The 204,718-nt window shown below is 37.1% G+C and overlaps 1 protein-coding gene, 1 non-coding gene and 1 pseudogene across 7 annotated transcripts; 2 read left to right on the plus strand and 1 right to left on the minus strand.

Annotated features, from left to right (window-relative positions):
* Positions 1-27,770: 27,770 nt before the first annotated feature.
* On the minus strand, positions 27,771-155,429 carry EMSY (EMSY transcriptional repressor, BRCA2 interacting). Of its 6 annotated transcripts, XM_077113528.1 has the most exons (22): positions 155,036-155,427; positions 153,232-153,340; positions 148,183-148,282; positions 146,627-146,701; positions 145,236-145,277; positions 141,564-141,739; positions 126,946-127,098; positions 124,744-125,003; positions 116,246-116,522; positions 72,976-73,230; positions 63,908-64,057; positions 61,374-61,544; positions 55,229-55,365; positions 52,560-52,733; positions 50,108-50,306; positions 42,818-42,982; positions 40,922-41,077; positions 39,835-39,876; positions 37,452-37,603; positions 35,079-35,642; positions 33,610-34,110; positions 27,771-29,754 (listed from the first exon to the last, which is right to left on the minus strand). In XM_077113528.1, the coding sequence occupies exons 2-22, from the start codon at positions 153,299-153,301 to the stop codon at positions 29,563-29,565; spliced, it is 4,011 nt and encodes a 1,336-aa protein (XP_076969643.1). In that variant the 5' UTR covers positions 153,302-153,340; positions 155,036-155,427; the 3' UTR covers positions 27,771-29,562. The 6 variants fall into 6 exon arrangements, with proteins under 6 accessions (XP_076969643.1, XP_076969647.1, XP_076969645.1 ...); XM_077113532.1 differs by lacking the exon at positions 42,818-42,982 and having other exon boundaries at positions 155,036-155,429; XM_077113530.1 differs by lacking the exon at positions 39,835-39,876 and having other exon boundaries at positions 155,036-155,428.
* LOC143645381 (U6 spliceosomal RNA) lies at positions 30,360-30,461 on the plus strand. The gene has a single exon (XR_013157099.1). It is a non-coding gene; the product is annotated as a U6 spliceosomal RNA (small nuclear RNA).
* Positions 139,178-139,450, plus strand: LOC143644477 (non-histone chromosomal protein HMG-17 pseudogene; annotated as a pseudogene).
* Positions 155,430-204,718: the final 49,289 nt, after the last annotated feature.

Genomic DNA, 204,718 nt, shown 5'->3' on the forward strand with positions numbered 1-204,718 from the left:
GAGAAGAAATCAAATTATGATGTAAACACGCTGTAGAATATTTAGGTGTAGACAAACTGCAGGACTGCCGCATAGCCTGTCCAGCTCAAGATCGCGGAGCTGGAAGGGGCCTCAACGGGAGCCCTCTAACCACCCCCACCCCCACCAAATTCCACACATCTAGCCTTGCCTCCTCCACCATCCATCTCCACTCAACACCTCAGTGTCCTTTGAGGTCCAATCAGATTTAGCTCTAAACTTACTTAACCTTTCAAAGCCTCCCATGCTCTTAGAACAAGGTCATATTCCACCCTACGGCTTTTGGCCCCCTCTGGGCTGAACCCCCTCAGCCTCCTCTTTCTCTGGGCACTGAAGCCAGGCCAGCCTTCTGCCCCTTCCTCAAATTGCTGATGAATTATGGAAGAATTTCATTTGCTTCATCTTATTCCACTCTCACAATGTCCCTAAAAGGCAAGTGTAACCTCCAGGGCCAAGGGTTTGGCGGAAGTGATGTTTGCAAATATGCCTGCCACACAATAGGTCTTTAATAAACATTGGTTTTCTTCCTTCCTTATGAACACACACCCTCTTTTCTTTACAAAACCCCAGTGGCATCCACATAAATCTTGCTCCAGCAACTGCTGATATTGGGCAGGTATAGAAGGAAGGGCAGGAAAGCTTGGGCAGGTCCTGCACACCAGCAGTCAGCAAGGCCTCCTTGCCAGGGGACTTCATAGGAGGCCTGCTCTTGGCTCCTTCCCTGGCCTGCACAGTGGAACCAGGAATTGGTGTAATGAGCCACCAACATCCTCAGGAGAGTTGAGGCTCTGTCCGGGTCCCCACAATCGTAGATCCATGGGAAAGGAGGGAGCAGCTTGAGATTTCTTGAGCCTGAAGGTGAGGTAGGGACAGATTGAGGTGAGAGTCCCAAAGAAAGGAGGAAGCACAACCAAAGAGAAGTTTCAGGAGCCACAGGACAGGCTGGTGTGGGGTGTGATCAGGGGAAAGAGGCATCTCAGAGCCCCAGTGCCTCACCTGGAAGCCCACAGGGCTCCCCCAGCCCTTTGATCTCAAAGTGTGATCCCAGAGCCAGCAGCATCAGCAGATCCTGGGAGCTTGTTAGAAATCCAAGTTCTCAGGTCTTCCCCCAGACTGGTCCGTAAGAATCTACATGTTTACGAAGTCCCCGCGACTTCACAGCATGTTTATGTTTGAGAAGCACTGTTCTTGACAATTCCCCATTTTACCAGTAAAGAACTCAAGGCCTTAAGGACAGAAATCTCCTGCCTGTGTTCCCACAGCAAGTCAGTGGCAGCCTGGAGTCCTTGGACTAGTTATGCCACATCCCAGGCCCCCTGGCAGGAAACTGGCCTCCCTCATTGTATGGGACTGAAACTGGGGAAGAAGATCCCTGGCTGGGGAGGCAAGGAGCCTGGAGTTCAGTCCTGGCTCTGTCATCTACTCAAAGTCTGACATATGCTGTTGGAGCCTCAGTTTCCCCTGTTTTTCCTAGACAAGCTGAAGTAGGGAATATAATCAAGCACTACAATCAGTCACAATCATTATCCTCAGAGCTGCCTGATGAGGCAGGCCAAGAGATATCATCCCTATTCAACAGATGGGGAAAGTGAGGCCTGCCAGGCAGTAGCTTACCTGGAGCTGCCAGCCCCAGAGTCCAGAAGACTCTGAACTGTGCCCCTTCCACCCAGCTCTCCTCTCTAATGGTTCATTCGGCTCTTGTCAGTTATCAGGGGCCCTGACTCGGCTGACAGCCAGAGTGTCTGCTACTGATGCTTGGATGCCCACATTCCAGGACTGTGACGGGGAACATACTCAGAGCCCAGGCTGGGGGCACCCAGAGGGGTTCTGCTTGGCTGCAAACCCTGGGGCCTGGCTGTCTGGGGAGTGTCAAGAGGCAAAGAAATTTCCTTCTCACAGAGAGGGGTGGGAGACACATCTCTAGAGGCCCAGCATGGTGGGGGCTGGGTAGGGTGTAGGTTCAGCTAGGCCCGGAGGCCAGGCCTACCCCTTTGGACTGTGGGAGAGGGAGTGCGAGAGGGCCAGAAATTAACCAGGGGACAGTAACTGACCAGGGGAGAGTTGTCTGAACAGCAAGACTGAAAGACCTCAGAGTAGAAAGTCAGACCTGGCTGAAATTTTGTCCAAGCTCTGTCACCTGTTAGTGGCAAATCTCTCACCATTTTTGACCATCAGTTTCAGAACTTATCTGTTAAGTTCTTAACACAGTTTTGGCACATACATAGTAGGCTTATAGCGTAACCCATATTAAACCAGGGGCACTCATGGTTCAGGCTCAAAGTGGCATAACATTTGAAAAGCAATTATACAGACAAGCCATTAAAATGACCCTTCTTTACTTGATTCTCTTGAAGAGAAAAGAGAAACATAGTTCATGCAGCACTCTCAGAATCAACTGTCTTCTCCTTTCTACTCTTGTCCCAAGCCTGATTTGGTTCCTCTCTCCTCGAGCTCCTTGAAAGACTTCTCTACCCGCAAACTATTCAGCTCCTTCTCCTCTTCCCTCCTTATATAACTTGCCCCAATGTTATATTATGTGGATCCACTTGCCTCTCATCCAGCAATAGGGAAAATAAGGGGGAAAGCTGCAGAGACTCCTTATAGAATTCCTTTTGTCAGGCTTGGGGAGGACAAGCCTATGATATTGACCTGTGTCCCATCCAATTCTTTCAATGATTTTAAAGGCATGATAGAACAAATATTATTAATATACAGGTATTCAAGGACTTTTTCCTAACCCTTGTCTATTAAGAAGATGCTACTTTTGCATTCAGTGTCTTCCCCATCCTTGACCTCTAACAGGGGCCTTGTAGTACCACGTAAGATCTTTTGCTTTGAGAACAGGGAAGAATGGAGCTGGCGAGTAGGCAGAGAGGAACAAGAGCAGAGGGCAGGAGGGAAGGGCAAGGACTTGGCAAAAGAGGTTAAGTGCATTTATTTTATTAAGAATGGAAGAAGGAAGGTTTAACTATTGCCCAAGACATAGAAAGGTAGAAGGAGCATTGCTCCCATCCTAACAAGAAAAAACCAGATAAATTACACATCATAACTTTTCTTGAAGCCATTGGAGAGCTAATGTCACAGGACAATCATACAGCCTGAATCCCAAGGGGTCAGGCAGCTCCAAGGAGAGATGAAACACAAAGATAGGTTCGCCTACAACAAAGCACAGGAAAAAGAGGCACTGGCCATGATAAAAGCAGATAAGAAGAAAACAGCTAAATTTTTAATGAACTGGTAAAGGTCAAATGTTGGCTAGCATGAAAGTATAGAGCCCCAGACTCAAATGACTCAAGTGGATTACCTTCGGATTCTCCTCCATGGACTTCTACCAGGTACTTATAAGGAAAACTGGAGAAAGGATGAGAGATTATAGAGAGCTACCTCTAGGAGTGCAGATGTGTGGGAGATTTGTAACTACCCTAAGAAAGGTACACAGCCCTGTTCGCTTGCAAAGACCCTTCTCTTATATAGAATAAAACCTTAAGTTACTGGGAGGAGTCAGAAAACCCAAGGGCAAAGGCAAAATCCCATTGCTGATGTAGAAAGATAAAAGTAAAACCCCTGGAAGAGGGACAAGAAACTCTCCTGGATCCAGAACCCTAAATTAATTCCACTAGAGATCTCCTACAGCAGGAAATCCTCTCCAGTACTATGTTCACCAGAGATATAAGGCACAGGTTCACTTCCATGAGGAGGAGAGCCAGGAGTGCCAAGAAAGCCCCTGCCCTGAGGCTCAAGCCCACAGGATCTGCCTAAGGCTGAAGCTGGAACATAACAACAGAGAACACTTCTTTGGCCCAGCAATGGCCTAGCAAGCTCCAACTATAGGCAACATTACTCTGTTACTGGGGGAAGGAGCAAGAATGTGGCTAGGGAACCGTTCTGTGATACAGGAGTGCAGGAATGTCTGACACCTGAATAGAGAGCAATAAGAAAAATCCTCCAGCACTCTGATTCCAACTCTAAGCACAAGGGGTTCTAGAGGAATTTGAAGCCTATGGTGCACTGAAGATAAATAGTAACAACAAAACTTAAACCCAGCTCAACTTCTGACTAGATTCACTCAACTCCATGTGCTAATGATCCAACAGAGCAGGAGATATGTCTATTTACAGATGTAAATACTATTTATCTCAGTCTCCACTGTTCTACAGTCAATGCCTGGCATTCAATCAAAAATACAAAACTCATCAAAGAAGTAAGAAGCAAACAACCCATTTTCAAGAGGGAAAGTAATCAATAGAACATAGAACCAGATGCAGAGATGGTCCAGATGTTGGAACTATCAGAATGAGCTTAAAAATAAATAACATTAATATGTTATAGAAAAAGGTGAACAATATGCAAGAAAAGAAGGAAAAGTTTCAGCAAAAAGATGAAAACTATAAGATTGAGTCCATTGAAAATTCTAGAAATAAAATCACAGTAACAGAGATGAAGAATTCCTTTAATAGCTCATCAGTACACTCAATATAGTGATTAATTTTTCAGTGAACTTAAAGATAGGTCAATAGAAACTACTGAAACTAAAACACAAAGCAAACAAAAATTAAAGAAAAAAAAATCAAAACAGAGCATCCAAGAGTGTGGGACAGTATCAAACAGTCAAACATAAGCATAATAGGAGTCCCAGAAAGTGAAGAGAGGGATTGGGGCACAAGGAATATTAAAGCAATAACAGCTAAGAATTTTGCAAAAATAATGGGAAAAAAAGACCAAAAAAAAAAAAAAAAAAAAAAAAAAAACACAGCAAGCCGCAGGTCCAAGAAGCTAAGAGAACTCCAAGAAGACTAAATTCCAAAGTACAAAGAAACAAACAAACCTAGAGATAACAAATTCAAAAACCAAAGATAAAAAGAAATCTGAAAGACCACCAGATGTTAAAAAGAAAGAAAGGAAGGAAGGAAGAAAAGGTGGATTTATTAGAGAAGAACAAAGAACTACAACAGTCTTCTCACTAAATGACATCTTTAAATTGCTAAAATAAAAGTAAAAAATTATTCAGAATTCTATTCTCAGTAAAAATATCTTTCAAAAATGAAGACAAAATTAAGACTTTTTCAGATGAACAAAAGCAGAAGAGACATTGTTGCCAGCAGACCTGAACTATAGGAAAATTGAAAGAAGCCCAAGTAGAAGGAATATATCAGACAAAAATTTAGATTTATATAAAGAAATGAGTAGCTCTGGAAACAGAAAATTAAAATGACCGTAAATAGACCTTTTTCTTATTTATAATTGCTTTAAGAGATAATTAACTGTCTAAAGCAAAAAAGTAGTAACAATATTTTGTGTGGTTTAAAAGATAAAGAAAAGCAAATGTATGACAACAATAGCACAAAGGATAGGTAAGAGGAATTGAAAGTGTAAAGTTGTAAAGTTTTCTACCTCACATGAAGCCATATAATATTATTTGAAGATAGATTGTGACAAATTAAAGATGTGTATTTTAAGCCCTAGAGAAACTAAGGGAAATTTAAAAGTAGGTATAAGTTATAAGCCAATAATGGCATTGAAGTGAAATTTTAAAAATTACTCAATCCAAATGAAAAATAAGGGCAGAAAAAAGAAGAAAAGTGGAACAAAGAAAAGATGAAATAAACAGAAAACAACCAGCAAGATGACAGATTTAAATCATCTATATAAATAATTACATTAAATGTAGATGGTCTAAATGTACCAATGAAAAGACAGAGATTGTCAGATTAGATTTTTTAAAAAGTAAGACTTGACCATTTGCCATACACAGGAAATCCACTTTAAATGTAAAGATATAAGTAGGTTAAAAGTAAAAAGAGTAATATATCTTCATATAGCATAAAGATATTAACTAAAGAAAGTTGGAGTGGCCATATTAATATAAAACAAAGTAGATTTCAGAACCAAGAAATAACTGTGAAGCTCACAAACAAAATGTTGAGTGAAAGAAGCTAAGAACAAACAACTATATATTATATGCTTCCATTTTTATAAGGTACAAAAGCAGGAAAAACATTGTAGTCATGATAATGTTTATCCTTTGCTAGGGGATGGTGACAGCTAGAAAGAAACACAAGGGAGCTTTTAGAGTCCTGATAATATTCTCGTTCTTGATCTGAGTGTGGGCCACATTGATGTGTTCAGTTTGTGAAAACTCATTGAATCAAAATTTTTGATATGCAGCATTTTCTGCATTTATATTAAACTTTGAGAATAATGATTAATGATGGCATTAAAATACACAATAACAATGGCGTGTCAGTCAGGGGTGAGGGATAAATGTGTTCTAAGGTCCTTTCAATAAAGATGCTAACTAATATTGGATTTTTAAAAGTTCAGGATGATTTTTTTTAATTCCAAAAGAAACCACTAAAAAGATAAAAATAGAGTGTTTATCTTCCAAACTAGTAAAGGATAAAATGGAATGATACCACATGCTCAATCCAAATGAGGATAAGAAAGTAGAGAAGAATATAAAACAAATGGGATAAATAGAAAGCACAAAATAAATTATGGCTATAAATCCAACATATATCTAATCTAATTAAATGTAAATGGAGTAAATTTCTATTAAAAGAAAAAGGCTTTCAGATCATCAAAAGGCATTTTTGAGAGTGAAAAACAAGGTATAAAGTAGAGAAAAGCGGTTGCAAAGCATACCACCAGAAAAGGACTTATACCTAGAATACAAAAAAAATTTCTAAGAAACAATAAGAAGAAAAGAATCAAATGGGCAAAAACTTGAACGGGCACTTCATAAATAGAAAAATCAAATGATCAATAATTATATGAAAATACACTCAATCTTAATAATAATCAAGAAAACAAAAATTAAAAATACGATTACACTCAAAATCAATTTTCACTGGGAAAATGCAAATTAAAACAATGATATTCCACTACACACTTATTAGAATATCTAAAATCTGGAAAACTGACAATAGCAAATGCTGACACAGCTATGGAATCACAGGAACCCTCACTAATTGCTGCTGGGGTTGCAAAATGGTGCAGCCATTTTGAATGACACATTGGCAGTTTCTTATGAAGTTAAACATAGACCTACTATACAACCCAGAAATCACACTACTAGGTATTTACCCAAGTTAAATGAAAACTTATGTTCATGCAAAATCTTATGCGTGAATGTTTGTAGCACCTTTATTTATAATTGTCCCAAACTGGAAACAACCAGCACATCCCTGAATAGGTAAAGGAAAATTAAAACTGTGTACAATGAAATACAAGTGATAAAAAGAAATGAGCTATCAATTCTCATAAAATGAATAAATCTTAAATACATTTTGTTAAGTTAAAGCATGGATTGAAAAGGCTACATATATTGTATGATTTATTTATATACATCTTGGGGAAAAAAAAAAACTGTAGGGATGGAAAAGAGATCGGTAGTTACCAGGGGTTTAGGGAAGGGAGAGTTAACTGCAAATGGGACGCATAGGGGAAAGTTTTGGGAGACTGAACTAGTCTGTATGGTACTGGAGTGGTGTATACATGACTCTATGCAATTGTCAAATCCATACAACTTTATAGAATAAAAAGTGAGCTTTAGTTTATGCAAATTTTTTTAAAAAAATCTACCAGGAGATCAGGTGATCCCAGGATGAAATGTAGACTGTGACAAAAAAAAAAAAATCCTAACTACTACAAGTGTACAATAGAACATTTTAAAGAGGTAGAGAAAAAAAAAAAGCTTATTCAAGTAGCTTTGAAAAATAGTGTTTTGACTGGAAACTATAAGCTGAAAGCAAAAGGAATTGTATATAAATACTGTGCTCTAGGTGGTAAAATTATTTCTCATAGAAATATAGGTTACAGTTCTGGAGCTGCTATGCATATACTGAGGTTGAACAAATAAATAAATGGACAGTGGGTTTTGGGAGTCAGCTTTTCACTGTTGGAGAGGGAAGTTTCAGATTAACAAGGGGAGGCAAGAATAGTGTATTACTGGATTAGCGTCACAGACATCAGTGTAAACTCATGGTCAGGTTAATATAGACAGAGTAATTACATGGGATTCTTGGTATTGGTGGTGTTTTTACTCCTTTTCATTTTTATTTATTTTTTAGACTTCATTTTTTTCTTCTTCTTCTTTCTTTGCGGAAGAAATGGAAATGTGCTCATACAGATTGTGGTGGTGAGGGAATAACTGATTATACCGGTAACCAATGATTGTTTACTTAGGATGGATTGTACAGTGTGTGAATAAAGCTGTTTTAAAAATAAACGGAAATATACAAGTGCTGGAGAAAATGTGGAGAGAGAGATGTACCTATTTGCTGTTGGTAGAGAAGTAGAGAGGTGCAAATCCCCTCTGCAGGACGGTGTGGTATTTCACAGGAGGCTAAGTATAGGGTTGCCATATGGTCATACAACCCCATTATTAGTTATATACTTGGAAGAACTGAAAGCAGGGACAGGAATGGACATTTGCATGCTGGTGTTTGTGGCGGCAGTATTCACAGTTTGTAACGGCTAGAAGTGGGCTAAGGGTATACCGACTGATGAACGGAAAGGGCAAGCTATGGTGTATACATACAATGGAATATTGAGCGACCGCAAGAAGGAATGAAGTTGTGAGGCGTACAACTAGGTGAATGGACCTTGAGGACAGTAGGTTGAGTGAAATAAGCCAGAAAGGAAAAGACAAAAATCATAGTATCTATATGTACTGCCGTAATGTACAAACTCTGAGAATTGAGTCCAGAGCTCAGGTTATCAGGGAAAGGCCTATTGTAAAGGTTTCTAGGTTGTAAGCTCTTATAGCAGTCACATCTATTCCTGAGTTGTAACAGTTATTTCTAAATTCTGAGATGCTGAGCTATTTGTGTATTACCTGGTTGTTCCCTGGAACTTTTGGTATCCATGTGGCACCTGAGACTCAGAGCTGGATTTTGCAGCTATGGGGGTTGGTATTGCCCCATAAAGCAACTGTTGAAGGGGCTTGAAGGAGAGATCGGAATTCAACTGTGGATGTGAATAAAGTGGATCCAGTTGGAACTCAGGTGGACCAGACTAAAGCGTAAAGGATGATACGAACTGTGTTTTAGAGCTTTGGCATCTGTGTGAGACCAAAGGAAGAGATGTTTATTTGGGGCAAAATTTATATTTTCTGTAGCATGGTATCTAACTTAACTTATATGATCAGTTTATTCAAATACCATAACTATGTGGAAACTTGAAAAGGAAATTATTTTGTTGGTTTGTACAGGTTAGTGTGATGCTCTGAAACATCACAGAGTAATTTAGGCAGAGAATAAAGATGTATTTGCAAAGCCCCCTTAAGGGACTGGGGGAATACATGGAGATGTTAAACTTCCCTGCCTGCAGAATTCCTGATATTCTCACAAGCACTGGAGACTGCCAATTTAATAGGCCAAGCCCTTGACCTTGGGGCTTGACTTTATGAAACTTATTCCTGCAAAGTGGTAGCTAAGCCTACTTATAATGATGCCTGAGAGTCACCCCAGAGAACTTCTTTTATTGCTCAGATGTGGCCTGTCTCTCGAAGCCAACTCAACAGGTAAACTCACTGCCCTCCCCCCTGCCCAGAACATGATGCCCAGGGGTTTAAATCTCCTGGGCAATGTGGGACATGACTCCTGGGGGTTAAGTGTGGACTCGGCATTATGGAATTGAGAAAGCCTTCTTGACCAAAATGGAGAAGAGAAATGAAACAAAATAAAGTTTCAGTGGCTGACAGATTTCAAATAGAGTCAAGAGGTCATTCTAGAGATTATTCTTATGCATTGTATAGATATCTCTTTTTAGTTTTTAGTGTATTAGAATAGCTAGAAGGAAATACCTGAAACTGTTGAACTGTATTCCACTAGCCTTGAATCTTGAAGATGATTGTATAAATATGTAGCTTTTACAGTGTGACTGTTGATTGTGAAAACCTTGTGGCTGACATCCACTTTATCTAGTGTATGGACAGATGAATAAGAAAATAAGGACAAAAATAAATAATAGGGGTGTTCTTTTTCATTTTCATTTTTATTCTTATATGTATCTTTTTGAGTAATGAAAGTTCAAAAATTGTCTTGATGAATGCCCAATTATATGATGATATTGTGAACCACTGATTGTACACTTTGGATGATTTTATGCTATGTGAATATTTCTCAATAAAATTTCATTTAAAAAAGAAATAATTATAGATGTGTGTACTAACAAGTTAGTATACATACATACATTTCCTAGCTCTGTCTGTTGAGAGATCCTAGATGCAGTGGCACCTCAGCAGCAGTGAGCACATCCAGTGCTCAGATCTTGGTTTCTAATACTATTCTCCAATAAAAGGACTGGGTATCCTTGGAGAAAAGACTGGGGCATGGAAAATACAAGATAAGCCCAGGGAATTTTACAGTTATAGAAAGTAAGGAAGCACTCAAAAACCAAAAGAATGGGGGCCTGCCAAAGGGACATAAGAACTAACCTGAAAGCCCCCAATGGCCAAAGATGGAACAATTTAAACAAAATAGATTATATTGTTTATTACTATAAGCCCAGGTTCAAAATAAATAGTCATGATTTCTTATTATTATAAATAGGTTATTGGATAAATAAGTAAATGGGGGAGAAGAGAGAAATCTCCTGCATAGAAGAATCAAATAATTTATATAGATGCTCTTCCTTCCAGCAGGTGGGGCTTATTCCTTTCCCCACCTTGAGTAATGGTGGGGTGTGCTTAGTGATTTTCTTCTGAGATTAGAACAAGGAAGGTGAGGGAGTAACTTTGCAGTGGGGAAACCTGGCAAGCACTACCTTGGCCAGGTGATCAAGATTAACCATCATTGCTGTTTTAGTTCTGTAGGATGCTCCAGCAAATATAGTGAGATGTTTTGGGCTTAAAGAGTGGGAATTTATTTGCTTATGGTTGGAGTCCAGGCAAATGTCCAAATCAAGGCATCATCAAAGTGATGCTTTCTTTCTAAAGGCTGGCTGCCAGCAATCCTTGGCTCTTCTGCCACATGGCAAGGCACATGCTGATGTCTACAGGTCTCTACCTTCTCTTCTGGGTTTCAATGCTTTTAACTTCTTACTTCTGTGACTCTCTTGCCTAACAGTTACTGCAAGGACATCTCATGGACTTAAATCATTAGTCAGTTGATTGCCTCTACAGCTAATTACATCTATGATCAACTAAGGGGAGTATCTTCGCAATGAGAGAATTCAAATCAGCTGGATTTAATCTAATCAGTTGAAGACTTTTAAGGGAGAGGTGATGACTTAGAAGAGAGTACTTTCCTCTCTCTTTCAGCGAGTCAGCCTCTCCTAAGGAATTCATCTAAGACCTTCATCATTGTTACCAGCTTGCCACCTGCCTAGGGGATTTGAACTTATGTATCCCCACAGTTGTGTGAGATGCTTTTATAAAATCTTATATTTACAGATCTATCCTAGCAAACTCTGACTAATGCAGGTGGTATCACGTCTAAGTTTCAGGAAATAGATAAAATAAGCAAATGTGTGGTGGAAAGATATCTTTGGCCAGCATGGTCTGGAAAGGACTCTCTGAAGAGGTGACATTTCACTTGAGACATGACTAAGTGAAGGAGGCAGTTAGAAGAGTTGGAAGAAGAATTTTCCAGGTAAAATGAACAGCAAGTGCAAAGGCCCTGAGATAGGAATGAGCTTTCCATAGGAACAGAGAGAAGGCTACTGTACCTGGAGCATGGTGAATGAGAACAGGAGAAAAGGAGGTTGGAGAGGTATGCAAGGGCCTGTTGCACTGGAGTTAGGGACTGGGATATCATTCTAAGTGCAGTAAGAAGCCATTTGGTGCTTGGATATTTAACCCAAGATTTATTTACAAAATTTAGCACTGCTTTTTAAAAAATAACAGCTTGTTTAGGTATAATTCACATACCATGCAATTAACCTATCCTAAATATGCAATTCAATGGTATTTAGTATACTCAGAGTTGGACAACCAGCCACTAATATCAACTTTTAGAGCATTTGCAAGACATCCAAAAAAAAAAAAATCCCATATCCATCAACTGTCATTCATCTCCCACTCCCTTCCCACAACCCTGGGCAACCCCTAATCTATTTTCTTTCTCTATGGATTTGCCTATTTGGGACATTTTATATAAATTGAATCGTACAATATATGGATGGTCTTTGGTGACTTGCTTCTTTCATTTAGCACAGTGTTTTCAAGGGTCATCCATAATGTAACACATATCAGTTCTTCATTTCTATTTATTGCCAAATAATATTCCGTCATGGAAATACCACATTTTGTTTATTGATTCGCCAGTTGATGGATATTTGGGTCTATTTCATTTTTTGGCTATTATGAATAATGCAGCTCTGAATATTTGTTTACAAGCTTTTGGGTAGATATGTTTTAATTTCTCTAGAGTATTTCCCTAGGATGAAATTGCTCAGTCATGTAGTAACTCTATGTTTAACCTTTTGAGTTGTTGCCAAACTGTTTTCCAAGGTGGCTATACCATTATACATTCCCACCAACAGTATATGAGAGTCTCAATTACTCTACACCCTCACCAACATTTGTTATTCTTTTTCTTTTTTAATTATAGCCATCCTGGTGGGTGTGAGATGGTATCTCATCACAGTTTTGATTTGGTTTGCATTTCCTAATGGCTAATGATATTGAGCATCTTTATGTGCTTAGTGGCCGATTGAATATTTTCTTTGGATAAATGTCTGTTCAGATCCTTTGTCTATTTTAATTAGGCTATTTGTCTTTTTTTTTTTTTTTTCTGAATGGGCAGCCACCAGGAATCGAACCCAGATCTCTGGCATGGCAGGCAAGAATTCTGCCACTGAGCCATCATCGCACTGCTCAAGGCTATTTGTCTTTTTATTTGACTTATAAGAGTTCTTTATATAGTCTAGATACAAGTTCCTTTTCAGAGAGACGATTTACAAAATCCTCCATTCCTTGGATTGTCTTTACACTTTCTTGTTGGTATTATTTGCATTTATAATTGGATAATTTAAGCAAGGAGCTGAGGTAATCTGATAAATACTTTAGAATCTAATTCTTGAATGAGAAAGATGGATTTTAGAGGACCAAGAGTAGATACGGGAAAAACATAGGAGAATTTTGTAGCAGAAGAGAGATGCTGAGGGCTTGAGCTAGATTTCAAGCAGTGAAGGTAGCAAGAAGTGGTCAGATTTTGGATACATTTTAGAGGCAGAGCTAAATAGGACTTTAGATGAATGAGATGTGGGTGTGAAGGAAAGAGAGGAATCAAAGATGACCTCTAGGTTTTTAGTGTAAACCACAGGGTAGATAGTGGTGCCATTTACTGATAAAGAGAAGATCAAAGTGGAACAAGTGTGCCAATTTATGGAAGAGAAATCAGTTCATTTGCTTTTCTCATGTGAAGTCAGAGGTGCCTGTTGTCCATCCAAAGAAGAGTCTGAATAGGCACCTGGAAATGAATAAGATGCTGAGGTTCATAGAAGAGGGCTGGAGTTATAACTCTATATGAGAACAGCAGCTGAACCATGGGGCAGGATAAACAACTCAGGGAAACCATGGAATGCTTCAAAATTCAGAGTTTGGGTATAGAAGGAAAAAGAGCAGCACATGCATTAAATAGAAAACCAGAAATATCATCAAAACTTAGGGAAGAAGATGTTTCAATAAGGACAAAGTGATCAAGCAGGTCAAATGCTACTAAGAGATAAAGTAAGATGAGACAGCCAAAGCACCATTGGCTTTACATGATATATGGGTTTAGTGACCTTGATAAAGAGAAGTGGCAAGAGAGGCAAATGAAATTCTAATTAGAGAGAGCTGAGGAGAGAATGTAAGGAGAGGAAGCAGGGACAAATGGTATTGACAACTTTTTCAAAGAGTTTTGCTTTGAAGGGTAAGAGAGAAATGGGGTTAGGTGGGTAGCTGAGGTAGCATGGACTCAAGGGTTACAATGAACTGCAAATATTTAAAGTGTATTTGATAAGGCTTGGCATATGTCTAGAGCCATGAAACCATAACCACAATCATGATGGTGAATGTCCACCATCCCCAAAAGTTGCCCATGTCTTGTAATACATCTTTCCACTTCTCTCTGCTCTTCCCACTCCAAGCAAAAACTAATCTGCTTTCTGTCACTATAGATTAGTTGAAATTTTCAAGCGTTTTGTATAATGAAATCCTACAGTATGTACTTTTTTGGGGGGGGTGGTGGTGGATGTCTGGTTCCTTTCATCCAGCATAATTATTTTGCAATTAATTTATGTTCTTACATGTATTTACAAACTGTTCCTCTTTATTGCAGAGTACTATTCCATTGTATTGATATATGACAATTTATCCATTCACTTTGTTTATGGACATTGGGTTTGTTTTCGGTTTGGGACTATTGCAAATAAAGCTGTTGAAAACATTTGCATACAAATCCTTGTGTGAACAAAAGCTAGAAATTGTGAATTTTACTTGTTGAGTGTGGAATATTTTTGTATTTCTAGAAATATTCTTGAACTTAGTGGTGTATAGTCTAGGGCTCATTTTCCCCACAACTGAGGCAAAACCCTTCCAAGGACTCTACCCGATGTCTCATGAGCTGTAAGGTTTTCCAGACTGATGGGAACAAGCACCATTTCTGGTCTGCTACTCGAGTGCCAGCTACTGTTCCCTCTCCCTCCTGGCAAGTTATCTTCCTGGCCTTGGGTAGTTCCCTCATACATGTGCACTGATCATTCCTCTGCTGGAACTCTTGGGGTCCCTCTGCAGATCTCAGGAATCCTCTCTCTGGGAAGGTCTCTTCTCTCCGATACTTTGTGCTGCACCCTCTAGCTGCCTTTGTCTCTCACTCTTCTCAACACAGGGAGTCTGCCAGGCTCCACCTGGTTTCTTCCTCTCTGGGCTGTGGCCTGGAAGCTCAGTCCAACTCTTCTTCTTGTTTCGCATCTCTCAAGAATCACTGTCCTTCATTGCTTGACATTCAGTGTCTTGAAAATTGTTGGTTCATAAATTTTGTGTGGTCTTTTGGTTGTTTCCAGTAGAAGAGAAAGTTCAGTCCCTGTTACTTCATACTGGCTGGAATCAAAAGGCCATGATTGAGGAGTCATATTGAGGTTGAAATGTTCTGGGATGAGAAAGAAAAAGAGAGGGATGGTGCTGCAAAGAAAGGAGATAATTGTAGTATATTAGTTAGAGTTCTCTAGAGAAACAGAATCAACAGGGAACACTTGCAAATATAAAATTTATAAAAGTGTCTCACGTGACTGCAGGAACACAGAGTCCAAAATCCACAGGGCAGGCTGTGAAGCCGACGACTCCCATGGATGGTCTGGATGAACTCCACAGGAGAGGCTCGCCAGCCGAAGCAGGAATGGAATCTGTCTCCTCTGAATCCTCCTTAAAAGGCTTCCAGTGATTAGATTTAGCATCACTAATTGTAGAAGACACTCCCCTTTGGCTGATTACAAATGGAATCAGCTGTGGATGCAGCTGATGTGCTAATGACCTAATCCTATGAAATGTCCTCATTGCAACAGACAGGCCAGCACTTGCCCACTCAGATAAGCAGGTACCACAACTTGGCCAAGTTGATACATGTCCCTAACCATGAGAGTAGGATGGAATTCTTTGAGGAAGCATGAGGTACAGAATCCAGGCCCCTTAGTAAAGAATCGGAATATTTTCCCATTGTGCCTAGAGGAAAGCCAGGAATGTGGATTCAGATAAAAGTAGGTCAGTAGAAATGGTGGTTGAGAAAAGTGTCTTAATTTGGGTTCCCTCAGCAGACCTTGACACAAGTAGTTGGATGCATATTATTCTTTTAAGAGAGGATTCCATGAAACATTATTATGTAAACCAGGAAGTAAAACAGAGAGGGAAAGGGAGCAAATAAAAAGAAACATTATCAAGCAAATTACCACTGTGGGTAAGTGGAGCTTAAGTCTGTGGGGAATGCTCAGGGAGCTAGTATAGAAAAAATGTTTCTGAGCCATCCCACTCAAAAGATGAGGGAGCTGGGTTATTCTTACAACTCCCATTAGTCAACTGAGGGACATTAGCTCTCCAGCACTTCAGTACCTTACACAAGGGCAAAGCAAGCATCAGCGGCCAGAGAAAGCCCTCAGGCAGAGAAGCAGATGCTGGCAGGTCACTTAAGGGCATCCTGAACTGAAATGGAAAGACCTGGGAGAGTGGGGCACCAACAGCATCTCAGCACATGCTATTGGTGATCACTGCTGATTGTGATGACAGTAGTTAGTCTATAAAGCTTAAGGCAAGGTCATCATCTAAAGGTGGAGATTTGAGGAGAGAGGCGATGTCATCCTCAGTCAGGGTGTCCCAAGTAAGAATGTATGGGCCCTGTGTGCTACAGCTGTTTATAACAGTCTCATTTTAACACAGGCATGCACATGTGAATGCACATGCAACCATTTCCCCACAACATTCCCACAGTGCCGGGAGCCCACAGGATTGTATTATGGCGTACAACAGAGATTCAATGGGAGGCAGCAAGAAGCAGTGAAAAGAGCACTCAACATGGAGCCACAAGCTCTGGTTCTGCTTTTTAATGAGCTGTACATCAGGAATTAGTTTCTGAGTCGATAAAATGGTGCTGATTTACCCTGGGATTATTGTGAAAGTAAAGAGAAAACAGTATGTGTGATCATTTTATAAATCCTAGAGCACTGTGCATATGGAGGAATTATTATTACCAGAGGCTGCCTGGTACTTGCAAAAATGCCCTCCCCCCCAAAGTCACTAAGGATAAGTTTCCCCCCAAAAATCTATGCTAGATCTCAAGAAAACCACAGGGAGGGCAATAAAGACTTGATATTCAAAGAGTGGTCCTTGTACTAGCAACATTGACATCACCTAGGAGCTTGTTAGAAATTTCAGCTCAGATCTACTGAATCAGAATCTGCATTTTAAAAAGCTCCCTGGGGTCAGTGCAATGGTGGCTCAGTGGCAGAATTCTCTCCTGCCATGCTGGAGATCCGGGTACGATTCCTGGAGCCTGCCCATACCAAAAAATAAAATAAAATAAAGATTCAAATGCACCTGGGAGCCTGAGACTCCTTGATCCTATATTTGAGGCTAGTTCAACCTCTTTTCCCTCATCAACATCTCCGATTTCTGATGCAATTCAGCTGCCTCCACCTTAAATTGTAGGCTCTCGTCTGGAACTGCTCCAGGGAGAGACTGAACCTGCCTCCCAGGTGACACCACTGGACTACACCCTCCACTTACTCCTTACAAGGCTGTGTAGTCTCACAGCTGAACGAGAAAATTATAACTATTTCATAATAACAATTCTGAGAAAATATATAGTAGAATCATGTTCAGTTAAGTATGACAATGCATTTCTGAAATTTCCTACCTAAAATGGTTAAAATTAATAACAACAACAATGATGTGTTGTTGCTTAATTTATTTGACCTGTGGCAATCCGGAAAAGTCGTCAGTGCAAAATGACTCATTCCCTGAGGGTTCTGAATAAGATTCTAAAATCACCACCCATGGTTTTCCTGCACTTTGAAGTAAGAGAACAAATGACAGCAGAGATGGGCACTGTCCCCTGAATCCAGAGTGGCTGATACACAAACATCTCACAATAATAACATCCTCATCTAAAAACAACCTGAAAAAAAAAGGATGCTATTTTGGGGAGTTGTTTATGCATTTTAGTTAATAAGCATTTGTGCACCCATGGAGAGCCCTCAACCAGAATGGTCTGGGGGTTTTTGAAAAGTTGGTCAACAAACTTGCTGATGCCTCCTCCTCTTCTGAGGACATGGAGATGAATTCATCTCTTGAGCAAAACTCTCATGGAGCAAAAATTGGAATACCAGGTAAGAAGAACTATAAAAGAGATATGAATGAGAAGGCTAAGGGAGAGTAATCCAGGAGATGACCATGGAGATGAAGGGAAAGACTGGCTTTGGCCAACAATCAAAAGAGGTAAGCACACTGTATGAAGAGGGAAGTGTCTGTGCAAGGGCCTGAGGGAAAAGGGTTTGCCAGAGTTCTTCTTCAAGCTGTACAACAATCAAATGCTATAGAAGAAAAATTCAAGACAAAAAGTCCTTTGGATCATGCAACAAACTATAGGTAACTAGATGTGTCTTGACAGAATGCTTTGTTAGCATCTGGGTATATGACAGACAACTGCTTTAAGTCACTGTTCCCTCTTCATCCCACACCTGGGCCCAGTTTTTCATGCCACATTTGGGTGCTCCGCCTGCTTCGTTCTCCCATCTGTTGTCCATATAGCAATGTTTACATTCATCTTCCAGCCTCAGCTCTGAGTTTGGCTTATTCTTGAGGCCTCCAACCGACCAAAAAAAGTGACTCTTCTCCTGAGCATGGATGGGGATGCTACAGACAAATAACACAGGAAGAAGAGTGAGGTAGAGGGAGAGGAGTTGATCTTGGTTTGGGACAACTCAAGTCTGAACTTTTGTGAAATTCAGATGGGTTTGTCCCAAGGCAGTGGGATATACTATTTTGGCTCTGATGATATACTATCATGACTATAGATACGGATTTGGGGGTCATCAGAAAATTGAAGCAAATGCATTTACCCACCAACCTACCTCTCTTCCCACAAATCTTCTTTCTTTCTTGTTACAATGAATGAACCCAATGCCCCTACCAGATCCCACAACTCTCCCATTAGTCAACAACAGTGTACCAGCAATTCTTCTCCCTTTTGCATCATAAACTCTCTCCTCTCCATTGGAGCAAATGCATCAGGAATCCCAATTTCTTAAAAACAAACAAACAAAGACTTCTAGTTGACTGAGATAGTGGTGTAAGATGCTCCAGGATGCTGTTTTCCCACAGAAATCTTTGAAAAATTAGCAAAACTTGTTTGAACCATGTTCCTCAAAACTCCATTAAAAAATTTAAAGGTTACAGTGACTGGGTAAATGCCAAATCAAGACACACAGGTTTAAAAATGGTAGGAGATTCCATTCTTGCCTGTGATAGCATTCTTGCCTGCAATTCCCGCCCATGCACCCCCTCAAAAAAAAAAAAAAAAAGGAAAAATGGTTGAAGAAACTTGTGGCATACTTATTGCCTCCTTCTCAAACCCTTCCCAAGCACAGTATGGAGCCAGGCTACACCATTCACCTTGTAGATCCCTGACACTATTCAGGAGGAGCAGAGTAAACCTGTGTCCATCCTCAGGTGCATAAACATTAGTGCCAGTCTGTTGGGATGCAGCCTAAGGTACTAAACCAGGAAACTAGTCTCTGGCTGCCTTCTCCCAGAACCTGCCCTGCAGGCAGAAGCAATGTGTGAACAGCTAAAGCAACTTAAGAAACAATTAAATCAAAGTGGCCTGGGCAAAAGATGACCAGTTTAAAACATACAATAAAGCACCCAAGGTGAGGGGGTGGGAGTCTTTTTCATAGGGAGTAGAGGAGAAATGCAGATTCCTAGGGAAATTCTTAAGGCCATGATAGAGCACAAGCCCAGGATAAGATGCAGGCTCAGAAAAGTTGGAGAGGACCCTGCACTTCACTTTCATCATGGGTTGATCTTCTTGATGGGAGGGCTAAACTCTGAAGAATAGCACCAGTCAAAGCAGTCAATTTGCAAAAATTGTGATAGGTGTTTGTTTGCATTGATTTGTTTTAGTTAGCTCCTGGCACTAAAGGAAATCTCTGTCAGAGGTTGCAAATTTAAGGAACAGTAGTCCAGGAACTAAATTACAGAGTTAAGACATGAAAATATTAAAATATGCAGTGTACAACAAAAGTTTAAAACAAAGAAACAGGAAATGACCCATCCAAAGGAATAAGATAAAAATTCAGAAACCACCAATGACACTTTGGACATACTGGACAAAGACTTTTAAATTTGATCTTCAGAATGTACCTGGAAGTAAAAGAAAACACAGAGAAAGAACTATCATGAATATGATAAAGGACATATACGAAAAACCCACTTCTAATATCATACATAATGGTGAAAGACTGAAAGCTTTCACTCTAATATCAGAAAGAAGACAAGGATGTCTACTGTCACCACTGCTACTTAACATTTTACTGAAAGTCTTAGAGCAATTTGGCAATAAAAAGAAATGAATTTTTCCAGATGGAAAAGGAAGAAGGGAAACTTTCCCTATTTGAAGATGGCATGATTCTATACATAGACAATCCTGAATAATCCACAAAAAGAGCTACTAAAGCTAGTAAATGAATTCAGCAAAGTAGCAGGGTATAAGATCAACATGCAAAAATCAGTGTTCTATACACCATTAATGAACAATCTGAAGAGGAACTCAAGAAAAAATTTCATTTACAAAGGCAACTAAAACAATCAAATATCTCAGAATAAATTTAACCAAGGATATAAAGGAGTTGTGCATTGAAAACTACTAAATATTGCTGGAAGAATCAAAGAAGACACAATAAATGGAAGGACATCTCGTGTCCATGGCTTAGAAGATTAAATATTGTTAAGATGGCACTTCTGCTCAAAGTGATTTACAGATTCAACACAGTCCCACTAAAAATTTCAGCAGCCTTCTTTGCAGAAATGGAAAAGCTTATCATTAAATTCATAGAGAAGGGTACAGGGCATTGAATAGCCCAAATCAGTTTGAAACAGAAAACTGAAGTTGGAGGACTCACACTTTTTGATTTAAGAACTTATTACAAAGCTACAGTAATCAAAACAGCATGGTACTGGCACAAGGACAAACATATACACCAAGGGAATCAAATTGAAATTTCAGAAATAGACTCACACATCTATGATTTTTGACAGGGTTCCAAGTCCACTCAATTAGAAAATAATGTCTCTTTGACAAATCATGCTAGGAGAACTGGATATCCATAAGCCAAAGAATGAAGGAGGACTGCTACCTCATATCATATACAAATATTAACTCAAAATGGATCAAAGACCTATGCATGAGACCCAAAACCATAAAACTCCTAGAAGAAAACATAGGGACGCATCTTCAGGGGCCTGTGTTAGGCAATGGTTTTGTGGACTTTACACCAAAAGCATGAGCAACTGAAGAAAAAAATAGATAATAGGACTTCATCAAAATTAAATCCATACATCTGATAAGGGCTTAATATCCAGAGTATTTAAAGAAATTCTACAACTCAATCACAAAAAGACAAACAACTCAATTAAAAAATGGGCAAATGATTTAAATAGACCTTTCTCCAAAGAAGATATACAAATGGCTAATAAGCATATGAAAAGATGATCAACATCATAAGTCATTAGGTAAATGCAAATCAAAACTACAATGAGATATGACTTCACACCCACTAGAATGGCTACTGTTAAAGAAATGGAAAATAAGTGCTGAGAGGATGTAGAGAAATAGGAACACATTCATTGTTGGTGGGCATGTAAAATGGTGCAACTGCTGTGGAAAAAAGCAGGTGGTTCCTCAAAAAGTTAAACATAGAATTATCATGTGAGCTGGCAATCCCATTTTTAGGTATGTGTCCAAAATAATTGGAAACAAGTACTTGAACAGATATTTTCCCACTGATGTTCATAGCAATATAACAGCATTATTCACAATTGCCAAAAGATGGAAGCAACCCAAATGTCCATTCACAGATAAATGGATAAACAAAATGTGGTGTATGCATATAATGAAATATTATTCAGCCATTAAAAAGAATGAAGTTTTGATTTGTGCAACAACGTGGATGAACTTTGAAGACATTGTGAATGAAATAGCTAGACACAAAAGTAAACATATATAATATCATGTATATGAAATAATTTGAAAAAGCAAGTTCATAAAAGTCAGAAAACAGAATACAGGTTACTAGGGGTTTGGGTGGGTGTAGGGAACGGGACTTATTGCTTAATGGGTACAGTTTCTGTTTGGGTGATGGAAAGATTTTGATAATGCTTGGTGATGATGGTAACACATGTGAAAATAGTTGTCAGCACTAAATTACATATTTGAATGTGCTTAAAGGGAGAAATTTCAGTTTGTTTATATGTTACTAGAATAAAAATGCTTAAGACCCATAGGACTCAACAACACAGAGTTAACCCTAATGTAAACTATATACTATAGTTAATAGTATAATATAATATTCTTTTATCAATTGTAACAAAGTTATCATACTAATGCAAAATGTTAATAGGGAAAACTGACTGTGAGGGGGTATATATGGCAACTCTGTACCTTCTATATTAATTTCTCTGTAAACATACTTCTCTAACTGAAAAAAAGAGCCAAAACTCTCCAAACACTTGCCCCTGCAGCAACTGCCCCATATCTCTGCTTCTCTTTACAGCAACTCATTGAATTATCTGTACTCTGGGTCTTTCTCTCCTCTCATTCTCTTTTCAATTTCACCGAAACTGTTCTTTTCAAGGTCACCAATGACTTCCACATAGCTAACCCCATGAGTCCTCATCTTGCCTGGCTTAGCAGCGGAAACTTTTTTTTACCTGTTTTCAAGCAACCATAATCTCCAACTTTATCCCCTGTCCTTCTTCTGGTCACTCCTTTTCATTCTCTTCTCTGGTTCTGCCCCATTTTTGTGACCCCCCCCCCCCCCATGGGACCTCTTCTCAATGGGAGTGACTTGTCTTCTCCACTTGATGTCTAATAGGCCTCCTGTATTAATATATCTAAAACTGAGTCATTGACATCTCACATCATCCCTCTGCAAATGACTTCCCGTAGTCATTTCCATCTTAGTTAATAGCCATTCTACTCTTCCAAGTTGCTCAGGACAAAAACCTCAGTGTTATCTTTGCCTCCTCTCTTTCTCATATTCCACATCTGATCATTACCAAGTCTTTTGGCCCATCAGAATATATTCAGAATTCCATCACTTCTTACCACCCTACTATCATCACTCTTGTCCAGGTCACCGTCTTTTACCACTTCTGTTACTGTCACTGCCTCACAGCTGGTCTCCCTGCTCCTGCCTTTGCCCTCCGGCAGCCTTATCTCAACATAGTACTCATGGTGATCCTATTAGGATGTCTGTTCATGTCACTCCTCTGCTCAAAACTTTCCAATGGCTCTCATCTCATTTAGGAAGAGCCAAAATCCTTAGCATGACCTACAAAGCCCTAAATGTTTTGCCTTCTAGTTCCCTCCCTTCTCATACACTCTGATCCTATTATTCTCCTTATTTTTCTTTGCCGGGCCAGGCACATATCTCAGGGTCTTTGACCTTTTTATTATCTGGAGCACTCTTCTCACAGATACCAGCATGTCTGGCTCCCCAACTTCCTTCAGATTTTTTTTTTCCAAGTCCCTTCTCCATCTTAAATTTCTCTCTCTCTCTCTCTCTCTCACACACACACACACAGAGGAGCATAATATCCCTCTTCCCTACTTTTTTCCCTTATTGCTCATTGTTAAGATACTATATATTTTATTTGTCTCACTGTGTAGACTATACATTTCATAGGCAGGTGTTTTTTATTATTCTGCTTACTGCTATATCCTCAATGGCTAGAACAGTGCCTGGGACATTATATGTGCTCAATAAATATATGTTGAATTAATTAATCAGTAGATATATGGAGAATGAAGTCATAGAATAGATGAAAGCCCCAGGAAGACTGTGGAGAGTGAGAAGGAATGTGGGTTAAGGACAGACCCTAGGGAACACCATGCAAGAAAACAGTAGATCCTATGGAGGACCAAATAGGAATGCTACTGAGATGAATGTGAGATGAATCTTGTCAAGATGATGAATGATCTCATTAAACTCTTTTCTGAATACTAAACCTTGAGATTCAACTCAAAGGCATAAGGGAAAAAGGATTGAGAAAGCTCAGCACCTCTTCTTTTAGGCTGAAAGAATTTTTTAGCATACTGCTTTTCAAGGATTCACTGATGGTCATGTTGTAGGGGATTTCAAAGGAACCCTCACATTGTGTGATGGTGCCTTACATGGAATTCCCATCAGATATTGTATAAGGAATTTGTAACTTTATAAAATTACCCATACAAAGGATCCTTATGCATTGTAAATAATTTTCAGTAAGAAACAAATAGTAAATGCTAAGTAAACATGTGTTTCCCCCAAAATGTTAGGAGAACCTGAGTAGGATAGGATGAGTCTTCATTGGAGATGTCTGGGCAGTCTCATTGAAGGAGGCAAAATTCAAGCTGGACTTTGAGGAATGTATGAGACTTTCAAAAGCAGAGTATACAGCAGGTCAGCGGTAGTGACATGAGATTTTGAAGTAGAAAAGTATATTAAGGCTTTGGCAAAGAGCCTTGAATGCCATATTTATACTACTCCATTGGGGAACAATTGAAGATGTTTGAGTAAAGAACATGAGAGTGACATCAAAAAAGAAATGTCAAATATATCTTTCTGTTCTAATGAACCAACATGGCTCCAAATATTTAATGCTATAAATACATCTTGCAACTTCAAATCTTAAAACTTTTTAATTACTTGCCATTGATCATATAATAAAGGCCCAAGTTTTTATCATGACCTAGAAGGTCCCAAAAGTTTGATCTCTACTTTCCTCTCGCACCACTCTGCCCTTGTTTTCCACACTGCTGCCATGCTTACCTACCGTGAGTTCCCTGAAGGCACCATGCCCCTCCTACTACAGAGCTTTTACAGCTGCTGTCCCATTTGCCTAGACAGCTTTCCCCCTTCTTGCCTGGCTAAATTCTGGTTCTTCCTCTTGCTTCAGATCACAACTCAAGCATTACTTCCTGAGGAAAACTATTCTTGATATGCACCTCCCCCCCCATTTATATGCTATCATGGCACTGTGTATTTCTCCATCACTTACTACATTTATTGTAATCTCGTTTACTAGGTCGGATGCTCTGTGAGGGTGGAGGTTTTTTCCCCCGAGTGACAACTGCATCCTCAATGTCTGCATCTAGTAAGTACACAATCGCTATTTGTTGGGAGGGAAATAAAAGTTAGTACACCAGATTTATGAGGATGATTGTTTCTTAGTCTTTTTTAAAGTAGGAATCAGATAATGTAGTACTAGAACTCATTCCATTCTTTGCTATTTTAAGTCTCTAGAGCTTGTCCAAGGTCACATGGATTGTCAGGATTCAAATCTAGTCGTCTGATTAAAAAAAAACAAAACAAAACAGTACAAATGTTTTCATTTTCTTTGCTTACAGTGCTAGTGTAAGCATGAAAGGGAGAAGGCAGAGTAAGCCTTCTCATAAGTACCAATCTGCCCCAGCTGTTTCAGTTCTTGTTTCAATACATAGGTCATCAAATCTTGCTTAAAGGCTTATACACCTGCAAGCAGAGGCAACAGACTTGTTTCACTGTACTTTCTGGGAAAGGCCTCATTTATATGGTACTTTGCTTCACTCTACTTCTTCCTAAATGAGATTTGTGACACATAATTGAACTAAGGAAACAAGAATAACAACAACTAAGCCTGCATTGAGCACCTCTATGTGCAAGATACCTAAGACTAGTGAAGAGTTCATGTTATAGACCAACATTATATGCCCCCCCTACTACACAGCTTTTACAGCTGCTATCCCAAGAAGGGGGACAGCTTTCCCCCTTCTTGCCTACCTAAATCCTGGTTCTTCCTCTTCCTTCAGATCAGAGCTCAAGCATTACTTCCTGACTTAAACTTTTCCTCTGTCACTTCAGTGAACAGTCCTGCATTTGAAGACAAACACATCCTTCTACAGAAAGTAGCAACTCATGGCTTAGACTAATCATGCAAGTGTGTGTACCTCATTTAGCTTCTCTGAGCCCTCAGTTTTCTATTTATACAGTGGGAGAGATAGAACTACTAGATTCAAAAAAATCAAGCATATAATTCTCTGTGCCTGGCACCTTTACATGCACTATTTAGTCATCACAACAATCCCAGGGAATCAAAGGTAATCACTTTGTAATATGCGGAAACTAACTTGGAGAAGTAATGTGACTTGCTCAAGGACATATGATAAAGAGAGGAGGCTGGGACTCAAATCCAGATCACCTGACCACTATTTCCTTTGTATTGTCTCCTATTCCAACAGATTACTTTTCTCCTAAGAGTAGTATTTCCTTTATTCTTAATTTATTTCTGTTTGGGGTGATAGAAAAGTTTTGGTAACAGATGGTGGGGATGGTAGCACAATGTTATAAATATAATTAATGCCACTGAATATACAACTTGAAAATGATTAAAATGGGATATTTTATGTTATATATATGTTACCACAGCAAAATTTAAAAAGGAAAAGAAGTTCTCAATTTAAATAATAAAACATAATTTTTAACTGGGCAAAGAACCTGAAAAGATATTTTTCCAAGGAAGATAAGCAAATGGCCAATAAGGACAAAAAAAGACGCTAAACATTATTAGCCATTAGGGAAATGTAAATCAAAACCACAATGAAATATCACTTCGCATTCACTAGGATGGCTATAATAAAAAAGACAGATAATAACAAGTGTTGACCAGAATGTGGAGAAATTAGAACCCTCATTTGTTGGTGGGAATATAAAATAGTACAGTCCCTATGGAAAACAATGGCAATTCCCCAAATAATTAAACATAGTTACCATATGACTCAGCAATTCCACTCATAGTCATACACCCAAGAGAAATGAAAACATACAAAAAACTTGTATACAATGTTCATAGCAACATTATTCATAATAGCCAAAAAACAGAAACTACACAACTGTCCATCAGTTGATGAGTGGATAAATAAAATGTGGTATATCCATGCAGTGGGATATTATTCAGCCATTAAAAAGGAATGAAGTACCAGTACATGTTACAATATGGATAAACCTTGAAAACATGATGTTAAGTAAAAGAACCCAGTCACAGAAGACCACATATTGTATGATTCCATTTATATGAAATGTTCAGAATAGGGAAATCTATAGAGACAAAAAGCAGATTAGTAGATAGTTGCCTAGGGTTGGAAAGGAGGGGATGGTGGGACTGGAGAGTGATGGCTAAGAGGTTCAGGGTTTCTTTATAGGGTGATGAAAATATTCTAAAATTGTGGTGATGGTTGCACAACTCTGTGAATATACTAAAAATCACTGAACTGTACACTTCAAATGGGTAAATCGCATAGTATATGAAATCTCAGAAAAATTTTACATAAAAAAGTTTTCAAAGTTTACTATAAAATGCATCTGCAATACTAGGCACTTTATAAAGTTTACATAAAACTGAATGGATTTTTCTTATCACTGCCTATAATGTTATTAGGATCCTAGTAATTTTGCATCATTTGCATTGTAACCTCTGGTATCCCTCACAGGTATGATTTATGTACATTTAAATTACATTAAACTTGTGGACTACATTAGTATTTCATATTTACATTGCTAAAGCTTTCAGTAAAAGGATGGCTGGATTGATATATGGCATCACCACCCATGCAATTACTCAAACAAAAAACCTAAGTCATTCTTGTTTTCTCCTTCCTTCATCCCTCACGTTGCAGAAAGCAAGGCCTATTTGTAAACTCCAGAAGTGTAGGATTTTGTTTGTTCACTGTGGTATGCTGGGGCTTAGAATATAGTACCTGGCTTATAGAAGACACTTAATAAATATTTGTTGAATAAATAATTCATGCTTTCCTTGGAATTAACAACTTAAAAGCAAAAAAATATTTAAATCCCTTAACTTGATAATTTATTAATATCTATAATAATTATAATAAACATAGACTATGGTAGTTTCATTTGCCATTCCAGTTGCTGAAACATAATTAAGACTAAATTCTCAAAGGGATACAGGTATGCTATGCTGCCAGAATACGTAGAACATAATAACTTTATTCAAGTTTGCTCTTGTTACCTGATCCATGAATATTTAAAAGATATTTTATTTTATAAAAACTTACATCTGTAAGTAATGTATTGACCAAAACAGAGGGCTTAACCTGGACTATACATAGATAGGCTTTAGGGCCCAAGAACCCCTAAAATTGTATGCAAAATCTAACATGTATATCTTTTTGGTGAGAGAGTTCATAGTTTAATCAGATTTTCAAAGAAGTTTATGACCCAAAAGAGGTTAAAAAATTACTTAACTAGAAACAGAGTCACAAAGTCCTTTACACAAGAATTTGTACAGTAAAATAATATCCAACAGCTCCATCTACAGGTAAGTCATTATCACCTAGTAAAATTTTGACAACCACCAGAGAGATCAGTGCATCTTATGAATGCTTGTATTTAATCTTCAGTGTCACTCTAGTTGGAATTTATTAACTATAGTATCACAGCTTTTTTTCAGATGTAGATGCAAAAATTAGGAGACTGTTGATGAATTCTACTTACAGTACTTCAGCACCAAAAAATTGGGCAGTTATGCTGATAAATGTATGTACAGTTCAACATTTGTCAGTCTTAAAATGCTTATTTATAGTGAAATCCATATAAAACCGTTAAAAACTTTTCTATTTACATTTTTTAAAAATGAGAAGTATAGTTTCCTTTGCCAAAACTTGTCAAAATTGACTTTTACCCTCCCACCCTCTTACCCCTCACTCTACTTGTGACAGACAACAATCACAAGACCCAAACATATTGCTTGAACACTGTGTTCTAAAAAGGTGGGATGCTTGAAAAAATTACATTTAGAACTGTAAATGAACTTATACATTTCAAAGGGGTTTTAAAAAAAGAGTTTAAAAGTTATTTTCAAAGTCTCAGTCCAACATGAATGTGCAATTTCAATGTAAGAAAGCATCATATGGATGAATAATTTGTTTTCCTTAACGTAACTGAACATTTCCTTTGGATCAGAAAATGTTTCTTTTCCTCTGCTTCACATGAAACATTTTCTCAGTTGTTTTCAAAGGGGAGGTGTGGAGAAAGGGGAAGGGAAGGAGGGGGAGGTTGGAGGTGGAGATGGTAGGCAATCCTGGTTTACAGGAAATATGTCTGAAGGACTATGGCCTGTTTTGAAATTTTTACACTTAAATAAATATAAGGCAAAATGTGCTGCCTCGAGCACAAAGAAACAATAACACAATAAATTAGCACATGACTGGTGAGAATGTACAAGCCACCAAAAAAGCACTTTCCACTGGTCAGTAATCTGATTTCCGCCATCCAACAAGGATTTTTTTAATGCCAGTATTTTCCTAGAAATTTTATAAACTAATTATGAACTGAGCAAATGCAAAATGTTACATTTTGCCAATGTAACACTTTCAGAGATTTGCAAAAACATGTAAGATTAAAAAAAAAACAAAAAACTATTCCTGACACACCATTTCAACAATACAAACTATTCACATTCTTCTTTTTTGATGGTGTTTTGCTCAGTAGAAACCAGCTGAGGAACATTCACAGGAAAAGTTTCTTTCCATTGCAAGAAGAACTTTTCCATCGGCATGGTCCAACACAGAAAGAATATCAAGTCACTGTAGATGTGCATTTTTTTGTTTTTTGTTTTTTTCTTAAAAAAGTACATTCTCTTGTGAGTTTTAAAATGCTACTCCTGCAGCAATATCTTGTTGAAAACTCTGCTGTTTCAAGGTCCACCGCCTAATTATAGGCAAAGTGCTCTCTCTGACATTAAAATACAAGGGCTTCCCTGGACACTTGGTAAACAAGCAGATTTTAAAGTGCACTCCTGTGTCCAAAACACTAGGACCTTTCAGCAGAACTCTGAGAGGGGCTTGGTTCGGTTCCATCCTCTGTGCTACTGTCTATGTCCTGCTCCATTGCTGTCTCATCATCCAACTGCTGACTAGTAAAGTTGTTTAGCTCAAGGAGCCCACTGGGCTCCACCACCACGTTGGAGCTGGAGTGACAAGGAATAGCATACTGGGGAATGGCCTGAAAAAGAAGACACAAGAGAGAAACTTTACAGTAAGAAAAAGTAACAGAAGGATTCCTCCAACAATGCTAAGGAAGAAAAAAAGGAAATCAACATTTATTGGAAAATGCCAGGCACCGTGCTAGGTACTTTCCCATATATTCTACTAAATCTCCGTAACATTACTATAAGGAAAGTATTATTCCCATTTTACAAATGAGGAAACTGAGAGGTTCAGTGACTTAATCAAAGCTGCACAGTCAGTCAGGGGTAATGCCAGGATTCCAATCAAAGTCTTGTACAACTCAAAATGATTTCCACTTCTTATGGAGCCTCTTCTAACAAAAGAGGCTAAGTCTGTTGCCTAATACGAGAGACAAAAACTTTGAAGGCCATTTTCACTTGATCATTAAGCAAATTTAAATATAGATGTAGTCAAACTTTGCTCCTTCCTGCAAACTGAATGATTAATTTGCTGATACACATGTATTTTAAGTCTTCTAAAAACCTTTTTGTGATCCAAAGAATCTGGGTCACAAAGTAACAATTTTATTGAAAATTGAGAGTAGTGAAAGGATTCAAGAATAAGAGAAGACAAAACTACAGTTTAAAAACAAAAATACCAGTGCTCACTTCGGCAGCACATATACTAAAATTGGAAGGATTTAGATAAGCATGGCCCCTGCGCAAGGGTGACACGCAAATTCGTGAAGCATTCTATATTAAAAAAAAAAGAAAACAGTAGATGTATATACATATTGTGGGCTAATATTTCCTTGTCAGATTCTTTTCCTCATCTTTATTAGACAGATCTTTTTTAAAGGTACATTAGTTAATTTCATTCTCCTGCTTAAAACTCAACATTGTTTTCCACTGTACTTGCTATAAAAATCAACCTCCTTGACCATATGCCAAACTCACTTGCACCTTAGGGCGTCTGCACTAGTTCTTCCCCTCTTCCTGGAATACTCTTCCCCGAAATCTGTGCATGCCTGGCTCCCTCTTGTTATGTATTTTAGCTCAAATAATTAGAAAAAAGGCTTAGAGAAATCTTCTTTCCATGACCCTGAAACAAAAAGTAGTGGGCCACTCATTTCTCACCTCTATTTCATCCTATAACATTTCCTTCATTGCATGAAAAATGCAATGATAATCTGTTAAATTGTTTCTCGTCCTTAGAATTTAAACTCCATGAGAACATGGACCAGAGAACGGATCTTGACTATGTTGTCCAGTGTTAGACTCCATAGCTTTTTGAACAAGGCCTGGCACACATTAAATGCTCAATAAACACTGGGAGAATGAATAATATATTTTTAACGTTAAAATCCCCATAGTAAAATTGAATACCAGCACTTCACAAATATAACTGACCAAAATAACCTTTACTGGATGGAGGGAGAAGTACATTTAGTTTTAGCACTACCAAGAAAATAATGGAAGATGCCTAGGCATTCATTCTAGAGTGGTACAGTTGTTTGTTTCCTCTGTTCCATACACCTGATCATTGGGAAAATAGCATTGTAAAAAAAAAGTATTAGATGGGGTCAGAAGACCTGGATTAGTTTAGGTCTGGCTCTGACTTGCTGTGTGCCTCTGAGTAAGTCACTTCCCTTCTTTGAGCCTTAGTTTAATCGTGTGTAAAATAAGATGGGGAAGACATGCTCTAAAGCTCCACATAGTTCTAAAATTTCATGCATTCAATATATGGAGACTTCTTCAGGTCAGAAGATAAATCCATCTTGTTTACCACTCCATCCTCAGTACCTACCACAGTTCCTGGAACACAGTAGATTAATAATACATGTGGAATGAATGAATGAACAAATGAATGAAATACAGATCGTCTGTTTACAAAAAACAATGCTATTCATTCAAAGCATTTAATATTAAACTCACTAAATTTTTACAGAGTGTTCTTCAAGGAATCAATATTCTTTAAGCACTTCTGCAGACTTTCTTTACTAATCCCTATAGGTATTTCTGAATCAGTAAAATCAATAATTAAGATTAAAGCTAAGTATAACTAAGATCTGAAAATGTTCTAGCAATATATTATTGATGATATAACAACAAGAGGCATCTTTATTAGAATCTACTCTGTTTCAGACACTTTACCAGGTGTTTTATATATATTTTTTTCATTTAATCCATAAAACAACCTGATGAGATGTTACTGTTTACATTTCACTGGTGAGAAAACTGAAGTATAAATGTTAACTCAGTTGCCTAAAGCCATAATGCTAGCAGTAGAGGTGAAATTCAAATCTAGGTATTTCTGACTCAAAGCTTGGTTTTTAATCACTATGCTGCCCTTTTCTCTCCAACAGCACACCTAACACATGGAACTGCTAAAAGTTCGCAGAGTACTCTGTAGAGAATCTACTCATCAGCTACCATCCTTGATACATGAAGTAAATCACATTTTTTATCCCTGTAAATAAAGTACACAAAAATAATTTCCAAATAAACTATCCAAAATGATTTTTAATTTAATAATTATACCAATGCAAATCCGCTGTAGCCTGAGGAAATTTTAGTAAAAATAATCATGGCTACCACCCATTGGGAGACCACTATGAGCCAGGCACTGAACTAGGTGCTTAATCTCAATGTTGTGTAGTCCTCTCAACAATCCTGTATAGTAGGCATGGCATTTTACTGATGAGGAAACTAAGGCAGAGTTAGGTTAAGTGGCCTTGCCCAAAGTCACACAATGCATGGCAAAGACAGGAAACCATTCCTTTCCACTTTAAATTCTACAGCTTTAGGGGGGGAAATAGTCACAACAAATTCTTTAGTCAGGAATTGTTTCATTCTCTAACATTTGTTTTTATAGAGGGGAGCAGGTTATTGGAATAATTCAATAGCCATTTCTACTTGCCTTCAAGCATTTCCTCCATGCTTAATTACATTTTGTTTGATTTAACATTGGTAAATTTGCATTCTCTCATGCAGCGCCTAGATTTACACAATAAGATAAAAACTTCCACATCACACAACAGTGATTCTATGGTTAAGCCTAGACTATCAATATTTCAATAAACCCAAATTCTCAGTAAACTAAAATGTGCTCATAAAGCATAATTTCCAGAGGCTAGTCTGGAATCTGTAATTTCTTAACCTTAATCAATTATGCACAAGGACACATGACTCAGAATGAAGGGAATGTGAGGCACAGAAGATACACTGTCAATGTATTATTCCATCACGATCTCTAACTTGTACTTACCAAGGCAGGAAAATAACCATACAAGATTTTTAATAACATTGATTGAAATAAAAAGCAGTTTTAAGGTTAATCTCTGGTTAGATATAAAACTAAATTAGTTAGAAACATTTGCATACAACATGTTTCTCCTGATATTCCAGGTAATTGAAGTTTCATTGTTCTGACAATCATAAATTTGTTTCAAAAACAAGAACTGTGTTTTTCCAAGGAGGGTCTTTGAAATTAACTTGAAATAGAAGTGCAATTCAGCTATGTTTCAGGTGTTTTTGAGCCCAGATTGGGAGCCAAAGTTTGGACTGCTGATCTTCTAGTTGATTTGCTGAGTTGATACAGGGAAATGCGATTTGCATCTATAAAAGCAAGCTGCCCCATATGGCATCAGGGCGATTGGTCTAAGATATGCTGTGTGACAATACTCACGAATTTTCCATGATTTTCTTTCAGAAAATACACCAATGTAGATTTGTATATCTGTAATAAGTATTAAGCCAAATTTGTCAAACACCATTTCAAAAATAATTTCTATGTCTCGTTATCATCTTGGCTGGGAGGAATACCTGATCCTTCTTCTGACATTCCAAGACACAACCAAACCCACAATCCCCAAGACACCCAAAGTTTTTATTTCTCTTCTAATTCTTACCTGGATGATAATTTCTGCTGGGCTCTCTTCAGCTTTCTTTTGGCCTATATTCTGAATACGCATGAACTGGCCTGTTGTAGGCACTCCTGGTGTATCGATTTTCCTTGTTGTTAGGGAAGGGCCAACAGCAGATGGACTTGAACAGGATTCTCTACATTTCTGTTGCTGGGGAGTGGAATTCACCATCCCTGCCACCACCACACGGGTGGAGGGCAACGATCCTCCTTCACCAGTGAGCATACTAGTGGCAAGAGCCTTCTTTGGGGGATCCACTACCATATGTTCTACATTTGTATCAATCTGAGCTTCCATCAAAGACATTTTCAAAATGTCTGACACTGCTGTCTTCTCAGTGGCCTGCATGGGAGATATGCTTGTAACTGGTGATGTCAGCTTAGGCACAGAACTGCCACCAGTTATCTTTGTAACTGTGGGAGGCTGGCGCCCCTCAAAAGTTATCTTTGTAACAGAGGATCCTTGGGTTATAATTGGCTGCTCCACCTGAAAATAAATTGGGGTTGTGTGTGTTACAGCTACATCTCTTTGAGAAAACCTAATCAAATATCCCAGACAATATGGCAAAAGAAACATTTGTGCAGTATACTAGGAAGACATTTTGACGCTCGGTGTTTTAATAAGAGGGCTTGATAGGAAGTATCTGGTTACTTTTAAGGAACCTAGGAAAGAGGAAAGGTTGAAAGAACCTTTGTTCAGCCAGTCAAGGTTCAAAGCAATAAAGGAAAAAAAAAAGTCACAGCAGCCTTGTTTTCCTTTGGGATTTACATCCCCACACAGTACACCTTCAATCCATTTCAAATTATTTCATATAATCTTCGGCTTCATAAAATAAAAAGAAGTTTTTTTTTTAACCTTTTGCTTCAAAATACATTTATACAAACATTTTATATATATATAAATGTATTTAAAATATACACATATACACATATATATCACTCCAAAGCCACTGATTTTCCCTACTATAATTTTTCTTTTGATTACCCACAGATAATTCCTCTACAATCTAGAAAATAAATTTATTAACTAGAGAGTAATGATGTAAACTTCAAAGGAAGATGTTCAAAGAAGCTCCTTAAAAGACTGCAGTTTACTTAGCATTGCTGACACAGAAATAAGCATTTACAATCAGGGAAATAAATATTTTATGCCTAAAAATAAATATAATTTAGGGACATCAATTCTATACACTGTTGGTCAATGCTGAAGTGATTTCAGTAAAAACTGCCTGCAAAATCAAGTTCTGAGTGCTATCATTTTTTTCTTCCTATATTAATGCGTGCATTTCTTTCCTAATGTCAACTTTCTGATGGGGTAAAGTAATACCAGCGTAATGAGGCTTTTGGATTTCCTCTTGCCAGAAGAAAGCACTGCTATCATGATAGGGTCGTGATGGTCTCAATTTTTCCGTGAACAGAGAAGTTTAATTTTGCATGCTATCAATATTCCGTTACCTGGCTTGTTGGCTGTTTCTCTGATGAGGCTGGGAGCGGCATTTGGCTCTGGGGAGTTTGGGGTTGCACGTAGATTTTTGGTTGGTTCGGAGCCTGCTGCAGTTTAGGGAGCTGCTGCGTGGTTTTCACTGCAAGCACCTGTACTACAGTTTGCGGGGGCTGTGCCATTAAAGTAGGAAGCTGCCTGTCTTTGGCCACCATGGGATGCTGTGTGTGCTGTACATCTGGCTTGGGCTGTGCTTGTTCTTGCTGGAGAGGGGTGAGTTTTTGTTGCCTGATGGAAAGCTGGGGCATTTGCGGGAGTTTGTGCTGGAGCTGGTCTGCCTGTAGGTGGATGGTCTGCTTCTGTTTAGTCTGGAAGCACTGCAGAGTTTTCACTTGCAGCTGAGTCTGTTCCAGCTGAGGCTGGCTAAGTTTCTGCTGCTTAGCTGTCTGTGACTGAGTTAGAGCAGACCGGTAAAACAGACCTGTTTGAGGGTCTAACGTGTCCATTTCTTCAACCTCGCCCTCCTCAGTTCCAAGTTCCTCACTGTGTTTGGTAAAAGCAGTATGACTGCTTAATGCCTAAGTGAAAAAAGGCAAAAAGTAAGAATGAAATAGGAACTCCTAAACTGCTACATTTTCCTCAAAACAGAAAAGATTTGGTTATGAAATTCATTCAAAAATTTTTAGAAGAGTCTAAAAAGATCAAGAAACATCAAGGGGGCTTTTACATTGAGACTCTTGTAACTCCAACTCTCAAATATTAAGTACTGCAAAAACAAGTCTATTCACTTTTATACAGTAAATACTGGATGGCCCAGAACTTGTAGATAAGCAGAGTAAGGTTGCCCTGAAAGCACAGCCCAACACAGAAAAGGAAGAGAAAGGCTCCCTGGCTCAGGAAACAGTTGTGTCTTGCCTGGTCATCAGAGGTGTTAACCCATCTTAAGAAAGAATGCAGTAATTGAGTAAGGCATCCAGAGAAAAGCCAATGTTCAAGAAGCCCACTCTGGCCGTATGAATGCCCAGCACTGTCTGGAAGGTAAGAGATATTGTCTGAGGAATGTGCACATCCCAGTCCCTACAAAAGCCTTTCCTGGGAATAAAGATGGTTCATCAGGATTCACCAAGGTCTGCCTGCATGATTAACCCTTAGGACTGGCTCTCTTGGCTCCTCTGCTCAGATTTCAGGTCTACAGGCATTTGTTTCTGAGAGATTTGGATCCCAGGAGGGCAGGAAACTGGGGAGGGAGTTAGAGCATTCCTAACAGCAGAAAGGGAGATGGCCTTATGTAAGTTATAATAATGTTAGGAGAAGGCATCAATCTTGAGTGACAGTTAGGGCTATCCTATCCAACTTCTCTAGGTGTCTTGAGAAAAGCCAGTGTCAGAACCTGTGCCAGATAAGGGACAAACACCAGGTCAAGCAAGACCTGCTACCCAGCAAAACCTCTGGCCAGCTAGCTTCCCTCAGTGACGTGGGAAGATCCACAACATCTCCATCCTCCCTACTGTACTGTCATATGCCACACGTGGCACTCAAAACTTTAGAACTTTTGAGATTCAACTGAAACCGTCTCCTATATGTCTTTACATGTACAAGTTTTTAATTCAATATTTCTTCATTGCCTTTCAAATAGTTTGCCTACAATTAGGGTCAATTGCTATCAGTTGAGTGATGGTGATTGCTTGACTACTACTGAGAAGTCATGCTTAAATCTGATATCCATGGCCTAATTAAGATTTATATAACACAACAGATGTAGTATGTTTTGGAATAAGACAGATCTGGGTTTAAATCTTGGCTCTGACACCCAAGGCAAGTTACTTTGACCACTGTGAACATGTTATTTCCTCATTTTTTTTAAAGGATAATATACCAAACTTGCAGGATCATAGTAAGAATTTTAAAAGTTAATGTTAATAAAGCTCAAAGCATGGTATATGGCATAAAATAAAGTTATATCAATCTCTTATTCACCTCAGTGATAACTTCTTCCATAACAATAAAAATAGCAAAACAATTAAAAAGTGACTGTTTCTGATGTCAACAGATTCATCTTTTAAAATGCTAATAGTTGGGTGGGCCATGGTGGCTCAGCAGGCAGAGTTCTCGCCTGCCATGCTGGAGACCTGGGTTCGATTCCTGGTGCCTGCCCATGCAAAAAAAAAAATGCTAAGAGTTCACAGAAGAACCAAGAATACTGTTTCTTAATTATATTTTTAGGTGTTAAGACTCTCTGTTTATTTTTTCTACTTACTCCTCAAAGATAAGGACTACATAAAAATTCTATGTTTCAGATATTTCTCCTCCTAAAATAAGAGATGAAACTGAATCATTTCAGGAATGGGGCAGTTACAGAAGGTAGGAAGGAAAAGAAGAGATACAACCTGCTGCATAATGTGGGTGATTGCACCGGTAGAAGATGCTGGAATGGATTTCACCACCACTGAAGTCTGTGTTGCAGTCTGTGACTGAGCCACATGCTGTAGCAGAGTCCGCTGGGGCTGGGAAGGCTGTTGGGGTTGGGAGCGATGGCTGACTGAAAATAGAAGAGGTGATGTTATTTCTCCAGAAATTACCAAAGCAACTGTAAAGAACAGTCATTTTAAACAAATATCTGTGAACTAGGGTCACCAAGAAAAGGTGTGGTCCTGTGCAACAGGAGGCAGAAAACCTGAGTCAGCCTATTCGTTAGCTGTGTGACTCTAAGAAAGTCACTTATCTTCTCTGAGACCCTGTTTCCTAATTTATAAAATGGGAATTTCAGAGCTATTGCAAGGATGAGATGAGAAATGCATGTAGAAGCACTGTGAAAACTAATCTCAAAGGGGGAAAAGTCCCTTCAAATTACATTCTCCTGGTAGTATACTCTTTCTCCAATGACTTTTATCCCCGTAAGGTAACAAACTGATAATCAGTTTCTGTAGTCAAATCCCAGGCTACTACCTTTAAGGTTAGGATAGGATAGTTAGGCAATACAGGTTCTTTAAATTATCAGTCCTAGTTCCAAAAGCAACATCAAAAATAAGAAAAACTCAGTCCTTTGCATGAAGTGATATTGTCTCAGAGCTTTGCAGTTCTTAAAGATGTAAAAGGTCAAAGTGATACTACAGAAAAAGTCCACGAGTCAGACCTGGATTTTGCCTCACTGCCACAACCAGTCACGAGAAGAGGTCACTTAACTCTATTTCTAAAATTAGAGGTTTTGCTTTGTTTGATTTTTGTTTTTTACTGGCATAAAAAAGTTCACTGTTTCTACCTAGAAGAAAACCAAGTGATATAATGGATTAAAATATGCTTCTTAATCTGTAAAATACTAAACAAATGTTTAGATTAACAAAAGAATCAAAAACTCACTGTTCTTTCATATTCCCCAAATTAGTTCATCTGAACAAATGAGTGAGTGTGCTGTGTAGGAAACAACTCCACTTTTTACTGCTGCAAAGGTCCCATGGAGTAATTAAAACTATATATCCACCTGATGTCAATCGAACATCTTTTATGAGCCTCAATTTCAACTTTTTTTTTTCTACATGGTCCTTAATACTCATATACCCTGATCTACAATTTCAAATAGAACTGGCTGCATCTTTGAAAGGTCAGAGTAGAGCATCCAAGAATAAGATGATCATTACAGAAATCACTGTAAAAATGCTGTTTATTAAAAGGACAAAACCACAAAACTATCCAGTGAAAGATAAACTATTTTCATGACATATTCTATCCATATTCACAAATGCAGTTTTTCTACTGTTGCTGTATGTATGCCTACATGTCATATAGAAGATTAGAGGCAGCTCTACCAGTTTGTATCAATGTACTGTAATACCTTACTGTATTTCATGGTATGCTTTATATGTACATTTTAAATTATGAGTTAATAAAATCTTTAGGGCCACATACACCCAAATGAACTGAAAAAGGGGAATCACGGTCTATATTAAAAGAAGAACTACTAAAATTATTTACAATATAATTTTGTAGGAGAAAAAAAGAAATCATACCAATATTAAAAACAAGCAAATAAGAGAAGTTTATTTTTGATGGACACATCAACAGAAATGTGCCTATGAAAAATATACAATACATTTCTGATGAAATTATCTGATTAAATGAAATTATTTCTGCTGCCCATACAAATCTTCCTAATTACATTAAATTTTTTCATTAAGAAATGAAATGGGTTAAATAGAAGATAACTAAAATCATTTAAAAATAAGCCTCGGGTGGGCCACGGTGGCTCAGCAGGCAGGAATGCTTGCCTGTGATGCCAGAGGTCCCGGGTTCGATTCCCAGTGCCTGCCCGTGTTAAAAATAAATAAATAAATAAGCCTCATTCAAGATACTAAAAATCTCTTCAAAGTACTTCCCCAGAGTTCCAGGAAATTTAGAGAGAACAGTACCCAATGCAGGATAATACACAGCCAGCTCTGAAGTCAAAGAAAGCTCATGCAACCAGGGTATGATGGGAAAAGATTGTGGAAGGAGGTAACATAGCAAATATTTGGAAAACAGCTGAAATGATCTTAACTGAGCCCCATGCACACCACAAAAACAGTCACTGAGTTCTTTAAATAACACTTATTCCAGATTGTCATTTCTGAGAAAGAATCCCACTATTTTGCAAAATGATAATTTCTCCCTTTCACTAAATGGAGCTTACCTTTCCTCTACCAGATCAGAGTAGAGCGCATCCATTTAAGTGGTTCCCCCTAAAACAATGATCGTTTTTACCTTCAATTATGCTACAAATGGATGCACACCACTTACCTAGAAGGGGAAAAGCAACCTCTGTCCCCTCATCAGTGCGTTCTGAAAAGGATAAGTAAGGGAAGAAATCATAGGTCTTTTCATCTATTTACCATATGATAATCTAGTCTACCCCCAGAGGTTAATATTAATTTCCCCAACATACTGGGCTCTACTTTAATTAGTTTTCTGTGAAATATTTCTAAAGAAAGATCCTAAATGGCTTTCACAACTGGATTTTTCCTTTGGGTAATTTTAACCCATTAGTCTTAATAACATCTCCTGAAATAATGTAAAAAATTCATCTTTCTCTTTGGTATTTATGTCCCTCAAACATTTGCAACCTTATGTTCTTCTTTAATCTCTGTTTAAGAAAATTTAAGACAGGAGGCATTTCTCCTCAGACATCTCTCCTAACTCTTTATTCACATTACTATTATTTTCTGAACTATATCAAAGCTAAAGGTAATGAAGTATCTAAAACAGAAAGAAGAATTCTCCATATTCTGGAGTATCTCACCAGAATATGACAAAATGAATCTATTATCCTTTCTGTTCTACTTCATGTATGCCATCCAAAAATATCAGTGTTTTTACTGCCAGAACACATTTTAAACAAATGTCTAATTTGCATTATAACAGAACTCCTATAGGAATTTTAAATTTTCCAAATTTTTTCCTTAAGAATAAAAAAGGTTTGTATTTTATACTTTCTTTCTCCCTTAACCCACTTCTTCTCAATCTAAATATTCTAGATACATAAAAATACTTATTCTTAGATAAAAGATATCTTATCCCCTCTTTACAACTGCTGCCATATATTCAAAGATGTTATTTATGACCAACTTGCAATTTTATACTAATTGCAAACTTTGCAGGATCCTACTGTTTGTTTGTTTTTCCTAGTCTTTAAACATAGGGTAAACCCCAAGGACAATGTGAATTTACCCTAAGAGCAAACTAGAAAAGTGCTGTAAATATAAAAAAATACATTCCTTTATTTTATATACATATGTACTTTTCCTTATACTCCCCCAAATAAACCATCCCGTGAAATCCAGAAAGGTAGATTTCCTACCATAATACTACTTTTCAATAGGACACCTACCAGTAGTGATGTATTCAGCAACTAGTTCTGACTCTACCACAGCAATGGATGGACTCTCAGGAGAATGTCTCTTTTCCTGGGTCATCTGAATAGGTACTGCCATTTGACTTAAGTCAATAGTGGGTTGTCTTGGTTTAGATTCCAATTTTTCCTTTACTGCATAAAAAAGTCAAGGGAAAAATGAACTTTTATTACAAACAAGTACCAAAACCAGAGTTGTCCAGGGGAATAATGAACCAGTCCTCTGCGGTGTACACTGGCAATGACTATGGAGGTAGTGAATTGAAAAGGAAGCAGAACTGCTATGTATGGCTGTACAGCGCTTTAAATGAAACAAAACAAAAAATCTGAGACTCATAAACAATCAGACTAAAACTTCCCTGTCCCTCCCAACAATTACAGTGCTGTACAGTGATTTAAACAATACCGAGTCTATTGTTTGCCTTGAACACATTCCCCTTAGGACATTTCCTTTAACTTTCTTTAAGGTAGTCCCTGATATTCTTGAATTCACCAACCTAAAAACAAAGAATGAATAAGGAGTACACAGTATGATTTCTTCTAGGGCACAATCTACCCTGAATAGCACAGCCCAGTGACTAGCTTAACTTGATCTATTAAAAACTCAAGAAAATCTCCAAAGAATGTCTTCAAGTGCTCTCAAAGAATAAACATGTTCAGTGTCAGAAAAAAACATACCCTCTGTTCCTACAAAAATGTTTGAAGGAGCACTCGGAATCAAGAATAGTTTCAGTGGATAAACTTATTATCCATATCACTTTTTCTACAAAATCTACTACCCTCTAATTTTTAAAGTAGTACAAAGAGGACACTGACTTTCGATTAAAGACATTAATCAAAATGGCTGAGTGTGTCAAAGAAAAGGAGCAGAGGAAACGCCTAAGGCCAAAAATAACACCAGTAGAAAGATTAACCAAGACTTAAATGTGTAATGTAAAGTGGATGTTACAACAAAAAGTAACCAGTAACTAAGTCCACTGAATGATCATTCAGATTATTCCCACCCATATGTAATACGACCAAGTCAAAACAATCATTTAAACAAAGCAAACAAAACAAAACCAAAGAATACAAAGCGACTCCACAAGTAGAGAGGACATGGAGGTAGGAGTCAAAAGACATGGAGTCTCACTCTGCCTGTAACCATTTAGGTACTTTTTTTGGATCTCAGTTTACTTATCCATAAAATAAAAGGGTTGGATAAGGTAATTGCTAAGTTCCCTTAAATGAGGACAATTTTTGACCTATTATAACAGAAAAGTCAGGATAACTAACACAGGTTTTTCGTGGAGTCTATCGAAGATATTGAATAACTAGAATTACTGATATCTTGTTATCTAAGGACAGCTTGCATGGATGCTCAAGCTGCTAACCCATATGAAGGAATAAATCTGAAAGTAAAATGAAACCAATTTGGAATGTAAGCAAGAGACCATCAATAATATTTTATGACCACAAAACTCCTCCATCAACATCAAGGAGGATGGCAGGGGCCGTTCCCTCTGCCTGTTGCTATTTTTGATTAGCACTGGAAGTGGCACTGCATCTATCCTTATGCTTAGACGTAACAGCCCTACTCCTTTCTGGTGACAAGAAGCAACAAAATTGTCCATTTTAAACAGAAGACAAAGAGTAAGAAGCCCTGCCATTTTTTATTCTCCTTTCTACTATTTTCTACCTTTAGTAGAGTCCTTTAGTACTCCTGTACACATCTTAATGAACTGACAAGTAAACAGATTGTACCAATGATTGTAGACAAGTCCAGAAGGGGAAATGTGCTTAAGAAATAACAGAAAATATAACAGTGGTAGTATTTTAGCACAATCCATCTCTAGAGAAAACATGCTTCACTCAATTGAGCATGTGAATCCATACCTGTTGTCTGTTGCAGTTCTAACAGAGCTTTGATTGTTGAAGTAGCTGATTGTGATTCACTGGATACATCCTGATAAATTATGGTGGGGCTAGTCTCCATTGCAATCTCATGTTCTGACCAATCCTGACGCCGGGAAGCAATTACATGAACTACAGGCTGGGAATCTGTTTTATATTAGTTAAAAAAAAACAAACCCTATAAACAAAGTTTCTCTTAAAAAAAAAAAACAATTTGTTTTTTGTTTTATCTTTGTATTTATTGTAAACTTCATGCTTTATCTCCCCAACAAGACTGTAAGCCCCCAGAGGGCATAACGTCTTTCACTTCTGTATTCACTTACTCATTCATTCATTGATTCAACAAGCTGGGCATCTATGCACCAGAATCTGTATTTGACACTGAGGACAAAGGAGCTCACAGAATAACAAGAGGATGCTCAAGAAGCACACAATCTGGTTGGGGAGACAGACATGTAAAAAGACAAATTACAGTTCAATGTGATAATTGCTATAATAAATGGGTATGCATTTGGGTAGGTAGGTGCATGTTTGTGTATAATAAGAACAAAATACTCCAAGAGTCTTATTTACCCCAATGCACTTGAAAATGTGTTCTGTATTACAGCATGAACACTCAGTTAACACTTACTGGATGGCTGAATTACTGAAAGGAAATCCTGCCCACCAATAACAGGGAAGGATAGATGACTTAGTAGTATTATGATACAATAGGATAAGGATAACATTTGGAGTTAAAAGTCTTGGGCTAAAGTTCAGCTCTACAATTACTAGCAGGTTGAGTCTTTGGGTCTTAGTTTCATCATATCTAAAAGAGAAATAATAAAATTATTGTTCTACCTCATAGAAATTCTGAAGATAAAATGAAATGATGTATTTAAAAAAGCTTTATAAACTATGAAGGAAAATAGAAATGTTGTGGTTGTGTAGCCTGAAAGTTTTCTTCAATTCTAAGACTCCTAAATAGTCTCAAATAAACTACTGCCTTCATTCATGGTTTATCATATTCATACTATATGTATGCATATAAATACTAAATGTGCATCAAATCAAGTAACAAATTATTTTATTGAGTTTTCCATCTATAAAATAAGCAGGCTAGACTAGACTATTGCTATGTTTCTAAATTCTTTTGTCTAAGATACCATATAGGAAATTTAGAGGATATAAAAGCATGATCCCTATTCCCAAGTTTAGATTACAATGAGAGAGACATAAAATAAAGATATACATATCACTTTATGTTTTGGAGTAAATATCAAATGATTGGGGCAAATAAGACAAATAGATAGGAAGTAAGACACACTGCTTTGAATTGGAATGGTCAGTGAAAATATCAAAGAAGAATGAAAAGATTTCAGGTAGACCGAAAAACAATAAAAAAAATAACAAAAATTCAACCTCCATGAACTATATATTTTTGAGTCACAAAGTTGTCCAAAAAGATATGGTGAGGTGGGGGTAGGGGAAGGCTTTTCGAACAAAATAGCCTTACCAAAGAAAACAAAATTAATATACAATAATCTGGAATTTTTAATAACCATTAATAAACTGTATTCCCCCCCAAAAAACTAGGATGTACAATTTCTCTTAAATTAAAAATATATAGAGAGAAGTCTGAAGGAAACTATACTCCAATATCAAATGTCATTGAAGCATACAAAAGTTTTTCTATATTCATTCTAAGAAGCAATATAGAATTTAAACTTAAGAGAACTGATTAAGGAATGATTCCTTTTATACAACCTAAATTCTAAAGCTTAAGAAATTCTCATGATGATAAAAGTATCTTTTTGTTAGGTGAGAGAAACTATAAGCCAAGAAAGACTTTGCAACCCAATTCTGAGACACACAGAACATTCAGAAGATGGACTGTGTTTGTAGTGAGCTAAGGTAGAAAGAGATTGCAAAAGGAAGACAAATTTCCACATGGGAGCAACTATTAGACACAATCACTCTGAATAACATCATCTGGTAGGGATGGAGAGATTGATCACTCTCTGTCCATACTCAGTAAAGTATCACTGCAGCAGTGCCAACAACTATGAACCCGGATGTGAAAACTGTACTTTGAATGATTCTCTCTCCTATTTTCCTTATGTTTTGACCCTGATAAATCTACTGCCTTTGAAGTCACCAGAAACCTGATCTCACCAGTACCATAGAATTATACAGTGTTCACACATCTAAACTAGTTTCCCCACAGGTCTTTTAACAAATATTTATTAGACACCTGTTACAAGTAGAGATACACACTTTAGATTCACAGTCAAAGGCAGACTCAGGCATCAGTGTATGGAAGACTATTTTCCATGTCTTTACTACATAGAACCTAAATAACACCATTATAAAATCTTAAGACCTCCCAGCCAGAAGGGATCTTATACTGCATTTAGTACTATCATTAATCCTATATTAAAATCTTCACAATATCCTCAACCAGTGTGAGAATTCCAGCACAAGAGAATTCACTAATTTCTAGGACTGTTCCTTTCCATCTCTGCACAGCTCTAACAATAAGACATTTTTCTTCTATTGAGTGGAAATAGGTGTTCCTGTAACTTCTACACAATATCCCATCTATATATTCACAAAGATCAGTATGCTTCCCTCCTCCATACAACAGTCCTTAAGGTAACTGATGATAGCTTCTATAACCCCTCAATTCAGACTACCCTCTATTTCCTCCTCTCCAGGGTAAAATATCCTGTCTCCACCAACCATTCCTTATACAAAACGATTTCCATTTGCCTCACTCATCTAAATCATCTTTCTAACTCATCCCAAGATGTTTATATCCTTCTATGATGTAAAATGTACCTTCCCTCTGAAGCACTGTCACTAAGCTCAAGGCCTTCAGAGTATTTAATTTGCCTAGACAGTATCATCTAAAATGTTCCAGAGAACATTAGTTCCTCAAGATGGTCTGCAAAAGAAGGGTTCCATGGTCAAAAACGTTTGGGGAACATTTTATTTATGTATTCCACTATTCATCTTTCACAATACATATTACCACATAATGGGTCTGGAAAGTCCTGCTGTAAGTATGTTTTGTTTAACACTAGCTTATTCCCTACCCTCACCCTGACCTACCAAGATGATGGAGCTTCAGGAACATATCTTAGAAAGCTAGCTGTGGCCTACTCAAAGTAATAGCTTTACAGGGTGCATTTTTGTGTTTGCCCCATACCTTGATCTATTTTAAATCCCTATCCTTCGTTCTATTCTTTGTCCTCTTCTATTTTACTTAACACAATATTGTATTTTATTTATTCTACCTTAAAAACTTTGGAAATAAGACAGGCTATAAATAAAGAAACCTTTAATACATGTGTGTGTCTGTGTGTAGGGGTGTATTGCTTTCACCTAAACTAAGTTAGAGCACTGAGATACAGGGAGCAAAGTGCTCTCATACCGAAGGCATGTGGAACCCAACGAGGTGAGGCCTTACCTAAGTAAGAAAGTGAAAAAAGATGATCCATTTAGGAGAAAGACAAAGAACTATGGGAAGCGTATGTCCCAATCTTTAGTCAGTGGACTATACAAGTATGGTCTTAATTCATCAGGCTCAATCTCCTAGCTATCTATCAATGTCTAAGCAATAGTCCAGGTATATAGCACTTAAAAGGCCTATCACAAGATTAGGGCCATCTTAGAGAGGAAACAACATTTTGGCCTCAGGTAACAAAATAAGTTTCTATGGCTGAAGCTTAATCCTATGTCAAGTTATTATAGTTGCTGTTCTGCAGTTTCAGTGAAACTTTTAGAGTGCCTACTCAATGTTCACTATAGGCTCTTTACTAAATATTGGATATAGAGACGAATGTGACCCTTGGCCTTGAGAAGCGGTAGCCTAGTGCAGAAGAAAACAATTATAACAAGCAAACAAAAAGTACAAAATAAAATAGTCAGTGTTAAAGTAGCTGGTAGTACAAAGCAATGGTGAGAGCATAATGTGGAAGGAGTGATAATCTCTCCCATGGGAATAGAGGAAAATCTCACAAAAGGGAAATGATGAAGCCCTCTATTCTAACTGTGAGGAGACAATTCAGGACTAAGGTATAGGGCCGAAATTAATTCTCCTTAAGGATAAGGCACAGTGGGGGGAAATTAAGGAACTACAAGTGGAATCGAGGAATTCTCTTAGCATAAACAATTCGGGGCAAGTCTCCAGAAATAGGATCTGAAATCAAGAAAAGGTTGATTCTTCCTTGTAGTTGAATGCTAATTAATAAATGGAAAAAGAATGATGGACTTTAAAAAACCAATCAACGGATGCTAAAACTAATGGACAAATGTTTGATAAGAAACATGATATTTACATATCCCAAAGTATCCCCCAGAAATTAACCTCAAAGGGAGAAATAGGAATTTCATAGTGGAGGAAACTGGAGAACAACACCTTAGCCAAGAGATCCAAGTTAACATTATCGTAATTGGGACAAAGTGACACCATGTGCCTCCTGATATGATAGAGAAGGACACAACAACACATCTGTGAAAATTTTGCTTAATCTAATCATGAAATATCAGACAAAACAAAATTGAAGGGATGGATACTTTACAAAGTAACTGTAAACTCCTCAAAAATATCAAGGTCAAGAAACACAAAGAAGGCTGAGAGACTATTTCAGGTTAAAGGAGAAAAAAGAGTTGTGACAGTTAAATGCAGATAAATGAAATGCATGATCCTGAATTGGGCTGTGGACAAGGGGGAAAAAAGCTATAAAGAATACTACTGGATAAGTGATGATACCTGAATATGGATTGTAGATTAGATAACAGTATTGTAACAATGCTAACTTTCCTGATTTTGATAATTGTACCTTGGTTATAAAGCATATAACCATGAGAAAATACAGAATTACAGATTTAAGTATTTAGAGGGATAAAGGAACATGATGCTTGCAACTTGCCCTCAAATGGTTAAGAAATTAAAACAGTATACACAAACACAGACAGTGTGGGGGGGTGTCAGAGAGAGAATCAATGATAAAGCAAATAGGGTAAAACATAAATAAGTGGTGAATCCAGGTAAACAGTATAGACAGGTGTAACTTTTACTATTCTTAGAATTTTTCTGTTAAGTTTGAAATAGCATCAAAAGAAAAAGACACTAAAAAGGAAAAACAGGGTTAGAAACTCAGAAAAACAGGGTTAAAAACTCCAAATCAATTTAAAGAAAAAATGAATTGCTATGTTAGTGTCTACATTCCCAGTAAGTTCCTATAAAACCTTAATCCCTTTCTCTTTAAATCACAGCATATATATTCCCTACCCTCTGTCTTTGTAGTAAGAAACCATACAAGGATATGGGGGAAGGGGTGGGGAGGGAGGTGGAATGACAAATTCAGATTATAAAATCTTGGTTTTATAGTCAACTATGTTAGATATGTCTGTTCTGAACTGTGAAAATCTTCTGTATTACTGAATATTTGTAAAACAAACAAAATATACAATGAAAGATTCAGAACAAATAAATAAAATGGATGTAAGCAATAGACTTAAAAACATAACACTCATATCCATATATAGCCAAATTTTTGTCCCATTCTTAGTATGAAAACTAAAGACTCACTAATGATAATGGTATGTTTGGGAAGTAGTGATTGGGAAGGTTTACAACCTACCTTAGGAAAAGACAAGCAATTTCAAAGATTAACTTGAGATACTGTATACATGTAGATATTTATGTTCATGCCCCCATAATACCAACTCATAAGCTAAACATTTTACCTATCTCTATGAAAAAATTTCACAAGGACAAAAAAGGGCTAGTATTATTCAAGAAATTATTGACTTAAAAATAAAAGAGGGAAAAGCAGCTGATCTGTTGAACTAAGAATTAAATTTATAGATATCATCAAATCAGTAAATTCAAAAGAAATTATTGGAGAATAAGCATCACTCCACTGTAACTAGAAAATGAGCTGATATTAAAATCAATATAGAATGAAAAAGTGAAACTTAGCAAACTGTATTCAGAAAATAGTGTTACTATTTTTATGCTGAAAAAACCATCCACTTTCTAAAATGAATGACACATTGTTAAAACAAGTATTTTAACTTATTTTTAATTGATCAATTTTTCAAGAATGATTTCAAATGCTACCTTCTTCATGAAGACCTTTGTCATCATCTCTTTATTGGAGTGTGAATTTCCAGTCTTTGGCATTTTGTTTACTTAAAAAATCCTACCATATGCTGGAGTTGTACATGTATTTTTTTTGCCCTATTTAGATTTTAAACTCCTAGAGGGTAAGAACTACATTTTATTCAATCTTTGTAGGGTATTGAACAATGCTTAGCATATAGTACAAGGTAATAAATCATTGTCAAATTGGATTAATGGAATAATCAGCAATTTGAACCACATAAGACTAATCTGGGGAGACTCCAGTGGAAAGTTAAATAATAAAATACTTGTGCAACACAAAAAAATCTGTATTAGAAAAGTGAAAGTGCTTAAAAAGCTGTCCAGAGAGGATAATGGGAAGGTAGGAGAGGAAATGGAGTGAGTGAAGATAAACAAGGGAAGATAAACAGCTTTGCTGAGTGGCATGAGAAACTCATAAGTATAGGCATAAATATACCACCTGACAATAATGACAGTTAAGATAACGGGTAGACATGAGTACTAGATTTGCAGAAGGTCTCAAGCCTATGATCATGAGTTTATATCAAGAGACTTCCCAGAAGAATAAACACGAATAAAAAAAACCTGAAAGCAAAGAGCTTCCCTGCTGTGGAGTCTAACTTTCTAGCTCTTCCAAATGTAGAGATACATTTGAAAATGAAAGGGAGAACTATTAATAGTTATGCTAAACTGGAATGTACAGTCACCCTACATAGAGTCCGCTCACCTCTGGCCACCTTGATTCTTTCTCAAGTTTCAGCACCCATCATTTCAAAGAGACTGTATTCAATTTCTTACATACTTCTTCCTCTACTTACCCAAACTGATTGGGAGGACTATGAGAATTACTTCTAGGAATCATGGCTCTGATCTGTTTAACAGTACCTACCTGATTAAATCACCATCTAAAGTTTACCGATTATTTGATGAACATATGCCATTCATTGATAAACATCACCAAAAATAAAACTTCAGCCTATTGATTAAATATCAAACAAACAAAAAAACTAAACCAAAAGTATTGACAAATCAAAACATAAAAGTCTGTTTTGAAATCTTTAGATGCAGCCTCTATTTTGGAACTACAGTACTATGCCAGTAGTAACTGTATAAATGAGAAGTAAAATAAATCTTACCTTGGGAACTTTGGGAGGACTCTGTAGAAGAGGAACTATTATCTGTATAACTCTGTGGTTCTTCTTTTCCCTCTTGAATAGATGAATTACCAGCCTCTGCTACCCTGGATGCTTGCTGTAATGTTTCTGTTACCAGTTGCCTTGTCTGTTCACTAACAACGGTGGCTTGAAACGTCACTGGTTTGGGTTTAATAAGAACCTAGAAGAAAATCAGAAATATATCCAGATGAAATTTTAAAATTTTATTTTTTTAAATACCAAAAAACACAAAGCAAATGCAAACATTCCTATTTTTATCATTCTGTTCTACATATATAATCAGTAATTAACAATATCATCACATAGTTGCATACTCATCATCATAATAATTTTTTGGAACATTTGCATCTATTCAGAAAAAGAAATCAACAGAAAACAGAAAAAAAATTTAATACATACCATACCCCTTACCCCTCCCTTTGATCACTAGCATTTCAAACTAAATTTATTTTAACATTTGTTCCCCCTATTATTTATTTTCATTCCATATGTTCTACTCGTCTGTTGACAAGGTAGATAAAAGGAGCATCAGACACAAGGTTTTCACAATCACACAGTCACATTGTGAAAGCTATATCATTATATAATCATTTTCAAGAAACATGGCTACTGGAACACAGCTCTACATTTTCAGGCAGTTCCATCTAGCCTCTCAATTACATCTTGAATAACAAGGTGATATCTACTTAATGTGTAGGAATAACCTCCAGGATAACCTCTTGACTCTGTTTGGAATCTCTCAGCCATTGACACTTTGTCTCATTTCACTCTTCCCCCTTTTGGTCGAGAAGGGCTTCTCAATCCCTTGATGCTGAGTCTCAGCTCATTCTAGGTTTTTTCTCAATCCCGTGATGCTGAGTCTCAGCTCATTCTAGGATTTCTGTCCATCGTTGCCAGGAAGGTCCGCATCCCTGGGAGTCATGTCCCACGTAGACAGGGGGAGGGTGGTGATTTTGCTTGTTGTGTTGGCTAGAGAGAGAGGCCACTCCAGATGAAATTTTAAAGCACTATTTTAAATGATAAATTGCTAGATCATGAATTGATATTTTCCTGGCATGGAAAATAGCATTTTGTGTATTTATTATGCTCTGGGCACAGCACTGTTCATGAAAGACTAATTCAATATATGGGCACATGACATTTAAGTCACATATAATTTTTAAGTGGTACATGCCAGATTGCAACACCCATGATTGTGACAAGAGCCTTTGCCCTTGTTTTTTCTTACCTGTAATGACTTCAGGAGTCATTTTACAACCTGTAGAATGTACAGCAGAATGATACCCACAAGTTAAGTATGGTAGAATAGAAAGACTCAAGGAACTTAAATTCCCAATGGAATTTTTGAGCCACAATATCAGCCCAGAACTGTCTTCCTCTGAACTTTTATTAACATAATATAAATAAAGCCCTAATCTGTTAAAGTGCTATTCTTCAGATATTTTTTATTAGCAATTAAACAAATTCCTAGCTGACAAACCTGTACAAATTAAACTTGAGACCTAAGTTATCCTTGAAGAAAAATCCCCAGAGGAACAATGGTTTAGACAACGATTAGAAACAACATGGAATATTAGTGTCTACATTCCCAGCAGGTTCATATAAAACCTTAATCCCTTTCTCTTTAAATCATAGCATATACATTCCCTACCCTGTGCCTTTGTACTAAGGAACTATACAAGGAAATGGGGGAGAGGGTGTGTGGGAGTGGGTGGGGAGTGGGAATGACAAATTCAGATTATAAAATCTGGCTTTATAGTCAACTATATTAGATATGTCTGTTCTGAATTTTCTGTATTAAAGAATAATTTTAAAAGAAACAATACACAATGAAAAGTACAAATAAATAAAATAGACGTAAATAATAGTCAGAAAAGCATAAAAATAACACTCACTTCTAAATATAGCCAAACTTTTGTCCCATTGTTAGTATGAAAACTAAAAACTCACTAATGATAATAGTATGTTTCATAAATACTGATCGGGAAGGCTTACTGCAATCTTAGTAAAAAAACTAACAATTTCAAAGGATAACCAGTTATTGTATATATGTAGATTTCTACTGTTCATGCCCCCCACAGTGACAACTCATAAACTAAAGATTTCCAGTAAAAGTTAAGACCACAGACACTTAAGAGTGCTGCAGATTATAAAAGTATACATTTAATCTGTGGCAAGTATTGAGAGACCAGAAAAGTCTTAAAGAGAGAAACATACGTTTTAAAAACAGGCAAATAATTATACACATTAGGTTATAACTTTTAAAAATCTGCTTTTTTACTTAAGATTACTGATCTTGAAAAATTATTAAAAAAAAAAGATTACTGATCTTTTCCATCATATTTCTACCTGGGAATTTAGGAATTTTTAAATATTCAAGAGCCAAGAAAAATCACCAGAACTTATGGCATACCTGTGTTTTCCCTTGCTGCCCATAAACAATTTTTGTTGGGATGATTTTAGCTGCTGGTTGGACTGTGGAACCTATTCCTTTTGGCTGAGTTACAATCATTTTGGTGATGGGTCTTGTAGCAGTAATGATAGCTGGCTTTGCTCCTGTTGGCACAGTCTGAATAGTCTTTTCTCCCTAAATTGAAGCCAAGGGTTACATAAGCATTTAAATGATAAGAATTGTCCTTTCAATAAAAAAAAATCACAGAATGGTTTTACTGGGATGATGGGAAAAGAACCATAGATTATGTGACAAAGTACAATGTTTCTCGGTGATCAAAAAAATCCTAGAATTAATTGAAATGATCTTAGATGTCATCTCAACCAACTCTGTCCAAAGAAGGAATTATTTCCTGATAAATGAGTTTTTAAAAAATTACTTCATATAAGAATATCCTTATACTGTCCAATTTATATTATATATATGTACATATGGAGACAAACTGGAAGAATATATTCTAAAATGTTAACAGTTATCTCTAAGAATTGAGATTATAGATCTTTCTTTGCCCATGTTCATCTTTCTTTTCTAATTTATCTGAAATGAATAATATGTAATTAAAAAAAACATTCCTATGCAGTATACCAGTAGATTAAATATACATGCACAAAATAAACTTCCTAAGCTCCCCAAATATTAAATTATTAAGATATATGGTGGAATAAAAAAGTATGTGCAAGAAATGAAATCAGCAGAGTTATTAATATTCTCAGATTATATGGGAAAATAATGAACAAAAAAATCTTTCTATCCCGGAGTTTTACTACTAAAATACTACTACTATCACTTTAGTTTACTATTTATATTATTAGAAATAAACTATTATTAAGCCCATTTAATATTAGAAATAAACTATTATTAAGCCCATTTAATATTAGAAATAAACTATTATTAAGCCCATTAACTTCTCATTATTTTCCACATTTTTACTTGCTTCATTCTTAAGTACTATTTTATCGTCATTCATGTATGAACTCTACATTTTTTTACTTGAACTTAATTAAGCTAAGTTCGAATAGTGATTTTACTTAAATTAAAATTAAAATCCATAAAATTAAAAAGGATATGAAGGGACATGAAATTTCTCACCTTATCAGTTTTTCTTAATTTTAATCATCATAATCCAATGTGCAGCCATCTAAATTTAGCAGCCAGTAAAAACAAAGCACCCAGATGAGCTGGCAATTAACAATTGCTCCATGAACTTGGAGGTAAATATGATTACAGATGTTATAAGTTTAACTACCTGCTATAATTATTTAAGAGAAACATGAAGTGTCTGCCAGTTATGTGATTACTTATTTCAACACACACACATTCTTTACAGCAATATCTCTGGAAAGAGCTTGAGTTCAGATGCTAAAAGCTGCTAGTCTGCAAACAGGAATGTCTATCAAAGAGCTCAACAGCCCCCGTCCAAGTATGACAAACTAATCAAAACAATTAGCAGGGTATTTTTTCAAAAAGCTGTTCTGATGTGTGAGTATAGGCATGCACAGGTGAGCAAGTGTTGAGTATAGGTGTAGGTACATGTCTTGTAAAGAGGCTGGCTTTATACTCTGATCTGCTTCTTTTATTATCACCTCTTGTGTCAAATCACTGCTATCAAATATATCTAGCAACTGTGAGTCACATGCAACTCTTAGACCTTTGTTATCATAGGACCTAGGGTAATGGCATCCTCTCTTATGTATCAATTTCTATGGAAATGCAAACCATACTACAAAGGTTTCTGAAATCTGAATTTTAATCCTGATTTGTGAACTCAGGTAAGAGCAATCTAAGTTTCCCCACATGTTGAAAAAAATCTAATGATGGACTCCTACCAACATTGTAAAGACTGTGATGCCTAAGAAGTTTTCATTAAATGAAGTATATTCTACTTTCTAGTGAAGTTAGACAAGGTAGAGACACCATCAAGCCATTATACTTAAGAACCAAGAGCAATAATAAGAAAACCATTTATTGAAGACTTCTTATTTGCCAGGCACTGTTCTAAGCACTTTCAAAGCAGCTACAATGAACAACCTCAATAATAGAGATCATCTCCAATGTACAGATGAGGAAATTAAAGATTAAAGAAGTTGAATAAGTAACCCAAGGTCAAATGACTACAATACTGAGACAAAACCCAGGTACCTCTCTCCCCAAAACCCTTAACTACTATGTTCAATTGCCTTTAGAACAACTGAATCTGTTCTTCACTTCTTTTTTTTACTAGCTCAAAAATACAAAAATAAAAGTAACAAATCCCCAGCAATTTAATTGGCCCTAATCCCAAATATTTCTCTTTCCCCAGCCTAGGTCAATTACTAGACCAACATCTACTGTCAGGAATAAAATTGTCCAACAACAGGACTCCCCCTGCAGTTAAATCTGTGGAGTTCTCCATCTGGAACCAGGCTAAGATTCTAAATCATGGTGAGAAGCAATCTAGTTATGACCAATATGTTTTAGAAATGACTGTGAAAAATGGCATCAATAGGTGGTGTTTTAACAGTTATTACATCTGTTGGTAAATCAAGCCATTCTGGTCATTGTGGGGTTTGAAATTTTTAAACAAATATTCGTATAGCTGGCTTTTAAAATCTTCAGTGGATTGTGGGTCTGCAGTTCAAGCTCTTACTTACTCCAGCATTTAGCAATGTTGTGACAACGTTTTTGCCTGGGAGGCCTTGAATGGTCGTTCCTTTTCCTGTAGTCTTTTGCACAACAATCACATTGGGCTTGGAAGTCATTGGGATCGTAGTGATTTTGGTAGTTGTTCCTTAGAGAAGGGGGAAGAAAAGGAGGCCCGAGTTAAGAACTAGTGATATTCGGTTATTTTTGTTTATGTTGTACACAATTAATACATGTAGTTGATGTCATCCCTAGATGATATGAAGACTGTCATGATGATGAAAAAGGAAAGGCTTGGAATTGTAAGTTACAAGTTTTCCCAGCATGAGAGAACATTAAGAATTGACTCATAAAGCAATCACTTTGGAATCTTACGACCTACACAGCAAACCTAGAATCTAAAAACATCATATAAATTTCTCTATCAATATTTCTTTACTAGCTAGTTAACTGAAACAAATCAGAACCTCTGCTTCATGACAAGTATTTCCTCCAAACCCAATATGACATCTATGTGACTGACATGATGGGAAAACTCTCCAATAAAAGTGATTACTAAACTCGAGAGAAGTTTAGTGTGTGAAAAGAAATAAACCATGTATTTTTATGAAACTTTATGAAAAGTAACAAACCACGTATTTTTGTATGATTAAAAAAGACAAAGCAAACATTAGCCCAAAGAACAAGTCACAGATTAAATGTGTGCTTTTGTAATTTGCAGCACTCTAGAGTCTGAGAAAGAAATTCTAAACTACCCCAGTTCTGTATTTTCAACAATAATATGTTGCCCTCTTATCCACATCCCTCCAGAATCTGCTTTTGTCCACCTATCAAATTTATGCCCCATATACTTCTAATTGATCAAATAGGAAATCTTGGTACAAATTACTTTGTCCCTTGCCCTCACTCCTTGTATCCCTGAAAAAAAATGTAAGTCCTCAACTTGCAGTCTTTTTACGTCACTGACTCCTCAGTGCTTGGAAAGTGTCTGACAAATACTCAGCAACAGGTGTTCAATGAGTATATAATTAAACCCAATGAGTTATCAATATATATCATCTTTCAAAATGATAAACAGGTAGGCCCTAATCTCCTCTTTAAAATTTCTTTACCATGCAAATAGCTAAGGTTCTTCCTGCCATATAAAACATCCTAAAAAAAAAAACTAATTTCATCACACCAGGAATCTAGAACATGTCAAATTGGTCAAAAACCTCCCTATCTCTATTGTATCTAGTTCTAACTTCCCCTCTTGGATTTCAAAACCTTACATGATCTAACTTTTCATATACAATCTGATCTCACTTGTTCCTTCTCCAAAAAACACACCATAAACTCTATTCTTACAAGTAACTTCTTCACTATGACTCCCCATTACCTACCACATAAAGCCCAAACTCCTCTGCCTACCTTTCCAGGTTCTATCAGACTTTAATTCTCATGATTATCCAACATACACCTCTCCTTCAATGGGTTGGTTTCTACCTTAGCCCTTGAGCACACCAGTCCCAATGTTACTTTTATTTCTGTGAGTATCAGAGGAGGCATGTCATATTTTTTCTACAGGCCTACAAATCATCTATCAAATGGCGAAGCACAAAGTAGATACTCAATAAAAACATCACTGGTTAATACATCCTCAAGAAGAAAAAGAAGGCATAATTATTCTTTTTCACTGGAAAAGCATTCTGTAGTAAAACTTTAAAAATAAGATTGCTCAAATAACCATATTCTAGTTAAGTGTTTATTTTTGGCAGTATTGTTATTTTTTTTTTCTTTCTTCTTTGGTAGTATTGTTTTTAAAAAATATCTTTATAATATACTTGCCTTCATCCAATGTCTCATTAGCCCAAAGTAACAGACTTAGAGTTTACATATAAAATAGCACTTTTATCCATGGAGCAGCTTCACAACTGTTTTTTCCTTTATCTCTGAATAGTCTCTGAATAGTGGGACTAACCATAGAAACCAAGCTGCCATTATTCTCTTACACCAATTTTAACTCTAACTAATTAATTAACACCAATCTCTCTAATGTGATTAGCTATATATACCTCTTTTGACAGTGTAGCCTCACAAAATATTTGGTTGTTTTTAGAAAGTAAACATCAAAAATTACTTTAAGGAAATGTAAACTATATTTTAACTCTATACCAAAAAAACAAGGACCATAACTTTTTGACAAACCTTGTTTAACAAGTGAATTATAATTTCATCTACAAAAATGTCTACTCCCTTCCATTACAGAGGACTGTCAATTTATGAGGCAGCTGTATACCAAGTTCACCAGCTTAGCAAAATGGGGGAAAATGTTAGAAAATAGAAGAAAAAGGCACAGTATAAGGAAAAGCAAGCATAGCATTATATCAAAATAAACTACAACTCATGACTTGAATTATTAATTATAAAAGCCTAAATTTCCAGTAAGTATGTTTCTAAATCTCAGGGAATAGCTATATTGTATTGAAAAAGAAGTACTGCTCATAATAGAAGGTTCTCCTGTATGCTTTCATAGTACTTGGTCTGTAGTTCATGTTACACCAGACTATACAGAAGTTCATTTGGCAAGCACTCTTTAGGGCAGAAAATGTTCCTGTGTACAATAGCACCTAGGATAGCAGCTGGCTCATAGCATATCAGAGAACTCACATAGACAGTTTTTACTTATAAAGAGTTAAGACATAATGGACACAGATAACTGTGAATCACATCTGGATCATAATGGACCATGTTACTGATGCATTCCAGGGATTTCTTTTTTAAAAAGAAGATGCCTGTAAAAATTTTAGCACTATGATAGTAGGCTTAAAGAGAATACAAGTTTACTGACTTGGATTTCAGTATTCACAGATTTTTAAATCTCCTTGATAATCCTTGGTCTCTTGAGGAGTAAATGAAGCAATGGATAATGTTTTAAGTTACTTTGCTCAAATAATGAGCAAATGAATGAATGAATAAGTATATAAACATCAGATATCTGCCTGAACACTGTATTTAAATAAGAAAATAAAAATCAAGTCTTGTCATTATCATAGTTTCTCATAATGCCCTTTAGAGTTAGAATGAGTTCATCTTCAAAGGATTCAATCTTCTGCACAAAATGAGTGATTCCTCAAATAACTTTTAACAAAGCTCACCAAGAAAATTACAAATACGATAGTTCTCTCTCTCTCTCTCTCTATATATATATATAAATAAATATTTGACTCTATAAGTTAAGTAATTGCAAAAATGAGTTATGCCTTTCATTTAACAGCTTATTTTATTAAAAAGAAAAGCGTGACCTTTCTAGAAAGTATTTTGAAAGCATTAACTTCCCCTCTAGGACAAAGGAAGTAAAAACTTCAGATAATAATTTGTGTATAATGATATCCAACACAGGATTATTTACAATGACAAAAAAACTATAAACAACCTAAAACATTCAACAATAAGAAAATGGCTAAAGTACATCATATGAAGCAATATACATTAAAGGAGGGGGAGTTAAAATACATTTCATGGCATGGAAAATAATATTGTTATATGAGATAAAGGATAGAAAATGATATTTACATTAGATATCAATTCAATTTTTAAATTCTACACACATATATAAAACACATTTACACAAACAAATAACCAAAAGAAAAGGAGTGAAAAGAAATATATCTAAATTTTAACACATTTCTCTGGATGGTGAAAATTAAAGTTTCTCATTTTCTTTGTATCTTTTCTATATTTTCCAAACTCTCTACAATAAGGGAAAAACTATCACTTTTTTTTTTTTAAAAGAAAAGCCTTTTACTCTTACAGTTAGATGTTTAAATATTTGTGCTGATTTGAAACTGTTAGGTACCCCAGAAAAGCCATGTTCTTTATTGCTGATTCAGTATTCTTGGTGGGATCTTTTGTTTCCATGGAGATGAGACTCATCCTATCGTGGGTGGATTTTTTGATTAGTTGGTTTCCATGGCAATACATCTCCACCCATTCCAGGTGGGGTCACTTACTGGAGCGCTTTAAGAGGAGATCATTTTGGAAAAAGCTTTAGAGCCCCCAGAACCAACAGCGCCAACAGAATGGACAGAGCCCCAGTGAAGCCACTGAAGAAGCCAGAGACTTTTGGAGATGCAGGAAAGAAAACACCCCCAGGGAGGCTGTATGAAGAAGTCAGTAGTGAAAGCTAGCAGCCCTTTCTCTGGAGTTAAGGTATCTTTCTCTGGATGCCTTAGTTTGGACAGTTCTATGGCCTTAGAGCTCTAAACTTGCATCTTAATAAATTCCTTTTTTAAAAAGTCATTCCATTTCTGGTATATTGCATTTCAGCAACTTTAGCAAACCAAAACAATCTTTGAGGAGAGTACTTTTTTGTTGTGTGGTAGGGAGGGAAATGGAGGGTAGGAAAGATTCTAGAATTTAGCAAATGCTTGTGGATGAAGGCAGAAAACTGTCTAAATTCATCCAAACAATTTTGTCAGTTTACTAAGAATAGACAATGAGGGATTACAAACTAACCTGTAATCCCAGGATCATGGATCAAAATGAATGTTATAACAGTCTTTAAAATAAATACTCATGTAACATTAGGATCAGTTTAGAACAATCAGAAATGAGAGAAATGAGGAATAAAAGAGTCAAGCAGTAAGAGACCTAATAAGTTCCTCACACGGAATTGCTTCAGTTGTATGCTAAGTATATCCTGTAGTGCTACAAAAGTTAAATAACTCTTCTTCAACACATCTGTGTACACTTGATATAGCAACCAAGCATGAGTTGCTTTACATTTAAACCAAAGGCAGAAAATATACATACATATATAGGGTATCTATCTCATACCAATTCTCTGCTTCTAGGAAAATGTGCTTACTGGTACCGTTTTACCAGGTACAGAGCAGCTAAAACATTAATAAAGTCTAGAAACAGAGGCCTCATGACATCCAGACATTTCTTCAAACAGTGTAGTACTACGAATTCAAATATAAGTGAAAAACCTTTAAGGTCATAAAAATCTTCCTACCAATGAAAAACATGTTCACTTTTTAGAAAAAATTTAATTTAGTAAGTGTATATACTATTTAAATATATTGCCAAGCAATAAATTATACTTTTAGGTTAACTATGTTCTTTAAAATATCCTCTTAAAAAGCTGGAATATGATGATTCTTTCCCTATTGGCTTCCCCTTTCTTAGTTTGGCAAACACTGGATTTTCTCACTTACACTTAAAAATAGGGCCAAAATTTACAGCTTTAAATATAGTGCTTTATGCCAATACCATGCCCTACTGTGCTTTTTTTTTCACTCCCAGAGTTATCAGCAACATCAAATTACTGCCAGGAATTTCAATTCCTTGATGTTAAAACGTTAGAAAACCTCACCTGGGACATACAAAATATGGCAAGCCTACAAAAATAGTAGATACTTAACGTCCACAGGGGTTGCTTGAACAGAGATTACTTACATTATTTTAATTAAAAAATAACAATAAATGAAAATGGATGCCAAATACTGCAGGAATGAATGAGTCAATAAAAATCAGGTAAAGTTTCAAATTACTAACATATAGGCCCTTTACTATCTGAGTAAAATTTTTTTAAAAAGTAAACAGTCAACACAAATGGTGAAAAGAAATAAAGATGTTCAAATATTTATTTTTAATTAGCTAAAGTGACATTAGTAATTGAAATTATGAGATCAGTTCCTTCAAACATATTTTGCTAAACAAATATTAGTTCTTCCACTATCTAGTGTGGCCCTCAACAGGTCAATTTCACCTCTCTAAACCAAAATCTGTCTTTATCTGTAAACTAGGGACAATACCAACTACCTCAGAGTTGTTATGAGGTCTAAATGTGTTTACATACGGGAGAATACTTTGTAAACGAAAAATCTATATGCAAATGTAAACCACCATCTTTCCATGTTGATGAAAAGCAACTAAATGCTCTTTCTATTTTAGAACTATCCAAAGCTTAATATGTAAAGACTTAATACTAGAACTAAAAAACGTAAATTCAGACCCTATACTTAATCAATGTAAACATAAGGACTGAAAACAAAACTTTACATTTCTAACCAGAAAATTGAGATCAAACAGAATCCTTCAACAATGAAACATATATTTTATTTTTAATGAAGGTCATCCATACCTCTAATATATTTCAGATACACTTACCAGAAACTATATTACTGCTAATTATCTTGCCCCCCAAGGTAGCTAATGATTTGGGTACTACTGTAATGATGCTACCACTGGTAGTCTTCACATAGGTTGCAGCTCCAGGGGTTGCAGCCATTCGACCTATGGACGGGCTCACTGTTGGCCTGGTATAGGTTGCCTGTGTGCCTATAAACGGGAGACACCCAAAGAAAGCCTTGTCATTGTTCATAAATAATGATAATTTGTACAGTTTATAAATCGTAATTCCATACAATCTATATTGCATTAACTTTAAAATGGAATTTCAAGGTGTTAAGACATTCATTTACAATTTTACACCCAGTTTTTAATGCACACAGTAAGAACTATAGCCAAATTAATTCAAATTAACTTTGCATATACAATTTTGTAATGTGTTGCATCAAATTACTACCCAAGAAAAAGTATAGCTAACTTTGCTCCCTTCTTCCACTGTCCTTCTTCCACCAGTTTTATGCCAAAAAACACTTAAATTTAATCATCTATCCTGCCATAGCATTTTAGCTATTTCTTTTATAAATTTTAAGGTCTCTGCATCTGTTTTATGCTGTCTCAGTGCCAAACCCACATGTCAGCACTCAGCAAACAAGGCATTATTGTTTGCCTAAAATCTGAAGAACTTTTAATGTTTTATACTCTGCCACTTTCTAAATATATGTCAATCTTTAAAAGGGTTAGTCTATAACTTTTACTATAGATTCATGCTGAAGTTTTCAAGAATTGCCAGGAAATTTTTCTTTAACCTAAAAAGTTCTCTATTAACATATTCCCTCATCTTTAACCTGTTAGAATGTTTTTCTTCATATCTCTCAAAAGATTTTTACACCCCTTCCCATTTTTTCTAGGCCTTTTTCTGTTCCCAGACAAGAATGAAAAACTGACCTATTATACTTTTCACAAATCCAGTAACTCAGAAATATTGTTCGTAAGCTAAGATTTGTTAGTCTTGGGAGAATGGAAAAAAAAAATGACAAAGATAACATTTCCTTCAAGGGAAGAAAATTTTTTCATATTTACTCAGGGGCCATGATAATCATTTTCAACAAACCCAGGTTATAAACACTGTTCTTAGCCAAGTTACCCACTTTGTTGTTTTTTTTTAAGAATACAACCAATATTCAAGAGGGGTGTAGGGGAAAAACCTTAAGTAGGATTAAATTGGTTACAACCACACATCTGAATCAGAAAAAAATCTTGAGCAAAATAACTCTGCTACAGAGATGCATGGTTTCAGTCACTTGAAGTACAAGTGAAAAAATTTTCAATTTAAGCTCTTGTTTTAAAAAGGGAACTACTTCTTCTATATGGACATACAGATATAGACACTGCTATTTTTCACTAATGTTCTCTAAGATGAGGAATCATATATACATAGCAGTATTATCTTTGCCAAATGCAGAAATGTTTGGGAGTGAAGCATGACAGATTCAATACATGAATAGCAATATTTAAAAGCACAAGCTTTAGACTCAGATATAGGTTGAAATCCCAGTTCTACCTCTTATTGGTATGACCCTGGGCAAGTTGCTAACACAAATCTGCTTGATGCCACCTGAAAATGAAGGCAATAAAACCTAATGGAGAGGGCGGGCCATGGCAGAGTTCTCACCTGCCATGTTGGAGATCCGGGTTTGATTCCCGGTACCTGTCCATGCAAAAAAAAAAAAAAAAACCTAACAGAAATTAAATATAATGTTTGTCCAGTAAATTAAGTACTGGCCAATAAATGATAGCTTATAAACTTGAGACAGGTCTCATTTTACACATCTTATATTGTACCATCTAAATAATGGCCCTCCTCAAAAAGAGGTACGAGTTAACACACATTCAAAATAACAGTAATGGCTAATTCTAATATTAATTACTAGTAATAGCTATTGAACATTGTACTGGAATTTTACATATCTGATTTCACTTAATATTCACAATAACCTATAGCATACATATTATTACCACATTTAAACAGATAAGGAAAAGACTTAGATTAAGTAAACTGCTTACGATTACATAGTCATTCACATCCTTGAATGACTTCTAGGAACAATGGAATCAGAAGCTTCCCTCAGTCTAAGTACCATTTATTACACTATAACGTAATACATATTCTTAACCTCATCAGAGCAAGCTCCTTTTGGGCTGGAACCATGTTTTCATTCACTAACAAATCCTGACTTAATACCTACTTACGGGCCAGCTCTACATATACGTGGTGAATAAAATAGACATGGTCCCTTGTCCTCATTCAGCCTAATAAGGAGAAAAACATTAAACAAGCTCACAAACAATTAACTAACAATTAGAAATTGTAGTAAGTGCTGTAAACAAAAAGAGCAGAGGACCATGAGGAAAAAGAAACACAAAGAGAGTATTAATTTCAATTGGGGGTTGAAAGACCTCTTAATCATCTCATTAATCTCTACATCCCCAGTATCAAGAATATTGCTAGAACAGTGAAATTGCTCAATGAATGAAAGATAAATGAATTTTAAGTGATGCTCAAGCAAACTTACCAGTAGGAGTGGTTACCAGTTTAGTTGTCATAATTGCACCATTACTGCTAACCACCATAATAGGGGAATTGCTACTGGAGGGCAGAGTTGCTGTTACTGGTTTGGGTAAGATTTTACTTGGTTGAACCTGTTGTGTGATGATTTTAACACCTTTAAAACAAGAAAGATAAATCTCAGTATAAATTATCTTTTAAAACATGTCCCTTATACCAACCGAAGAGAGTAGTACTTTCATACATTTCTCCATTCTTGACTAAAGAAAGGCTTTTTCATATCCACAAAACTCTTCAGCCTTTTATTCCTCAAATTCCTCCTATCTTTCTTAATTTCTCTCCATTCAGGAATGCAACTAAAAACAATACAGAACCTTCTGTAAGAACTTTTTTTCCTATTGTCTATGATTGTGTCATGTATGTACTTTCAAAGAAAATAAAAGCTCAAGTTAACTACTGTACCTGAATTATTACAGACAAATAGTCTGCTTAACGCAAATACTTGAAAAGAAGGAACTAAAATAAGATGTTCAAAACAAAGGCTAATGTAGTTTTCATATAGTTCCACCTCCTATAAAAGATTACCTATAATCCCTTAAATTACAAGAGCTGCTGAAAATTATAAAAAGCAAGAACTCTTTTTTGAACCTTTATTTTTAAACCGCTTCTTGAAAAAGTATTTTTAGTACCTCATTTTGTCAAATACAGAATACAAAATAAAGGATATGTTATTATTATACCTATATAAAATATTCATGAGTACAAAAATTTGAAGGCAATATACAGAAGAACCACCCCAGGGGGCACACAGAATAGCTGCCTGGCCAGGCCCCAAAAATTAGCTGCCTCACCCATATTATCTTGATCAACTGGCCCCCACAGTCGAGGAGAGGCAGGGCTGAGGGGAAGAGATGGCTCAAGAGCGCCATCTGTTGGTAAGCCTCAAGTAGAATTGCTTCCCCATGAGATCTGGGCCTCGGTTTGGTTAGTACTTACTGACAAACCAAAGGCAAAATAAGACCTTCAAGACAAACACAACCAAATACAAAACCTTAGATGAGTCAAGCAAATCAACTTGCAAAATAACCTTATCAAGACAAACAAATGCCCCAAACACAACAGAAAATCACAAAGCATGTGAAGATTCAGGCAGATCTGACCCAGCCAAATGACCAAATTAAAACACTGGAGGAGACATGATTTGGAACAACTAATCAAGGACATTCATAAGACATAAAAGATATCAAGGAGACACTAAAGGAGCATAAAGAATTTGAAATAATAAATAGAAAAACAGCAGATCTCAAAGAGATAAAAGATACTGTAGACCAAATCAAAATATACTAGAGATAGACAAAAACAGATTTGAAGAGGCAAAAGAAAGAATAAGCAAGCTAGAAGATAGGACAACTGAACTTAAATGCATAAAATAACAAATGGCAAGAAAGAATGAAAAAAGTGCAATAGGATTTCAGGGAAATGATGCACAACACAAAGAGAACAAATAAAAGAATCATTGGTGTCCCAGAAGGAGAAGAGAAGAATAAAGCTCTAGGAAGGTTACTTGAAGAGATAATAGGCGGGTACGTATGAATTTTTTCTGTTTTCTTTTTATTACTTTTTTTGAATTGATGCAAATGTTCTAAGAAATGATCATGATGATGAATATACAACTATGTGATGATATTGTGAGTTACTGATTATATATCAAGAATGGAATGATCACATGGTAAGAATGTTTGTGTTTGCATGTTGGTATGTTTAATATATAAAATTAAAAAAAGATATAACAGGGGAAAACTTCCCAAATCTTATAAAAGACATAACTATGCAAATCAAAGAAGCCCAATGAACCCCAAATAAATGAAATAAAAATAGACATATTCCAAAACAAAAACTAATCAGACTGGGGCAGTGCGACAGTGGCTCAGTGGCAGAATTCTCGCCTGCTAGAGACCTGGGTTTGATTCCCGGTGTCTCCCCATGCAAAAAAAAAAAAAGGAAAAACTAATGAGACTGTTTAATGTTGAAGAGAAACAGAAAACCTGAAGGTATCAATAGAAAAGCAATCCCCTACATACACAGGAAACCACATATGACTGAGTTTGGACTACTCAGCAGGCAACAGAGAGGTAAGAAGATAGTGGTATGATGTATTTAAGATGCTAAACGAGAAATATTTCGAGCCAAGAATTCTTTATCTGGCCAACTTGTCCTTCAAAAATAGGCTTTAAACGTAAAGACGTCATAAGAGACAAGGAAGGACACTACATATTAATAAAAGGGACATGTGAACAAGAAGATATAACAATCACAAATGTCTATGCTCCCAGTCAAGGAGCTCCAAAGTCCAGGAGGCAAACACTGGCAAAACTGAAGGGAGCTATAGATGTTTCAACAATAGTAGTAGGAGACTTCAATACGCCACTTTCTCTATAGATAGAACAACCAGGCAGAGGATCAACAAGGAAACAGAGAACCTAAACAATGTGATAAATGAATTAGACCTAACAGACATATACACATCATTATACCCCCAAACACCAACATATACATTCTTCTCTAGTGCTCATGGAATGTTCTCCAGGATGGATCATATGCTGGGACACAAAATAGGTCTTAATAAATTTAAAAAGATTGAAATTATTCAAAGTAATTTCTCTGACCACAACAAAATGAAGCTAGAAATCAATAAACTCCAAAGAACTCAAACCTTCATAAATAAATGGAATTTAATAACATAGTCTTAAACAATCAGTGGGTCAAAGAAGAAATTGCAAGAGAGATAAGTAACTAAAGATCAATGAAAATGAAAATACAATATAGCAAAACTTATGGGAAGTGGCAAAGGCAGTGGTAAGAGGGAAATTTATTGCCCTAAATGCCAATATTAAAAAAGAAGAAAGAACAAATATCGAGGACTTAACTGTTTACCTGGAGTAACTTGAGAAAGAATAGCAAACTAACCCCAAAGCAAACAGAAGAAGAAAAATAAAGATTAAAGCAGAAATAAGTTAGAGAACAAAAAAACAATAGAAAGAATTGATAAAAGCAAAAGTTTTTTCTCTGAGAAAAATCAATAAAATTGATGAACCCATAGTTAGGCTGACAAAGAAGAAAGAGAGAGAATGCAAATAAAATAAGAAATGAGACAGGTTAGTTACCGTGGACCCTGAAGAAAAAAAATTATAAGAGGATTCTATGAACAACTATATGCCAAAAACTAGACAACTTCAATGAAATGGACAAATGCCTAGAAACACATGAACAACCTACACTGACACGAGAAGAGATAGAATAACTCAACAAACCAATCACATGCAAAGAGATTCAATAAGACATAAAAAATTTTACTACAAAGAAAAGCCCAGGCCAGATGGCTTCACAGGGAAAGCGTACCAAACATTCCAAAAAGAACTAACCCCAATCCTGCTCAAACCCTTCCAAACAATTGAGGAAAAAGGAACACTACTTAATTCATTTTATGAAGCTAACACTACTTAATTCATTTTATGAAACTAACATCCCTTTAATACCAAAACCAGATAAAGATGCTACAAAAGAAGAAAACTACAGACGAATCTCCCTAATGAATATTATGGCAAAAATTCTCAACAAAACACTAGCAATTCAACTCCAATGACACATTAAAAGAATTATACACCACGACCAAATGTGATATAAACCATGCATGCAAGGGGGGTTCAATACAAGAAAATCAATGAATGTAATACAACACATTAACAAATATAAAGGTAAAAATCACATGATCATCTTGACTGATACTGAAAAACATTCAACAAAAAATTCAGCATCCTTTTCTGATAAAAACATTTTAAAAAGTAGGAATCAAAGGAAACTTCCTCAATATGATAAAGGGCATATATTAAAAACCTGCTGCCAGCATCATACTAAATGGTGAGAGACTCAAAGCAACCCCTCTAAAATCAGGGATGAGATAGAGATGCCCACAATCACCACTATTATTCAACATGGTGCTAGAAGTTCTAGCTAGAAAAATCAAGCAAGAAAAAGAAAAGGCATCCAAATTGGAAAGGAAGTAGTAAAACCTTCATTATACGCAGATGACTATGCTTGGAGAATCCTGAGAAATATAACAAAGCTACTTGAGCTAATAAACAAATTCAGCAAAGTGGCAGGATACAAGATTAATGTGCACAAATCAGTAATGTTTCTAATCCTGAGAAATAAAACAAAGCTACTTGAGCTAATAAACAAATTCAGCAAAGTGGCAGATACAAGATTAATGTGCACAAATCAGTAATGTTTCTATACACAAGCAATGACCTAATTGAGGAGAAAATTAAGGAAAAAATTCCATTCAAAATAGCAACTAAAAGAATCACGTATCTAGGAATAAACTTAACCAGGGATGTAAAGGACCTGTACACAGAAAACTACAAAACATTTCTAAAAGAAATCAATGAAGATCTAAATAGGTGGAAAAACATTCCTTGCTCATAGATAAGAAGTGTCGTTAAGATGAAATTTTACCCAAATTGATCTACAGATTCAATGCAATACCAATTAAAATTCCAACAACCTACTTTGAAGACTTGCAAAAGTTAGTTATTAAATTCATTTGGAAGGGAAAGAGACCCCAAATAGCTAAAAATATTCTTAAAAAGAAGAGCAAAGTGAGAGGACTAACACAGATTTTGAAGGTTATTATAAAGGCTATTCTGGAGACTACTCTTGTGCAAGCTTCAGCTAGACGTTTCTAGTTACCATGGTTTTCCAAACCCCAAACAACATCATTCCTGTTAATCATAAAGAGCACCCATGGCTCTATCTGAGATCCTACAAAAGTTATACACACTAAGTTTACTTTAAAGAAATCTAAAACCTTCAGGGAGTTCCTAGGCCAGATAAGCCTTGAAACCCAGAGGTTCTAGGCTCTTTAGGAATATCAACCAGTTCCACTCCCCATCCTATATTGTTGACACCACTTTTCAACATGAAATAAGTTAGAATCGATAAAACCCAAATATCCTTAAAAATTTGGTTCTCCCAAATTTGGTTCGGAGCAAAGGAGAAGGGGGAGTTATAACAAATAGGACTTAACAAATGAGTATGACTACTGTATCATTATAATAATATTTCTTTTTATTTTCCAGTATCTTTGAGCAGCTAGAAGGGAAAACCTGAAATTACGGAATTGTAACCAATATCAAACTTGGATATCTGTTCTATAGCTACTTGTTAAAATGTACTTTGAAATTTATTGTTTGTATATATGTTATATTAAACAATAAAAAATGTCTAATTTTTTTTAAATTAAAAGCTTTGTTCTTCAAAGGACTTTATCATGAAAGAAAAAGGACAACGTATACAATGGGAGAAAATATTTGGATACCACATATCTGATCAAAGATTAATATCCAGAATATATAAAGAGATCCTTCAACTTAACAAAAAGACAAACAAGCTAATTAAAAAATGGACAAAAGACATGAGCAGACATCTCTCCAAAGAAGACCTACAAATGGCCAGAAAGCACAAAATGCTCAACATCATTGGCCATTAGGGAAATGCAAATCAAAACTTCAATGAATTACCATTTCACACTCATTAGAATGGATGCTATTTAAAAACTGAAAACACTGTTAAAGAGGATGTGGACAAATAGGAACACTCATTCATTGTTGGTGGCAATGTAAAATGGTATAGCCCCTGTGGAAGAAGGTTTAGTAATTCTTCAGAAAGCTAAGAATAGAACTACCATATGACCCTGCAATCCCACTACTAGGTATATACCGAAAAAAACTGAAAGCAGGGACTCAAACAGATAATTTGCACATCCTTGTTCAGAAAGGCATTATTCACAATTGCCAAAAGGTGGAAGCAATCAAGTGTCCATCAATCAATGAAGAAACAACATAATGTGGTATAAACATGCAATGGAATATTACTCAGCCATACAAAGAAATGAAGTCCTCATATATGTGACAACATGAATGAACACTGAAGACATCATACTGAGTAAAATAAGCCAAAGACAAAAGAACAAATATTATATGATCTCACTGTTTTGAAACAATTAGAATAAGCAAACTCACAGAGTCAGAATCTAGATAATAGGTTTCCAGGGACTGGGTGGGTCAGGGAAGAGGAACTCAAGGCTTAAAATGTACAGGGTACCTATATGGAATGATGGAAACGATCTGGTAATGGATGGTGGTAATGGTAGCACAGCACTGTAAATACAATTAACAGCACTGAAAAGTCTTAACATGATTAAAGGGAGACCATTAGATTGTCTATATAAGAGAATAAAATTTTTTTAAAAACCCATGGAACTATATACACTACACAAATAATGAACCCTTAGTTAAACCATAGACTTTAATTAATCATAAAATTATAAAAATGTGCTATCAGTTGTAACAAATATTCCACAACAATGCAAGGTGTTAGTGGTGGAGCAACATATGGGAGTCCTATTTCTTATGTGTGATTGTTCTGTAAACCTACAACTTCTCTAATAAAAAATTATTTAAAAAAATATGTGGAAAGCAGCTAAGGCAGTACTGAACAGGAAATTTGTAGAAAATTTATACAAATGCAGATATAGATATAGATAGGTAGATGATAGATGATTGCTAGATCTAGATAAAATTCTCAACAAAATATTAACAAATCGAGTCCAACCAGGCATATAAAAAAATGACTAAATGGGATGCATTCTAGGTATGCAAGGCTGATTCAACAGAAAACCCATCAATGTAATTCACCAGAACAAAATTATGATCATACCAACCGACAAACAAAATGCATTTGAAAAAATCCAATGGCCTTTCTTGATAAAAACTCAGAAAACCAGGAATGCAGAGGAACTTTCTCAACTTGATAAAGAGCATCTAAAAAAAGCCTTCAACTGCCATCACACTTAATGGTGAAAGAGCTAACATGTTCTCCCTAAAATCAGGAACAAGGTACAGATGCCCACTTTCTCCACTTTTATTCAAGATATTAGAAATTTCAACTAGTGAAATACGGGGCAAAAAGAAGCATAAGCTATATACAGATTGGAAAGGAAGAAATAAAGCTGTCCTTATTTACAGATGACAAGATTATCTACATAAAAAATCCTAAGGAATATATAAAATACTCCCAGACTAATAATTGAGTTCAGCAAAGTTGCAGAATACAAGATCAACACCATTTCTATATATTAACAACGAACATAAGGAAATTGAAATTAAAGTTATAATTTATCACTCCAAGAAAATGAGATATTTAGGTATATGCCTAAACAAGTACAGGATGTATATGCTGAAAACTATAAAACACTTCTAATCAAAGGGTCAAAGAAGACCTAAATAAATGAAGGGACATATCATGTTCAAGGACTAGAAGATTCAAAACAGTTAACATGTCAATTCTCCCCAGATTGATCTACAAGCTTAAAGCAATTCCTAGGAAAATCCCGGCAAGATCTAAGACAGACAAACTTACTCTTAAATGTATAGGGAAAGGCAATAGAACTAGAATAGCTAAAATAATTTTGAAAGAGTAAAATAAAGTAGAAGGACTCGCCAATGTTAAGGCTTACCTTCTAGTTACAGTTTTCAGGATGGTGGGATATTGACAGAGAGACAGACACATAGATCAATGGAACAGAAAAGAGAACCTAGAAATAGACCAACACAAATATACCCAACTAATTTTTGACAAAGATGTAAAAGCAATTCAACAGAGGAAGGATATTCTTTTCAATAAATGGTGCAGAAGCAATCAGAAATTTATAGGCAATAAAGAACCTTGACTAAACCTCATCTCTTACACAAAAATTAATTCAAAATGGATCATGAACTTAAACAGAATCTTCAGGACTTAGGGCTAGGTAAAGATTTCAGAGATTTGAGATCAAAAGCAAGATCCACACAAGGAAAGACTGAGAAATTGCACGGCATCAAAATACACATTAGTGAACAAAGCCCAGCCGTATTATTGGAATTTTTAAAATAACATATTCCTTCCCTAATTATGATGGTTAGAGTTCTGAAAACACTCATGATATAAGACTCTGTGATTAAGGGGAACTTAAGATTTACTGGAAAAATAAGATTAGAGGACTGAGGTTTTGACTAAATATACAAAAGCTTTCAAAAGTGTTTTTACACAGATCAAAACAGAAACTAAACACAATGAATAGATAATACTGTATAGCTTATATTAGCAAGAATAAATGTTATACAATTAATATAATTTACCATTTCTGCTTAGTGGAAAATTTTCAGGACCTCCCAGTCCTGCTGCTCAAAGGAGGTGACTAAAAATTCATTTTGTTTCCTTAAAGATGTTAAACATGTAAAGAGGATTTGTAACATCCCTGTGTCTGAGCCTCCATTCTACATACTTTTCTATTCAATACCTTAATGACTTTATGCCTTACAGTAAAATGATTTTCACGTCGGAGTACCCGTTATGCTGGAGAAGCTTTCAATAAATTGCTAAACTGTCATTCCACAAACTTCAACCTTGCACACGAAGTCCTATGATCTTAGCACCTCTGCTTATGACAACTTTATGTCAAATTCATATTATCCCTCTACAAGTCTCTTCAAACTAATTTTTCCACTGTCTATTCCCCATAACCCCAATTGGATTTGTACTAGAATCTGAAAATCCACGTTTGTTTAATCAGCTTCCTTTATTTCTCCTGAGACTTCACTAAAAAAAGTCTTTCTGCTCTGCAAGCTGCTTTTCTCCCTTCTCTATTTCTAAGCCCAATAGTTCTATTTCCAAGCTTTATATAGTTCTCCTCTATATAAATATTTCCAACAGGAAGGTTTCAAAATATAGTTTAGAATTAAAATGCTGGTGCTTGAGGAAGATGTATATGGAAATATATATATATATACATAAACACACACAATTAATATATTTGTATGTATTATTTGTATTATATATATTTATCAATATTTATATTTGTATGTGTCTGTATAGATGTGTGTGTATGTGTATGTGTGTGTGTGGTAGAAACACATGCTGTCTTCAGAGAACTGATGATTGGGGAAGAATCACATTTTGGGAAAATTTTCCAGTTACCTGACTCCTGTTTGATTTGGATGGTAGGCTTGATACCAGGTGGCAAAGGAGACTGCTGAGGTTGCTGCTGATGAGATACTGCAGAAGACTGGGTCACCTGTTGCTGTGTCTGCTGCTGCACCTGATGTAATGGCTGCTTAGGAGACTGTTGATGCTGTTTAGGAAACTGTGCAAGAATCTGAGTTGGGGCACCCACTAAGCTTTTGGGGGAAGGAAGTCTAGTTGATGCCATTTTGATTGCTGATGTAGACACACCTGTAGAAGAGTAAACACAGAGAATTTAAGAGTAAAGCACAATTAAATTTATTTCTGGTTATTTTAAAGGAGGTAATAGGAGACTAGGTAAATCAATAAAAATGGATTTACTGAGGAGCTAGTAAGTATGACGTGTTGTGCTTTACATATTTCATATCTAGCCTCAAACTCTGTAAGGGAGACATTATTGCTTCCAGACTTAAAAAAAAGTTAATTCTTAGAATGTTTAGTGTGGTGTTTGACTACATCTCAATAAAATTCCTAAATATAAAAAAAAATGAACTGATTGTTAATTTGTTCTAGTTAACCATTAACCTCATGGTGAAGAACTAGAACAAAAGTAACAAAGTATCAGGCAGGATATACACAGAACCACTTCTCAAAAGATTTTCTGATAGAAAATGCAGGTTTCTCAATGCAAACAATGTAGGAACAAAGCAGACTAACTGAGTTTTGAATCTTATTTATAATACACTTTAAAATATATAGTTAAATATTTGGAAGATTATTCATTTCCAAATCAGTTCATTATTCATTTTCTTGTTATAAGGTTAACACAAGCTTTGGAAAAAATTCAGGATAGTACAGAAAGGTATAACAAGTGAAAACCTTCAGAAATCACATGCCTAACTAAAATCACAGCCTATTTTCTTTGACTCAGCAATTCTATTTCTATGAATTTATCCTATAGGCACACCTACATATATGTGGTTCATTATGATTTCATTCTTTTTTTTAATTTTAATATTTGTATTGAGAAATTTTCACACATTCATTCCATACATGATATGCAATCAATGACTCACAATATCATCACATAGTTGTGTATTCATCACCATGATCATTTTTAGATCAGAAAAATAAAAAGAAAAAAGCTCATAAATACCATACCACTTACCCCTTCCTCTCACTGACCACTAGTATTTCCATCTACCCAATTTATTTTACCCTGTCACCCCTTTTATTTATTTATTAATTTATCCATAGTTTTTACTCCTCTGTGCATATCCTGGAGCATTAGAGATGATGAATATACAACTATGTGATGATATTGTGAGTTATTGATTATATATCAAGAATATGGTACAAATGTTTGTGTTTGTATAAAATAAAATTAAAAAGTACAATTAAATGAAGGATGTTTTAAATAAATAAATAAATAAATAAAAAGACCTGAATTCGTTGGTCCCTCAGCTTCCCCTCTAGTACTAACCCGTTACTTTTATGGTAGGTTAGGATTTTAACTAGTACTTTTTTGTTAACTTTGGGAAATGAAGCCACTGAAAATCAACTTCTTAGCTTTAGGAATAAAGCTTTTTCTAGTTACCTTCCCAGTACTGCAGTCTTGTTTTGGGATGTAGTTAGATTCTTAGCTCAAACATCCTCTTTCAAGGAGTGAACTGTAATTATCTAGTCTTGAGAAGAAACCCTGATGCTCACTGGGGCTGTTTCTTCCTGGCTATCTCACTAGGTCTCTGCAGTGGGCAGAATGCTTTGGGTGGATTCTGTACATTGAAAGAACTCAAGTTTCCAAGGTCAGATTCATATCCTTAGTCTGGCAGAGACCAGAATGTCACAACTGACTTTGGAACCTATTCCAATTCAAACTGTTAATTCAGAAGACCAATGGAGGTGTATAGGGGGAAGAAGGTATTTTGGGGGTAGAAAAAAAAAATCTGACAGCTTCTTAGGATTACTGTGGAGACTTCTAAGGTAAGACTCAGGAAAGAAAATTCTTTGTGCATTTAAGTACCTAAATCTTATTTACCTATCACTTTTTAAAAACTAGTTTATGTGTAAGCTAAAGAAAATACTTGGACTTTTGCCTGGGTTAGTAAGAATTGATATAAATTCTCATGTGTGGGGGTAGGAAGGTAAAAAGATCATCCACTGAAGAGGAAGTAGTTAATTTGGGTCCATGGGCTTTTGTTTTCAACTCAATCCATCTTTTTTTTTTTTTTTTTCTGATGGACAAAAACTCTTGGCTTAATTTTCCTAAAGCACCTTATTGGTTTCCAAATTACTATAGATGAAAAATAAAATACTCATTAGACTAAATTGTAAGGCTTTTGTTATTTTGTATTTGAAGTACTTTGAAGTATTAATTTCTTAGTAGTGCCCAGGATGTGTCGGGTTCCTCTTTGGTGATAGAACTAACCTTCCTACTTGATGCAGATGAAATCACTTGTCAGTGCAAATGTGTTAGAACCTGATGAAACAAAGTTTTGAGTTTGAGAAATAAAGATATACTTTTTTTAAAAAGGAGCATTAGACACAAGGTTTTCATAATCGTATAGTCACATTGTAAAAGTTATATCTTTATACAATTGTCTTCAAGAATCAAAGCTACTGGAACACATCTCCAGTTCTTTCCTCCAGCCACTCTAATATATCATAAACTCAAAAGGAATATCCATATAATACATAAGAAAAACCTCCAAGATAACTTCTCAACTCTGTTTGAAATCTCTCAGCCACTGAGACTTTATTTTGTCTCATTTCTTTCTTCCCCCTTTCTCAATTCCTTGATGCCAGATCCATGCTCATCCCGGAAGCTCTGAACCCTGTTGCCAGGGAGATTTTTTTTTATTTTAAATTTATTTATTAATTAAAAAATCAAGAAAGAAAATAAAACATCAACATGCATAATCAGTAATTCACAATATCATCACTTAGTTGCATATTCATCACTTCTTAGAACATTTGCATTAATTCAGAAAAAGAAATAAGACAATAGAGAGAGGGGAGAGGCCAAGATGGCGGCTTAGCAATGTGCACGTTTTAGTTCGTCCTCCAGAACAACTACTAAATAACCAGAAACAGTACAGAACAGCTCCCGGAGCCACGTCAGTGACCAGACACACAGCGTACCCCAGTCTGGAGCAGCTGGACCGGCTGCGAGCCTCCCAAAACCGAGAATTCCCCAAGCCACGCCAGCCGGCACCCGGTGCCCCTCCCCAACAGGCAGCTTCCCAAAGGGAAAGGAAAGAGACTCTAAACCTGGTCAAGGCAGAGGTCGCTCACTGGGCTCACGGAAAAAGAGGAAAGGGGAGGAAATGGAGGTTTTAGTGGCTGTGTTTCTACGGAGACTTGGCAGTCTCTGGATTCATCGGCGGGACTTCTCAGGCTGCAACTGCCCCAGGCATAGGCAGAAATGGGCTGCTTTTGGGGCTGTCTCCCACCTGTGCCTTCCCCAGGGGAGGGGTGAAGCCCAACTCAGGTGGAATCCCTCCCTCAAGGAACTCAGACCCCAGGGCTTGGCAATTTGAAGCCATTAAAACAAGCCTACAACCTCTCCTCCATCTCCACCATGCCCCCAGCAGGGAGAGTCTTCCAAAGTTAAAAGTGCCACAACATCTTTTGCTGGTGCGACCCGCAGGCTGACGCACCACATACTGGGCAGGATAAGAAAAACAGAGCCCAGAGACTTGACGGGAATGTCTTTTAACTTGCTGGGTCTCACCCTCAGGGAAAACCAATGCAGATAACTCCTTTCCCCTGATAGGAGGCCAGTTTAGTCCGGGAAAACCCGGCTGGAGTCTATAATACCTACGTAGACCCTCCTAAGGGTGGGGAGGGAAAAGGCACCATACAATCAGGGCAAGAAACAAGAAAACAAGAACTGAAAAATTATCCTCTGTTAAACAAAACCTAAGCTAGAGGTCCGAAAAAAGCTGAACTGAAGGTCAGAGAACAGATAGACAGCAAATTCATCCAGCAAGAAAACCCTAGGTAAGAGAACTGAAAGAAATCTCCAGAATAAACTAATTAGGGTAAATAAATGTCTAGATACCAGCAAAAAATAACAAATCACACCAGGAAAATGGAAGATATGGCCCAGTCAAAGGAACAAACAAATAGTTCAAATAAGATACAAGAGCTGAAACAATTAATTCACAATATACAAACAGACACGGAAAACCTCATAAAAACCAAATCAATGAATTGAGGGAGGATATGAAGAAGGCAAGGAATGAAAAAATAATACAAACTAAGCGTGAGGAGCTTCTGGGTGGAGTGGTAGCCTAGCATGGAGATTCAGAGCCTATGTAGGGTGAGAAGGGATTCCAAAAGGTTGACAGTCTGGCACAGGTTTCAGAGTTCATCAGGGTGAGGTGATATCCATGCAGAGGGGTGGTTGAGAGAGGGTATCAGAACTCAGGTGGTGAGGTGGGAGTTGTGCAGGATACCAGAGCCTAAGTGGAATAAGAAGGGGATCTGCAGGAGTGAGGGGGCGACAGCATCAATGATGAAAGATTGATTACATACAGGTGGATTGATAAAGTAGGTAAATATATTAAGGATAATAGAAGCTAGGTTTTTCACTGTCAAAGAAGGAAAAAAACTGAATTAATGGGTAGCCGTGGACTGAAATTGTATGTACTAGTGTGAACTCATGGGTTTCAATATATAAATATTGATGCAAATATGACACACTCCCTAGCAATAAGCATACCTAATACCTAGATCCTGGCTTCTAATGATTACTTTCCACTAGAAGGAACCAAGGCTTTTTAGAGAAATGGCTGATTTGAGGGCTGGAGTAGGAAAAATACAAGATGAGCTTGGTCAATATAAAAGACATTTTTTTCTTCTTTTGCATTTTCTTTAAGAGAAAATTAACTGTTTAAAGCAAAAAAAGTAATGCAATGTAGGGTTTATAACATATAGAACTAAAACATGACAACTATGGCACAAGAATGGCACAGGGGAAATGGAAGTACGTTGTTATAAGGAAATGGAAGTACGTCTAACATAATATGTGAAGTGATATAATATTATATCAATGTAGATTGTTTTAAATTAAAGATGCATATCATAAGTTCTAAATTTCTAAAGAAGTGGTTCTTAAGCAGCAGTAACTTCATTCCCCATCCCTATAGGATATTTGGTAAAGAATGAAGACATTTTTGATTATCACAAAGGGGTTGTATTACTGGCATCTACTTGGTAGAGGTAAATACGCTATAGTGCACAGGCAAGCCATTCTTAACAAATATTTATCTGGCCCAAAATTAGCCAACAGAGATGATAAAATGGAATTCTTAAAATTCAATAAATCCAAGAGAACACTGGAAAAGAAGGAAAAGGGAACAAAGAATTTACAAAACAAATAGAAATCAATTATCTAGATGGTAGACTTACTCTTAAGCATATCAATAATTATATTAAATGCAAATGAATTAAATAAGGCCGAGATGGTCAGATAGGATTAAAAATATGCTGTTCATTAGAGATACATTTTAAATATAAAGGCACAAACGGATTAAACATAGAAGGATGAAAAAAGATATATCATGCAAACACTGATCATAAGAAATTTGGAGTGGCTATGTTAATATTAGAAAAAGCAGCCTTTGAATCAAGGAGTTACCAGAAATAAGAGAGGTTCAATTAATTAAAAACAAATAATAACCCAAAATGTGGATGTACCTAATAACAGAGCTCAAAATACATGCATAAAAACTGATACAATTAAAGGGGAAAATGGACAAAGCCACAATATGGTTGAGAGGTTTTATACTTTTCCTTCAGTAATTAACAGAACAGTAAACCAAAAAAAAATGAAAAGTCAACTGTTCTAAAATCATTTATTTAAAAAATCTAAAACACACAGAGTCTTGATTGTCTGCCTAATTTCCATTTCCCTCTGCCCTTCTTCCTTTCTAACAGAAACTGTTTTTCTCCCCTCAAGGATCCATCTTTCTGAGTACAGGTACATGCTTTAGGGGAGATGGTCCCAAGCCTGTTCTACAGGCAATTCCTAATTAATCTGTGCCAGTCACGGTGGCCCCATATCCTCTGCTGGGAGCTACTAGTTAAGACAAAAGAATATAACAGTTCTGGCCAATAAGACAGGAGGGGAATCTCCTAAGGGCTTCCAAGACAGGTTTTCTTTGCCCTAAGAGTGGCCCAAGAGATCCTTCCTTCATCTGGACATTGTTTGGATGTGATATCTAGAACTGCTTTATTCATTTTGCAATGTAGCTTTTGTACTTCCGGTTTTGTAGGATAATGAATTTTCTTGTAAAAAATTCAATCAATGCGGATTTATATAGTTATTCATTCAGGTACTTATCACATTTTGCAAATAGATTTAGATATTTTATTAACAATCTGGGGCTCTGTAATGACAAATTTATTAACCATGTGAATGCTCAAAAGAATACAGGCTGCTGAAAAAACCAGTGACGCAAACATATTAGTTTATGTTTAGAAGAATTAGTTTATACTACATTAAGTTTTTAAAAATATGAAATACTTAAGACATTCAATATGAGCTCAAGAGAAAGAATGAAGCCTGAGAAACCTTAAAAAAATGTAAGAGAATATTACATTTGGTAATCCTACTCCTGAAAGCTGGTTCTAAGACTACTAGAAGACTGAATTAAATTTACAAACATGTTCACTATAGTTTAATCTATAATATCAAAAATTGGATTTTATGCTAGTGATCAATGAAAGGGAGGGGTAGGGGATATGGTATATAAAATGTTTTTTTTCTGTTTTCGTTTTATTTTTCTGTTGTCTTTTTATTTCTTTTCCTGAATAGATGTAAATGTTTCAAGAAATGATCATGATGATGAATATGCAACTATGTGATGATATTGTGAATTGCTGAGTGTATGTGTAGAGCAGAATGAGCATGTGTTGGGAATGTTTGTGTTTCATTCTTGTAATTGTTTTTAATTTAAAAAAAATTGGACTTTAGAACCACACATACTCTTTGAGACCACTGGAAGAAAGGTTTATTTGGTCTGGAACTAAACTCTTCTGTAGTGCATAATCTAATTCAACCTATTTGTATAGCTCAATTGGACAACTGAAACAAAAAGAGCACAGATTAAGAAAGAGGTACTCTAATCCTGTATAGATTATTGTAAGGCCTGGAAACATCCTAGAGTATATTAAGCAGATAATCAAAAAGTAATGGCAAAGTCTCCTGAGAGATGGGAGAAAAAATATCGAACTATTAAACCTTAACATCAGGGAATCCCCTGATACTGTATCACACTTTAGGGATACCCAAATAAATAGGCCATGCCCTCGATCATGAGGCTTACTCTTGTGAAGCTTATGTAGGTAGCAGAGAAGCTTAGACTACCTATATGTTTGCCTAAGAGTTACTTCTGGAGGACCTCTTTTGTTACTCAGATGTGGCCTTAGTCTTTCTAAGCCCAACTCTGCAAGTGAAATCATTGCCCTCCCCCATACATGGGACATGACATTCAGGGGTGAAAGTCTCCCTGGCAACGTGGGAGATGACTCCCAGGGATATATCCAGACCTGGCACCATGGGATCAACAGTTCTATCTTGACCAAAAGGGGGAAAAGAAGTATAATTTAAAAATATCAGTGGCAGAGAGAGTTCAAATAGAGTCAAGAGGCTACTCTAGAGGTTGCTGTTGCAAGCTTCTGTTAGACCTTGCTACCTATCATAACCTGCCAACCCCCAACCAGGACCATTCCAGCCAATCCTAAAGAACACCTATAAGATTTCACAAGAGTTCCAGGTACTAGAGTAACTTTCCAGAAACCTACAATCTCCAGATGGGTCCCTGGTCCAGATAAGTCCTGAAACCTAGCCCAGCCTCTCCAGAACATCAGACAGTTCCATCTCTCTACCCCATATTAGTGACAGATCCTTCTAATATGAAAAATTTAGAATTGCCATAGCCCAGACACCCCTAAAGATAGGGATGGAAAGATTGAAGGTGATGGCGGAGTTATACAGAGAAGATAGGATTTAACAAATGAATATGAATATTCAATCATTAAATTGATATCTCTTTTAGTTTTCAGTATTTTAGAGCAACTAAAAGTAAAAACTTAAAATTGTGAAATTGTGACCCAAGTCAAATTCTGAAATATGTTCTATAACTAATTATGGTGCTGTGCTTTGAAATTTATTGTTTTTGTATATATGTTATTTTTCACAAAAAACAAAAAACAAAAAAGGAAAAAAAAGTCGATTGCAATTATAAAAAACATATCTAAGCCTTCTAGCCTCCTATATTCTGGAGGAACTAGAAGGAAAAATATGAGAGGATCATACGGTAGCCCATAACAAACTCTGGGATCTGTTCTGTAGCTACTTGTTGAACAGTATTTGAAAACTCTTGCTTTTTTATCTCTTTGCTTTGTATATATGTTATACTATAAAATAAAAAAATGTTAAAAAAATTGGATACTCTAAATGTCCAACAATAAGAGAATAATTTAATAAATTATGGCAAAGAAATAGATATATTAATATAGCACCGAAGATAATTAGGACAAACATAGAAAAAAAAAGAATGTTAAAGAAGCAGTGAAGAAAGCATGAAACCAACTGGAATACAGATTTTTTAATGCAAATATGTAAAAAATATTAGGCAAATGAGTTAAAAGGCAATAATACCTAAAAATGAAAAGTGCTGTTGTTGAAGAGTGGTGAGAGTACTGCTGGGCACTGCTCTTTAAGATTTATTAATCCACTAATATTTTCAGGTTTAAAGAAACTTAAAAGGATGCTAAACGAGGACTGCATTAGAATTGACAGGGTTGGGGGACTTAACAAGGTTAGGACTTCCAGAAAAAAAAAGAATGGAAAACAGGAGTTGCGTTCAACATCAGTCTAAAGAAAAGTTTTTAAATGAAGAGCGAAGCACTAGCAGATACAACGAAATTTAAAGAAACATGCTACCTAGGATGATTTAGGAAGAAAAAAGGAATATAAAGGGTCAATGGAAGATGCCAACATTGGATAAATAATTCAAGAACTCAACAAAAGAATATGAGGCAAAGAATGAGACAAAAGAAAATTTCTATTACCAAAGTGACAGAAAAGATAATGGCAACACAATTTATCTGAGAAACAGGCAGAATAAAAAGCAGAAGGTCACAGTAATCAACCTGAATATATAATAAATGACAGCCTATATTTCGGTTAATAGAGAACAAGAGGAGTCAGACAGCTGGATTAAAAAAAAAAGACATTTGGGGCTTCTAGGCTGATAAGTACACAATCTGGACAGAAAAAAAAGAAAGAATCAAATATGAAGCAACCATGTAAAATAAACTATTTCCCTCTATATACAATCACATTTCAACTATCACCTTCTTCAGTATCAGCAGCATCAGATTTATAAACACTCAATTAAAAATTATCCTGTCCAAACACTGTAGCATGCATAATAGTGTATATAATAAGTTTTTTAATCTAAGAAAAAGGGGAAACATAATATATGCATATTTATATGTTAAAAAATAGAAAGATAGGACTTCCGGAGAAGATGGTGGCTTAGTAAGACACACGGGTCTTAGTTCCTCCTCCAGAACACCTACTAGGGAAGTAGAAACGATACAGAACAGCTCCCGGAGCCAGGACAGAGATCAAAAAGACAGCGTACCCCATCCTGGAACGGCTGACTGGCTGAGAGAACCTGCTCTGGTGGGATCGCCGGGGGCGCGGGGTTCCCCGGGCAGGACGGCAAGCGGCCGGAATCCCTCCCTTCCTCCTTCCCGGGCCAGCTGGGACAATTGGATAGGCGGTCCCCTCAAGTCATGGCGGCTGGCGCACCCACCACGCGCGGCTCCCCGGACCAACTGAGAGAATAGGATCGGAAATCCCCAGGCCGCGGAGAACGGTGACGGGGGGGTCCCCTCCAAACACGTGACCCCCCGGTCCGGCTGGGAACGGTGCACTTTCCCGGGCCGCGGCGGCTGCTGCCCTCCCGCCACGCTTGGCGCCCGGGTCGACTAGGAAATTCGGACAGGTGCTCTCACGGGCTGCGGCGGCTGGCGACCCTCCCCGCGTTTGGACCCCCGGGCTGACTGGCACTCTTTCAAGCCGCTTCGGTTGCCGAACCTCCCCTGCAGCGAGAGTTTTCCAAAGTTAAAGGACCCACAGCAACTTTTACTGGTGGAACCCGTAGACAAACGTGTGCCACGAGCGCCACCTACTGGGCAGGATAAGAAAAACAGAACCCAGAGATTTCACAGAAAAATCTTTCAACCTGTTGGGTCGAACACCCAGGGAAATCTGACTAAATGTCTAGATGCCAGCAGAAGATAATGGATCACGCTCAGAAAATTGAAAATATGGCCCAGTCAAAGGAACAAACCAATAGTTCAAATGAGATACAGGAGCTGAAACAACTAATGCTGAATATACAAACAGAAATGGAAAACCTCTTCAAAAACGAAATCGATAAATTGAGGGAGGACATGAAGAAGACATGGGCTGAACAAAAAGAAGAAATAGAAAAACTGAAAAAACAAATCACAGAGCTTATGGAAGTGAAGGATAAAGTAGAAAAGATGGAAAAAACAATGGATACCTACAGTGATAGATTTAAAGAGACAGAAGATAGAATTAGTGATTTCGAGGATGGAACATCTGAATTCCAAAAAGAAACAGAAACTATCGGGAAAAGAATGGAAAAATTTGAACAGGGGATCAGGGAACTCAAGGACAATATGAACCGCACAAATATACGTGTTGTGGGTGTCCCAGAAGGAGAAGAGAAGGGAAAAGGAGGAGAAAAACTAATGGAAGAAATTATCACTGAAAATTTCCCAACTCTTATGAAAAACCTAAAATTACAGATCCAAGAAGTACAGCGCACCCCAAAGAGAATAGACCCAAACAGGCGTTCTCCAAGACACTTGCTAGTTAGAATGTCAGAGGTCAAAGAGAAAGAGAGGATCTTGAAAGCAGCAAGAGAAAAACAATCCATCACATACAAGGGAAACCCAATAAGACTATGTGTAGATTTCTCAGCAGAAACCATGGAACCTAGAAGACAGTGGGATGATATATTTAAATTACTAAAAGAGAAAAACTGCCAACAAAGACTTCTATATCCAGCAAAATTGTCCTTCAGAAATGAGGGAGAAATTAAAACATTCTCAGACAAAAAGTCACTGAAAGAATTTGTGACCAAGAGACCAGCTCTGCAAGAAATACTAAAGGGAGCACTAGAGTCAGATACGAAAAGACAGAAGAGAGAGGTATGGAGAAGAGTGTAGAAAGAAGGAAAATCAGATATGATGTACATAATACAAAAGGCAAAATGGTAGAAGAAAATATTATCCAAACAGTAATAACACTAAATGTTAATGGACTGAATTCCCCAATCAAAAGACATAGACTGGCAGAATGGACTAAAACACAGGATCCTTCCATATGCTGTCTACAGGAAACACATCTTAGACCCAAAGATAAACATAGGTTGAAAGTGAAAGGTTGGGAAAAGATATTTCATGCAAATAACAACCAGAAAAGAGCAGGAGTGGCTATAATAATATCCAACAAATTAGACTTCAAATGTAAAACAGTTAAAAGAGACAAAGAAGGACACTATCTACTAATAAAAGGAACAATTAAACAAGAAGACATAACAATCATAAATATTTACGCACTGAACCAAAATGCCCCAAAATACGTGAGGAATACACTGCAAACATTGAAAAGGGAAATAGACACATATACCATAATAGTTGGAGACTTCAATTCACCACTCTCATCAATGGACAGAACATCTAGACAGAGGATCAATAAAGAAATAGAGAATTAGAATATTACTATAAATGAGCTAGACTTAATAGACATTTATAGGACATTACATCCCACAACAGCAGGATACACCATTTTCTCAAGTGCTCATGGATCATTCTCAAAGATAGACCATATGCTGGGTCACAAAGCAAGTCTTAACAAATTTAGAAAGATTGAAATCATACACAACACTTTCTCGGATCATAAAGGAATGAAGTTGGAAATAATAGGCGGAGTGCCAGAAAATTCACAAATACATGGAGGCTCAACAACACACTCTTAAACAATGACAGGGTCAATGAAGAAATTGCAAGAGAAATTAGTAAATACCTCGAGGTGAATGAAAATGAAAACACAACATATCAAAACTTATGGGACGCAGCAAAGGCAGTGCTAAGAGGGAAATTTATTGCCCTAAATGCCTATATCAGAAAAGAAGAAAAGGCAAAAATGCAGGAATTAACTGTCCACTTGGAAGAACTGGAGAAAGAACAGCAAACTAATCCCAAAGCAAGCAAAAGGAAAGAAATAACAAAGATTAGAGCAGAAATAAATGAAATTGAAAACATGAAAACAATAGAGAAAATCAATAAGACCAGAAGTTGGTTCTATGAGAAAATCAATAAGATTGATGGGCCCTTATCAAGATTGACAAAAAGAAGAAGAGAGAGGATGCAAATAAATAAGATCAGAAATGAAAGAGGAGACATAACTACTGACCTCACAGAAATAAAGGAAGTAATAAGGATACTATGAACAACTTTACGCTAATAAATACAACAATTTAGATGAAATGGACGGGTTCCTGGAAAGACATGAACAACCAACTTTGACTCAAGAAGAAATAGATGACATCAACAAACCAATCACAAGTAAAGAAATTGAATTAGTCATTCAAAAGCTTCCTAAAAAGAAAAGTCCAGGACCAGACAGCTTCACATGTGAATTCTATCAAACATTCCAGAAAGAATTAGTACCAACTCTCCTCAAACTCTTCAAAAAAATCGAAGTGGAGGGAAAACTACCTAATTCATTCTATGAAGCCAACATCACCCTCCTACAAAACCAGGCAAAGATATTACAAAAAAAGAAAACTACAGACCAATCTCTCTAATGAATATAGATGCAAAAATCCTCAATAAAATTCTAGCAAATCGTATCCAACAGCACATTAAAAGAATTATACATCATGACCAAGTAGGATTCATCCCAGGTATGCAAGGATGGTTCAACATAAGAAAATCAATTAATGTAATACACCGTATCAACAAATCAAAGCAGAAAAATCACATGATCATCTCAATTGATGCAGAGAAGGCATTTGACAAGATTCAACATCCTTTCCTGTTGAAAACACTTCAAAAGACAGGAATACAAGGGAACTTCCTTAAAATGATAGAGGGAATATATGAAAACCCCACAGCTAATATCATCCTCAATGGGGAAAAATTGAAAACTTTCCCCCTAAGGTCAGGAACAAGACAAGGATGTCCACTATCACCACTATTATTCAACATTGTGTTGGAGGTTCTAGCCAGAGCAATTAGACAAGAAAAAGAAATACAAGGCATCAAAATTGGAAAGGAAGAAGTAAAACTATCACTGTTTGCGGACAATATGATACTATACGCCGAAAACCTGGAAAAATCCACAACAAAACTACTAGAGCTAATAAATGAGTACAGCAAAGTAGCAGGTTACAAGATCAACATTCAAAAATCTGTAGCATTTCTATACACTAGCAATGAACAAGCGGAGGGGGAAATCAAGAAACGAATCCCATTTACAATTGTAACTAAAAGAATAAAATACCTAGGAATAAATTTAACTAAAGAGACAAAAAACCTATATAAAGAAAACTACAAAAAACTGTTCAAAGAAATCACAGAAGACCTAAATAGATGGAAGGGCATACCTTGTTCATGGATTGGAAGACTAAATATAGTTAAGATGTCAATCCTACCTAAATTGATTTACAGATTCAATGCAATACCAATCAAAATCCCAACAACTTATTTTTCAGAAATAGAAAAACCAGTAAGCAAATTTATCTGGAAGGGCAGGGTGCCCCGAATTGCTAAAAATATCTTGAGGAAAAAAAACGAAGCTGGAGGTCTCGCGCTGCCGGACTTTAAGGCATATTATGAAGCCACAGTGGTCAAAACAGCATGGTATTGGCATAAAGATAGATATATCAACCAATGGAATCGAATAGAGTGCTCAGATATAGACCCTCTCATCTATGGACATTTGATCTTTGATAAGGCAGTCAAGCCAACTCACCTGGGACAGAACAGTCTCTTCAATAAATGGTGCCTAGAGAACTGGATATCCATATGCAAAAGAATGAAAGAAGACCCGTATCTCACACCCTATACAAAAGTTAACTCAAAATGGATCAAAGATCTAAACATTAGGTCTAAGACCATAAAACAGTTAGAGGAAAATGTTGGGAGATATCTTATGAAACTTACAATTGGAGGCGGTTTTATGGACCTTAAACCTAAAGCAAGAGCACTGAAGAAGGAAATAAATAAATGAGAGCTCCTCAAAATTAAACACTTTTGTGCATCAAAGAACTTCATCAAGAAAGTAGAAAGACAGCCTACACAATGGGAGACAATATTTGGAAATGACATATCAGATAAAGGTCTAGTATCCAGAATTTATAAAGAGATTGTTCAACTCAACAACAACAAAAAAGCAACCAACCCAGTTACAAAATGGGAAAAAGACTTAAACAGACACCTCTCAGAAGAGGAAATACAAATGGCCAAAAGGCACATGAAGAGATGCTCAATGTCCCTGGCCATTAGAGAAATGCAAATCAAAACCACAATGAGATATCATCTCACACCCACCAGAATGGCCATTATCAACAAAACAGAAAATGACAAGTGCTGGAGAGGATGCGGAGAAAGAGGCACACTTATCCACTGTTGGTGGGAATGTCAAATGGTGCAACCACTGTGGAAGGCAGTTTGGCAGTTCCTCAAAAAGCTAAATATAGAATTGCCATACGACCCAGCAATACCATTGCTGGGTATCTACTCAAAGGACTTAAGGGCAAAGACACAAACGGACATTTGTACACCAATGTTTATAGCAGCGTTATTTACAATTGCAAAGAGATGGAAACAGCCAAAATGTCCATCAACAGACGAGTGGCTAAACAAACTGTGGTATATACATACGATGGAATATTATGTAGCTTTAAGACAGGATAAACTTATGAAGCATACAATAACATGGATGGACCTAGAGAACATTATGCTGAGTAAGTCTAGCCAAAAACTAAAGGACAAATACTATATGGTCCCACTGATGTGAACCGACATTCGAGAATAAACTTGGAATATGTCATTGGTAACAGAGTCCAGCAGGAGTGAGAAACAGGGTAAGATAATGGGTAATTGGAGCTGAAGGGATACAGACTGTGCAACGGGACTAGATACAAAAACTCAAAAATGGACAGCACAATAATACCTAATTGTAAAGTAATCATGTTAAAACACTGAATGAAGCTGCATCTGAGCTATAGGTGTTTTTTTTTTTGTTTTTTTTAATTTTACTATTATTATCACTTTTATTTTTTTCTCTATATTAACATTCTATATCTTTTTCTATTGTGTTGCTAGTTCTTCTAAACTGATGCAAATGTACTAAGAAACGATGATCATGCATCTATGTGATGATGTTAAGAATTACTGATTGCATATGTAGAATGGTATGATTTCTGAATGTTGGGTTAATTTCTTTTTTTCCGTTAATTAATAAAAAAAAAGAAAGAAAGATAAATTAAAAACTAATTAGAGAAAACAATTACCTACCAGGATGGACAGAACAGAGTTTTGGTATGTTGACATGCTCCGATTTTTTAAGCAGCTTCGCTGAGATACATTCACACACCATACAATTCATTGAAAGCATATAATCAATGGTTCACAATATAATCACAGAGTTGTACATTCATCACCACAATCAATCTTAGAACATTCTCATTACTACAGGGAAAAAAAAACCATAACCCTTATCACCATTATTGATCCTTAGCACTGTCATGGTATATTTGTTCCAGTTGATGAAAGAATATTAAAATATTACTGTTAACTACAGTCCATAGTTTGTATAAGGTGCCTTTTCCCCCCATATAGCACACTACTATTAACTCACTGTAGTGGTAAAGTACATTTGTTCTAGCAAATTTTGTAAGAAAGAGCATTCTTACATTTGCACTATTGACCATAGTCATCATCCACAACAAGGTTCACTGTGTATTCTGGTTTGGAATGCAATATACCAGAAACAGAACAGCTTTTAAAAGGGGGAATTTATTAAGTTGCAAATCCACAGTTCCTAGGCCATGAAAATGTCCCAACTAAAGCAAAACTATAAAAATGTCCAATATAAGGCATCCAGGGAAAGATACCTTGGTTCAAGAAGGCTGATGACATTCAGGGTTCTGCACTGGAAAAGTACATGGCAGCATCTGCTAGCTTTTCTCTCCAGGCTTTTTGTTTCATGAAGCTCCCCCGGGCGTGTTCTCCTTCTTCATCTCAAAGGCCTCTGTCTGGTGGACTTGCTCTCATCATTCTCACAGATCTGCCTTCTCCAAAATGCTTCTTCTTTTAAAGGGTTCCAGTAAACTAATCAAGACCCACCTGGAATGGGTGAAGTCACATCGCCATGGGAACAATCAAAAAGCTCCCAGCTAGCAATACTGAATGAGGATTAAGGACATGGCTTTTCTGGGGTACACCACAGATTCAAACTGGCACAATGCATTCTAAAGTCCCGTGTTTTATCCTCTAGCTTTCCTTCTAGTGACATACATGACCCTAAACTTCCCTTTTCAACCACAATCACACATATAATTCAATGCTGTTAATTACACTCACCAAAAGGTATTACCATAACCTCTGTTCATTTCAAAACATTTATATTCAAACTAATTCAATATTCTGTATCTGCTCCCCAGTCTATCTCCTGGAAATCTATATTCTAGATTTTAACTCTATGAGTTTACTTACTAAAATTTCATATTAGCAGAGACCATACAATATTGTCCTTTTGTATGTCTGACTTATTTCACTCAACTTAATGTCTTCAAGGTTCATCCATGTTGTCTCATTCATGATGACTTCACTCCTCTTACAGCTGAATAACAGTTTATTGTATATATATATATACACATACATATATACCACATTTTGTTTATCTATTCATTCACTGATGGACACTTGGGTTGTCTCCATCTTTTGGCAATTGTGAATAATACCACTATGAACATCGGTGTGCAAATGTCTGTTCATATCCCTGCTTTCAATTCTTCTGAGTATATACTTAGAACCAGGATTGCTGAATATACACAGTGCCAAACTGTCTTCCACAGCAGCTGTACCATTTTACATTCCCACTAGCAGTGATAAGTTTTTGTTTAATAGTGACCATTCTAGTAGATGTGAAATGGTATCTAATTACGGTTTTGATTTGTATTTTCCTAATGTCTAGAGATGGTGAACATCTTTTCATGTGCTTTTTAGCCATTTGTATTCCCTCTTTGGAAAAATGCCTAGTCAAGTCTTTATTCATTTTTAAATTGGGTCATCTTTTTATTGTTGAGTTGCAGAATTGCTTTATATACAGGGATATTAAACCTTTTTAGGATATCTGGTTTCCAAATATTTTCTCACATTGAGTAGGCTGCCTTTTCAGCTTATTGACAAAGTCTTTTCATGTATAAAAGTATTCGGTTTTGAGAAGGTCCCATTTATCTATTTTTTCTTTCATTGCTTGGACTTTGGGTATAAAGTCTAAGAAACCACCACTTATAACAAGATCTTGAAGATGTTTCCCTACATTTTCTTTTATAAACTCTATAGTCCTGTCTCTTATATTTAGGACTTTGATACACTTTGAGTTAACTTTTGTATAAGGTGTAAGATAGGGATCATCTCTTTTTTTTTGGCTATGGATATCCAGTTCTCACAGCACCAACAGTTGAAGAGACTTTGCTGTTGCAGCTGAGTGGACTCGTGGAAAACCAACTGACCGTAAATGTGCATATCTATTCCTGAACCATCAATTCAGAACCATTGATCAATATGTCCATCTTTATGCCAGTACCATGTTCTTTTGATCTCTGTAGCTTTGCAATATGCTTTAAATTTAAGGCAGTGTGAGTCCTCCAACTTCATCCTTCTTTCTCAAGATGTTTTTGTCTACTTGGGGACCCTTACCCTTCCAAATGAATTTGATAATTGGCTTTTCCATTTCTTCAAAGTAGACCACTGGAATTTTGATTGAGACTGTGTTGAATCTGTAAATCAATTCAGGTTGAACTGACATCTTAATGATATTTAGTCTTCCAATCTATGAACATAGAACATCCTTCCATTTAGTCAGGTCTTCCTTGATTTCTTTTAGCAATGTTTTATAGTTTTCTGAACACAAGGCCTTTACATCCTTGGTTAAATTTATTCCTAGATATTTGATTCTTTTAGCGGCTATTGTAAATGGAATTGTTATTTTTATTTCTTCCTTAGATTGCTTATTACTAGAGTATAGAAACACTACTGATTTTTGAGTGTTGATCTGATTGTTCTGTAGAAACGACTGGAATTCACCAGTGACAGTCCTGGGCTTTTCTTTGTTGGGAGGTTTTCGATAACTAATTCAATCTCTTTATTTGTGATTGGTTTGTTCAGGTCTTCTATTTCTTCTACAGACAGTGTAGGTTGTTTTTGCATTTTTAGGAAATAATCCATTTCATTCCAAGTTGTCTAATTTGTTGGCATAGTATCCTCTTATGAACTTGTATTTTTTCTGTAGGGTCATTATTGGTACAGGTAATGCCCCCTGTACTAGTCTGAAACTGTTACATACCCCAGAAAAGCCATGTTCTTTTAATACCAATCCAATCTTGTGGGGACAGACTTTTTGATTAGGTTGTTTCCATGGAGATGTGACCCACCCAATTGTGGATGGAACCTCTTAAGTAGATGGAGATGTGACCTTGCCAATTCAAGGTGGGTCTTAATCCTTTTGCTAGAGCCCTGTATGAGGAGAATAAAACGCAAAAAACATACAGAGAGTTCAGACCTGATGCAGAGAGATGAAACCAGACACAGACATTTGGAGATGTTGGGAGACAGAAGCTCAGAGAGGAGGCCACTGTAACTGAGAGCTGAAAGCAATGAAACCTGGCAGAAGGGCCAGCAGATGTCGCCACTGCCTTCCCATGTGACAGAAAATCCCCTGACCGGATGAGCCCCTCTTGAGTAAAGGTATCCCCTTATTGATATCCTAATTTGGAAATTTTCATGGCCTTAGAATTGTAACTTAATAAATCCCCTTTATAAAACCCAATCCAGTTTCTGGTATATTGTATTCCGGTAACATTAGCAAACTGAAACACCCCCTCTCTAATTTCTGATTTTATATATTTACATCTTCTTTTTTTCATTTTGTCAATCTAGCTAAGAGTTTGTCAATTGAATTGATCTTCTCAAAGAACCGACTTTTGATTTTGTGGATTTTCTCTCTCTCTTTTTTTTCCCTCAATTTCATTTATTTCTGCTCTGTTCTTTATCTCTTTCGTTCTGCTTGCTTTGGGATTAGTTAGCTCTTCTTTCTCTAGTTCCTCCAGGTGTACTTTCAGGTCTTTGCTTTTAGCTTTTTCTTCCTTCTTAATGAATCATTAAAGGACATAAATTTACCTCAGCATTGCCTTTGCTGCATCCCATAGGTTTTAATATGTTGTGCTCTCATTTTCAATTGTCTTGAGATATTTACTGATTTCTCTTGCAACTTCTTCATTGACCCACTGATTATTTAAGAGTGTGTTGTTTGACCTCCATATATTTGTGAATTTCCCAGTCCTCTGTTAATTGATATTCATCTTCATTCCATTATGATCAGAGAAAGTGCTACAAATCTGTTCTAGTTTGCTAGCTGCCAGAATGCAATACACCAGAAACAGAATGGCTTTTAAAAAGGGGAATTTAAGAAGTTGCTAGTTTACAGTTCCAAGTCCAAGAAAATGTTCCAATTAAAACAAGTCTATAGAAATGTCCAATCTAAGCCATCCAGGGAAAGATACCTTGATTCAAGAAGGCTGATGAAGTTTAGGGTTTCTCTCTCAAGTGAGAAGGCACATGGCAAAAACAGAGTTTCTCTCTCATCTGGAAAGGCACATGGTGAACACAGTCAGGGTTCCTCTCTCATCTGGAAGGGCACATGGCAAAGACATCATCATCTGCTAGCTTCTTCTCCTGGCTTCCTGTTTAATGAAACTCCCCGGGAGACATTTTCCTTCTTCATCTTCAAAGGTCACTGGCTGGTGGACTCTGCTACTCATGGTTATGTTGTTCTGTTCTGTTATCTTTGAATCTTCCATTCTCCAGAATGTTTCCTCTTTTATAGGACTTCAGAAACCAATCAAGACCCACTCAAATGGGTGGAGACATGGCTCTACCTAATCCAGTTTAACAACCACCAAGGCTGCAGGACCTAGTGGTCCAAATTCACTAGAGAACAGCTGGATCAGAACTGTGCCACATCCCCCCTCTATTCCTGGGGAGGATGGCTTCCCCTGCCCTCCCAACAGCCCACCAGGCAGGGACCCAACTAACCAGAAGCTGCTTGCCTTGAAGGTGGGGGATGGGTGCCAGGCTACATGGCCAGGTGGGTCACTCATATCAGTTCCTCAGTCTCTTCATTCCACTGTTCCCTGGATGCTGCCTGGTACTTCCTGGCAGAGCCCCAGAACCACTGCTTCAGACAGTTTCTGCCTGTCTTCTAAGTGTTTTTGGTAGGGAAGTGAGCCCTGGTGCTCCTTATTACACCATCTTCCTGGAAGTCCCCTTGACACATATTTTTAATATTACTCTGAATCCTTATGGGTGTGAACCCATTGTAAACAGGACTTTTTGAAGATGTTATTTTTAATTAAAGTGTGGTAAACTGAACAAGGGTGGGCTTTAATCCAGTTTAGTCGAGGCCTTCTAAAGAGAACCCAGAAGTCAAGAATTGAACAAGGAGAGGGCATAACCACGTGACATGAGATACAAGTCAAGGAACCCCAAAGACTGCCAGCATCCAGGACTACTGACTCTGGGAAATAGGTTACCCACCTAACATCTTGATTTGGATTTCTTTTAGCCTCAAAACCATGAGTCAATAAAGTCCTCTTGTTAGACCAAAATTAATGTGCAATATTTCTGATAGTAGCTCCATCAAACTAAAACAAAGTTATAGAATCTTAAAAGAAAGGAAGACATCTCAGAATATACCATGTTTTGCAGATTTGACAATGGAACTATATATATAAATATTCAACATAATTATAAAAAAATTAAGTCAAAAAAGTTTAAATGACAATATTTAGAAAACAAAACTAACAAATTAACCTAATTGTATATCAAATTAAAGAAAAAAATTATTTCACACAATTTTAATTGAAAATATAGTAATTTGAATATATTCCCTTAGTTAGAATATAAGAAAAACCAAAAGAATCTCAACAAAATCTTAAACTGTGTTCAGAAATCATATTGTTAGTTACTATATTCATTTCATTTCTACAAAACTAATATATAGTGTAGGATAAATCAAATACATAATTTTATTAGTCACCAGGAACCATGATTTTTAGTATAACATGGAAAAAATAATTAGAAAGTTAAATAAGTAAAAGAAACTTTAGTCTTACACATATGATTCAGCAATCCCACTACTAGGTATATACCCAAATAAGTTGAAAGCAGGGACTTGAATAGATATTTGCACACCCACATTCATAGTGGCATTATTCATAACAGCCAAAAGATAGAAGCAACCCAAGTGTCATCTACAAATGAATGACTAAACATTATCCACATGCAATGGAATATAATTTAGTCATAAAAAGGAATGTAGTTCTGATACATGTGACAATATGGATAAGCTTTAAAGACATCATGTTGAGTGAAATAAGTCAAGTACAAAAGGACAAATATTATATGAGCTCACTAATATGAAATAATTAGAGTAAGTAAACTCACAGAGTCAGAATCCAGAATATAGGTTATCAGGGGATGGGACTAATAGGGATTGGGAAGTTAAGGCTTAAATGTATAGAATTCCTATTTGTATTTTCTTAATGGATGGTGGTGATAGTGGCACAACATTGTAAATGTAATTAACAGCACTGAGATGTATATCTGAATATGGTTAAAACAGGAAATATTAGATTGTACATAGAGAAATAGAATAAAATTGTTTAACAAAATCTATAGAATTACACTACACAGTGAATCCTAAGTTAAATCATGGACAATAACATATAATTATGCAGTTATAAAAATATATTTTCATCAACTGTAACAAATATTCCATACCAATGCAAGGTGATGGTGGTGGAGTGGTATATAGTAATCCTGTTATTTTATGTATGATTGCTTTGTAAGTTTACAACTTCTCTAATTAAAAAAAAAAGTTATATGGACATTTTTTAAAGAGGAGAAGGGCTGACTCTAGCCCTATCTACTGAAAAGATCAAGAAACAAAGATCAACTCAGTAGAACAGTAGCAATCACCACCACCAAATGCTCAGACCGTGGTATCTAAATACCATTTAACACTAAAAACAAGAGCTTCTTGAAAAAACATCTAATTCTAGTCACGGGACAGAAAATGGAGAAGATAAATGCTGAACATCTATCTTGCCATACCACAAAACAAGAAAACTATTAAAGTCCAATGTGGTTGTATCCAAAGAATTTTGAAACCAACTTGAAGAGGGTTCCACTGGAAAAAATGAGACAATTTGAGTACCAAAAGAATACCTGCACAACACATTCTTCAAGTGTGCATGAATCATTCTTTAGGAAAAACCATATGTCAGGTCACAAAAGAAGTCTCAAATTTAAAAAGACTGAAATCATACATAGTATTTTCTCTGATCACAAAGGAATGAAGCTAGAAATCAAAAACTGAAGGAAAACTGGAAAATTCACAAATATGTGGATTAAACAGCATATTATTTAACAACCAATGGGTCTGTGCCAATTCGAAAACTTTGTATACCCTCCCCAGAAAAGCCATGTTTTAATCCTGATCCAATCTTGTTGGACCAGACCTATTGTTCAGGGTGGAAACCTTTCCAGTGGATTGTTTCCATGGAGATGTTACACCCAACTGTGGGAGGGACTTTTGATTAGATGGAGACATGACTCCACCCATTTAAGGTGGGTCTGGATTAGTTTACTGGTGCCTTTAAAAGGGGAAACATTTTGGAGAAACTTCAGAAGCAACAGAGCCAACATGAGACCCAAATATTTGGAGATGTAGAAAGTAAATGCCCCTGGGGTGGTGCAACGGTGGCTCAGTGGCAGAATTCTTGCCTGCCATGCTGGAGACCCAGGTTCGATTCCCAGAGGTTGCCCATGTGAATAAAAGAAAAAAAAGTAAATGCCCCCGGGAAAACTGTTTGAAACCAGAAGTCAAAGACCCCAGCAGACACCTGCCATGTGCCTTGCCAGCTGACAAAGGTGTTCTGGACACACTTGCCTTTCTTGAGTCAAGGTATCTTTCTCTGGAGGCTTTAGTTTGGACAATTTTAAGGCCTTGGAACTGTAAACTTGCCATTCCATTTCTGGTATATTGCATTCCAGCAGCTTTAGCAAACTATACAGGGTCAAAGAAGAAATCACATAAGAAACTAAAAAATTCTCACAGATGAATGAAAAAGAAAACATAACCCACCAAAACACAGAATGCAGTGAAAATCGTGCTGAAAGGGAAATATTTTATAGCTGTAAGCACCAATATTAAAGAAAATCTCAAATCAATAACCTAACTTCACATCTTGAAGAACTAGCAAAAACTGATTCAAACCTAGCCGATAGTTAGCAAAAGGAAGGAAGTAAAATTAGAGAAGAGGTAAATTAAATAGAGAATAGGAAAAACAATTGAAAAACTAAAGAAAACTAAACTGATTCTTTAAAATGATCAATAAAATTAACAAATCTTTACTAAAGTGACAAAATATAAGGGTGATGCAACGGTGGTACAGTGGCAGAATTCTCACCTGCCATGCCAGAGACCCAGGTTCGATTCCCAGAGCCTGCCCATGCCAAAAAAAAAGAGAAAACACAAACAAATAAAATTAGACATAAGAGTGGAACCATTGCCACTGATTTAACAGAAATAAAAAGGATTATAAAAGAATACTATGAACTGTCCAGCAACAAATTACATAACCAAGATGAATTGGACAAACTCCAAGAAACATAAAAATTACCTAAACTGATTCAAGAAGAAATAGAAAATCTAAACAGATTTCCGAGGAGTAGAAAAACTGAATCAGTCCTTAATTAATCAGTACTTTTCTTCAGAAAAGTTCAGGACCAGATTGTACCATTGGTGAACTCTACCAAAGCTGGAAGGAAGAAATAATACCAACTCTTCTCAAACTCATCCCAAAACTGAAGAAGAAAGCATATTTCCTAACTCATTCTATAAGACCAGCATCACTCTGATATCAAAGCCAGAGAAAGACATCACAAGAAAATTACAGACTAATTTCTTGTATAAATATAGATGTAAAAATTCTCAACAAAATACTAGCAATCTGATTCCAACAGGAAAATACATCATTACCAACTGAAATTTATCAGAGGAATGCAGGGGTGGTTCAACTTAAAAACAGCAATTGATCTTTTGTTTGATACAACTAGTGTATACCATATCATCCCAATTGCTGCAGAAAAGGCAACTGACAAAATCCAACACCTTTTCATGAAAAAAAAAAAAAAGAAAAAACACTCAGAAAAATAGAAGGGAACTTCTCTGACAAGAAACGACATTTATGAAAACCCACATCTAACATCATACCATTGAAATCTTTCTCTCTAAGATCACAAGTAAGACAAAAATACCCACGTTCACCACTGCCATTCAACCCTGTACTGGAAGTTCTAGCCAAAGCAAGTGAGACAAGAAAAATAAATAAAAGGCATTCTTCTCCTGAAAAGGAAAAAGTAAAACTGTCTATTCACAGATGGCATGATTCTATATAGAAAAATCCTAAAGATTGTAAAATAAATGACTAGATCTAATAAACAAATTTAGTAAAGTTGCAGGGTATAAGATTAAAATGCAAAGACGAGGTTGTGTTTCTATACATCCATACATCAACAATGAACAATCCAAAAAAGAAATTAAGGAAACAATTCCATTTACAATAGCATCCAAAGTATAAAATATCTAGGAATAAATTTAACCAAGGATCTTATACACTGAAAGCCACAAAATACACTGAAAAAAATTAAAGATTTAAGTTAATAGCAAAACATTCTACATTTATGGAAGACTTAATATTGTTATGATGACATATCACCAAAGCAATCTACATATTCAACACAATACCTATCAAAATTCCAGTAGCTTATATTGCAGAAATGGAAAACCAATCCTCATATTCTTATGGAACTGCAAAGAGCCCTAGAGAGTTAAAATAATGTTGAAAAAGGAGAAGCAAGTTGGAGGTCTCACACTTTCTGATTCTGAAACTTACTACAAAGCAAAAGTAATCAAAACTGTGTGATGCTGGCATAAGGATAAATATAGGGACCAATGAACAGAATCAAAGTCCAAAAATAAATCCAGACATTTGTGGCCAATTGTTTTTTGACAAGGATGCTAAGCACATTCAATGGAGAAAGAATAGTCTAACAAATGGTGCTGGGAAAATTGGATGTTCCACATACAAAAACATGAAGACGGACCTCTACCATAAACCATAAACTAAAATTAACTCAGAACGGATCAAGGATCAAGGACTGAAATATGAGCTAAAACTATAAAACTTTTAGAAGAAACAAGGTGAAATCTTAATGACCTTGTATTAGGCAATGGATGTCTTAGCATGAGCAACAAAAGGAACAAGAGATAATTTTAATTTCATCAAAATTAAAACTTTTGTGCATCAAAGGAAATTATCAAGAAAGTAAAAAGACAACACAGGAGAAAACAGCTGCAAATCATGTACATGATAAGAGTTTGAGATCCAGAATATACAATAAACTCCTACAAACTCAGAAACAAAAAGACAAACGCCAAATTTAAAATGCACAAAGGACTTGAATACCTATTTCTCCAGAAAATAGCCAAATGAGCAGCAAGCACATAAAAAGATGCTCAGTTTCATTTCATTAGTCATTAGGAAGATACAAATTAAAACCACAATGAGATACCACTTCATACTCACTAGGTTGGCTATTATTAGAAAAAATGTAAAACAAAGTGTTGGCAATGATGGTTGGAATATAAACTGCTGCAGCCACTGTGAAAAACAGTTTGACAGTGTGTCAGTTTTAAACTGTTGTGTGCCCCAGAAAAGCCATGTTCTTTAATCCTGATTCAATATTGTTGGGTGGTGTGCTGGTTTGAAATGATTTATGTACCCTAGAAAAGCCATGTTTTAATCCTAATCCCATTCTGTAAAGGTAGCCATTTCTTCTAATCCCTATTCTGTACTATAGGTTGGAAACTTGATTAGGTTATCTCCATAGAGATGTGGCTCACCCAATTGTGGGCATTAAACTTGATTAGATGGAGATGTGACTCGATCCATTCCAGGTGGGTCTTGATTATGTTACTGGAGCCCTTTAAAACAGGAAGCATTTTGGAAAAGGCTTGAGATCTGAGAGAGCCGCTGGAATGACAAGAAGGACAAGATAGCCACAAGAACTACAGAGTCCACCAGCCAGTGACTTTGGAGATGAAGAAGGAAAATGCCTCCCGGGGAGCGTCGTTAAACAGCAAGCCTGGAGAGATAGCCAGCTGATGTCGCCATGTTCACCATGTGCCTTACCAGTTGAGAGAGAAACCCTGAACTTCATTGGTCTTTCCTGAGTAAAGGTAACCTCTTGTTGGTGCTTTAATTTGGACATTTGTATAGACTTGCTTTAATTGGGACATTTTCATGACCTTAGAACTGTAAACTAGCATCTTAATAAATTCCCCTTTTTAAAAGCCCTTATGTTTCTGGTTATATCGCATTCCAGCAGCTAGCAAACTAGAATGGGTGGGCCCTTTTTGATTAGGTGGTTTCCATGTACTATAGAAAAGCCATATTTTAATCCTAATCCCATTTGTAAAGGTAGCCATTTCTTCTAATCCCATTAGAATCCCACCCATTCAAGGTGGGGCACTTATTGGAATCTTTTAAGAGGGAACCATTTTGGAAAAAGCTTCAGAGCTGACACAGAGAGAGACACCTCTGGAGATAACAGAAAGAAAATGCCCCTGGTGAAGCTGTTTGAAACCAGGAGCCAAAGGACCAGCAGACACCAGCTACATGCCTTCCAGATCAGCCTTTCTTGAGTCAAGGTATGTCTATCTGGATGCCTTAGTTTGGACATTTTTATGGCCTTAGAACTGTAAACTTGTATCTTAATAAATTTCCTTTATAAAAGTCAACCCATTTCTAGTAGATTGCATTTCCTACAGCATTAACAATTCAAAACAGGCGTTTCTCAGAAAATTAAGTATAGGGCTACCATATGACCCAGGGATTTCACTCCAACACATATACCCAAAGAATTTAAAACAGGGACTCAAACAGATAGCAGCATTATTCACAATAGCCAAATAGTGGAAACAACCCAAGAGTCTATCAACAAATGAATGGGTAAACAAAGCATGATACATACTTACAATGGAATATTAGTCATAAAAAGAAATGAAGTTCTAATATGTTACAATATGGATGAATCTTAAAAATATGCTGAGTGAAATAAGCCAGAAACAAAAAAGATAAACATTATATGATTCCATTTATATGAAATATCTAAAATAAGCAAATTCATAGAAATAGAAAGTAGATTAGAGGTTACCAGGGCCCAAGGGGGAAGGGAAATGGTGAATTATTGCTTAACAGGTACAAAATTCCTGTTTGGGATGATGAAAAGTTTTGGTCATGGACAGAAGCAAAGATTGTGAATATAATAGGAACCACTGAATTGTGCATTTGAGTGGTTTAAATGGAAAATTTTATGTTATATATGTTACAATAAAATTATTTAAAAAAAAAATTTCTGGGGTGGTGCACCAGTGGCTCAGGGGCAGAATTCTCACCTGCTGTGTTGGAGACCCGGGTTCAATTCCCGGAGCCTGCCCATGCCAAAAAAACAAAGAAAAAGGATTTCTGCAATGGACTGAAATGTATCAAATATCTAATGATGTGGGGAATAAAAATCTCATTAGTCACTGACCAAGTCATTATCTGAAAACAAATTAACAAAGGGAAATATCAGGCATTTGAAATATCAAGCATATGAATTATACCTTAGGTGACCAATGGTAATAAGGTGTTATAGTTTGCAAGATGCTGGAATGAGATATACCAGAAATAGAATGACTTTTAAAAAGGGGAATTTATTAAGTTGCAAGTTTACAGTACTAAGACTGTGAAAATGTTCAAATTAATGCACCAACAAGAGATTACATTCACTCAAGAATGGCAGATGAAGTTCAGGGCTTCTCCCTCAGCTGGAAAGGCACATGGCAAAGTTTGCTAGTTCTCCCTCCTGGCTTCTTGTTTCATGAAGCTTCCCCGGAGGCATTTCCCTTCTTCATCTCTAAAGGTCTCTGGCTACAATGGTCTCTAAAGCTTTTTCCAAAATGGTTCCCTCTTAAAGGGCTCCGGTAAGCAACCCTACCTTGAATGGGGGTAGATACATCTCCATGGGAATCATCTAATCAAAAGTTAGCACCCACAGACTTCCAGGAAGGTGGCTGACCAGAGTAGCTCAACATTAGCCCTGCTCCATGGAAAAGTTAGAGAAGGGACAGGAGGGCAACTAAGGTGACAATTCGGGAGTGCAGCTGACCTGGGAGAGTCTTCTGCACCATATGTGGCAGCCCTGGTTACAGAGGCCGAGGAACTGAGAGGCAAAAAGCTGGAGCCTGGCGTGGAGCCGCAGAGCACATGGGAGTGTACGGGTGGGAACACAGGACTAGAAGTAAGCCAGGCCACATTCCTTGGGTGCGCTACCCTCAAAAGCACAGCCCCATGACCTGCGACTCAACCCACACCCCATGTACCTGAACCCCTTCACCCGCTCCCATTCCCCATGCTTCAGGCACCCCCAAACCACCAGACCCCAGTGCATGTACCTGTCTCACACCCCCACCTCTCCTGCGCCTTGCAAGCATTACCTCCCCCTCCCTGTTCCCTGCAGGCTGTGCCAGTGCATAAAGGTTGCGGGCACTAACCTCCATATCTACGCTACCTGCGCCCTCCTGCCCATAGTGTTGCACAGTCTCAGCCTGCCCTCCTTGAGTTCAGCACATCCCTTTACGGCACAACCAGGCCCACGGATGCACAAAGGCCCCCAATCACGTCATTCAGCTCTGGGAACTGCACTTTAAAACGGTCTTAGAAACGCGCATGTGCACAGCCTTCAGCCTCATTTCTCAACTCTGAGAAGTGCTGACCTGCACAGCCAGGTCACATCTGCCCCCAATCCACGAAAGTGTAACGCCGACCTGCTGCCACAGCTCTAAGCATGTACACAAAAGGTTCCGTGCCTTAGACCAGGTCACACCAGGGTCATGCCCCACCCCCAGATACGTGCACCCACACAGCTACATCCTCCCTGGCCTCTGGACACATTCACAAGCATCCACGTAACATCCCCAATCTGTGCCCATACCTGCCCTGAAACAAATCACTGTACTGACTGCTCCACCCTGTGCCCTGATCCCTGCTGTACAACCATCCCACAAACACAAAGCCTTAGATTACTGAAAGAAATTCCCAAGGTAAATCAAGATATTTAAATGCGATGAAGACAGCAGAAGATTACTAAGCAAATCACAATGCAGACAGACACAGACCTGCCTAATGACCAAATTAAAACACCAGAGGAAACACAGACGTTGGAACAACTAATCAAAGATGTTCATACAATTCTACTTAATAAAATAAGTGGGACAGCAAATGACATAAAGGAGATCAAGAAGAGAGTAGAAGAGCAAAGAGGAAATTGAAAGAATAAATAGAAACATAGCAGAAATCAGACAGATTAAAGACTCTGTTGGCCAAAAAAAAAACATACTACAGACGCCCCGCCAGCCTGCCGGCCCTCTTTTCCCTCTTTCTCCGCCGGCCCGGCGCGGCGTCACACCCCACCAGCCGGCCCGCCCTCCTCTCACACTTTCTCCGCCGGCCGGCCCGCCCTCCTCTCCCTCTTTCTCCGCAGGCCCGGCGCGGCGCTCACGCCCAGCCAGCCAGCCCGCCCTCCTCTCCCTCTTCCCCTTCTGCTCCAGCGGCGCTCCATCCACCATCTTATCCTTCCCTTTCTCCTCCTGCTCCGGCGGCTCTCCAACCACCACCGTGCCCTCTTCCGCCTTCACCAGCTCCTCCGCCACCGGCCTGGACAGCCTTGCCACCCTCACCTTTCCTCCTCCAGAACAGCTACTGGGGGAATGGAGACGATACAGAGCAGCTCCCGGAGGCACGACGGAGATCAAAGGGATGGCGTACCCCATCCTGGAACGGCTGACTGTCTGGGAGAACCAGCTCCGGTGAGATCGCCAAGGGGCGTGGAATTTCCCGGGCGGGACGGCAAGCGGCCAGAGTCCCTCCCTTCCTCCTTCCCAGGCCAGCTGGCAGAATTGGGCAGGCGGTCCCCTCGGGCCGCGGTGGCTGGCGCCCCCACCACGCGAGGCCCCCCGGACGAACTGAGAGAGTTGGGTCGGAAATCCCCAGACCGAGGAGAATGGTGACCGGGAGGTCCCTTCCAAACACGTGACTCGCCGGTCCAGCTGGGAACAGTGCACTCTCCCGGGCTGCGGGAGCTGGCGCCCTCCTGCCACGCTTGGCGCCCCGGGCCGACTAGGAAATTCGGTCGGGCGCTCTCCCGGGCTGCGGTGGCCGGCGACCCTCCCTGCTTTCGGACCCCCGGGCCGGCTGGCACTCTTCCAGCCGCTTTGGCTGCTGAACCTCCCCCACAGCGAGAGTTTTCCAAAGTTAAAGGACCCACAGCAACTTTTACTGGTGGAACCCGTAGACAAACGTGTGCCACGAGCGCCTCCTACTGGGCAGGATAAGAAAAACAGAACCCAGAGATTTCACAGAAAAATCTTTCAACCTGTGGGGTCCAACACCCAGGGAAATCTGACTAAATGCCCAGACGCCAGCAGAAGATAACGGATCACGCTCAGAAAATTGAAAATATGGCCCAGTCAAAGGAACAAACCAGTAGTTCAAATGAGTTACAGGAGATGAAACAACTAATGCTGAATATACGAACAGAAATGGAAAACCTCTTCAAAAACGAAATCGATAAATTGAGGGAGGACATGAAGAAGACATGGGCTGAACAAAAAGAAGAAATAGAAAAAATGAAAAAACAAATCACAGAGCTTATGGAAGTGAAGGATAAAGTAGAAAAGATGGAAAAAACAATGGATACCTACAATGATAGATTTAAAGAGACAGAAGATAGAATTAGTGATTTGGAGGATGGAACATCTGAATTCCAAAAAGAAACAGAAACTATTGGGAAAAGAATGGAAAAATTTGAACAGGGTATCAGGGAACTCAAGGACAATATGAACCGCACAAATATACGTGTTGTGAGTGTCCCAGAAGGAGAAGAGAAGGGAAAAGGAGGAGAAAAACTAATGGAAGAAATTATCACTGAAAATTTCCCAACTCTTATGAAAAACCTAAAATTACAGATCCAAGAAGTGCAGCGCACCCCAAAGAGATTAGACCCAAATAGGCGTTCTCCAAGAAACTTACTAGTTAGAATGTCAGAGGTCAAAGAGAAAGAGAAGATCTTGAAAGCAGCGAGAGAGAAGCAATCCATCACATACAAGGGAAACCCAATAAGACTATGTGTAGATTTCTCAGCAGAAACCATGGAAGCTAGAAGTCAGTGGGATGATATATTTAAATTACTAAAAGAGAAAAACTGCCAACCAAGACTTCTATATCCAGCAAAATTGTCCTTCAGAAATGAGGGAGAAATTAAAACATTCTCAGACAAAAAGTCACTGAGAGACTTTGTGACCAAGAGACCAGCTCTACAAGAAATACTAAAGGGAGCACTAGAGTCAGATACGAAAAGACAGAAGAGAGAGGTATGGAGAAGAGTGTAGAAAGAAGGAAAATCAGATATGATGTACATAATACAAAAGGCAAAATGGTAGAGGAAAATATTATCCAAAGATAAACATAGGTTGAAAGTGAAAGGTTGGGAAAAGATATTTCATGCAAATAACAATCAGAAAAGAGCAGGAGTGGCTATAATAATATCCAACAAATTAGACTTCAAATGTAAAACAGTTAAAAGAGACAAAAAAGGACACTATCTACTAAAAAAGGAACAATTAAACAAGAAGACATAACAATCATAAATATTTACGCACCGAACCAGAATGCCCCAAAATACGTGAGGAATACACTGCAAACACTGAAAAGGGAAATAGACACATATACCATAATAGTTGGAGACTTCAATTCACCACTCTCATCGATGGACAGAACATCTAGACAGAGGATCAATAAAGAAATAGAGAATCTGAATATTACTATGAATGAGCTAGACTTAACAGACATTTATAGGACATTACATCCCACAACAGCAGGATACACCTTTTTCTCAAGTGCTCATGGATCATTCTCAAAGATACACCATATGCTGGGTAACAAAGCAAGTCTTAACAAATTTGAAAGACTGAAATCATACACAACACTTTCTCGGATCATAAAGGAATGAAGTTGGAAATCAGTAATAGGTGGAGTGCCAGAAAATTCACAAATACATGGAGGCTCACCAACACACTCTTAAACAACGACTGGGTCAAAGAAGAAATTGCAAGAGAAATTAGTAAATACCTAGAGGCGAATGAAAATGAAAACACAACATATCAAAACTTATGGGACACAGCAAAGGCAGTGCTAAGAGGGAAATTTATTGCCCTAAATGCCTTTATCAGAAAAGAAGAAAAGGCAAAAATGCAGGAATTAACTGTCCACTTGGCAGAACTGGATAAAGAACAGCAAACTAATCCCAAAGCAAGCAAAAGGAAAGAAATAACAAAGATTAGAGCAGAAATAAATGAAATTGAAAACATGAAAACAATAGAGAAAATCAATAAGGCCAGAAGTTGGTTCTATGAGAAAATCAATAAGATTGATGGGTCCTTATCAAGATTGACAAAAAGAAGAAGAGAGAGGATGCAAATAAATAAGATCAGAAATGGAAGAGGAGACATAACTACTGACCTCACAGAAATAAAGGAGGTAATAACAGGATACTATGAACAACTTTACACTAATAAATACAACAATTTAGATGAAATGGACTGGTTGCTGGAAAGACATGAACAACCAACTTTGACTCAAGAAGAAATAGATGACCTCAACAAACCAATCACAAGTAAAGAAATTGAATTAGTCATTCAAAAGCTTCCTAAAAAGAAAAGTCCAGGACCAGACGGCTTCACATGTGAATTCTATCAAACATTCAAGAAAGAATTAGTACCAAATCTCCTCAAACTCTTCAAAAAAATCGAAGTGGAGGGAAAACTACCTAATTCATTTTACGAAGCTAACATCACCCTCATACCAAAACCAGGTAAAGATACTACAAAAAAAGAAAACTACAGAGCAATCTCTCTAATGAATATAGATGCAAAAATCCTCAATAAAATTCTAGCAAATCGTATCCAACAGCACATTAAAAGAATTATACATCATGACCAAGTAGGATTCATCCCAGGTATGCAAGGATGGTTCAACATAAGAAAATCAATTAATGTAATACACCGTATCAACAAATCAAAGCAGAAAAATCACATGATCATCTCAATTGATGCAGAGAAGGCATTTGACAAGATTCAACATCCTTTCCTGTTGAAAACACTTCAAAAGACAGGAATACAAGGGAACTTCCTTAAAATGATAGAGGGAATATATGAAAACCCCACAGCTAATATCATCCTCAATGGGGAAAAATTGAAAACTTTCCCCCTAAGGTCAGGAACAAGACAAGGATGTCCACTATCACCACTATTATTCAACATTGTGTTGGAGGTTCTAGCCAGAGCAATTAGACAAGAAAAAGAAATACAAGGCATCAAAATTGGAAAAGAAGAAGTAAAACTATCACTGTTTGCAGACGATATGATACTATACGTCGAAAACCTGGAAAAATCCACAACAAAACTACTAGAGCTAATAAATGCGTACAGCAAAGTAGCAGGTTACAAGATCAACATTCAAAAATCTGTAGCATTTCTATACACTAGGAATGAACAAGCCGAGGGGGAAATCAAGAAATGAATCCCATTTACAATTGCAACTAAAAGAATAAAATACCTAGGAATAAATTTAACTAAAGAGACAAAAAACCTATATAAAGAAAACTACAAAAATCGGCTAAAAGAAATCACAGAAGACCTAAATAGATGGAAGGGCATATCATATTCATGGATTGGAAGACTAAATATAGTTAAGATGTCAATCCTACCTAAATTGATCTACAGATTCAATGCAATACCAATCAAAATCCCAACAACTTATTTTTCAGAAATAGAAAAACGAATAAGCAAATTTATCTGGAAGGGCAGGGTGCCCCGAATTGCTAAAAACATCTTGAGGAAAAAAAACGAAGCTGGAGGTCTCGCGCTGCCTGACTTTAAGGCATATTATGAAGCCACAGTGGTCAAAACAGCATGGTATTGGCATAAAGATAGATATATCGACCAATGGAATCGAATAGAGTGCTCAGATATAAACACTCTCATCTATGGACATTTGATCTTTGATAAGGCAGTCAAGCCAACTCACCTGGGACAGAACAGTCTCTTCAATAAATGGTGCCTAGAGACCTGGATATCCATATGCAAAAGAATGAAAGAAGACCCATATCTCACACCCTAAACAAAAGTTAATTCAAAATGGATCAAAGATCTAAACATTAGGTCTAAGACCATAAAACAGTTAGAGGAAAATTTGGGAGATGTCTTATGAAACTTACAATTGGAGGCGGTTTTATGGACCTTAAACCTAAAGCAAGAGCACTGAAGAAGGAAATAAATAAATGGGAGCTCCTCAAAATTAAACACTTTTGTGCATCAAAGAACTTCATCAAGAAAGTAGAAAGACAGCCTACACAATGGGAGACAATATTTGGAAATGACATATCAGATAAAGGTCTAGTATCCAGAATTTATAAAGAGATTGTTCAACTCAACAACAAAAAGACAGCCAACCCAATTACAAAATGGGAAAAAGACTTGAACAGACACCTCTCAGAAGAGGAAATACAAATGGCCAAAAGGCACATGAAGAGATGCTCAACGTCCCTGGCCATTAGAGAAATGCAAATCAAAACCACAATGAGATATCATCTCACACCCACCAGAATGGCCATTATCAACAAAACAGAAAATGACAAGTGCTGGAGAGGATGCGGAGAAAGAGGCACACTTATCCACTGTTGGTGGGAATGTCAAATGGTGCAACCACTGTGGAAGGCAGTTTGGTGGTTCCTCAAAAAGCTGAATATAGAATTGCCATACGACCCAGCAATACCATTGCTGCAATACCATTGCTGGGTATCTACTCAAAGGACTTACGGGCAAAGACACAAACGGATATTTGCACACCAATGTTTATAGCAGCGTCATTTACAACTGCAAAGAGATGGAAACAGCCAAAATGTCCATCAACAGAAGAATGGCTAAACAAACTGTTGTATATACATACGATGGAATATTATGCAGCTTTAAGACAGGATAAACTTATGAAGCATGTAATAACATGGATGGACCTAGAGAACATTATGCTGAGTGAGTCCAGCCAAAAACTAAAGGACAAATACTGTATGGTCCCACTGATGTGAACGGACATTCGAGAATAAACTTGGAATATGTCATTGGTAACAGAGTCCAGCAGGAGGTAGAAACAGGGTAAGATAATGGGTAATTGGAGCTGAAGAGATACAGACTGTGCAACAGGACTAGATACAAAAACTCAAAAATGGACAGCACAATAATACCTAATTGTAAAGTAATCATGTTAAAACACTGAATGAATCTGCATCTGAGCTATAGGTTTAGTTTGTTTGTTTTTGTTTGTTCGTTTTTTTCTTTGTTTTTGTTTGTTTGTTTGTTCTTTTTACTATTATTAGTATTTCTTTTCTCTATATTAACATTCTATATCTTTGTCTGGTGTTTCGCTAGTTCTTCTAAACCGATGCAAATGTACTAAGAAATGATGATCATGCATCTATGTGATGATGTTAAGAATTACTGATTGCATATGTAGAATGGCATGATTTCTAAATGTTGGGTTAATTTCTTTTTTTTTTTTCCATTAATAAAAAAAAAAAGAAAAAACATACTACAGGCACACAACAGCAGATTTGAAGAGACAGAAGAAAGAATAAATGATATAGAGGATAGGATAATTGACTTCAAAGACTCCAAACAGCAAATAGCAAAAAAAGATGGAAAAAACTGAATGGGAATTCAGGGAAATGATAAACAAAACAAAGCGTACAAATCTAAGAATCATTGGTGGCCCAGAAGAAGAGAGGAGTAAAGGGCTAGGAAGAGTAGCTGGGGATATAATGGGGGAAAACTTCCCAACCCTTATAAAGGGCATAAATATACAAGTCAAAGAAGCCCAAAGAACTGCAAACAGAATAAATCCAAAGAGGCCTTCCCCAAGGCACATATTAATCAGTCTATCAAATGTTGAAGAGAAGCAGAAAATCCTGAAAGCAGCAAGAGAAAAACAATCTATTACATACAAGGGAAATCAAATAAAACTGAGTTCAGACTACTAAATAGCACCCTGGACACAAGAAGGCAGTGGTATGATATATTCAAGATCCTGAAAGAGAAAGACTTCCAGCCAAGAATTCTGTACCCAGCCAAACTGTCCTTCAAAATTGGGGGAGAGATGAAAGTTTTCACAAAGAAGTCCTGAAAGAAGTTGTCAACAAGAGACGGGCCCTACAAGAAATACGAAAGGAGTTCTGCTGGCTGAAAAAAAAAGACAGAAGAGGGAAGTCTGGAGCAGGGCACAGAATTGAAGAGTACCACTAAGAGTAATTTAAAAAATACAAAGAAAGAGGGAAAAAATATATAGACCTGACAAATAAAATTAAAAAGATACAATAGTGGAATCAAGAAACACCTTTTCAGTAATAACTGCGAATGTTAATGGACAAAACTTACCAATTAAAAGACACAGATTGGCAGAATGGATTAAGAAACATAATCTAGCTATATGCTGCCTACAAGAGACTCATCTTAGGTAAGAGATTCATCTTAGATTGAAAGTGAAAGTATGGAAAAAGATTTTCCACGTTATAACCAAAAGAAGCTGGAGTAGCTATACTAACATTGAACAAAACAGACTTTAAATGGAAAGACATCATAAGAGACAAAGAAGGCTGGTACCAAAAGGAACAATGTCATGAGGCACGCAACTATGTGAATGAACATGTGGGACGTTTGGTGAAACAATATAAGCCAGAAACAAAAAAACAACAATGGTATGGTCACCTCTAGAAAATGTTTATGAAAAAAACAGGGGTCTAGATTATAAGCTTTTAGAGCAAACACATCAAATCCAGAGTGGTGATTATTATTTCTGGATTTTGAGAGGCTGTTTTATATATATATAACCTGATATTTAGAGATAAGAATGAAGCCAAATAGGTTGGGGTTAAAGTAATTCAGAACATAGGGGTAAGGAAGATAGTGTCTATATTTTAGAACCATACATACTCTTTGAGACTTATTTGATTTGGAACAGAAATTTTCTGTAGTGCATAATCTAATTCAACCTATCTGTATAGCTCATTTGAACAACTGAAACACCGGGAGCCCAGAATAAGAAAGAGGTCCTTTAATCCTGTATAGATTATTGTAAAGCCTGGGAACATTCTAGACTATATTAAGCAGATAATCAAAAAGTATTGGCAAAGTCCCCTGAGGAAGGGGAGTAAGACTATGGAACCATTAAACCTTACCATCAGGGAATCCCTGATACTATGTCAAATTTTAGGGATACCCAAATCAATAGGCCATGCCCTCGATCATGAGGCTTACTCTTGTGAAGCTTATGTAGGTAGTGGGAAAGCTTAGACTACCTATAGGACATACCTAAGAGTTACTTCTGGAGGACCTCTGTTGATACTCAGATGTGGCCTCAGTATCTGTAAGCCCAACTCTGCAAGTGAAATCATTGCCCGCCCTACTACACGGGACATGACATCTGGGGTAAAGTCTCCCTGGAGACATGGGAGGTGACTCCAGGATGAATCCAGACCTGGCACCATGGGATCAACAATTTCATCCTGATCAAAAGGGGGAAAAGAAGTGTAATTAATAAAGTGTCACTGGCAGAGAGTTCAAATAAAGTCAAGAGGCTACTCTGGAAGTTGTTCTTACGCAACTTCAGGTAGACCTTGCTACCTATCATAACCTGCCAACCCCCAACCAGGACCATTCCAGCCAATCCTAAAGAACACCTATGGCAATATATAAGATTCCACAAGGGTTCCGGGGACTAGAGTAACTTTCAGAAACCTCCAGATGGGTCCCTGGTCCAGATAAGTCCTGAAACCTAGCCCAGCCTCTCCAGAACATCAGACAGTTCCATCTCCCTACCCCAAATTAGTGACAGAGCCTTCCAATATCAAAAATTTAGAATTGCCATAGCCCAAACAACCCCAATGAGAGGTATGGAAAGATCAAAGATGATGGTGGAGTTATACAGAGAAGAGAGGACTTAACAAATGAATATGAATGTTGAATCATTAAATTGATATCTCTTTTAGTCTCCAGTATTTTAGCACAGCTAGAAGTAAAAACCCAAAATTGTGAAATTGTAATCCTTGCCAAAGTCTGAAATATGTCCTACAACTAATTGTGGTGCTGTGCTTTGAAATTTATAGCTTTTTATATATATGTTATTGTTCATAAAAAATGAATCTAAAAAAGAGTTGACTGTGATGATAAAAAAATATTTCAGCCCTCTAGCCCCCTATATTCTGGAGCAGCTAGAGGGAAGAATATGAAGGGATCATATGGCAGACCGTGACAAACTCTGGGATCTACCCTGTGACCACTTTTTGAGGAGTGCTTTGAAAACTATTGCTCTTTTGTTTCTTTGCTTTGTATATATGTTATACTGTATAACAAAAAAAGTTAAAAAAAAAAAAAAAGAAAAGTTTGAATGGGCATAGCCCAAATACCTCTACAGAGTGTGAGAAAGATCAGAGGTGATGGTGGAGTTATACAGAGAAAGCTGGGTTTAACAAATGAGTGCTGAATCATTTAACTGATATTTCTTTTAGCCTCCAGTACCTTTGAGCAGCTAGAAATAAAAATTTAATATTGTAGAATTGTAATTCATACCAAACTGTGAAATCTGTTGTACAACTATTTGTGGCAATGTACTTTGAAAAGTATTTTTTTTTAGGTATATATGTTATTTAAAGAGAAGGACTAAAATAGAGAAGATAGGATTTAACAAATGAGTATGCTACTGAATCAATATATTGACATTTCTGTCGGTCTCCAGTGTCTTGGAGGTGCTAGAAGGAAAAACCTGAAATTGTGGAATCTGTTCCATAACTACTTGTTAAAATGTACATTGACATTTATTGTTTTTTTTGAATATATTTCACAATAAAAAAGTTAAAAAAAAAAAGCTACCACCCACAATTGGTATATGTATCTGGGTAGTCTACAGACACACAAAAAAGTAATGAGGATTAAAGAACTTGGCTTTTCTGTGGTACAGAAAAGATTCAAACTAGCACATAAGGGAAAGTTCTTTTTTAAGAATTCCAACTAATAAATGAAAAAAATAAAGATAAAATCCATTTTACAACTACTGAAAAAATAATAGATGTAGGCAACAAATATCAATAGCTATTAAAACCACTGGGCAACACTTGTATCAATGATAAACATTAATATCATAAAAGACCGATAACGAGACATTATGTGCCTCCCAATGTGATACAAGGTTGGAGACTTGATTAGATTGTCTCCATGGAGATGAGACTCACCCACTAGTGGTACTAATTAGAGATGTGACTCCACCCATTCTCGATTAGTTTACTGGAATCCTTTAAAGGAGGAAGCATTTTGGAGAACGCTTCAGAATTATGACACCACGAGGAGAGCAACAAAAACCACGAGAGCCCACCTTTGGAGATAAGGAAAATGCCCATCCCCCTACCCTTTGCGTGTGAGCTTCATGAAACAAGGAGCCTGGAGAGAAGCTAGCACATGCCACCATGCTTGCCGTGTGCCTTTCCAGTAGAGAAAAATCCTGAATGTCATCAGCCTTCCTGAACCATGGTATCTTTCCCTGGATGCCTTAGATTGGAAATTTTAAACCTTGCTTTAATTTGGACATTTTCACAGTCTTAGAACTGTAAACTAGCAACTTATTAAATTCCCTTTTAAAGCCATTCCATTTCTGGTATATTGTATTCCAGCAGCTAGCAAACTAGAACACTATATAATACTATTTATAAAATATTCATTTCCCTATGTCCAACATCAACCAAACTTGAATCTGATCAAACCTCTAGACTTAATTAATTGTTCTATAACAATACATGAAATAAGAAAACTTGTAAAACACCACCACAGGGATGAAATTAGCAAAATCCATACTATGTGAACTACTTAAGATTAATGACAGGTGTCGTCAACAAATACAATGCAAGGAAAAAAGGGGAGAGAAAACTATATGTTAAGAGATAAAACTGTATCAATCAGTGTAGTATGTGGACCTTGCCGGGATCCTAATTCCAAAACATCAATTGTAAAAAAAAAAAAAATTATGAGATGATCAAGGAAATTTGGTCATTAACTGGGTATTTTATTATATCAATAAATTATTAAAAGTTTTAGGTGGTGATCATGGTACTGTGAGTCGTGATTTCTATTAAAGATACATACTGACATATTTATTGGTGAAATTATTTGGTATCTGGGATTTGCTTCAAAACATTCCAGGTCAAGGAAATGTGGAGGAAAACAGTGAGTATAAAATGAACCAGGACATAATGAAGCTGTAAAACAGGCATAAAGGTGTTCATATTTTACTATTCTCCCTACTTTTGTATATTTCAAATTTTTTAGAATAATTTTTTTTTTAAATAGCCTTTTCTCTAGGTGGCCAGGTAAGTCAGAATAATCATTTTAATTGATATGATTTTAAGCATTCCCATATTCCAAATGTTAAAGAATTCCTTTCCCCTCCACAATCCACAATCTCCCTACTTCCCACATTTGGAATCATCTCTATACTTATAAAAATGGAATCAGCATTCAAGTTGCTGCTACTAAGACTCTCACACCTTTATCACCAGCTGTGTCTACTCTAGTTCCCAGTAGAGGCAGACACTGAAGCTCCTTGTCCCTCAGGTGCCCACACAAAAACTGCAACAGGCACACTGGCCCCATTATTCCTAGAGCTCTGCAGACTGCATTACAACTTCTACCAATGTTTACCTTCCCTTTTTAATCAAATGTCTTAATCCCTTAGCTTTAGTAAGATCTAAATTAAATATCTCTAGAACAGAAAATAAAAATAATTATTATATACTTTCCTTGAATTTACATTTAGTTTACTCTTATGTTTTACTCTCTTCCACTGACTTTATAAGCAATCTTGGGGATGTGGTGTCTAGTTCTTCCATAACTTAATGCTAGAAGAGATACAAGATACTAAAAGGCAAAGGAGAAAATGGGGAAAGTCTTGAGTTCCCAAGAGATTCAGATGTCTGGAGAATATTAAGAATGAAAAACAGAAGCAGGGAATATTCATTTTGCCAGAAGATAATTCATTAGTGACCAACAGAAATACCTCACTTATCCTAAATAATAACATCTTCCTTGGAAGAACAGTAGCATTTCTAATATAGCAAAACTTCAGCAATCTATGCGATGAGTACTGGAAGAGAAAAACAACTTTCAATGAATGCTCATTTACGTTAGTTTTAATACAGAAAACAGTCAGGTGAGGAGTCAGTTTTTGTTCTCTTAATTTTGAAATGATGAATTTGAAATGTGCCTGCATTATAAACAGAGTTTTCTATATAAAAATTATTCCTATATTTAATAGTAATAATTTTGGTTCACTGCTGCAGAAATAGAAAAGTGAATTTTGAAATGGTGAATTTGAAATGTCTGCATCTAAACAGATTTTTCTGTATAAAAATTATTTCTATATTTAATAGTCATAATTTTAGTTCACTGCTGTAGAAATAGAAAAGTTGGAGTACTTTTTAAAAAAGTACTTAAAGAACAAATAAAAGAAAATTTGAGTCCTACTATTCACTGAGACATTAAATAGGTATTAAAACCAGAAAATGACAGCAGCTCTCATATCCTACAATAAGGGATATAGAGTAAAGTAATAGTGACCAAACCATCCATATCAATATAACCTTTTCTTTGCTAACACAGTTACAGAGCACACACTGAACATTACTAAAACAATTATTAAAAACTGTATGTTCCTATTTTCGTATATGCATTCACTACTGGTTCAGAACCTAGGATATTTTCAAGCCTCAGTCTATCTTAAGAGATATTTTATTCGAGTAAAATCCAATGACAACTATTACCAAATACAGTTTTATATTGTTTCTATGCCCCCTTTAATAGACTACAAAGCTATGAATTCTGTATAATAAATGTTTTTCGCTGATCCCTGTCTTAAATTTTTATCAACATTCTAAAATGAAAATTTCAGGTAGTGGCATATGAGTATATGCCACTCATATGGGAGGAATACAAAGATATAAAGGAGAGATATACTGATTTATGCTAAGATGGAATAAAAGTTTCCATATTTCTTTTATTCTATTACCAAGCAGCAATTATCCCTCAGCTTAGCTCTCAGTTTCTCTTTCATTTAACACCTCCATCATCCATTCGTACAGAAAAATTCAGAAAACTGTGTTAAAGGCAAATGGCATGTGCCTAAAATTATCCTCTACCCCCTAATTATTACTGGGTAACTTGCTTTAAAGTAGATGTGTACTTGCTGGTTCCTCTGAAGACCTATACCAGTATAAATTGAAGTTGCTCACAAAAAATTTCAGTATATCAAAGATGTTCATTCAGTCCTTTGAAATTTCTTGTGATAAAACTTAATCTACATTTTATGACTGTTAATTTCCTAGCTCATATAAACGATGCATTTTGAAAAAAATCTTGGGGTAAGCATATTAATACAAGAAAACTGAGTAACTCACTATTGTGACATTCTCAAACTGGAGGAATGGTGAGGAGGGTATGGTAATCACTGATATAACAGAAGGGCTCCTTATACCCAAAGCAAAAAAACACACCTACAGAGTTTTCTTCAAAATTCCCATCTACCAACAGGTTAAAATTAAATAGTAAATCACCACTTACCTTGTGCTACTGTTGACATAACCACAGATGGTGTGGAGGATACCACAGCTGTTACTGCAACTGTATTAGGAATAGGTGATGGTGTAGAACTGCTGCTGCCACTGCTGCTACTATTGACCAGAGAAGACTGTGAAGCAGTTATAACCACCGGTGGCTTCTGAGTTGTGGAAGCAATAACTGATGTTGGTACAAGCTTAGTGACTGCTGCATAGTTATGGGATTTGGAGAGAATGTTGGGCACGAAGGTTGAACTTGGTGATGTGGTCACTATAATAACCTAAGGAAGGGAAAATAAGTTATATACAATTCAAAAATAACTTACAAATCATGAAGAAACATTCAATAGAGAAGAAATAAATATATGAAAGTTCTCCTTTTCTAGTAATCAAAATATATTTAAAAGCACAACTTTTGCCTATCAAATATTTTTTAAAACAGTAAAGATGTGTAAGATGAAGTGGAGTAAGCATTTTCATATACTGCTTAGGAAATGTAATTTGGTACATTCTTTCTAGAAAGTAATTTGGACATTCATTTATAAATATTTATTGAGCATCTACTATGTGCCAGGCATGGTTTTAGATGCTGGGGATACAGCAATGAATAAAACATAGTTCATACTTTCATGGTGCTCACATTCTAAGAGAGAGAAACAAGTAAAAAAAAGTAAATATAATGTCTTATATAGTGATAAATGGGAGAGAAAATAAAACAGGATAAGATAATAGAGGATGATGGCAGTGATATATGATATTTTATAAAGTGGCCAATGAATACCTTTCTAATAAGATGACATTTAAGCAGAAACCAGAGGAAGAAGGGACATGAACCACGCCGCTACCCAGGGAAAGAGCATTCTATGGCACAAGGGACAACAGATTAAAAAGTTTCTGAGGCAGAAGCAAGGTTGTTATGTTCAAGAAACTTTAACAAGCTAATGAAAGGAATTGGAATTCATAAAGTAGAGAATGGTAGGAGACAAATTCAGAAAAGTAATGGAGAACTAGATCACATAAGATAATGTAGATAGTATATACTCTTGATATGTGATGAAAATGATGCCTTAACTCCGTGTTCTACCTCCCAAAAAACTATAAACCCAATTGAACCTGAGAAAAACATCAGACTAATGCTAATAGAGAGCCATCCTACAAAATACTTGGAACAGTACTCCTCAAAACTGTGAAGGTCGTCAAAAACAAGAAAAACTAAGATACTTTCACAACCAAGAGGAGCCTAAGGAGACATGAAAAGTAAATGTAATCTGATATTGTACATGGAACCCTGGAACAGAAAAAGATAATAGATTAAAAACTAATGAAATCTGCATAAACCATGGACTTTAGTTAATAACAATGAATCATATTGGTTCATTAATTATAACAAATGTATCATACTAATATAAGATGTTAAGAATAGGGGACACTGAGTGCAGGGTATATGGAACTTTCCATACAACCTTCTCAATTCTTCTGTAAACCTAAAATGATTGTGAAAATAAAGTCCATTTTCTAAAACAGTATTACTCTATCTGCTAGGTATAAAGTGCAGTAGTGAAGTAAAGAGAGAGACAAATTTGAGGCTCCTACAATAAACCAGGCAGAGATGACGGTGACCGGTGTGCCTGTGGTGGAAATGATGGAAAGTGTACAGATTCTGAATACACTTTCATGGTAAAACCGAGAAGATGTGCTCATCGCTTGATACAGAAAGCAGCAAAAAGAGAGGCAAGAAGGAGACTTCAAGGTTTGGCAGTATGGCTAGAAAACAAGGTGATGTAGAAACAGCATTCCCTGACAATGTGAAGAGCACAGGGTGAGAAACCTAAAGTAAGAACTGATTTGATATATTTAAAAACAGAAAGAAAGCCAGTGTAGCAAAAGCAAACAAGACAAGGAGGGGTTAGATTAAATTTGTAGGTCAGGGTAAAGAATTTAGAGTTTATGCCAGGTGGAATTGGAAGCCATGGGAGGATTTTAAGCAAGGAAACACAAAATCTGACTTACACTTTAAAAGATCATTCTAGGTACAATATAGTGAAAAGTAGGAGGGAATGTAATGAGAACAGTTAAGGAGTTATTGCAGTTGATGAAGCAAGAAATGACAGTCTGCTTAGACTGCAGGTGTTAGTAGTGGAAATAAAAAAGAAGTGATCAGATTCAGACTGTTTTGAGAGAATTGACAGGACTTGTAGATGGATGAAAATGGAAAGATTAGGGTAATATTAACAATAGCTCTTAGAGTTATTACTCACATGCTTAGTTAAATATCACAATGATCCCGTGATGCAGAGACTATTATTATCCCCATTTTACAGCTGAGAACAAATAAATCATTTACAAATCCGCAACATCATAGTTTTATCTTGTGGTAAGTATAATGGTGGTATAGTGATACCCAAAAACAGAGCAAAGTGTCTTTCTTCTTTCAACAAAGTTATTGATATCTTTCTAGGTAAGAAAAATTGTTTTGAAAAATCAAAAGAATTTAGGAGAGAAATGTTTTAATATATCAGTCCTAGAAAATATCTGAAGTCAAATCAGTCAGTCAACATCAACTGAATATGTCTATACTCAGTACCTGTATCTCAAAGAAGCTTTAGTTATATCATTAAATATTTCCAACGTTACAGAGAATTACAAGACATAAGTACAAGCCCATTACTGTAAGGAGTTTATTTCAGGAATCTAGAGAGAGGCTTAACCAGTAACCACCTATATAGAATTGACCAATATACTTCTAAATAGACTTGATCAGCAAATACCTGAGTAGCCTTATTATAAAACAACCAAACAAACTGAGAAGTAGAACCATATCGTTAAAAAAAAACCGAACCTAAGAGTTAACAGAACCTGAGCTTAAATCCTCTAACACTTACACATGGCATACCCCTGGACATATTAAAATCTCTGGACTTAATTTTCCACCTATAAAATGGGGATAATATCTACCTTGCAAACTCATTACAAGGATTAAATGAAATAATGATGTGAAGCATCGAACATAGTGCTAGGCACATAGCAGGTGGTCAATATTTGGCAGTCAACAATCGGACCTTAATAGTAGCTTATAACTACTTAATTGTTAAAGGGGTAATAGGTAAAATCCATCTGGGAATGTATTTCAAGGTCCTCATTTTTGTTTCATTAAAAATATTTTATATACCTTTTTACCAAATTCTGAAACTCCTGAAAATCCAAAGAACTCATAGCTACTACCACAGCCAAATTAGAGCAGAAATGGCAAGTAGATTTCACGTTTGCCAATTTAGAACAAATAATAGTAGCTTCCTGAAACATAGTATTTACAAGAACTCTGAGCCACTAATGAAGATTTACTAGAATTGGCAGGAAAATATGTCACAGTTAGTTAGCAATGTCTGTCATGGTAAAGGGAAGGAAAAGCATTTATGCTTGTATCAAATATTTGGAGTTTCAGATACAGAGTATTGCATGTAGGTTTAAAGAGTCATTAAAAGCATGTTTACAGATACAAATGATAAACCAAATTTTGAAATTTCAGTATGCAAAATAATTTGTAATCTGAAAAGGGGTTATCTAAAGTTAGAGATCCACCTTGGAGAAAATTACTTGTACTTTCAGGTTACTTATTACCATAGGGAAAATAAAGGGATTTTTAAACCAAGTGAACCAAACAGTGTTTATTCAGGCCATAATTCAGATTACTGACCTTCTAGCACTCACAAAAACTCCTTAAGAGTGCTGGGACTTGCACCCTAAGGACAAAATGAAAAATATCAATCAAGCACATGAAAGCATAAAGCTATATTCTGTTGCTTTGTTACAGAAAAATTTTATAAGTGCTCTACCAATGTTATTATTTTAAAAATGAAGGCACCATATTAACATAGGTGGAAATTTAGTACTCTGAAAATATATGACCTATTTGAATTTTAATAATGTCCACAATTTCATAAATAATTATACTTAATGTAGAAGTCACTTTACCTAAAATAATTCCTAAATTGACTTAATGGAATCTGTGAAAAAGCCAAGGTGAATGTAGTAATGGCAACAGCCTTGGGTAGATTACAAAAAATGTAATTACCTCGAAAAAAGAGAACAACAACAAAAAAAACAAAACAAAACAAAAAAATCCAAGGAGTATTTATTAGTCCTATGCACACTCAGTTTGTTTAAGTAATAAAACTGATGACATTTGAGTACACATGGAGTGAAAGAATACAGTTTAGCATCTAGAACATAGTAGATGGTCAATAAATATTTGTGGAATGAACAAGTCTTATTTTTAATTTAATTTGTTTTAAATGTTTATTTTTTAAACACAATTGGAAAATCTAAAATTCTTGACCCAAACTCTCACAGAATCATAGCTCATACATAACTTTAGAGTTCAATACGCCATCATTTAAACATCACAAGTCTGACAACCTCAAATATCCATTCTCAATTGAGAATTTGGAAGAAAAACAACAAAAATAAATATATAGTAAAGTTAGTGAATTAAAATAAAAAAGACCACTGAATTGACTTATAGATTGAACCCCATCTATTACAAGTATTTTTATATAAGTCTACCAAATAAGATTGGAAAGTTACTATTAGATGACGTTTACTGAGCACTCATTATATATACTATATTAAGTACTTTCTAGAATCATCTTATTTAACCTCCCAAAACCACTAGGAATTATATACTATTATTATCTTTGTTATATAGGAAACTGAAGCTCAACTTTGCCTCAAGAGAGGCAAAGCCAGGACTGGAATCAGATTTGTTAACTCATTAATTTATTAATTCACTCATCCATTCGTTCAACAAATATTTATTAAACACCTACTGCATGCCAGGCACTGTCCTAAATGCTAGGGAATACAGCAATGAATAAAACAAAGATCCTACTCTTAGAAGTCTATGGGAGAAATAGAAAATAAAAAATAAGTAAAATAATGTCAACTTGCTATAAGTACTATAAATAAAAAGAACACAGGTTAAGGGAATAGAAGGATATGGTTGGGAAGCAGGTGCTTTTTGAGCTATAGCTTGCTACACTATCTCTCAGATACCAAATTAAAAGATCAGACAAGAAGGGAGTAAAGACAGAAAAATTGCTAATAAAATAAAACCAGTAGAGAAGGCAAAAAAAATTACAATACGTAGACATAAAAATTCAGTGTATAGTAGGCCGATGCCTTCTAATATAAGATTAGACCAGAAAGCAATTAACTCTATTATAATATTATACAAAAGTGATATTCAGATAGGTTACCTGGGAGTCATTAAATAAAACTGTAAAAATTATATTCAGTATAATATTTAAGAAGTCATCAAAATAGTGGATTTCCTTATAATAAGGGGGAAGCATCAGTTAACTGATGAATTCACTTACTTATAACTCATTTTCAACAATGTAAATAAGTAAAACACTGCTCTTTTTTTTTCTGGCATGGGAATCAAACCCAGGTCTCCAGCACAGCTGGTGAGAATTCTGCCACTGAGCCACCAGTGCATCGCCCAAGACACTGCTTTTTATAAAATACCTGTAAGGGAAGGGAGCTAAAATTTTTTGAGTATCTATCTTATGCTGAATTTAAATACCCAATCTTCTCATTTAATCTTCAGAACAACCTTATAAGATGGGCATTTTTCACCTTTCACAGATGAATAAACATTGAGAAAAACTAACTAAATCTACCTCAGCTCATAATAGAGGAGATGGAGTTACATACAACCCAGGTTTCTTTGACCACAAAAATTCTTGCTTGATTTTAACACTACACCATGTTGCCTTACCCTAGGACTCAAAATAGAATGACATTCTATACGGTAGCTCATTATCACTTCTAGTCATTAAGAAAACAATGGTAACATTTTATATATTTCCAGGAAACTCAAGGAGTTTTTTTTTTAACGATAATTATCATTGGACTGAAGACTCAAAGATAGGAAACCAAAGAAATAAGTCAAGATTGCTCCCCAGAATTGAAGGACATGCATTGAATGCAAGAATTTACCTCCATTCTTCCCCTAAATCCCTCTAAAACAATATGAATGGATTTTTTTAAAGGCAGAGAGGCACATAAACCTGTAAGGTCAAAACAAAAAGAAGACAAGGGCTATAAAGTTTTGTAAACTGGAAAATAGACAAGTACTAACCAATCTAGCATACCCAAGAAACTGGAAACCTAAGGCAGCAAATGAAAGAACGAAAAAACAAGAAAACTTGCATCAGAGAACCCCAGGAAGACCAAAAATGGGGCACCAGGTACTTCTGAAGTGGAGTTACGGGGTTAAAGGTGGGGTAAAGAAAGGAAAATTAATTGAAAATGTGCTTAAGAAGCATTTAGAACCCCAGTTATCCTCCTCCACCCTAAATAAAGACTAGGAGTTTACTCTCTTGAGCAAGAAGTTGAGGGAATCTGATGATTCAGATTCGGGCACAGGTGAGGGGGCTATGGGTTGGTAGGGGCAGGTGCTATACTGAAAAAAGAGAAATTAAGTAAGTCAATTTACCAATGGTGAGACCAATCACTCCTCTTCCTCCAGTTACTACAAAAGCACTGATAGCCAGGATGGTACTCTAGATAGGAGACTAGAAGATTCCTCTCTGGGGAATCTGACCAAGCCCAAGGAAAAGCTGTCAAGACAATGACGGCTGGAAGGGGAAAAAGAGTAGGAAAAAGTGTTCCTTAACAAAACAGCCCAGCTAGATTACCCTACAATGAAATCTGCCAGTCAAATTATCCCACTCATATACACAGAGATTTCCCTCTGCTTTTCACTGCCCACTAATATATTTATAAGCAGAGAGCCATACATGTATGGAAACTCTGAAATGAAATACAAGAGAGCAAAACAAATAGACAAAAGGAATCTGTAAGATAAAGAATACGGAAGAAAAAATCATGGAAAAGATTATCATGAATTTTGTCAAATATTAAGAGAATGTAATGATTCCTTGCTACAAAAAAAGAACTTTCAAAGAACAAGAAGAAATTACTAGAAATTTAAAGTATGATAGCAAAAAAGAAAACCTCCATAGAAACAGTGAAGGATAAAGTTGAGACAATATTAATAATACTTATATAGCATTTACTACGTGCTAAGCTATAGTCTAACAGTTTTATACATACTAGCTTAATTTTATACCAGTTTAAAAAAACCTATAAAATATACTGTTTTCACTATTTTACAGACGATAAAACTTAGGTATAGAGTTTAGTTTTTCCCCAGTCACACAGCTAGAAAGTGGCAAAAGTAAGGATTCAAATCTAGAATGTCTAGTTCTAAAATCTAGGCTTATAGACACTGTGTTAGAGTAAAAAGAAAAAACAAACATGGAAAATGGTAGAGAGAAAAGATAAGAAAATCAGAGGATTAATTCAGGTGCTTCAATACCCTGAATAATAAGAGATTCAGAAAGAGAGAAAATAGAAAACAGAGAAAAATCAAAGTCAAGATTACTTCCTAGAATGAAAGGACATCAGTGCCCAGACTGAAAGGGCCCACTGCATGCAGGCCCAATGGATAAAACAAAGACCCACACCAAAGAACGTTACTTTGAAATTTCAGAACTCTGAAGTCAAAGTTCCTCAGAGTTTTCAAAGAGAAAAACAATATGAAGTTGGATGGGCAGTGGGCGTTTTCAAAAGTAATACTGGAAGCCAGAAGTCAATGGAATAATATCTTTAAAATTCTGAGGAAAAATTACTTCCACCCTAGACTACTTACCTAGCAAAACCATCAAAAAAGCAAGAGAGTAGAACAAAGAAATTTTCAGTTTCCCATGTGGTCTTAAAAACTTACTTTCCATACTCCTGTACACCAGTCAACTACTGGACGATGTGCTGTAGCAAAATGAGTAAATAAACCAAGACAGAAGATGGTAAAGGGAGATCTCAGAAATACAGATGTGCAGCAAGCCTAGAAAGCAATCAGGGTCCAGACTGGTATGACAAAACAGATAATCCTACTAACATAAAATTGACAGAATACTGATGATTTGAACATACTGAGAGGAGATTTTTAGGAATGAATTAATGATAGCATACAAAGAATAAAAGAAAATGACAACAATTATTCATCACTTAATTATATTCTTCCTTTCTTCTATTAAACACCTAACTCTGACAACTTTGTTACTTTGGAAAAACAAAAATTGAGTTCCTAAAGGTAAGGTCACCCTAAGACAGATTAAAAAAAAACTTCCATATTTTAATTTTTTCAAATGAAATTACAATTATAAAATAAAGCTAAAGTCTCAGAAGTAGAAAATCCTCCAGATATGTCATCTTAGACAAATCATTCAGCCTCTCTGAGCCCCATCTGCAAAAAGTGAAATAATACCTATTCCAAAGATTTATGTGCATAATTAAACCAAGTAAATGATGTAAACATTCCCAGCATAATGCCAGGCACATAGTAAGCACTCAGGGCATGTTTGTTAAATTTGAATCATACTGTGTAAAAGCACTGGAATCAGCAATTGGCAGGAAGAGACTCCCTCTACCACATACCTTCTGTGTTGTTGTATTTGTCGTCAGTGTTGAGGGTTTGGTGAAGGTTATTTTCACGGGAGACATGTGGGGTGGTAAGGAGTTGGCAATGCTCTGCATGATGTTACTCATCTTGGGACTGCCACTCACAGGCACAGTGATCGTCTTTGAGACTGGAACAACAGCCTTTGGAACTTCCTTTAGGACCACGGGGGAGGAGCTAGAAGAGTTTGTTCGCCTTCGTTTTCTGGGTTTCTCATCTTCATCTGAACAGCTAACACCTGAAAGACAATGATAATATTGCTCTATCTATACCAAACTAACTTTGCATTTTATACTTTATTTTAAAAGCTCTGTGTGTATTAAGTCATCCTTGACCTCTCTCCCTTTGCCTTATGTCCAATCAGCTAATAAGTCTTATCAATTCCCCCCTCTGAGAAGTTGTCTCTAAATGCCTCCCTTCCTCTCTTTAACCTTATAGAACTGCTTCATGTCAGGCCTCCTCATCTCCTGTCTGCATTTTAGCAACAACTTCCTAAAAGATGTCCATACTTCCAATTCTTCCATCCTATTATCAGCTACAAAATCTCACATGTAATTATACCTTACTGTATCAAAACTTTAGTTCCTTTTATCTCCCTACAAGATGAAGCACACAAGCAACTAAATTGCTAAATTTGAATGATACCATATCATTCAAAGCCCTATATCTTTCCAAAAATACCATACCCTGTTCCACCCAATCCAATGTGCTTTTATAATCTTGGCATGCTGAAATGCTCACCATTCCCCAAAGCCACCTCAACACATTCTATCCATCTCTGGGTCTCTAATTACTATTGTTCTTTGGGGAAGGCCACCTATTAACGATGACCTCTTAATCATCCTGTAAGATCCAGCCATCTCCTCAGTGAAGTTTTTCCTTACTCCTCTAAGCAAAGCTAATTTACATCTCTGCTGAGCTTATAAAGTACTTTATACATTCTTCTGTGAATCTCTTACCACATGGCAATGTGACTGTCTACATGTCTCCCATTATTAATGGGCTCCCAGATAACATCTTATTGCTTATTTCTCCAGTATAAGTACACTGTACATACAAAGTTAAGTAAATAAATGATATTCCAAACTAATTTGCCTGTGTGACTTCTTAGTATAAAAGCAACATAAACTTCCTGCTACTTAAAACTGCATTTTATATGAAACGGTTTCTTCATGTTTGGGATTCACTTTCGTTACTTAAAAAATGACCAAAAATAGGTCTCTAGAGTTATTTCAAAAGATTACCTTGGCTAAATCTACAGAAGTCAGGTAAAAATTTATTTACAGTCCCAGATTCTAAGTTTTTTATGTACTAAAGTCTTGGTGATTTTTGTAAAGACTTGTGAAAAATTAAGTGAGACACATAATACCTAGCAACCTACATAGGAAATCTCTGAAGAGCAGACACCAAAAAATTATACAGTAGGGCTCATGGAACTGGTAATAAAAATGTAACTTCTTACATATTTTATTTATAGACTCTAATTTAAACAGACTGACAAAGACCTAGAATCACTCCTGCCTAAAACAGCAAACTCAGCCTCTAAGTTACAAAGAAATCGAGTTTACAACTATATTGAGAAAAATGAAAATGAAATGCTAATTAGCTCCAGATGATATCAAAAGCAAAGCAATATTGGCATATCAGAAATAAAAAGTTAAAAAATGAATTTGAAATCAAACTGTTTCTTAGGATAGAATCAACGGGCTAAAAATGGCAAATAAAAAACTTCAAATTCTAATTAAGAATTTAAAAAGATGGACTCTCTAGAATGCTTCACTGAATCTAATCTTGGATGATATGTTGTATAATTTTAGAAATTACAATTACAGGAATAAACATTGAACATGTCACATAAGCATATTCCTTCAGTTTTCTATTCACAACATTTCTATTCCACAACCATCAAAACAAGTGAATACACATACGAGAGCAGTGTTCAAAAAGCAGATCCCCAACAGAGAACAAAAAAGAAATCATTTCTCAATCCCAAAACTGATTTTAAAAAAGCAATGTATACCTGATACATAGAGAAAGGAATTCTTTAGAAGTGTCAAAAACTAACCATTGCTAATGGCCAGACAGTGAACTGATGATTTAATCCAGGAAGACAGATCTAATCTGAGCCTAAACTGCAGCTTTTAGCCAAGATGGCTCTGATAACACAAAGTATCACTTACTTTTGACATAAACAGTACTTCCACTTGGCAAGACAACTACATTGGAGGCAGGACTGGCAGGTCTTGGAGACTTAACCGTTGCTACGCTGCCACTTGGAACAGGGGTAGAGGTTGGGGTTGACGTGGTACTTGTGTAGGAATAGCAAACAATTACTGAAGGAACGATAAAAAAGTCTGCTGTTAACTTTCACCAAAACTGTCCAGCATTCAGCAAAATTACTTATACACTGTAGGCCAATTTTTACATTTTCATGTGATCAGAAGTTAGAGGCCTGTACTAGGTATTAGGATCTCTGGTTAAAGGGTATTAAAAACCTTAAAAATCATCACTTAAATAGGTTTTCTCCAAGTATTTAATAATTGTCTACAGGTCACTCTGTCAATGGAGAAGAGAGGAGTTGAAAGAAATCAAGTTTTTAAAACTATATTGAGAAAAATGAAAACCATGTTTAACTCATGGCAGGGGTTAGACAATAGGCACAAATTTGTATTCCTTTTTAATGTTAATGGCAGTACCAATGATGGGGTGATGGATCATTTTTCCCTAACCATAGCAATTTACAACTTGGCTAGTAGGAGGGAACCAAGGCAAAGTTTTTTATTATGAGTTCACTAATCATTTGCCATCCAAGCAGTACAACAGTGACTCAACTAATACATGACAACACCATAATTCAACCTCTTCATCATTCAATGAAGAAACACACAACAGCAAGAATAGCTCATAGCTGCCATAAGCACTTTGAGAATTCCTTCCATACATCATCACTAAGTATCATAACACCACAAGGCACGTATCCTTCATTTTAAGGATAAGGAAGCTGAAGCTCACAGAAGCTAAGTGATTTCTATGACTTGCTAGAGGTCACATGGCTTGGAAATGGCAAACTAGGATTCAAATACAGCACTGTCTATTAGAAATTCTATATTCTTTCCAGTCTACCAGCGAGTTGGTAGATTGAAAGGGGAAAAGTGGGAAGAGAAGAGAGGTACCACTCTGACAACAAAAAAACAGGGATGCAATAAAATTCAAGTTTGCATACTGATAACTAACTCTCTTTAAAAAAGAGCTTCCTGCAGCGTAAAACACAACCTGGCATGCATGAAAAAGTGTCTCATTCTGTTCCACATCTCCTTCCTAGGCAAGAAAAGACAATTCCCCTAAGTAACCTGATAATTACATTGTTTTCAGGGTCATTTTTATGCAACACTAAACTAAGCTATGAGAATCAACCCAAATATGCCCTCTCAAATTTAGTATTACTCCCGGTGGCATTAGATTCAAGGGTTTTTAAAACATATGTCAATTACCAAATTAAATAACAATAAGAAACCCTTTTCATCTACAAGATAATCCCCAACAGATTCAACACATCAACCAAAACAGCGAAGCAGCATATAACATGATTACAGAACACAAAAATACAGCATTTTTTTCTAAAGCTATCGGTTCAGCATCTTTCTCCAGTAATAAATAGTCCTCTTCTTTATTTTCTATGCCATCTATTAAAGACATCTGTTCAGTGCTAACAAAACAGACTAAAGTCAAAAATTCTTTCCAGAGACTTCTGGGAATATAGTGGAATAGGACACTATCCTTGGAGTTTACCCTTGCTCCAAGGAACAACTAGAGAACTGACAGAAAAACAATTGGGACAGCAGTTCCAGGGCGTGAGGGACCTGAGAGGGTCTTCTACACTACACAGGGAGGTCCTAAATGAAAAAGCTGAGGAATGGGGACAAAGAGAATGGGGTGAGTGGGCTCAGTTGGGACCCCATTGGGGATAAGAGGCCACTCCTAGGAAAGTGTCTGCCCCAACAGTTAGCTTGGGTTATCAGCCCCCTCAGCTCTGCAGCCCAGAACTCCTTGGGGAATCCGGAAATCAGTAAACTTGCTTTCCCTGCATACAGAGACCACCCTGCTAATGCACAGAGCTTTCCATACAGAAGCCCGGAGCCTTCAAGAGTACATGGACAGCGAGGCAGGTACAAGGAAGTGAGCCACACATCCTTGCCCTGCACTCCACTTCCCCCTGCCCTGCCCCACACTCCCACCCATGTGCCCTGTGCCCAACACCACACCTGAGCCCTGGTGCCCCACCCCCACCCCCACCATGCTCCAGGCATTTCCAGGTTGGTTGTGGACAGGACAGCAGACATGCCCAGACTCAAAGCCCAAGGTCATTCCAAGCTGGAGCCTAGGGGCCACCAAACCTATTGGGCCCACAAGCAGAATTTCTGCTGAGGTACATACTACCCACGGCCAAGCTCTGGGGTTGGCAGCTTTCAGCACACACTGGGACCAGTGGACCTAGTTGGAATTGCTCATGGTATCCATCCAGCCCACCTGACTACTGCAGTCGGGAAGAGGCAGGACTGAGGGGAAGAGGTGGCCCAAGTGCTCAATCTGCTGGAAAGAAATGGAAAGTGCAGTCTGGCAAACCTATCTGTTTAACTTGAAACAGTTTTTCAGTAGAGCTACCTTCACTGTATGAGATGCAGGCCTTGGTTTGGTGGGGAATTACTGATGAACCAAGAGCAAAAGGTAACCTTCAATGCAAACCCAAGCAAATACAAAACTTAGACAACTGAGGGCAATCAACTTTCAAAATAACCCTATCTAGGGCGGGCCACAGTGGCTCAGCAGGCAAGAATGCTTGCCTGCCATGCCAGAGGATCCAGGTTCGATTCCCGATGCCTGCCCATGTAAAATAAATAAATAAATAATAAATAACCCTATCTAAGGGATGATATCCATATTTTAAAACTTCAACTTCTGTGTGAGACTACAGGGAGAGGAGTTTATTTGGCGCAAAATTTATATTATGGATAGTGCATTTCCTAATTAAACTTATTTGGTCAATTTAGTTGAACACCAGAAATACATGGAATCTTGAATAGGGCATGAGATTTTGTTGGTTTGTCCAAGTTAGAATGATGCCCCAATAAATCCCAGAATGATCTGGGCAGTGAATAAAGAGGTATTTAAATATTCAGCTATGCCATTTGGAGAATTTCTGATATTCTTGCAAGCAGTGGGGACAAACAAATCAACAGGCCAAGCCCTAGATCATGGGGTTGGCACCTATGAAACTTGTTCCCACAAACAATAGGCTAAGCCTACTTAAAATTAGGCCTAAGAGTCACCCCCAAAGAACCTCTTCTATTGCTCATATGTGGCCTCTCTCTCTCTAAGCTGACATGGCAAGTGAACTCAATGAGCTTCCTACCCTACGTGAGACATGACTCCCAGGGGTATAAATCTCCCTGGCAACACGAAACAGGACCTGGCATCAAGGCATTGAGAAAACCTTCCTGACCAAAAGGGGGAAGATAAAAAATAAAGTCTCAGTGGCTGAGAGATTTCAAACAGAGTCGAGAGGTTATCCTGGAGGTTATTCTTATGCATAACACAGATATCTCTTTTTAGTTTATGGTGTATTGGAGTAGCTAGAGAGAAGTACCTGAAACTGTAGAGCTGTGTTCCAGTAGCCTTGTTTCTTGAAGATGATTGTATAATGATATAGCTTTTACAGTGTGACTGTGTTGATTGTGAAAACCTTGTGTCTGATGCTCCATCTGTCTAGGGTATGGACAGATGAGTAAAAAATAATAAACAAATAATATGGGGGACAATGGTTAAAATAAATTGGGTAGATGGAAATACTAGTGGTCAAAGAGAGGGAGGGGTAAGGGGTATGGTATGTATGAGTTTTTTCTTTTTTCTTTTTAATTTCTTTTTCTGGAGTGATGCAAATGTTCAAAAAAATGACCATGGTGAATGAGTACACAACTATGTGATGATACTGTGAGTCATTAATTGTACACAATGTATGGAATGTTTGTAAGTTAAGAATGTTTATTTAGATCCTTGTATGTTAAGTTTTGTCAATAAAAATATTTTTTAAAAAAATTAACCCTATCACCAAAAGGGGGAAAAGAATTCTAACAAATAAAGGATCAGTGCCTGTGAGAGCTCAAATAAAGTAAAAAGGCTACTCTTACATAAGTTACAGCTAGATATCACTATTTATCATGGTTTGCCAAACTTCAATCAAAATCATTCCTGTCAACCTATAACACATAGGGCATTATCGGAGATTCAACAAATCTTCCAAACAAAACACTAGGATTAATTTGCAGAAGCCTACAACATCCAGATGGGTTCCTAGGCCAGATAAGTCCTGAAATCCAGAGGAGCCAGCCTCTCCAGAACATCAATTAGTTCCAACCTCCTATCCCTTATTATTGACAGCCCTTTACAATATGAAAAAGTTAGAATGGGCATAGCCTAAATATTCCTAAAGAGAGGGAGAAAGATCAAAGATGAAGGAGGAGGTATAACAGAGAGGATAGGATTTAACAAATGAGTATGACTGCTGAATCATTATACTGATACTTCTTTTAGCCTCCATTATCTTACAGCAGCCAGAAGGAAAAATCTAAAATTGTGGAACAGTACCATACCAAACTCTGAAATCTATTTTATAAATAATTGTTGTGGTATGTTTTGACATTTATTGACTTTTTCTATATATGTTATTTTTCACAATAAAAAAAATATAGTCTTGTCAAGATAATCAAATGCCTCAAAGCCAACAGAAAATCACAAAGCATATGAACACGCATACAGATATGGCCCAGCCAAATAACCAAACTAAAACACTGGAGGAGACACAGACTCTGGAACAACTAATCAAAGATGTCATACAAATCACCTAAATAAATTTAGTGGGTGAGCTAACGCCCTAAATAATATCAAGAAGACACCAGAAGAGCATAAAAAAGAATTTGAAAGAATAAGTAGAAAAATAAAAGATGGGCGGGCCATGGTGGCTCAGCAGGTAAGAGTGCTTGCCTGCCCAAGGACCCGGGTTTGATTCCCGGTACCTGCCCATGTAAAAAAAAAAAAAAAAAGAAAAAGAAAAGATATCATAGATGAAAGATACTGTAGATAAAATTAAAAATACAGTAGAGACACAACAGAGATTTGAAATGGCAGAAGAAACAATAAACAAGCTAGAGGTCACAACAATCAAATTCAAACTCACAACATAAAGAATGGCAAAAAAGTTGGAAAAATTTAAATTGGATTTCAGGGAAATGATGGACAACACAAAGCACACAAATATAAGAATCAAGGGAAAAAAAGAGTAAAGGGCTAGGAAGATTAATTGAGGCAATAATGGGGGAAATCTTCCCAACTCTTATAAAAGACATAAATATGCAAATGAAAGAAGCATAACAAACCCCAAATAGAATAAATCCAAATAGGACGATTCCAAAACACACATTAATCAGTGTTAAATGTGGAAGAAAGCAGAAAGTCCTGAATGCAGCAAAAGAAAAGCAACTCACCACATACAAGGGAAACCACATAACACTTAGTTTGGATTATTCAACGGGCACCATGGAGGTAATAAGGGAATGATGTGCTATATTTAAGATGCTGAAAGAGGAAGATGTCCAACCAAGAATTCTTAATCCAGCCAAGCTGTCCTTCAAAAGTGAGGGAGAAAGGGTGGGTCACTGTGGCTCAGCAGGCAGAGTTCTCGCCAGCCATGCCGGAGACCTGGGTTTGATTCTTGGTGCCTGTCCATGAAAAAATAATGGTGAGGGAGAGATTAAAATTTTCACAGACAGACAAAGGCTAAGAGAATTTGTCAACAAGAGACCAGTCATCCAATACCAAAGGGAATTCTGTCAGCTGGAAAAAAGAGAGTGGGAGGTCTACAGGAAGACACAGAATTGAAGAGTACCAGTAAGGGTAACTTAAAGGACAAAAAGAGAAAAGAATATATAGATCTGACAAATAAACTCCAAATGATAAGATGGCAGATTTAAGAAATGCCTTGACAGCAGTAACTCTGAATGTTAACAGACTTAATTCACCAATTAAAAGATGCAGATTGGGGCGGGCCACAGTGGCTCAGCAGGCAGAGTTCTCGCCTGCCATGCCGGAGACCCGGGTTTGATTCCTGGTGTCTGCACATGCAAAAAAGAAAAGATACAGACTGGCAGAATGGATTAAGAAATGTGATCTAACTATATGCTGCTTATGAGAGATTCATCTTAGACCCAAGCATATAAATAGATTGGAAATGAACGGATGGAAGATGTTCCATGCAAGCAGTAATCAAGACAAAGCTGAAGCTATACTAATATCAAACGAAATACAGTTTAAATATAAAGACATCATAAGAGACAAGGAAGGATACTACATATTAATAAAAGAGACAATACAAGAAGAAATAACAACCACAAATGTTTATGCTCCCAATCAAGGAGCTCCAAAGTATAGGAGGCAAATATTGACAAAATTGAAGTGAGCAATAGACATTTAAGCAGTAATAGTGGGAGACTTCAAGATACCACTTTATGGGCGGGCCACGTGGCTCAGCAGATAAGAATGCTTGCCTGCCATGCCCAAGGACCTGGGTTCGATTTCCAAGTGCCTGCCCACGTAAAAAAAAAAAAAAAAAAAAGATACCACTTTATTCTATGGATAGAACAAACAGCAGAGTTTCAACAAGGAAATAGAGAACTTAGACAATTTGATAAATGAATTAGACCTGACATATATAGAGAGATCATTACACTCCAAAACACCAATATATACATTCTTCTCTAGTGCTCATGAAACATTTTCCTGGATGGATCATATGCTGGGACACAAAACAGGTCTCTATAAATTTAAAGAAAGAAATTATTCAAATCATTTTCTCTGATCACATGGAATGAAGCTGGAAATCAATTACTACCAAAGGACCAAAACTTTGACAAATATATGGAGATTAAATAATGCACTCAAATAATCAGTGGGTCAAAGAAAAAATTGCAAGAGAAAATGGTAAATATCTGAAGATGAAAATGAGAATACAACATATCAGAACTTACGGGGTGTGGCAAAGACAGTGTTGAGCAGGAAATTTATTGCCCTAAATGCCTATATTATAAAGAAGAAAGAGCAAAAGCTTCTCACCTGGAAAAACTAGAGAAAGAATAACAAACTAACCCCAAAACAGATAGAAGAGAAATAAGAAAGATTAAAACAGAAATAAATGAATTGGAGAACAAGAAAACAATAGAAAGAAAACTTGGGTTCTTTCAGAAAATCAATAAAATCAACAGACCCTAGGCTGACAAAGAAAAAAAGACGCAAATAAACAATATCAGAAATGAGAGGTGGGTGGGTCATTACCATGGACCCTGAAGAAATAAAAAAATCATAAGAGGATACTATGAACAACTATACACCAACAAACTAGACAATTTAAATGAAATGGACAAATTCCTAGAAACACACAAAAAACCTACACTGACTTGAAAAGAAGCAGAAGATCTCAACAAACCAATTACAAGCAAAGAAATTCAATCAGTCATCAAAAATCTTACTCAAAGAAAAGCCCAGGGACAGATGGCTTCACAGGAGAACTTAAGCAAACATTACAAAAAGAATTAACATCAATCCTGGTCAAACTCTTCAAAAAAACTGAGGGAAAAGAACACTACTTAACTCATCTTATGAAGCTAACATCACTCTATTACCAAAATCGGGTAAAGATGCTACAAGAAAGGAAAACTACAAGCCAATTGCCTTAATGAATATAGATGCAAAAATTGTCAACAAAATACTAGCAATCAAATCCAATGACACATTAAAAGAATTGCACACCAGGACCAAGTAGGGTTTATACTAGGCATGCAAGGGTGGTTCAGCACAAGACAAATCAATCAATATAATAGAGTACATTAACAAATTTAAAGGGAAAAACCACATGATCATCTCAAATGATGCTGAAAAACATATGACAAAATTCAGCATCCTTTTCTGATAAAAACACTTCAAAAGGTAGGCATTGAAGGAAGCTTCCTCAATATCATAAAGGACATGTATGAAAAACCCATAGAAAGCATCATTTTACTCCACGGAGAGAAACAGAAAGTCATCTCCCTAAGTAAGATCAGGAACAAGTAAAGGATGCCCTCTATCACCACTATTATTCAACATGGTACTAGAAGGTCTACCTAGAGCAATCAGGCAGGAAAAACAAATAAAAGGTATGCAAATCAGAAAAAAAATCAGTGAAGTAGCAAACTTTCACTATTTGCAGATGACATAGCTACTATACTTAGAAAATACTGAGAAACCTACAACAAAGCTACTTGAGCTAATAAACAAATTCAGCAAAGTGGCATGATACAAGATTAATGAGCACAAATCAGTAATGTTTCTATACACAAGCAATGAGCTGAGAAGACAATTTAGGAAAATTTTCCATTCAAAATAGCAACTACAAGAATAAAAATAAACCTAACCAGGGATGCAAAGGACTTGTACACAGAAAACTATAAAAAATAGCTAAAAGAAATCAAGAAAGATCTAAATAGATGTAGACATTCCGTGCTCATAGATAAGAAGGTTAAATGTTGTGAAGATATCAGTTCTACCCAAATTGATCTACAGATTCAATGCAATACCAATGAAAATTCCAACAACCTACTTTTAAGACTTGTAAAAGCTAGTTATCAAATTCATTTGAAAGGGAAAGAGACCTCAAATAGCTAAAAAAAAAAATACCTTAAAAAAAAGAGCGAAGTGGGAGAATTAACACTTCCTGATTTTAAAGCCTATCATAAACCACATTGGTCAAAACACCATGGTACTGGCACAAAGATAAACATACTGACCAATGGAATCAAATCGAGAGTATGGAGAGAGACCACCAAATCTCTGGTCAATTGACCTCTGACAAGGTTCCCAAATTCACTGAACTGGGACAATAAATGGGCTTGAGAGAACTGGATATCAACAGCCAAACAAATATAGGAGGAGCCTTACCGTACATGCTATTTAAAAATTAAAATTAACTCAAAGTGGATAAAAGACCTAAATATAAGAAACAGTTCCGTGTTCAACAAATTCAGCTTTCATGATCTGAAGAAATGATGAAATAGGGGGTGTAGTAGAGAAGTGGAAGAGTCTAAACGATTCTGGAACAGAGATATTAGAAGGAAATGACTGGCTAGAAAAATGTCTCTTGGTATACTAAATACCCGCAATGCAGTTTCTTGATGCTTGAGTAATTGAGGTGTTAATTTTGACTTGAAAATCTTTTTCATGAACAATTTCAAAGAAAAATTTGGATTTTAAAGGTATTAAAATATTTTTGTTTTATATTAGAGTTTCTTAGTCAGATTACTGGGTCTTGAAGATGTTTCCCTATATTTTCTTCTAGGAGTTCTATAGTACTGCTTCTTTTTTTTCCTTTCTGTTTTTTTTTTCACTTGAATTACAAAATTTACATGGTTTAATATGAAAATAAGAAACTGCTACAAAGCATTGTATCTCTTACAAAAATAAGAGCTTTGTAGCAGTTTCTTATTTTCATATTAAACCATGTTAATTTTGTAATTCAAGTGAAAAAAAAAACAGAAAGAAAAAAAAAGAAGCAGTACTATAGAACTCCTAGAAGAAAATATAGGGAAACATCTTCAAGACCCAGTAATCTGAGGTAGCATCCTAAATTTTATACCTAAAGCACAAGCAATGAAAGGGAAAATAGATAAATAGGAACTCCTCAAAACAAAATATTTCTCTGCCTCAAAGGACTTTGTCAAAAGGGTGAACAGGCAGCCACCTAAATGGAGGAAATATTTGGAAACCACATATCAAATAAAGGTTTGATATCCTGTATACATAAAGAAATCATACAACTCAACAACAAAAGAACACACAAGTCAATTGTAAAATGGGCTAAAGATATGAATAGACATTTTTCTGAAGAGCAAATACAGATGGCTAAAAAATACATGAAGGATGCTCATTTTCATTAGCTATATGAGAAATGCAGCTCAAGATCACAATGAGATATCACACACACCTACAAGAATGGCTGCTATTAATCAAACAGGAATCTAAAAATGCTGGGGAGGATGTGGAGAAACTGGAACACCTGAGCACTGCTGGTGGCAATGTATAATGTTACAGCCACTGTGGAAGATAGTTGGGCAGTTCCTCTGAAAACTAAATATTGAGTTGCCCTATGACCTGGCAATACCACTACTCAGTACATACCTGGAAGAGCTGAAAGCAGTGACACAAACAGACATCTGCACACTGATGTTCACAGCAGTATTATTTACAATTGCCAAAAGATGGAAACAATCCAAGTGTCCATCAGAAAACATAATGTGTTATATACATACGATGGAATATTATGCAACAGTAAGACGAAATGACATCCTGAAGCATACGACAACATGGATGAACCTTGAGGACATAATGCTGAGTGAAATAAGCCAGACACAAAAGGTTAGATATTGAATGATTTTGCTTTTATGACCTTGGCAAAGGTGGACTCAGAAGCTTATAATATAAAATACAGAGACCAAAAAGATACAGAGAAGCTAGAAATAGGTGAACAGTTTACCCAATGAAGTTGAACTTAAATGTAAGGGAATGGATAGAAGTGAAGGCAGTTCACTCGTGGGTTTGTAATATTGCCACACTGAAGGTGAAAACAATTGAAAGGGATTGAATAGAGCCATATAACCCACAAAATAACACTACAAATTTAAGTTTTTTCATGAACTACTTCAAAGGTATAAATACTGTACAATGAGTCAACTATATAGCAATATGAGTAAAAACTACTATTGCATGTTATACAGTCTATATTTAACAGGAAAACATCAACAGTACCACAGCAATACCAGAGTTTAATAAATGGGAGGGAAGGACAAGAGTTAGGGAGGTTTGGATTTTCTATCTGAGGAGGTTGTGTTTATTGGTTATTTCTTTCTTTGCGGCAGTGAAAATCATCTAAAACTGAGAGTGCTGATGATTGTATGATTAAGAGAGGATAATGTGAGACACGGATTTTTGACTTTGGACATTATACATGATGCCCAACGATGGAGGTGTCTGAAGGATACACTGAGAAGCAGAACGGCAAACTATGATAAGTACATATGATGGAATATGGTGTGGTTACAGAAAGGAATGATGTCATGAGACATGCAACGAGTTCTTGTGGAACTTGGGGACATTATGTGTGCAAAATAAGCCAGAAACAAAGGAACAAATATTGTATGATCTCTTTGAGAAAATACTTATAAGAAAATTGGGGCCATACTGGAGACTCTTATAGCAGTCACATTTAGCTCAGAGCTGTAAATGTTATTTCTAAATTTTGAGATGCTGCACTATATATGTAAAACCTGGTATCTTCCTGGAACTTTGGCTACCTGTGTGACACTTAAGACTGAGAGACGGATTTTAGCTACAAAGTGCTTTGTTACTGCCTAAGCTGGCGCAGGCCTCGGAGGAGGCAAGGCATATGATGGATGGCAGGGACCAGAACAGGGGCAGACCTGCATTTGTACCCAGGCCCCACATGGAGGGTGCAGCATGTGGATTAACTCCTGGGATCCTGTTTTTTGTTGCTGTTGTTATTGTTTTTTTAATAAACAGTGGATATCATATCATACACACAAAAAAAGACTAAGAGCTAGAGATGTGCAGTTCTGAAAGTCAGCTACACTACATACAACAACTGTTAAAGAAACAAACAAACAAAAAAGAAATCAAGCTTCAATTAGAAATAAGAACAAAGCCAACTGGGCAGGGACTAAGGTAAATCAGAATACAGGGGTAAGGAGGACATTGTCTGTGTTTTAGAACTTCACCTACTGTAGGAGACCAAAGGAAGAGAAGTTTATTTTGTTCAAAATCTAAATTTTCTGTAGCATACAATATAACTCAACCTGTCTGGACAGTTCATTTAAACAACCCAAACACATGGAGCCCAGAATAGGAATGAGGGCATGTAATTCTGCAAAGCTTAAGGTAATTCTGGATATATTTCAGAGTATGCTGGGCAGTTAATAAGTACTGGCAAGGAGGGAGTGCAAGGGTAGTTCAGTGGTAGAATTCTCACCTACCATGCGCAAGACCTGGGTTCAATTACTGGTTCATGTACTTTTCAAAAAACGAACAAACAAGCAAAACTAACAATCAAAAGCAAATAAGCAAACAAAAATTCAACAAACGCTGCTGAAATAACAGGAGACTCACATGGAAAAAGAATGAAATGTGACCCTGCCATACAGCATACAAAAAAAAAGTATTAGCAAGGAGCAGTGTAAAGAGGTGAGAACAACCCCACAACTAACAAGAGCCCATGTGCATCCCAGCGTCCAGCACCTACATCCCACTGCCATCACCACCATGCCCAACAGAAAGGCTGAAGAAGATGCTAAAGGAGTTAAAGCCAAGGTAAAAGACAAACCACAGAGAAGATCTGCAAGGTTATCTGCCAAACCTGCTCCTCCAAAGCCAGAACCCAAACCTAAAAAGGCCCATGCAAAGAAGGGAGAAAAGGTACCCAAAGGGAAACAGTGGAAAGCTGATACTGGCAAGGATGGGAACAATCCTGAAGAAAACAGAGTTGCCAAAACAGACCAGACACAGAAAGCTGAAAATGCTGGAGATGCCAAGTGAAGCATGTTCATTTTTTATAACTGTGTACTTAACGGCGACAGTTTGAAATACTATTTTTTATCAAGTTTTGTAAACATACAGAATTTTGCTTAACTTTTTTTTTAAGCTATGTTGTTAGCACACAGAACACTTCACTGTTGTCTTCTTGGAGAAGGGGCTAATGTCACTAATAGAATGTCTCCAAGGCTGAATTAAAACAGGAGAAAGCACCTTTCCCCTCTAGTTTTGAGAGACTTCATCTCTACCTCTAGGATAATGGATTCCCTGAGGTTGATACACATTAGTCACCTTGGCACAAATGCCTTATGGTATACAAAAATAAAATTCATTTTTTTCTCATTTCCTTCTCAGCCTTCAGAATAGACTTGACTCCCTGAAATCCGCTGGGGCCTGACTCCAAAAAATTACCAGAATGTCAGGCAATCTGGACTTTCCATTGATGCCTGTAGGATGGCATCCCACAAAAGAGCAGCAAGTCCTGGTTTAGGCTGTGGATCTTCAAACTGCTAATTTTGTTATTTTCATTTCATTTCCTGAAAGTCAGGGTCAGCTCATGAAAAGTTGGCAAATAACATGCTAAATGTGAAATGTCAACCCTCACCCCTAAACTCTCTCTGTTCAGAGCATCAAATGAAGACTTCATTGGGTTTTATAGTGGCTTTTTTATTTTGGTAGTCCATTATAGAAAGGAGTTTGAAAGTTGTTGTATACTGTTAACAAGCACCTGCCATGTCTTACCTGAAATACCATGATTTTTTATGAAAAGTATCTTTAATAAAGTTGGAAACAGTTTGGCTTAGGAATAAAAAAAAAAAAAGTATTGGGAAAGTCCTTTGAGGGATGGGAGAAAAAATATGGAACTACTAAGCTTTACCACTGGGGAAACCCCTGATACTAACTCAAACATTAGGAACTCCCACATCAATAAAAAAATCCCAACTTCTTGATCTTGAGGCTCGCTCTTGTGAAGCTTGTTTCTATACTAGAAAAACTAGCCTACCTATAGTCATGCCTAAGAGTTACTGCCAGAAAACCTTGCTTGTTGCTCAGATGAGGCCTCTCTCTCTCTAAACCCAACTCTGCAAGTAAAATCGTTATCCTCCTCCCTACTTGGGACATGACATCCAGGGGTGAAAGTCTCCCTGGCAATGAGGGACATGATTCCCATGGATGAGCCTGGCCCTTGCACCATGGAATCAACAACACTTTCCTGACCAAAAGGGAGAAAAGAAATGTAACAAAATAAGGTACCAGTGGCTAAGAGAGTTAAAATAGAGTTGAGAGGCTATTCTGGAAGCTACTCTTACACACGTTATAGCTAGATATTGCTAATTACCACAGTTTGCAAAACCCCAACCAACACCATTCCTATTAACCCTTAAAAAAACACCTAGTAGCTCTATGTGAGAGTCTACAAAAGTTTCACATACTAAGATCACTTTTCAGAAACCTGAAACCTGCATATGGGTTCCTAGGCCAGATAAGTCCTGAAACCCAGAGGGGCCAGCCTCTCCAAGAACATCAACTAGTTCTATTTCCCTATCTCATATTATCGAAAGCCCTTTCCAACATGAAAAAGTTCCAAAGGACAGAACCCAAAAATCCCTAAAAATTGGAAGAAGGAACAAAGGTGAAGGAGAAGTGTGATAACAGAGAAGACAGGATTTAACAAAGGAATATGACTGCTAAATCATTATACTGATATTTCTTTTAGTCTCTGGTGTGCTAGAGCAGCTAGAAAGAAAAACCTAAAATTGTGAAACAGTAACCCATTCCAAACTCTGAAATCTGTTCTATAACTACTCGTTACAACGTACATTGAAATTTCATTGTTTTTATATATGTTATATTTCACAATAAAAAATGTTTTTTAAAAAAATTCACTCCAAGAAGGCTTTTGCAATTTTATAATTAACATAATTCACACTTTCAACAAAAGGTAGATTTAATGTTGGCTGAGACTAAAAGCCTGGCCGTTTCTAGTTTCAAAATTAGAGTTACTAACTGTGTTTGCAGCCTTTAAATACTGGAATAAAAACATAAAAAATAAGACAATTTCTCTTGAGCTAAAAAGAAATGTAATCTCTAGATACAGAAATATTTTCCTACTCACCTTCCTTGCTTCCTGTTTCTGCAGGCACTGGAAGAGATGCATTGTGCTGAATAGCTGCATTGGCAATGGCATTAGCTGTTACAGTGAAGGCAGTTTGGGGAACCAGCCGGGGCATGAGTGGTACCAATCGACGACCTTCAATGGACCATTCTGAAGAGCTATTAGGTCCAGACATACTAAACGAAAAAGAAAACGCTGCTACAAGGGTTCTCAATCATGGAGAATGAATTAAATACATTTTCTTGAACAATGTAAGTTTTTAAATTATAAAAAGTGTTCTTACTGAATAGGAGAGGCTTTATTATAAGCAAGCAAGATCAAAATGATGAATAATAATTGGAATTCAAGGAGTGACATACATATTAGGTTCTTACACATTTTCTTCTATAATCTGAATCTTATAGTGAACATAATTGAACTCATGAAATTTTTTCCCATGACTTTTATATTAATACGGATGTCAGTTTCATTAGTTTAAATCTGATAACTACTATCTCTACTAACTTTTAGAACACAACTTTGTAATTAAATAAAAAAAATTAAAAGTACTCATAATTTTTAAAAATCAGATATTCCTTAATAATTAAGAATGTAAATTGTGGGAACCTTTGCAAGATAAATACTTTTATCAACTGCCTGCATGGCCAGAGGTTCTAAGGCTTTCAAACTTAGTAACTGAGGCAGTAAACGAGGGGGAATGTAGTAAGGAATGGAAGAGGGGTGTAAGTATCATATCATATGTCACTGACAAAGTACTGTACTATTATCGGTCCTGTTTGAAAAATAATAATGAGTAGATCTGAGGACAATGGAAAAAGCTGCCACTATTTTATTTTTATTTATTTTTCTCTCCTTTCACTCTAAGAAGGATTTGAGGCAATCAGATTCTAACCCTAAGCAGACACCTTTCTGAGTTTCTTTACCCCAATCTTCTTGAGCTAATTTTATCCCAGGAATCCAACCACAAGGCTGAACTACCAAAATGTAGCTGTGTTACTTCTCTTAATTGGCTTCATGTATGTTCCTGACTAAAGACTTATGTCAAGGTTTAATATTCACCCATAATCAATCAATTTCTTCACAGAATCAAAAATATTTCTGCACCTTTTTCAAAATCAGATTCTCCAACCCAACCTTGAACTTAAGACTCTGTAGGTTCACTGATTCTTCATATTTAGATAGAGTACACAGAAGCATCTGTTAATGGATAGTGGAACAATGATAACGATGATGACAATGGTAATGATGAGAGTTAACATCAATTAAGGGTTTACTATATGATGAGTACTATTCTAAACATTATATGCACATTATTAAGTCATAATTTTCTCAGAGAACCTATAAAATAGGTACTATTATTATCTCCATTTTATAGATGTGGAAATTGAGTCACAGAATGGTTAAAACTTAACTCAGGTCACACAGCTACTTAATGTCTACTTCAACAAGCATACATCATGCTCCTGAAATTACTGCCACATCATAAGTAGAAAGTATAAAAGTCTTCAGATGGGTTTTATGTCTGACTCCGCTTTTGATTTATACTAATCGTGCACTAATTGACTAATTACTATCAACTTTTACTGAGTGGAAAAAATTACTTCATGAGCTGAGAAGCATTAAATTTGAGTTCAAAAAGTAATTTCTAGGAGCCAATGACACAATCATTGTGGGCAGTCAGTAAATTCCCTCATGGTTTAACACAGACCTACTGTGTACAAGGGAAAGAGAAGTTCCTAAAACCCAATGAATACCTTTGCAAATTTGTAATTACATAATCCCCATATTGTTTTCAAAATTGGAGAATGGAACCAAAAAAAGACAGAAAAAGGCTATAGCTAATTGTCAAAGGAAAAAAATTCTAAAAGCTATGTAGTATTCTCCTGGCTCACTAATTTGCTGTGATTTTGTTAGAATATCACTAATAAATTTGCTTAGTGAGAGTTTATTACACAAATAAAATGTTATCTACACTTACCTTTAAAAGTTAGATTTTTTTTCCTGTTAATAATAGCTGCATTGTTTAAATGGTGGCAAAAATTATGGAAGATTAATAATTTGAAGCACATGAATATATGCTACTCAAAAGCCAGAACCTGCAGTGCAAAAGACACAACTGCAACTTTTAAAAAGATCTATAAATCTTCCAAATTTCCACTCATGCAAACATGCTCAAATGTTCTTAAGCCATTGAACTTTAAATATCATGTTAGAATTAAATCAGTACATCCTATGTACTTAGTGAGTGTAAATATGCATTAATTGCATGTCTCCACATCTAAACTGAATTTCACAGACTTCTGTAAATACCGTATTTCACTAGGATACCTTAGTCTCACATAAGAATGTCTCTCTATTTATATTACATATGGCAAAGGAGAATGGAGATTCTTGGTTCCTCCCCTTTTGTGAGAAATCTAAGATGATACTAATAAAACTACCTTGACTCTCACATCCTTTAGCGTGCAGGGTACCACCAAGAAATCTTTATCCTCACAAAGAAACTCATATAGTATCCTGAGAATGTCTGGCTGATAGGAACAGGGTTAAGAGAGCAGAAATTGCAGATAGCCACTTTATTCTAACTCTAGAGACAATATTGGCAGGAGTGGCTCAATTAAAAAATCTGAAGCAATTTGACAGCCAAGGCTTTAACACTGCAATATTCTGACATGATTCAAAACTAAATTAAGAGTATCAAATTTAATAAATGGCCTAGTGCCAAACAAAAAACACATATTATGTCTCAAACCACAAGCAAGGCTTTTCTTTGATCCCAGACACCCTACTCCTTTTGTTTCCCCTCCTTTGTGCTCAATCTTTTTGGCTTTCTCATTACCTCCCAACCACATTCCTTCTGGCCTAAGCTGCTGTTTTAAGTGGGGGAGGGTATGGAGAGGAGAAAGGGAATGCAGTCAGGTCAGATGCATTCCTCCTCAGCTCTAGTTTTTTCAGGATCAGAGTATAAAACCCGCCTATAAACAATCTCTGAAACCAGGCTCTGCTGATACTTCTAAGGGAAAAGGAGCAGAGGAGATGGAGAGAATGAGGGATCTATGCCTACCTCATCAATCTCCTACTTTACCAATCCCCATTCACTGACCCTTGGGGCCAATATTAAATACAACATCTGGTCAAACTAAACCACAATATAAAATATTAAAACAGAAGTATGGAAAGACCTAAGGAGCTTAAAATTATACACTGAAGTAAACTCTTTTCAAAAAATAAAATTCATGTATTAAAGAAATCAGAAAGGAGAGAAAAAGAGGAAACACAGGCAGATAAAAGCCAACTCTCAATTATCCATGCTAATGGAGAGAGGAGGGAAAGGGAGAGGTCAGATTAAAGAAAACAACATATTATCCAAAAATATTATTTTGACAAATACTTGTAAATTCTTCAAACCTCTTCCAGGACAACTAACAGATAGTAAAATGACTAATTAAAAGTTTTGCTTCCTCTCCCTTCCCGCCCTCTGACTAGAGGTACTCCCAAGCAGCAAAATGGCTAAAGGATGGGCAGCATTAGGAGAGGAGAGAGGAAAAGAAAGAAAAGCAAGGGACACGGTTAATTTCATAAATGGAATAATGTGCCCCTGAATAATTGAGAGCTTCAATTTGAAATAAATACAAGAAAAAGCCTGAAATAATAATAACCTATTTTGCATACCTGTAACTTGGTCTTTCACCCAAATATAAGGATAAATTCATTCTTTGAAGGGGAAAAAAGGAAAAGGAGACTAAATAAATGTTATCCTTTAAGAATGAAACTGATGCATCAACTTACAACTAGTTGCCCACAATACTGTTCCAATTCTTATAAGGTACTAATCTTGTTCCTAAGTGCCTCTGAAAGCGAACTACTGTTCATTACTTTATAATCTAGCATATCAGTATCCTCTTACCAGTTCTCAAATTAGAATCTGGACTCAGTTTGTCATTATTTTTAGAGCATCCAAACTCAAAAGTTTAGAGCAAATTAAAGGAATACGCTAATATTTGAATGTTTCAAGAACATTAGCCTGACAACTAAATAATAAATGTCTCTAATGGAAATTTTCCAAATTTTTCTAGAGTATACCCACCATTGAAGACTCTCAAAATTATAGGATCAACAGCTAAACTTTCAAATTATGCAGTTAAAAAGGCAGCATCCCATTTTATGAGTTAAGTAAAATGAGGGACGGTGAAACATAACTTGAAGCTAATGGATCTTGGGAGTCAAATGAAATACTGCCAATTGGTTTAAATACATTGTTTAAGCTATCACATCATGGAAATGAACTGAATTGTTTTCCTTTAGATTTATTTTACATTAAAACATTAAAATAAAAAATAAATAAATTATACCATATCTTATTTTATGAAACATTCCCATTATCTTGCACTAACATTTAAAGGATAATTTCTGTTATTCCTATTCTTCAGGAGGCACTGTCTCCATACATACTCTATTAATGCTTGATCACTGCCCTCAGTCCTCAACCACCCTCCACACCATCTGTCAAGTAGTTATGATCTGAAAACAATTTATTAAGAATTCTTAATAATTTTATTTTGTTGGCTTTTGAAGTAAATTGACATATATTACATTTGTATTTCTTAAAAGCAGAATACATATTTGTCTTTTTTCTGAATCTCAAAATGTATGAAGTGATTGTCGAATATTAAAAAAAGTACAATTCCTATTTATAAAGCAATATACATATCAAATACTATTACAAAGAACCTTTAAGGAGGCTATCAAATTTGGGGGGGCACAGTACTTTGTTACTGAACTTTGTGTTTCAAACAGTAAATCACCTGCTAAATTGTGGTGGTCTTTAGTTGTACAGAGATTTTATTGTTACAGATGACCTGAGTATTTAAAGCTTGCCTAAACTAATGCAAAAACATAACCAACTGAATAAACAGTTAACATGCTATGGCCAGGATCCCTGAGTATAGAGATATACTATTAAGATAAAGGACTCAGGAATGTGCTACACAATAGGAAGACTGTTTCAAAACTATGTCATACTATGTCATAAAAAATCAGGGGTGGTATGACTAATGGCTTACTTATGTGCAATTGTTGTTAACCGTTCATCGTTTACTGCTCTCCGAACTTCAGCACGGTGGCGTTCTGTTGAGATGCTATGGAAAAAAATAGCCATTATAGAACTCTGCCAAGCAGGCAGCTCTTTTCTATACTTTCATTAATGTTTAAATCAACATTTTGCTTGGGGAGGTGGGGGCAGGATAAAATTGATTTGTGAGAAGATATAGAGGAGAGGCCTAATTTATAACTTCAAATGCTTTAAAATCATCCAAAAGTATTCACACTGATTCTGCGTAGCTGCAGGAAGAATTAGTTGCAAATCAGAAATCATAGGAAAACAAATTCAGCTTGATATCAAAGCATTATTTACAAAACTAAGCACTGTCAGACCACAGACAAAATTGGCAGAAGTTCTTGTTATCTAAATATGCAAACAGAGCCCAGATGACCTTCTAAACGTGGCTGTTGAGAAGAGGATTTTGGCACTGAGAAGAAAATCTTCTAAGAGCATTTCTAAAGCTTACTGTTCTATAATTTTATTTTCAATGAATAATAAAGAAATGAGACTGGCAACACAGTATTTTTCATGTGGCTATGTGCTATGAAACTGGATACCAGGGTAATACCCCTTTATTACTCAATACTTCAGCTGTGTGTCTTCTATATTATATCATGCAACCATATGGGAAAAATGTGTTTATAGTAATCCTGATCAAACAAATAATAAAGCTAATACTGAACTACTAAGAAGACGCTACAGCCACTCTATTCATAAATCCTCAATAAAATGAATACCACTCTTCAAACTGTAATCTTTACTCTTAAAGCTAAAAATCTGTACCATGGACCAAAACATTTAAGGGGATGGATAGCAGAATTTATAAGAAAGGTAAAAAAACAAATAAAAATATAAACTGTTAAATATGAAGATAACAAAACTGAAGATTTGGCTTACAACATCTCTATACTAATGTTAATTAAATATAGCAAGAACTTATAAAAGTCCTATTTAAAAAAATAATAGGACAAAATGGTTTTAAATGTAGCAAAAAGAAACTCTGGTTAAAACAGAACATTTTCTGAGAAAGCTGAAGGTATTAGAATGGATAAAGGCAAAGTGTCAAGGAACCCTTATCACTAGAATTTTTAAATGAATTCAAGTGCTACCCTAGTGGGAAGCTGGAGGAATAGAATATGCTTAAGGTTATCACTTATGTATATACAGTTAAACAACATCTTCCTCGCACCCTCTAAATCCCCCCAACAATGCCACTCTAGATCTTCATATGCAGTTGCTACCAACTCTTCTTTTCTTCACCCATATCAAAAGTACATCCTTTTCCCAAATGGCCAAACCTAAAATAAGCTGCCTTAAACCCTTTCTAAATGGACTTCAAAATAAAAGGTAAGTAATAATTTTCTGTAAGAAAGCAACTAGGATGAGATCACAAGCACCAACAATTTGAACACCACTAATCTTAAACTTAATAAAAGTAACTGAATTGAACGGTAATGAAACCCCTCAAAATGAAATTTCTAAAGTTACAATGTCTCACAAACTTTTGTGATAATTTACCTAAGAACTTTTGAAAGTTCTCCAAGAAGATCTTTCTTTTCCTTGGTGAGATCTCCCTGTGCCCGAAGTGCACTGATAACTCCAGCATATGCCTCCAATTCTAGAAGAAGAAAATAATTTCATCAAGATAGGATTTCAACACTATGGTTACATGTATAGTGAAATTTAAGGACAAAAAAACTAAAATTCAACTGCAAATTTTTTTTATTCCTTTACAAAAATTATCTAATAACAGATTAAAATGTGGCTTTTATAATTTTATATCAGTTTGTTCTTTACTGTCTCATAGAAATCATGTATGAAAACTGTTTAGGTAGAAAAATCTAACAGTAAGCATTTTGTTTCACCTATTATTACTGAAGAATTCAGATGCTACCAACTACTGGGAAGAGACTCCAAGTGATATAAAAAGCTGATAAAAGAACTTTTAGCATAGTTGAAAGGTGTCTTCACTGATCAACCCTCAAATTCCCTAACCTTGCCTAAGAAGTCAAACTATATTCCATTTCCATCCAGGGTAGTCAGTAGAAAGTACTATGGAACTGAAAAAAATAATGTTTTTTTTTCATTAAGCATTGATAGTCAAATGATAGATTCTAACTCGTGCTGACACTTACTGTGGTTATGCGACCTTGGGCAAGTCCCTCCTCACCTCTAAACCTCCGTTTCCTTATCTAAAAGGAACATCTAAGGTACCTTCTAGATCTAAAATCTTCTGCATCTATAAATCTACCTTCAAATTGACCAAGATAGATGAGGGAGCATGAAATGCTCTTACAAAACTAAGACATAATATCTTCAATCCTAATGCCAGACAGTTCCATTTCACAATTTTCCACAGAAATAACCATTATGAAATGAAAGTCAGTCCCTAGTACTAACTAAAATATAAAAGCAAAAAGTCCCCAATGGCCTCCAGTGTACCATGCACCCCTCTGAATATAGTCCTCTCGTGAACTACCTTTGTGTAGTCTCTTCCCACACTGACTCTGGGTTTGGCATGTAACTTGCTTTGGCCAAGGGAACATCAGAAGTCCATTAAGCACTTGCACGCGGGGCCTTGTTCTCTTAGACTCTTGAGATGACCAAGTCGTGAAGAAGCCCAAGATGAAAGGCCACATGGAGAGAGAGGCCTAGCCATCCCAACTAAGTCTCATCCCCAGCTAAGCTACCAACTGAATACAGCCACATGAGAGAGGTCAGGTAACATCAGCAATCCACAGAATTGTGAGAAATAATAAAATAGCTGTTGCTTTAACCTATTAACACTATGAGATATGTGTGTCTAAGCAAAATAAAATGATGACAAATAAGTGCCCAGGCTACAGTTATCTGCATATTCAATTCAAGTTGCTACGAGTATTCACTATTTGCCAATGCCTGACACATAACAGACATTCAAGAAACGTTAGCTAAATAATATATACATACATACATGCATGCTAGGTACTACACCAAAAATAAACTGGTAGCATCATTCAGCTCAAATTATTCACAGTTCTGAATGCCAAAAGAAAGATTTGTATCAAAGAGAGGGTTGACTAATTAAACAGAAATACCAGGTCCAACTGAACTACCCTGCGTGTGAACATTCTCTGTGCTCAGTCTATGACAGATACTACAGAAATGTTTCATGGGGTGTCGCTTTAAGAACCAAACTCTGCTGCTCTGGAGCAGTCAGAGAAATACTTAGTTCCAGGAAACATATATTTCAGCCTTTATCAGGACCTAGAGTAGAGCTCAAAAGGCACCAGTGATAATCAACTAAGAAATCGCTATATTCTAAATGTTTCTGCCCCATTTGTGGAATATGGTATTCAACAAATTAGTATTAAATCTCTATTACATAAGCCAGAGAGTATACTAAGCTGAGTCCTGCCCTCAAGGAGTTAACTCTAGAATAGAGCTACAGTGAAACAAATAATCAGCAATCACGATACAGTTTATAATACAGTGGTAAAGGCACAGAGGAGAAACATATCATCTAGTCTGGAAGCATAAACTTTAATCAGAAAACCTGTGGTATAGACAGGCAGGGGAAAAAGTGTAAATGTGCAAAAGAATGGAGAGAGTAAAAGAACAGATAATGTTTCTTATATATATCCTACTCCAGTACAAATCTGGGACTACGTTTGAGAGTTTTGCACTAAAGTATGTGTGTACATAGATAGTCACCAATTCAAAACAGACTACTATTTGAACATTACTACTACAAGGTACCATGGAGGATATTTATATTAACAAAAAAGTCCTTATCCTCAAGGTAATTAAAATCCAATAGGAGACCTAAGAAATATGTACAAATAACTATCATAAAGATTTTTGTTCACCCATGAAGGGAACAGAAAAGGGTAAAAATGGAAAAGCAGTTTGGAATCAGACTGAGAAAAGCCTAAAAAGTAACTACAGTCTAAAAAAAGTAATTGAATGACAAAGGAAAAGAGTCAGGTTTTATAGTTTGCATGGTGTTTAGGACAATGACAATGTCATAAAAAGAAACAGAGATGTCAGATAGAGAGGAAGAGGTTTGAGGAAAAAGAAAAATTTGCTTTTGGCCTGTGGAATTTATGGTGATCAAGACGCTATTTCAAATAAAATGAAATTAACTAAAGAAATGTGATAAATATTTCTGGCAATTCAAGTCTAACTAAAAATTCATGTACAAAAATGATTCGTGGCAACTTCACGCAAAATTGGGACTCAGTTATTACAGTTAAACAATCCAAGGCACTTTCTCCTCTTCTCTAAAAATTCACTCATTGTAAAGAAACCTTTACAATGAGTGAATAAGCTAGAACTTACTAGCTTCCCGACCTCCTTCACATTTGTTGATATGCATTTTGATGCCTATTCTCAGATCCTGAAATTAACTGAATTCTGGTATTATCTTGGTTACCATTCTACTTTGGTGTTTACTCTAATGATAAGGAAACATAATGATTTGCAAACACCTCAGAAAAAGTTGACAAACCATTTTTTACAAAACCCTCAACTCATTCCATTTAAATAAATCAGCCGTTCTATACTATAATCCACAAAGCCCCATGTTAAAGTCACAGCTCAGGAATGGTCATAAAAAAATAGGGCAGGAGAGAGGCAGGACGGAGGAAGGAAGCATTTATCTAACGCTGGTATGTTCACTATCTCATAAACTCTCTATTCCAATTCGCTTTTATCTTTAACCAAGTAAAATGTAAATGTTTAACATGTTACATTAAAATTATTTGTACTTATTTTTAAAAGGAAAAAACTAATTCTCAAAATATTTTAAGCTAATCCTCAAATACAGCATCTTCTCCAAACTTTGGACCTAGAGCTCATTTGAAGGCAATTCAAAAGTTTTATTGTTATGATAACGAGCCATCGGGTGGGGAGGAAGTCTTTCAGCAAATCACTACCAAGGCTCCCCTCCTGAAGTTAAGGATCATTAGAAAACTGCTGTTTTCTTTTGTACAGATAGCTCTCCAGCAGCATTACCCACACAGCTCTGACTAAAATCAGATACACATTTAGACTTAAAGGTTACCATTTTTGTATTTAAACATAATCTCTTGATGCAAGACCCAAAAGCCCAGCTAGCTGCCTTTGTAATCACTTTACTATAAGTCCAACTTCATAATTAGCAGCTAATGAGTTAGAGTAATTCCATGTAATTGTACAGAAAACTACCTTTACATTAGTATTAAAAGTTTGGATAGGAAGTAAAAAAAGATAAAGGAATGACTGACTAAAAAAAAAAAATGCTCTCTAAAACACAATGCTAAGATGTGATTTAAAATAGAGAAATCCTAATAATGGCCTGAAATAAAATAAAAAGGGCAAAGGTTTTAGCAGACAGGGCCACAGCAGCTAGGTTTCTACCTGATTTACCCATAGGAATTCCCAAGGAAGACTTTCTTTGAAGAAAAGGTTCAGCTGCAAATAATGTCTGAAAGCAAGCACTTTAAAACACTATACACTCAGATGTCAGGCACTGTGACAGGCCCTTTATATAATCCACGTAATGAACTAATGAGACATTTTTTTTTTACAAAACCATCAACAGATTTAAGGAGATTAAACAACTTGCCCTTGGGTATTAGTGACAGAATAAAGACCCCATGTCTGTCAATTCATGGCCTACTATTCCCTAAATCAAAACCACGAATATCTAAATAATTCATGTCTATTGCCAAAACATTTCATGTTCTCCTTCAAATTATTTATTCATTTATTGAGCACCTACTATTTACTGGCCCACAGGCCACAAATAAGTGTTTGTAAATAAGACAAACAGGTCCTTTTTGGATCTTACAGTCTAAGGAAGCCTTTCTCAACCAAGGATCCTCAATGGAACCACAAACAGAGAAAATTATTTGAACGATGCTTTTCTCAATTTTCCCAAATATATACATAACATACCATTCTATATGCATAGGGAGAAGTTAATTCATTAAATACAATGGATACTTTAGCATTAGGGTTTAATTCTCTCCTGGAATCCTGGTTGAGAAAGCCTGTTCCAAGGAGAAGAAACACCAATTACAAGCATAAGTCACCATAAATTACATTAAGTTAGAAATCAGGAACAGTATGTAATCTCCCATACATTCATGAAGGAAATACTGATTAAAAGTATGCTAAAAGTAAGACTGGGATCATATTTCCTAGGTTCAAATCCTGATTCTACAACTTAATAGCAGCATTATCCTGGGTTCTAAGCTTCAATTTCCTCATCTGTAAAATGGGGACCCAAAGAGCAAAGCAAAACAAAAAACCCTACCTTTTAGATTTGAGTAAGGATTAAATGAAATATTGAAAGTAAAGGACTCTCAAAAGGCCCAGAACCCCTAAATAACTCTTAGCTCCTATTATTATTATGATTTATGTCCCTACTATGTACAAACCACTATGCCATGCACTGGGGAAATAATAATGAATAAGACAAGAACTATATCACCAAGGAGTTTCTAACCTAGCATGAGTTATGACATCAGTGCAAACATGACCCAAAGCAGAAAGAGAAAAGCATCACAGAGTGATATAAAATATAAAAAATGATAATCATACCCAATTTTCGAAGAATCCTTTTGCATTCATCCCTGCTGAGATCCAAAAGGGTTGGCCACACAACAGGCATTGCTGCTTCAGTTTGGTAGCCCCAAAGAGCTTGTCTTTCCTACCAAAAGAAAAAGAAAGGAAAAAAATCAAATTACCAAGATATATTCAAAGGGCCACTCATCTGGAGATGTACAAGTTAAGAAATAAAACCAATATGATACAATCCTTTTTCATTACCATCTTCAACTTTTGACAAATTAAGAACTAACCATTTGAGAGCTTACTATTGTCAGCCCATAACCGCAGAGTGACATAGCCTTTAGAGATAGGCACATCTACCTTCTCAACTTACTGGCTGTGTGACCCAGCTTCTCAACTGGCCTCTATTAACCTAAGTTTTACACATCTGTGAAAAAGAGTTAACCTCACCCAATTTGTAATGAAGATTAAAGAACAGTGCATGTAAAATTCTTACCATAATAGTTAGCATACAGTTTAATAAGCAGGCAATAAGACTTGGGTAAGCTTGGGCAAGTTACTTGACTTCTCCAGGTCTGTTTCCTCACTTATAAGTTAAACGAGATGAAAGTATGTAAAGTACATTACTTGGCTTAATGGAAGTTAATAAAGAATGTTCTCAAGTCTTAACATAATATGAATTTAGACACTGTAGTCATTAAACAACGATTTACCAAAAGTGTAGTATACCCCAAGAACTTATTTAGTACTGGGAATTCCCTACCCTAGAAAGACAAAAAGACACAGCGCCAGACGCTTGCACAATACCAGCTTAGAGCATAGTAGACCCGCAGTAAATATTTGTAAAATGGATAAATGAATGATTCTAAGATGGAGGGAGTAAAATCAGTGAACGAACGAATGAATGAATGAGCTCACTGTCTAGTCTAGGAGTCAGACATTGAACTGAAACAGCTAACTGCTATATCCCGTTCCAGACGCTGGGGCTTCGAACTACAACTCTTCGCCCCAACTTCTGCCCCCCTCCCCCATTTCCCAGAGTCCTCTCAGCTCAGAACCAACCCAGAGCAAGAAAAACTGGACTGCGCGCCCCCGCCTGCAGGATGACATAAAGAAAAGGGGTGGGGAGGAGGAAGAAGGGGCAGAGCCAAAGGAATCCGCTCCCTCCACAAGTCAGTCTCCACCTCCCGACAGGATCTTGGAGGCGGCCGGTGACCGCCAGAATCAGGCACCACGTCACGGCATCCCGACGCGTCCCCGCCAGCGACCCCACAGCAAGGCCGCATCGTTTGGGAAACCTGGGCAGTAGTTGCCGGAGCCCACTCGGGAAACCGAATCTCGTATAATCCTTCCCCCAGTCAAATGTCAAGGAGGCAACCCGCCCCGCCCCCTCCCCAAACACGCATTCTCTCGCAGCACCACAACAAGAGCAGCCCGCCTACCGTCTTCACCCATGCCTCTTAGCGTCAGCCCTAATGTCAAGCCCTCGATCCAAGCCCCTCTGAGCCAGTAGCGAGTTAGGGGCCTCAGCTGGCATCCGCACGTCGCTCCCTCCTCAGCCGAGGACAACAGAGCGAGTGAGTAGGCGCGCGGACAACCATCCAGACAACCGAGACTCACCCGGAGGCTCCCAGAGCTGAACCCCCCCAGGACCCCAGCATCAGGCCTGCTTGAGTCCCTCGCATCCCACCTCCGGGAGCCCCACGATCCCGTTAGGAGACAACGGGGGATGGGGAAGGGCGCCTCAACTTGGGCTATGAATGCATGGCCCGGCGCTCCGCTAGCCTGGCTAGCCTGGCAACTCTTCCCATGATCCTGCCTGAGAGTCACCCACCTGCCCGGCCTTTCGGGGCTCATCTAAAAGGCTCCTCCGCCAAGACTAGGGGACACCAGGAATTGGGTTTGTTTGCGATGCCTCAGAAGGGGCAAGATGGCGACAGGTATCAGGGCGCAAGCGCAGCCGCGCGCTGCTAGTCGGGAGGTGTAGTTCGCCTTTCCCGCCTTTCGGAGAACGGACACCATAAGGCCTCCATTCTCTCTGTCCCCCTTTTCCGCTGAATTATGAAAGGAAAGGAGACTCATCGCAGGGGGTACTGGGAGTTGTGGTCCAAATCCAAACGCGCTTCTCTTTCGCTCCCGGTTTGCCGTCCTACGCGCAAGGAATGCTGGGAGTGTAGTTTCCTTGCCTTCTCCTCGGTACCTTCCTCTCTCTGGCTTCGCGCGCCTCTCCTCCAGCCACCGTCTCCCAGCCAATCGGCTGCACTGTCTGCTACGTGTGGCGTCACACGTAGCAGTCGAAATGGCGTCTCTAGTTGGACGTGGTACTTCGCTGCAGCTTTTATTCTTGACGAGGTTAGAGGTGTGGGAAAACATCTTCATCTCAAAGTAACACTGAGGATTCCTTAGAGCCATGGGAGCAATTCACAGCGCAATTCGAGGAAAAATATTCCACGCTTTGGGAGACGATTTAGTGGGTATTCCAGTTGCCGGAGCCAGTCTGGGAGCTGTGGAGTCGCAAATAGAGAAAGGGAACCCGAGCGGTGAGGCTGAGATTTGAGTTTGAGATCCAATCTCGACGTCGGTTCCTCCACGTGTGAAATGGAAACGATGATGATATCTCGGGTTCTATCTCACATGCCAGAAGAAGGGGCTTACTTGAGGCCCTACGACGTGGTAGGTGCCCTCCCCCCCCCCCCAGCCTTAGTTCTTATTTAATCCCACAACAATTTTGTTAAGAAGGTATTCTTTTTACAGATGAGAAAAGGGGCCCAATATATTTTTACTCGCGTCCATAAACTTGAAGCCAGTGCCTGGCATAGTTGTAATTGGCCTCCCTCTTTAAATATTTGTACTCTTGGTAACCACGTGGAATTTGGGTAGAAATGGTCAAGTTAAAAGGGAGTTTAATATGCATTCTGCTGTTACAAGAAATAGTTTTCTATGAAAAAAATGGGATTAATACTTCCCCATGAGAATGTTGTGATACACAACAGACAAAAATTCCTTATGAATTGTGAACCACTATACAAAACGCGTGAGCTGTAGATTAGGAAGAGAAAGTAACAGCATAAGTTTCCCACTACTATTTATACGTTAGATCAGCATATTTCCCAAAGTCCAAAAAAATTGTTAAAGCTGAAGCCATCCCCTTCAAAAAATCGTGAAGTGGGGCAGATTAATCTTCAGACTCTCCATCCACCTCATTCTTGACCTGCCATTGCATTCTCTTTCATCTGTTGCCCACTAAATGAGAGGAACTCCTGTTTCAAACAGGTTGAGAAAGAATAGTAAATGAAACCTAAATAGAATGTTTTGCTGTTTAACATGCACTCTTTAATTTGAATCTCAGGGCATCCCAGGGAGGCAGGTAAAGTTAAGGAACCCCCTACTATGGGTGAGAAAATCTCACAGATATTCAATAACTCACTCAAGTCACACAGCTAGAAATTGAAGGGAGCTGGACTTTATTCTGACCTCCACTGTCCTTTCCTCTACAACAATGTCAGAATAAGTAACGAGGCTGGAGAATAAGTACAGGTAATCCTTGTGCTTATCAGGTGCCAAGTACTATTCTAAATATTTCATATATTAACTCATTTAGTCCTTACAACAACTTTAAAAGGTGGAACCTGTTATTGCTCCTAGTTACAAATGAGAAATGGACACATAGAAGGAGGTTTAAATAGCTTGTCTAAGTTACACGCTTATAAGTAATGATAAAGCATTTGAACCCTAGCAGTTTGGTTCCAGAGCCTATCCTCTGGACGAGTGGTTTTTTAACTTTAATGTTCAATAAAAACCACTGCAGATCTTGTTAAAATGCAGGTTTTAATTGAATAAGTCTGGCGTGGGGCCTGAGATCCTGTGTTTGTAACGAACTCCCAAGTTATGCTGCTGCTGTTAGCCACTGTATACTATCTCTTATGTACTATATATTCCCCCTCTGTTCCTGCTAACCATATTTCTTTTGTAGTCAGAAACCACATTCCCCATTCTGTCTCTGACTGCTTCATATTCCCAGTTGTTAATAATTAATTTTCTTCCTTAAGGATCACCCTCAAGGAATTTATCCTCCCCCTTCCTTTATTTTTTAAATTTTTAAAAAATTTTTTTATTATTGCAACTGAATGGTACTCTTTATTTTTTGACATCTTAAATAAAACATAATCATTGTATGATATTGTGAGTTATTGATTATGTATCAAGAATGGAACGCTCATGTTAAGAATGTTCATGTTTGTATGTTGTTATGTTTAATAAATAAATAAATTTTTTTTTAGATTTTCCATAAAAAAAGATAGTGGGATTTTTGTTACAATTGTATTATATGTATAAATAAATTTATAGGGCATTAACACAATATTTAATCTTCCTTACATACTGGCATGCAAGATGTTTTAGGCTCATCTTTTATTTTCTCTGCCCTAATTCTGGAACCAGCCGTTTCTCCATGGAGCTCACTACAACTGTGTTGTCATTGTACATTACATATAAATATATATATATATATTTTTTACATGTATATGTATATCCATACATATATATACATGCATACATAATGTATGTAGATGAATGGGGCAGTACCACATTGTTCTCATGGTAGATACACTTGTAAGTCCTATGCCCCCCTCATAGCTCTTCAGTTTCAGTGTTCCTACCTATTCTTGTATGTTTATTTTTCTGTGTGAACTTTAGCATCACTTTATCTAGCTCCATAAGAAAGCTTGTGTTTTCATTGAGATCACATTGTATTCCCAATTTAGGAAGAACTAGCATCTTCATGTTGAGACATCTCAGTCAAGAACTAGGGATTCTTTTTTGTTAGATCAAATCTACTTTTGTCTGCATTTTATGCATGACTTTTCTGCAACTCTACACCTTCTCTAATAAAAAATAAAACTACAAAATATATATATATAATCATTGTAAAACCTGTGTTTGTACAATAAATTTCATAAATCAATTTAAAATTAAGGCAAACCGCCAAAAAAAAATCTACAGATACAGATATTAGAGTTTCTTGAATACTAAGTATTAAGTGCTAACTTAAATACCATTTGATGAGCTATCAAAACAGTGTACATTCTTAAAATATCAAGGAGAAGGTTATTAGAAACATCAACTTTTCTATAGTAATGACCTATGTTACTGAACATTTTCAAGTTTTTGATTTCAGGAAAATAGAAATGTTTTTACAATTAACATGAAAATTTTATCTCTTATGATATAAGATTTAAAATCTATTTTTTATAATATTATTATAGCTACTTGTGCTTTCTTTTGGTTCCAGCTTGCATAGAAAATCTATTTCCATCCTTTCACTTTCAATCTGTTTGTATCCTTGGGTCTGTCTCTTGTGAGCAGCATATAGTTAGATCATATTATTTAGTCCATCCTGTCAGTTTGTGTCTTTTAATTAGTAAGTTTAGTCCATTAACATTCAAAATGACTACTATAAAAGCAATTCTTGGGTCTAGCATCTTAGCCTATATAGTTCTTTCCTTCCCCCTTAGAATTAAACAGGTATTTCCTCTCCAACTGTACCACTCACTGAATATCTTGAAAATCTTCCTGACTAGACATTGAGGGCAGAATCAGGCCTGTGTACTCTAGTCTAGTGCCTAGTATATAATAGAAATAATAGCTGATGCCTGCACAGGGCTTTCTCTGCTGAGATGCAGTTACATACGTTAATTTGTTTAATCCCCATAATAGCTTTGTGAAGTAGATTTAAACTTTTCCTCATATTATGGGTAAAGAAGCTAAGGCACAGGAACATTAAGTAGCTTGCCCAAAATAACAAGCTAGTAATTAGCAAAGCCATGATTTCAAATTAAAGCACTTTGGCTCCAGGAAATATGTGGTAAGTAAAATGAGAGCTAACCTACACTTTCTACCAAAGAAGAAAAACTAAGACTTACTAAACATTAGTTACAACTACCTCTAGTCTGGGAAAGTACATGGAAGTATAATACCTGTCTCAAAACTTCATTCCTCTTTTATCTAAGCAGATTAGTCTTGAAATAAAAATTTCTCCTATATGCCCACCATCCACCAGTCTAATTTTGTATTGATATATTGGAGAAGGTAAGTTTTAACTATTATCATGAAAGTATCTGTTATGTGTTCATGGTATTGTACAGGTAGGTGAATTGAAATGGTTAAAACTTTAGAGAGTCATTTTCTAAATGGAAAGGAAAAAAAAAAAAGAACCTGGTCTAAAGAAGTCGAGTGAAGTAACCAAAGTCACACAGGAATTTCGTGGCAGGACAGGGATGGAAACCAGCCCTTCTGACTTTCCGCTCTTTCCGCTGTACAACTCTACCCTTAGAGTCTTACCTTCAGGAAGTTTATTACCACACTGGAAGTAGCAAAAACAAAAAAATATAAAAGTAGATCAAGATAACTAAATATGGGTACACGGGTAGTTCAGTGATTAGAATGCCCGCCTTTCATGCAGGAGATGGGTTCAATTCCTGAACCATGCACCATCACCACCACCACCCCCCCAAAAAAGTAAATATGAAAGAAGGAAGATAGACTAGGGGTAATTGACAGTTAACATATCCAGGCTTAATGGAGGATCATAAACTCTGAACAATCTAGAAAGACTTCAGAAAGGAAATGGAAGATCTGGCCACTGCTTTGCCAACTGCCTCCTTTCCTCTCCCTAACCTTCCATTAAATACTGTAATTTTTGTTTCCCATATAGCTGAGCTACTGTTTTAGTGGGATGATTATGGACCCTCATCACCTCTGTGGAATGGGTCTTTTTACCAGCCCTCTTTGTAAAGAGGCACCTCTCTGCACCCCTTGCCCATACCACATCAACTACACTGCCACCACTGTCAGGATGAGCTTTCTAAAATTCAAAGTTTAGTAATATCGGTCCTCTTTAATACCTTCCAGTGAATCCCAGCTGCCAGCAGAATAAAATTCCCACTAAGTTACAAATATCCCTAAGCTATGGCAAAAAAAAAAAAAAATTCCTTATATATCTAACCTCTTCCTAGAGTATTGCTGTTAATCTTTGTCTTCTCTAAAATCTCACGTTTTCCTTCAGGGCACTGCTGCCCTTGAAACCCTCTCAAGTGGAGGTCTTCATTCTCCCCCACCTTCAATATCTTGAACTAAGCATTCTCCAAACTTCACTACAACTTCCAGTCCAACTCCCCCTGCATTGAGGCTTTCACCATCAAACCATGCAACCTCTATTCCACCCTCGTTCCAAGATTCTTAGGAAGAAGATTTCTGCCTGTCTCCTATCATCAGTTTAGGTTGTTCCATTGTCTGCTTTGTTTATTAATTCACCAGTGTAAAAACCTTTCATCACCACTGCCATTTGACCACTCACATTTGTGGTCACACACTGCACTTTTTTTTCCAAAATTCCACCTCTGAAATCATTAACCAAGATATTACACACTCTAAGCAAAACTTTCTTTAATTTCAGATTTCTCACTCCATTACCCTCACCAAACCTGCTCATCACCTTTAGTGAAGTTCTCCAAGTCTGTTTGCCTTCTCTGGTTTCATTTGCTTCCCTTTCCACCCTGAACACCGTGGTCATTTATTTCAGACACTGTCTCATCAGCACCTTCAAGTCCATACCCCCACTCCTGGCCTTCCACAATGACCCTAAAACAACCCTCAATCTTGAATCACTGTCTTCCCTATAGCCTAAACAAAGTCGATATACCTATTAACTATTGCTGCATAATAAATTGTCCTAACCTTAATGGTTTAAAATAATAAATATTTTTTATCTCATACAGTTTCTGTAGGATAGGAATTACAGGAGCAGGTTAGCTGGGTGATTTTAGCTCAAGATTGCCCAGAAGGATGCAGTCAGGATATCAGCTGGAACTGCAGTAATCTGAAGTCTGAGTGGGCTGGAGAATCCATTTCCAAGATAGCTCACTCATAGCATTGGTAAGTTAGTGAGGCAAGAGGTCTCAGTTTCTTACTATATTACCTTCCCTTTAATGCCACTTGCATATCCTCAGAATATACTAGGCTTTCGCCAGAGCAAGTGATCCAAGAGAAGAGATCAATGCAAAAGCAGCAATGTCTTTTTTGATCCAGCTTCAGACAGATCATTTCTACGATATTCCTTTGGTTATACAGGCCAGCCCTATTTGGTGTGGGAGAAGGCTACACAAGGACATAAATACAAGAAGCAAGAATCACTGGAGATTAATCAGATTTTATATGTATGCATATAGCTCTGTGTGTATAAATGCATGTTTCACACACTTACTTTGAAAGGGAGTTTGTACAAAGTAGTAAAGCTTGAACAATTTGATGGAAATAAGTTGAAATAATACTAGATAGCATTTACTGATATCCCATTATAACAGAAATACTCTATGTGCATATATTAAGGAATTCCGGTTATCTGTGGTTGCATAACAAATCATCCTGTGGCTGGCTGTGTTTATTTTGCTCATGAATCTCCAATTTAGGTAGCGCTCAATGCAGAAAGCTCTCCTCTTGGCATCAGCTAGCACAGCTTGAAGGCTGAAGTTTAAAATCATCTGAGGGCTAATTCTTTCATAAGATCAGCAGTTGTTGGATGTTGTCTGGAATATTTGCTGGGGTTGCTGGCCATAGCATCTAAAAGTGGCTTCTCCATGCAGTTTAGGCTTCCTCACAGTATCTGACCAGATTTCAAGACCAAGTGACCATAGATAGAGCCAGGAGGAAGTTGTATCCTTTTTATGATGAAGCCATGAAAATCATATAGCATTATTTATGCCATAATCTATTGGTTGAAATAATCACAAGCCTACCAAGGGTTAAGGGAAGGGAAATAGATTCTAACTCTTGATGGAAGAGTGGTGGAGTTCTGAAAGAAAGGGAACAAATATTGCTATGGCTATTTTTTTAAACATTGTTTATTGTGAAATATATATATTCAAAAAGAAATAAATTTCAAAGTACATTGTAACAAGTAGTCACAGAACAGATTTCTGAGTTTGGTATGGGTTACTATTCCACAATTTTAGGTTTTTCCTTCTGGCTGCTCTAACGTGCTGGAGACAAAGAAATATCAATATAATGATTCAGCAGTCATACTCACTTGTTAAATACTGTCTTCTCTGTTATAACTCCTCCTTTGATCCTTCTCCGAATCTTTAGGGAGTTTTGGGCTCTGCCCATTTTAACTTTTCGTGTTGGAAATGGGTGTCAATAATATAGGATAGGGGGATGGAACTGGTTGATGTTCTTGGAGAGGCTGGGTTTCAGGACTTATCTGGCCTACGAAACCATATGGAGGTTTTAGAATTCTGGAAAGTAATCTTAGTATGTGAAACTTTTGTAGACTCTCAGATGGAGCCCCAGGTGTTATTTAGGGATAATAAGAGATAGTTTTGGTTGGGGGTTGGCAAACTGTGGTAATTAGCAATATCTAGCTGAAGCTTGCATGAGGGTAGCTTCCAGAATAGCCTCTCAACTCTATTTTAACTCTCTTAGCCACTGATACCTATTTTGTTACATTTCTTTTCCACCTTTCGGTCAGGCAGGTGTTGTTGATCCTGTGGTGCCAGAGCTAGGCTCATCCATGGGAGTCATGTCCCATATTGCCAAGGAGACTTTCAACCCTTGATTTCATGCCCCATATAAGGGGGAGAGTAATTATTTTACTTGCAGAGTTGGGCTTAAAGAGAGAGGCCACATCTGAGCAACAAAAGAGGTTTTCTGGAAGTAACTCTTAGGCATAACTATAGGTAGGCTTGGCTTTACTTGTACAGAAATAAGCTTCACAAAGTTAGCCTCCAGATTAAGGTCTTGGCCTATTGACTTGGGAGTCCCTACTGTTTGAGACAGTATCAGAAGTTTCCCTGGTGGTAAAGCTTAAGAGTTCCATGTTTTTCTCCCATCCCTCAAGGTACTTTGCCAATACTTTTTAATTAATTGCCCAATATACTCTGGGACATATCTGGGTATTACCTTAAAATATACAAAATTACAAGCCCTCATTCCCATTCTGGGCTCCATGTGTTTGGGTTGTTTAAATGAGCTATCCAGATAGGTGAGTTAGATTGTGTGCTACAGAAAATTTAGGTTTTGGACAAAATAAATGTCTCTTCCTTTGGTCTCCTACAGTAGATAAAGTTCTAAAAAACAGACAATGTCTCCTTACCCCTGTATTCTTATTTACCTTAGTCCTGACCAGATCAGCTTTGTTCTTATCTCTAATTGGAGCCTGATCTCTTTTTTGGTCCCTTAATCATTCTTGTATGTAGTAATGCTGACTTGCAGACCTGCAGATTCCAACTCTGAGTCTTAAGTGTCACACAGGTAGCCAAAGGGAGATACCAGGTTATAAATATATAGCACAGCATTTCAAAATCTAGAAATAATATTTAGAGCTCTGGACTAAATGTGACTGCTATAAGAGCTTACAATCTGGCCCAAATTTTCTTGTAAGTATTTTCTAAAAGAGATCATACAGTAGTTGTTCCTTTGTTTCTGGCTTATTTTGCACCATGTAATGTCCCCAAGGTCTGTTCACTTTGTTGTATGCCTCATGACTTTGTTCCTTCCTGCAGCCACACCATATCTGACCATATTCATATAGATATTTTCTAAAAGAGACCATACAATATTTGCTCTTTTGTTTCTGGCTTATTTGGGACTACATAATGTCCCCAAGGTCCATCAACTCATTGCATGCCTCAATACTTCGTTCCTTTCTTTAGCCACACGATATTTCATCATATGTATACACCACAATTCACCATTCTACTTCTCAGTCAGTGTATCCTTCAGCCACCTCCATTCATTGGGCATTGTTCTAGTTTGCAAGCTGCCGAATGCAATATACCAGAAATATAATGGCTTTTAAAAGGGGGATTTTAATAAATTGTAAGTTTACAGTTCAAAGCTGTGAAAATGTCCAAATTAAAGCAAGGCTATAGAAATGTCCAATCTAAGGCATCCAGAAAAAGATAACCTTGGTTCAAGAAAGCCAATGACATTCAAAGTTCCTCTTTCAACTGGAAATGTACTAGGCAAACATGGCAACATCTGCTACCCTTCTCTCCAGGTTTCTTATTTCATGAGGATCCCCCAGGGGCATTTTCCTTCTTCATCTCCAAAGGTCTATGGCTGTGTGGCTCTCATGGTTCCTGTGGCTCTGAAACTTTCCGCAAAATGTTACCTCTTTTAAAGGATTTCAGTAAACTAATCAAGACCCACCTGGAATGGGTGGAGTCACATCTCCCTCTAATCAAAGGTTAATACCACCCCCAAGAGAGCCTCTTTTGTTGCTCAGATGTGGCCCCTCTCTCCAGCCAGCATGACAAGCAGTCTCACCACCCTCCCCCTCTCTGCGTGGGACATGACTCCCAGGGGTGTGGACTTTCCTGGCAATGTGGGACAGAGATCCTGGAATGAGCTGAGACTCAGCATCAAGGGACTGAGAAAAACCCTAGAATGAGCTAAGAATTAACATCAAGGGATTGAGAGAAACTTCTCGACCAAAAGGGGGAAGAGTAAAATGAGACAAAGTGTCAATGGCTGAGAGATTCCAAACAGAGTCGAGAGGTTATCCTGGAGGTTATTCTTATGCATTAAGTAGATATCACCTTGTTGTTCAAGATGTAGTGGAGAGGCTGGAGGGAATTGCCTGAAAATGTAGTGCTGTGCTCCAGTAGCCATGTTTCTTGATGATGATTGAACAATGATAGAGCTTTCACAATGAGACTCTGTGAATGTGAAAACCTTATGTCTGATGCTCCTTTTAGCTACTATATCAACAGAAGAGTAGAACATATGGAATAAAGATAAATAATAGGGGGAACAAATGTTAAAATAAATTCAGTTTGAAATAGTGGTAAATGAAAGCGAGGGGTAAGAGGTATGGTATGTATAGTCTTTTTTTCTCTATTATCATTTTATTTCTTTTTCTGTTGTCTTTTTTTTTTTTTTTCTAAATCGATGCAAATGTACTAAGAAATGATGAATATGCAACTATGTGATGATATTAGGAATTACTGATTGTATATGTAGAATGGAATGATATCTAAATGTTTTGTTTGTTAATTTTTTTTAATTAGTAAAAAAAAAAAAATGATCACGGTGATGAAAAAAAAAAAAAGGTTAATACCCACAATTGGGCATGTCGCATCTCTGTGGAGATAATCTAATCAAGTTTCCAACATACAATCCTGCATAGGGATTTTTAAAAAATGGCTGCCTCCACAAGATGGATCAGGATTAAAACATGGCTTTTCTAGGATACATAATCCTTTCAAACTGGCACAGTCATCATGTATAATGTCCAAAGTCAATAAACTATGTCTCACATTATCCTCACTCAGTGGTGCAGTCACCAGCACTCTCAATTTTAGACGATTTTCATTGCTGCAAAGAGAAAAATAACTGATAAACACAACCTGACCAGATAGAAAGTCCAAACCTCCCCTTACTCTTGTTTCCCTCCCTCCAATTTTTAGCTCTAGGATTGCTGTGTTAATGTTGATGTCTTCCTGTTGTATATAAACCATAACATGCAGTAGTAGTTTTACTCCATACCCCTCTGTTATTGACTCTACAAGATTCTTACCTTTGAAGTAGTTCATGAAAAAACATATTTATATTTGTAGTATTAATTGGTGCAATACATGGCTCTATACAACTTCCAATCATGTTCACCTTCAACATGGCAATATTACTTATAAGCCCACTAGTAAACTGGCTATGGCCACTTTTTTAAACTTTTTTTTATTGTATAGTATAACATATATGCAAGGCAAAGAAATATAAAAGCAATAGTTTTCAAAGCACTCCTCAAAAAGTGGTCACAGAATAGATCCCAGAGTTTGTCATGGGCTACCATATGATCCTCTCTGATTTTTCCATCTAGCTGCTCCAGAATATAGGAGGCTAGAGGGCTTAATACTTTTTTATTATCACAATCGACTTTTCTTTCCTTTTTTTGTGAACAATAACATCTATACAAAAAAGCTATAAATTTCAAAGCACATCAGTACAATTAGTTGTAGAACATATTTCAGACTTTGACATGGATTGTAATTACATAATTTTAGGTTTTTACTTCTAGCTGCTCTAAAATACTAGAAACTGAAAGATATCAATTTAATGATTCAGCATTCATATTCATTTGTTAAGTCCTATCTTCTATGTATAATTCCACCATCACCTTTGATCTATCCACACCTCTCTTTGGGTTGTTTGGGCTATGGCAGTTCTAAATTTTTATATTGGAAGGGTCTGTCACTAATATGAGGTAGGGAGATGGAACTATCTGATGTTCTAGAGAGGCTAGGCTAGGTTTCAGGACTTATCTGGACCAGGGACCCATCTGGAGGTTGTAGGTTTCTGGAAAGTTACTCTAGTGCCTGAAACCCTTGTATAATCTTATATACTGCTCTAGATGTTCTTTAGGATTGGCTGGAATGGTCCTGGTTGGGGGTTGGCAGGTTATGATAGGTAGCAAAATCTACTTGAAATTGCATAAGAGCAACCTCCAGAGTAGCCTCTCGACACTATTTGAACTCTCTCTGCCAGTGATACTTTATGAATTATACTTCTTTTCCCCTATTTGGTCAAGATGTAATTGTTGATCCCACGGTGTCAGGTTTGGATTCATCCCTGGGAGTCCTCACCCACAACGCCAGGAAGACTTTCACCCCTGAATGTCATGTCCCACATACTGGGGGGAGGGCAATGCTATCACTTGCAAAGTTGGGCTTACAGAGACTGTGGCCACACCAAATCTGAGCAACAACAGAGGTCCTCCAGAAGTAACTCTTAGGCATGCCTATAGATAGTCTAAGCTTCTCCGCTACCTACATAAGCTTCACAAGAGTAAGCCTCATGATTGAGGGCATGGCCTATTTGGGTATCCGTAAAGTTTGACACAATATCAGGGGATTCCCTGATGTTAAGGTTTAATAGTTTGGGTACCCCTAAAGTTTGACACAGTATCAGGGGATTCCCTGATGTTAAGGCTTAATAGTTTCATAATCTTTCTCCCCTCCCTCAGGGGGCTTTGCCAATACTTTTTGATTATCTGCTTAGTATACTCTAGAATGTTTCCAGGCCTTATAATAATCTATACAGTATTAAAGGACCTCTTTCTCATTCTGTGCTTCCTGTGTTTCAGTTGTTCAAATGAGCTGTATAGAAAGGCTGAATTAGATTATGCACTGTAGAAAATTTCAGTTCCAAATCAAATAAGCCTTTCTTCTATTGGTCTCAAAGAGTATATGTATGGTTCTAAAATATAGACACTGTCTTCCTTACCCCTATGTTCTGAATTAGTTTAACCCCAATCTGTTCAGCTTCGTTCTTATCTCTAAATATCAGGTTATAAATATAAAACAGCCTCTCAAAATCCAGAAATAATAATCACCAACCTGGACTGAATGTGTCTGCTGTATAAGCTTAGAATCTATGCCCCTGTTTTCTTTTAAGCATTTTCTAAAGGTGACCGTTGCATTGCATTGTTTAATGTCCCACGTGTGTATTCACATTGTTGCATGCCTCACGATGTTGCTCCTTTTTTGTAGCAGCACAACTATTGTTCATAAGCATACACCATCACTGACCAATCTACTTCTTTGTCAGTGCATTCTTCAGCCACCTGCATTCATCGGGCATCATTTAGATGGCCCAAAGTCTACAGTCCATCAACATTCTCATTTTTAGATAATTTCATTGTTTCCAATAGACAGAAAACCAATAAACACACCCTCCAAATAGGAAGTCTAAACCTCCTCTTAACTTTTGTCCCTCACCCCATTATTTACCTCTGCTGTTGCTGTGGTAGTGCTGATGCTTTCCTTTTGAACATCACTCATAGTATGCAATAGCAGTTTTCCCCCTGTACCCTGGACTTAAACACTCTTTATACAAGACTCATATCTTTGAAGTAATTCTTACAAGATCTCATTCATATTTCTAGTGTGAGTCAGTGGAACATGTAGGTCTCTACAACCCCTTTCAATCTTGTTCATCTTCAATATGGTAATATTACTTCTAGACCCACTAGAGAATCACCTTTGCTCCTATCTAGTCCCTTAATTCAACCTCATTACCTAATGCTTCACCCATCTCTAGCTTCTATGTACCTCTGAGTTCCCTATATTCTGTATTATAAGCCTCTGATTATGCCTTTATGCTTGTCATTAAAGTGGAATCATATAATATCTGTCCTTTTCTGTCTGGCTAATTTTGCTCAGCATTATGAACTCAAGGCTTATCCATCTTGTCATGTGCTTCAGGATGTCATTTTGCCTTACTGCTGCATAATATTACATCCTATGTTTATATCACATTTTCTTGATCCACTCGTCTGTTGATGGGCATTTGGTTTGTTTCCATCCTTTCGTGATTGTGAATAATGCTGCTTGGAACATCGGTGTGCAAATGTCTGTTTGTGTCGTTGCTTTCAGCTCTTCTGGGTATATACCAAGTAGTGCTATTGCTGGGCCATAGGGAAACTTGATATTTGGTTTCCTAAGGAACCACCAAACAGTGTTCCATTGTGGCTGCCCCATTATGCATTCCCAGCAGCAATTCATAAGTGTCCCAGTTCTCCACATCCTCTCCAACATTTATAGTTTGCTGTTTGTTTAATAGCAGCCATTCTTATAGGTGTGAGGTGGTATCTCATTGTAGTCTTGACCTGCATTTCCCTCATAGCCAGTTAAAATGAGCATCTCTTCATATGCTTTTGAGCCATCTGTATTTGCTCTTCAGAAAAATGCCTATTCATATCTTTAGCCCATTTATAATTGAGTTGTTTGTTCTTTTTTGTTGAGTTGTATGATTTCTTTGTACAAACCTTTTGCTGATATGTGATTTCCAAATACTTCCTCCCATTGAGTTGGCTGCCTCTTCACCTTTTTGAAAAAGTCTTTTGAGGTGTAGAAGCATTTGATTTTGAGGAGTTCCCCCTTTATCTATTTTTTCTTTTGTTGCTTGTGCTTTGGGTGTAAAGTTTAGGAGGCTATCTCCTATTACTAGGTCTTGAAGATGTTTCCCTACATTTTCTTCTAGAAGGTTTGTGTTGCTAGTTCTTATATTTAGGTGTTTGATCTGCTTTCAGTTAATTTTTGTGTAGGGCATAAGCTAGGAGTTCTATTTCATTCTCTTGGCTATTGATATCCAGCTCATCCATGCCCAGTTATTCAAAAAGCTATTTTGTCCCAGATCAGAAGGATTTGGGGGCCTTGTCAAAAGTCAGTTGACCATAGATTTGGTGGTCTATTTCTGAACTCTTAATTCGAATCTGTTGGTCAATGCTTCTGTCTTTGTGTCAGTACCATGCTGTTTTGACCTCTATGCCTTTATAATAGGTTTTAAAGTCAGGGAATGTTAATCTTCCCACTTCATTCTTTCTCTTTAGGATGCTTTTGCCTATTCAGGTCTCTTTCCCTTCCAGATGAATTTGGTAGTTAGCTTTTCCAAATCTTCAAAGTAGGTTGTTGGAATTTTGATACTGTGTTGAATCTGTAGACCAACGTGGGGAGAATTGACATCTTAAGTATACTAGCCTTCCTATCCATGAGCAGGGAATGTCTTTTCACCTATTCAGATCTCCTTTGATTTCTTTTAGCAATGTTATGTAGTTTTCTGTGTACAAGTCCTTTACGTCCCTAATTAAGTTCATTCCTAAGTATGTGATTCTCATAGTTGCTATTTTGAATGGAATTTTTTCCTTAACTGACTCCTCTTCTAGGTTATTGCTTGTGTATAGAAATGTTACTGATTTTTGCAAATTAATTTTATATCCCACCACTTTGCTGAATTTGTTTATTAGCTCAAGTAACTTTGCTGTAGATTTCTCAGAATCTTCCAAGTATAGTATCATATCATTTGCAGATAATGAAAGTTTTACTTCTTCCTTTCCAATTTGGATCCCTTTTATATCTTTGGCCTGCCTGATTGCTCTAGCTAGAACTTTTAGCACAATGTTGAATAACAGTGGTGATAGTGGGCATCCTTGTCTTGTACCTGATCTTAGGGGGAAAGCTTTCAGTCTCTCTCTATTGAGTATGATGGTGACTATCAGTTTTTCATATATTCCCTTTATCATATTGGGGTAGTTACCTTTGATTCCTATCTTTTGGAATGTTTTTATCAGAAAAGGTGTTGAATTTTGTCAAATGCTTTTTCAGCATCAATCAAGATGATCATGTGATTTTTCCCTTTTGATTTGTTAATGTGCTGTATTACATTAATTGATTTTCTTATGTTGAATCATCCTTGCATTCTTGGTATAAACCCCTCTTGCTCATGGTGTATAATTCTTTTAATGTGCTGTTAGATTCAATTTGCTAATATTTTATTGAGAATTTTTGCATCTATATTCATTAGGGAGATTGGCCTGTAGTTTTCCATTCTTATAGCATCTTTACCCAATTTTGGTATTAAAATGATATTAGCTTCATCTGCTGGTTTAATTCCACTTCTGCATAAGATCAACACCACCTACAGTACAGAGAAGCTAGAATGGGCATTGCCCAGATGTCCCTGAAGGTTGAGAGAATGATCAAATGAGAGCAAAGAGGTATAACTGAAAAATTAGAATTTAATAAATGAGTATGAATACTGTCTCATTATATAGGTGTTTCTTTTTAGTTTATAGTGTATTAGTATAGGCAGAAGGAAATTCCTGAAATTAGCCCTGATCTTTGATAGTGACTGTATTACATATTTCTTTTATAGTGTTTCCATGTGATTATAAAAACCTTGGCACTCCCTTTATGCTGTGTATGGATAGATGAATAATAAAAACATGCATGAAAAAATAAATAATAGATCAGGAATATAAAGAAAAAACCCGATGTAAACTATGAACAATAGTTACAGTACTACTTTTATGATCTTTCATCAGTTGTAACAAATGTAACTACTGTTAAAAAATCATTGAATTACAAAAAGTGTTATCATCAATTGTAAAGAATATTCTACACCAGTGAAAGTGTTGGTGGTGCAGTGATGTTTGGGAATCGTGTATTTTATGAATGGTTGTTTTGTAAAGCCAAAAATTTTTGTAAAAAATTTTTTGAAAGAGTTAGTTTTATAGAAAAAATGATATTAGTTTCATAAAATGAGTTAGGTAGAGTTCCTTTTCCCTCAAATTTTTTGGAAAAGTTTGAGGAGGATTGGTGTTAGTGCTTTCTGGAATGTTTGATAAAATTCCCCGATGAAGCCATCTGGCCCTGGGCTTTTCTTTGTAGGGATATTTTTGATTACTGATTGAATCTCTTTACTTGTGATTGATTTGTTCAGATGTTCTATTTCCTCCTGAGTAAGTATAGCTTGTTTGTGTGTCTCCTGGAATTTGTCCATTTTATCTAAGTTGTCTAGTTTGTTGGTGTATAGATGTTCATACTATCCTCTTATGATTTCTTTTGTTTCTTCAGGATCTGTGGTATTGCACCCCTTCTCATTTCTGATTTTATTTATTTGCATCCTCTCTCTTTTTTTCTTTGTCACTCTTGCTAGAGGCCCATCAATTTTATTAATTTTCTCAAAGATCCAACTTTTGGGTTTTTTTATTTTTTCTATTGTTCTTTTGTTCTCCCATTCATTTTTCTCTGCTTTAATCTTTGCTGTTTCTCTTCTGTTTGCCTTCGGGTTAGTTTGCTGTTCTATCTCAAGTTCCTCCAGGTTTGTTGTTAAGTCCTTGCTTTTTGCTCTTTCTTGTGTTTTAATATAGGCATTTAAGGCAATAAATTTCACTCTCAGTACAGCCTTTGCTGCATCCATAAGTTCTGATAGTTGTATTCTCATTTTCATTCATCTCCAGATAGCTACTGATTTCTCTAGCAATTTCTTCTTTGACCCATTGGTTCCTTAAGAATGTGTTATTTAATCTCCATATATTTGTGAATGGTCTCATTCTTTGGTGATTATTGAGATCCAGCTTCATCCCAATGTGATCTGAGAAAGTGCTTTGAATTATTTCAATAGTTTTAAATTTATAAAGACCTGTTCTGTGCCCCAGCATATGACCTCTCCTGGAGAATATTCCATGAGCAATGTGAAACCTAGAGAAGAATGTGAAACCTTGTGCTTTGGGGTGCAATGACCTATATATATCTGTTAGGTCTAATTCATTTATCAAGTTATTTAACTTCTCTATTTCCTTGTTCATCTTCTGTCTGGTTGTTCTATCTATAGAGGAGAGTGGTGTATTGAAGTCTCCTACTATTACTGTTGAAACATCTATCACTCCCTTCAGTTTTGCCAGTGCCTGTCTCATGAACTTTGGAGCTCCTTGATTGGGAGCATAAACACTTATGATTGTTATATATTCTTGATGAATTGACCCTTTATTTAGTATATAGTGTCATTCTTTATCTCTCATAATGTCTTTACCTTTAAAGTCTATTTTGTCTGATATTAATATAGCTGCTCCTGCTTTCTTTTGGTTACAACTTGCATGGAAAATCTTTTTCCATCCTTTTACTTTCAATCTATTTGTATCCTTGTGTCTAAGATGAGTCTCTTGTAAGGAGCATATAGCTGGATTATGTTTCTTAATCCATTCTGCCGATCTGTATCTTTTAATTGGTAAGTATAGTCCATTAACATTCAAAGTTATTACTGAAAAGGCATTTCTTGATTCCACCATCTTATCTTTTTAATTTTATTTGTCAGATCTATATATTTTTTTCCCTCTTTCTCTTTGCATTATTTAAATTACCCTTAGTGGTACTCCTTAATTCGGTGCCCTCCTCCAGACCTCCCTCTCCTGTCTTTTTTTTTTCAGCCAGCAGAACTCTTTTAGTATTTCTTATAGGGTCAGTCTCTTGTTGACAAATTCTTTCAGGACTTCGTCTGTGAAAATTTTAATCTCACCCTCAGTTTTGAAGGACAGTTTGGCTGGGTACAGAATTCTTGGCAGGAAATCTTTCTCTTTCAGGATTTTGAATATATCATACCACTGCCTTCTCACCTCCAGGGTGCTAGTTGAGTAGTCTGAACTCAGTCTTATTTGATTTCCCTTGTATGTAGTACATTGTTTTTCTCCTGCTGCTCTCAGGATTTTCTGCTTCTCTTCAACATTTGGCAGACTGATTAGTATGTGCCTTGGGGAAGGCCTATTTGGATTTATTCTGTTTGGAGTTCTTTGGGCTTCTTTGACGTGTATATTTATGTCCTTATGAGGGTTGGGAAGTTTTCCCCCATTATATCCTCAACTACTCTTTCTAGCCCTTTACTCCTCTCTTCTCCTTCTGGGAAACCAATTATTCTTCTATTTGTGTGCTTTGTTTTGTAATATAATTTCCCTGAGTTCCTATTCAATTTTTTCCATCTTTATTGCCATTTGCTGTTTTGAGTCTTCAAGGTCAATTATCCTGTCCTCTCTATCACTTATTCTTTCTCCTGTCTCCTCAAATCTGGTGTTGTGTGCCTCTAGTATGTTTTTTATTTGGTCAACAGAGTCTTTAATCTCTGTGATTTCTGTTATTTTTCTATTTATTCTTTCAAATTCTTCTTTGGTCTTCTACTGTCTTCATGATCTCCTTTATGTCATTTGCTATCCCACTTATTTTATTAAGTAGAGTTGTATGAACATCTTTGAATAGTTGTCCCAACATCTGTGTCTCCTCTGGTGTTTTAATTTGGTCATTAGGCCAGACTATATCTGTCTTCATTGTGATATGCTTAGTGATCTTCTGCTGTCCTGTCGCATGTAAATATCTTGATTGATTTACTTTGGGAGTTGATTTCTTTCAGTAGTCTAAGGCCTTGTGTCTGCGAGATGGTTGTACAGCAGGGAGCAGGGCATGGGATGGAGCACTCAGTGTGAGGATTTGTTTCAAGGCAGGTATGGGCACAGGTTGGGGATGTTATGCTGATGCTTGTGAACATGGGTGTCCAGTGGCCAGGGAGGATGTAGCTGTGCGGATGCACCAGTCTGGGGTGGGTAAACCTGGTATGTGCTGGTCTAAGGATGGGGCCTTTTGTGCACATGCACAGAGCTGTGGCAGCAGGTCGGCATTACGCCCTTTGTGGATTGGGAGCAGATGTGACCTGGCTGCACAGGTTGGCAGTTTCTCAATTTCTTAATTCAGTAATAACATCTTTGATCCTGTACTTAGCATGTTGGGGTCCTCATACCTCAGGAATATCAACTTATTAACTTACTATATTGAATTAATCATTTAATCACACTGAGCTCATCTTTTAAAAATTGTTCATTATATCCTATGAGAAAAGAAAAGCACATTGATTTAAAGGAGTTGGGCTAAAAACATTTATAAATATTTTAGCCTTGCCCCACGGTATATTGGTGTGTTTTTATTGTACTCTGAAGAAGAATTCAAATTGTTCAAAGATAATTCATAGTACCTCTCTGACATTGATTATTACCCAAATCTTAGGGGGAAAGTCTTATAGAAAGCATGAACAATATACCATTTAAAGTTATTTTAAAATTCCACTTAACTTCTTTGGCAAAGGACAATAGAAGAACTTAGCTTAATTGTCTGTTTTTAATTTAAACAGTGTTAATAACAACATTAAAAAAAACACTACATACTTTTGAGGTACAGTGTTCTCACCTTCTTTGGTTCTAAATATGCATAGAAAGCAATGTCTGAAATAGGCTTTTAGCATTAAAAACTGACACAGCATTTTGTAACTACACAGTGTACATAGTTTTTTTTAATTGAAGTCAATCACTAAAAAAATTAGAGGGCAGGATATATTCACACAATTAAGCCGAAAAAAGCACTAATTTTTCTGTAGTTTTAAATATATATATATTTTTAGTCAGATTTAAATTTTAAACTAGAGTATAAATATATTTCATATATATATATATATATGTATGTGTAAGTGACTGCTCAAGCACTTTGTAAGGAAATTAGGATATTTTAGAATGGTACACTATGCATTCAAATGAAATGTGCCTTTAACTATGTCATTCTAAAAAAAAAGCGTTTTGTAGTCATAAATTTACCACAAATGCACAAATTAAAGTTTAAATAGATTGCAATTTGTAAAAAAACAAAAAGAGCTGGGAAGTGAGGCTGAGGAGTGTGTCCATGCATGGTTCTTGGACTGCTGTTAAGTGCGGTTCCCAAAGCTGAATGATGTAATTGGGAGCCCATGCGCATGCGTGGGCCTGGAAGTACAGTAAAGGGATGCACTGAGCTCTAGGAGGGCAGGGTGAGGCTATGGGACACTATGGGCAAGGGGCAGGGGTAGCCTAGGTATGGAAGTGAGTGTCCACAACCTTTATGTGCTGGCAACAGCCTGCAGGGAGGGGAAGTTAGTGCTCAGGAGGGCTGCAGGAGAGGTGGGTTGGGCTGCACTTGGAGTGGGGGTGTGGGGCAGGTATGTGCACTAGGGGCTGGTGGGGTGGGGGCACCTGGAGCGCAGGGAAAGGGAGCAGGTGGTGAGGTTCAGGTACATGGGGTGTGGGGTTAGTCGCCAGTCACAGGGTTACACTGGTGAGGGTAGCGCGCCCAAGGAATGCAGCCTTGGCATACTTCCTAGTCCTGTGTTCTCATCCGTATGGTCCCACAGGCCCCATGGCTCCAGCTTTCTGCCTGTCAGTTGCTCGGCCTCTGCAACCAGGGCTGCCGCATGTGGTGCAGAAGGCTCTCTCAGGTCAGCAGCACTTCCGAATTGCCACCTCAGTCGCCCTCCTGTCCCTTCTGTAACTTTTCTGCGGAGCAGGGCTAATCTTGAGCTGTCAGCTATCTTCCCGGAAGTCTCCCTATGGCCATTTTTGAAAAACACAATCTGCCATAGTCTCTCCTCTGTCCACAACAATTCATATCCCTCCCATATGCAAAACACACTCATTCAACATATGTCAACAAAGAGACAATGACAATTAAATGCAATACATGATCCGTAACTAGATCTAATAATGAAGGAGAAAATGCCCCAAAAGCCATTATTGGGGTAACTGAAAAAATTGAAATATGGACTATATGCTTTATAGCAATACTAAATTTCTTGAACTTAAAATCTGTATGCAGGGTGGTTAATAAGTGGTGAGTGTCCTTGTTCTCAGGAAATGTACAGCAAAGTGTTACGTGTTAGAGGAGCATCATGTATGCATCTACTCTCAAATGGTCAGAAAATAGAGAGAGAGAATGATATAACAATGTGGCAATATACTAATAGTCAATTTTGGTATCTGGGATGGGGGAACATTAGAGTTCTATGTGTTGTTTTTATATTATTTTTGCAACTTTATTGTAAGTTTGAAATTATTTCAAAATAAAAAGTTAAAAGCCACATTCATTCTTTCCCCCAAGACTCCCAAGCTTTCTTCCCTTATAGCAACAGACTTGGACTTGAGATTCAGGATTTTGTGGTCTAAAACAGTTCTGCGTGTGGATAAATTTCCTCAGGGGTAGTTCCTCTGGACTTAAAGACTTAGGAATTAGAAAAAAATTTCTTCTCCCCAGAAATCCAGCATATAATGGTGGGACTTTGTATGAAGTAACCATTCTAGATCCACTGGTCCATAGCAATTTTGAAGCTTATTCCATGATACAGACACAGTCTTAATGGCCTAGGAATGATTCACCACAGCTCTTGACTCCACCCTCTGAACTCTAGATTGCCTTGAGTCATTCTTCCTTTTCCATAAAAAATTATCTGTGTTTGAAACCAGGTTTTCTCAGTCTGACTGCTGCTCATAGAAGTTCAGGAGTCCTAAGGCTTTTCATTTTAAACTTTCTGTTCCTTTTAATCCAGACTTGCAGTGTGTCCATTGGTACAATTCGCCTGAAAATTTTCTGGATTTTTGATGATTCTTTTATTAAGGTTTATGTATTCCATTAAACTAAAACCACATGAACAGATTTCTTCAAGATAAGTCCATCTCTGTCTTGGTCTTATAAGGCTGCTATAGGACAATACACTAAGGATTTATAGAAATCTCTTGTTTTAGCAAAGAAGACCTGCAAGAATCCTATTGTTTAGCAAAATAGATTCTTAGAGGTCTTTGTCTGCTTGAGGTACCACCTTAAATCTGAGGTCTTACTAGAGACTTTCAGAGTCATGTCCTTGGCTTCATCTTTAGAACATCTTTCCTGAGAGCATCCTAAATTTAATCAGTGTATAAAAGCCATTTCTTAATTTTAACATCATTTGGTCTGGAAAAACCAGGAATGAGATAATTTTATTTAATTATTCACCTTCTCTCTCTCTTCTCTTCTTTTATTATAAGCAACTAAAAGAGCCAGTTGGTGCCTTTAACGCATTGCAAGGGAATCTCTAATGAAATAAGCTGGTTCATTAGGTACATTTCCTATTTCCATATTACCACAGGTGACAACGTTGCTTAATTTCCTCTAGTTCTTAACAAAGGTCTACTTTCCTCCAGGTTCCAATAGGATTTTCCTCATTTTTCTTTAACCCCTCACAGACAGTCCCCTCAAAGGAGATCAGGCTTCTATTAACAATCTTTGCGGCCCTTTAGGTTTTCACTAATGCTGTCCTCAAGGTCCACCCAGTGTCAAAGCCACATATTTTAGGTTTTGTTAAGCATCCCACTTCTGGTACCAAAATCTAATCTGGTTATCTATTGCTATGTAACAAGCCACCACAAAACTTTCTGGCTGAAAACAGATTTGTTTTTGCTATTTGAGCAGGGCTCAGCAGGGACACTGGCCATTTTTAGAAAATACAAATAGCACCAGAGCCAAACCAAGCTTTAAACTTAGGTCTGACTCCAAAGCCCATGCTTTTTCCATTATATAATGATGTCTTTCTTGTATGGATGCTATTAAATTTAAAAGCTAAAATGACCTGTGTGCAGAAGAAAATTAAAAGGAAATGTCAATCTGAAAACAAATACATACTACCAGCTATACTTTTACTTAAAATTTATTTTTAATTTTTTATTGTATAGGCATGAGAGTAATTCTAAAGACTAGAGACTGCTTTCTCTCCTTCCAAAATGATTTTGGGTAAACATTAAATAATTTATATATATATAATAAAGTTATTTTATTCATTGTTGAGGACTCACTATGGATAGGCCCTATGCCAGGCACTGGAGAAACATCACTGCCATTTAGGAATGCATTATTTAGTGGGGGAGACAGACGCATAAACAGATAATTACTATACAATATGGTGTCAAAGGTATTATTATGAAAAAAGGTTTAAGGGCCCATTGACTCTGCCTGAGAGCCAGTAGGAAAATTCAACAAGACAACATTTGAGCAGGGCCTTAATAGTTCAACAGCCAAAACAGGAAAGGATATTCAAGATAGTGAAATAAAACAACAGTGGCAAACACACAAGCATAATGAACATTGGAATTTGGGGAACTATATACACTCCACATTAGCTGGGGTGATTAGTACATAAGGAGGCAACGGAAAGAGAGAAGCTGGGGAGGTTACCAAAATGAAAATGGAAAAGGACCGTGTAAAGCATATTGAGATAGTTTTACTTTATCTCCCATATAAAAAGGCTTTTGTATTAAAAAAAAAAAGTTACATAATTTGAATCTGTATTTAACAAAGGTTCCCTGAGTAGTAGATCCAAGGAGGGGTGATTGAAGGAGGGGGTCTTTTTACTGCTCCGAGGGGATGAAAGCCCCACCTACCCACTTAATTTTTCTCTTGACAGGGGTGTGTGGTAAGGGACTCAGTAGCCTCATTACAGCCTGGCAAGGTGGAAGTCTAAGTCTTGGCCTTTATTTGGGGAGGTAGGGCTGCAGTTTTTTCTCTTGTGTTTGGCTAGAGTAGAGTAGTTATACTAGAGTTTTCTGTCTCCTTAGGTTGCCTTTCTCCTGGTCCTTTGGCTATAGAAAACAGTCTTTTCTCAGGTTTTTCTTATTTGCACCCATTCCTATTTCTGGTTTGCTAACTTCTCAGTTACCCAGTCTGAGATTTATGAAGCTAAAGAAAATCCAGGAATTCACTGCTGTGTTGTTTTTGGATCCTGAAGACCCTAGCTGGCCACCTTCTCTCCACCTTTCAGAGTCTTATTTTTTATGTTTTTTTAAAAATATTTCTTTTATATATTTTTTATGTATAATGTCCAGGGTTTTCAGCTGTACCTTTCAAGAGGAATAGAGAAAAGTATGTGTAATCCATCTTTCTGAAAACAGAAGTCTCAGGTGAATTGATTTCACTAAAGTACAAAGGCAAATGCTCCACACACACAAAACATTAAGAAAACAAAAAGACAAGCCAAACTGGGAGAGATTATTTGCAGATCACTTAACTGATAAAGTATATGTATCCACAATACAGAGAGAACTCTCAAAAATTCAAAGGTAAGAAAACAAAACCCAATTTAAACATGGGCAAATGAATTGAAAAGACACCTCACCAAAGAGGATATACTTATGGCCAAGAAGCTCATGAAAATATACTGAACCTGATTAGTCATTAGAAAAATGAAAATTAAAATCATGATGAGATGCCACTATACACAGAATGGCTAGAATAATACATATTAATGATACCAAGTCCTTGCAAGGATGTAGAGCAACAGTAACTCTCACACATTTGCTGATGGGAATGCAAAATGGTATGGTCACTATTGAAGGTGAACATGATTAAAAGGGGTGGTATAGACCCATGTATACCATTGATTAACACTACCAATATAAATAAGTTATTGCACGAACTACTGCAAAGGTATTAATCTTGTACAAACAGTGTAAAAATTCAGGGTGTAAGAGGGAAACTGCTCTTGCAGGCTATAGGCTATGTTTAACAGGAAAACATCAACAAGACCACAGCAACACCAGCATAAATAATGGGGTGAGGAACAAGAGTTAAGGGGAAGTTTAGACTCTCTACTTGGTGAAGGTGTGTTTTTTGGTTATCTTTCTCTTAGGAACAATGAAATTATCTAAAATTGAAAGTGTTGAGGGACTGTGGACTTTGAACATTACATGTGATGCCCAATGAATGGAGGTGGATGAAGGATGCACTGACTGAGAAGTAGATTGGTTAATGATGGTATAGACATATGATTGAATATTGTGCTGCTACAAAAAGGAACAGAGTTGTGAGGCATGCGACATTGTGAATGAACCTGTGGGACATCTGGTGAGGCAAAATAAGCCAGAAACAAATGAGCAAATATTGTATAGTCTCATGTATAAAACACTTATAGAAAACTGGGGCCTGAGTGTAAGCTCTTATAGCAGTCACATTTAGTCTGGAGTGGAAATTGTTATTTCTAGATTTAGAGAGGCTGTTTTACATATGTATAATTTAGTATTTAAAGATAAGAATGAAGCTGATCAGGTCAGGATAAAGGTAATTCAGAATACAGGGGTAAGGAAGACATTGTTTATATTTTAGAACCTCATCTACTTTTTGAGACCAAAGAAAGAAAACTGTATTTTGTCCAGAACCTATATTTTCTTTAGCACATAATCTAACTCAACTTGTCTGGATAGATCATTTAAACATCCAAACAGGGAGCCCAGAATAAGAATCAGGGCCTTTAATCCTGTATAGCTTAATGTAATGCACAGCTATATCCCAGAGTATATAAGCAGAGAATCAAAAAGTATTGGCAAAGTCTCTTGAGGGATGGGAGAAAATATATGAAACTATTAAACTTTACCACCAGGGAAACCCCTGATACTGTGTCAAACATTAGGGACACCCAAATCAATAGGGCAAGCCTTTGATCTTGAGGCTTGCTCTTGTGAAGCTTATGTATGTAGCAGAGAAGCTTAGCCTACCTATACGTATGCCTAAGAGTTACTTCCAGGGGACCTCTTCGTTGCTCAGATGTGACTTCTGTCTCTCTAAGCCCAACTCTGTATGTGAATTCATTGCCCTTCCTTCTACATGGGACATGACATCCAGGGGTGAAAGTCTCCGTGGCAGCATGGGAGATGAAATCCAAGGGATGAGTCCAGCCCTGGCACTGTGGTATCAACAATGCCATCCTGACCAAAACGGAGAAATGAAGTGTAACAAATAAGGTATCAGTGGCTGAGAGAGTTCAAATAAAGTCGAGCGGCTACTCTGGAGGTCACTCTGATTCACGCTTCAGTTAGACATTGCTACCTACCATAACTTGCCAAACCCCAATCAAAACCATTCCTACCAATCCTAAAGAACCCCTAGGGTGTCATATAAGATTGTACAAAGCTTCCATGCACTAGGGTAACTCTCCAGAAACCTACAACCTCCAGATGGGTCCCTGGACCAGATAAGTCCTGAAACGCATAGGGGCCAGCCTCTCCAGAATATCAGCTAGTTTCATCCCCCTATCCCATATTATCGACAGCCCTTCCAACATGAAAAAGTTAGAAGGGGCATAGCGCAGATACCCCTAAAGAGTGGGAGAAAGATTAAAGGTGATAGTGGAGTTATACAGAGAAGGTAGGGTTTCACAAACAAGTATGATTGCTGAATCATATTGATGTTTCTTTTAATCTCCAGTATCTTAGAGCAGCTAGAAGTAAAAACCTAAAATTGTGGAATTGTAACCCATACCAAACTCTGAAATCTGTTCTACAACTGGTTGTTGTAAAGTGCTTTGAAATTTATTGCTTTTTTGTATATATATTATTTTTAACAAAAAAAGAAAAAAAAAGTCAATTGTGATGATAAAAAAATAATTTAGAATGGGCATAACCCAAATATCCCTAAAGATTAGGAGAATGATCAAAGGAGAAGGCTGAGCTATTACAGAGAACTTAGGATTTAACAAATGAGTATGACTACTGAATCATTGTAGTGATATTTCTTTTCAGTCTCCAGTGTCTTAGAGCAGCTAGAAGGAAAAACCTGAAATTGAGGAACTGTAACCCATACCAAATTTTGAAATCTGTTTTTAACTTGTTAAAATATACTTTAAAATTTTTTGCCTTTTTGTACATGTTATTTCACAATAAAAAAAATATTAAATTAAAAAAATAGTATGACCACTTCAGAAAACCGTTTGGCATTTCTTATACACATACATATATACTTAAATATATGACCTAGTAATCCCACTCTTAAACACTTGCCCTAGAGAAATGAAAACTTATGGTCATACAAAAACTTATATATCATGCTTATTGCAGCTGTATTTATAAGCTCCAAAAATTGAAAACAACTCTTTCAATGGGCAAGTGAGTAAACAAACAGTATATCCATATGATGGAATACTACTCCCCAATAAAAATGCACTCAATAATTTGTATGGCTCTCAAAAGCATCCTGAGTGAGGGAAGTTGGTCTACAAAGATTATATATTGTATTCCCATTTTATGACATTCTGCAAAAGACACAACTGTAGTCACAGTGTACATACAGATCAGTGGTTGCCAGGGTGTAGAGGTGGAGAGAGTGTATAACTACAAGGAGATAGCAGGAGGGGGGTGTGAGAATCATGGAAGTATACTGTATCTTGATTGTGCTGGTGTTTTAAAAAATCTATACATGTGTTAAAACTTACAGAACTGGGGGGTGCATGGGTAGTTCAGTGGTAGAATTCTCACCTGCCATGCGGGAGACCCAGATTTGATTCCTGGCCCATGCACTTCCCAAAAATAAACAAACAAAGAAATAAAAACAATAAACAACAAAAATTCAACAAATGGTGCTGAGATAACAGGGTACTCGTATGGAAAAAGAATGAAATGTGACCCCTGCCAGCCATACAGCATACAAAACAAACAAAACCGAATAGAACTACCCCATAAAAGGTATGTTTTTTACTTTATGATAATTTAATACACCCTAAAATAAGTGTTCAATGTTGTAAGTAATCTTTTAGAACTTATTGGGTTTTTTTTAATACTCTATTGCTAAGAGTCCTCCATGTTGGTGCATGTTGTTTGTATTTCATTCAAGCGTTGTTTTTCCATTGTGTGAACATACCATAATTTTTTCACCATTCTTCCATTGGTGAGCATTGGGTTGTTTTGACTCATGTGAACAGTTGGCTCTGAATATTCTTATTTATGCCTCATATTGGAATATCTAAGAGTTTCTCTAAGGTCTTTACCTAAGAATGAAGTGGGTCATAGTATGCAGCTTCAGGAATTAATGCCAAGACTTTTTTCAAATGTTAGACATAACATTTGAATCTGTGAGAATGAGGATAATGGTGTGAAAAGGGAGGAGTGGAGGTGTGGAGACCCAAGTTTGGGGAGTTCTGTGACACTCTGGTCTTCTTCCAGGATACTTTGCCAAAATTTATCTTCCCTCCTACCATCCCAGTCATAGTCAGTCTTCCTCCTGTAAATTCCCAAGGCACCTGTTGCATACCACACTTCAGGTAACTATCAGATTATATATGAAATAATTGTTCCTTCTGCTAGATAGTGAGCTTCTTGAGGGCAGAGGCCAAGTATCTTTTCTTCTCTCTCTTTTTTTTTTTTTTTTCAGGTGGTGGGGAGTGCTTGTCCAGGAATCGAACCCAGGTCTCCCTCATGGAAGCCAAGTATTCTTGTATTCCTTGTGCCCAGCACTTACTTGTAGACAGACACAAAAGAGACATCAACAAGTATTTCAATGTATACATGTCATTTCTTAAATGTATGCCTCCACTTTCCCGTGTCATATGATGAACATAATTATTGTTTCCTTAATAATGTAGATTACAATTACTTGTTTATATGGTAGTTTCCTATGCTAGAAGATGAGCTTCTTGAAGGAAGAGACTATACCTTATTTATCGCCAGCATTTAATATAGTGCCTAACACATGGTAGATGCTCAATACATTTTAATATGTATAACAAATCATATCTTGTAACATTTTAAAGTATTTATTCTGAATGTCAGTTGCCATGATCCAATCCTGGAGTTAAAGAAAATGTAGGAGGTTTAGCCAAAAATGTACTGACCATAGACTATACCCAAACATCTACTCTGAAAAACAAAAACAAGACCAAACTTATATATCATAATGTGAGATTCCATTTATGTAAAGTTCAAAAAATAATATCTATAGAGATAGAGACCAGAATAGTTAATACCTTTAGATGAGTAACTACTGGGAATGAACACACAGTGTCCTACTAGGGTGGTATTAATTTTCAACATCTTGATCGAGGTGATGGCTACATGATTAGATACACATATGTAAAAGTTGATCAAGCTATACATATAAGATTTGTGTGCTTTATATATATGTCAATAAAAAGCAAAAAGGATTAAAATGAAAAGCCATACCTGTACCAATTAGGATTTGTTGGGCCACAAATAATAGAAAATAAGTGAATAAATGAATGAGAGAATGAAATGGTTTAAGGAACATAGGCAATTTTTGGTTAACTTTACTGGAAAGTCCTGGGGTAGTACTGGCTTCAGGCATTACTGCATCCAGGGATTCAAACAGGTCCAGTCTTACTATTTCTCAATCCCTCAGCTCTATCTTCATTCTCAGGTTCCATATGGTGGCTCTCAGTAGTTCCAGGATCACCCCCTCCTCCCTATGGATAGACTCAGCTTGTCCAGCAATCTTTCCAAAAGTCTCATTGCTCCATGCTAGTGGTCCCTTCTGTGTTACATGCCCATCCCTGAACTGTGTCCAAGGAAATGTAATGCTCTGATTTGCCAGGACTGAACCATAAATTATTCAATAGAAAAAGAGGAAGAGGTGTGAGTAAAGTAAATTATTCCCAAAGTACATGGAGTGGGTGTGGGAGTGGGTTTGGCGCCCCTTAGGAAAATCGGGATATTATTATCAGAGGAAAGTGAATGAATGCTGCGTAGCAAGATCACAGCTTCTTACTACACTGCACCATGACAGTGTGTTGTAAGAGTCATTAAAATGTCCAAAGCCTTTGATATAACCCAAAACATGGGAAAAGGTACTTAGTTTTTAATTTCCATGCTATCCAAAATTAGCAACAACCTAATTATTTTGCAGTAGTAGAGTATTACATATCCCATATATCTACTCAGCATGTAGTCACTTAAAAAGAAAATTACAAATAATTAACATCAAGGAAAATTTTTATGATTAGTGGAAAAATCACATACTCGTGAATATAAAAAACAATGATATAAAACATGCCAAAACAATAGGGATACATCAGATTATATTAGAACTATAAATGTTTCTGTTTTTCTCTTTTCTCTATTTTCAAAGTTTCCTTTTAGGTTTTTATATTATTGTTTTAATTTAATAATGTATTTTTAAAAACTCCTTAGTATCTTATTAAGAAAAGTTCATTCTCCAAAGTATGGAATATGCCAAAATGACAAAAAAAAAAAAAAAAGTACTACATCAGTTAACTGAAGATTCTAATAAAGGCTATAGAATATTAGAGCTAAGAGAAATCTCAGAGATATTCAAATTTAACCCCTTCATTTTACAGAAGAGAAAACTGAGAACTCAGAGAAGATATAGAGGTAAAGTAGCTTGTGTAAAGTCACACAGAAACCAAGGAGAAGTTCTCCTGATTTTCAGGCTAACATTCCCTACACTGATGTAACCAATGGAAGATTTGTATTTTTGTGAGAGTGTCTGCTTTCCTGAAAACACTTTCCCAAATTTAAATTGACATCCAGATTGTCATATGATGTCATATGACTTTCAATACTAATCAGATTAAACAAACTATTATCACTTTTGTTGGGAAATTGATGATTAAAAATAAAAAAAATAATGTCATGGACTTCTAGCTCCTTCTCTTTCACATTTTTGCACATATGTCCTTATAAGCAACTTACCGAATAAAGGTAGAGAAAACCCAGATCTGGCTACATTAAATAGACCAATGTAAAGTCTCTTCTCTTCTTTGGGTCTCATTTTCCTCATTCATTCAGTGAATGAGTGCCAGGGCCTACATCAGGCCCTGGAGATATGAAAATAAATAAAGTATAGCCCTTATTCTGGAGCAACAGTTGAGCAGGGGAGAGAGACACATATGCACATAGTTCTAAATACTAGGGAGAAGTTAATAACACAAGATGATAAAGGTGTCTAAGAGGTGCTAGGGGAGGAGGGAGAAAAGAAGGCTGTTTCCCTCACAAAAGGATTCATAGCAGAGGTAGCATTGGGTGGGGTGAACAAGATTTTGTCACAGAGAAGTGTCAGAAAGGGTATCAAAGTATCAAGGCAGAGGACGTAGAAGAAGTAAAGGCATGGCGACCTGAAAGGACAAAGAGAGTGACAACTTCAAGAAGGAAAATGAGGGCTATTGGACTCTTAGTGATCCTCAATGAGTGATACTTGTCAGAACAAACCAGGGAGCTCTATCAAATTTCAGAAGACTATTTTGTACATCCTTGACTAAAAACCTTAGACGATTGCTGAGATCTTATCTGTGCCCTAAAAGTTTCTGGGTCTGTGGTCACCACAGTATCACGTGAAAAGGCACCAGGCCTTTAATGACACAGCTATTGCCATTTAATCCACATTGGAACCCAAGTGGTAAAAATATTGTCTGTGCTCTGGAAAGTGATTTGACACTGATTAATGGCTTGATCATTAGAAAGCCAGAGGGAATTGCAAATGAAAACAGAACTAAAGACATAGTCTCACTAGTCAAGTTTTTCCCAGTTCATTTTTGGTTCACACAAGTGCTAAGATACCTCAGGTGAGGAGCTGATGATAATTAGTAATTATCAGAGGTGAGAGCCAAGATATTTCACAAAGATGGAAATAATAACCCTGTCAGAAATGGAAATCAGCTATCATGGGGGAGGGGGCCATAAATCCAAACAAAATAGCCAACTTGTCTTCACCTCAGAGAGTTTCCAGCTGTTTATGATGTTCTGCTGTGATATGCCCGAGATGAAATGCATTTTTTTAAGCTCTGCTCCAGCCAGCTGAACGAAAGGCCCTCCACTTGGAGCCATATTCTCTTTCAAGAAGTGTTGAGCACTAGTGAAGTCTACAGAGAAATGGTAGAAGAGGTACACTTTCTTGTCAGCTCCAGTTAAAATCTTTTTCTTGCAGCCCCAGAGTTGATCTTTTTTTTTGCTTTGTGAGCTAATGGAAGATTGGGCCAGGTCTCCCTTGGGTTGAAAGGGCACTTCTTGAGAAAAAGTGAGACGCTATGGGCTTTAAACGCATCACCTCAAGGCCAGCAGTTCAAATCTGAGCCTTGCTAGAGGCAGAGGTAATAAATGAACACATGCTTATGGAGAGCCCAGGGAGTTTAAGTGTTGAGAAATGACTGTGGGAAGGAAATGATCCAGATAATGCTTGTGTGAGTATACACACATGCATCATGCACACACATATATACACAAAGCCACGCACATATACCATGCGCTGAAGTGTACAAGACAGTAATGATGGCAGTTATCTCACCAGACTATAGTTACACGGGAGGCTTCTTGAGTACAAGGACCGAAGTTTTTTGTGCTCTGAATCGCCACTAGCCAGTGCTGTGTTGAGTGAGTTAATGCTGAATCCATTCAGTTAACGCTGAATCCAAGGAGACAGTGATATGAGCAAGTGGCAATGTCTTCCCACAGCTACACCAGACGGACTAAGGTTCCCCAAATAGGCCTCATGCCCTGTCCTGTGTCTATACTTCTTCCCATTCTTCCTCTTCCTGGAATGCTTTTATTGCATCCCTTTTCCACTCCTAGCTTTTCAGAACCTGTCAAAATATTAATCATTCTTTAGAATGTCTTTTTTTTAAATATTTTTATTGGGATATCTTCATGCACTATACAGTCCATCCAAAAAATACCAGCAATAGCTCACAATATCATCACATAATTGTGTATTCATCATCACGATCATTTTTAGGACATGAAATGTCTTTTGAAAATAATTCTCCAAGCATAAATGGATGGCATGTTCTTGGAGATCCAAAAGATCTGGATTTTAACCCCAACTCTATCACTTTCAAGTTCTTTTTTTTTTTTTTCCTTTCTTTAGAAGGGCCTAAGAGATCAACTTCTCTGATCGAGTGCTTGAAGAAGTTACTTCATCTCTTTGTGCCTCCAGATGATTTTTGGCAAGATTTAATGTGACAGTGTATGTAAGGCCTCTAGCTCAGTGACTGGCACAGGGTGGATTATCAATAAATAAATGTGAACTCTCTCTTTTTCTTCACCTTCCACTGTGAAAACCAGCTCAGGGCTTAACAAACGTTGCTTCCTCTGCCTGTACATTCTTTAATGCCTTTCTTAAACTTCTCTCCCATAACCCACCACTCCATTAACAGATGTAACTGCTCCCTCCACTGTTCCTAGTGCTTTATTTAATCTTTTTTTTTTTTTAGCTCTTAATATAAACTGATTGTATTTTAATTCACTGTGTTTGCCTCCTGTATAGGCTGGTAACTCCTCAAGAGTGATGTCTCCAACTAGTATAGGGACTAGCCTAAGGTAGAAATTCCATAAATCGTTGTCTAATTGAAACAGCATTTAATCCAGTTTTCCAGGATGCAAAGTGAACATGTAACATATCTAGTCCAGACAAATGTAAATGGTCTAAGTAGCAACAAAGAAATACCCCTACAATTAAGTGGTTCATACTTGATTGCTATCTATTCAGCCCAAGTAACCAGAACCTCAACTTCCAGATGTCTTCACTTCTCCCACCTTCAGCCCAGCCAGGCCAGAAGAATATTCCCAAAAGGGTAATCCAATATATACTTTTTTTTCATTAATTAAAGAAAAAAAAGAAATTAACACAACATTTAGAAATCATTCCATTCTACATATGCAATCAGTAATTCTTTTTTTTATTAATTAAAAAAAGAATTAACAAAACAATTAGAAATCATTCCAATCTACATGTACAATCAGTAATTCTTAATAACATCACATAGTTGCATGTTCATCATTTCTTAGTACATTTGCATCGGCAATCAGTAATTCTTAACATCATCACATAGATGCATGATCATCGTTTCTTAGTACATTTGCATCGGTTTAGAAGAACTAGCGACACACCAGACAAAGATATAGAATGTTAATATAGAGAAAAGAAAAGTAATAATAATAGTAAAAAAAAAAAAACAAACACAAAAAAAACAAAAACAAACAAACAAACAAAACCTATAGCTCAGATGCAGCTTCATTCAGTGTTTTAACATGATTACTTTACAATTAAGTATTATTGTGCTGTCCATTTTTGAGTTTTTGTATCTAGTCCTGTTGCACAGTCTGTATCTCTTCAGCTCCAATTACCCATTATCTTACCCTGTTTCTACCTCCTGCTGGACTCTGTTACCAATGACATATTCTAAGTTTATTCTCAAATGTCCGTTCACATCAGTGGGACCATACACCATTTGTCCTTTAGTTTTTGGCTAGACTCACTCAGCATAATGTTCTCTAGGTCCATCCATGTTATTACATGCTTCATAAGTTTATCCTGCCTTAAAGCTGCATAATATTACATCGTATGTATATACCACAGTTTGTTTAGCCATTCTTCTGTTGATGGACATTTTGGCTGTTTCCATCTCTTTGCAATTGTAAATAACGCTGCTATAAACATTGCTGTGCAAATGTCCGTTTGTGTCTTTGCCCTTAAGTCCTTTGAGTAGATACCCAGCAATGAATGGTATTGCTGGGTTGTATGGCAATTCTATATTCAGCTTTTTGAGGAACCGCCAAACTGCCTTCCACAGTGGTTGCACCATTTGACATTCCCACCAACAGTGGAAAAGTGTGCCTCTTTCTCCGCATCCTCTCTGGCACTTGTCATTTTCCGTTTTGTTGATAATGGCCATTCTGGTGGGTGTGAGATGATATCTCATTGTGGTTTTGATTTGCATTTCTCTAATGGCCAGGGACATTGAGCATCTCTTCATGTGCCTTTTGGCCATTTGTATTTCCTCTTCTGCGAGGTGTCTGTTCAAGTCTTTTTCCCATTTTGTAATTGGGTTGGCTGTCTTTTTGTGTTGAGTTGAACAATCTCTTTATAAATTCTGGATACTAATCCTTTATCTGATATGTCATTTCCAAATATTATCTCCCATTGTGTAGGCTGTCTTTCTACTTTCTTGATGAAGTTCTTTGATGCACAAAAGTGTTTAATTTTGAGGAGCTCCCATTTATTTATTTCCTTCTTCAGTGCTCTTGCTTTAGGTTTAAGGTCCATAAAACCGCCTCCAATTGTAAGTTTCGTAAGATATCTCCCTACATTTTCCTCTAACTGTTTTATGGTCTTAGACCTAATGTTTAGATCTTTGATCCATTTTGAATTAACTTTTGTATAGGGTGTGAGATATGGGTCTTCTTTCATTCTTTTCCATATGGATATCCAGTTCTCTAGGCACCATTTATTGAAGAGACTGTTCTGTCCCAGGTGAGTTGGCTTGACTGCCTTATCAAAGATCAAATGTCCATAGATGAGAGGGTCTATATCTGAGCACTCTATTCGATTCCATTGGTCGATATATCTATCTTTATGCCAATACCATGCTGTTTTGACCACTGTGGCTTCATAATATGCCTTAAAGTCTGGCAGCGTGAGACCTCCAGCTTCGTTTTTTGTCCTCAAGATGTTTTTTGCAATTCGGGGCGCCCTGCCCTTCCAGATAAATTTGCTTATTGGTTTTTCTAATTCTGAAAAATAAATTGTTGGGATTTTGATTGGTATTGCATTGAATCTGTAAATCAATTTAGGTAGGATTGACATCTTAACTATATTTAGTCTTCCAATCCATGAACACGGTATGCCCGTCCATCTATTTAGGTCTTCTGTGATTTCTTTTAGCAGTTTTTTTGTAGTTTTCTTTATATAGGTTTTTTGTCTCTTTAGTTAAATTTATTCCTAGGTATTTTATTCTTTTAGTTGCAATTGTAAATGGGATTCGTTTCTTGATTTCTCCCTCAGCTTGTTCATTGCTAGTGTATAGAAATGCTACAGATTTTTGAATGTTGATCTTGTAACCTGCTACTTTGCTGTACTCATTTATTAGCTCTAGTAGTTTTGTTGTGGATTTTTCCGGGTTTTCGATGTATAGTATCATATCGTCTGCAAACAGTGATAGTTTTACTTCTTCCTTTCCAATTTTGATGCCTTGTATTTCTTTTTCTTGTCTAATTGCTCTGGCTAGAACCTCCAACACGATGTTGAATAATAGTGGTGATAGTGGACATCCTTGTCTTGTTCCTGATCTTAGGGGGAAAGTTTTCAATTTTTCCCCATTGAGGATGATATTAGTTGTGGGTTTTTCATATATTCCCTCTATCATTTTAAGGAAGTTACCTTGTATTCCTACCTTTTGAAGTGTTTTCAACAGGAAAGGATGTTGAATCTTGTCAAATGCCTTCTCTGCATCAATTGAGATGATCATGTGATTTTTCTGCTTTGATTTGTTGATGTGGTGTATTACATTAATTGATTTTCTTATGTTGAACCATCCTTGCATACCTGGGATGAATCCTACTTGGTCATGATGTCTAATTCTTTTAATGTGTTGTTGGATTCGATTTGCTAGAATTTTATTGAGGATTTTTGCATCTATATTCATTAGAGAGATTGGTCTGTAGTTTTCTTTTTTTGTAATATCTTTGCCTGGTTTTGGTATGAGGGTGATGTTGGCTTCATAGAATGAATTAGGTAGCTTTCCCTCCACTTCAATTTTTTTGAAAAGTTTGAGGAGAGTCGGTACTAATTCTTTCTTGAATGTTTGATAGAATTCACATGTGAAGCCGTCTGGTCCTGGACTTTTCTTTTTAGGAAGTTTTTGAATGACTGATTCAATTTCTTTACTTGTGATTGGTTTGTTGAGGTCATCTATTTCTTCTTGAGTCAAAGTTGGTTGTTCATGTCTTTCCAGGAACCCGTCCATTTCATCTAAATTGTTGTATTTATTAGCGTAAAGTTGTTCATAGTATCCTGTTATTACCTCCTTTATTTCTGTGAGGACAGTGGTTATGTCTCCTCTTCCATTTCTGATATTATTTATTTGCATCCTCTCTCTTCTTCTTTTTGTCAATCTTGATAAGGGCCCATCAATCTTATTGATTTTCTCATAGAACCAACTTCTGGTCTTATTGATTTTCTCTATTGTTTTCATGTTTTCAATTTCATTTATTTCTGCTCTAATCTTTGTTATTTCTTTCCTTTTGCTTGCTTTGGGGTTAGTTTGCTGTTCTTTCTCCAGTTCTTCCAAGTGGACAGTTAATTCCTGCATTTTTGCCTTTTCTTCTTTTCTGATATAGGCATTTAGGGCAATAAATTTCCCTCTTAGCACTGCCTTTGCTGCGTCCCATACGTTTTGATATGTTGTGTTTTCGTTTTCATTCGCCTCGAGGTATTTACTAATTTCTCTTGCAATTTCTTCTTTGACCCACTCGTTGTTTAAGAGTGTGTTGTTGAGCCTCCACGTATTTGTGAATTTTCTGGCACTCCATCTATTATTGATTTCCAACTTCATTCCTTTATGATCCGAGAAAGTGTTGTGTATGATTTCAATCTTTTTAAATTTGTTAAGACTTGCTTTGTGACCCAGCATATGGTCCATCTTTGAGAATGATCCATGAGCACTTGAGAAAAAGGTGTATCCTGCTGTTGTGGGATGTAATGTTCTATATATGTTAAGTCTAGCTCATTTATAGTAATATTCAGATTCTCTATTTCTTTATTGATCCTCTGTCTAGATGTTCTGTCCATCGATGAGAGTGGTGAATTGAAGTCTCCAACTATTATGGTATATGAGTCTATTTCCCTTTTCAGTGTTTGCAGTGTATTCCTCACGTATTTTGGGGCATTCTGGTTCAGTGCGTAAATATTTATGATTGTTATGTCTTCTTGTTTAATTGTTCCTTTTATTAGTAGATAGTGTCCTTCTTTGTCTCTTTTAACTGTTTTACATTTGACGTCTAATATGTTGGATATTAGTATAACCACTCCTGCTCTTTTCTGGTTGTTATTTGCATGAAATATCTTTTCCCAACCTTTCACTTTCAACCTATGTTTATCTTTGGGTCTAAGATGTGTTTCCTGTAGACAGCATATAGAAGGATCCTGTTTTTTAATCCATTCTGCCAGTCTATGTCTTTTGATTGGGGAATTCAGTCCATTAACATTTAGTGTCATTACTGTTTGGATAATATTTTCCTCTAACATTTTGCCTTTTGTATTATATATATCATATCTGACTTTCCTTCTTTCTACACTCTTCTCCCTACCTCTCTCTTCTGTCTTTTCGTATCTGACTCTAGTGCTCCCTTTAGTATTTCTTGCAGAGCTGGTCTCTTGGTCACAGATTCTCTCAGTGACTTTTTGTCTGAGAATGTTTTAATTTCTCCCTCATTTTTGAAGGACAATTTTGCTGGATATAGAAGTCTTGGTTGGCAGTTTTTCTCTTTTAGTAATTTAAATACATCATCCCACTGTCTTCTAGCTTCCATGGTTTCTGCCGAGAACTCTACACATAGTCTTATTGGGTTTCCCTTGTATGTGATGGATTGTTTTTCTCTTGCTGCTTTCAAGATCCTCTCTTTCTCTTTGACCTCTGACATTCTAACTAGTAAATGTCTTGGAGAACGCCTATTTGGGGTGCGCTGCAGTTCTTGGATCTGTAATTTTAGGTCTTTCATAAGAGTTGGGAAATTTTCAGTGATAATTTCTTCCATTAGTTTTTCTCCTCCTTTTCCCTTCTCTTCTCCTTCTGGGACACCCACAACACGTATATTTGTGCGCTTCATATTGTCCTTGAGTTCCCTGATACCCTGTTCGAATTTTTCCATTCTTTTCCGGATAGTTTCTGTTTCTTTTTGGAATTCAGATGTTGCATCCTCCAAATCACTAATTCTATCTTCTGTCTCTTTAAATCTATCATTGTAGGTATCCATTGTTTTTTCCATCTTTTCTACTTTGTCCTTCACTCCCATAAGCTCTGTGATTTGTTTTTTCAGTTTTTCTATTTCTTCTTTTTGTTCAGCCCATGTCTTCTTCATGTCCTCCCTCAATTTATCGATTTGGTTTTTGAAGAGGTTTTCCATTTCTGTTCGTATATTCAGCATTAGTTGTCTCAGCCCCTGTATCTCATTTGAACTATTGGTTTGTTCTTTTGACTGGGTCATATCTTCAATTTTCTGAGCGTGATCCGTTATCTTCTGCTGGTGTCTGGGCATTTAATCAGATTTCCCTGGGTGTGAGACCCAGCAGGTTGAAAGATTTTTCTGTGAAATCTCTGGGCTCTGTTTTTCTTATCCTGCCCAATAGGTGGCGCTCATGGCACTCATATGTCTGTGGGTCCCACCAGTAAAAGATGCTGTGGCTCCTTTAACTTTGGAAAACTCTCGCTGTCGGGGGGGGTCGCCAGCCGAAGCGGCTTGGGACAGTGCCAATCCGAATCTGCCAGCCGCCCTGGGGATCCACGCGCGGGGAGGTTCGCCGGCCTCCATGGCTTGGGGGAGTGCCAGTCCAAATTTCCCAGCTGGCCTGGGGCGCCAAGTGTGGTGGGGGGGCGCCGGCCTCCGCGGCTTGGGGGAGTGCCTATCCACCGTTCCCAGCTGGACCAGGAAGCCACGTGTTTGGAAGGGACCCTGGTCGCCGTTCTCCGCGGCTTGGGGATCTCCGATCCAATTCTCCCAGCTGGTCCGGGGGGCCGCGCGTGGTGGGGAGGCGCCAGCTGCCACGGCTTGAGGGGACCACCTGTCCAATTCTCACAGCCGGCCCGGGAAGGAGGGAGGGAGGGATTCCGGTCGCCTGCCACCCCTGCCCGGGGAAGCCCGTGCCCCTCGGCGATCTCACTGGAGCGGGTTCTCCCAGCCAGTCAGCCGTTCCAGAATGGGGTATGCTGTCTTCTTGGTCTCTGTCGTGGCTCCGGGAGCTGTTCTGTATCGTTTCTACTTCCCTAGTAGCTGTTCTGGAGGAGGAACTAAGACCCGCGCGTCTTACTAAGCCGCCATCTTCTCCGCATCCCAATATATACTTTTGTGCTGATCTGATGAAAGTGTGAAATGCTTTCTTCGGAGAAAATGCATGAGAGTGACGTTTTTCTCAGTTTTTGCAAGGAAGAGAAGGTGAGAAAGAGAGAAAAACTGAAGCCAGAGGAAAAATCTATCATACCCCAGGAGATGAAGAGCACATGTAGCCAACACAATGGATACCATCCTGGGTCAAAGCTTTAGAACCTGATGCATAGGGGACTCTATTCCCTTGAATTAATCCTAGGAAAAGAATTAAGTAGAAAGAAGGAAAAAAAATCCCTTCTCCAAAAGCCATTCTTTTGTGATATCTGTACCAACAAAGAACTGGAAGAAACCTAAAAATTCAGTCCAATTCAACAAATATTTACTCAACTACTACTGAGTGTAGGGTACTTTCCCTTCTGTCATTTAATTTGATCCCTACATTGCTTAAATGACCAAAAATAAAAAATTGGAATTAGAAATTAAGAAACTAATATATTAAGAAATAGAGTCAATATATTAATTTGATTAGGTCATTTTATGTTAGTATCAACCAAGTCCTGCAAGGGCTATTTAATCCTCAAGGAACTGATTCAATGGAATTTCTCACTACACAAATCTGCACCTTTAACTCCAACCCAAGATTTCTCCATTAAGGCCCAAGAACTCCTGAAAATGGAGCGGGTACTTGCCTGCTTGGCCAGTATGCCACCACTTTTCATGGCAAAACTCAGGATAACAGCATCCCATGCAGATGCCTAATTCCCTAAGCACAGCATTTACAGCCTGTCCAGGGGCTCCTACCTTGTCTTCTGCACTGTGACTCCATCCAAGTTCTCCTGAACTCCAGATCTATACATACTTAGATATCTCCATTTGGTTATCCCATATATACTTTCAATTCAACATTTCCAAAACCAAACACATATTCTCTTCTGGGTTTTGGCGCCACTTTCATCCAACCCTTTCAGATTAGAAATGTAAGAGTCACTTTTGTCTTACCCTCCATCTTCATCAGTTGCCAAATCCTATCAGTTGTACCCTTAGGACTCCCTTTCCACCTTCACCAGCACCCCTACTACCCCCATTGTCACTATATTAGTTGAGGCACTCAGGATCCCTTCTGGACTATTCCAACAGCTTCCTAATCAGTATTCCTGAATTTCATTAAATACTTGTTGAACAAACATTTACTATGTATGAGTCTTATGCTTGATTCTGGGACACAGATGACTGTGAATGTCTATGCCCTCAGGGAGTTCTCAAGGTGGGAAACAGACAAGGAAACCAGTAATCCCAGGACAGTGTGGTAAGTTTGATTGCAGTATGTTTGGGGTACTGTGGGAGCATCGAAAGAATGACGAGCACCTAATCTTACAAAGAGAACAGTAGCTGCCAGGAGAAAGTGTAGCTTGACCTGCATTTTGAGAAATTGCACAAGCAGGCAAATGGAAGGCATACACTGCAAACAGAAACCAGCAATGCAGAGGTGTGAAGACAGAGAGAGCAGGGTTTGAGGGGCTAGAGATGAGTTGATGTGGTGGGAAGAGCTTTGAAGTACAGTTGTGAAGGGGAGGGAAATAGGGTAAAGTCAGATCATAAATGGCTTTGAGCTGAGGAGCTCAGACCTGACCATGTAGGACAGAGGTGGCAAACTGTCAGGATGATTTAGTTCAGAGATGAGTTTTGTTTGCCCTGCATAGTTAAAAAAAAATTTTTTTTCTAACATTTTTAAATTGGGAGATTTCACATTAAAGTCTGGATCTCTACCTTCTGTTGAAAAATCAGTAGATCTGGCCACACAACGTTCTTATTCCCACATAAACTAAGTGTTGTTTGTTGTTAGATGAGACAAGTGTTTTGCAACTCCCTAGTCTCCACCACACCCTTTTCCCGTCACACCTGCACTGTTTTTCTTCAAGAACAAAAATAGTTCTTACTACTTAAGTCTCTTTGGAAGATGGGAAATGGAGGATGATCCACAAAGTCAGGTATTTTTTGAAAAATAAAAAAAAAGGAGTAAGGGAGACCATGTTTCTTTGCAGAAGTGAAGAAACAAAGTTCATCTGTAAGAGAACTACAACTTTCTCTTTATGTTACCTGTGCTGTTTACAATAGAAAGGGCCATGACTTCAAGGGCCACCTTAGTTTTTATAAACTTTGCAATGCTCACAGACCATCAAGAAGGAATGTGCTGGGAGTGTTAGTCTTAAAAGAGGTGTTGGAGACATGTACATGTCTGGCCAAAGCATGTCGAAGACAGGCCAATACTGACTCTTAGGGCCTCAAATAGATGATGAATCAAGTAGAAAATAATCAAGAGGACACAGAAAAAGCCTTGTCAGGTTGTCATAAGTTTCGGCCCAAAGGCAGCTAACAGCAGGAGTTCTCTGCAGCCAGTGACAGCATAGAGGAAATGCAGTGCAACCCCCACTGCCAGATCTAAGGCCAAAAGACTGAGCTGTTCTGGGCAATCATGCAGAACTGGCCTAGCTTCTCAGTGAAAAGGGTTACTGGATCCATCAGAAACCCCCTGGTCCTCACATTCTGAGACTGTACGGCATTTCCAAGAACCTAAATCCTCTGGCCCTCCCAGAGTCTTGAATTCCTGCTTCTGAGCTCCTCACAGCTGGCTGTGAGAAAGCTGCCTTGGACTCCTTTGGGACCTCCAGTCTTCAGCAATGATTCTCTGCAGCTTAGTTCTGGCAGTCTTAAGCCCTCTGCTGGTGTAACTGATCCCCCTCCTCTGGTTCTGTCAGCGCCTCTGCTGCATACACTACGACGTGCGTGAGTTCCAAGCTGGGAACCCTCAGAGTGAGGTATGAGTTTCCTCCCAGGCCACTGAAGCTGCCTTTCCTTGGTAAGCCAGACACTTGGGCTCCACTCAATAGTCTTCGAAGCTGTGCTTTCACTAGGTGGTCAGAGAGAAGGGATCCCTCAAGTCTTCAAATTGATCTCTTGGCTCTCCATCTTTTTACTTGCATCTGCTAAATTAATGTACATTAAAGCTTAATGCTACTTGAGCCATGTTTCTGGTCAAAACCTGCTGTGGCTTCTTATTTCCTACCAAATTCAACTCAAGTTATCTGCTTTGGTATGTTAGACTTTCTCTAGGATGATTTTTCTAGGCTTATCTCTTACTATAAACACCAGACACTCCAACAAGACAGGGGTTATATATTGTTTATCTGTATCACCATGTCCTGGGCAGGGTCAGGTGAAGCAAAGATGTTCAGAGATACTTGTTGGAATTGATTGCATTCATCTTCTCTAATATATATATATTTGTGTACCGAATTACCTTATTTGAAGGAATGGTACAAATGAAAGAACTTGGTAGATGTTGATACAGCTTACAGAAAAGGCAAAGGTAAACCCAACGTGCATGCACTGCCATGGTAACCACAGAAGTCATCCCGTGGCTCTGGAGAAGACGGCATAAGGCTTAGCTTTGATCATCACTGTTGTTCCCAGAGTGTGCTTGTTAAAGAGATACTCTACCAAGCCAGAATCCAAGGTTCCCATCTTGTGCAAGTTGATTTCGTAGTCACCCAATTCTCTGATGGATTTTACCTACTCATTCAATCTCAATGAAGCCAGACAAGTGGTGGTTGTTTTGTCAGTGGCCAGTTTGTGCAGTTCCAGTAGAGACTCTTTTGCAAGAGTAATGCACACTCCATTGCATTCAGCCCGCTCTCCTACTCATCTCTTTCTGGTTTCTTGATGAGTTTATAAGCATGTTCCTGCTCCTCATGTGACTGATGAAGAAACTATTTGGCAAAGTTCTTCAAAGCCACATCATCACAGTCAAAGTAGTAAGACGTTGACAGGTAACATAAGAGGCATTGAGCAATAGGTTGATGTAGTGGTTGATGGCAGCCTCTGAGTCCAGGTTGTAGTTCTGGCGCCCCTGTGATGGGGACGTGGTCATCCTGGCTGGCAGTTGAGGAGAGGAGGTGGCAGCTGCAAGGCACTGGAGAGGTGGCAGAGGGCAGCTCAGAGTGGCCAGACTATGAGGGTGGGTGCCACGTTCTGTTCAAGTGCTGTTGATGCAGGAAACTGGTGACTCTCCGTGAAAATGTCTGGCTCCTACTAGATTTTTTGGTAAATTCTAAAGAAAGCCTTCCTGGTATCTCTCATATAATCCTAGACTCTTCAGCAAAGGAACGGATCTTAACTGTCATTTTGTCCAATCCTGCATTTGATGATAGGAATAGCCTCCTGAAACCACTGCCAGTGGATAATACCAAGTAATATAGCCTCCTGAAAGCACTGCCAGTGGATCATGCCAAGTAATTTCCTACTGCAGCATGTGGAAAAGTGGTTAGGTGCATCCAGGTGGGACTAAATATCTGAGCCAAAAGAGTAATTTCATGTACAAAGAGGCCAGAATTAATTCAATTGTATCTCTTTGGGGCCAGACTATCCCTTTCACCAGCCCCATTAGCAGGAAAGGCCAAACCAATTTATGTGCCTGAGTCGTCTTATTTGCAACAATCCTGCCCTGAATTCCATGGCTGCCCCGTCCTTATCTTCATGGGTGGCCATCATTTTTTTTTTTTTTTTTAGGTACATGGTCTGGGTATTGAACCTGGGTCTCCTGCATGGAAGGTGGGCATTCTAACCACCGAACTACCTGTGCACCCTGGTTATCATATTTTAAGAACCACATATTCACGGATTCAGGTTTCTGGAATTATCATCCCAGAAATGGGATGGCAATGAAATGTGGATGAGCACGATCTTTGGAGTCAACCAGAGCATGTTTCAAATTCCATTCTGTCTTCTTCAGTCTGATAGGAGTTAAGTACTCTGGTTTTGGAATTAGGCAGAGTAAGTTCAAATATTATTCTGCCATTTCCATTCTCTGTGACCTTAGACAAATTACCCAACTTCTCTGAACCTTCATTTTCTCATATATAAAATGAGGACAATAATATCATCCTCACTGATTTTTGGAAATTATTAAATGAGAAAATAAATGTGTATCAGCCAGGATTTCTTCAGCTGCAAGTAACAAACAAAAACTCAAAATGGCTGAAACAATATGGGAAATTTACTATCTCACATAAGAAGTGTAAAAGTAGGGATGTTTCAAGATTAGTTCATTCATCAAGGATACAGATTCTTTCCATCTTTATGCTCTTCCAACCTTAGTTTGCTTCTAAGCTCACTCCTCTCATGGAGGGCTACCACAGTTCCAGCAAAACATCTAGACACTGTAATACACAGGAGCAGAAGATGACTATTCTGGTTTGCTAGCTGCTGGAATGTGATATACCAGAAATGGAACAGCTTTTAAAAGGGGGAATTTATTAAGTTGCAAGTTTAAAGTTCTAAGACCATGAAAATGTCCAAATTAAAAGCAAGACTATAGAAATGTCCAATCTAAGGCATCCAGGAAAAGACACCTTGGTTCCAGAAGATCAATGACATTCAGGGTTTCTCTGTCAACTGGAAGGGCACATGGCAAACATGGTGACGTCTGCCAACTTTCTTTCCAGGCTTCTTGTTTCATGAAGCTCCCCGAGAGGCGTTTTCCTTCTTCATTTCCACAGGTCTGTGGCGGCATGGACTCTCTGCTTTGTGACTTTTTCATCATTCTCAGGCTTTCTCCAAAATGTTTCCTCTTTTAAGGGATTTCAGTAAACTAATCAAGACCCACCTGGAATGGGTGGAGTCACATCTCCCTCTAATAAAAGGTTAATACCCACAATTGGGTGAGTTACATCTCCTTGGAGATAACCTAATAAAGTTTCCAAGCTACACTATTGAATAGGGATTAAAAGAAACGAACAGTTGCTCCCATAAGATTTATTAGGATTAAAACACGACTTTTCTAGGGTACCTAAATACTTTCAAACTGGCACAATGGTCATCTTTTTTCTTTTGGGTCTTTTTAAGAGTGAGAGAACCTTTCCCAGAAGCCCCTCAGCTGACTTTTCTCATATCCTTAGCTACAACTGAGTCACAAGACTGCCTTTAATCCGGAGACTGACAAAGGGAAATAGGATTACAATGATTGGCCTGGCCAGTCATGCTGGGGGTAGGATCCTTTTTCCTGAGGGGTGTTATATCTGAACAAAATCAGGATTCTGCTAGCAGGGAAAGGGAGGAATTGCTGTTGAGTAGGTAGCCAACAGTGTCTGTTACAGCATGGAGTCTCACACATGGTAAGCATTAAATATGTTAGCTATTATTATTGTTAACTCTTACTAGTTGTGTGGACTTATACAAGTCACATAACCTCTTAGAGCTTCAATTACCTCATTGTAAAATGGGAATAGAATCTGATTTGTTGGATGGCTATAAAATTAAATGAGGAGACATATGTATAGTCTTTGGTGCTTAATAAATGATAACTATTTATTATAGTTGTACATAATTATTACCGAGTACTTGGGCTACAGGTTGAGGCTTCAGCAAAGGTTCCTGGAATTGGCTACAGCCTGGAGAGCTCAAAACCATAAGCAACAGAAACAGTTCATACTTAATGTTCTGTAATTGAGTTCGTGCATACTAATTTACCAGACGCTAATTCTGCAGGACTAGTTGCTCTTGCCCATAAGTCCTCCTTTTGTGTCAGGAAACCCAGGAAGACAATGATTCCTGCTGTGTAGTCCACCTCCGTGGTGCCCTTGTGTCTTGAGGGCACTAGATGCACTCCACTTCCTCTACTGAAGGATTTGGTGGTCCAAGACCAACAATCAAACCACCACCAAGAGGAGATCTCATTTCTTGGCCTTTGATTCTCCAAGTCAGGATGTAGACTTGGCAGGCAGGAACCATTTTCTGTCTCCTTTGCTTTTCCACTGCACCCAGGACTATGGCTGACAAATACAGCCTGACAAAGCTGGCTGTATTTGTCAGATTCAGTTTTTTATCCCAGCTTTCCCACTTAGTAGCCATGTGACCTTAGGCAAGGCATTTTACCACTCTTTGAGTATCATTTTCCTCACCTGTAAAATGGGGATAATATTGATTTCATAGAGTTATGGTAAAAATTAAATTATATTGTAGGAATACATCATCTTATCAAATAGTAAGGCTCAATAAACAGTGGCTCTATTGTAAGTACTAAATGACTATTAGCCTTGGTTATAGAAGGTACATACATGCACACACCCACTTGGAGGTGGTAATAATCACCATAATTCCAATGCTTACACTTCTATAAACAAGTTTTTCCCAGTGAGGTAGCAATTAACCTTGTCTAATTTTTGCACTGAAGTAAACTGGGGTTCAGAGAATAGGAATTTGTTCTGGATAACACAGCAAGTTAGTGGAAGAACAAGGATTTGAACCCATATATCTCTGACACCAAAGTCCCTTGCTCATCCACTGACCCATCTTTCTCTCTTAATCTGCTCATTTAACCTCCTCCCTGAAGACAGAGACCCTCACTTGACCACCCGTCCACCAGCTCTTGCACAGTGGTCTCTCCAGTCACTAAGTTCCTGGAGCACTTACTTGAACCTCTATTGGAGGAGACGTTGTATACACACTTGCATGTACGCCAGTTAGCCAGGCCATAAACCTGGGTTTGCCCTTGACATTTCCCTCTCTCTCATTCCTCACATCTTAATAGGTTGGCAAGATCTGTCAATTTACCTCTTAAATCATAACATTTGTCTCTCTTCCCACTTCTACCACCCTGTTTCAGGCTTCCAGCATCTCTTGCCTGGACAGATGGTAGCAGCCTCTTATTTGGTCTTTTCCTTCAATCTTATCTCTTTGTCTTCATGCCATCCTGCAGAATGCCATTTATAACAGAGAAAACTGACTACGTTACTCATGCACTTGAAATCCGTCTGAAACAAATGGTCCTTCTCACCAGTCCAGCCTCGTCTTGAATCCCCTTCCCTTCAAATTCTGTGGGCTCACTTGGAATGACCTACTGTTCCTGAAGAGACCATACTGTCTCTTCCCTTCAAGCCTCTGCAAATGCTTTTTCCTCTGCCAAGATCAATACCAAACATACTCCCATCCTCACGTGGGTAATCCCTCCTCATCCTTGAGGATGAGGTTCAGGAAAGCATCTCCTCTTTCTCCACCTCCTCCTCATAGCTTAAGTGATCCTAAAGCAACTTGCATTTATTTCTAACACTGCATTGATCTCACTGGGTTGTAATTGTATTTTATTTATCTCTACCACTAGATTGTGAGATCCATGGGTTGACGGGAGGTTCCCCGACTTATTCATTGCTCTACTCCCAGATGAGTAAAGAATGTTGAAGTGTTATCGCCACTCTGATGTCATATTAGTGAAAGGCGGCTCTGCAGTTTCTAATGATGGATGTTTTTTGGAGCCCCAGATAATAGCACCACAGAATCAGTCACTCTCCCTCCTTCTCCCTGCCAAGCCCCCAGAATCCCAAACACAAAAAAAATAGCATGATGTGTTACTTCCTTGGGAAACTAACCCAGCAAGTGGAGCACTTCAATAAACAAACAATAAAAGTATGGGACAAATGGGAGAGGGAAATATAAGCCCCCAAGAGGAGGACTGGAATCAGATTTGGCAAGAGGTTATGAATGCTTCCAAAGCTGATGGATTTATGATTTGGAATTAGTGTTTCCACATGGATCTTGCCTGCCTCCAGTATGCTAACCAGCAGGGCTGGACACAGAGCCAAAGATATTTGGAGGAGATAGGAGACCTAGATTCATTTGACTTGGAAGGAACTTTGAATTTTTATATTCTGTCTTCAAACATAGAGGCCCTCAAAGGTCTTAGGTGGATGCAATTGACTTTTTGTACACGCCCTGTCACTCTGTGTTCTCTCTCTCGTTCACTCTCTCGCTCTCGCTCTCACTCTTTCTCCCCACACTTTTGTATGCAGGGATTGCTTTAAAACACACACGCACAAACACACATGATCATACTCCCATACTTCCTTAAGTAATCCATAAGAGGATTTGGGCATTCTAGATTCTCTTACTTGTCTGAATTGAACCAAATGTCTGCATTCCAAGTCTCAGGGTCCTATTGATTCCCAAGCAATAACCTAATTTTCATGTAAGAAACTGAGAGGAACTTTTTACATTCTGCTAATATTAAAATTCTGTACCATAGGATCCAAGTTTGGGTCTGGCTTACAATTATATTAGTCCTGCAGCTGTAATAGGTAAAAAGTTATTTTGGTGCCATAATAAAAACTTTGTTTCTCCGACCATGACTAGAACTGAAAGTTTAGACCCTTGAACTCATAATTTTCTATCAATAATTTCTCCAGTGCAGTCATAAGCAGAAGCCAAATCTTTGTAGCCACAATTCCCACCATAACAGTTCATTACAGCAGCATTTGGTCTCCCAAAGACTAGCCTTCAATAGATATGTCATAATCTAAATTCCCAGATGATAAATTAAGTAACTCTTTTGTTACTGCACGCTATGAATTACTAATTGTTGTAATTAATTGTTGGGAGAGGTAGTATAACCTGGGCCCAAGGATCCCTGTACATCTCCAAACTCCAAAGCCTAACTACCCTCTGATCCTGAGCTATTTCTGTAATGAGTCACATAGGCAATTAAGCAGGTCAAGGTGACAAGAGCGTGATTAGCATACAAGTAGTTGCTCCCCAAGGGAAGGAAAGTGGTTTCCCTCTCTACCTTTACTGCTTGCTATAAAAGGTTCTGAGCCCTTACCCAGGGTTCCTTTGCTACAACACCACCCCACTGCATGCATAGCCACCATCTGGACCCATTTCGTTGCCCTCATAGGACTTGGGGACAAGAAAACCAGCTCTACCATGCTGCTGCTCCTACTATTT

This window comes from Tamandua tetradactyla, chromosome 8 (assembly GCF_023851605.1).
Source record: "Tamandua tetradactyla isolate mTamTet1 chromosome 8, mTamTet1.pri, whole genome shotgun sequence".
NCBI lineage: Eukaryota > Metazoa > Chordata > Mammalia > Pilosa > Myrmecophagidae > Tamandua > Tamandua tetradactyla.

Bases quoted from the DNA above. Each gene is read 5' to 3' on its own strand.
- EMSY (XM_077113528.1), bottom strand. From the start codon at position 153,301: ATGCCTGTTGTGTGGCCAACCCTTTTGGATCTCAGCAGGGATGAATGC. The intron at 116,523-124,743 runs GTATGTGGTAGA...TCCCTTCCTTAG, and splicing joins CAAATACAACAACACAGAAG to GTTATTATAGTGACCACATC. The intron at 50,307-52,559 runs GTATGCCATAAG...ATTTTCTTCTAG, and splicing joins GGCAGCAAGGGAAAACACAG to GTTCTTATTAAACCCAAACC.